The 288,358-nt window shown below is 46.9% G+C and overlaps 1 protein-coding gene and 1 long non-coding RNA gene across 5 annotated transcripts; one reads left to right on the top strand and one right to left on the bottom strand.

Annotated features, from left to right (window-relative positions):
- The first annotated feature begins 65,362 nt into the window (after nt 1–65,362).
- On the top strand, nt 65,363–248,219 carry LOC138503309 (interferon alpha-inducible protein 27-like protein 2A). Of its 4 annotated transcripts, none has more exons than XM_069622926.1 (7): nt 65,366–65,505; nt 71,824–71,886; nt 73,593–73,670; nt 88,337–88,399; nt 107,552–107,713; nt 115,369–115,453; nt 153,141–153,536. In XM_069622926.1, exons 3-7 carry the CDS (start codon nt 73,631–73,633, stop codon nt 153,145–153,147), a joined length of 357 nt encoding a protein of 118 aa, XP_069479027.1. In that variant the 5' UTR covers nt 65,366–65,505; nt 71,824–71,886; nt 73,593–73,630; the 3' UTR covers nt 153,148–153,536. The 4 variants fall into 4 exon arrangements, with proteins under 4 accessions (XP_069479028.1, XP_069479027.1, XP_069479025.1 ...); XM_069622924.1 differs by lacking the exon at nt 153,141–153,536 and adding an exon at nt 247,708–248,219 and having other exon boundaries at nt 65,372–65,505; XM_069622927.1 differs by lacking the exon at nt 71,824–71,886 and having other exon boundaries at nt 65,363–65,505.
- Nucleotides 67,024–180,010, bottom strand: LOC138503310 (uncharacterized). Its single transcript, XR_011279613.1, has 3 exons — nt 179,923–180,010; nt 80,407–80,533; nt 67,024–67,171 (listed from the first exon to the last, which is right to left on the bottom strand). It is a non-coding gene; the product is annotated as an uncharacterized lncRNA (long non-coding RNA).
- Nucleotides 248,220–288,358: the final 40,139 nt, after the last annotated feature.

Here is a 288,358-nt window from a genome sequence, read left to right as displayed (position 1 = left end):
TCTCTCCAGCGGTAGTGGAACTGCTGTGTAAATGTACAGGCTTCTTGAAGTCTTTACGTTTACACCTCATTACTTCCAACAGTGGAGCTGAGTGTAGGCCGTCGTGTCCTGACTCTACAACATATGTAAACAGCCGGCGGGCCATTTACAATCAGGGACAAGAGAGAGAGGGGATGTTGATTTTATTCTAGACCATCCAGGTGTTGGTATTGGGGGCGGGTTTGGTAATGGCAACCCAATTTATTAATCGAAACGGACCATATCGCAACTTTGACTCCTGTGGAATATTTTTATCCACACCAATACGCCACACTGGACCCCTTTGCCAATCAGGAAAGAAAACTGCCAAAAACGGAGGCGATAACCCCCATACACACTAAATCTGCAAAATTGTACATGGTGCATAAACCACAAAAGAGCTGCACACCCTGCCACACATACAGGCAAAGTTGGTGTAAAAACAGGAATCACTGCTGTCATCTGCCACCTGTCATCTGTCATCTGTCACCTAAAACAAGACCACAGAAGGGCCTCATTCGAAAATGCTCTTAAAAATTCAGTCATTTTCCCAGAGAATTATGGAAAGGAAAGTGTGCTGAAATCATGGATTCTGCAGGCAGTCAGAGGAGTCCAGGCCACCCTGCCTGACAGCTGCTTAAGGAAATTAGCTGTCGAACCCAGTTTAAAGGTGTGTCTGTTTCCTGATTAAAATTGCAAAATCCACTATTTAAAGCATGTTTGTGAAGGGCTAATTCTTTTAAAATGTCCAAATTCCTTATAAACTGTGCTTGGATTTTATAGGTGAAATGGAAAGACTTTTAATGTAAAGTAACCCAGTCTGGAGCTAATCAACATTTTAATTCTGATCTGACAGTGCCTGGCCTGGGAAAGTTGACATCTCAGCTGGACACTTCCTTGCTACAGGAAGGCTTAAGTGAGTCTAATAGTTCCCGCATAATGAGAACATGCAGCACAATGGGACCTCTGTAGACTTTTATTTGGGGCTGAGCCGAGGACTATGGCAAGCTGCCCAACTGATCTCTACAGGGGAGCTTCCCTCCGGGAAGGGAACACACCCTCCCTGATCAAAAGACTGGACAGCTGCTACCTGAGAAGGGGAGGTGACAAAGGAGAACTGTGATGTTAAATCCTTATGTTTGATTAAAGTTTAGGACTCTTTAACTAACAACCTAAAGAGGAACAAATCTGAAAATTGGTAGACATTAAACTAATTTTAACCTTGTGATTTGAAGACATTGATGAAACTTGTACCATTTATGGAACCAAAGTTATGAAAAATGTCTTATTGTAACAGAACAATCAAGGTTGCAAACCTAAAAGTGTATGTACATGATCCACTGATCAGCCCCCAGAGATGGACCGAGTTAGAAATGATTAATCCAAATGGTTATGTTTAAAATTGGTAAAATTTTATAGAATGAGAAAAATAGCTCGCACAAGGACGGGGATTGACTGTGAATGTAGACAATCAAATATGAAAAATATGTGTCCAATTTTATTAGGGTACAGAATGTTAGAAATGTACATGTGTGCAAAAGTTATGTTTTGGTAAAAATCAAGGTGGGAGTTCCTACATCCTGTCATAATGATGACAGCTTTGTTCAGACCGCCAACCAGGACAAAGCACATGCCTGTAGCCACACACAGACATGGGGGTGGGTTTTTGAAGTTCTGCCCACACCATAAACCTTGTAATAGATAAATATAGGAGTTTCACTACACATAGGACACACAGCTTCCAGAACCCATCCAGATTTACACGCAGCACCTTGATCCAGAACTTTTCATCTTGTAGCTGACTCCAGAACTCTTTGAAGATCCAGATTTCCTTGCAGGATCCAGACTTTAGCATTGCAGAACTCTTGCTAGCTTGAACCAATTGCAAACATACTTAACTTAAAAGAATTATTCTGATTCAGCTTGGCTTGCTACCATTAAGGCTTGCCCGCTGAAACCTGCATCCTGCTATCTACTGGGTCCAGTAACCAGAAGGGCCCCATCCAAATCCAGTCTGAGGCGCAGTCCAAAATTGACCAGAACTGTGCCGCTGATCCAGATCCCTCCCGAGGTGCCATGCTGCCGGTAGACCTGATCCGACCCTATGACCAGAACCGGACGGTCCAATTTAATTATAAAGGACTGTGAGTATAATAGGAAGCACAGTAACCCCTAGCATATCTGTATTGTATCATCCCAATCTCAATCCAACCCATCTTCAATTCAGAACCATCGTATTGTTAGAATCCTTCGCGCTGATTGTCTCACCTGTGTTACAAAACCATAACTCCCTAGTGATTTTGGATAACTAAGGTAAATCCCAGAAGAAATTGAGGATCCATCACGTGAATGGTTGCGCTGGCCAGGTAGCCGTGAAGATTCATGTGTGGTCTCTTCTTTCTACCTGGCTTGCTACCATTATTTTTGATTAAAGTTTAGGACTCTTTAACTAACAATCTAAAGAGGAACAAATCTGAAAATTGGTAGACATTAAACTAATTTTAACCTTGTGATTTGAAGACATTGATGAAACTTGTACCATTTATGGAACCAAAGTTATGAAAAATGTCTTATTGTAACAGAACAATCAAGGTTGCAAACCTAAAAGTGTATGTACATGATCCACTGATCAGCCCCCAGAGATGGACCGAGTTAGAAATGATTAATCCAAATGGTTATGTTTAAAATTGGTAAAATTTTATAGAATGAGAAAAATAGCTCGCACAAGGACGGGGATTGACTGTGAATGTAGACAATCAAATATGAAAAATATGTGTCCAATTTTATTAGGGTACAGAATGTTAGAAATGTACATGTGTGCAAAAGTTATGTTTTGGTAAAAATCAAGGTGGGAGTTCCTACATCCTGTCATAATGATGACAGCTTTGTTCAGACCGCCAACCAGGACAAAGCACATGCCTGTAGCCACACACAGACATGGGGGTGGGTTTTTGAAGTTCTGCCCACACCATAAACCTTGTAATAGATAAATATAGGAGTTTCACTACACATAGGACACACAGCTTCCAGAACCCATCCAGATTTACGCGCAGCACCTTGATCCAGAACTTTTCATCTTGTAGCTGACTCCAGAACTCTTTGAAGATCCAGATTTCCTTGCAGGATCCAGACTTTAGCATTGCAGAACTCTTGCTAGCTTGAACCAATTGCAAACATACTTAACTTAAAAGAATAATTCTGATTCAGCTTGGCTTGCTACCATTAAGGCTTGCCCGCTGAAACCTGCATCCTGCTATCTACTGGGTCCAGTAACCAGAAGGGCCCCATCCAAATCCAGTCTGAGGCGCAGTCCAAAATTGACCAGAACTGTGCCGCTGATCCAGATCCCTCCCGAGGTGCCATGCTGCCGGTAGACCTGATCCGACCCTATGACCAGAACCGGACGGTCCAATTTAATTATAAAGGACTGTGAGTATAATAGGAAGCACAGTAACCCCTAGCATATCTGTATTGTATCATCCCAATCTCAATCCAACCCATCTTCAATTCAGAACCATCGGATTGTTAGAATCCTTCGCGCTGATTGTCTCACCTGTGTTACAAAACCATAACTCCCTAGTGATTTTGGATAACTAAGGTAAATCCCAGAAGAAATTGAGGATCCATCACGTGAATGGTTGCGCTGGCCAGGTAGCCGTGAAGATTCATGTGTGGTCTCTTCTTTCTACCTCCTGTAGAGTAGGTCCCAGATATGACCTGCACCCCTGCCCCCCATTGCGAGTTTCCAGTAAGGTACTCGCCGAGGTATGTGACGTATGAGGAGCAAATGAACCAACAGAGAGCCGCACTGGGACTCTGCCCCGTGTACATAAGGCGATCAGTACCGGTTGAAGCAGCCATAACACGACAACCCTGGGCAGCACGGTACCATATCAGGCCGCCGTACCAGCCGCTGATGCGAAATGAGGAATACCTGCACACGGTCCACGAGGAGAACCCTAAAGCCTTAATGGAAGGCCAATGGAAATAAACCAAGGGCCCGAGCAGCCCCGAGAACAAACGGAATTGGCTACTGAAAGCATGTATGCCAGTACTAGTAACTGCAAGGATAATTATAATGGATGCAGGGGAGAGACACTGTTAAAACGTAAGAGAATGGTGCCATGAGACAAGATGGAAGCAACCGCCCTGTTGAATGTGTGTAAATAAGCTTGAAACGCAAGATGCTAAGAAAACGATACTGCCTACAATGCTTAGTAGAAGAATAGAGCGGCAAGCACCAACCATATATCTACCGCAATACTGCACAATGTACACGTGCGACTCCATTTTGTGAAAGAAGAAATGTACCCAGGCGGCCAAAGGCCTGACAGGCCGAGTTCCGAAACCCGGCAAAGACCAGAGAAGGAGCAGAATCGAAACTCAACAAAGAGAGGCTTATGCCGGGGAGATCGAGGTCAACCAGAGAAGGGGAGGTGAGCATGAGATTACGAGTCTCCAACTACAGAGCATACCAGCCCGCTCGTGAAGGTCAAGATAAGAGAGGCCCATGCAGGTGGCCAAGCAAACACAGAATTAAATGCACAAAAGGTTGGAAACTGAAGCAGATTCATGGTGAACCAACAAGTGACCAGACAGGCGCGAAGATGTACCACCGCCTGATGTCATCCAGAACCCGAGGATGCCATAACTTTTCCTGATAAGAGACTACAGATCCGAGGCCATACCCAGCCAACAAATTGACACATAGCCCTAAAACACAGATTGATGGAAGGGAGGAAGAGTGAATCTTGGGACACTAGGCACCTGGGTGTCTACTCTGCATGCTGCTAATTAAAATGGAGATTTATGTTTAGGGGTGTAACTTGCCCAATCACAAGGGACCATGTAATCTAGGGTCCTATAGACACTGTAGCCAATGAGACGTCGTACTTGTAGTGACGTCAATACACGTGTGTTGTAGAGGGATGGGCGTAGACGCCCACCCGATAAGAGTTATCCAATCCACTTGCGTTATTTCCATATACAGATATAGCACCTATACTTAAGTTACCTTCCCCAACCAATTATATTGCATAATGATTTTTTGTAGAATTAGACGTCAATGATGATGGATTTTGCCCATAAAAGAGGCTGTTTGACTAAAGTTCGGGGAAGTCGGGGTGAGGCAGGTGTTGGTGATGCTGCTGATTTCCATCTGCTGATATATGTATCATTAAACCGACTTCCCTTTGCCAATTTACTGAGTCCTGATTATTGAATCTTGCTGGAGTATGTGAAGCCTGGACTCTGTCCTCACATGGTGCAGCTATCTTGTATTACTAGTTTTCGAGGGTGAGTACAGACCAATGGGCCCATCAATAATTTCCTCTCCTCATCAACAGCGTGAGGATGGTTTCGGCCATCGATTATAGATTATCGATTGATATAGTATAAGACACCTTTAGACCGACCGCACGAAGTAACTCTGGGCCTTCGGTTACATCACAAGTCCTTTTGCTATTCCGGCTGAGTAGGCTGAGAAGCTCCCCGTGGACAATGATAGTGTAATTATTCCCAAAAATTCTGCAGTGGGTATGCAATCAAAGGGTTATGAGAAGCATAACCCTTCTCATTCCCACGGGCAGCGGATCGGACGAAAACCATAAAAGCAGGAAGAGGAAGGGGCAGTGATCCTGAAGTTCCAGAGAGGAAAAGAGGTGATCCGTGAGTGAAAACAACGAAACCCGTTATCCTGGCAAAGGTCTTATAGGCCTTAGACTAAGAAGGGGAAAGGTAACAGAGGGTGGTGGAGAAGATTAATGCAGTTAAAAGTAGGAAAGACTGTAGAGATATAGAGGGTAAAAACCCGGCACCCGAAGTAACTGGGGAAAATACCGGGGGGCATCAGAGGGAAAAACTGTAAGGAATACTGGCGGGCATCCGAGGGAAAAACAGTAAGGAATACCGGGGAGGCACCCGAGGAAAAAACTGTAAGGAATACTGGGGGGGCACCCGAGGAAAAAACTGTAAGGAATACCGGGGGGGGCACCCGAGAAAAAAACTGTAAGGAATACCGGGGGGGCACCCGAGAGAAAACTGTAAAATGCGCCTTGTTCCTGTGCTTTAAAGAGTGGTCAGAAGGAACGTGAACCCAGAGCCCACAGAGGGGGGACATTAGGCTACGCTTACGTTTAAAGACATAAGAATGGGGTTCATTCAAATCCCATGACGGGGTAATAATTAGAAGGCAAGTATACGTGACCAGCTGGTGTGCGTCTAGTCTGTCAAGCGTCTGTCCTATATGTCCTCCTATGTATGCTGAATGTGGAATTATTGTGTTATTAATTGATGGCAATGTATTTTTGCTTTACGCGTTTTTGTAAATGAGAGGGAATCGCCACTGAATTGATATGTTTTGAGTAAAACTGTTGGCATAAAATTTTGTGGGAAAGTTGGATTGGAGCTCGCGTATGTGGTGCTTGCTCATAATAGCGTAAGGTTGAAAAACTGTATGAACATTGTTGATGACAAAATCAAGAATGGAAGAAGTTACCCCACTTGCACATTTGTGCAAGCAGTTGCCAAAGCACGCAAGAAAATTGAAGAAATATAGCCAGGAGTGGGTTAAGGGCACCGCAAATAAATGTTTATGCCATGGCCCCAAAATGGGTCATTGTCTAAGGCTGTTTTACAGCACATGACCACCTTCTTACATGCCACATATAGCGGGAAGAAGCTCGAAAAATGCCTTGCTGTTCTCGAGCTCTGGAAAATGGTTGAGCAAGTAAAAGAAGAAGAACCCCCCGCAGACTGGATATTAAATGTATGTACGGAGGGGGGTGAGACGCCTACCGCGCCACCTGCCGGAACCAGTTGTTGAGGGAAGTAAGTCGGAGGGTCTTTACCCACTAAGAGAACTTAAGGCAGCCACAGGTTATAGCAACCCTGCATATGAGTCACCTGCGTGTAGCAGTGACGAGATGAAAGAGAAGGAACAGGAAATTGACTTGGCCTCCACAGTCCCATGGGAAAAAGAGAGGCGAGGTGAGGAAAGGAAGGACCATGCACAAACCAGTGCACTTCTCGATAGAGAGAGAGAGGGAAAGAAGTGGAAAGGAACCGATGAGTTAACATCTATAAAGGACGAATGGATGGGAGGGCAGATACTGTTGAAGTTAGATGGAAAAGAAAGTGATGGTGCAAGGCCGAGTGAACGGTCTGATGAGGTGCAAAGAAAGGAAAGGGAGAAGGAAGTGGACATAAGAAACGAGAGGGCAAGAAAAAAGGATAGGTTGAGGCGAGAACAACTATATCGCGAAGAGCAAAGTATACCGCTCAGTCGCACTCAATATGCAGCCTATGAAAAGTACAGGCAGAACATGCTAAGGTTAGAGGAAGAGAAGAGAGTGCACGAAAGAAATGTAAAAAAGCAAGAAGATGAGGAAAGTAGAAGGACAAAGGAACGTAGAGATGAACGGATGAGGGAAGTTGATAAGGCTAGAAAGGAAGCGAAGAAGCGAAGAGAAATGATTGAGGCAGCAGAATGTAAACGCAGGCAAAGGGCGCGAGATTTAGAATATTCGCAATAGGAAGTGAAAAAACCCAATCCTGTTGTAGACTGGGAAGACATAGAAGAGTTCTTTCCTGCAAGCAATGCGGTACTAGGTACAAGTGGGACAAATATTGATGATGGCTTCGAGACCAGAAGCATCGGGGAAGCGATTGACAAAATATATGATGAGATGGGACTGGAACGAATCTCCCAAGAGGGAAGGGAAGATGAGCGCTTAGAGAGCACTCAGCTATATGACACTGAGGATGTCACCCAAAGTAGTGGGAGTAGGGGACGTTCCCTAGATAGACTAGAAGTTGGGCAGCACAAAGATGATGCAAGAAGTTGTGCAAAGTGGGAGTACTCAGAATCAGACTCCAATGGGTAAGCGGAGGAAGTGGCGTATGACGAAGGGAGGCGGTGTGAAAAGCGACTCCCAGGGAACTGAGAGATACGATGGTCAGATGCTAGCGGGTCCATAAATAGGACACCGAAGCCCGCTGGATGGTCCAGCCGACATGAAGAGACACCCCACGGTCAGAGGGGGCGTTGGCACCTGCCTATAGAGATAGGTTAAGGGCATTGCCAGGTAGAAGGCAAGGCGGGAACGCCGCCCAGGCAAGAGACCGAGGAGGAAAAGGAGGATTGCGCATTCCAATACCCACTGTTAGAAAAGGGGGGAGCAAGACTGCAATATATTCCATGGCCACACATGGACCAAGGGAATCTTAAAAATAAGCTTCCAATGCTGACATCGGGAGCCGGAAAGTGGATACATGAGCTGGAGAAAATGACGGGGGCGTCACTCTAGCCATAGGGGACATCAAGGGTCTTCTAATTGCTATGCTTGGTGAAAGAGCAGGCGACTTGTGGAAAAGGGCAGGATACCCCAGGGTAACCATAACTAACACTTCCAATGACGGAGAGCCATTTAACCACTGTAGAGCAGCAGTGTGGAAAGCGCTGCGTACGCTACATCCAGACACATCTGATATGGGAGCTGTAATGACTCGAAAAATGAAGGAGTCAGAGGATCCTTTGCTTTATATCCAGAATTTTCAAGACGCGTGGGTGCTCGAAACGTATGAGTCTTGGACAAAATCTATCCCTGTATTCAATCATATATTGTGCCAAGGGTTACCAGAACCGGTGCTAAAACAGCTAAAAAAATTGGTAGGAATAGAAGCTAAACCGTGGGCTGAAATCCAGTTGACGATTGCCCATTATTGTAGACTGTTGCAAGAAAAGAATCGGAAGAAAGAGGCAACGCGTACGGGAAAGGAGGCGAAGCTGGTGCAAAGGAAGCTCTCAAAGTATGCTCTCGAGGGAGCCATGCTAACAAGTCCAGCTGAATCGAGTGCACAACGTGCCTCTCACCCGCTACAAAACAATCAGGATAACGCTGGATATTACCCGAGAGGAAGGGGATTTGGAGGAAGAGGATGGCAGAGCAATAAGGGAGGATTTATAGGTAACCAAGGAGGTTTACAGAATGTTCAAAATGGTATCCAGATTGCACCGATGGCCAGTCTGACTATGCCAGATGGACAGATGGCCCAACCGCCGTCAGTGTGTTGGTTGTGTGGAGTAACAGGACACATGGCGCGCATGTACAAAAGCCAAAGCATGTGGCAGGTATTTCCCTTAATGATACAATCTGCCGCGGTGCGAGGAAAAGTAGTATTAGTTGAAGGATGTGACGACGAGGGCAGACCTTGGTGTGCGATTGTCGCCATCGAAGAAGGGTATCGAGAGACTGACGTCACCGATGACGATCTGTTCGAAGAATACCCTGACCTAGAAGAGACACGGGTGGAAGTGAGTCTCATATTTTGGGTCAAAATGATCAAGCGGGAGGTATCACAGAGAATGATGTTAGCATTGGTACGCCCAGAATACTTTGATAATGACATGGCCCTAGTGCCGGCCAAAGTATGGACTACAGGGCCCTATGATGCAGGTCTCCTGAAGGGGGCTGGAGGAGTAAAAATTAAATTGAAACCAGGAGCAATTCTGCCACGCGCACGACAGTATCCCATGTCCAGGGAAGCAGATGAAGGGATCGCAAAGACAATCTCTGCCATGATGGAACAGGGCATCCTGGTGACATTGGAATCACCATGCAACACAGTGATTTACCCTGTTAAGAAATCTAAAGGGGGTCCTGGCGTTTAATCCAGGACTTACGAGCATTGAACGACATAGTCGAAGCCGAGTTCCCTCTAGTCCCTAATCCATCCACAATTTTGTGCAATATACCCACTAAAGCTAAATACTTCGCGGTGATCGATTTGAAGAATGCATTCTTCTCTATTCCATTACACCGTGACTCACAAGACCTGACGTCATTTACTTTCAGACAAATGCACCTGAAAAGTACGAGGCTGCCACAGGGGTATTGCGAGACTCCATCTATTTTCAACAGAGTCCTGCAAATGGACCTAAGCAATATTGCAGTTGCCAGTGTTGTTTTGCAGTATGTAGTTGACATCCTAATCTGCAGCATCACTGAAGAGCAATGCCGACACGACTCTGTCCAGCTATTGACTATATTGGCTGAGAAGGGGTACAAAGTGGACATGGACAAGTTGCAGTACTGCCAACAGGAGGTGTTGTACATAGGGCAACTGATCTCACATGAGGGGAAAAAGGTAACCCCAGAAAGGGCTGAGGCTATCATGAACACAGCCAAGCCGCGCACAGTAAAGCAAATGCAAAGCTTCCTAGGCCTGTGCAACTATGTCAGAGCCTGGATCTTTGACTACAGCTCATATACCAAATCCTTGTTGCAGGCCCTTAAAAAGGCCCAGGCGACAAGAGAAGAAATTGAATGGAATGAAGCGGCAGAGAAAGGTTTTACAGAACTCAATGGGGCAATTTGTAAAGCCCCAGTCCTCGGGATTCCTAATTATACTGAGGAATTCTATCTGTTTTCTCATACTGATGGCGATTTTATGACGGCAGTACTCGCGCAGCGAACCTCACTGGGATATAAACCTCTAGCATATTACAGTGGAAGTTTGGACCCGGTCATGAAAGGCCATTTCCTGTGCGAACAAAATTTAGCTGCCGACGCGTTCGCCATTGACAAGGCGTCATCCATTGTGATGGGGTACTCCATGACCCTATATGTTGAGCACTCATTAGTCGCCATACTAGAGAAGCCAAAGGGTACACTGACTTCTCAGAGAGCATCAGCCTACGAGGTGATTATCTCCAATCCATCAATCAAAATAGTGTGATGCAAAACGGTGAACCCTGCTATGTTTATTGCTGAGCCAGTCACAGAGGGAGAACCTGTGCATGACTGTGCGAACTAGGAAGAATATTATGATGAGATCCCCAGGGTCAGGGAAAATGCCCTGCCGAGTGGAGAGATCGTCTTTATTGATGGGTCATCGAGAATTGACCAAGATGACGGGCAAAGGTTTACAGGCGTGGCTGTGATCAAACACATGGCGAATGGAGAGTTCCAAGTACTTGTCAGTGCACGAATACCATCTCACTATTCGGCACAGGCGGCAGAAATAGTGGCATTGATACTCACCATTGAGAATCACGCGGACCAGGAAGTAACAGTGTACAGTGACTCCGCCTATGTGACGTCAACAGTGCACGCAGGACTGGCACGCTGGAAAAGGAGGGGCTACCTCCGAGCAGACGGCACGCTAGTGCAGCACGCAGCCTTACTGGACAGGCTGATAAAAGCACTACAGCTCCCAGTGGGGATAGCGGTCGTAAAATGTGCTGCTCATATCAAAGGGACAGATTTTGTGTCATGTGGAAAACTGAAACAATCATGGACGTGGATGTGGCAAGTACCCATGAACGTATGATGGTGGCGCGAGCCACACCAGAAGCCTATAGTAATATGGGGCAGTCTCAGTTAATGGAGCTCCAGGGGAGGCACCTCAGGAACAGAAAAATCTGTGGAAGCGTCGAGGGTGTTCTTTAAACCCCTCAGACAGATTGCGGAGGCAAGACAGCACTGGTAAACCAATAATGCCTGTCGCCCTACTAAAAGTAGCGCTAGAACAGCTTCATTACCCCTTCACATGACAAGAGAAAATCTTGCTGCAACGCTTGCCGAAGACTGGTTTACACCGAATTTAGCAGAGCATGTTGCATTCTTTATGGTAAATTGCATTGTCTGCCAACAATTCACCTCTGGGCACACCTTAAAAGTAGTGAGAGGAGTCATCCCCAGACCAAGTGGACCTTTCCAGCACCTGCATATCGATTATGTCGATATGATTCAGGTGTAATGGGTACAGGTATTTAATTGTGGTGGTGTGTCCCTTTTCCAGATGGGTGGAAGCAGGTCCCTGTACACACCCCGATGCTGCCTGTGCTGCTAAATTCCTGGTGAGGGAGGTCTTCCCTAGATGGGGGGTTTGTGAGGTTATGAGATCGGACAATGGGCCTCATTTCGTGAACGCATTATTCAAACAGATTAGCTTGTTGCTTGGTATAAAGCACAAGTTCTCGTCTGCGTATCATCCAGAGGGAAATGGGATATGTGAACAGATCAATGGCTTGCTTAAGGAAAGGATAGCCAAGTTGAAACTCACATTAAGAAAGGGATGGGTGCATTGTCTACCACTGGCATTGTATGCTCTACGGAACCAACCAGGCTCCGACCATCATCTTACGCCGCACAAAATAGTTACTGGCAGAAGGATGAGGACCCCTCTAACCCCCAGAGATAGAACTAGATATGATGCCCAGTCAAGTAGGGAGGTTCTGGGAGAAGAGGTGAAAGCTTACCTAGACTGTCTCAGATCCAGTGCCACTGTCATTTCAGGCCAGCTGCAGCAACGGCGGAAAGGGGACAGCACAGCACGAACCACTGTAGATAGTGCTGATGCAGGCGCAGCTCTCAGCCTTGGTGCACCCCTTGTCTTCCCTGGAGACAGAGTTCTAGTAAAAAACTTTACGAGAAAGAAATGGGATGAGCCGAGGTTTAACGGCCCCTTCATCGTAGAGGACTGCACTCCGTCCGCTGTTAAGCTTGTGGGCAGAAGAGCCTGGATCTTCCTGAACGACATGAAACCCTTTATAGGAGAGAGCACTCCTACTGCATCTACTGCCGGGGAAGCCACAGACAACGGGGAAGAACCGCAGCACGTGCAGACAAGGTCTATGGCGAGGAAGAAGGACGCACGAGCAGAAAACACAAACTAAGGAACTCGCTGTGAAAATTGTGGCTGTACACTGAACTTCTCCTCTAAGCACTGAATGAGATACAGGACTTTCAAACATGTACTGTGCAGCTGAAGTGCAAGCGAAAAGAAGAAACCTGCATACTCTGAACCCACGGTGACACTAGTAGCTTGATCACGTTGAGCCACAAAGCAGTGAACACGTACTCTCAGACTCTGATAAACTGTAAAAACAGGACACTTTTGTAAACTAAAACTGGTATCCTGAAACATCCAGTATCAAGACTTTGTTCACGGACATATGGTTCACCCCAGCAGAAGTCTCAAGTGGGATGTGCTCACCTATTTTCAGCTAGTAGTACTGTCCTATTTGTCACTCATAGGGAAAGAAACAAGTGTCACAGTATACATTCAAGATCCAGAAAATAAGAAGGTTAATCAGGCAACTACTGACTGTCATCGCAGAGGTCTTCGCCGAGTTGCCCGAGCACAGTGAACAAAAGACTAATGCTCCCGCCTCAAGCAGTTATTGACGAAGTTACCTACATTTTATTCTTTCGAATCATTGAGGAGTGCCCAGAACTTGTCGGGAGGACCACAGATACCCTGACCTTCCTCAGAGATCCCCGAAATAATCACATCCTGAATCAAATATGGAGTAAACTGAACAATGTGGTAGCAGACCACGCAGCAGGAAAGTGCAAGATCTGTTCGCACCAACAAAAAGACTTGTGATCGGGACCCAGCAAAACAAAGCAAATGTCCCTGTCCCCCGCAGACACGCAGCTAGCCCACAATGTCCTGATTAGACTGGTTGCAGACTATCCAGAAATGGTGGGAAGGCCTGCTGATGTCGATGTTGCAACCTTCCTTAGAGACCCAGTCAATTTCCTACACATGAAGACCCTTCTCCATGGAATCATGCTCCAAGTGGAGCAGTCCAACTTCAAGCGAGAATTCCTAAGGCGATACCTGTGAGACTATTCGGCGAGGGACAGATCGAGGAGGCAAGGACTGATCACACTGCATGAAAGGCCTGTGACCTAAGAGCCAAAGAGTCAGAGCAAATGTCATTAACACCCGAAGACAGTCGGTATGCATTTCGTGTTTTCTTTCATCTCACTAACAACTTTCCAGAACTAGTGGGCAGACCCCACAACATTGATGTGCCCGCTTTTCTTAATGATCCAGCAAAAAATGCCCAATTGAATTGGCTCCTGAGGGCCATTGCATCACAACTAAGAAGCAATTATGGACATCCACTGCTAAGAAGAGCCTTAGAAGGGGGAGATCCAAGATAAAACTTTCCATCATCCCCCCGCCGGGGACAGAGCAAGGAAACAAAGACACAGTTCTTCATGCTTCCAACGTAGAACGGACCGAAAAGGCGGAAACAAGGACAACAACATCTTAAACTTCTTTTCCTATTTTTCTTACCTTTTCTATTTTTGCATCATCGTTCCGCAGTTGAGTAAATGGGGGAGAGAGAGACTGTTCACCAACTCGACCACGAAAGACCAAGTGAAAGGAACAGAGACACGAACTTCACTGCCGTGTTTACCTTTTTCAACCTTTTTCTTATGTTTTCCTACCTTCTCATATGTTCACTTTTATTTTTATTTTTTCAATATTTTATTTTTGCGTGATTTGTAGCGAATCCATCCTGTCATGGTGTCACTGCAAACAAATTCCTGTATGTCCCCAGGGCCAAGGCAAGTTGGAAGAGTGCCCTGGGAATACGCTGGCCATACAAATACAGGATAATTATGATGTGCTGAAAACGATAGTCTAACCTTTTTCCATAGCCTAGCAAAGGAACTGTACTCCATACTCAGAGACTATCATCATCATCACTCGTAAGAGGGGGGACATTGACCTGCACTTGTCACTTTAGTGTTTACTGAACTGTGAGCGACGAAAACAGAATAAGAAGAAAAATAAACTATTGACTGTGGACGAATTTGAAATGGGGGCCCAAAACAGTAACTTAGTCGTGCCACCAGTGGAAGGGCGCCCACGGTTCCGTGGAAGGAGATGCTGCAAGCTGTCTTTCAAGGCCGTCATATGTATATGCATTGTGATTATTGTAGTATTTTTATTGTTAACTATTAGAACTGCATTTTTTATTGGTGCACGAAGCGACCCAATGTCTGTGCATCCACCAGGTAATGAACATCTGGGGCCCGCAAAAGCACCCAGACCTTATATTGTCATCCCTGTTCTAAGAAAAACTGATGATAAAGCAAACGATTTACAGTTGAATGTAATTAACAGTAATATGAATACACTTGAAGTAATGAATGGTGAGAAAGGCTGGAGACAGGGTCAGCACGGAATGAATGATAACATAGCACTATCCACGGCACGCACCCATACACTGAGTGCACACGAACAAGGGCAAGTGTCAATGGCTACGAAACCGCAGGCCAAACCAACTGAAGGAGAGAAATCACCGGTGGAACAAGCAGCTCCAGAAAGCAGGGAGCAATGTGAGAAACCGAACCGAAGTGAAATAGCAAAATCACTCAATAGAACAGAGGAAGCAACGGAAGAACTCACTGAGAAAACACATGCGGTTGAGTATGTGTTTCCACTTATACTTAGAGCAAAGAAGCTACATGAGGAGCTGAGCAAGACAACCACCACAACTGTGGTAGCGAGTACGCCAGCTCCAACGCCAGAAGTAACTACCGAGCCTACGACACAGCCACGTGTTGGAAGGATGATAAGTCACATGTGGTGGGAGGAGGTCTACAAAAGAATGCAGGAGGGAAGGAAAAGAAGCGCAAAACCTCCCCCTTTTACTGCAGGGCAGGAAAAGAAACCTGCCCCTCCAAGGATAACATCCGAGAGTCTGCCTCAACGAAAGAGCAGTACAGACGCATTCAGAGACATAGTGATAGCCAACTATAAAAAAACACTAAGGATCAAGAGAAGTCCATATGAAACCGATAATGAGTTAAATGATTACTTGGACAGCACGGCCCATCTTGGAAACAACATATGGTACCAGCACATGAAGGAAGTTGGACGAAGGCAATCAGAAGGAGAATGTTTTGTCTGTGCACTCCTGCCGTACAGCATGGGCAAGTCCAAAATCTTTGTGGCTGTAGAAATAGATGTCCCCACAGCACACTGCATGTCACATGTGGCAATGTGCAACACCAGAGGACAATTCATGGGGAGAGACGCCTCGTTGATATGGGCCAACGAAAAGGACTACCCTGATGAAGACGGATATGTCCAGGACATCAAAACAAGAAACAGGGCACACACCAAGAATCATGTGGTTAGATATGAGAACCCTGACGTCAAAGGGTCAGGAATAAGGTGGGAAATAAACTCAAGACTGAACGTCCAAGGGAAAACGGCAGAAGAAGCGCAAATATGGAAGAACCGAGGCCAAATGCAGATCTGGGGATCAGTAGTTTCCCCCGACGGTTGCGAAGAAGGAGTTGTAATCTGCCGAGCTTGGATGGTCCTTGGAGCCTGCCAAGAAGCCATAAAAAACTCTTAAAGACTATGTAAACCACTATGGCCAAAATTGGTAAAGCTGTTAACATGGTTTGAAGTCAGAGGAGGCCCCCTGCAAATAGTACCGCTGGAAAACCCGAAACTGTGCTTTAGAAGTAATGGCACGAGGAAAATGGGGGAGAATCAAAACTGCAGACGAATATACGAAGCCCCAGGGATGTCTCAAGGGACCGCAGTCTTGATGGACCATTATTGGGCATGTGGATCCAAAGCCTACATAAGACTACCGAAGAACTGGGGAGGCATATGCACACTGGTGAACGTCCATGTTCCTGCACTAGTGATCCCAAAAAATGAACTGAATTTGGACAGTTTCCCGAAAGCAGAGGCTCACCTGAGGAAAAGGAGGTCTGTGGAACTAATGTCAAGGATGAAGAGAGAGAATTACTTCTCCGCCAAATCAGAGGATGCATTTTATGCCATTCCCTACGAACACAGGCTGTTTAGCCTAACTTCATCCGTATTTACAACAATGCTTTTGCCGCACATCCAGGTTGGTGCAAATACCAAGTGGTTGCAGATAACGAGATGGGAGCTACTGCAGACCATCAATACCACCATAAAAGGGTTCAACGCAATCAAGGAAGAACTGAGAGCAGTCAGACTGATGACCCTCCAGAACAGATATGTGCTTGACATGATCACTGCAATGGATGGAGGTGTTTGCGCAAAAATTGGAGAATCATGTTGCACTTTTATACCATCACACGACGAAGAAAATGGAACCCTCACAGAGGCCATAAGCATGTTGACAACCCTAAAGAACCAGATGATTGATGAAACAGATGAATTGGATGACAACAGCTGGTTTGGAAACCTATTCTCATGGGTCCCGCAGTGGATGGCTGATATATTCAAGTTTCTGGGAGCCTTGCTAGCAATGGTGCTGCTAGGATTCTGTGTAATCAAGATAATCATCACACAATGCCATAAAACGGCAAAGAAGGCCATTGGGATGAAAATCATGGTCGATGTCGAGCCAGGCTGGAAGCCCAGAGACCTGACAGATGAGGAGATAAAGGACTTTGTGAAGGCCAGTGAATTTGCACCAGAGGGAACAGAATTCACTTATCCCAAGAAACAAAGAAGGTATGAAGGCAAATGGATTTATTGCAGTCCAAATAGACAATGCCAGTTGATGACCTGGAACAAAGATGAGCATGTGAGAACAGCAGGAAGCTTGAAAGGGGTGATAAAGATATGGACACCAAAATTGCATACTTTCAAGCCTTCTTGTGTAAACCCAGGAGACGATGAGCAAGAATCTGAGGAATCAAAGAAAATGAATATAAAGGAGGAAGTAGAAGTGGTCGATGAACTGATCAGAGGGGGGAGTGTAGAGGAGGTCCCAGATATGACCTGCACCTCTGCCCCCCATTGCGAGTTTCCAGTAAGGTACTCGCCGAGGTATGTGACGTATGAGGAGCAAATGAACCAACAGAGAGCCGCACTGGGACTCTGCCCCGTGTACATAAGGAGATCAGTACCGGTTGAAGCAGCCATAACACGACAACCCTGGGCAGCACGGTACCATATCAGACCGCCGTACCAGCCGCTGATGCGAAATGAGGAATACCTGCACACGGTCCACGAGGAGACCCCAAAAGCCTTAATGGAAGGCCAATGGAAATAAACCAAGGGCCCGAGCAGCCCCGAGAACAAACGGAATTGGCTACTGAAAGCATGTATGCCAGTACTAGTAACTGCAAGGATAATTATAATGGATGCCGGGGAGAGACACTGTTAAAACGTAAGAGAATGGTGCCATGAGACAAGATGGAAGCAACCGCTCTGTTGAATGTGTGTAAATAAGCTTGAAACGCAAGATGCTAAGAAATGGATACTGCCTACAATGCTTAGTAGAAGAATAGAGCGGCAAGCGCCAACCATATATCTACCTCAATACTGCACAATGCACACGTGCGACTCCATTTTGTGAAAGCAGAAATGTACCCAGGCGGCCAAAGGCCTGACAGGCCGAGTTTCGAAACCCGGCAAAGACCAGAGAAGGAGCGGAATCGAAACTCAACAAAGAGAGGCTTATGCCGGGGAGATCGAGGTCAACCAGAGAAGGGGAGGTGAGCATGAGCTCACGAGACTCCAACTACAGAGCATACCAGCCCGCCTGTGAAGGTCAAGATAAGAGAGGCCCATGCAGGTGGCCAAGCGAACACAGAATTAAATGCACAAAAGGTTGGAAACTGAAGCAGATTCATGGTGAACCAACACGTGACCAGACAGACGTGAAGATGTACCACCGCCTGATGTCATCCAGAACCGAGGATGCCATAACATTTCCTGATAAGGGACTACAGATCCAAGGCCATACCCAGCCAACTAATTGACACATAGCCCTAAAACACAGATTGATGGAAGGGAGGAAGGGTGAATCTTGGGACACAAGGTACCTAGGTGTCTACTCTGCATGCTGCTAATTAAAATGGAGATTTATGTTTAGGGGTGTACCTTGCCCAATCACAAGGGACCATGTAATCTAGGGTCCTATAGACACTGTAACCAATGAGACGTCGTACTTGTAGTGACGTCAATCACGTGTGTTGTAGAGGGATGGGCGTAGATGCCCACCTGATTAGAGTTATCCAATCCACTTGCGTTATTTCCATGTACAGATATAGCACCTATACTTAAGTTACCTTTCCCAACCAATTATATTGCATGATGATTTTTTGTAGAATTAGACGTCAATGATGACGGATTTTGCCCATAAAAGAGGCTGTTTGACTAAAGTTTGGGGAAGTCGGGGTGAGGCAGTTGTTCGTGATGCTGCTGATTTCCATCTGCTGATGGATGTATCATTAAACTGACTTCCCTTTGCCAATTTACTGAGTCCTGATTATTGAATCTTGCTGGAGTATGTGAATCCTGCACTCTGTCCTCACATGGTGCAGCTATCTTGTATTACTAGTTTTTGAGGGTGAGTACTGACCAATGGGCCCGTCAGTAATTTCCTCTCCTCGTCAACACACCTCTCAAAATAAATACAAAAAAAAAAATCAGGCCTGTTTGCAAAGGTAAATTAACCCTGAAACAAAGTCAGAAGGAAATTGATATTTCTGAAATGGCGACCCCAGTGGAAATTAATATTGCTAGGGAACACTCCCTGCACAAACTCTTTGTCAGGGGCGAGTGGCCCGAACAGGATGAACAGGTATGGCTACAGGAAATAAAGCAACAAGTCACTGCAATAGACCTAGATATATGGCAGGACAAGGGTCCATTACATCAAGCACTCAGTGAACTGTACGTGGCCCCAAAAATAAAAGAGGAGCAGTGCAAAATTGCAAAAATAGTGGCCTACCTGTACCTCCACATAGGAATCATACAGGAAAAGCATGCAGACAACATAGATCTGGCAAAGAAGCAAGGGGAAACACTGCAGAAAATCCAAACTAATCTGGACTCTGCAGAACAAAGTCTCCAGAAGAGCCAAGAATCTGAAACAGGGACTAGGCAGTATATTACCAAATTAAAGGAAGGTCTGGCTCTCTTACAGCAAGAGAATGCAGAGCAAAATACCCAAGTACAGACACTGCAAAAAGAATGTCAGGAAAGGCTTGACTCTTTAGAACAGAGTCAACAGAAGCTGGCACAACAATTACATTTTAATAGAGCCTGTGCAGAGCAGGTATTCACATTACAGAACCACATTGAATCGTTGAAAGAGGAAAATAATAAATTAATTATTAAAGACATCCACTCTCAAGAGGAATTTGATGAGGAGCACCAGAAATCTAGTGCATTTAAAAAACAGAGGGACGACCTGGCTGAACAGAGGGGCACTCTAAGTCAGGAGAGGGACGCCTTAGGCCAGGAAGTCAGCCGATTAAAAACTAAATTAGAAAAAAGAAAGCTGGCCCTTCAGGAGTTTAGTGAAGTTAAAACTGAATATGAGAAGCTATTAGAGCACACCAGGCGGGTGGAGGATGCTCTGGCAAAGAACACTCAGACCAATAATGACAAAACTCAGGAGGTGAGTCTCCTGCAGCAAAAATTGGCCCAGTATTTCCAATCCAGGCAGGAAGCACAGAGAGACAATGAGGCTCTCTGTGAAAAGAATGACAGGCTCCACAAACAGTTTGCCATGCAAAAGCAAATCATTGAGACCAGTAAGGCCTTAATAGAGGAGCAAAAGAGTCCGATTTTGGCATGTCACCAGGGAATAGGGGCTGAAAGAGAGGAGGTAGGACGGGACAGGGAAACCCCTGAGCATAACATCAGGAACCCTGTCACCAGGGACTCTAACCCCTTCAGTACCATGGACTCTGCCGCCTTCATGCCCACTGGCTCATATGAACCAAGGACCACGGGGATGGTAGACTTCAGTAGAATTAGCAACATGGGACTGACAGATCAGTGCCTCCCAGAAATGGATGGGCGGGCGCCTCTGTACAGATTCCCAAATGTTAGGGCTAGCCTCTCTGATCAGGAAGACTTCAGTGAGGGGAGAATCAGGGAACTGGATCCTCAAAGATATTGCCTACCAAAGGATCAGTTTGTATAATTTGGTGGGGAACTCCATGAAACTAGGCCCACAAAGAGTATCTTAAAATCCTTTTCCCAGCTCGGACCGTGGTGGGAGGGGGGGTACTCAGCCAATCCTTGGAGCAAGGGAGAATCAGAAGACTCTTCTGAGCACCACAGGTCTCAAGAAACTAGGCCCCCATATTCTGCAAGCCATTCCCAAGCTCGCAGAATCAGGGAGAGCCTAGAGGATCAGATAGCCACCTCCTGTAGCACTGCCTCTGAGTCACAGGATGAGTGGACACGGGTGACTAAGACTAAAAAGGCCAACAAAATTAAGAGGGCCCTACTGAAAGATCCCCTGAAACAGATTAAGGCCATTAGGAGCGTCATAACTCCCTATTATAAAAATGCCAAGTATTCAGTTTGGGAGCACCTCGAGTTATACGATCAAATGATGGATACTTTGAAAGATAGCCAGAATTGCATTCAATACGTCAAATGGACATTTTCCCCTGAATACTCTAGTTTCTTTGCGGGTCTGGAGGATCAGACCACTTAAGATGGTCCACCTATAGGGCGGCCATCTTAAAACATTTTTCCGTACATAGGAACCCCCAAGAGGCCCGCAAGGCGACCTACAATCTGCAATGTGGGGAAGACCAGGCCCCAGAAGAATTTGTGCAAGAATTAAAACGTGCCTTTACGCAGACCACCAGGAGGGTGCGCACAGACAGTAGGGAGTTCATTAATACCTTCTTTCATGTACTTCCTAAATACATCATGACCCAGCTGGTGAGGGACTTTCACGAGAAGAGATCACTAGACTGGGTCATTGGACATGCAACTCGCATTTATGAAGTGCAGAAACCGTTAGAGAATAAAAATACCAATAAAAACCCCAAACCAGCCAACACCCCAGCTGCTGCTAAGGTGGCGGAGGTGAAGGTTACCCCCATATTTTTTAGATCTGGAGATTGGGGGGCCTAAAAATATTCCTGTGCAAAATCCTCCTAACCAAAGACCCAGAAGGCCCTCGGGCCAATCCCAAACAGGTAGCCAGGGAGGTAATCCCACAAATGGCACCCCTAACTCCCCTGATTATATAAGCCCCCATTACAAGGGCAACAGACTCATCCTGGGCTATGTGTGAACTCCCCCAGCCCAAGGGGGGGATCCAACCAGGTAGCTGCCAACCCAGGAAACTTCCCTCACAATTTTCCTCATGAGGGCAGTAATCCCCCAAATGCCGGGTTGAGCTTCTTTCCCCGGTACCCGCCAAACTTCAACCCCCAAAATAACCGTCCTTTCTTTCCCCACTTTCCTGTGCCCAGACAGCCCAATCCGGGAGAGGGGAGGCCAAGGGTGGAGGGTTACCAGAACTATCCCAACTATGGGAGAAGGGACACTTACCCTTCCAGTGATCCCCCTAAAATGGACAGAGACCCCTGTACCAGCCAGAGCGGGTGTCCCAACTGGAGCGACAGGTCCAGAACTTGTCACAAGATCTGGGTCACATGTTGAGGGCTCAGCAGAACCCTCAGATGAGCATGCCGGCTCAGAACCCCTCAAATCAAGGGTCTGGCACTCCAGAGCAATGATGGGGAGAGAACCCCAAAAATCCACCGGTTCCAAAGGAGGAGGCACAGGAGGAAGGAAGGTGTAAAGCCTTAGAGGAAGCTTCCTTCCCCACTTGTGAAAAGCCCCTGGAAACCCAGTAACCGGAACCAGAATCTCCTGCCCCCGAAAGTCTGCAAACTAAGGAACAGAGGGTGGGTAGGAGAAATAAAGGGCCTAAAAAGACCCATTTGGGAGAGGAGGTTAGAGTCTTCCAATTTGAAGGAGAGGGGTCCTCAGAGGATTCTGGGTAAAGGATTTTCTCCTTCAGGGATGGGGCAACCCCTCCCAAAGAAAAATGGGTCCCAAGAGATCCTAATCCAGACTGGGTAAATGTGGGGACTGAGTTAAAACCGCCCATCATTGAAACCCAGAATGACCAGCCAGAAAATCACCTTGCCCAAACCAATTCTGGTGACTGCCTCCAAAAAGGGGGGGCAGCCCAGAATCAGAACCAGGGGAGCCCAAAACTCCCCCATATCCAACTGTCACCTTTTTCTTACAGATTCCCAAACTCCCAAACAGAACACTGCCCAAACTACCCCTCTGTCAGAATCCAGAGTAAAGAAATGAACCCACCAATTGGCCCAAAATGCGCATTATCTTTGCCCACTTGAGGAGAAGGAGGGAAGATTGTATGCCCCGGTCCAAATACAGGAGCAATGTACATTTTTGGCATTGGTGGATACTGGATCCCAAGCCACTCTTCTGCAAAAAGGGCCTTTGATCAGCTGAATTCAGGAAGGGGGGCGAGATACCAGATCCCTCTCACCCCTCTTCCTGGACAACTTCAGAAATTCGATGGCAATTAAATTCCTGTCGAGGGGACTGCAGATTTAGACATTAAAATTGGCCGACACAAGGTGAAACACCTGGTCATAGTTGTGACATCAGAGGGCACACCATGTTTACTGGGGAACGACATCATGCATAGATCATCTCCCCTGATAGATTGTGTAAACAAGGTCCTCTGGACCCAGACTAGCCGACCAATAAAATTAAAACATAGCGTCAACAATGTTAGTCTAAATGGCACATTTCACATGGTTGAACAAAAAGCTGACCAAATAGAATTTCATTTTCAAAACAACCAAAACCCTGACGTGACAGTAATTGCAGTAGGACAACAAACTGATATGATATGGCATTTATAACGCGCCTATATAGAAGTGTTTCAAGGCGCGACGACTGGTGATGGGAAGTCCTCTCTATTTCTGAAAATCAACCTTCCTTCCAGTCTCAAGTGGCATTCCACACTGGAAGGAAATACTCTGAAATTTTATACCAATTCACAATCAGAAAATCCCACTTCTATAGTCCAAAATGATGAGAAACCAGCTCAAAGCTTGGCTGACATTCAGAAAATTGGAGAACTGTTGTTCATCCCTATTCAGTTAAATGAGGGGGGAAGGACTCTGTTCTCGCCTGAGTGTGCGTGAACAACGGTAAAAGCTTCATCAGTGATGCCATGTTCCGAAAACTCCCAAAAGATCCAGCCATTCCCACATTTAAATTAATAGACAAATTGGAAATGGACCTGGAAAAATCCAATTCCAAACATCTCCTGCAGGTGTATGCTCAAAATGTCCATAGGCAACGAGAGCATAGTCCATAATTCTTGGGTCGTGCGAGATGTCCCTGCCGCATTTTCTTTAGGCAGTGACATTCTCAATCGCTTTGCCATTAGTTTGACCTAATAAACTTCAAAGCCTGGTCCTGATTAGCGGGTAATCCCATGGACTTTGATGATCCAGAGAAAGCATTATGGACTTTGATGATCCAGAGAAAGCATTTCGGTCCGCTCAACTGCTGCCATATGCAGTTGAAGCTCAGATTGGAGAGGAAGTCACCATCCCAGAACGGACCCGACAATTCACACTTGAAGTAAAAATTAAAAGAGGACAGAAACTGCAAAATCCTGATGCATATGTTCACCTCAATGCCCATTTCCAACAACAAGGGTTGGGATTAAACCTAACACCACTAGTCAATACAAAAAACGACACCATTCCAATAGTGGTGGATAACAGCGACCTTAGGAGTATCACTCTGGGCGCAGGCACCATTATTGAAATGGCGGTTGATGACCGACATTTTTCCATAGATTTAGGTAATGAACTGGTAGGACCAATCCCCAATGACTGTCATGACAGCGATAGCGACAATGATACAACACCAGACAGGATCTTCACTCGGCATGGGGGGAATTTCCTGGTGTACTCTTCCTGCCCTTATGATAAGGAAGAAGTGACCTGTGACTTCAGGAGGGATGAGGTGATCTTTCAAGTCCACCAGGACTGCCTTCCCCACCTGAAGCCATCAGTCCAAGTCAGTAATTTAACCAGGGACTTCTCCACCCGGCTGGAGGAGGCTGCTGAGATAGCCAAACCAGAAGTCTTTCTGGGTTTCAGGCAGATGGTTGAAGAGAGAGTCAACCTAGTTGATGCCTGTGAGACTCTGGAGCAAAAGCAAAAATTGAAACAAGTTATCTTAGATTTTCAGGATCTCTTTGCGGTGGACTCATATGACGGTGGTCGCACCGAAATCCACACAACAACAATTCCCATGGACCCTGGCATGACTCCAGTGTTTGTGAAGCAATATCGCTTGCCTCTCGCATCCATGGAGTCCCTTACAGAAATAATTGAGAACCTTGAACCTTAATTCGTCCAGTCCACAGCTCCTTCAATAATCCGGTGCTGGGGATTCTGAAACCAAACGGCCAGTGGATACTCTGTGCTGACCTGAGGGAGCTAAACAAACGGGTCCACACTTCCCGATGGCCTCTTCCCTGCATTGACCAAGGGCTGGCCCTGATCCAGGGGTCAAAGGTATACACTGCCAGTGACCTGACCAATGGGTACTGGACTGTACCTGTCAGGATGGTGGACTAATACAAGCTGGCCTTTACCTTTGGGGGGCAGCAGTACATTCGGACCCAGACTCCCTTTTGGATACATCAACTCCGACAATTAATTTAATATCTTTTTGCATAAGGCCATGCCCGATTTTGGTGAAAGGGGTAACCTGGCCTATGTAGAGGATGTTCTAATCAAAACTCAACTGTGGAGGAACACATAGCGGAGATCCGTTATGTTCGGACACAGTTGAGGGCTGCCGGAGCTAAACTATCGTTCCAAAAGGCACAGTGGTGCAGGACCCGTGTCAACTTCTTGGGGCATGAGATAACTCCTGAGGGTCTTGTCCCCAGGAAAAGAAAGTATAAGCGCTCCAGAAACTAAAAGACCCCACAACTCTGTGTAAGCTAAGGAGCCTCCTTGGACTGACTAATTACAGCAGAAAGTTCATTGAGAATTATGCAGAGATCACAAGACCCTTGATCCATCTGTTGAAGAGGGGGGTCAAGTGGGAGTGGGGTCCAGAACAAGCCGAGGCAGTAAGACAACTCAAAAGAAGCCTCTCACAAGTGCCTTGCCTAGCTTACCCTGTCAAAAACAAGGAGTTGTTCTTGGAGACAGGGTTCTCAAATACATGCTTGACTGCAGTATTATACCAAAAGCATGACAAGGTCAATAAAGTCATCTCCTATGCAAGTAAGACTTTATCCTCTGTGGAGGAAAAATTCAACGATTGTGAGAAGGCACTCCTGGCAACGTTGTGGGCATTGAAGAATTACTGCCCGTTCATCCAGGGGGAACACATCATAGTGAAGACTCCACACCAATCTCTGCAATATCTTCAAAGTGACAGAATCCGGGCCAGAAATGTGAGTAATTCCCGAATTACTTTCTGGATTCTGTCAATGCAAGGCTTTCCTGTGGAGGTCAGAATAGGCCAAAACGAGAAGAGTCCCCTCGCGCAAGGTCTGGCTGACTTGCATGATTGTGCCAGAGAAAACTGTCTCAAAGACGAAAGTCTTAAAATCAAGGACAACATGGAGGCGTATCTTAATTCCCCACACAAGGTCTATGAAGAAGACAAGTATGAGGGAATGCCCACTGTCTATGTGGATGGGTGCTCTTACCATGTTGACAACGACGGGAAAAAAGGAACTTGTGGCCGGCGTGGGGAATGCATGGATGAATGATGCCCCAGAACCCTCTGCTGGGTACAAAATCGGTCCCCGTAGTAGTCAAGTGGCAGAGCTGATGGCTGTGCATCAAGCCATCCTCACTGCTGTCCAACACCAACTCCACGAACTGGTCATAATCACTGATTCAGATTATGTATGGAACGGCTTCGTGGAGCACCTGGTTAATTGGAAAACCAGAGGCATGCTATGCGCTAACAATACACCACTAAAACATGGACATTTAATACAGAATATTGATGATCTGGTCACCTCTAGTGGGATGACCATCTACTGGAAAAAGATCAAGGGTCATTCTAAAGTAGAGGGACCAGACAAAACTGGAAATGACCTATCTGATCAGCTGGCCAAAACCAGAGCCATCCAAGGGGATCCACTTGAGATTGAGTCCCTGTTGGGGGAAATCCAGGTCACTGCTATCACTAGGTCCCAGACAAATGCTCACAATGAACTCTCAACTGCCCAATGGAGTAAGGAGACCCCAGATGCTGATTTGATTATGGCTCAAAAAGCGGATCCAATAATTGGTACGTTTTATGAACACATTGAGGACCCTGAGAACTTTCCCCTGCCGGATACCGATTGCATTGGGAAAGAGGACCTCAGAGTGTTGATGAAATGTCCAAAAATGTTCCAAATCCAAGACGGTTTGTTGGTGAGGAGATCCATATCTGGCCATGACCAGCGGTGGTCCCTACCTCATTCCGAAGTCTGATGCTAAGTCACGCCCATGATGCGGCCACAGACGGTCATCGGGGGTTTCAACCGACATTTGAAATCTTGTGAGGGGTTGCATACTGGCCACACATGGAGCAGTACCTCGGCCAATATTTGAAGGGATGTCTTGTGTGTGCACAATTTCAGCCAACATCCCTCACTCACCGTGCTCCCCACCAAAAGAGGATGACACTGTCTTGGTCAGATTTGCAAGTCGATTTCATTGGGCCGTGATTCGCTCCTCTAGTGGGAACAAGTACATGTTAACCGTAACATGCTTGTTTACTAAATGGGTGGAATGTCTCCCGGTCCCAAATTGCACGGCAGAAACGGCAGCTGCCCTGATGATCAATCACATCTTCTCACGTTTTGGACTACCCCAAACCGAGGTAGTCACTTCACTAGCGAAGTGATGACAAAGATGTGGGAGATACTTGGGGTAAAAAAGAAATTACACATTGCATCCCGCTGTCTTCTAGAGGTGGAGTTGAGAGGTACAATAAAACTATTGTGAACATATTAAAAAAGTTTGTGGCAGATTCTGGGCCAAGTTGGGACATTCCATTACCCCTTGTTCTGATGGCCATCAGATCTACCCCTTCTTCTGCAACAAAAATGTCTCCCTTTGAGCTGATGACTGGACGAAGGATGGTGCTAGCCCAGCATCTGCTCTACAGAACTCAAGAGCAGACCTTGATAAATGCCTCCACAACTCATGAGTATGTTGAGAATCTGAGAAAACACCTTCAACATGCTTTTGCGTATGTTCAGCGGAATCTAGAGAGATCTGCAGACAGTATGAAGACCCACTATAATGCAAATTCCTCCCAAGTTGGCGGGGTCCTTTTGAAATTGTGGACCGAATCTCACCAGTCGCCTACAGAATCTGCATCCCCAAGGGAGATTTGACAGAAGGTGAAGACAAGTGGGTCCACCTAAACCAGCTAAAGAGTTGCCATCCCAGGCATACTTTGCGGCAAATAGAAGAGTCGACCGGAAACCCAGAAGGGGAAAATCCAGAGACATAAAAAGAATTATTAAATGTTCATTGAGTACGTACAAGGAAAGGGGGTTAAGACCATTATTAAATATAGGTGGGGAATATTGTAAATTGTATTCAATGGATGCATCTGCCCCACTACATCTCTCGGGGAGTAGTAGTGGGGAAATTTCCATAACCATGCTATGTTCTGTTTTCTAGCACTGGCACTAAGAACCACCTAATCACCAAGGAGGACTCCTGAGGGACCGAAAAGAAAAAAAACCAAGAGCCCGGAGTGTCGCTCCACACTTCCAACCAGAACCAGAAAGGACAGCGTGTCGCATCCATCGCTGATGGGAGAAACAACCAGATATGTGGAATATTTTTATCCACACCAATGCACCACACTGTACCCCTTTGCCAATGGGGAAAGAAAACTGACAAAAATGGAGGTGATAACCCCCGTGCGCACTAAATCTGCAAGATTGCGCATGGTGCATACACCACAAAAGAGCTGCACACCCTGCCACACACACAGGCAAAGTTGGTGTAAAAACAGGAATCATTGCTGTCATCTGTCATCTGCCACCTGTCATCTGTCACCTAATACAAGACCACAGAAGGGCCTAATTCGAAAATGCCCTTAAAAATTCAGTCATTTTCCCAGAGAATTATGGAAAGGAAAGTGTGCTGAAATCATGGATTCTCCAGGCAGTCAGAGGAGTCCAGGCCTCCCTGCCTGACAGCTGCTTAAGGAAATTAGCTGTCAAACCCAGTTTAAACCTGTTTCTGTTTCCTGATTAAAAATTGGAAAATCCACTATTTAAAGCATGTTTGTGAAGGTCTAATTCTTTTAAAATGTCCAAATCCCTTATAAACTGTGCTTGGATTTTATAGGTGAAATGAAAAGACTTTTAATGTAAAGTAATCCAGTCTGGAACTAATCAACATTTTAATTCTGATCTGACCGTGGCTGGCATGGGAAAGTTGACATCTCAGCTGGACACTTCCTTGCTACAGGAAGGCTTAAGTGATGCTAATGGTTCCCGCATAATGACAACATGCAGCACAATGGGACCTCTGTAGACTTTCGTCTGGGGCTGAGCCGAAGACAATGGCAAGCTGCCCAACTGATCTCTACAGGGGAGCTTCCCTCCAGGAAGGGAACACACCACCTCTGATCAAAAGACTGGACTGGACAGCTGCTACCTGAGAAGGGGAGGTGACAAAGGAGAACTGTGATGTTAAATCCTTATGTTTGATTAAGGTTTAGGACTCTTTAACTGAGCAACCTAAAGAGGAACAAATCTGAAAATTAGTAGACATTAAACTAATTTCAGCCTTGTGATTTGAAGACATTGATGAAACTTGTACCATTTATGAAACCAAATTTATGAAAAATGTCTTATTGTAGCAGAACGATCAATGTTTCAAACCTAAAATTGTATGTACATGATCCACTGATCAGCGCTCAGAGATGGACCGAGTTAGAAATGATTAATCCAAACGGTTATGTTTAAAATTGGTAAAATTCTATAGAATGAGCAAAACAGCTCGCACAAGGACGGGGATTGAATGTGAATGTAGACAATGAAATATGAAAAATATGCGTCCAATTGTATTAGGGTACAGAATGTCAGAAATGTACATGTGTGCAAAAGTTATGTTTTGGTAAAATTCAAGGTAGGAGTTCCTACATCCTGTCATAATGATGACAGCTCTGTTCAACCGCCAACCAGGACAAAGCACATGCCTGTAGCCACACCCAGACATGGGGGTGTGTTTCTGAAGTTCTGCCCATGCCATAAACCTTGTAATGGATAAATATAGGAGTTTCACTACACATAGGACACACGGCTTCCAGAACCCATCCAGATTTACGCACAGCACCTTGATCCGGAACTCTTCATCTTGTAGCTGACTCCAGAACTCTTTGAAGATCCAGATTTCCTTGCAGAATCCAGACTTTAGCATTGCAGAACTCTTGCTAGCTTGACCCAATTACAAACATACAGAACTTAAAAGAATAATTCTGATTCAGCTTGGCTTGCTACCATTAAAACTTGCCCGCTGAAACTTGCATCCTGCTATCTACCGGGTCCAGTAACCAGAAGGGGCCCATCCAAATCCAGTCTGAGGTGCAGTCCAAAATTGACCAGAACCGCACCGCTGATCCAAATCCCTCCCGAGGTGCCTTGCTGCCGGTAGACCTGACCCGACCCTATGACCAGAACTGGATGGTCCAATTTAATTATAAAGGACTGTAAGTATAATAGGAAGCACAGTAACCCATAGCATATCTGTATTGTATTATCCCAATCTCAACCCAACTCATCTTTAATTCAGAACCATCGTATTGTTAAAATCCTTCTTGCGCTGATTGTCTCACCTGTGTTACAAAACCATAACTCCCTAGTGATTTTGAATAACTAAGGTAAATCCCAGAAGAAATTGAGGATCCATCACGTGAATGGTTGTGCTGGCCACGTAGCCATGAAGATTCATGTGTGGTCTCTTCTTGTTCATGGTCATTAATCTAGTATAAGAAAACCTAGCTGTCATTTTTAAAACAGAATTCCTGTTTTCATTTTCACACCTATTTTGCAAAAACACCTCTTACTAAAACCTCTATAACAGGGGTGCACAACTGATTTTGACAGAGGGCCGAAAGTACCTTACATGAGGGCTATAGTGGGCCGAAAAGTAAAAGTGGCCGGGGCGGTAGGCGGGACATGTCAGGAGGCTTTTTCAACCCCCAATTTGTATTAAACACATTGAAAAAGATATGTTTTTGAGGGGTAACGATTTTTATTGCATTTCAAACTTACATTTTGTACTACACATTTTCCATTGCTATCATTTATTTCGATTTAGTTATTGTATATCGTCTGTTTAATTAAATTATATATATTTTATTGACCCTTGACTGGACATTCCGTTATTTTGGACTGCTATAGTTTGCTGTTTGGGTTACCCAAGAGGAGTATGGCCTTCATTGAGTCAGGTTTCCTCAAAAAAGCAAAGGATGTACATCTCCTAACTGTGCCTGTTTTAGCTTTATTATTGAGTTCACTCTTGGAGTGCAACACTATGCCCCATGGCTCCCATCCCCAACCAAACACTATGCCCCATGGCCCCCTCACCCCCAACCAAACACTATGCCCCATGGCCCCCTCACCCTCAACCAAACACTATGCCCCATGGCCCCCTACCCCCAACCAAACACTATGCCCCATGGGCCCCTCACCCCCAACCAAACACTATGCCCCATGGGCCCCTCACCCCCAACCAAACACTATGCCCCATGGCTCCCACCCCAACCAAACACTATGCCCCATGGCCCGCTCACCCCCAACCAAACACTATGCCCCAAACACACTCAAGCATGCACCCATACAGACCTGAACCCCCCACCCCCCAAATCAGCACACACACAAACATGCACCCATACAGACCCGAACCCCCCACCCCCCAAATCAGCACACACACAAACATGCACCCATACAGACCCAAACCCCCCACCCCCCAAATCAACACACATACAAACATGCACCCATACAGACCCGAACCCCCCACCACCCCAAATCAGCACACACACAAACATGCACCCATACAGACCCAAACCCCCCACCCCCCAAATCAGCACACACACAAACATGCACCCATACAGACCCAAATCCCCCACCCCCCAAATCAGCACACACACAAACATGCACCCATACAGACCCGAACCCCCACAAACATTCATAAACATCCGACACACCCCCCCACCCCCGCATCTCAACATGCACTCAAAATACATTAAAACACAAACATTCAAACACATCCGACACACCCCCCCACCCCCGCATCTCAACATGCACTCAAAATACATTAAAACACAAACATTCAAACACATCCGACACACCCCCCCACCCCCGCATCTCAACATGCACTCAAAATACATTAAAACACAAACATTCAAACACATCCGACACACCCCCTCACCCCCGCATCTCAACATACACTCAAAATACATTCAAACACAAACATTCAAACACATCCGACACACCCCCCCACCCCCGCATCTCAACATGCACTCAAAATACATTAAAACACAAACATTCAAACACATCCGACACACCCCCCCACCCCCGCATCTCAACATGCACTCAAAATACATTAAAACACAAACATTCAAACACATCCGACACACCCCCCCACCCCCGCATCTCAACATGCACTCAAAATACATTAAAACACAAACATTCAAACACATCCGACACCCCCCCCACCCCCGCATCTCAACATGCACTCAAAATACATTAAAACACAAACATTCAAACACATCCGACACACCCCCCCACCCCCGCATCTCAACATACACTCAAAATACATTAAAACACAAACATTCAAACACATCCGACACACCCCCCCACCCCCGCATCTCAACATGCACTCAAAATACATTAAAACACAAACATTCAAACACATCCGACACACCCCCCCACCCCCGCATCTCAACATACACTCAAAATACATTAAAACACAAACATTCATACACACAAACATAAAGCAAAACAAACCCGACACACAAACACAAACAGACCACTTACCGGAGACGTGCTGGAAGGCAGGCAGGTAAGCTGGAATCGCACTACGGCTGGCATGGTCCAAGGCTGAAATGCCTTCCGGCATCAAGCCTTATGGGCCACGCCAGCCGTAGTGCTGCTGGCCCTCCATTGGTGCAGCACACACGCATTACGTGGCTCGTAGGAGCGACGTGATGCGTGTGTGCTAGCCAATGAGGGCCAGTGTTTTCACCGGCCCGGAAGACAACAAAGACTTTCCTAATGGAGGGCGGCCGCGGGCCGCCCTCCATTAGGAAAGTCTTTGTGCCTCGCGGGCCGGTCAAAAGGGCATGGCGGGCCGCAACTGGCCCGCGGGCCGTATGTTGTGCACCCATGCTCTATAACCTCTTCAATTTTAAAGATAGAAACGGAATTTCAACTCTCACTGATACCTAAGAACTTTAGCTACTTCTATCTACAATTAAAAACATTAACACAAGCATTGTGGAACAGTGTATTTGGCCCATTTTCTCCAATATTGCATAGTAAAATGTTGCTGCGAATTTGCAATGTTCACAAAGTTACATGTGTCTTTTGCCCATTTCAAAGTGCTTCTGACATCCCATCCTGATCTGAAGTGAGTACTGTTGTTTGTATTATAGCTCATGTGTGTTAGGGCCTGTTTAGTGTAGCTTTCCTCAGAAATTCTATCCAAGTAAGCCTTTTTGCACCATTTTGCAGTATTTCACAAAGGCATTTTTCACCTGTCATTTTAAAAGAGTCCATTTCCAAAAACGGTTTTCCCTCTTGTTAGGGGAGGGAAGATTGTATCTCCACTCTAGACCTTGGCTTTAATTCCTGAATACCTGCTGATTACTCACATTGGTGTAGGATTGCTCATTTGTAGTTAAAGAAAACTTTGCAGGGGGAACATTAACTTAAACGCTATATGTGCACAAAACAAAACGGTTCTTTTCCCTGTGTTTCTATTGTGCATTAGTATAAGTTAATTCAATTGCTTTTCTTATTTTTTAATTGTTTTGTCACCCCTTGGTGATTGCTGTCCCATATATATATATATATTAAACGTATGTGTGATTTGAATATTAAAAAAATAAATATTTACCTTTACAACCTAGCCTGATTCCAGGTTCAGTGTGACCTGGGGGGTATTTTGAGAAGGGTGTGATATGAGTGGTATATCATTCAGAATATTGAGCTTATAGACAAAAATAAATAAGGGTTTCATTGCGCGCTAGCTACATGCTAGGCGAAACCTGGGTGTGTGCCTGATTGAAATCCCTTACACTTCCACATTTGGATGTGCTGGAATACTCGAGGGTTTAAATTGTTTCTAGCTCAGCCCTTGGGGTTTCAACACATTAAGTTTAGCAATGTCTTCATGCTGCAAGAGACTTGGTCTATGGAGGCCTTTAAAATTGATGATTACAACAACTTGTACTCGTATGCAATTATAGAAGATAAGGGTCCCCCACGTGGTGGGTTGGCCATTGGTGCACAGGTCAAATATTTCCCATCGCCATTTAGTGCAAAAATCACTTCACCATTTGTTATAGCAGCACCTCTCCAGGAATCTACAGTCCTCCTGGTGTAACAGACATAGTTAAGACTATATTTAACATTGAGCAAATTCTTGTGAAATGGAATGACCTTTATCCCAATGGTAAAATTGTTTTTGCAGGGGATTTTAATGCTCCCAAACTGATATCAGTTATACCTGATCCTGTGGGCGCAATTAGGAGCCAGTGCGACAAGGGAAATTAGTATTTCATATCCATTATTGGTTCTGATTGGCTCATGCCGATTCAAGCTCACAATCTGATCTGTCTAAACACCAAATCAGTTGATAAACTGGCGCCTATGCATACTTGCATCAACGGTACTAGCTTTTCATGCACTGATTATACCTTTGTGGATAGGGCTACCTGGGTACGCAGCAGTTTCCTATCTGCAACATTAAATCCTCTCAGCAATCATGCTATTCTACGCAGATCCCTAATGCTGACAACTCCTAGACCTATGTACAGTTGTGGTGGGAATCAGATGAGACCAGCCCATCATATTAAAATGATTCTAAGTAAACCTCTTTGGTTCTTTGTCAGATTTCCAGAAGGAAGTATGTGGCCGGTCCCGATCACTGTGACTGCAGAGGCCAACCGGCTTGCTAGCGTCCTACCCAGCAGAACTACCAATTGAAGCTGTACACAGGCCATCCGCCGTACTTACCAAGCCTACTTGATAAATTGGCCTGATAAAGACCCTTGTGGGGTCGAAACACGTGTCGGCACCTTGAACACTAATAAATCAGCTATGGGAACCAACCAAAAGCATGAGTAATACTTCCTTCTTGAAATCTGACAAAGAACCAAAGAGGTTTACTCAGAATTGTAATACGATGCACCAGTCTCATCTGAATCCCACCACAACTCAACCTTTTCAAAACTTGGGACAATTGAGCACTGTCCTATGGGAATCTACCAACTGGCAGCAAGCAGAGTGTATACTACAATAAAACTCAGATCAACGTGGCAACACAATGTTCTTAGTGTTCTAGATTCTGACAGCCTCCACATATATGAATACATTTTGTAAAGGAATGACTATCCCCTCCCCCTCAAACTGAACGTAGATAACTTGGTGGGGTGATCAATTATTCAAAATGTTGCAGAAACTAGAATTATAGTGCTTCGCAGGAAAGTGCTTTAAGGGATGATTTAGTTATGGAGTCAGAATATCATGAACAGTAGAGAATGTGTCAGGTAGTAAATGTTATGATATAGTATCAAAGAATCAAAATCTAAATTAGCACAGGTCCCAAGTTTTGGGCAAAATTTGGGTAGGTCAGGCATTTTGTAATGAGCACAGCCATTTTAGGTTTTCTGACAAGGTCAGGCACTTCAACATGGATACTTACTTAAGTAGACAAAATGGTTGCTTTGTGCTAACTCACTCTGACCTCACTGGACAGTTTTTTTTACAAAGAGTTCATGTAGGGGACAAAGGTGGGGGTAAGGAGTGGGTAAAACCGGTTTAGACTAGGTCCGAGTGGCAGATAGGCCAGCAAATCACAAGTAGAGAGAGAAACAGCACATTGATCATGCCATAGAAGTCAACAAATCACAGATAGGAAAGAGGTTGCCTTTGTGACCAAACCATTACCTCACCTCTCTAGATGTGTATATAAGGATGGGTGAGCCTAGTCATTTTGGCAGGGTCCACAGGTGTTTCTGATGATGTATCCTGTGTATCGCATGTTGGAAATAAAACCTGATGACTTCTTGCAGCCTGCCTGAGTGTCCTGCTTGCTCCAGAGTGTCTCTTCCTGATCTAAAAAAATGCCAAGGCCCAGAGGGTGGGTTGGTTGGACCATCCAGAACAATGTGCTACTGTTAATGTGCAAGGAAACCGTTTGTGTGGAGTGAAAAAAACTCTGTCTAGAGTTAGTGATTTTGTTCATCTTAACTGTAATATCCTATCTGAATGGTTGTCTAGACACAGTTGGGATGTTTCTTGCGTGATGCCTATGCTGACTTATTTGCTGAACTTGAATCATCGAATGCCTGCTTCTTCTTTCAACCATGTTGACAACTTTAATATTGTCATCCATCATGCTAAGAAAGCTCTCATGCTAAGAAAGCTCATTGTAGGCAATGTGCTGCTATTAAGAGAGCCAATACATATACTGTGCATGAGAAAAAGGCCCTGCTCGCCCATCTCTCCACTAAGTATAAGAATTGGCTGCACCATCATAGGTTCTCTATGATTAGTGCGGATTGGAAGTGTATCCTCACATTACTAAGGAGTAATGACAATAGAAAATGTTGGGCTATGGCTACAACATTTGTCAATGGAAAACACCAATTGGAAAGTAATCCTATTAACACTTTGACATGGATAACAGCCATTAAGAAACTTTTTCACAGTCTCAATAATGTGGAGAAACTACTGTCATATATCACCATTGCTGCTTTCAATTCTGGCTTCAGTGCTGATGGAATTGAAATGATTATTAAATCACTTAATAGCTCTCGAGCACCAGGTCCGAATATATGTTCGCGAATGTTGTGTACAAGTATAATATTCCCTTTTGGTCCTTCGTACTAGAACCATTTTTGCTAGGATCCTGGAATCAGGATGGATCCCTTTGAGTTGGAGGAAATCTATAGTCATACCTGCTTTCAAGAAGGGTGACCATGCCAATCCTTATGACTACAGGTTATTGGCCAGGCTGAATATTAGCCAAAAGATTTTTTCTACCATAAACCAACTATCCAACTGGGCTTTGTCATGCAGTCTACTATCTCCATTTCAAACGGGGTTTTGTAAAGGATACAACACGCTACATAATTTAAGTGCACTCTATTCCATCATCACGTTTTATAGGGGTACCACAGTGGGAAACCTGTATATCTGTTTTGTGGACTTCCCAAAAGCATTCAACACCATATCCTGCCCCTACTTTGGTCGAAATTGAAAAATGGGGTATAGACCCATCACTTTTATATTTCCTGACCTCATTATACACAGCCACCCACTAGGTGAGTTTACAGATGAAATAGCGACCAACACTGGGCTTAAACAAGGATGTGCTTTAGCCCCATTGCTTTATAGCCTGTATGTCTCTGACATTGGCTTAGTTATTGAATCTACCCACAATTTTGCCCCTCGAATTGACAAAGTTCCGGTGCCCTGGCTAGGGTACGCGGATGACACAATATTGCACCCTGAGAGGCCTGCAGTGGTCAGTGGATGCATTAGCCGTTTATTCAGAGGCTAACTTCCTTAGAATTCATTGCTCAAAAACTAAAATGATGATGTTTGGACCGAAATCAATAAAGCAGAAATTTAGCTGGTTCCTAAATGGATTTCCCCTTGAGATTGTTGATAACTATTTCTATCTGGGGGTCCCGATTTTTAATACACCAACGTAGAGATTTTATAGCGATTTTGTACCAGCTAAAATATTAAAACAATGGTTGGTACTCAAACGTTTTATTCGCAGGAGAGGTGGCGACAAAATTGAGGGGCTAGTGTCAGTATATCGCACAAGCATTCTACCAGGGATTGTATATGGCCTAACTGTACTACATGAGCCAATGATGAGGTCGGTGGACAAACTTGAGGGTAAATTATTGAGAGCTATCCTTGGAGTTCCCTCCTCTGTTCCGCTGGAGGCACTCCGTTGTGAGCTCGGAGTTCCCTCCATTCGCTCTTTATGCCTTGATTAACACTGTAAACTTGTCCTTGCTATTAGTATGTCTCCCGCCTTTGCGAAAAACCTACCTAGCTTTTTAGCCAGAACATATTCAAGGGGGTTGGAATTAATCCTTTTTTAACACAGCTAAGAGCCACTGCCATGAGCCACTTTCTTAACATTGATTTAGTCCTCGATGAATTTGTTTTAATCCATAATTCATCGAATATTTTAAAGAAGAAAACCAGTGATTTTGATTTTATGTTTAATATTTCCTATGTAAGTAATAAGGCAAATTATGCAACCTTTAGCACACAGGTATTCCGTTGCAATCACCTCCCTACCTACTTAACAAAGATGTGCTCCCATTATGTTTGCAGATTTATTGTATACCTGTGTTTTAATATTCTCCTGTCCAGAGAACATACTGGCTGTTGGATTAAATTAGCATGCAAAGATAGGACTTGCTGCTTTTGTGGTTCGAAGCTTGAATCGGCTCCCCATCTGCTCACATCATGCCCCTTCTTAAGACCCTTCTATATGATGAGCTATAGCGGGCTTGTTATGATATGATATGTCATTTATAATGCGCCTACACACAAGTGTTTCAAGGCGTGACGCAAGGGAGGGGAAACAGAGGGAAGACAGACAGCGCTCCTACTAGGCCAGGTGTCATTCAGATCGCGCAAGTGCATGGGAAGGGGGAGGGGGAAAGTGCAGTACATGTTACTGATATGAGCTCCATTGAAGGTGATCGATGTTGATGCTTGATCTATGGGGCTGAATCCATTGTCTATACTGCAGCTGTGTGTCATGTATGGAAGGAAGCGTTATGTTTTATCTCCATTAATAGGGGTGTTTAATGTTCGCAAATTGATGACCATGCATTTGCACTTTTGATTACCTCTCTCTGCAATTCTCTGCAATTTATGTTATGTTATGTTATTAGGCATTTATATAACTCTTTATATATCTTTGGTATGACCTCAAAGTGCTGTTAGGTTGAATGCCCTCAGGAACCATAGTTCTGGTCAGTAGAGAGAGATAGTGTTGTAGGGTGCGTGGGTGCACCAGATAAGTGTACAGCTGGTGTAATTGCCGGGTGGGTTGCTGTGTGCTAGCATTTGGGGGTGATGCTGGAGAAGTCAGTTGGATGCGTGCAGTCTGGTGGGTGGACATCCAGACTGGGCTTTGGCTGCGTTAGGTCTGAGGGACGCGTATGTGAGCAACTATGCTAGAATGTGTTCAGCTAGCTGCGTTTTATTAGGGTGATGAGGTGTTGATAAGGTTGTATTCATATGTGGACAGCTAGGCCGAATTACTCAAGGGTATAGCTGTGTTCTATTTGAGTGATGGTGTATAGTAGAGAGTAAGAGTAGTGATGTGATATGGTGGTTATCTTTAGAACGCCAGAGACCAGGCACATTAGTAGGATGGTGGGAACATAGCGACAGACAGACATTTAGAGGCAGGGGGATAAGGCTATATAGGGGATACAGATAAATGGCAACGGGGTGGGGAACAGGGGGCGGGGTGCACAGTGAGACGCGTGAGGGGCGAATTCCAATGAATTCTGTGCTTTCCATCAGCCCCATTCGTTCTGTCAGCACCATCAATTCCATCTGCTTTGTATACTCTATCTATTCCATCCACTATATCCATACCATCTGTTCTACCTATTCAATCCACTCTATCCATTCAATCAACTCAATCTATTCCAACTATTATAACTATTCCATCCACCCTATCCATTCATCCATTCTACCTATTAAATCCACTCTATTCATTCCTCTATTCCATCTACTCTATCCAATCCAAATATTCCCTCTACTCTATCCATTCCATCTGTACCATCTACTCTATCTCTTCCGTCATTTCCTTCACTCTATCCATTCCATCTATTTCATCCACCCTATCAAATTCATCAACCTTATCAAATTAATCCACCCTATCTAATTCATCCACCTATCTAGTTCATCCACCCTATCCAGTTCATCCACCCTATCCAGTTCATCCACCCTATCCAGTTCATCCACCCTATCCAATTCATCCACTCTATCCGCTTCATCCATTCTATCCGCTTCATCCACTCTATCCGCTTCATCCACTCTATCCGCTTCGTCTACTCTATCCACTTCATCTGTTCTATCTGTTTCATCCATTCTATCCGCTTCATCCATTCCATCCGCTTCATCCATTCCATCCGCTTCATCCATTCTTTCTGCTTTATCCATTCTATCGCTTTATCCATTCTGTCCGCTTTATCCATTCTATCTATTCCACTCCATCCACTCTATCCATGCCATCCACTCTATTCATGCCATTCACTCTATCCATACCATCCACTCTATCCATACCATCCACTCTATCAATGCCATCCGCTCTATCCATACCATCCGCTCTGTCCATACCATTGCATCCACCCTGTCCATTCCATCCACTCTATCCATACCATCCACTCTATCCATACGATCCGCTCTGTCCATACCATTGCATCCACCCTGTCCAGTCCTTCCAAATTCCATTCACTCCATACAGATTCATTGATTCCATCTAGTTCCATCCACTCTGGTGCCCACGGACCATACAATGTCAATCGTGTCCTTTATCCCCCTATGTATCCACTTTCATCGTAACTTGGAGGCATAGCCATTTTAACAGATACACAGAGAAAACAAAAACAAAAAAACAAGGCTAATTATGCTGTTTGATTTATCTCCCAGTCCTAGGGTTTCAGAAGCCGTATGTGGCAAAAACGATGGAGATTCCAGAATTTGAATATGTATCAACATCAGAAGTGACATAAAACAAAATAGCATGAGTGCTATCAGTCTTTGATAAACTAGAGCATCACTGGAAATTACATGAAAAGAAGTTTCCTTGTAGAAGACAAGAGATAGATATATGCATGATCAATATTGTATATGGAGGCACTCTCTAGTCTCCCAAACTACAGGAGAGGATCTTTTTTTAAACAGCAAAATCTGCAAGCTGCATTACTGCTAGGGACCCCAAATTTGCCAGATAAGACACAGGAAGATCAAATGATTTTCCTAGCATCACACACTTGGCTTGAGTGGTGAAATTGGGATGTGGGCTCAGTCTGCGATTTAGTCATTTGTGAACATGTCTGAAGTATCAAGCTGACTAGCATATCAGGTGAGACGTACGTGAGACGTACGTTTATTTAAGTCTCAATCATGAAGCCCGCTAGCAGAGCGTCCTCGGCAAACAGCAGGTCTCTTAACAGTCACTCGTCAGATGTCCTGCCTTCTCCTTGAACCCACTCAAACACACATTCCATGCAGCCACACATCATCCAGCATGCTACAATGTCTTTCCAGGCTTAGTTGATCTAAGTATTGGTTATGCTTTGGGTTTCAAGAGCTAAATATGCTTTAATACAATGCCTTAATAAGTACCCACATGGCATATGTAACTAACCAGACAATGTATAAATGGATATAGAAACATGACCAGCAAAATAAATAAGTTTATAGATTTATAGGTTTATGAATGTACTTTCTCCTATGCTGAAAGAAAGAATTACAGCAGCAGCCTGCAAACATATGTGACCATAAACAAATCCCGATTGGATTTTCAAAACGTATTCACAGTCAAAATGCAACGCTGCTGGAGTGATCATTTCTTAATTTTTTATTTATTTATACCGCACCATAGCCCGCAGGCATCAGGGTGCAACACTTACAACATATATAACTTGAGATTTAATAGCTTGTTTACTCAAACAGGGTTGTTTTCCGGTTTTTCCTGAAGACCTCATAGTTTGCCTCTGTTCGCATAGATATGGAGAGTTTATTCCAATTTATTGTGGTGAGAGAGGGAAAGGATCTGCCAAATCCTCTAGCTCTTTCGACCTGTGGTATCATCAGGAGATATGAAGCGCTAGAGCACAGAGACCTGCTTGGTGAGTATTTTCTTACTGTTTGCTTCAGGTATTGAGGGGCATCTCCATGCACACATTTATGAGTAAGGGTCAGAGTCTTAAATTGAATTCTTTTTTCCAACAGTAGCCACTCAAGCTCCCTATGATACTGTGAGATGTGATCCCTTCTTGTTGCATTGAAAATTATTCTGAGAGTGTCATTCTGGATTGCCTGCAATTTTTGGATGTTCCCTTTGCCTGCACCGTTCAGTAAGGCGTTGCAGTAATCCAACCAGAGCATAATTATGGCCCAGACAAAGTGTCGCAATTTTTTCGAGATACTAATGGGTTTATCTGTTTTAGAATTTTTAGATGCTAGTGTGTGCTTTTAGTCACATATTTGACATGAGCGTCCACATTTAAAGAGGCTTCAAATATCGTGCCATGGGTTTTTACCCTTTCAACCACTTTTATGTCGCAGGAGTCGATCGTAAAGCTTGTGTAGGATGGGTCAAGTGTCCTTCTAGCCTGGGTGGATCCGAAGACCATAAGCACAGTCTTAGAACTATCCAAACACATCCAGTTTTGTGTCATCCACTCCTGGATGATCAAGTAGATGTGGTTAAGTGTTTTGGTGTCCCTAACATAGTCCCCACTGAGATCCATGACCAGTTGGAAATCGTCCGCGTAATTTGTGAAATGGAAACCCATCCTTTCCAGTTTATCACACAGGAGTCATATATATATATTAAATAGGATGGGAGAAATACAGGCTCCCTGTGGTACTTCATACTTGATGTCAATAGAGTCTGAGCATGCAGTGCCCCAGCATATCTTTGATGTTCTTTCACCTAAAAGGAGTCAATCCAATCCACGGCATGTTTTGAACAGTTTCCAAAATTTGCTTAGGTTTCCAATAGTCTGGCGTGATCAAGAAGATCAAACGCAGCCGAGCGATCTAGTAAAATGAGCAGTGCGCAGCCTTATGCTCCCCTCCCATTTATTCAACAGTCATTTGCACCTCTTGGGGGATAATAGCCCTGCCTCCATGAACCCGTAATTGATTTTATTGTAATGCCTGCTGAAATAGAGTGAGACCACAGAGGGAGCCATTGGGCATCCCTGTGCTTTGAACAATCACACGAAAATGTGTGAACTCCGAGCCAGGAACACACGCTTTGGACAACTGATGCGGCAGAGTTGCAAAGTCTGCACATTTTCTTGCCCCGCACAGGCTGTGTGTAGGAGGTGGGACAGTGCCCTGTGAAGCGTTACAGTACTGCAGATTACGGGACAGTTGGCCCCCTCACCCAGCATGGCAGGACTAAAGAGAACTGGGGTGGGGAAAGAAAGGTTTAAACGTGAGAGCAGAGAGGTGCAGAGGTTTTCACTAGTGCAGGGTGATGCACAGGCGCCAGCGCTGCACCACAGTACTCTGGTCTGGGGAAGTGTCCTTTTTGTGAGCGGCAAGAAGTGCTCCAGATAAGACTTGTAGGTGGGAGTATTTTAATCCCTATTTTTTAAAGTTGTGAGTAAAATGATTTGTTAGTGAGTAAAAATGTAAGTCCAATTTCCAATAGGAGTATACATATAAGTGGGTAAAATTTTGTTTTAAATGGAAAACGGAAATGTTTTTGTAATAGTTATTTCTTTGCACCTAGTTATTCATGTACATTAAAAGACACAGGTTTACTTCTTCTGATAAGCAATAATGAGGGTTTCTTCCTGTGGCGCTACGTGCACTACTGGTCCAAACATATCCATGGAGCTGTGTAGGCGAAAGCAGGGGGATGTTACGTGGGACCCGCCTGGGTGTGTTGCCCCTTTAAGGGGATGTGTTTGTCCTCACGTGTATTGCCCATTTAAGATGGGCCATGACTGCGTCATGGCCCAAGCTAATAAAAGGAGCCCCTGCAGGCACGTGAGACAGAACGGCTGCAGACTCCGTGGAAGGTTGGTCTGAGTCCGTGTCTCATTAATGCTGTAGGAGGTACAGGCCTGCAGGCCCTGGTGCCATGGGACCCTCGTGCCAGGACGGCGGCCGAGGTCCGCATGGTCAGGACCCTGGCAGGCTGTGCCCCTACCCTGATGGCGCTGGTGTCCCATAGCGCCCCGGGGCCTGCCCGATGGACCTGGCAGGCCCCAAACTCCCACAGGCGCTGGGCCTGTTTGGGTGCTGTGAGGAAGCAGCACCCCCGGGCGCCTGCCGGATGGACATGGCAGGCGACCCCCAACAATGGCGACGAGGAGAACGGGCCCGCGAGCCCAGAAGAAGTGGAGGTGAGGCGGGCCCGACGCTGTCAGGGCCCGCGTGAAGGGAGGAAGCTGCCCCCACCTCCCACGGAAAGGAGAGGCGCCAGCTGCGGTGATTGCTGCCTGCCCCCCCTGTGTGGAGAACCAACGAGGGCGGAAGGGGGGAAGCCCCGAGAAGTACTGGCGGCCGGAGCCGCAATACGATGTTTGGCGGCCTCTGGCCGCAACAAAGGGGAGCGGCCCATCCCCCACGGGAGCGGCCATGCCGGCGGCGTATCCGCTGCGAGGTGAAGGCGCTGCCCCACCCCACCTAAGGGGCTGTGGTGGGACGCGCTGCAGAAAAAAAAAAAAAAAAAAAGAGGCGGAGGCGGGGCCCAGCAACAACGGGGCCCGCAAGGACAAAGGACGGCGAGCTGCCGGCCCGTCTCCCGAGGGAGACGGGGAGACGCGACGCTGTCCCATAACCATGAGAGGTGGCCCTGGGAGGAGGAGCTGCTGCCTCCACCCCGTGTGGAGGGGGATGTGCGGCGGTGGCCGCGTGAGCTGCCCCACCTCACAGTCCCGAAGAGAGAAGAGGCGGCCCCGAACCGGGAGCGGCGTCAGCCGCATTAAGATGCCGGGCGGACCCCCTGGCCGTGGCAGGGAGACGCTGCCCCCCCCCCCGCACGAAGCGGCGGCATCTCCCGCGTACAAAACAGCTGAGGCGGGCCCAACATCAACCGGGCCCAGAGGAAAAAAAAAAGTCGGCAACAAAGGAAAGTGGCATCAGCCGCACGAGCTGATGCTGGGCCCGCCGTAAGGGGGAAGAAGATCCCTGATGGTGGGTCCTCCCTGGCTGCGGCCCTCTGTATGGGGGTCCTCGTGTGGCCAGGGGGCAGCCTGCCCGCAAACTCTGCTGTGGAAATAGTGCAGCTGCGGGCAGGGAACAAACATCCGCCCGTGAGGAGAGACGCATTGCCCCGCAAAAGGCCGCGGCCCTCTGAAAGGAGGGTGCTCGTGCGGCCAAAAGGGGGGGGGATCTAGCTCACGCCCCGTCCCGCGGCGCTATGCCAAGAGAAAAAGAAGGGAAAGGAATAAGAACGTCCAGTGGGAAATATAGACTGCCCCCAGCCGAAGCAGTGAGACCGAGTGCCGCTGTGGAGCGCCCACCTGTCCCACCTCAGCCAGCCTGCCGCGAGGTGCCCTGGGCAGAGTAACCGCCCCCAACAGTTCCAGGCGGTGAGACATAAAAAGAAGCAAACACTTGCGGTTCACTAAACGTTCAGGCTGCTGGCAGGGCGATTCCACGCCGCCCAGAGGTACAGTTTGATGCGCTCTATGTCAGAACTGAAAGGTGCCTGATACTCTGTGTCAGCCCGGGTCAGGCTGGGGGTGAGAAAGCTCTGGATCCGAGCGGCACAAGAAAGAACCCGCTCCCTTCAAGATCCGGGGCCACAGATAGATGTAAATCCCAGCAGCCCTACAGGGTCGGGGGAGGCGAAAGTGCGAACATGGCCCCCGCAGTGATTGGCGAGGAGAACAACCAAGCAATCTTGTGTTGGAGCTGTGCCATCAGAGGCCTCAGTGGGATCCCGGGCCAGGAGGCAGTGACATGCTGTGAGATTACTAGCCCAGAGTTCTCCTCTCCACGTCAGCAATGTGCCTGCGCTGCCCAGGCAGGGGTTTGTGTCTCCCTTATGGTCGGAGCACACCTACAAAGATCGGCTACAGCAGTACCCGTGCCTCTGTCTACTGCCAGACACACACGAGAGGCAATACCCGGAGAGGGCCACGTTGCCCAACGTGCCTCAATGAAGATTTTGGGCTGCTGCTGTCGAGAGGCCACGGTGCTCTGGAAGGAGCAGGAGAGAGGAGAATGCATGCTTCCCGTTGGAGCTCTTTGCATCGAAAGGGCGCTCCATTGGAAAAAAATCCCAGGCGGTGAGTGCACCAGACACAAAGCAGAGCGACAGCACCAGCCCCCATGGGGTCCACACCACCTTCATAGCGGGGCGTCCACCCTCGTATACTAAGGCCCCAGCCACGACGTTGGACATTGTGTGCACTGTACACCGCACTAACGGCACCGTCCATGAGGTGCTGCAGGGGATGCAGCGTTGGCAGCAGAACAAGACCCGGTACCCTGCTACATCGGTCGGAAGGAATGCCCGACAACATGGAGGTGATCATATCCCCGAACAGTGCCGTCGGAACATAATCCACACTGCCTATCATCTTAGTGGCACTGACTGACTGCCACGGAGGACAATCTGGCTGCCTGTCATTAATGACACCCTGCATACTATGCCATCGAAGGGACAAGCTTGACAGGCTGTGGGGAGGATACCTGCTGGACCCCTGAGTTCAGTCGACACCTTGGGTGTGACCAAGTGACCAGGCAGCCTTGGACCATAAAACTAAGAATCAGGGCATTAGCCGAGAAATGGGTTGCAGCTCATGACGAGTGCTTGTGCGCCCTTCTGTGCCCCTGGAGGAAAGAGGTGTGCCAGATCGGGGGAGCATCGCCGACAAAAAAAAAAAGGGTGAGTGATGCCATGTCGCTCCGTAATAAATCAACAGCACACGGAGCAGCCTGGATGCCCTGTGACCCGCGGCGCGCTACTCTGCTCTGAACATCAAGGGACTATGCCGATGAGGCCCCTGGTACCCGCTAGGTGCGGCTTTGCCGGCTGTGAACTACACCATCGATGGACCTGAACTTGGGAAGTGACTCCTGAACGGACACTGATGGGAGATGGACTGGTTTCCTGCTGCCCCGCTGTTGTTTAAAGAGGACTCAGTAATCTTGTGTTTGATGCTGTGAACCTGCATAGTAACTACATGCTTTAAGGGGTCTCAGGCGAGAATAATCGGGTGAGGCTGTGCTCCCACAGTTGCGAGGTGTGCATGCAATACCGGTAGACAACCATGGTGTTTGTTTGTGTAGGTTATCGTTTCGAGCCCCAGGTTAATAAAGGGTTTTGTAAACTGTGGTAGAACTGCCGATGTTCCTCTAGCAGCTTACCTGCAACGAATGTCACCTGTGGAGTGTGTTTAGAAATGGGTTAATATGTTAGGTCTTTAGTGGTGTGAGCAAGCTGAGTATGTGGCGGTGGCAAATGTCATCATTTGCCCACTCCACAAGTTCTAAACCAACAAGCATGTTAGTGTTTTGTAACAGGCGGGATGCCTGGATGTTTCAGCACTGTTTGTTTGTTCATTATGAAAAAGGAGGAGTGTTACGTGGGACCCGCCTAGGTGTGTTGCCCCTTTAAGGGGATGTGTTTGTCCTCACGTGTATTGCCCCTTTAAGATGGGCCATGACTGCGTCATGGCCCAAGCTAATAAAAGGAGCCCCTGCAGGCACGTGAGACAGAACGGCTGCAGACTCCGTGGAAGGTTGGTCTGAGTCCGTGTCTCATTAATGCTGTAGGAGGTACAGGCCTGCAGGCCCTGGTGCCATGGGACCCTCGTGCCAGGACGGCGGCCGAGGTCCGCATGGTCAGGACCCTGGCAGGCTGTGCCCCTACCCTGATGGCGCTGGTGTCCCATAGCGCCCCGGGGCCTGCCCGATGGACCTGGCAGGCCCCAAACTCCCACAGGCGCTGGGCCTGTTTGGGTGCTGTGAGGAAGCAGCACCCCCGGGGCGCCTGCCGGATGGACATGGCAGGCGACCCCCAACAGGGGACAAGATTATTTTTTTGTTCCTTTTGTTTTGTTGCTCCCCATTTTTCTTTTTTGGGAGTATTTGCATATTTTTAGGGAGTAAAAGTGGACTATACACCCCTTATCTGTAGGGCTGGCGGCAAGTGAAAAAGAATAATTTGTGTTTTTACTTCTATTAAGCAGCGAATTTGAGGGATAGATTTTTGGGAGTGGAGGAGGGGAGTTGAAAGGAAGCAAAACATACTACACTAGACACTTGACTGGGCATGTACAGGTCGTAAGGCAAAAAGCCAAGTTTCTATAAAATGGTATAGATTTATTTTATGGAGTTAGGTTTCAGCATGATTTATTATTACGCGTTTTAGCTTGAATAATTTTATATGCTGTAATGTCTTTTCTTTCTTTTCAAATCTTACTATGCAAACGGTTTGTATTAACTATATGCACGCAATAGGAAGAAAATAAAAGTACTTGGCAGTTTTACGACCTGTGTTCCAATGCCGACTTTGGCGTGTGAACATTTGACTCAATTGAATCCAACAAGCATTTCTTTTTACTGTGACCCTAAAACGGCACAGTGTCCGCCCTCTATAAATGGCAAGTGGATACGGTCCACCTTTCTGCACAGCACGACCCCATGCAGGGGCCGTATTCTGATTTCCTTGGTAAATATGAAAAACGCTGTTCCATGCAGGATCAACACTTTTGTTTTCAGACCCATATTCTGAAGACACAGGAAAGTGGCTGCTGCAGAAGGAATCCAGCACTGTTGGTTGTCCATGCCTCACGGCATACCAACGTCCCTAGAGACGGCCATAAGCCATGTGCCAGACATCGAGGGGATTCTCCTTGTTCAGTACCACTTTAGCATCGTGAAAAATGGGAGTAAAAATCTGCCACCATGATTGAGACGTAGAAGGAACCGATTCTGAGCTCAAGATCAAAAGTGTGGAAATACAACATTCTCCCCTCCAGTTTCCAGCACCGCCATTCTGAAGTGAGTGGAAGTTTTGGAGGCGAGATGTGCTGTCCACCAGCAAAAGTTGCTAAAATCACTCATTGTGGAGGAAACATGTACTCCAGTGGCATTGCCACATGCTGCCTACATTCCCAAAACTCAGAGAATGATGTCACATATGCCCTGCCCCCTTCTCCAAGTTCCCGACCACACGCCCACTTTAAAAGGTACATTTCGGATAAAACCCGATTGCATACGGTTTGCCAAATAATTAACTGTTGATTTAAAGTGCTACAGATGCTATCCTCCCCTTTTTGAACAGACTGAATCAGCTGGTCTCCAAGCCTTCTTTTTTTCTGAAGTTGGTCGGGTTTGTGTGTGCACGTGTCACTCACTCTCTTCAGTGCAGGAGATGCTGCTAACAGGAAAGCTGGGCACCCAGCCTTCCGATCTGCTGCAGACCCTAACTTTCCGGCCCATACCTCAATGTCATTGCCCATAACCTGGGCATTTGTCCATTAGCTATGCCATAGGCATCACCCATTACTCATTCTTGCCAGCCCCTTTCCTTTCCCCTCCAGTAAGGTGCTGAATGAGACATTTTCCTTTGGTTTGGCATAACAAGGCCGCAGATTTATTTTCACACATATACATAACCACAGCAAACAGATATTGAAAATAGTTCCAAAGATGCGGCGACTGCTCCTCGTCCTGCTTCCCCTTTTTGCTGCCCCGGTTATCTCCATTGCAGGCCCAACTCCCCCAAGACCTTCGAGTCTGAGAACCGCCTGCCCCTGCAGGTATTTGCGGACTGGGGGAGCGCCGTTAGTTGGGGGGAAGCTGAGCCCCAATTGCTACCGCCAGACACCCCCGCCGTTTAGGCTCCCAGGAGGCGCTGAGCCCCTTCCGGTTTAGCAATGGCTCATTCAGAGTCTTTCTATTCTCATTGGTCGCCACAACACCGCCTGGTCTTCCTGCGACAACGACGTCCAGGCTCTGCCTCAGCTGTAGGGTGGGAGGGTGGGAAACGAAAAACCTCTCCTGCTTGGCGGGCACCCGGCTGCTGGAAGGGCTGCAAGTGCTGCTGTTCCGGGTGCCCGCCGCTTATGCATCCCAAGCTCCTCCCCTTTCTTTTGTTGCCCTTCGCGGGCTTTTGCAGCGCTTGGCGCTCTTTTTCTGTCTCTTGCCGCCCTCTCCCCTGCCCCTGCGGGGGGAGGGATGAGAGAGCGGAAGGAGGAAGGCCCCTGCCCCGGTTATCGGGGTGCCTCCTCCATTTCCCTTCGGGTCTCCGTTCGTCACCTTCATAACCTGGGCATTTGTCCATTAGCTATGCCATAAGCATCACCCATTACTCATTCTTGCCAGCCCCTTTCCTTTCCCCTCCAGTAAGGTGCTGAATGAGACATTTTCCTTTGGTTTGGCATAACAAGGCCGCAGATTTATTTTCACACATATACATAACCACAGCAAACAGATATTGAAAATAGTTCCAAAGATGCGGCGACTGCTCCTCGTCCTGCTTCCCCCTTTTTGCTGCCCCGGTTATCTCCATTGCAGGCCCAACTCCCCCAAGACCTTCGAGTCTGAGAACCGCCTGCCCCTGCAGGTATTTGCGGACTGGGGGAGCGCCGTTAGTTGGGGGGAAGCTGAGCCCCAATTGCTACCGCCAGACACCCCTGCCGTTTAGGCTCCCAGGAGGCGCTGAGCCCCTTCCGGTTTAGCAATGGCTCATTCAGAGTCTTTCTGTTCTCATTGGTCGCCACAACCCTGCCACGCCAAAGGTGGGTTACCGCCCACCGTGGCTCCCCCTTTTCCTAGTTTGTAGCTCTAGAAGTTCTGTGTACACCTTGCTGCCCGGTGCCAGTCCTTCTATCCTTCTTTGACCAGGGATGTCACCTTTGCCAGTTGTGCCTGATCCTGGGGTACCTCAGTCCCCCCTTGACCTGCTCTCGTACCACCGGCTCCTGGTTCTACTTCTGCTTTGAAGCCAACTGCTTCTTTCTCTTCAACCATCTCCTTACTAGGCAGAACACTCCCAACACTCCGTGCCTGGTAACACCCTGCCCCTGCAGGTGTTTTAGGGGTGAGAGCGCCATTTGTTCGAGGAGGCTGAGCCCTCGTTGCCAACACCAGACGCCCCTGCCGTTTTTAGGCTCCCAAGAGGCGCTGGTCCGATTCCGTTCCTTGCATTATCCAACCATCTCCTTCGTGGACACAACTCTCTCCACCCTCCGTGCCTGATACCTCCCTGTCCTTACAGGTGTTTTCGGGCTGAGAGAACGCCATTTGTTCGAGGAGGCTGAGCCCTCGCTGCCAACCCCAGACGCCCCTGCCGTTTTTAGGCTCCCAAGAGGCGCTGGTCCGATTCCGTTCCTTGCATTATCCAACCATCTCTTTCGTGGACACAACTCTCTCAACCCTCCGTGCCTGATACCTCCCTGTCCTTACAGGTGTTTTCGGGCTGAGAGAACGCCATTTGTTCGAGGAAGCGGAGCCCTCGTTGCCACCACCAGACGCCCCTGCCGTGTTAGGCTCCCAAGAGGCGCTGGTCCGACTCCTGAGTAGTGGAGTCTATACACGAAGCTACTGTACATACTGACTTGTCTTTTGGCTCAAAACTTATCCCACCTTTTGCCACATACTACTGGTGTTATATTGCTTCACCGAACTGACCCATGTGCACCAGCCCAATAAATTGCGTTGTGTACTAGTAACTTTCATGGCCACTTTCTGCAGCCCTATGGATAGCCTGGGCCCACTCCCCCGCATCAATGCCCTTGCAACTACCAGTCCCTGCAGTGATAAGGTACCCCACCATAAACCTACCTGGACAACCTGTTTTGTAGGGTATGCCCTCCTGTGCATTGACCTCGGTGGATCAGCCACTGACCTGAGTGCCCCAGCAACCTTCACCCCCCGGCCAATTCAGATATGTCCCATCCCATGCCCACTAGCATCTGCTCCGATATGGTTGCCTACAAGGGTATCCATCTACATCCGTGCCCTTATTGCCTCCCCGGCCTATTCTCCCATCCTCTCCTAACCTGCTTCATATCATTTGGAACGTTGGTAAGAGGATAGGTTTTTTCTAATGCACTTAATACCCTGAGGTTTCCAAGAGCTAGCATGGGATCAAACTTTTGCTGCTCTGTGTCCTCTTGCTTCCAAGTCCAGCCTGCTCCCCCTGAGGTATCCTCACTTCTACGCTTTGTACATCCCCTGATTAGCCCTGTTCACTTAGGTACATTCACTCTTATGTCTTCCAAATTTGCAATGCCTTGCCACTCCTGTCAAATCGTGTGACCCTGCGTGATCCCGACCAACCACCTTTGCGTGGTGGAAATTCCCTTAACAGCCTGCTGCACTGAAAAGTTGTCTATCGCAACGTCTCTTCACGGGCCACCAAGTGAGTTCCGTAATAGAGTCCCTCACTGCAAACCCCTACCAGTTACTTGCGAACTCAGCTGACCCATTTGAACACCTGTAGCCCCTGTGTCATCTCTGTGGCTGCTACCACGAAACACAAACAAATGCCGTTAACCCACGTGGCTGCTAACTAATCCACTGTTGCTGTGCCATACCTACAATTAGCTAAACTACTCCTAATGTTTTTCACCTCCAGCCCCCCGAGCAGCAACTGCGGTACCACATAACAGCGTGACGTGATATCATGTACCCCCCAAGGACTTAAACCATGTTCGTCCCCTTTGCCTACATTGTGTGTCCGAGCGTTTTTACACCCGCCATAATTCCAGATACTTTTGCTAACTTTACATTGACCGTCATTGGGGCGTCTTGTCCTTCCAACTGCCCCATACCCGTACCACTAGCTGCTTTACTGGGGCTCTACTGGTGCCTAGTCCTATCTTTCCCAAGAGTACAGCTGTCACCTACAATGAAAGCCTTAGAACCCACTCCTGTACAGAACAGCAGGTGTACCACCAACCCCTGTATCATGTGGCAGTTGCGATAGCACCACACAAGAGATATGATCCTTCCAGCATGCTCCGCCCAGGTAAACTGTGGCCCAATCGAAAGCTTTAACCCTCCCATGTGCCGTTGCACGGGAAGTGGTGCGGTTTAAAAACAATCACTATCTAGTGGTTTTGCCGCTGCCGAAATTACGCATGTCAATCCCCCAGCTGTAGCCTTCCATACCTTCCCTGGCCGCACACCATCACCTCGCTGCTAGTGGGTTGCTCAGCCTGGCCAAAATAAAAACGACCCTAAGACAAGTTGAAACCTGGCTGTAAACATGGAATATTCCCTTGATGACCCATGCAAGCCCACTGCACTGCTCACCCATCCCAACTGACGGTAGTTCGCCCTCATTTCCGATGTTCATGGGCGCCAATGTCCTGCCTAAGCCCCACGAGGAGACACTCAATGTCACCCACACTGAACACGCGGGCGCCTCGCAACCTCCCCTGCAATGAGCAACATAACGCATGTGTGGCGCCTGGTCCTAGTAAACACCTCCCCACCTCTGACGGTGTTACCCAGTCATCAAGAGGGACCTCCACTACTATAAGTCCCAGACTGCCAAAAGAAAACCGGGCCTTGACCGGTTTCCCCCCAAAATGCAATGGGTAACGAACGCGATATCTCCCGCTTGTCGCCTTGCCTCTGACTTGCTACCATGCCCTCAGCCGCTCTCGTGCGCAACGTAATGCACTTTCCCCTCCCCACGGTAATTCCCCTAATGCTGGAGGACATATTGGCCGGAAAATCGCGCACCACCTGTACGTTCAGCTCATCGCATCTAGGAAATATAAAGAGTTGCTTCTAAAACCCCATCCCCTACATAGACCACTTTACAAAACAAGGCGTTCCCCACCTCAATAGTGATTCGATTCGCTTTCGATTCGTTTTATTTAGAGTGCTAAAGGAAAGTGCACATCATCAATATGCATTTCGCATAACTGAGATGGACACTAAACCAACAGCTTCACAACTGGACTCAAAAGCCACGTTGCTTTTAAAAGTTACACTTAAACTCCAGACCCGATTTAATGGTATCTGTGTGCTTTAGGTGGTTAGAACACCCTTTCTAGCTGGCACCATGTTTTAAGGGGCAAACCTCTCACTTCCGAAGCTATTACGCACAATGGCGAGGAGGATGCGGTCACGGTTTATGACATCACACATGGACTATGGATGCCGCATTCCACTGGCGTGACCTCACAGCAAGTGAATATGCTATTGGCTCTGAGGTCCGGGTCTCCTGCGGTGTAATAGGGGGACAAAGAGCTTGGTAAGTGACGGTATTATTTTGGCCCCGGTTGTCAGTGGTCCCCAATGGCTCTCTATTCTGTTCGTGCATTGAGACGAAAGCGGAGCGCCTTGAAACACTTGTGTATAGGCGCGTTATAAATGACATTTCATATATCAAATGGGTCGCTAATAGGCAGGTAACCGGATTCATTACACCTCACGAGTTCTCCGTTACTGGTGAACCATTTACAATATTATACACTGTGCGGTACACCATGGTTATACTTTGAATTAAATCTCCTAGCGCAAGGGGACATGTCGCGTTCAAAGGGCCTACAAAAACATAGGCAGTGAAGGCGCTTTATAAAGCCACACCACAGAGCTCTTACGCAGATGACTTCATTTGAGTAGCACGCTTTACATTAGAGTTGGTTCTAGCAACACCACGGGAGCATTTGTGATGCAGGGATGGTCCTCTCAAAAGTCAATGGACTGGCTCGAATAATCCCAAAGTCCTTGGGACAGAGTGGCCGCCGCCTGCAGCGTACATGATGTAAACAGCCACCAGAGGGCCTGTCAAAAGCACACCTTTGGAAGATACCCCTCGAGTCGCAAGGAGACGCACCCTGAAGAAAATTCTGCATTTCAAGTTACACTACAGACACATGGGTCACACTCGCCATTATAACTGGTAGGCAGTATTCAGCTGTGTGTCCACCTGTTCCCTTAGAAATCGCCCACGGCTTATGGTTAATAAAAGGTCTCAAACGTCTACTATCAGCTTTGCATGCACCTTCTCACTGGGAAATATGCCATGGCATATAGTTCACGGATTCCAGAAGTAATCGGAGGACTTCATTATGAAAGGAGGTATGGAGAATTCAATTCTTTAACAAGTTACAGGCCACCACGTGTTGTGCACCAACTCGGGGCCCAAGCCTAGACAATAGTTTTACAGATCTTCTCCTCTCAGTAGTAGTCAAGATACCCAATGGAGGTGGGCTAACCCGCAGGTGCGCATTCACATACCTGAGAGGTTGCTTGAACCTGCGCACTGATGCTCTACTCGTTGAACTATTCAGGTCCCGTGGGCCACTCGCCATCAATTGAACAGTAAAATCAACAACGGCAACGCATGGCCCCCAGGTCATGCACAACCACACCCCCAGCATGTGCATGTGGTTTTAAATTAACGCGGCTAACGCGCGTGTACCTGTGGAAACCCAAGTATCAAAACACTTTGCATGCCCATGGCCACCTGAGCGCAGCTTTAAAATAGCGCGGTTAACCCGCTAATTCCCCGCAACTCAAATTGGCAGGGGGTATCCAATAAAGCCCGAGGCCCCTTCCCCCTCACAAAGGGCGTAAGGATTCAGCAGTTTAGCATTAGTATACGCTCCTACCCTGGCCTCTGTTCCCGAACGTTCCCCGCTCGCCTTTCCATATTACCTTGTTCCTTACTCGACGCCACCTGCCACGAAATCGCCTCCTTCTCTGCCACCCGCAGTCCCGCACACCTGAACCTTTCTCCTCCTGGAACGGAAAACAGCATCCCGAACAGCAACACGAACCAGGCACAGGAAACCACAACGAGAAGCCAGTCCTCTGTTGTGGCAAAACGAAAAACCTCTCCTGCTTGGCGGGCACCCGGCTGCTGGAAGGGCTGCAAGTGCTGCTGTTCCGGGTGCCCGCCGCTTATGCATCCCAAGCTCCTCCCCTTTCTTTTGTTGCCCTTTGCGGGCTTTTGCAGCGCTTGGCGCTCTTTTTCTGTCTCTTGCCGCCCTCTCCCCTGCCCCCGCGGGGGGGGAGGGATGAGAGAGCGGAAGGAGGAAGGCCCCTGCCCCGGTTATCGGGGTGCCTCCTCCATTTCCCTTCGGGTCTCCGTTCGTCACCTTCACAAACGGTGTGTGTAGCCAATCACATCGAGGCATGGGCTGATTTCCTTGGATCGCAGGTAATCCCGCAGACTCCACGCTCTTCCCTGTAGACCCAGAGAAGAGCATAAAAACCTGGAGACTCCAGGATAAACCCGGAGACTAGACAGGTATGCATTGCAAGCATTTCTTAAAAGACTGCCTCTTTTGTAATTTAAGGAAGTTTTCTTAAACTTTTATTAAACTGGAAAAATGGTGCTGCAGTCTAAGAAATACTATATTCATAAAGGGAAACATGTGCAGTAGAGTTGACACGTGCTGTATCCTTTTTTTTGACATGCTAAACCAGTTCTGCTGGAAGGAAAATCCCCTGCATGTGGCTGCCCTGCATTCCTGATGGTTGAAATCAGGCACGTGCAAAAGACTGGATTTCATGCTCCTGCACCACATTCTTTATTTAACACAGTCCTTCAACAGTCCTAAGTCCTTCAACACTTTTCTACTGTTATGCTCACCTGGTCTCTGCGGGGACATGTGGGCACGGTTGCAGCCCTCCCTTGAAGCGGATTCCCCTTGTCAGGCTCCTTCCCCTGCTGGACTGCGCTGGTTGTTGGCACTGCCCCTGCGAGGATATGAGAGAGCGTGAGAATGCTGCGATATGATTGCTGTCTCTCTCAACCCCTTCTTCCCAGTATGTGGTGAGCATGCTCCGACCTATATAGTCTTAGCTGTTTATTGATGATGGCGAGCTCTCCGTCCTGCTTCTCACTGCAGGGGCGCTTTTGATGGACCGAGTTCCTTCACTGGCCTATGTGCGTGGCAGCCCAGACCGGCTGTGGCTGAACCACTCTTAAGGTAAGTGTCTTTAGGCTTTTAGATATTGTAGTATTGATTCTTGATTATTGTCTGTATCCTTTTGATAATGTCTTTCCTCCGCTTTCTCCCAATAGGTGATATGCGGCCCAGCGGTAGTTGCGGTGCATGAAACGGGGCCCAATGAGAAGAGAATGGAGTTTGCAATGCTCCGACGGAAGGTGAGTGTTGATTTAAGGTCTAGCGTGAGGATTTGTCAAAGCGCGACCTTAATGTAATGTATTTTGCAAATTCTAACCTGTCTTTATCTCTTTCCCTGGCAGGTTCCGTCTTCCAATGGATCGCTCGTGGTGGAATGATGTCGGCGTGAATGCTGCGTTCAGGAGGTCTCCAAGCAGATGAGAATGCCTGGGTCTACGATGATGCTGGTCGTATGCTGAAAACAGGTAAGGATGCGCTCTGCCTGCGGTAGCTGGAAACAGGTAAGGATGCGTTCAGGCTGCGGTAACTGGAAGCAGGTAATGATGCATTCAGGCTGTGGTAGCTGGAAGCAGGTAAGGATGCCCCCTGCCTGCGGTACCTAGAAACAGGTAAGGATGAGTTCAGGCTGCGGTAGCTGGAAGCAGGTAAGGATGCGCTCAGGCGGCGGTGAGCGTTACGCTGCCATAAGCAGATTAACACTAAGCGCTTGCCTGCGGGTGGGGCAGGCTTAAATAGCCTGGCTCCGGCCACGCTCCTTAGTTCTGACTCATGGCCCCACCCTGCCACTCCTAAAGGATGCTGCACGTGCAGCCGAACTCCTTCTCAAGGCCACGCCTGAACTGGATGCACGTGGAGGCCCCAGCAGGGGAGACAAGCACCTTGCACAAAAATAAAAGTGTGCAGTGCACACTTATTCATGAGCCTGGCGCCAAAGGTGCCAGGACTGGGTCCGACTGGACCCTCTATGTTGTGGGGTCTGTGGTTCCTGGCCAGTGGCCATGACATCTATGTTTGCACGCACCTTAGCATCAAGCTCTTAGATATCGGCAGGGAGCATGTCGCTCAAGTCAGATCTGGAAAGCGCTCAGACTGGGGCTCTAGGTGAAGTCATACTTCATTTTCACGATGCATGTATGTGTGAATCTGCTGAGGGAGGCCAGGCTTCCCATTGGTCACTACGCCTATCAGTTGGGCCCCCACGCCGAAGGGGCCACACAGCCGCTCCTAGCAACATCACTGCTCAGTTAGAGCTGCCCTCGCCTATACTTGCCAACCCTACCGATTTAGAGAGTAGGCTACTGCTTTTTAAGCAGTCCTACCACCAACAGATTTGGGTGGCAGATCCTACTGCTTTTTACAGTGGCAGGTAATTTTTGTGACTCTACGGTTGGCTTCTTGAGACCAGCCCAGGACAAAGCATGCAACACATTAGTTAGTCTGTGCGGTGTGAGTAAGGGATTACTTTGAGTGATGGGCTCAGAACAATCCACTAACCTGACAGCTATGTGACTCTGCCCTGCACTCTTGCCGCTTGAGGCCTTAGGTGAACCACCAGTGAAGGCAAGTGGCAGACCGTAACACCATCACACAGCATCTGCATATCAGACTGAGGAGGTTATCAGTCTCCATGTACTTCAGTGTTCAACTTGCACTGCAGGAATAAAAATAACTATGTATTGCCCAGGCTGCTGCTAAAGAGCAGTGGCACACTTTACCTACTGTGTGATTACCTTCTGTGAAGTTAGGTAATTGAATTTGGTGTTAACTTACCATTCAGAATTGTACATCTTTCCATGTTGTGCTGTTTGAGGGGTTGTGTACTTTAGAATGCTCCAGTGGTACCAACAATGTTTTGTATTTTCCTCTGATGTCATTGCTGTGAGAAGAAATCCTACATCTTTTTGGTCACAGAATGTTGGCAAGTATGCCTCAAGGCGACAGGCACCATAATAGCCCAGGCTGAGCAGAGACTAGGGGCACTGAGCTGAGTGGTTACGTGCCCACCGTTGCGGTGCCATTGCCTCTGACTGAGCAGCCCAGTCCGCAACAACAGCAGGCTGGGCTGGTGAGCACAGGGGTCAGACACGCACGGGGCAGGCAGTCAGCTTGCACATTGCTGCACGCGCAGCTATGGCAAGCCCTGCCCTCCTGCTCCAGCCGCACGAGCCCCCAGCAGAGGCAGAGCCGCACCCTGACCACCCGGACCTATCTGATGTCGGAGAAGTGTCGGATCGAAGCGGGACTGGATTCGTAAATTATTTATGTAAATTAACTGCTTGCTTGTAGTACCATGATGGTGCGTACAGCATACTTGCCAACCCTACTGATTTAGGCTACTGCTTTTAAGCAGTCCTACTGCCTACAGATTTGGGTGACAGTTCCTACTGCTTTTTACAGTGGCAGGTCATTTATGTGACTCTAAGGCAATTAATCTGTGTGGTGGGCAGGTAAGTGATACATTTGAGTGATGGGCTCAGATAAATCCACTGACCTGGCAGCTACATGACTCTGCCCTGCACTCTTGCCGGGATAGACCTTAGGTGAACCACCAGTGATGGCAAGTGGCATCGCGTACCACCATCACACAGCATCTGCCTATCAAACTGAGGAGTGTATCAGTCTCCATGTTGTTTGGTGTTCAACCTGCAGTGCAGGAATAAATATGGCCTGCCCGGGCTGCTGCTACAGAGCAGTGGCAAACGTTGCCTACCAGCTCTCTGTGATTATTTTCTGTGAAGTTAGATAATTTAATTTGGTGTTAATTTACCATTCACAATTATACATTTTAAACATTTGAGCATCTTTCCATGTTGTGCTGTTTCATGGGTCGTGCATTTTAAAATGCTCCATATCTCCCAGGCCAGACAAGATGCCCACTGGCTCCCTATCAAAGAACGCATATTGTTCAAGGCGCTCACAATCACACACAGCTGTCTCTCCCAATCGGCGCCCCGGTACCTAGCGGATCGAATACACCCTGCACAATCACTCAAACCCAAGCGAGAACTCTACTCTGTCCAACTCGTGGTCCCTGTCTTTAACAGAGCCAAAGCCGGCGGTACCAGCTTTGAAGTATTGGCACCAAAATCTTGGAACTTACTACCTCCCAAACTCAGGAAAGAAACATCACTCTTAGCCTTTAGAAAGGCTCTGAAAACCATACTATTCAAATAACTGTTTATTCCACTGTAACCAAGGAACTTGACTATTGACTAATGTGGATGACCCTGTACTGAGAACTGTACACTGTTTTTGCCTGCACCCAAGTGAATATACTGTAAAAGCGCCACGATGCCCTATGGCAGCTGCACGCTTTATAAATGGAAATAAATAAATAAACAATGTATGTTGTGTAATTTCCTGTGATTTCATTGTGCAGTATTATTTTTCAAACTTGAAAAATCCTACATCTTTTTGGTCACAGAATATTGGCAAGTATGGTAGAGTACCAATACATGCTGTGGGGACATCACGTGATCGCGGGAGCATGTTCTCGCGAGATCTCGATACACGGGATCTCGCGAGCCCACGCTCCGCGGGAAAACGTTCCCGCTTCAGAGTTGGCGCCCTGCCAGCTAGAGCGGTCGTACAGGAGCGCTGCTCCTGATTACACAAAAAGGAGAATCAACTCCAGAACCATCACTACAGCTCATAGGGCATAACACCACAGCCACTGGAGGCTTCATGGGGGCCCTATGAGTTTACGGCGTGCTACCGGTGAGCACAACCCTTCCACAGTGAAGTAACTGGGGAAGCACAGGACCTGGTCAGTTTAACAGTGAGTAAGCGCCCTGCGCCACCAGTCCGCCTTAAGACATTCTCCCTTGTTCTCAGTCAATAAAGACTGTCAGAAACCCTACTGCGTCCTGTCATCCATTCAGGCCACAACATAACTGGCGACGAGGATACCTGAAGTCCCACGGACCCACCATGCAAGGCGCCACGCCACCCCCTGCGTTTCTCCCCCTGCCAGGGACACCGGCGATTCCGTGGATGCAATGGGAACCCCTTTTTTCCACCTACTTGGAAGCGGTGGGCGGCACGCGATATGCCCCCATCAGGAAGAGGGCGATGCTGTTGAATGCGCTAGGGGTTGAAGGTCAGCGTATCTTTGCAGGCCTTAAAGAAATACCGGCGGCCGACGAAGACGCCGATGACGACGACGTGTACAAAGAAGCCACGCGTCGCATCATGAAGAGGTTCACTAATAAGGAGAATATTGTACTGCATAGGTTGAGATTCTACACTCGCAAACAGGAAGGGAGCGAAACCGTGGATGACTACATCACCAGGATGAGGGAACTCGCTTCTCTGTGCGCCTTCGGAGAAAATGCAGAACAGGTCATCTGCGACATGCTCGTCGTCCACACCAACTCTAGGAAAGTGCAGGACAAATTCATCCAGGAGAAGGAGGTCACCCTCGATAAAGCCATCCAGATTGCCAGGGCGGAGGAAGAAACCTCCAGCAGACGCAAGGAGGCGGGAAGTCACCTGCCTGTGCCCGAAATGGCGGCGCTACAATGGAGAGGTCGCAGAGACAAGCAATCCCGCGACGGCCCCAAGGACAAAAGTCCCAGGAAAAAGGAGGCACCGAAATGCTACAGATGCGCCAGTCTCAAGCACATGGCGAACGACCGCGACTGTCCCGCCAGGAATAAAGAATGCTCCAAGTGCGGACGCATTGGCCACGTGGCTCCAGCATGCATGTGGCGGGAGAAAACCGTGTCCCATGTCGACGGTGACTGCACCTCCACCGATGAGGATGAACTGCTGGACAGACCCATGGTTGTCATGGTCAATGCCCCCCATGCCAGGAGAGAAAAGCCCCACTGCACCATTAAAGTGGACGGAATGGAAACGCGCGTCATGGCTGATTCGGGATCCGACCTCACCATTCTGCCCATCGACACGTACAAGGAGATGATGGGACAAGAAAGAGTGGAGATTAGATCCACCAGGCAAAAACCCACCGTGTTTAGAGGGGCAACGGTCGACCTGTTGGGCTACATCAAGGCCCGCATCGATTTCAAGGGGAGGTCTACCACCACCAAGGTGTATTTTTCCCCCAAAGGTCCAGCCGTGCTGGGGTGGGATGACCAACACAAACTCAGCATGAACTAGATCCCAGCACTCCGGAACAGGTGCTCATGATCTCGTCAGGAGCAGCGCAAAACTATAAGGAGATCTTTCCAAACCTGTTCTCCGAGAGACCGGGAAAAGTGAGAAACTTCGTACAAAAAATTCGACTGAAACCCAACGCCACCCCAGTCAAGCACAAAGTAAGGGCGGTACCTGCCACCGCAAGACCAGCTTTGGACGCTCACCTGAGGAAGATGGTCGAGGAAGGAACCATTGAAACCGTGGAATCCTCGCAATGGCTGAGTCCGGTGGTACTAGTTAAGAAGAAGTCCAGCAACGACCTCAGGATCTGCATCGACCTGAGAAGCCTGAACTTGGAGGTGATCACGGATAGCTTCCCGCTCCCCAGCATCAATGAGATCGTCCTCATGATGAAAGAGGCGGCCATTTTCTCGAAGCTGGACATGCGTGATGCCTATCACCAGATTCCCCTACACAAGTCCTCCCGCCCCCTGACGGCGTTCATCACTCCTTTCGGCACCTTCCAATACACCCGCATGCCTTTCGGGTTATCGTCCGCAGCATCCGCATTCCAGAGGATGATGAACTCCCTATTGAAAGGCCTCACCAATGTCTCATTCTTCCAAGACGACATTCTGGTATACGCCAAGGACAGCGAGACCCATGACAAGGCGCTCAAGTCAGTCCTAAGCAGACTTCAGGAGGAAGGCATTCACCTATGCCATGAAAAGTGTGTCTTCGGGGTGAACAAAGTAGAGTATCTTGGGTACTGCATCTCGAGTGATGGGGTGAGCCCCAAAAGGAACCTCATGGAGGCCATTACTGAGGCGCCGGCGCCGATGTCTAAAGAGGAACTGCGCTCATTCTTAGGCCTAGCTGAGTACTATGCCAAATTCGTCCCCAGGTTCTCTGAGACCACGTCTCCCATGAGGGAGCTTCTGAAGAAGGGGGCAGCGTACTCTTGGGGCCCAGAACAAGATGAGGCTTTCGGCGAAATCAAGAATAGGATTCTACACGCGCCGTGCCTTAAACCATACAACCCTGAATGGGACACCTACATCACCACTGATGCCAGCGCATACGGCCTAGGGGCCACCTTGACCCAGAAAAAGGGCGACACAGAGAACATTGTGGCGTTTGCATCCAAGGCATTATCCTCATCCGAGAAGAATTACTCTACGGTAGAGAAAGAGATGTTGGCATGCGCTTGGGCCGTCGACTACTTCAGATCATACGTATGGGGAACAAGATTCAAGTTGATCACCGATCACAAGCCGCTTATCCACATGCTGAGCCCGGGCGGCACCAAGACGGCCACCCCCAGACTGGCCAGGATTGCCGCGAAGCTCCAAGAGTATACCTACGAGATACAACACATTGCGGGCTGGAAAAACGCACAAGCGGACTGCATGTCCAGGCTCCTCAACCAAAGCGCCCCCGGCACCACATTCCTGGAAGACGAATGTGTCGTTGCGTCCATCGGCGACCTGAGGAACGTCGAGTACATGGAAATGAGCGAGCGCCACTGGCAAGAAGAGTTCGAGCAGGACTTCGCTCTAAGGCACGTAAGCACCTGGGTTCGAAATGGATGGCCCAACGAGAGAGCGATCCCTGAAGGCCTTCGTCCCTACTGGAAGGTGAATGAGGAAATTACCGCCATGAACGGTCTCATTCTCAGAGGTGATCAAATCATCCCACCCAGCGGAATCCGTAAAGTCATACTGTGCAGAGCACACTCGGGCCACTTAGGGTGCAACATGACCAGAAGAAGGATACGCGACGCATACTGGTGGCCAGGTATGGACCAGGACGTTCGGCAGATGGTCGATAGGTGCCACGAATGCTCCAACAGCGACAAGCGCCTAGCCGTGAGGCAAGCCCCCATGCTGCCCACCGAAGTCCCCAAAGGGGTGTGGCGAAAACTGGGGCTGGATTTCATAGGGCCGCTGGACAACATGCCCCCTGAGCACAGATACGGGATAGTCTTGGTCGACTACTTTTCCAAATGGGTGGAAGCTGACTTCACCCCGGACATCACTACGGGAACAGTCATTGAAACTCTCACCGCCATATTTCAGCGGGAGGGCCTGCCCGAAGAACTCGTCACGGACAACAGAGTCCAACTAGTATCCAGGGAAATGGAAAAATTTCTCAAGCTTAACAACATCAAACAGCGGAAAGCAAGTCTATACCACCCACAGGCAAATGGCCTAGTTGAGCGGGCCAACCGCTTCATCAAAGGGGCGCTGCAACTGGCCCACGCCTCGGGCCTAGACCCATACAAGACGGTCAAAGAAGCCGTAGCGGCTCACCGTCTCACCCCCAACGCCGTCACAAGTGTTTCTCCGTTCCATCTGCTGAGGGGGAGAAGGGCGGCATCCTCACTGGTACCACCATGGCTTCAGCAAGTGAGGGCCGACGAAGACGTCGACATGGCTGACGTAACGTGCCGTATGCAGCGCAACAAAGAAGCAATGAAAGCACAGGGGGACTTGCGCCGAGCCGCTCGACACACACAAGTCAACAAAGGGGATCTGGTGAAGATACGACTTCCCCACAAGGACACCATCACAGGTTCCAGATACAGCAGTCCCATAGAAGTCATGGAGAGAGGGACAAACCACATCCGCACCAGCGATGGCAGGAGATGGAATCTAGAGAGGGTAGCCATGTACCGCAGGAAAGATGATACTGTACACTCCCCTGGAGACACTGGAGGAGATCAGGTCTGCCAAGAGCCATACGAGAACCATCATCTCCCGAGTGGAGACATCATAGAGCCGCAACATCGCAACGACTTCGCAAGCTCCCTTTTCCCAACCACACCCAGGGGATCACAGCAAGGAGCTGGACAAAGAGATCCCGATTCACCAGCACCCTCCCAAGGACACTTCATCGATCCCGCTACATACCCGGATCCTGGCAGGCCCCAGAGAGAGAGAAGGAAGCCCGGGAAATATGCATACTTCATCATGGAGTGACCTCCCATTCCTTTTTCCCAGCAGAGGAGGTGTGTGGGGACATCACGTGATCGCGGGAGCGTGTTCTCGCGAGATCTCGATACACGGGATCTCGCGAGCCCACGCTCCGCGGGAAAACGTTCCCGCTTCAGAGTTGGCGCCCTGCCAGCTAGAGCGGTCGTACAGGAGCGCTGCTCCTGATTACACAAAAAGGAGAATCAACTCCAGAACCATCACTACAGCTCATAGGGCATAACACCACAGCCACTGGAGGCTTCATGGGGGCCCTATGAGTTTACGGCGTGCCACCGGTGAGCACAACCCTTCCACAGTGAAGTAACTGGGGAAGCACAGGACCTGGTCAGTTTAACAGTGAGTAAGCGCCCTGCGCCACCAGTCCGCCTTAAGACATTCTCCCTTGTTCTCAGTCAATAAAGACTGTCAGAAACCCTACTGCGTCCTGTCATCCATTCAGGCCACAACACATGCGTTTTATTTCTGCGATTGTGAGCATATGCTCATAACATGAGCACAAGCCGACTGTGCGGCCTGCCTGGCATGAGACATGCAGAATGTGGTCGATTGTGTGTGAGGACGTGACAGTTCGAGGCATTTCTGCCCTCACTGCGAAAATTGCCGACTCAGCCAGCTGACATGGTATAAAAAACGTGATGTCATTGTTGTAGTAAATATCAAGCTGGCTTAAAGGTCAAAATAAATTGAGTGGGGGGGGCATTAATTATACAACCATGAAAAAGGTGTAATGGTCCACTCACGGGAGAAACGAAACTGACTGGAAAGCCGCCTGCAAGCACCACCCACTCAGTCACTGTCACTGTACTGGGAGGGGCCACAGAATTCTATGGTAGAACTCCGAGGGAGGGGCTAAGTGAACTTTATGCTGCTGCTGTGACGTTTGCATCTACTACCTGAGAAGCTCGAGGCAGCCGCGCTGACACGTCGCGCTTCCTGTGTATTTCTCTGGGAATTTTACAGAGTAAGTATTGGCCGTTTTGAAAGTTATTTGTGATCGGATTGCATTTTTCCACCACCGCCTCGCACAATGGGGTGAAAAGTGTGGTGGTTATGAAACCACGCTCCACCAAAAGCGGCTGAGGGGAACTGATGATGTAAAAGGGTTTCAGTTTTCCGATACAGTCGGAACCATGTGTTGAACATGGACAGGCCAGCGAAGAGTTAAAATGTGTCGAATTAGAGGTGCGCAACATTCACTCGCTCTGCCCCCATTGAGGCTCCTTCCTCGTTGTTAAATGGAAGGGGTTATTCAGTGATCTGTTTAGGAGACGTCTTGTAATTGTGTGCTAAACCACTGGCAACCTGACAACCTCATGGAGAAGTTCCAGTGACCAGCCGCAGGTGTACCCTGTTTGAGGGTCAGAGGGGGCTCTGTGGTCTAGGTGAACGGCTACAGACTAGTCTTTTGAGGGAAGCAGAGCAAGTATACCAGGGCTGGGCACTCTGTACTCCCAGGGAGTTGAGCAGCGTACCAGGCCTTTCCCACTTCCTGTTAGACTGGCTGAGTGGGGCTTTTCACCCGTGTGTGAGTGCAGTGCAGTGTTATTAAAACTTTGTATACTAACCCCCTTATTGAGACAAAATATAGGTTTCCTGCCCCTTACCGCAAGCTATAAACGTTTATATTTTCTATTAAAAGCAGTCGGACTAATCACAGGCCCATCTTAAGCACTTCTGGGTCCCTGGGTACATGTATCTTGCCCCCCCCACCCCCCTCAACCAAACCAGTGGAATTAAGATCTGGTCGCACCCTAGCATGTTTACTCCCATTAAGTCCCCTTACCCTCTGAATTCTTGCTCTAATCAGAATGATAAACAAGTAGCATTTGAAGGACAACATTACCAGTCTACGAAGAGGTTTCTCCTGTTCTAGTATAGATACAGGAAACCTTTATTAATATCATCCAGGAAGGTATGCAGCTTGTAGTATTAATGCAGGACTGTGTGTAAAAGGTACTGCAAAACAGAATAGACAGAGAAATCACAGAATGCAAAGGTGCTCAAGCATGGATAGAGGAGACCAACTGGAAGGAAGGAGAAAGCTGAACATACCATAATATGGCTAGTGGATGCAGATTAGAAGCTGCCAGTAAGGTGTCTGTATCCAAACAGACTGACATTAGAAGCCAGACATGGTTTTCAAATAGTGTTACCATTAGAGAGCAAAGGAACAATTGTCTGTGGTGTGCAATATATCAATGCTCATTATTATAGCGGAAGCAACACTATAGCCAGTGAGAATTATTCAAAGATCATACCCTGAGAAGGAAATCACTCTGAAGGGCTGACTATTTTGAAAGGTTTAGGGACTGGCAATTTTGAGAGGTTAGGCAATACAAGATTATATGAGATGCCCAGGATTACACATTGGTTAAGGGGTGAAACTGGGATTTGTGACACTTTCTTTTCCAGTTCTAACCAGGAACTATAATAATCTCATTTTATAAAAACGGACTTGAAAAGTACACAAAACACTGGCTTTTGAAATTGTCATTTATAAATGTGCAGAAAAACCTTTGTCTTTTACAAAATTTGTGTCAGACGAAAAGACCTTGAAATATGCTTGCTCGCGGCTTGTAACATCTTGTCCGCTCTCTTCTGTCGACCACCCCTACGATTGAAATGCCCTATATAGGAAGAAAGATCAAGTAATGGGTTAAATGATGCCACCAGCATGCGAGAAGGCAATCCTCATAGAAGACAGTACACTGATGTATGAGATATTAGATGATTTGACCACTATCGTATCGTCTGCTGGCAAAACCAGGATACAAGCATAAACGCTTTGGTTCCACTTGACGTTGGATACTTATTCACCTCTTGGACTAACAGTTTATGCTCATTGTTGGAGGTGATTGCCTAGATTTTACAGCACCACATCTGACCAAGCCAATCTCTAGACCTACACCATACCGATGACCTGTTAGTTTTTATAGCCACCCCTATCTGGTACACGTACATTGCTGATAATAGCAACTGTTGTGCTGCAAAAGTATGTATGCAGGCAGGTTTATAGACTTCAGACGTAGGAAAGGCACAGCCAGCCTTGCTGGAATGTGCGATTCTAATCTTGCATATGAACACATATCTCTACAATGAGTGCTTAACACACGGAGCTAACCTCTGAACCCTTGTGGCACTCAATTTACCAATATGCATTGTAGCTTTGGCTATTGCACATAATCAACATAATTCTCACAGGAAGGAAAGAATGCAACATAAGTTGCGCCGTAAGGAACACACAAACTATATATACCACAGTGAACACAGAAAGCATTACATGATGAATTTATCAAGGCAGGAGGTACTTGTCAAAACAGATAGGTTTAGAGCCTTAGCAGCACGCAATAAAATATCTTGACATGTGCTATTTAAATCTGTTGAACAATGGAATCTTACTTCTTTAGATCAGGCAGTCTTGTGGGGCTCCTCTCCAAGGTGGGGGCATGGGGCAAGTGCCCCTTTTTCCCTCACATAAAAACGTCTGCCCTTTTTAAAGAAGTTTGCACCCTGGAACTCTTCTGGCCTGCCCACTGGGCCAACACAATAGTTTGAAGACCATGGTGTAGTGTAAGCCCCAGAATTATCTCATCTAGCGCCTCATTATGAGTTCAGCGGTATTCCAGCAGTAAATCTGCCAAAATACTGTCAAACTCAATTACTGTGACTGCACTTGGTCCCGTGGAGCTACCAGAGGATTACAGATGGTGGTGAGTCCCTGTTCTTTGGGGTCCACAGGTCTCCAGGGATATTTTTGGTGGATTTATCAAGTAGTAGTAATGCTGATTTCTGGAAGAAAATGTCCTCCCAAAATCTGCAGAATTACCACTTGGTTATTCCGCTGTCTGTAAATCCGCCCAAAATCCCCATGGAGTAGATCCCAACCATTGGGAATTAAAGCATCTTGCTGGAGGTAAATCCTAAATTTTTCTTCCAAAAATTGGTGCAATTACCACTCAGTTTCTGCTTGTGATAATTCTACCAAAACATGTAATTTGGCGGTGCAGGAAATATTTTGTTAATTCCATTACCGCCCCAAACAAAAAATTCCGATAACGGAACGACCTCCCCTTTTTTCCCCACACAGCCAAACTTGGAATGAGGGCTATACGCTTCAAAACATGCACCGTATTAAATGATGGCTTCTATGTGCATAAAGACACTGTGGTCAGTTACTCAAACCTTATGATCTTAAGGCTGTGGGTAATTACCAGTCCAAATAATTCTGACAGGGCAGACTTCCTTATTGTGCTTAATCAGTGTGGTGCACCTTGATTTATTCACTGTATCAAGCAAGGGGCCCTCATCTGGGCATCTACTCTTTCACTTACTTAGAGAATCTAAAACCAAAAAGGGCTAAATGGAAGACGGGGAATCAATCGCAACCAGTGGCATTGTTCTGGGTTGCTTTCCATTTCATCGTATTTAAATTGATCTTGGTAAAGCCAACAATATGAGTAGGCCAGCCGAAACAGCCAGACCACAAACCCAAAACGTATCTTTTGAAATTTGTTTTCAAGAACGCCTCCGGGGGACACCCTCGCAATCCCTGCTAACAATATAGTGAGCAAGGGTGTGGGGGACACCCCTGCAGACCCAGTACTAAATGCATGATTTTGTCGAACTGCTCGGGCAATTTTGCGGTGCCGTAATTAGCACCAACGTCCCTTAGCGGGTTGGTTTTTAACGCCTGCAAAAAGCAGGCGTTAAAGCACCAACCCGCTAAGGGACCTCGTAGTAAGGCGGTAATGGTTAACGGTCACCGTTACCATTAACGGTGGCCGTTAACCATTACCACCTTCCGTGTAATGAGGCCCTCTCACTCCAAAATCCTATCCGGAGCACTGAGTGAACCAGATGGTAATACTTGACACAAAGTTGCTAGTCCAAGTTAGCAATACACTTCCTATGAGATGAAGAAACGGGCACACATGGTGCCCACGACCCAACCTCTGCGGGTGAGCAGTAGCAAAAAATGGCTGCAGTGACCGTATAAAACACAGAGAACAGCGAGCATGTTACCATGATGGCATCATAGCTGGACGTGATGACGTCACAGAATGTGATAAAAATTAATTTGTCACTGCAAAGCTAAGTAAAGACATAGAGATTTGAAAAAAGTATAAATAGTGGGAAAAGTAAAACATTGAAAAAAGTGCCCTGGTGATAGTCTAGATGCATGGTAAAAAACACTTATTTAACATACAACCAGCAGAGTCTGTAATCCTCAAGGGTCCTTCACGGTTGCATCAACTCTAACCACCAAAAGGTACAAATAGCAAAAAAGTAAGAACTATCTATTCTTTGTGTAAAGTCCATAGTGTAAAATATTGAATACATCTGTACGTAATGTACTAAGTATGAGCACTAACATCGTGAGGACAGGTACATATACGTAAATACAATGTAATCTCAAGCACCAAAAAAAAATGCAAAAAGAAAACTCCACAATGAAAGAAGTCTAAAATGATGAAACCCACAGAATTCAAAGAGAATGTTGATGTGTTCATAGAAAACATGTTGTACATTCCTCGTTCATCCCTCGGGGGCGACGTCATCAAGTCTGGCTACCGCATCGCCGCTCTCTGCCCTAATTTCCAGTGCTATGCGGACGATACCCAACTCATCTTCAGGCTACCCTCAGCCTCCCCCTCTCTTTCCCTCATCTCTGACTGTCTGTCTGCTATCCAGGAATGGTGTGCCGCCAATGACCTCTGCCTTAATGCCAGTAAGACTGAGATCCTACTCATCGGTACTCCCACTCCCTCCTTCCCTGTAGCTCTCTGGCCTGCCTCCCTTGGCCCCCTCCCTGCTCCTACCTGCAAGGCAAAAAACCTTGGGGTCATCTTCGACTCCACACTCTCCTTCTCTCCTCATATTTCTGACGTCGCCAAGAGGTCACACTACCAGCTGCACCTCCTCAGAGGTATTCTTCCCTTCCTCTCCTTCCCCCAGAAGCTCACTGTCTCCCGAGCCCTGGTTCTCTCGAAGCTGGACTACTGTAACAGCCTCTATCTTAATCTGCCTGCCTCCACTCTCCGCCCTCTGCAACTCATCCAGAACAGAACTGCGAGACTTGTCCTTGGCCTCAAGCCCAGGGACCGTATCTCTCCAGGACTGAAATCTCTACACTGGCTCCCAGTGGCTGCGAGGATAAAGTTCAAAACCCTCTGCATTGTCCACAAGGCCTTCTGGGGCCTGGGTCCTAAATACCTTCAACTCTCTCTTCCCAAATATCTTCCTTCCCGAGCCCTTCGCTCATCCGCCTCCAATTCCCTCAGGGTTAGCCGCTTCTCGAAGCAACGAGCTGGGGGTAGATCTCTCTCCGCGGCAGGGGCCTCCCTCTGGAACAGCCTTCCTGCCTCCCTGAAACTTGAGGAGAACCATCTCCGGTTCCGGAAGCACCTCAAAACCTTCCTCTTTGCTTCTGCTTTCTCTCTCCCTCTCCCCTGCTGAACAGCTAATTTAATTCCTCACTGAAACTGCACTGATCCTGCAACTGGACCACTCTAAACGGCCTCGGCCCTGGGCCCTGCCACTCTCCACTTGCACTGATGCCCTGGAACCCCTTTGCACTGCGGGACTGTCTCTGTATCCCTACAGCCCCCCCCCCTCCCCCAGCACTTGTTCTGCACTTACCTCACACTTGCCACCAGCTGGCCCTATTTATTTATCTATTACGTTACGCCACTTACCTTGTACTGCACTTCCCCCCCTCCCCTTCCCCTTGCACTTTTCCCCCTCCCCCACCCCTGCACTTGCGCGATCTGAATGACACCTGGCCTAGTAAGATCGTTGTCTGTCTCCCCTTGTTCCCCCCCTCCCTGCCTCGTCGCGCCTTGAAACACATGTGTATAGGCGCGTTACAAATACCATATCATATCATATCATATCATATCAATTGGCTTCCCTATATTTCAATGAACGAAAGTCCATATGCCGATTTCATCAAAGCCTTAACCTGAATGCATGCATGCTCCAGTAGCCAGATGATTAAGGCTGGGCATTTCCATACCAGAATGGTCAGGGATTTGCTCCACTTTCTCTCCCCTATGGCATGGAATCATTGGTCTGCACCTTTGTCCTGAGGCGTTTGGACTGCTGTAATGCACTTTATTTAAATCTACTCTGCACCTAACACCCAAACCTCAGCTCGTGAGGTTTGGAATGCTCTGCCCCTGCAATGAAAAGCCTACGTTTTCATTGGGCCTTTCCCGTGTAATTGTTCTGTTTATATCTTCATGGTGGTGTTGAAGTATTTTTTTTCTTTGATGTCCAGGATCGAAATAAAGACTTGATGAGCTGGAGCTAAAAGCAGCTCCTGGGTGTCAAGCTTCACGCAGTAAGTAGGAGCTACCTCTGGGGAACGAGGATAGTGTGCCGCAAATGTAACTTTCACATGAAATGCCAACTATAACTTTTTGTCCGTTTTATACAACCTATTATGTAGTAAATCACTTCTACATATGTCTTCATGCTCCTGTATGCAAGTTCCAAAACACCCAGCATTAACGTTCCATAGAGATGTTTGCATGGCACCAACTATGCCGGAGAGCCAAAAGCAGATCCTGGTATCTGTCGATACCCAGGTAATCGGGCTCTTCTAGCTGTCATGCAGGAGCTAAATAGCTCCCAGCAAGTTAGATCCCTAACAGTGTAGCACTACATCCTTACGTGGGGCTTTACCACTTTAATCAATACATTTGACATTTTGTCTGTAGCTTTGTTGATTCCCAATGTGTTGCCCCTCACCTTTTGTTGATTGAGTTTCTTTTGTAGAATAGTTACACATATTTGAGTTGATGGTTCTAATTGAGGCTTGGGAAGGGACCATTCTTTGGAGATAGTTTGGGCCCTAACTCCACAACGACCTGTGCATGGCACTAGCATGCGTGCTTGTCTATGACCTTTTGGGTGGTGCTGTGTTCTAGGGTAGGTATAGCTGGGCCGGTGGATCTTGATAAGGCCAACAGTGGTTGTAGAGCCAGAGTGACAAGTGGGATCCTGGATTACTGTATTCTGGGAAAGGGAAAGTGACAGAGCCAGCATGCCAGGCTAAGTCACATAGTGGGTGCTCTGTTTTGTGAAATAGACCATCGTTTTGCCATGATTTTCCCAATGTCGCTTGGTGCTGTGAGTGGGGTAAATGGTATGTCAGAATGTGTTACACTGTAACTAGTGCAGCTGGAAGCAGATTTAGGTAAAACTAAGACTTCAGTAAGATTTTCAACTGAAAGCATTTTTCTCCCACATTTTTGAAGTTGAATGTAAAATAAAATTTTAAAGAGTAAAGGAGCCGTTGCCATTTGTGTGGGGGTATTTATGGAGAAGTACAACTATGTCTTATTCTAGAAGATTTTTTTGTAATCCATACTTCATTGCACTTAGTAGTTCATGCATGTTTTTGAGATCCGGTGTCTAGAAGTGTAGAGGTCCTTCTCTTGGCACTGGGATACTGGTAGCACTGATGAGAACAAAATGAGTGAACCTGTGTGGGTGGAAGCAGGGTCAGTTTACTATTGTGCTATTAGTTTGCCATTTCCTGTTTGTATTGTATTTGCTCAAATAGTTTTGTTGCAGTTATTTGTCTGATTTTAGGGAGTAAAAGTGGCTTATATGCTGCTAATCTATAGGGCCGGCTAAAACAATTATATTGTACTTGTCATTTCAATGGCGCCAATTTTACCATTATTATAGTCTACATTGACTAATACTTTGGCCTGATTTTGGGCTGGATGATCAGCGAGTGCGTGAGTAAGTGAATTAGTATGCAAAGCATCACTGTGGACTAGATCACCTCTTGTAATCTGACATACTTTGGTCTTGGTGCCATGAAGGTAACCGATAAGGTACTACCCCTATCCAACAACACAGAACAGAAAATGTGGAAAGCGCTTTGCTGAACGTTCAACCCAAATCCTGATTCCTGCGGGGCGTGACTAAAGTGCATCCTGCAGTAGGAAATGGGAAAGGGCTGGTCGGAGCATGGCCCCCGTTGCAGGTCTTTCTACCCTCGAGAGCTTGACCCATCTTTCTCTCTCCTAATAGGGTTTCCAGAGCGCCTCTTCATAGAGTCAACACTCACCATGTGGAACAGCTTGTGGCCATCCCAGATGTTTTCCACAGGTAAGTGGCATTCACTTGCTCTTGCGGGCCGAAGGGTCTTTGCATTAACTCTTGGTCCGTTCATCCTTATCACATTCGTAACTTGGAGTGGTTATCCAGCTCTTGAGACTTCTGCACCATGATGCAACCTGTGTGCCTGTCTCTGAGCAGGCGGATACTCTGCAGGAACACAGAAGCCCTTCTCCTTATTCCACTAGGTATGACTGCTCCACCAAAGCAGCACAATGGTCCAGTCCATCTACCTTTTTATATGTTGAACCAAGCTGCCTGTAATCGGTCTTGGGGTGACCATGACCATTAGTGATGCATCTTTAGTCTTTAAATTAAATAAATAATAGTGGTGCAATCATGTTACTTTTATTTTCTGGAATCATATTGGTGGGTTGGTTAGTTGGCTTAGTGTGGGTATTCCCATAATTTAGAATCGTGGGGAGAAGGAATGGGTGAAGGAATAAGATTCAACTCCTTGGGTGGTAGTAGTCACAACTTCTAATGCAATTCATCCTCATCACAGCCGAGTATTTCTCCTTCCCTGTGGCCTCTGTGACTTGCACATATTAGCACCCTGAGAGAGAGTTTGGCCAATTAGGTGATCAGGAATGCAGGCAGAATCTGTCAGCAACTGCCTGTGTTATCACGGCAACCTGTTCGCCTTCCCCATATGTCCACCACTTTTTTTTTTGCCCCCATTTCCTTCCCTTTCTACCTTATTCTTAATGGCACCACCACCCAATCTGCCCCACTGCACTGCCGCTTAGTCCTGCTTCCAGACTCTCTCCATGCCGGTCCTCTGATTATCACTATGGCCACCATGCAAATTAGTAAAGTTAACTACTCCCTTCACTATATCCATAACCGTCATCTTTGAATTTTCTTTTTAGGGTAATTGGGCACAAGCAAATAATGCAAAGGCCTTTTCCATTTAGCACTGTGTTATTGTAATAGTGTTAACCCCACATTCGGAGGCAGACAGCTATCTCAGAGATCCATGCATAGCTAGTGGCTACTTGGACACAGGCTGGTAACAGCATTTCTGCCCCTGAACGCAGGGGTTATCGCTATATTAGTACCCGGCGAGGGTCAATGCGCTTGTAACAAGCAAGCGCATTGGTCCTTGCCAGGGGCATTACCGGTCGACAAAGACTGATGAGGGCTGCGTCCCGTCACAGCTCCTTTTCTTGCTCCCGTCAGGCCGCCATGGAACTGGAGAAGGCCCTTCTTCCTTTCCAAGGTAGCCATGTTGTTTGTTTACTTTTTTCCCATTCGTTTTAATGGCCGCCATGGAAAGGGAAAAGGGACTATGTGCAGTCCCTTCTCCCCGATGGCCATTTTTTTTCCCTCGAGTCGAGAAACGGTTGCAGCGCTGTTTCTCAACTTGAGAAAAATATTAGTACCCCCATACTACGCTCGGGCGTAACTATCGCTCGGAGGGAGGTGGGGGGTTAAATGCCCCCCTCCTTGGGTTCTATTGCTTAAATGAAGCCATTCAAGGAGGGAGAACGTGAGGGAAAATTTGCAGAATGGGCGAAAGATCAGGCGATGGATGAATTATGATTGAGGGTTAAAGTGAAGTAAATTAGTAAAGACAACATTTAGGTTGGTGAATACAGGAAACTTTCTTCAAATCCTATGCATCTATTACAATTTGGCTCCCTCTGCTTGGCGCTAAACGGCCACCTATGAGCCAAAGCTGTGTACCCTTAATGGGCGGGGCTAAAAAGCCACCTATGAGCCAAAACGAATGATGGCACCCAATCAAAACTATGTAACCGCATTAGGTGGTGCTAAAGCTTCTCCAGTGAGCCACAATGAATGGTGGCCCCTGCCACCTATGAGCCGAGGCTACGCAAATTAAGGACACCTGCAGACTTGCCTGCCGCCTCTGACGCCTCACTGAGTGGCACCTATGAGGCCAATGTAATGAGAAATTAATACGAAATTGCCAATTCAATCTTCACTATTATACTGGGGCAAGGAAAGCCCTCTTTTATATAGCTTTAAAAATGTTTAATGGGTCATTAGTCTTTCTTCAGTATTCACATATTTCATCCACTATAGTTAATTCTTCTTTTATCTGAAAGTAACTGATATCCCAAGCAAGTATTGTAATTTGTACTGCATATATCATTGAGGTCAACCCTCAATACATCGCAACCTCTTCAGGAGTGTGTCCTGTCAGCACAAATCGTTCCTCTAATTTCCCAGACCTTTAAGTTACTCCTGCTCCCAACAGCTTCCTTATGTTCTAATAAATGAAATGTCATCAAAGTTAGGCACTGGCATCTACCCAAAGTGCTATATTTATTTATGTATTTAGCTATTGGCAGTGCTTCTATACAACGTTACAAAAAAGTAGTCGGTACGATAGTGATTGATCTGATGACCATGAACGGTACAGATAATCATGAAGAAAAAAGCATGTTCAGAAGAAACTTACATGGTTTATCAGTTGACTCTCACTTGAAACATGTTAATGCAGATTAATGAAATTTTTGCAAAAACAAATCCAATACACATTATAGCTCACCAGCAGGTTGAAGTTGGGAGTAATGGGTGCTTTCCAGTAGATGGACTAGATGGACTAGATGGGAGAATGCGGGTGGAGAGAACCAGTGATGGATATGGCAGTAAAGGAGACAAAAGGGGGAGTGCCCCCTGGCAGAGGTAGCTGCCGATTACAATCAAGGAGAGCGGCAAGAACATAGATGTAACAATGGGCCCCACCATTGGGGTAACACAAAATGAGGGGGCTCCCCTGCGAGCCCAGTTAATGGGACAAACCCCCCTGCCCTCCCGCAAACACCATGAAAAAACACATGGTACGCTACAGACTTTGGGTTGGGCTGGTGTGGTCCATCATGCTTGCACAATGTACATGATGATCATGCTGCTGCAAGGTGCCCCATGGGCTGCACAAGGAAAAAGATGTCACATTTGTAAATCAAACCTTACATATTTCTCTTAGCATATAACCAAGGGGCCGGGGGGTGAAGTCAGGGTCCTGGCACTCAAATGTCTGCAGTCAGTAACATTATTATGTGCATACCAGTGGCTGAGGCAGCTTTTGGTGCTGGTGGTGTGCAGCTCCTGTGGGGAACTGGCATTGTAAATGATTCAAGGTCAGTGGGGACAGGTGAATATTTGTAGTAGATGGTTATTAAAATGCCCCACAAATTAATGCGAGAGACGGAGCGTAGTGAGAGAGCCCTAAATAATGTTTGGGGGTTCGGGTAGGCTTCTCCCCAAAGAGCAAGTTTTAAGTAATATGTTGAAAGGGTGCATTTTACAGCACAATGGATGCATGCACATTCAAATGAGGACCTGCAACTCTACCTCTCTGCCCTGAGCTCTCTCAAGTCCTCTTTTGACGAGCGAAAAGGGAATTCCTCGTCACCCTCATCGACTCTCACTTCAGCCATCCTGCTCAACTACAGGGCACTCTAAACTCACTCCTCACTTCTCCTAAACCTATAACTATTATGTGAGACTGCTGCCATTTACCCTGCAAACAGTGAGTCGGAAGCGGCCTCTGAGAGACGGATAGACGGAGAGAGGTGCGGCTTGACTCGCGCGATTCCACGTTCTGAGGTTCTTTCCTCTAACCTCATTTCTTCCTTCCGAGAGAGAGTCTGTCGTGCTGTTGCTGCGTCCTTGTGTCTCCCGTTCGCTTTTACCCACTTCTGTTGCCTCTGCTTCGGGGCAGGGGGTCCGGTGGGCCCGGGGAACCTGACCAGAGCTTGGAGCTCAGAAGAGATTCTGCAGGGAGGAGCATTGGCACGAGCCTGCAGGGGGAACACCAGGTACGAGCAAGGCAAGCCCTAATTATGGTTTTTAGTCCATTGAACACGTATCTAGCACGTATCTATCTGGCGTATCTAGCGCTAAGGCATCTGCTTCTAGTGGCCACACTTGATTGTTTCCACCGTTCAGCCTGAAGCTCGACTGTGACTGTGGGGCCAGGCCCTTTGAGCAGTCGTGCGAACCGTAACATTGCTGGTTAATGTGAAGTTTTAGCTGCCGAGCTACAGCTAAATTGCTATTTTTGGTGCTTGACCGCGGCGCTATCCCCATTGAACGCGGTTGCACACCTTGAGGCTAAGTCAGCTATTGAGTAAACCATCACCCTTAAGGCTGGGACCCCACAGATCCCTCCCTCACGGATAGGGTAAGGAGGGGCTACTGCCTTTGTAAAAATAATCTTAAAGGCTACCTTCTGAGCCAACCAATTGACCGCGCCTGTTTAACCGCGCAAGTTATATGCCGTTCTACAGGCAAGGACCTCAATCGAATTATAATCTCCAGAAACGTAATAATAACTTCCCAGACACCGGAAGAAACAGTACAATGGCCAAAGCGAAACTAAAAAGAACCTCCAGCGAAAGGGGCCATCACACACTTCTTTCCTCCGAATGTCCTCCCCGAAGAAAACTCCATTGCTGTGGAAGGAGAGGGTCCAGTGAATAACCCCACGCTGGCACCTCATGAGGTCACTAATTATGATGACATCGACAATAACTCACTTCTAGATCTCTGCCTGTCAATGCAGCGGGCTATGACTCCAGCACACCCACGACAGTCAGGCAACAACACACAGAACCTTCTATCAAGTGCCCCATTTCCTCAGAGGGATCAGGTTGAAAGACTATCCATATCTCCTAATTTAGCCCCGTTTCAAGAGCCTTCTGTCCTCGGAACCAATAGCGAATCCAGTCGAGTCTCCACTCCAAACACACCGGTCCTGGTCGAATTGCAATCCTCAGTGGCTTCTTTGCAGTTTGCCCTTAAATTTCTCCTGAAACTATGTGGGCGTATTCTGGAGACTACTCTCACTTTTGCAGCAAAAGAAGGAGCCAAAGACATCCCTGGGGCAGAAGAAAACCTGATCCCTAGGCTCACGGATAGTGACCCTGCACAGCCTCCTACTGATCCAATACCTGTATCTGAACCTTCAGATGAGTCAGAAGTATATTTTTCACGCAAAGAAGATTGGCCAGAAGAGCAGCCATGAAGAAAAAGCCGTGCGTGATAGCTTCTCCCCTACCCACAACTGCACCGGCGGGGAAACTGTCAAAAAAGGCCAAAAAAAGAGCAACAAGGGCATCGAAATGTAAAGCGAAGGGCCCTGGCTCTCTCACCAGCTGGCTTATTCCCGACACTGTGAATGAGTCGATCTGTACGGAAGAAAATTTACTTGACCTCAAATTATCTCAATTGAACAATGACCTGGAGAAGATCTCTTCTACTCCTAACAAAAGCCCAAGTAGGGCCACAATGGCAATAAGCATCCCTAATCCACCTACCATCAATGAGCCCCCACTAACTGATCATTATAACAATCGCATATGTATTATAAAAAATTTGTACCAGCAACATGAGCGAAACTGGCTTACAAGATCGGCTCTTATGACCAGGCTTCACTCAGTGCCTCAACTTCGTGTTCTCAGCTCCACAGACTTTTAATACGTGGAGCCTCTCCATGTTACCAACCCTAATGTCTCTGCGGTTCATTTGTGGTGAAAGCTCAACTGATACCAAGTTTCAAACAAAATCTGATGGTTGTAGACATTGAGATTGATGCCAATCCTGAAATGGAAGACCTTAGCTGCCCACGTGAGGTGGTCTATTCGCCGGAAAAATCTCCCTCGCTCTCAAATCTACCCAAGGCGGACAAAGTTCAGATTGCTGATGTACAGAAAGTCTTAAGTTGGCTGGCTGAATCCCTCCCTCTAATTATAAACAAACAATGAAATCTCACCATTGCCTCATGGAATTGCAGAGGTTTTAACCATTTACTAACTTCTGAAGGATCAGTAGATATCTTAACAGACCATTTGTTTACAGGAAACATGGTTGGTCTCCCCAGTGATCCTCAATGGATATACATTGTATCAGTCTTTTGCTAAGAAGGGACCCAGGGGTAGACCATTTGGAGGGTTGATTGTGGGTGTCAGACACTCTGTCCAATCTCGTTGAATTACTACAAGCCAACCTGACAACCTCTTAGCAGTTGAAATTATGGTCCCCCAAGAAGATGTCACTGAAAGAATCCTACTCATAACCTCTTACAATCTACCAGGCGCTGTATGTAGAGAAGAATTACAAGAGGCGGTCCATGAGCTACTTAGCGAATGGACCATGATACTGGGGAACAACTTAGTCATATTCACAGGCGACTTTAACTACCATATAAAGGGCTCGAAAGGTACTACCCTCAATCCTCTACTATACCCTAAGGGACGTATGCTTCACAACATAGAGGATCCTGAAGGCCTAAACTGGCTACACTTTTTTTCAGACTGGGATTTGGAACTTATTAATGGGAAAACGCGAAGCGACTATCCCGGTAAACATACTTGGCGTAATGCCTCTGTAACTAGTACTCTAGATTACATATTTGTTAGTCCGAATATAGCCACCAGAATTAAAGACATGAAGGTCACCCCAAATAACTGGAGCGACCATAGCCTTCTAACATTGACCTTAGCAGTAGACTGGTCAACTCCGAGCCCCTGCCCCTTGGGTAACCTGACGACAACTTAAACTGCCACTTTCATTCGTTGGTACACAAAAAACATTGAAAATGCGACTCGCTCAACACATGCTGTCCTTCTCTACGATATCCAAGCCTTTACCAAATTCACTGCTAATGATATTGAAAGATGGATTGCGGCTTTTTCATCATCACACGCTACCACATCTATTAGCAAGATGATACAAGATGGAAGGAAGACCATACCTTTTGACAGGGCCATCCGAGATGCCAAACGAGTTCTAAGGGCTTCCATTCGAAAAGCAAGGGCTGCTGCAGTTACAGTAGAATCATTTGTGGCTCAGTGTAGAACCTTAAAGAACAAATATCGTGCCTGGATTAAGACGAAGAGAAGAGTAGAGAAGATAAGCCACTGGCAACAAATGGTTCAAGTTGTATGCTCCAAAAATACAAGAAACATCTGGGGTGTATTAAATGAAATGAGGGGCCCCATCCATTACACCATGGTCAACCCGGTAGGTGCCCAGCAATGGTCTGAATTTCTGTCTACACGTAATGCCCCGTTAACACCTACCCAGCATGGCAGCTGTGAATTGGTCCCCCCTGAGAAACCCTTTATTGTGACCAACGAACAAATACTTGCCAAAATCAAATCACTAAAATTATCTAGAGCACCTGGACCCAATGGCCTAGCCAACGTTGTATTGAAAAGTAATCCTGATTTCTGGGCCAGCCTGATTACGATCCAATTTGACAACATACTGGAAACTGGTAATATCCCGACTTCCTGGCAAACTTCCATATTGATCCCAGTCTTCAAGAGAGGAAACAGACTGGAGCCAGGAAATTGTAGATTGCTGTCTGTTAGACTGCACAGGAAAGCTATTTGCATCGTTGCTTCTAGACAAATTGGAGACGTGGGCAGACAGAACTGGAATATTCAATCAATTCCAAAGTGGATTCAGGAAAGGCTATACCACCACCATGAACCTGATGATTATTGATCTACTGAGGACCGGAGCCAAGACCAGTGTGAAACCTCCTCTATATGCCCTGTTTATAGACTTCTGAGCGGCTTTTGACACAGTCCCCCGTGACAAACTCTGGTCAAAATTAAAACTATTAGGATGTCCTGATGAAGTTCTCTATTACTTAAGAGCCTTACATCGACACGCTACGGCTAAACTCAAGCTGGACTCCCAAGGCCATATGACCACTCCAGTTTCACAGAATTGCGGAGTAAAACAAGGCTGTGTCACAGCTCCTTTTCTATATAATGTATTTACATACGACCTTCCCATAGCGGTATCTGCAGTGCACAATTGCCCTCCACGGATCGGATCTGAGCACTGCCCAGTGCTCGCTTATGCAGATGATCTGATCATCATGGACCACACATTTAGCGGCCTCTCAAGATCGGCCACTGCACTCTGGGATTATGCCCATAAAAACGATATGGTTATTAACAGTGATAAAACCCAATTAATGGTAGAATTCGCCAGACCAAAGTTAGTTATGCAGGGGATAGAGATAAAATATACCCCCATATACAAATACCTTGGGGTGGAGGTTGATGTTACAGGAGAATATCCTACCTGCATACAAAAGCGAATCACCAGAGCTGCACAATTTACAGCATTAATACACCGCTTTGCAATTAGAAATTGTGGTTACACAATGTGGGGCGTGCGCCACCTGTATCTGCAGATATTGGTTCCTATGGTTACCTACAGACTGGAGGCACTTTTAAACATCAATTTAAGCTCGCTCCAATTCGTAGAGGGCAAATTTTGGAGGCGGATATTGGGCCTCCCTCAATGTATTCCAATGGCGATCCTAAGACGATTCCCTGAAGGCCACTGTACTTAAAAGAAGAGCTGAGATCTACTCGAAGATGACTAACCAACCATTGAACTTCCTGCTAAATTCATTACATCAGGACATTTCAAGGGAGGCTACTCTCTACCATCTAAAAGCTCATATGGAAAACCTATGCAAGGAGATTGGCTGGATTCCTGCACTGGGGAGCACACTCGACACATCAAAGAAGGCTCTTCCCAAACAAATAGATCTATGGGACTGGCTCGAGAACTTCGATCATCTGAGCAAACTTACAAAGTATCAATTTGTAAAGTATAGACTATATACCTACTTGAAACCACAGCTGTACTTTAATTTGAGCCCCTCTAGTAAACCTAGACTTTTCCTTCTGTTGCTGCGTCTTGACTGTTTACCGGTATTAGCAAATAAGTGGATAGACAACCATCTACTGTCACACGAAAGACATTGTCGAATGTGCAAGAACATTTCCACCAACGAAACAGCTATACACCTTCTAACAGCCTGCCCGTCTATGCTTAAAACTTATGAACTATGCTATGGGAAAGTGGTTCATAATTTGGGTCACATAAAGGCACCATGGTTCTGGTATCGCATCTTAAATTCGACCTCTATAAAAACTCACATAGCTATGTACAGTATATAGCTGAGCATTGAGAAATCTTTGGGCATCACCATCTAGCCCAAACAATAACTCAATCCCATCATAGCTTATTGGGTCAGCAGTTTACGTCCCCTATCACATGACTTGTTGAGATCATTATCTTCTTGGGGGCCATTGGTGTACGATATGCAATCCTGTGAAACTAATCGAAGATATTTACAACTCCACTGACCAAGGGAAGGGAAGGCTTTGACCTCTGAAAATGAAATTAAGTACACTTTTGCATGACGCATTGTATAAAACCTTTAACGGTACTTATTGCTCCATGTTCTCCGCTACAGTAGCATCACATTGTTTTTGTCACTGTTATGTAGAATGATTTCTATCCTTCTTTACCCATGGAAACCTCATGATTAGAACAACTCATTTTTAAATTTCTTTTTCTCTATTAATTTTAATTCTAAGTGAGGTTTTAGTCTTCCCATTTTTACCTGTTTTTTTTCTGCCTGGTTTTATTTTTATTTCTACTCATAAATGTGTAAAGTTTATATTTAAACTTTTTTCACATTATTAAATAAATTGAAATAACTATTATCCCCACTCTCACAGCTAATAACTCAGCTGGATACTTTGCTGCAAACGTTTCCAAATTCCTCACAATCCCTCCTCCTACACTCTGCCTAATCTACCATCATCCGCTGCTTCTGTCGCCTTTATCAAAGCATGGCGGAACGCTGCATTCTGTTGCCACGCAATGGCCTATAAGCTTACCTAAGCTTGACAGATGACATGTGTTGCTGGGAACTGGTCCCCCTGAATAGTGTCATATCTATTATTTGAGTGGAAAGCATGGTTTGGTGCAAAGCTATCGGGTTACAAGTATTTGACACTTAAGTCAATGAATTGAATGAGAAACTGTGGAAGGTTGGTAGATTAAGTACAACTTTAATTCCCTGAAGAAGACCTATGGTTAAAGGTCAAAACACGTGTTGGTAACGACTGTAAAGCTGTCAAGCAAATAATGGCTTACTAACCAATTTTGGTTGGAAAAAGAATATAACAAAATAAAAGTTGTTCTGTGTGAGGATTATCATATATTTGGTGTCCAGAGCATTGGGAAGATTAAGATTTGTGATGCTAGTGTTTGATGTGACATTAGGCTTGGAGTCACAATCTAAAACCAATGCTGCCTTTGGACTCGGAAGAAAGTAGAGTTTATTTAAATTAGAAATGAGTCATTTACTTTCCTTAAGTGTGTGGTGGTGAGCGCAGAGAAGTACAAAGCCTTTCCTTGTTTTAGCTTTACAAAATGGTTTTGTTTGCATTATGCTTTAAACACAGAGGTGCTTCAGAAGCAGGTATGACTGCACACTGATTTGTAGAGCATCATTTGCACCACTCTTTTCCTCTTATCCAGTTTTTGGTTAACATTAGGCACAGATGGCATTTTAACAAATACACAGCAAACAAAATGAACTGTAAGACGGTTATGCATACAGGGCACTGACCTGCCCAATTTCTCTCTAGGGTCAGCCATGTACTGCAAAAGACATACCGCCACTCTAATTTGCACATGTATTGACATGTCAGAAGTGACGTCACAGACCAGGACACTACAAATGGTGTCATCAGTCTTATATCATGGAGGGCATCATGGAGAGTGAAATTACAAGAAAGTTCAATGACTAAGCCAAGAGACAAATAACTTTGTGGATTTACACATATGCATGGTTACTATTATAATATATGAAGTACCTATAGTGTAGTCTCAGTGAGACTACTATTGTATTTATTTATGTATTTAATTGATAGCAAAAGCTGTGAGCTGAATCTCTTCCAGATGTCCACAATTCTGGCAGATAAGCCACAGAGATATCAAATGATTTGGCCAGAATCAAGTTTTGAAGCCTCAATTTTGGCTCTTTGTGCATTTTGAGCACTTCAGCACATATCTTTCCAGTTTACGTTCAGACTAATAAATGCCAAAGCTTGGGTTTTAAGAGCTTAAATAATACAAAGTTTCATAGTGATATGTTGAAAGTACACACATCCCAAAATAACGAACTGGACAATATATCGCTTTAGAAATATTTTGAGCAAACATAGTATTGTTATAGTTTTATTTTCCCAATCCTGAATGGAAAACTACAGTAGCAGCATGCAAAATAATGTGAGCTTTAACAGATCGACTTAGGGTTTTAGAACAGTATAGACAAGACTTAAACACAGAGTGAAAGATAACAAAATACAAGCTAAAGTCACAAGCTTGTAGTCATTATTTCACACAGCATGCAACGTTGGGCACCCCTTCCATTTCTTCCACCAATAACACATTATAAGGCACAATAGTACGCACCTCAACACTGCTGTGTACATGGACATGAGCCGCCAATAGCTCCAATTGTAATGCTCAGCTAGCACAAAGGCATGTTAAGGAGCTATTATGGGAGAGTCAAAGTACTCCCCTGCACTTTAAATACACTGTGAAAAAAGTGAACAACTGAAGTCCTCCATTGTGAACTACGAGCGCTGGGAGGGCTTTAAAGATTTGATTCTGCGGACAAGCAAAGTCAGCACCTTTCCACGTCCCAGATAGGTTATGTATGTGATGTGGCCACAAACCATGAAATCGGGTAGTCCTGCAAAATACAGGATGGTAGGCTCCTCTATCAGGGAAATTGATCTGTGCTCGATGGGGTTCATCCCAGGGTAGAGAGCAGCAGTGTTTTGTAAGGGTGTCCCTAATTGTAAGGGTGTCCCTAATTAATGGTCAAACTAGAATAAATCCAGACTTCACTTCTCCTGCTAATGTTATCTGGGCCCTGTAGTTTTACACATTTATTTTTATAATCTATCCCATCCTGCATTTTGTTCACTGAGCATGTAAAATCCCATTTTAGCCTGCATGGGCTCTTGACAGATAGTGGACAGCTGTTGAGTCACTTTGTGTGCTGCGAACACCGCAGAGCCTGTAGTCCAATTTTAGCACAGGCTGCATTATTTCCGGAAGAGAGTTTGCATTTACTGCACTAAGATTTTCCAAATGCATAGGGTCTGACATTACAAATCGATTCAACTAATAATTACTTGTGCTTTATAGTTAAACAATAACCGCCCTTTTTCAGTGCCTGCCCATGTCTGTGTATGTGATTATATTTGCATAGAGAACCTTCCCAGGGCCCCTCCTTCCCTAATCCCTTGGAGCGCCTAAAAGAGGTCTTGCCTAACTCTAAAGCGCTTGGGGGTGCGGGAGGACCCTGGTTCCTTCCCAACCGTTTCACTGATGTTGTTTGGGGGAAAGATGAGTAGATTGCACTACTGAGCAACAGACTCCACTCCAACAACTCAATCTTATGGTGCCATTGGATAAACAAAATTGGTTGCTAGACAAACTAGGGTGGTTTGTCCAATAAGAAATGGCTGAGATCACAGGACAGAACAACATAAAATATCTATGTTAGGTACACAATGTACGCATATGTTTGATTTGTGCAGTCCAATTTACATTGGGCTGTTGATTACTAGAGGGGTGAGGATGAAGCTGTATTCCCTGGATGGTTCAAGGGAGAGTAAGGAGCTCTTGAGGGAGGTTTCAAAGTGAGAAAGAGTGAGGAAGTCTTTGATTACTGGGAGAACGGAGTTTCAGTCATGATGTGCGAGGAGGGCATGAGAGCGAAAGCCTCAGAGGAGCGAAGGAGGCACGCGGGATAGTAGTGGGGGTAGACAGTGAGGTAGCGAGCATGGGGTAGCCCTTGAATAGATTTGTGGACAAGGAAAAGGAGCTTGAAAAGGTGCCTGTGTTTCATTAAAAATAAAACACATGAAGGCTGTGTGGGGAGGTGAGTGAGGAACATGGGAAGTTATTGAGGGTGTGGGTAGCAAAGTTATTTACTTTATTGAGAGTATTAAAGCAGTAGCGGACGAGTCCCACAAGCAGGCTTGAGGAGTAATCTGGCATGCTGAAGACTAGAGTGGAGGAAAGTGTTTTAATGGAGTGAAAAGACACATACAAAGTGCAAACATACAATTATTTTCCCCCTAGTGGAGTCATTCTTATTCCTCCTCTCCGGCCTGTCTCTACCTCCTCGAAAGCTCTGCCTCATGCTTATTCTACCATCTCTTCCAAGCTCATCCTTGGTACAGATTGCGTGTTCTTTCACCTGCTCTCCTTCAAGGTTTCTCCTAACCCCCAGCACTTCCTGTCGCATTCCTTCCTTGATCCCATGTCTCCCAGTCCTTCCCTTCCTCATGGTGTCTCCTTATACACCCTCGTTCTTTTTTCTTAGATCTTCTCTGACCTCTTCATGGTCTTTCCTCTCAACTTTGTTCATTACTCCACTCTCTTTTCCGACTTCCTCCTCTGGATTTTTCTTCACTCACCTTTCCTGCTCTGGTCGCTCTTTTTACCTCCTCCTGAAGTTTACTTCCATGCTCCTTCACTACGCCAGTCTCTATTCCGACCTCCTCTTCCCAATGTTTCCTTCCGCTCCTCTCTCGCTGCAATTTCTCTTCCAGCCTCCTTCTTTTGGTTTTTCTACCAACGTCTTCTCTTGCTCCACTCTCTCTTCCATTGTCCTCCATTATTTGATTCCAACCTCTACCTTCCTGCAGCTTCTCATCTCAGCCCAATGGGATCTTTTACCCACTCTTTTTGTGGTGTTCTTTCTCTGCTCTCTACCCTCATCTTTTTCTGCCTTCACTCTTCTCTTACTCTTATTCACTATCACCACTGCAACCTCCCTCAATTCTTCCCCCTCCTCTTTCATTTTGCGCCATACCTCCACCCCGCTTGGGCATGGGCCACCTCTGGCTTTCGATGTCCAACTGCATTCATCCTCACCCATGCTATTTCATTGATTCCTGTGACTTGTATCAGGCTCTTCCGCCGGCGCTGGGTTCACCCTCCACGTGAGTGTTTGCATCTGTGTATGATAATTAGTTCGCCTTTTGGATTGATCCAGTGGGAACTGGTAAGTCATTTTACCTATGAATACTTGGAAAATTTTGCATGGCGGGGCTCCTCTGACCGAACCTACTACAGGTTCATCTGCCATTTTGTTTCCCATACTAGTTCTTTAGGTTTGTCTACCATTTATTTTTGCGTCTCAGTGACCCATCTGTTAATGTGTGGCTCCTGTTTGCATAGTAATGCTGCCTGGGCGCTTGCAACCGCAATCCTCAGTATGCTGCCACCCTGGCTCTGCTCACATTGCACGGTTCTGTTAGACTGGCACCTACTTTCTTCAGCTTGAGCATCCTCTTTTGTGCGTTGATGCAGATAGTGGGCTTTGTTACTTTGCATGCGTAGAGGGAATTCTAAAAGGGAAAGGCAATGGCTGGGTTGGAGTTTGGTGACAATCTTTGCTACAGCCCGGGGGAGATGTGGGGTATTCGAAGGGAATCCTCCATCTATCTCCACTGGGCCCAGCATCAAGGTATCGGTGGGGGCACACAGCTTCCGTGGCTGCCCCAACAACCACCTCCAAGCACAGGCAGGGAAACTTGTCACAGCAGTGAAATGGACCAAAGGCTCTTTAAGGATATTTATAATGTTTAGAAAGAATAGTGTGATGTAATTGCAAATGTATTGATTTCATTTGTTTTTTCTAAAAATGTAAATTAATTAAATATGAAAAAATCTTTCAATTGAAAAGTGAAATAACTGTTTATTTAGATGCAGTTTTCAAGTTAGCGTAATAACCTTTTTTAAAATGTTTCCTGTTAAAACACCAGAGAAGAAGAAAGAAGGCGGCAGTGGGATTCGGTCTACTCTCATTTGGACTGGGGTTGGTGCAGGTTTGTGCACCGTAATTTTTGCTGCATGTTTTCTTGCATGGCATTGTTGATGAATAAGGATACAAAAGGATACACTCACGAGCGATGCATCAGTCTTTTTGCATTGTTTTTAAAACATCAATAATATTGTTAATTTAAATGTATATTACAGAATGCAATAATGACTGCAGTTATGGTTACATTTGACTACCCACAGCAGGGCACTTTTTCAGATGCTTATAACCTTAGTGGTGTGTGGTGCAAATCCACCCAGTGGTTTTTACTGTAGGTGGGAGCAAATATTGGCCAATGAGAATTTGCACGTGAAATGTACGTTTTCAATGTAATTCTCCCTGGTGATGAATTCTATAATGTAGTGGAGCCCTCTGATGTATCGCTTACTTGCTAACGGAATTACTTATTTATTTGCATTTGTGAAGTTTCAACAAGAATCACTTACAAAGTTAAATGCAGTAGTTGCGGCAATAATGCAAACCAGTGTCTTACTATAGGAAATGTGGCGAGATGATGGAGCTTGAGGCTAACTTGAATACGTGATGGTTGGTGGTGCTTTGATTTCAGGGGTTGGGGAGATGCAGTTTTGAGGGCAAGGAGGAGGAACGAAAAGATACATACTCCTTTGCTCCGCACTTTTCACTTCTCCCCATTCCATGCACTTTTCCCCTCCCATGCACTTGCACGTTCTCAATGTCACTGGGCCTAGTAAGATCAGTGTTTTCATCTTTTATTTTTTTTTGGTTCGCCCCTGTTCCCCTCCCCTCCCTTGCCTTGTCACGCTCTGAAACACCCGTGTATGAGCGCAATATAAATAAAATATCAATTGAATTCATTAGGCAGGTGAGGAACAGAGAGATTAGTTAAAGTTGCATGGTGGAGGGCAGGTTGCAAAGTTAAGGCTATTGTGGGGGGTGGGTAGAGAGAAGTTCAAGCAGGAGGCTCAGGAAGTGTTTGAAATGAATGAGTCCTGGAGTGCAGATGAGTTTTTGTGGAATGAAGGGGAGTTCAGGAGAACCAATCTTCTTTATGTTCAACAGCTTGAGCTTAGCATCAGTGGGCGCACAGTAGATAACTTGTTGGAGCTTTCGATCTCATTTGAAGATGACTTCAAGATTGGGAGCCTAGGGGTGAGGGTTTGTAGAGGGAGGGGTAAAAGGATACTGTTGAGGGGAGGAGGAGAGGTTGGGATGGAGGTAGATGAATTTGGTCTTAGAGGAGTTGAGCACATGATGGCAAAAGGCCATCTAGTAGTGGATAGCCAAAAGATAGTCAAAGATCTGTGACAAAGTCCCCTGCCTGATTTTGCTGGTGGATAGTGGAGTTGCAAAGGGGGTGGGTGCCTCCACAAACCACATGATGCTGGAACACTGGAACAAATGGAGAGGATCCCATCTACCCTTTCCATGCCATGGGCGGAAAGCAGCGGTCTGTCACATTGGCACCGTCGATACTACTGTCCTCTAAGGGAATCTGGGAATGGTGATTCCACAGAGTTAGCCACGTCTACTTGCTCTCCCCCGCCCCCGTGCTTATTCAAACTGACTGTTAAATTAATAAATAATTGTTTAATCAAGAAACCTTGAGTGTACGTGTTATTTGGATACTTGTCACTGTGAAACACTGTTATAGCCCTACAGCTCACATTGACCCCTCTTGAGATATACCTGGCTGCTCAGTCACTCTACCAACTTGTGTAGTACATGCTTATACCAAATGGTGGGTTAACTATTGCCAAGAGGACAAGGATGGTGCAGTCTCCCACAGGGTACTGCATACAATCTTGCCTAACAAGGGGTATATGGTCATGATTCATCAGGGTGCCACCAGTGCCCGCTAAGCAGTTTGCTGCACTATATAGTGGTCTAGTTTTTACGCAGTGGTGTTACATTCAAGATGGCGTCCTTATTCAGGGAGCAGTTCAGGTTTGGTGTGGGTTTCCACTGCTGAGATCCTGACTCCTGCTGCCTCTACTCTGATCGGCCTTTCTCCTGTCTGCTCCTGCCTAGTCACTGCCTTCTTTCTTCTCCATTACACATGGATCCCTGGTGAGTCTGGAGTCTTCCATTCTCGCCTTGCCTACTGTCTCTTCTTCCATCCATTGACTACTGGATCTCCTGTCAGCCCTGAGGCCCTCATTGTGCTCCTGGCCATTGTCTCCTCCGCATTTGACTCCTGCTCCCCTCAGTCCAGATCTTCTTATTCAAGACCTGCAGGCGGTTTTCTTCCATAGAGGGCCCCCCCCCCAATTCAAACTATAACCTAGGGCAGGTGCTTCTGGTGCCCCAAGTTGATCACTGGTGCCAGGCTGGCTTCCTACAGGGATAGGTCATACCTCTTTCAATCAAGGCATTGTCTGAAGTACGTGGTAAGGGGAACCCCGTCAGAGGGTCGGAACTGTATTCCTCCCGACGCTTTCTCATTCCCAGCTACCTGGGTCTTTCTTTTACCTAGGCCCCTGTATCTTTCTTTTTCCAGCTCTCTGGGACTCTGAATCTCCAGCTCCAGGGTCTGTCTTTCCACAGACTCCTAGGCCTCCCCTCAAACCTCCTGTCTCCTGCTTTACCCAGGATCCAAGCACCCCCCACCCCATCCTGCACCAGCTCATTTTGTTCACAAGCTCAGAATAAGCCCTTCCTCTAACTCCCACCACATAATGCCACAGGACTTTCCTTTTCTAGAATATTGGCACACCTTTCCTGTGTCCCTTTGGTGTAAGAGAAGGCCATTGTGTTTTGTTAGGTAGCTGGGATTGGGATTTGTTTACAGGCCATGCCTGTGTGGTGTTGGCTTACAGTTCGGATGTTTGACTTGCGGTTGGCTGATCCCTCTCCTGAAGTGGACCTCTTTGCCTGCCATACCCTAGCACTGCCCTTGTGGTGGGTTCCCTTAGCCTAACAGGTCTTAATAGTAGGAGTGTGACTAGGGGCTAACAGGCAGACGGAGATGGGCAGGGGAAGACAGGTTACAGGTAAGTGTTTTGTTTGTGTGTGTGTGTGTGTGTGTGTGTATGGAAGGGGGCAGTGTTTGTGGTGGGGAGGGGGCTGGGGGGAAGGAGTGTGTGTGAGTATGAGGCAGGGTTGGGGAGAGGTTGAAGGGGGGTTTGGGGTGAAACCCCTGATTTCAAAGGGCAGAGGGAGAGGTATTCAAGTGTTTCAAATATTAAAGGCCACTGAAAATCACCCAAAGAAATCTGTCTTTTTTTTGGTGCTGCATTTAATATTCGAGATAAAGACATAGAACCAGGAAAACTGGATAATAGCCCAGAGCCTAGACTGGGCTAAAATTCTCAGCCACTCGGCTCGGTGGGAAAACTTGCAGTATCTCCAAATCTCAAGTGGGGGCAGAAGGGCCAAATGGTGCCAATAGAGCTCCCGATTTGCACCGATCTGAGACACCCTGAAGCGGTGAGAAAAAGACTGCAGTTGACTAACTGCAAGAGCTACACATTCAACAGACTTGTTGTTTGCTAGGACTGTGTGGAAAGACGAGAACTAAAGCTTGGTGGAGGGGCCAGAAGTGTGCCCCTTGTTGTGGGAATCCAGAAGATGTGTTATTTTCTTGACTTGCTCAAGAGACCCTATGAATTTCAGAAACATTGTCGGGAGGGGTCCTACATAAGACAAGCAAAGGGGAGTAAGAAAAACCTTTCTGGGCTGCGTTTGTGTTTCTTTTATTAGTGGTAGGGTCACTTAAACATATAAGATAGGTTTGAACTGAGGACAACTTTAAATTCTCTATGGCCAGCACCTTTTTAAAAATTATTTTCTTAGAATAGGGAGCACGCACCGTAACAGTAGGGCAATAAAACCCCAAAAGTTTGAAAACATACCGTATTGTATGCATTCTCTCTCTGACCTACCACAAGTGATACCAATACATTGACAATTGTATCCAGACGATAAATTCAGACGATAAGTTACGTTCAATGTGTAGATTGGAGCACAAGTGTTTCCAAAACTAGGCCGATTGGGAACCCCAGTAACTATTGATTTAGGCAGTCCAAGGAGACAAAAGTTTCCCAGTAAGAAGACGCCCGCTATCTTAGATGCTGATGGAATTTTCTTTAATGCATCACAATGTGCCTTCTTAGTTATTCTGTCCACTGTAACCATTATAGTGGTCATATTACCAGACAGTGGAAGTTCCACTATAACATATGTTGCAGTGGCTTCCCATGGGCCAGATGGAACTGGAAGGGGCTGCAATTACCCCAGGCTGGGTTGAGTGTAATGCTTGCATTGGGCACAGACTGGGCAAGAGAGAACATAGTCAACCATATAGCTTTTTTATTTCGTTCACCTGAAATATCTGTCATTGTTTTTAAAGATTGACGCCTTACCATGGTATCAAGTTTGACGTAAAGAGTCAGTGGATACAAATAGCCTCTTTCCAATTAATAGGAAGCTGACTCAGTACGGTTACCTTACTAGTTTGTTTCTCCCTTGTGACTGGAAGGACCTGTTGGGGAAAAAAAGGCTGAACAGCAAAGAATAACTTCTTTCTGGCTACATGAAGTTCAGATGGTTCATGTTAGGGAGAATCCTCTGTTTAGGCTGAATTTCCTAACCTAGTGAGTCCCCCAGCAGCTTTGCTGGATTTCTGGAGTTTGTTTTTTTCCATCCTGCCAAGAGTGAGACTCTTTTTCTCCCACTCTTGGACATGAATGTGTGTAATTCCTTTAAATGTCAATGTGTGCTATGGGGTCTTTTACTCCATAGGGTCTCATATGTTTTGCTGTGTGTGTTACAACGCACCCTCCGTGCCGTAACACTGGGGCGTCCTAGCGGACCTCCACCATAGACTCCATACCCGGGGACTGACTACTGTCTCCCCGGGCATGTAAAGTCACCATTGGCTTTACTAGACCTAAATTTACTAACAGAACTAGTACAAACCATCCTATTGTGGACGTACTAGTAGGAGTAATTCGATTACTCCTGGGTCTGTTGTTCGAGGGGGCACTGTGCCGTCCCCCCTCGTCGAGTTTTGGCTGGTGGCAGTGGAAACTACTTGTTATATTCGACCCCGAATATAACCCTATGGGATTCTTCCCATTGTTGGAGGTTAATACTGTTTCTCGTTAATCTCTAACATACCACCTGTTTATTTATCTTAAATAAATCTATCGGTTGGTATTTTCTGCCAGAACTCGGTTTTTAAAATGGCATCTGTGTTCTTCTCTGTGACTCCTAAACCAAAGGTTGAGCCCTTTGTTCCACTTTTGGCGGGCCTCTACACAGAGGCCCTCCAAAGTGGTGCCATTCTGTCTGAGTACCACAGGGGGTGTGGGAGGGGGTTTAGGCACCCTGGACTGAGTTGCCTTGCCAACTCCAGTCGCACTCTGGTGTGATTGGCCCAAGTGGTGAGCCACCCCGCTCACCACTTAGCGTGTTTTGATTGACAGCTAGGCTGAATGAATGGGGGTTTTCTGCATAAAAGCAGGGCTTTTGGGACTGGATCTTCAGAAGTCGCCACAGGACCTAAGAATCCGACGAGGGTAAAGCTGAGCCGACCTGCAACGACGACACCTCCGGTGGAGCCCTGCTGAACCGACTCACCACTTCCCGACGACAGAGGAGATCTCCCCGCCGGAGAGTCTTCTTCCCCTGACTCGTGGGAACAACCAGTACCCTTTGCTTTTTCTTCGCTCCAGGACGCAGTGGTCAAATTGCCCGTGCAGAGCACCCCGGCAACCGGATAGCCACTACCCCTGTACCGCGTCCAAAAGGTGGTGCCTTGTGACGGAGCACTCCCCGGCTGGTCTCTTCCCTGGTGGTGCAACGATCTTCAACTTTCCTTCGACGACGAGATCATCTCTTCTATTGGCAAAGACCCAACGTGCATCCACCACCAGGAACAACTGCCCCCGCCGGAGCTGTCTCTCCACAAACAAGGTACCATGTCCGCCTGGCTTCCCATGTGCCAGTTAGCGTGAGGTGTCTGAATCCTCGCCTCTCCATTGGGTCGCCTCCAAGCCTTCTTGACTTTCTGTTCTGAACTGGTCCAATCTTTCTATAACAATTTGCGACAAAGACTCAAAGTGCATTTCCACTGTGATACTTTTTGGGACATATCGCCTTGCCTCTCTCCGAGTGGGCCTGGCCTCTGAACTTTGCGAACTACAGTAGACCCTGCCTTACTTGCCTTGCATTTGTTCGTAAAAGTGTTGGTACCGAGTTGTTTTCATACCCTGCCTTTTTCTCTCCCATCCTAACGAATACTAGAGTGCCATCTAGGTTAAAGCATTCACCTCTGTCTGCAAATAAGTGGTGCCGTTGAACCTAGACTTGTCGAACTATTGTTAGGGGGATTGATTTGTTTCTGAAAGTAATTGTGATTGAAGTTGTTTGCCGTATTAGTGCCCGAGTGTTTTCCATAGATGTGTTTTTATAAATAAATAACTATATATCTTTGTACCGAAGCCTTGTTCCGTCTTTGCTTGTTCTACTGTGTGAATTGCCCTATTTTGTATACTCCACATACTGCCTAACTCTTCATGAGGGAAGTCTGACTGCTCAGCCACAGCTACCAAGTGAATCTGTGTGGTACAGACTGCTACCAAGTGGGTTTACTGCCAAACACCTGTAGTCCTAAATCTTTTGCAGTGGTCCCAGAGGGAACTACACAGGTTTCCGCCTAACAGTTCAGAAACCCCAAGTACACCATTGAATCTATCTTTGTTAAGATAGTATCATTTAAGAACCAACGCATGGCAGCTCTCCTCTTCCTTTTAGTAAATGACAGGACCCTAGTCTTCCTAGGGTTAGTCCTAAAACAGTTCAATTTGGCATACACTTCGGAAGCAGTCAGCAAACTCTACAACCCCTTTCCTGTAGAATCAATCGGTATAAAATCGTCGGCGTATGCCAACCAATTCACCGACAGATCCTCTAACTTTGGAGTAACAAAAGCCGCATCTTCCAAAAAGGTGCCTGCATCAGCCACATATAAATTGAATAAGCAGGCAGCCAATATGCACCCCTGGCCAAGACCGTTATAAGTGGCGATTTTTCCAGGTAATGCACCTTCATTATTTAACCTGACCCTTACATTGGAACCATCATGTAGCATAATAATCCATTTTAACGAACCAGGCAGAATCCCCCACTTCTACAACGTTTCCCATAATTTCGTCCTAGACACTGCATCAAAGGTGTAAGACCAATCAATGCTTGCCTGATGGATTGTGTCATACTTCCCTTTTACTACAAGATCCGTTTAGCAGCTTAAAAGAAAACAATTCAAATTAGTTCTGTGTAGCTTACGGAACCCCGTTTGATATTTTCTAATCAAACACTTGCCATATGCTCATGATTACAAATGGGTCAATATAAGGGAGGCAAAGATTTTGCTATCAGAATCAAGAATTGATATGGGACAATAGTTTTTGGCTTCCAACCTACTTCCGCTCTTATCTTATCTAGGGAGGATAGCTCAGCGGCAACGTGCTCGTCTTGGAAGCAAAACGACCCAGAGCTACACAGGTTTGATCCCCGGGTCCATGCTTAGAAACCTCTGGGTATTAAAAGGGTGTTATATATAACCAACCAATCAATCAATATATAGGAATAATGAACTCTGTTTGCCAAGTATCTGGGAGAGTGACTGACTCCAATATGTCGTCAAATAAAATCTTCAGAATTCTGTCCCACTCTGTCGGGGCCCCCTTAAATAGACGATTATAGGTCATACTGGGTCCAGGAGCTCTCGAATTACTAGCTCTCATTATCACTCTGTACACATCACTCGTGTCAAAGGTAATTGTACCCACCAAGTTAGTTACTACTCCATTCTTCTCCTTCCTACCCTCAACCACAGAAGATTGGTTTGCATATAGTTCTTGGAAATGCTTCACCCAATCAGATTCAATCACTGCATTCATAACTTGGTCCACTTCAACCCTGGACTGGTTATTCATCAGTGCCCAACATGCTCGGGAGTTTTTCTGTTGCAAGTGCTCGAGCATTTCCTCTGCATCAGCTTGCAACATCAAAGCTCTGTGGTTTTTCGCCCAATCATTATATTTATCTTTTTCATTTTTTCCACGTCCTCCGTCGTGTAACATTTCCTCTTATTAATGGCTCTGATCTCAGCCCTCATATCTCTTTTCTGCCTAACCAGGGCCCATTTAAACTTGTGAGATTTTCTTTTTTTATAAGCTGGAGCCTTTTGTTTTTGAGGGAGTTCTTACGCCCCGGTAAGCTGTTGATAGATTCACTCAAAAAAGCTGTTAAAAAAAAAAGCTGTTAAAATTGTCAAGTGTGAAAGTTAACAATTTACAGTTATGACTAGTAGATGACACCACAGCCCCTATTTCATTGTTCACTAGTTCAATCGTTCTAGGATTCCACACAATTCTATTTCTAGCTACATTTGACAACACACTTTCTTTGAAATATGCCAGTTCACACAGTTGTTCACGTACAAAACAACATTGCAGCATACCGTGGTCGCTCCATCCATTCGGGACAATCTCAAAGTTGTTACACTTTGCCATTAGAAAATAATCAACTAAAACATAGTCCAATATTGAGCTCTGATTACACCGAGACCAAGTCGGGCAACACCCATTATTTCCCTCAACCACCCCATTCGAGCAATAGAGACCCAGATTGTTCAAACGGCTACGCCATATGGCGCCATTGTCCTGCGTGTGGCTCCCATGCTCCACTTGCTCTTTCTTTACAGTAAATTGACAGAGTCAGTGAGTGGAGCAGCAGTCTGGAAGTCACTGAGACTGTTTACAGTGGTTGTGCTCTGAAGGAGGTGCTTTTGCACTGAAATACACTGGCTTTCTCGCTGAGCGAGTCACGGCGTCAGCGAGTGGAGAAGCAGTCTGGCAGTCCGGCTGCCATACTAGGATGAGGGACCCACCCGCCCACGTCAACTGCAAGACGTAGTTCCTGAGTGGAATTTGTAGTTCCTGAGTGGAATTCAGCTAACTCACAGAGTATTGCACTGTGAATTTTAAAACACAAATAAAAAAGTGAACGCCGGACAGTGGTAAAGAACTTTTATAACCTTTATTTTCAAGTGGCGTGGCATGGCGTGAGTGTGAGGGGGATTTTGCCGCTACCCTGCAAGGATTTCTTGCAAATCTTGGAAATTCATCATACGACTGCACCGCTATTGCCACTACCACCGCAATGCTACATTGTACACTTATTTAATGGAGAACACTAAAGCGGTGTAAACACTAAAACCTCAAAACAAGGCAGTAAGGCAGTAAGCTATCGCGGTGGGAGAGGAGGGTGGTTATCCGCCGCCAGGAGCCTTTACTGCACAGTTTTGTTTAGCAATTCACTGCAGGAGATCCATCGCGGACGTCAAACATAAGGCGGTACAAGCTGTGCGCAAGGGCGACTGTGGGGCATTTTCCCTTTGATCCCGGAATGCATATGAACTAGATACTCACGAGATTTCCTATTTGGACTGCTGCCTGCTTGCATATCGCAATTCAATCAGTTTATGGCAGTCACGTAAGGGCGATTGCGGGGCGTGACCCTTTGAGCCCTTTACAAATGAACGAAAACTGCAACCCTCAAACAATCAACGTATGCTAGGAAAATTCAATTGAAAATTCACTCGACGCAAAGGAAACAACTCGCTAAAAAAAGGAAGATTAGAAGATACAAAACTTTAAAGAAGGCGAACTCGCAAAACAAACGACTGTTAACAATGGCCACTAAAGATGACCAGAACACAGGGAGACCAAAAACCAGTCTTAAATCAAAATCACAAGATGGGAAGACAGGCGAGAGACCGCAAAAGAAAAAAGGTGAAAAAGCGACATCATCAGGTCCGCGGCAGAAAGAAATAGACGGAGACAGAGATGTAATGACATTAGGGGAAAAGTGCACAAGAGAAGGAGGCCCTAATAAAAATAAAGTAGACGTGATGGACATAGAAAAGAAGCCAGCAATAGATGAACAAACGGAACTGAACAAAGACACAGAAGACACAGACAATTCTGAAGTTACCAAAAGTACTAAGTCAGTGGATGTGGTACTTGCAGAACTTGACACAACGGAAAACATTAAGGAAAAGAAACAAGTCAACGAAAAAGGAAACTCATCCATTGAAAATCAGGAAAGAAACAGCATTAGTGAGAACAGCACAGAACAACTTACAACAAAGGAAAGACTTATGGAAGCAGTGAAAGGAGTGACTGAGCAGGTGTTAACAACGGACACAAACACCACTCGCAATGTAGAGCTTGACTTAAAGATAAGCGAGAAAAGAATTAGGGGGTCCCTAATGAATGAGGAAAGAATGACCTTCTCGGCAGACCTAACCAATGCCGAAATGTTGGAAGCAGACTTAGAAGTGGGAAAGCTAGGACAAAAAAGTCTGATGGAGACAGGGGGCCCTGACATCAGTCACAACTCGAATGACCTGCAAGTCTTCTCACCGATTTAAAAAGTGTAGTCGTTATATCGACTCGGTAAGAGATGAATCTAAATGAATGGAGGAAGTAAGGGGCAAAGAATTGGTAAATCAAAACCTAGCAGCTTAAACGCAAGATGCAAGAAACAAAACATGGAACAATGTCATTCTTCAAACACTGAATAGCTCTTTTGAACAAAACGAGGTGCCCACTGCTGCGCACATAAATGGAGTACCCGGTAGACATGCAAGAGTTAAAATGTCTACCCCAGCCACAGTGGTACAACGTCTGAGCCGAATTGCAACACATCTCTCCAAATTGAGTGAAAGGTTGTTTTTCGAGGAGATAAACTTATTCCGTAGGTCCAACTCTTTTATCAAATCAATGGAAGCGATAAATTTGCCAAGAAGAAAGTCAAATTGTAGCAGGCCAATTTCCACAATAGCTTGTCAAGAGCAAAACACAAGTGCACAAACAGAATGTAGCAAAAGAGGGCATGTTAATGATGTAAATAAACAGCATTTGACGTTGTGAGAAGAAAGACACGAGTTACCGGGCCACGCAGACAAACCAGAAATGAAAAACAAGGAAGGCCCAGCAACGGCTAACAAAGAGAAAAAGCGAATACAAGAAAATAGCTATGTAAACAACTATGAAAATGACAAGGTGGAAAAGGAGAACAGCCATATGTCCGGCCTAGTGTCTTTGGAGGAAGATCAAAGACATCGGAAAATCCTGACAGGGCTTGATTTGGGGGAAACAGCGGAAGGAAACCAAGAGAGAAATATTCTACATGATAAACATCTAAATGAACAGGCGAACACCAATAAAGGACGTACAGATGAACAAAGAGAACAAAGGAGTAACAACAAGCACCTCTCATTAGCGGCAGGAGTTCAGATTCACAATAATGTAACGGCGGCGAAGACGATATCAATGGCACCCTTTACAAAACTCTACGAGTCAATAAATAAGAGTGTGAAAGACAATACAACCCTGTTGGCTCTAATACACTCATAATTGATTTACTTCAAATCATTTATAAATCAAATTGAGAAAAGACTGAACCATGAAGCAGAAACATCAGCTGTGTGGCAAAGAAGACTTGGTGATCTCGCAGGTGGTGAAAATAGTGACAAGGGAGTGATGATGGACGCCCTGTTAGAATCCTCAAAATGGATAGGTAAACAAATAGACAAGAATGAAAGATGCAACTCATGGTCGCAAACAAAAGGTCACACATTACAGAATGTAGACTCTATCAATCGAATAAACTAAAAGAAGCAAAGCAAAGTATGAGTAACATCAAAGACTCAGTGTTGCTGACTAAGCTTAGTGAAGCAAAGTCTTCAATTCAATCCACCAAGATATCAAATGAAAATGTTGGTGGAAACCAAAGAAAGGAAGCACCAAAGGGGTCTGACTTTGAAATCTTTAACAAATCCAAAACTTTGGAAGTTGAAAAGGGTAAAGAAATAGTAAAAATGAATCAAGGAAAAACAACACAGACAATCATAGAAACAATGAAAATGGAAAGTGGAAAAATATGAAAATGGTGCGGAAAACACAGGCCAGAGTTTCTAGAGCATTCCTCAGAAACATCTCTACGCCCCCAAGAACAATTAAAGAAAAAGAGAAATGTAAGGTTCTACCACAAAAGATAACGGAACGAAAAATAGAACAGACAGAACGAGCAACTGATCACGATCACTGGATGATCTCATCAGTTGACAAACTACTAACAGTGGAAGAAATAAGTGATCACGACTTAATAGATGATATTTCATATTACATCGAAGCAAATTAAAATCCTCAAGTAGATTCTGTGACAGTGCTTGAAAAGGAAAAAAGTGTGGAAATTGGAGAAAAAAGACAGGAGGACGAACAAGGAAATGAGAAAGTCCAGAAAGAAAGCTCCCAAAGGGAAAAGCGAAGGGTGACATTGACGAAATGTACTCTATCAGCGTCTTTTCTAACATTGTCAGAAAAACGAAGCCAATGGGAAGCGGTTCGTCAGAGAGAAGATTTGCCGAAACGAAGATAAGAATGAAGAAGAAGCAAATGAAAGGAAGGCGTGGAACCCCAGAAAACCAGAAGCGCATTCTATCGCAAAAGTGGAGCTTCAAAAATTCAACAAGGTGACGAACCCAAACGGGAGAGTATGCCCTAAACTGGTGCTAGAAAACATCAGTGAAGACAGGAATGTAGTGAATCTAAACCGAGCCAATGTTATGAAGGTAATGCACTCGGTCAAGGGGCTGCGACATATACGCTCAGATGACATCGCAATCGTGGAATATATGGATGAGGACCGTGTAGACAAAGTAGTACTACACTTAAAAAGAAATAAAACATTGGTTGATGTAGAGGAGAAGAAAAGACACTTTCGACGAAAGGGATATGACTTGCATGAGTCGAGGAAAAGTAAACCAAGAAAGGGTGAAAATACAGGTGAGAATAAAAAAAGATCAGAAGAATTCTCAAAGAGAACCTTAGACAGTACAACACAGTTGAAAATAACATTTGCAAATGAAAGACATTCACAACAAGAACGAAAAAGGTCAGACAGAGAAAATGAGGAAACTGAAAAAAACTGGGCATGGATAGAAAAGACCTTATCGGGAGACACTAGCCAATAGGATGGAAAGAAAATTAAACCCTGGTTTAACGTCTTGATAACATGGAATACAAGAGGATTTAAACATCTCTTCAATCAAAAACTTGACGTTTAAAAAAGCGGAAATAATTTGTCTCCAGGAGACTTGGCTGCAGAAATGTCCAGTATGTGATAGATATGACACTAGAATCAATGCAGCGGGAAAAGGCCGGAATGGTAGACCTTAGCGGGCTTACTGATGATGATCAAAAACAATAGCAATCTTGAAGTAATTAATAGTGGAAATCCAAACCGGTACACTGAATGGTCTCTCTTAAAAACATTTGACACTGAAAAAGACGAAATAAAGAATATACTAATTTTAAACTTCTATTGGAATGCATTGAAAATCCAAAGATCTGATTTTCTAAACTGCATAGGAGATATCATAGAGAAGGCACAAAACACCTTGACCAATCCAATGATAGTGGTCTGTGGAGACTTAAACATCAAATGCCTGACACAACAAGGAATTCTGAAAACAAATGATGGGGACAAACACACATCGTATGTCATCAAAGGAACAACTCTGGTTGAATCTAATGAAATCACAAAATCTCTTTATTAAATGGTCAAACACCAGGAGATATTCTGGGGAAAAAAGACCTGGACAAACGGCACCTATATGTCTACTATAGACTATATATACATATCAAGGTCTCATTTATATAATGTCCAACTGTTAAACGTACTTGAAACTTCTTACAGTGATCATAAACCCATACAAATAAAATGGGAAGGGAAAATCAAAAAACCTGAATCAATAATGTTCGCCAGATTTGAAATAAACTATCTGTAATCGATTAAGATTCCGGAGACAAGATGTGGAACAATTAAAATAAAAATTCCTCAAAGGTACAAGGGCTAGCAATCAGATGGAGGATTACTAACCATTATTAGCTGAAAATCGAAAAATCAAAACTGGTATGAAACAACCACTTCTACTTCCCAAACACCAATACAGCAAGTTACTGGTACAAAAAAGAAAGGTTTTTCGGAGAGAAGTAAAGAAGTTGAACAGAACTATAAGAGACGAAACAAACGGCGAAGGGAAAACAGAAGTTAGACACCTGAAACAACAATATAAGAACTGGGTGATAAGCTTCAAGAAAAAAAGAGCTCAAGAGCAGGGCGAGCGTATGCTACTTGCACTGAAGGATAAAACCACTAAAGAAACTTGGGACATTATTAACGACCTAACGCTTAACCAACAAAGTTGGCTAAACAATGTAATCCCGGAAACAAAATGTAACATTTCTCCAAAGTTTTTGGTACAAACCATCCAGCCCAAGAAGAAGAAAACATTTGGGAAGGAATATGTTGGATAAATGATCTTACAGAAGCCGAAATTTACAATGGAATAAAAAAAATTAAAAACTGCAGGCCTTGACAAAATGTCAAAAGTAATTCTAAAAAGTAACCCAAAAGAATGGGCAGGATTCCTACTGAAACTTTATGACCACATTGCAGTAACAAAAAAATTACCAACAACATGGACACTGGAAATAATAATTCCAATCTACAAAAAGGGTCCCAGAACAGAGCCTGCGAATGATAGGCCAATTGCCTTATTAGACGTCCCGTAAAAATCTTAGCGTCTTATCTACAAGAACAACTATCAACTTGGCCCAAAAAACAAAGATCGTTGACCCAAGACAAACAGGGTTTACCAAGTTTACAGGAACAAAGTTGAATGTATTCATACTCTCATTGGTTAAACTAGAAGTAATAAGAGCAAAAACCAGGCTGTTCATCGCATTTATTGATTTTAAGAAGCATTTGACAGTGTGAATAGAAGAAAACTGTGATAAACTGTACAAATGGAATTGCCCGGTGGACTTGTTATTGATGATCATGGCCTTTGATAAGAAAACAAGAATTAAGGTGTTGTTGATTAAAGAATGAAACCTATCAAAAGAAATAGACTCAAACAAGGGAATGAAACAGGGCTGCCCACTTGCGGCCACCATTTTCAAGTTGTATATGGCAGATTTACCGGCAATGACAAAGGATGACAACCTGAAACCCCCCCCCCCAATATTAAACAACAATAAAATAACGGCAGTGGTCTGTGCAGACGATTTGGTAGTGATGGACTAAACAGAGAATGGTCTACAAAAGAGCCTGAACAAAATTCACGAATACATGGAAAAAAATGACCTAAAAATGAACAGCGACAAAACAAGGATTCTAGAAATCGGAAAAACAAGAGGGAAAAAAAAACAAGATTTCAATGGAAGCTCGGAGGGAAAGTGCTTGAATCAGTAGACTCGATCAAATATCTTGGAATCCAGTTTAACACTGCTTGGTCAGAGAAGCCATTGGCAGCCGAACTGGTAAAGAAAGTCTCTCATCACTGACAGCTCAAGGGACCATACTACATTCTAGGTATGGAAAATGTACAATGTTACCCCTAAGAAGTTTTTATCAACAAAAGGTGATACCCTGCTTAACTTAGGGTGGAGAAGGAATTCTCAACATTAATCGAGGAATTTGGCCAAAACTGGAGAGTATGTTTTGGAAAAAAGTTCTGATCAGAAAAGCCCACATCCATGGCCTTACCCAAGACGCAACTCTAATGTCCCTCCTGGTTATGGTATCCCAAAGACGACATACCCTCAGTGTTAAGTCACCATGCATGGTTAGAGCTGTGTTCTCATCTTGCTGTTTGAAGATTTACCTGAATTCGCATAAGAGAGTTTCAACTTGCTGTACCCTGAGGAGTGCTCTACGGGGTGCCCCTGATGTTGCCATGTATAGTCACAGCTTCAGGCTGCATCGGAACAGTGAGGGCAGAGGAGCCAAGATCAGATTGTTTAGATACCTGAATGATGCCTGGGATCCTGGAGGGATATCCGCATATTGAGTGAAACCCTGGGAAGTAGTCTGCAAAGTTTTAATGTGGCGACCATTAGTGATTAGATGGCTGCCAAAATGTTTGAAGGATGCACCCTCTGGATTCAATGCTTTTTCTTATTTAACCCTGGAGCCTGCACCATAACTGACTAACTCTTGTCCCAAAGCATGAGAAGATAACAGTAACTCATGAGGAAGATCTGCTACTGCAACGTGGCGTGACTAATCTGATGGTGAGGCTCTGCCAGTGTTTGTGATCACCAGACGTCTCAAGAGACTAGAGAGAGCCAATAGATTGGTGCTGATGTGCCGCAGTTACTGTGCAAGATTTCCCTTGTTTGGCACTTGCGCTGTCCCCACACCCCCATTCTTTAGCTCAAAGGGGGGCCCTGTTTACCACCCAACCTCTCTGCTTATTCTCTTTTAAAGGGAGATCCCCAACACTCCTCCCTCCCATTTGTTCCCTCTACCCCTACTTCATCTCATTTACTGGCTCTCGTTGGCTGCCATCATCTGTTTCTGCATCTCTACCCCATCCCTGTCCCTACTATGTCCCTTCCTACCCCTTTTGCCCCCTTTGCAACTAATGTCACCGTAGCACCTTTTAGGATGTGGCATTGCCTGTTCTGTAAATGACAGTGCAGGAAGACGGATCACTCTGAATAAATGGATGCCAGTGCTACCCCTGGTGACCTTTGACTTGTCTAACTTCCAAAGTTTTGGCAGTTAATGTTTGGGAACTGTGGAAAATTTCCTACAGCAAGCATCCAATGCAATTGAGCCCCATTGAAATAAATGGGTGTACTGCTACATCAGGGCTATAGTCCACTCAGCCAGTGCAAAGCGGGATGTTCTCTTTCATTAATTCCTATGAGAAATGGACTCCTGGTTGTGCATATACCGATTCAAAGGCAACTGTATTTGGCATCGAGAGGATTTGCGTGACTCCGAACGTTGCCAGTGACCCTAACTGGTAGGGTCACAACCTCAAACCCCTAATAAGACTCTCACCAGCTGTTTGTTTACCTGAAACCTGCACAACACGGCTCACCTTCAATGAAGATTAAGTAACATGCTTATAACAGCATAGTGTGGAGATTCCTTCCATGAATAACCCAGAAACGACTAAACGAGCCAGGGAAACCATATTGTCGAGCTGTGAGCCAGTGTTTAACATCTCCTAAACAGATGGAGAGAAACGATTTTAAGAAAGGTGCATAGAGTTGTGAATAAAGACTTCAGTATCTTACATCACAGAAATTGCACAGGAACTGAATGGCAGGATTGAGGGGCATTACAGAGGTGTGTTTATAGCAGAGGTGGTGCAGGGCAGAATGGCAGTTCCCTTTGTGGAGCTATGAATGCGGCTCTCTTAACTCATAAAATATCATGGCTTGCATGACAGACTGGAGGTGGATCAGCAGAGCTATACCCTCCCATCACTGGAATAGTAGAGCTGCTCTAGGTCAGCAATTTGAGTAAATTGGCAAAGTTGTGTTTGTTTCAGTGCTGGAACAATAAGATGCTGGATTGAAGTGTCCTGTGAGTTTGGGTGTATTCTCCCGGCTAGAATAGCACGGGGTCCCGTATGACAGGATTTGGATGCACTGATAGACGTTTTGTGTGTTCTCTGTACTGGAACAATATGGAGTGCTGCAGGCCAGAATTGTGATGGTCTTTGTCACCAGTGGCCTCAAGAACACGCCAACTCTCTAAGATATTTCAAGGATTTAAGAAAATAAAGGGGGGTACAACTTAGGGCCATTCCTCTCTCTGTCTTCCCTGGGTCTCCCTCCGCTTTAGCCCATACTTCCCTAATCCCCACAATGGTCACTAGAACCCTAATATCTAGAATGCTGCTGGCTACAGTTGAGGGTCTAATGCCAACTGGCTTTCTCTCTTACTTCTTCCAAGGTCTTATAGGTGCTTCCAAAACTGATGTCACACATACAAAATAGCGTGAACTGGTGCTTTCCAACCACCCAACACTCACTCGATCTTACCTCTCTCATGCTTTTGCACCCCTTTCCCTGATGTTCTGACCTTGCTTTCTCCTTCTACTCTTCTACTTCCCATTCTCTCTCTTTGTCCCCTTGATGTTATTACGTCTCACGTCTACTCCTCTTCACTCCCACAACTACTCTGCTCCCATTACTCTCCATGCCCACTATTCTCCACTCCAACACCTTCTCTAGCCCTACACTCCACTCCTGCTACCCTTCACCCAACTACTCTCCACCCCACTTTCTCTGGAATCCTACTTCCGCTCTCAATAACCTTGTCACTTAGCCTCACATACTTCCACTCACAATTTGCTTCATTCATTCACCTTTACTCACAATACACCCCCTCACACTTAAGTGCCACTTGGTCTCACAAACCAATAACTCGCCCTCACAAGCTGCTTGTAATTCCCTTCCACGCTCTGCTCCACTGTCCTTCCTCCTCCTGCTATCTCAGTCCACATCCTCCACCCTCACCATAACAACTCACACTTTTCCACTGTCTGTCCCATTTTACCTCCCTCTCTTCCCTCCATTGGTCCTCTTGCTCCCCTGGCTCACTGGGCCAATAGCTGCCTCTTTTCCCCATATGGCAGGTTATATAGGTGGGAAGCCATGAAGCGCCATTTTAGCCTTGCCCCTTTTGGAACACGGGTCCACCAGTGTTTTGGGGTGGTGACCATGTACAGTCATTGTCAGTTTCAAAGTTTATTTTCTGCTGAATTGGAGTATCATGTTTCTCAGTCTGCAGCAGGCAGGGCTTTGCTGGCTCGGTGTTCACCTCTCCTCTTGCTGGTGGGTTGTAGACTCTTTCCTTCACCGCAAGAACTTCTGGGTTTGGAAGATCTGAAACAGAAGAGAGATCAGACTAGCCATCAAAAGATAAGGTTGGCATTGGGTGATTTCAAGTGGTACTCTTCAGTTGTAACCAGGCACATGTGCATGACACAGAGATTGGGGCACTCCTAACTTCCTCACCCCACATCTGTGGCAGGACTGGCTCTGGCTAACACCCTTGAAGACCTCCTTCCCCAGGTTGAGGAGTCATCATCCCATTCGCCAGGGTCAGGTCGCTGCCACACCTTGCAGACATCAGCTTTTTTCCTCAGCTTTTTTCTCAGTACTGGAATAAATAGGGTAGGTTGATGGTGCACTATTTCTGTAGGCTTTGAGTGTGTTGTCTGTACTGGAGTAACTAGGCTTTGGGGAAACCATTGCTTTCTTGTCACACTGACATCATGTCTCCCCCACAGGAGTTGCTGTCGCCCTGCCTCATGTCGCCTTGAGTGCTGCAGGATTCACAGCGAAAGGCATAGCGGCTGAATCCACTGCAGCAGCGATGATGAAGGCCTCGGCTATTGCCTATGGAGGCGGAGTACCCGCGGGAGGCCTGATCGCCACCTTGCAGAGCTTGGGTGAGACTGAGAGGAGAGATGTAAGATGGCAAAATGCCAGAGACTGCAATCAGAATTGAGGCCATGGAATGTCAATTTGTTTTAACGTAAAGTGACTTATATGCTTACTCATCAAATGAGTAACTTAGATATAATTTAAAAAAGAAAAATAGTGGGCTTTAGTTTGTATTAGTTTTTTCTATGTTTGTATTTTTATTGTTGTTTGCATCATTGTATATTGTTCGCAAACGGTGTGTTAAGTGTATTTCAGCCAGTGGCGGACACTGCTTTTGGTGCCGGGGTTGGGACGGCCCACTGTTCCTGAGCGGGCATCAGGATTGAAATTGATTCACAGTCAGCCACAGGTGGGGAAGATTTCCTGCGGAGGTGCCTAAAATTTCCCCAAATAAGCATAAGAGACTGAGCATAGCGATGGAGGGCAAATTCATTAAGGGAGGTTCAGGATGTGTGGGAGGGCGGATAGGAGACAGGAGGCAGTGTATGTGCCCAAGCCAAGAACTTGGGGTAAAAGGCCATAACATTCACGATTGGTTCTCAAAGATAATGCATGAAAAAAAAAGTCCAATAAATACCCTGATTCACGGCCAGTCACAGCTGGTGAATATTTTTAATGAAGGTCCCTAAATAATTTCCTAAATTTGTGCAAGTGAGTGTAGCGAGGGTGCCCAAAATAAAGTAGGCCGTAGGGTAACACATAACAAAAGCCAGTTAATATTATGTCACCAAGAGTACATAGGAACAGTTTATAACATGTTCAATGGGCTGCGGTCACAATCCACCCATGCCGGTATTGGATTGGCATTGTAAATCATTTAATGAGGCTGTACCCGAAATCTATGCCAGTGATGGATGGTCACTGTAAATCACTTGCACGACACTGCTGCCATAATCTCTCTATGCCAGTAATGGATGGTCATTGTAAATCACTTACATGAAGTGTGCACAGGGCCAAAATATGTCTATTCCATTAATGGATGGTCACTGTAAATCACTTGCATGTGGCTGTGGTCACAATCTATGCCAGTACACAGATCTGCGTGATTTTACCATTGCGTAATGATCCGCGACGGAAATGTCAGCATGGGATATGTACGCAACACCGAAATGTGGCATCCATTAAAATCACACAGATTCAAACTGACACCCATACACACTCACTCACTCACTCCACTACCCTACCCCACCCCTCTACTTACCTTTCCTTCAGACACACTGGCCCTCATTATGAGTTTGCCGGTAGCCATGCCTGCATTACAGGCACCGCTATCGCCGAACTCGCATCCGGCACCGCCACCCATGAATGGGCACTTACCGGCCCATTACGAGTTGAATTGGCTGGTAATTGCCCATTTGCGGATGGCGGTAATGAGAGGCTCCTCAACCCCATTCTGCTCCATCGGGCAGAGTGGGGATGAGGAGCATGGATGCACTGTAGTGAGCGGGGTGTTGCGGGGGACACCCACCAGGGCCCATACCAACCCCACCGAAAGACCTAAACACATACCACAAAAAGTCTGAACTTTTGGTAGTTAGAACTTTTTGTGATGTGTGTTTTAGGTATTTTGGTTGGGTCTGTAATTTTGATACAGACTTTTCGTCCTATTCCGTAATGATCACTTGATATGAAGCTGCCACCACAATCTGCCAGTAATGGTCATTGTAAATTGCTTGGATGGAGCTTCGGCTACAAACAATGCCAGTAAGGATCATTGTAAATTACTTGCATAATGCTGAGTCCCCAAGCTATGCCATTTGGGTCACAGTAAATCACTTTAATGAAGCAAAGTGCACCATCTTTCTATGTCGGTATGGTCACAGTAATTCACTGTCATGCAGCTGAGCCCACAAATTGATATAATTAGCATTAGCACCCTGGGAGGGGGTACTGGCCAAATAGGATGCTTGGAACACTGGCTGTATTATGATGCAAGCCTGCATTCCAAGCAGCCTGGGTGCTGTGACCAGCATTCCCTTCCCTGCTCCTCTTTCCTTTCCCCACCCACCTCCTCACCTCTAAGCACCCGTGCAGATTCTTTTATTATCTTTTATTATTAAAAAAAAAACCTACCTTTTCTGCGTGACCCGGCACTGTGCAGTGGTTCCCGGAGTCCGTTCTCAATGTTGAGGATATCACAGTCATCGACATTGAAAATGGAGTGTGAATCACGGGCCAAGCAGAACAACTTTGTTGTTTTTTGTTTTAATTTCTTGTTAAAAGAACTACACGGGTGCTAATGGCGATAAACCCCTCAGCGGCGTGCTGACCCTGTCAGTTTTAGCAACAAAGCCCTCGTTAAGGGACTGTAAGTAACTCATGGTGGCAACAGTAAAGACAGACACAAGTGATCACAGTTCAAGGGTGTTTATTAAACTGTATATGCAGGTTGGAAATATGCCTAATCTAAACCTAAATCTAAGATGGGAGCAAGCTACGACGATCAAATAATAATAAGGCAGTCCTAGTGGTGTCTTGTCAAATAAAAGGGCCTATGGTTACGCTCACCTGGACCCCACAGGGGTGTCGATCGGACCCGGACAGCTGCGGTCTCCGTCAACTTGATGCGTAGTGCAGAGATGTCTGGACTGGCCCGCCTAGTCTTGTCTGCTGGACCCGAAGAAGTATTTTCCTGCAAGTGGAGACAGGGATTAGCCACCTGTGGGTTTTAGTGATGGCCTCCCAACTGTTCTCACTCTCCCCACTAATCCCCTCCGATATCCCCTTAGTAACCTCACCTTATGTTTGTAAAAGATGAGCTCTCCATCCTGCGTGTCTTGCAGGGGCGCGTAGATACCAGTTACTTCACTGGTTTGAAGGCGTTGGGAGAGTCCCGGTAAGCATTGACTCTGAAGTCCCAGGCGGGATTGGTAAGTATCAAGTTCAAAGAGTTCGATGTGCCCGATGTTCACTCTTGTCCCCTTCCTTCCTTAAGTTGCAACTGAGTTCGTGAGAAGAAGGTCTCGTAGCTGCTGCTGGCGTTCAGGTAAGAGTCTGTGTTACCCAACGCTGTCCGGTAACTATTGCATGCGTTAACGTGTTGTTTTTCTCCCTCTTTACAGATGCGGCATATGAAGATATGGAGAATAATACCGCCGGTGGTAAATCAGGTAAGTCTATGGTGGTAAGAGTTATTTGTTGATTCCCTTGGCGCACCTTGTTATTCTTGTGCCCCTAGGTGCCGGAGTATGGCGAAGAAATGATGGAGACAGTGCCGGATCGAAAGATGCTGTGAGAACTGGTGAGTATGGCGCCGTGCTGGAGCTGGCGAAGCGACGCGTGCAGGACTGATGTGCTTTCCAGGTCGGGAGATGAAATGGATCCGGAATCAGGTGAGGAATTTGAAATAAGTTTGTTTTCTAACCTTGTCCTTTTCTTCCTCTTTATTGTAGGAGCTCCGGATTCGAGGCGGGCGTGGCAGAAGACTGGATGCTGGCTGCAGGCACGCGGGCGTGGCAGAAGACTGGATGCTGGCTGCAGGCACGGTGAGAGTCACGCTGCTGGATGCAGAATAACACGAAGCATGTGCTGCTGTTCGGGCGTGGTTTAAATAGCCTCCAAAGTAGTCCCAGGAAAGAAGTTCCCCAGGACCACACCCGAGTAAAAAATAGTCCCTGTAGTAAAATAGTCCCATCCAGGCCTCACGTTGGCTTGGATTTATTTGCAGCATGGTCTGCATGAGTTACGTAATGTCTATGAGCCTGGCGCCTATGGCGCCAGGACTGAACCCAGATAGCCCCTAGCTGGGGCTGCTGGGGTTTTTGTAAATGTCTGGATGCCTGCTCCCGGGGCTGATGGGCTTGATCCGGATGCCCGGGGGTAGGCATCATGACACCTATAGTAAAAACAAAACCTAATGCCAATCCTTACAACTAAATACAAAAAGAGTGTGGGATAGGATTCACAAGAAAGAAAAGTGTTCACAAATAATAAGTCGGGATGTGGTAGCCAGGGGTCTCCCTTCCCCATGTTTTGAGCATGGGACAAGGCGGGACTCCTGAGCCCAGCACACTTTCAAGTTTTCCCAGCACGAGACACTTCCGTTCTCAGTTATCGTGACCTTCAGTGGTTAAATCTCTTTTCCAGAAAGTCTCTTGCCCCTGAGGATCTGATGGGTTCAAAATAATAAAAAGAAAAGTTCCTTTCTGTATGTACAGTGGGTGATGGCTTTTCACCCATGGATACCCCTCTTCCAGGCTCAGACCCCTCTCGAATAGCAGCCTCCCTCTGTCGGGTTCACTATGGCTTTTATTCACAAGATTTCATCTGCTGCATTCAGGATTCGTTGGGTGATGGCTTTTCCCCCTTGGATCGCCCTCTTCCATCTTAATGTCTTTTTAAACATCCCTCTGTCGGGTTCACTCTTGCCAACTACACAGTTCCTTGTCCTTTCTCACTATGCAGGATTCATCTCCCTTAGCTTTCCAATTACCTTTTGCTAGATCCCTGTATGACCACTTTGACCTTTTCCTTGCGGCTCTCCTAGGGCCTTCTGGTATCAGTAGTTTCAACAATGGGGGAATTAACCAGTCACTCTCGAATTAGCACCCACGTGGTGCTGGACACCTCTGCAGTTGGTTTTCCCCTTAGGAGTTAACAGTTCTTTGATTTTCCCTCAATTAGCCATTTGCAACCTTCGTTCAACACAGTTCAATTTCTTATCGGTTCTCCCCTCGACTCACCGGCTGTGATGAATCGCTTGGCTTTTCTTGTCTCTAGAGTCAAGGCCGAAACACAGTTGTGTCGACTTTTTATACCACACAGTGGGCCTCATTACAACGTAGGCAGTAGGGGGTTAACGGCGCCGGTAAAGCTGCTGGCGCCGTTAACCCCCTACCGCCTCATTACGAGGTCTGCTCGGGGAATGGGGATGTACCGGGTCTGGGTTCCTTGAATGGGGAAATACCGGGCCCTCCAAGGTCGGAATGGACTGGTATTTCCCCATTCTAGGAACCAGGACCCAGGACCCGGTATTGGGGTAGCCATGCCGCTAAAAGCGGCATGGCTACCTCCATACTTGTAATGAGGCCCAATGTCAGTTTTGAACACTGGTCACTAAGTTTATGATTCTGACTTATGTCAATATGATACCCCATGGAAAGTGTAAGGGGTTGTACTGATAGGGTTTGCTATGTATGTATATTAATCTGTGCTGTTATGTATCAGTCTATGTATTTTTGTGTTGGGAATTGTCCTGCTTAAAATTCTGGACAAAGCAGCGTACCTGCAAGTCCAAAAATTCCTTGAGGACCACCGCCCTCTGGGCCTTTGGCAGTCTGGTTTCAGGCCACGACATGGGACCGAAACGGCCTTACTCAACCTGAAAAATCAAATGGACGATATCAGAGACGCAGGGAAACCTGCGCTCCTTCTGCTCCTTGACCTATCCGTCGCATTCGACCTTGTCGACCCCAATACACTCTGCCACCACCTCTCCATTGCAGCCAACTTCTTCCCTAAAGCGTGTGCGTGGATCACTTCGTTTCTGCAGGAACGGGCCATGAAAGTCTTTTCCAACTCGGTGTGTGCCTCTCCCAGCAACATTAAATGTGGAGTACCCCAGGGATCGTGCATCGCTCCCACCCTCTACAACTTATTTACGAGGCCTCTCTTCAACCTTCTCGACACCTTGGGCATGTCATACACCAACTACGCTGATGACACGCAGGTGCTCATCCCTCTCACAGGTGACTACGAGGCAGACAGGATCACCCTTAACTCCATTTACTGCACCATCCAAGCCTGGATGGCAGTAAATTGGCTGTGCCTCAACAGCGACAAAACCGATCTCCTACTCATTGGGTCACCAACCATCCTGGGTAACCTTGACAAGAAATATCACTCCTTCACCGTCGATAACATACCCATCGAAGTGTCCCACACAGTTAAAACTCTGAGTCTACCTTGACTCAAACCTCACCATGAACAGGCAGGTCAACGCCATTGCATCCTCATCGGCCTACTACTCTAAACTGCTCAACGCAGTAAGACCCTTCCTAACCACGCAGAACTGCCTTAATATTGCCAGGGCCACCATCGGTTCAAGACTGGACTATTGTAATGCTCTCCTCGGAGGCACATCCAGCAAAAACATTGCCAAACTCCAGCTTGTCCAAAATAATGCACTTAGGGCCGCCACTGGACTTCCGAAAAAGGATCACATATCGATCCTTAGGAGACAGGTGCACTGGCTTCCCGTTAAACAGAGAGTTATCTTCAAAATCCTCTCCATTACCCACAAATGCCTCCATGATCTAGCGCCCCCCTACCTCTCCCAGCGCATCTCCATGCCCACCTCCACCAGGCCGCCTAGGCTAGCATACACCAACCTGATTACCAAGCCGAAAACATGCAGAGTGCGTGCTGGAGGCTCTAGTTTCCCAGCTATCGCTGCCGACCACTGGAACGCACTCCCCACTCACATCAGGGCTATCAACTCCCACTTGGCTTTCCGCAAAGCCATCAAAACCAGTCTGTTCGTCTGAAATGTTCGTGCCTAGTATTTGCTTGGTACTCAACTGAAATCTATGTCTGCTTAATGTACTTGCAACTGACTTCCTTATGATGTAACTAAGTAATCGCATGTTCCAAAGTCGTATTCTTGCCTACTTACACCTTCTTGAAAAAGCGCCTCAATGCTCGGGGGCTGTAGTGCACTATACAAATGTAAAAAAAGAAAAATAATAATAATAATAATAAATGGACTCAACTGTGACAATTGTTCACCTGTAGTTAACGATGTATATATTTGTTTCATCTGAAAATCATTAAATATTGGGTCTTTTCCTATCTGGGTTCGCGCTGATCATTTGTTCAATATATTTAAAAAAAAGTCTGTTGTAATCTAGCGAGATCAGGGAATAGCCAGGTGCCCCATTAGTTGTCCACCCATGGATGTCTTTGTCATCTTAATGTACTTCAAGTTACACATGGATCTGCGTGATTTTTCCGTTGCGGAAAGGTCTGCGACGGAAAAGATTGCATGAGAAATGTGTGAACCACAAAAGGTTTGTACATTTCCCATGCAAAAACGCATTTAAAACCCCTACAAACCCACACCCACCCATGACACACCCACACCCTTAACACACCCCCACCCACAACATACCCACACCCTACTTACCTTTCCTTCACGCTGTGTCCTTGCAGCGCGAGTTCCCTTTCACTTCCGTGATCGGGAACCAGCGCTGCAGGGTCCTTTTTCTTTTCTTTTCTTTTTTTTCAGAAGCCGCAGGGGTTCATTTTTTTCTTTTCTTTTATTTGGCGGGGTTGTCCCCCGCAACACCCCACTCACTACATTGAGAAGGGTTGCAGGGGACAATCCGCCAGCCCCAAGTCCGACCCCACCTAAACCCCTAAACTCACACCATGAAAATTCGGACTTTTGGTAGTCTGAACTTTTCGTGGTGTTTGTTTTAGGTATTTTGGTGAGGTTGGACATTTAAATTCGGTCAATTCGTCCTATACCGTTACACATGTTAAGAGTTCCGTCACCTTTTCTGTAAATCGCTTTACCCTGTTTTTCAGCCTGTTGGCACTTCCATTTTCCTGTTAATGTGCTCCTCTCTGCTATTTCCGCGACACAGGGTTGTCTTGGTTATTTTTCCTCTAGAGTCCCTTTTTGGGTCATGCTTTCATTGTTATATGTTTTTCTTTGCAGGAGCGACAGCTGGGTTTTCCTATGTTGCTGCTGGTGTTGGAGGGGCCACTGGATACCTGATTGACAAGTTCTCCAAGGACAAAAGGTTAGAGGTGTTAGAGCTCCCGAATTTCCAATATTCTGTCTGTGCTAATATCCTTTGTTTGATAATTTCACAGAATTTGATGCTGCATGCCCTGGGACACCAGTGATGTCCCATTTCATGATTTTACATCCTGTGACATTACAGAAATTGAGCAAATAACACCCATTATAAATGTAACACTACTGGATGGTCTCACCAAAACATAGATGTGCTCCTATTAAATATGTAAAATATAGTAACTCCAAAAGACAAAAAGAATCATTGGGCATTATGGAAATAAAGGCTCCAGACTGTATGCAGTAGTGTCCAGACACAATATTGACATGAGACTGTGGGCCTCATTACAAGCATGGCGGTCCGGGAACTACGGTACCGGTAAGCATGCCGGTACCATAGTTCCCGGACCGCCATACTACGGGCTGTGCTTGCGAGTGCCTGACAGCCCGCCAGGTTTTTCCTGGCGGGCTGACCGGCACCCGTGTGCACAGTACGTCGGATGCACCGACACAACTCTGCATGTGCCGGTGCATCCGACGTCCCCATTCCCATTCAGCCCTACGGGGCCGAATGGGGATGGGGAGTCCAATGTTACCGGCACCCGCAAATGGGCAATGACCGGGTTCGCCGAGCTCAGCATGACCCGGTTATTGCCCATTCACGGGTGCTGGAAAAAATACAACTCTGCCGGCAGTTAAAAACGGCACGGTTACTGCCAGAGTTGTAATGAGGCCCTGTGTGTATGTAGAAGTACTTTGATGACCAGGATTGGCCAAAGACAGTCATAATCATTACTTGCCAAGGTAGTAATTAATAGTATTGTCCCCAAACAGAACAAACGGCATTAGCCGAAGACAAATGATCAGTGCTGGACCTATGCCAATGGTACGTAATTGCCACAATCGGCAATAAGCATTGTTAATCTCGAGCATTGTTAGGAAGAATTCTCATTTCTGTGCTAATTCCCTTCAACCTTAGAGACCCCCAGCTCTTTTGCTGCACTTAGGACTTTTTAATGTTCACCCCCGAGTGAGTGAGACCTTTTTTCTCACTGTCTCATGTATTTTACCTGATTTGGATTTTGGTGTTTTCACTGTTTTTGTAGTCTGACAAACTCCATAGGCATCTACTTTTTGTATGGTGACACACAGCACCTTCAGTGCAGTGTCACTGAGAAATCCCTTAGATTTCTCATACGGTTTAAATACCTTTTCTTGTGTGAACTACAGTTCCCAAGAATAGTAAAGTGAAATTGCCTTTACTTACCTTTTCTTTTTGTAGGTCCATTACACACCATGTTATGTGGAGTGCTGGGGGGTTACTTAATAGCCCCTTATCCTACATTCTCATGCAACATTTTTATGTTACTCTCACTACTTTAAATGGCTGGTGGCAGTGGTTTAATTTTTCCTACCATTGTGCTTTTCTTCCGCAGGGTGAACCCTCAGCTGCAGTACAGCACCCATGGGGTGACCATTTTGTCAAAATGGTCCCTGCCTTCTTTTTTCGCCATTTTCTGTTTGCGAGGTCTTTCTTGGGGTTTACTCTGTGCGTTGAGACAGATTTTAGCCCTTTGTTTGTCTTGCCTTTGGCGGGCTTCAGCCCTGAAGCCCGCCCCTGGCTCCAGTGTGTCTCGAAGGGCAGGATGTGAGGGAGGGACCCAAAACTCCCCTGTCTTTTGTCTCTAGGAATGCCTTAATGCAGCTAGTCCTGATTGGCTAGTTGGCTGTCCTTTTAGGACAGCCACCATGTGTGATTGACCGCTTAGGCTGTGCATGAATGGGAGAAACCTGCTTAAAAGGCGAGGGTTTTGGGAGGGTTTTGGGGCTACAGGCAGAGTCGACCATTGGGTGAAACACCCGACGAAGAAACCGTGAACGATCCTTGCTGCGACCTCCTGGACTTTTGAATTGCCCGGTGAAGCCCAACTGCTGTGCTGAAACTAATTTTTCACCTTGACATAGAAGCTCCGGACGGAATGACTTCTCACCTTTGGTTAGTGGGACCAACTAACCCAGAGACGAACACCACTGGACCACCACCCCCGACTTGCTGTGCCTCTCTGTATCTTCGGAAGCCCAATGCCAGGGGTCGAGTGTCCATAGTCGAGTGCAACATCTGCCGCGGAACGAATCCGACCTGAAACTTCAGGAGACTCCTAAGGACCATCCCGAAGCAGGACCTCAGCATCCAGAGTCCCCTCATCAGAGTGCCGGACCAAGGGAGCGAAGAGAGTCCAAACGGTGTATGAGATCCGCATCAGTGCTGTTTGCTAAGCTGAACCGAAAAGAGCCGTAGCTGCCGACGACCTCCCAAGTACTGCGACAGGAGCCCTCCAGGCGTTCTTCCTCTTGTCCCCACGACTGAGGCTCAGGAACAAGGGTCTGCACCGCTGTAGCAAGACAGAATCCAGCTGGACCACTCTTCTTCTAACCAGAGGTACTGTATAGGCTTGGGGTACTTGCCTCACTGCCTGTAGCCGCGCCTTTCTCACTTGGGAATTGCATTGGCTTACCTTCTTTTTGAGTTGAGTCCAACTCCCTTCTCACAGGCTTAACAGCTTGTGACCCTGCAAGTCGTTTTTCTACCACTCTCTGGCTTTGTGCAAGACTTTTATCTAAGAAGTGCATCAGATCGATAGACTGTGTCACAAATGACTTTGGCTGTCCTGGCTCTCTTCTAGTCTATTGACTTTGATTCTGTTTGTCCCTCATAGGTGGTAGCTTGTTGTATACTGTTACTGCTGGGAAAGGCTTATGTAGATTTCATTGGAAGATTTAGTTGTCCTCACATTTACTGAGAAACTGTCTAACCTTTTTCCTTCCCTAACCTTTCCTTTCTACAACCCTAGAATCTGCGAAGTTTACTAGTGTGATGTATAAATGCCATTACTGTCCTTGTGACTGAAGCCGCCTAAGGGTGTAGGAATTGTGTAAGAAGCATATCCAAAGATTATTCACCAACTTGTTTTGATTCTGAAAAGTAATTTTAAAGTCTTTTTGAATTGTTACAACAAATTGCCTTTTTAAAGAATGCTCATTTAAAACTGATGTTAAATAAATAACTACTTATAACAAAAACCTTGAGTATAAGTGTTGCTTGGCTACTTGCATTTACAGATTTCATTTGTACAGCTCTACAGCTCACATTTACCCCTCTTGAGATAGGCCTGGCTGCTCAGTCACACTACCAACTTGTGTAGTATAGACTTATACCAAAAGGTGGGCTACCGAATAGCAAGCAGATAAGTGCTGTGTAGTCTCACACAGTGTGACTGCACCAATTCCTACCTAACAAGCATTAATAAACATTATTGGCCACAGAAGGTCTGAACATTGTTGAACATTAATGATGCTAGACACTTTATAAAAACACAGCCCCCATAAAATGATGACGTTTTTTGGGTGGTGCAAGTGAGGTAAGATCATGTCGCCCATGCCTTAAACATCAGCCAAGTAGCACCTTTGTTTGATTCACCCTCCTTTTCAAGCTCTTTTCTTCTGTCCAGGCCCTTCACTTTCCCTATTAACTCTGATTCCATGGTGTCTCGCACCAAGATATCTGAAGCAAAGTACGGAGAAAGGCTTTTCCTGTTTAGCAACCCCATTCACATCCCACTTTTCACCACCATCCCCACACCATCGGAAAAAAGGCATGCAAACTCATGTTCACTAATGTGCACTCAGTAGTCCAACATGCCGTATCACCACACACAGCCTTGATAAAGTCTTCATCACAGAGAACTGGCTCACCCCAGTCACCAAATACATCCTTCACATTCTGATCCCTTTAGCTCACCACCAGTATCTAGGTGCCAACCCCAGCCCCTCATTATAACATCAACACCTTATTCAACAAACTCAACCACACCCTGAGGCATCATGCCAACACACAAAAAACAAACCCTTATGTACCATGGTACACAGAACAAATCGAAAACCATAAATGCATCATCTGCAGACAAACGCTCTGGCGAAAATCTCAATGCTGGGAATACCCGATCTCTCTGAAAGCTCTCCCCTGCACGTGCCAGGGCAATTGTGGCTGGTGATTTGTTTTTTTAAAGTGGAGGGACATAAATGATTTCCCAAAAGTGGCGCGAGCTATGTGATCTAGCCAGAAAGAATTCTGGTGGAAGAGATTTATTTAAAAAATGGATTCAATTGGTGAATATTATTGCATCAATTTTAAAAAATGTGGGTAAAAAGCAATTGAATGTATAGGTTTACTACTTCCTTAGAGTGTGAAGGATTTAACGATTGCAGTGGAGAGGTCAGTCAAGTTTAACACCTTTATTCAATAGCAATGGGGAGGGTGAGATTGTCTCTTATAGGGTGTGGGGCAATCGGCTTAGAAACGATGACAAAGACTTGTACTAAAGATGGCAGAATTGGGTAGATTAATTTGGTCTGTATGGGAAGGTTGGTCTTCACTAATCTTCTCTATCGCACAGATTGAGGAATATAGCTCCTAGAAAGCTTCTTGGCTCAAGCCTAATATCAGGGATTTAGCACACAGCTCACTTCTTGGCTTCACAGTGTCGGGGATATAGCACCCAGCTCACTTCTTGTGTTCAGTGTCGGGGATAAGGCACCCGAGTCATTTAATATTTGGCCAAACAACAAGTAATTTTCCCCATTGTTTTAGAGTGAGTGTCGGGTAAAGACATTCTCACCCTTCAGCCGCAGGACGCCCTCCTGGGATGTTGATAATGATACCTCTCACACATTGCGCCCACCAGTATTCCTTCCACCTTGCTTAGGGTTGTAGTAATGCTGTGTTATTCCATCTCACCAAACATAGGTCGCCCTCCTGCGCAAGCCCTTCTGTGTTCTGTCAACCTATGGGCTTTTCCTAGTGTAACGTGTCTCTCCCTGTATTTTCTCCTTTTCTGTAGGAGTGAGTGAGTACGAGACCTGAGTATAGGACTGTAACACCTTACTGCACACATGTGCATGAGTCATGGATAGCCCAAGGGGGTGAGGTCGCTGCCAGTTGGGAGAGAAACCAGTGAGGGCTCTCAAAGGGTTTTGCCCTGCCCACCAGCAGCAGCTATGGTATGTTAGACTAAATAACCAGGCACAGACTTATTAGCTTTGTTTAAGCGTGGCCCGCTTTTGTTTTATATAATGAAAGAATATCCAATCAAAAATACATAGAATCTTTATTACGCCATTTGGATTTTGACAGAGAGTCCATAAGGTTCCCATATGGGATTAGTGCATTACATGTGGTAAATACTTAACCAGTACTTGTATTATGTAAGAGGATTCAATTCAACACTACAGCTAAGTCAATGCCTAGTCTGGGATACTGAATGGAAACACTTATTGATATATCTTTATGTCCAGTTCATGAGTTCTGGATGACTACCCCTATATAACACCCCTCTCTTAGAATCCCCCTGACCCCACTGAGCCAAGAAGTAGTTCTGTTTTGCAAGTTTAAAAGGTTTATTTGAGAAATAAAGCAAAATATAGATACCACGCTTTTATAATAAATTAATAATCGATATCGCCCTTATAAATATAATGTTTATCAACAATAGGTAATCTGACACTAGCACACTTCTTTATAATCAATGAGGAGTTGGTGTAGGATGGATAAAGTAGCAAAAATACTTTTATGGTTTCAGGGGAAAAGCAATGAGGAATAAAACGCAGTACAGAAATACTTGATATGATTTTAGCAAAAGATAAGATAATCACTTTTTCTCTGGCAATTCACGCCCCTCCCCTATGCAATGTAAGAAATGGAAGTAACACACACAGTTCTCAGGAATGCAATCAAATACAATACGAAATTCAATTCCCACCCCAGCAAGCTTAGAGAAAACCGGTATGAGTTTTAAAACACAGGCCCAAGTGCTTTGAATGTGGTGGCAATGAAGTGAGAAATATGCTGAAAATGCTTTCAATTCCCTTTAGGAGGTTCAGGGTGAGTGAGAGATACTTGGGATGAGCTCAGGCTCACTTTAGCAATGATTCAGGGATGGTTATTAAGAGGCAAACAAATTTTGAGCAGAGGAAAGCAAAAAACTGCTATCTTTTTACAGGTAAAGAAATCAGGCCAAATCGCAAATCGCGGCAAAATTCGCGAGTGCGTGAATCGTGATTACGGCAAAAGTATAAGGAGTAGCAAGTCGGTTCTAGGTTCGTTGGAAAGCTGAGATTCTATTTCGTTCCTAGCCCAAACGGTTCCAGAGATACGGACGATTAAATAAAGGTAGATTTTCGGATTTAAAGTAAAACTCAAAATGACAGGTGACAGCTTGCAGCTGCAGAATTGACAGGTGACAGTCGTGCAGCTTTAAAAATGACAGATGACACGATTTCTAGGAGGCTGTTCTAATTAGGCTAAAATAGTTTGGATTAGATTATTTTAACTAAGAGATTGGTTCTGCACAGTTCTGCTAGGTACTCACAATATAAATTTGAAATAGGCCTCGCCACGGATCTGGTCAGGTTTTGGACTGGACTCCGGTTCTGGTCTCAGCACTTCAGTGATCTGCGTCAGGTCTCTGGTTTTGCTCACAGCGGTCTGGGTCACTTTGGATCTCTGGTCTGGTCTCTGGCAATTGTTCTTGGCAAAAGAATTCAAACAGCTCGCCCGGCTGTGGAAGAGTTTGCAAATGATTTTAAGGTTGCTGAAGCCTGCTGAGAAGAGTTCTCAGTTTGTGGGTTTAGGCCCTTGCTTTAAGTTCTGAAGTAAAGTTCTGGTCTTTGGAGATTGATGGATTTGAAGTCTGGATCTCTGGATGTGAAGTCGTCGGTCAGCATGCTCTGCAGCAAATGGAATTGAATGTCTCTACCTGTCCCAGCAGTCTCTTTTTATATGTTTTGAAAATGGGTGTGTGCCTGGGCCTAGCTAAGCCTGCCCCTCTCTACTTGTCATTGGCCCAATTCTCCCCTCTCCCATGATTGGGGGAAGGAAATGTGAGTCAGAGTGATGCTGTAGGTTTTATAGTCAGAGGAACCTCCCCTTGTCAGATTGCACACAAATCTATTTCTGACCCAAATACATATTTATCTATGCATCATTTTTCTAATATTATAGGTCCAGTTAACATATTTTCTGTAGCACCAACCCATCCGATCCCTGTCTTTGTACGATGTTCTGTCCACTGATGACAGAATTCTCCCCTTTTCATCCAGATAACGACCTCTAAACCTTTCCAGATTTTACACAAATGTGCACCAGGGATATGGGTTACATAAAGATGATAAAGTGTCAGATTTTTAACATGCATACATTTGGAGTGAGACCCTATTTTCGGCTAGCAACCGCCCAGAATACATCACAGGGTCCTAACACCTCTTAAAATGTGCACCGAAAAATCACAAAAAAAATGATATTACTTATATAATTCTGACAAGTCTGCACCATGAGTTATCTATCTTTTTAAAATGATGCTCTGGTCAAAAAGGGGTGTGGCTTCCCACATCACAGGGTGGAATAACTGGTTTATCCACTTCCCCCAAGCTCAGCTGCTAGCAGAGGCACTGCCCCTCCCAGTTTCCCCTAAGAGGAAGCCACTTTTACAACACCCCCAATATAACATTTGCCTGAGTCCAGGACAGACCTTTGTTCAACTCCCTGTAGTCCCCAGCTGCTCCACCCCTAATCTAATCAGAGAGGTGACAACTCCTTTTGGCAAGGGGAGTGGCTGAGCAGGTTTCAACTCCTGTCGGGGGTAGTTGTCAGGCAGAATCCAGTTTCATTAAGCCAGGTTTTAGCTAAATGTCACTTTTTGTTCCCAGTTTTCTACATTCAAATCAAACTGACAATTTTTACATATACATTAAATAATTACTTCCTTCAAGTCATTTCAGAATATAGTTTTACATTGTATCCACCTATTAGCAAGTCTTTCCTTGGTCTGGTTTTGTTTCATTTGTTCAGTTTTACACAAAAGTCTGGTGGTTTTAAAACGCCGGCTTTCTGATAGTGGTGAGTACTGGTAATGCAACCATTTTTGGGATTAAGAAAATGAATTCCCCACAGTTCTGAGTTGCTTTTTTGGCAATCAGCATTGCCATTCCCAATGGTTTCAGGCTACTGTGTGTGTAGCCCACTGGTGGTTTTAGGCAGTGACCTCCTGTGCTCACAACATAGGCAAAAATGGGTGGCTGCCTATTCTTCATGTTTTCCCTGTGCACTCTCTGGGGAGTTCTGGCCATCATGATGTTTTCCATGCCAGTACTGCACAGTTTTATTGTAGTGCTTTGATGCATGGGTAAAAACATCCCACAAGCCCCCGCTCTTGCGATGGCCATTCTGTCCTTTCACTGATGGAACTCGCAAGATCTGGGATGTTCACCTCCTCTTCTTCCAATTCCATAGGTGGCACAGTTCAGCATCTTTTCCTCCCTCCAGTCGATCAATCAGTTCTCCTTGCTGGTCCTGATGGGAGGATTGGGCGGTACCCCGGGCCCCTTGGGTCTCTGCTCCCGGTCTCCGGATCGTCCTCCTTGGCCAGTCTCCAGGTTTTCTTTCTCCTAGGACGACAAAGGAAAAGCAGCAATACCTATTCGTAGACATTTTTCCATCACTACTAATGGTGTGGCAGACATATACATTTTATACTTTAACATACCTAACATTTTACTTTTGAGATACAAGTTATCATTCAAAGACAGTGGCTTCCAAGAGTATAATATTTTAGAGACTATATGTGGGATATTTTAGGGTTGGAACTGAATTAATCTGGAGCGGTCCCCTCTGGTATTGCAGAGGACTCCTCCAGTTGCTGCAAAGTGTGCCTGGGATGGCAACACTTTAGCTGGTTAATATGGACCCACTTGTCTTCCCCTTCCGCCAGACTGCCTTTGGGGATGCAGATCTTATAGGCAACAGGGGAGATCTTGTCTGTAATTTCAAACGGTCCCTTCCATGTAGGCAAGAATTTTCGCTGTTTGGCCTGGTTCCTTTGGAAATTGTATAGATAGACCCGATCACCCACCTTATATTCCTTTCGGGTAGTTTTTAAATCATAGTGGGTCTTCATGCTCTCGGCTGATCTTTCTAGATTCCGCTGAGCATAGGCAAAAGCATGCTGAAGGTGTTTCCTTAAATTCTCCACATACTCATGAGTTGTGGAGGCATTTATCAACGTTTGCTCTTGGGTTCTGTAGAGCAAATGCTGGGGAAGCACCATCTTGCGTCCAGTCATCAACTCAAATGGTGACATTTTGGTTGCAGATGAAGGGGTAGATCTGATAGCCATTAGGACCAGAGGTAATCGGATATCCCAACTTGGCCCAGAATCTGCCACAAACCTTTTTAAGATGCTCCCAATGGTTCGGTTATATCTCTCCACTGCTCCAGAAGAAGCTGGCCGTTAAGCAATATGTAGCTTTCTTTTGACCCCCAGTATCTCCCACATCTTTGTCATTACTTCACTGGTGAAGTGGCTACCCCTGTCTGACTCAATCCTTTGAGGTAGACCAAAACGGGAAAAGATGTGGTTAATCATCAGGGCAGCTGCTGTTTCTGCCTTGCAGTTTGGGGCTGGGAGACATTCCACCCACTTGGGAAACAAGCATGTAATGGTCAACATGTACTTGTTTCCTCTAGACGAGCGAATCACAGGGCCTACAAAGTCGATTTGCAAATTTGACCATGGCAGTGTCATCCCCCTCTTTTGGAGAGGCGCACGGTGTGTGAGGGATGATGGCTGAAATTGTGCACACACAAGACACCCCTTCAAGTATTGGTCGAGGTCCTGCCCCATGTGTGGCCAGTATGCAACCTCTCTTAAGATTTCCAGTGTTGTGTTGAAACCCCCTATGACCGGCGGTGGCCGCATCATGGGCGTGACTTAACATCAGGCTTCGGAATGTGGTAGGAACCACCCACTGATCATGGCCAGCTTGGGATTTCCTTACCAACAAACCGTCTTGGATTCGGAACATTTTTGGACATTTCATCAACACTCTTAGGTCCTCTTTCCAAATGTAATCAGTATCCGTCAGGGGAAAGTTCTCAGGGTCCTCAAGGTGTTGGTAAAACTTACCAATAATTGGATCCCCCTTCTGAGCTGTAATTAAATCAGCATCAGGGGTCTCCTTACTCCATTGTGCAGTTGAAAGATCATTGTGAGCATTTGTCTGGGACCTAGTGATAGCGGTGACCTGGATTTCCCCCAACAGGGACTCTATTTCGATTAGATCCCCTTGGATGGCCCCGGTTTTGGCCAGCTGATCAGCTAAGTCATTTCCAGTTTTGTCTGGTCCCTCTACTTTGGAATGACCCTTGATCTTCTTCCAGTAGATGGTCATCCCATTCGAGGTGACCAGATCATCAATGTTTTGGATTAACTTCCCATGTTTCAGGGGTTTGTTATTAGCGCATAACATGCCTCTGGTTTTCCAGTTGACCAGGTGCTCCACGAACCCGTTCCGTACATAATCCGAATCTGTGATTATGACCAGTTCGTGGAGTTGATGCTGGACAGCAGTGAGGATGGCCTGATGCACAGCCATCAATTCTGCCACCTGACTACTTCGGGGACCAATTTTGTATCCAGCGGAGGGTTCTGGGAACTCCTTCACCCATGCATTCCCTACGCCAGCCACCAGTTCTTTCTCCCCGTCGTTGTCAACATGGTAAGAGCATCCATCCACATAGACAGTGGGCATTCCCTCACACTTGTCTTCTTCAAAGACTTTGTGTGGGGAATTAAGGTATGCCTCCATGTTGTCCTTGATTTTTAGACTTTCGTCCTCGAGACAGTTTTCTCTGGCACAATCATGCAAGTCAGCCAGACCTTGCGCGAGGGGAGTCTTCTTGTTTTGGCCATATCTGACCTCCACAGGAAAGCCTTGCATTGACAGAATCCAGGAAGTAATTCGGAAATTACTCACATTTCCGGCCCGGATTCTGTCACTTTGGAGATATTGCAGAGGCTGGTGTGGAGTCTCCACTATGATGTGTTCCCCCTGGATAAACGGGCGGTAATTCTTCAATGCCCACACCGTTGCCAGGAGGGCCTTCTCACAATCGTTGAATTTTTCCTCCACAGAGGATAAAGTTTTGCTTGCATAGGAGATTACTTTATTGACATTGTCATGCTTTTGGTATAATACTGCCGTCAAGCACGTATTAGAGAACCCCGTCTCCAGGAAGAACTCCTTGTTTCTGACAGGGTAAGCTAGGCAAGGCGCTTTTGAGAGGCTTCTTTTGAGTTGTCTTACCGCCTCGGATTGTTCTGGACCCCATTCCCACTTGACCCCCCCCTTCAAGAGATGAATCAGGGGTCTAGTGATCTCTGCGTAGCCTTCAATGAACTTTCTGCTGTAATTAGTCAGTCCAAGGAGGCTCCTTAGTTCCCGCAGAGTTGTGGGGTCTTTCAGTTTCTGGAGTGCTTCCACTTTCTTTTCTTGGGGACAGAGACCCCGAGGAGTAATCTCATGCCCCAAGAAATTAACACAGGTTCTACACCACTGTGCTTTCTGAAAGGAAAGTTTTGCTCCGGCGGCCCTCAACTGTGTCAGAACATAACGGATCTCCGCTATGTGTTCCTCCACAGATGAACTTTTGATGAGGACATCATCTACATAAGCCAGGTTACCCCTCGCACCCAGGTCGGGCATGGCCTTATGTAGGATAATGTTGAATTCATTGCCGGAGTTGAGGTATCCGAAGGGAGTCCGGGTCCATGTGTACTGCTGGCCCCCAAAGGTAAAAGCCAGTTTGTATTGGTCCTCCCTACTGACAGGCACGGTCCAGTATCCATTGGTCAAGTCTATTGCTGTGAATACCTGTGACCCCTGAATCTGGGCCAGCCCTTGGTCAATGTAGCGCAGAGGCCATCGGGAAGTATGGACCCGTTTGTTGAGCTCCCTAAGGTCGGCGCAGAGTCTCCACTGGCCGTTTGGCTTCAATATTCCCAGCACCGGATTATTGAAAGTGCTGTGGCCTGGACGGATTATTCCCCGGGACTCAAGGTTCTTAATTATTTCAGTAAGGGACTCCATGGATGCGAGAGGCAAGCGATATTGCTTCACAAACACTGGAGTCATTCCAGGGTCCGTGGGAATTGTTGTGGTGTGGATGTCGGTGCGACCACAGTCATATGAGTCTACCGCAAAGAGATCTTGGAAATCCAAGAAAACCTGTTTCAACTTTTGCTTCTGTTCCAGAGTCACACATGCATCAGCTAGGTTGACTCTCTCTTCCACCATCTGCCTGAAGCCTGGAAAGACTTCTGGTTTGGCTATCTCAGCGGCCTCCTCCAGCCGGGTGGAGAAGTCCCTGGTCCGAGTGCTGATTTGGACTGGAGGCTTCAGGTGGGAAAGGCAGCCCTCATGGACCTGGAAAATCACCTCATCCCTCCTGAAGTCACAAGTCACATCTTCCTTACCATAAGGGCAAGAAGTGTACACCAGGAAGTTCCCCCCATGCCGGGTGAAAATCCTGTCTGGTGTGGTGTTGTCATCACTGTCACTGTCAAAACAGTCCTTGGGGATTGGTCCTAACAGTTCATTTCCTAGATCAATGGAAAAATGTCGGTCATCAACCGCCATTCCAATAATGGTGCCTGCGGCTAGAGTAATACTCTTTAAGTCGCTGCTATCCACCTCTATTGGAATGGTGTCATGTTCTATGTTGACTAATGGAGTTGGGTTTACCCCCAACCCTTGCTGTTGGAGAGAAGCATTTAGATGTATGTAAGCATCAGGGTTTTTCAATTTTTGTCCTCTTTTTTAACTTTCACTTCCAGGAGAATTGTCGGGTCCTTTCTGGGATGGTGACTTCCTCTTTAATCTGAATTTCAACTGCATAAGGTAGCAATTGAGCTGACCTAAATGCTTTTTTTGGATCATCAAAACCCATGGGATTATCCGCTAATCGGGACCAAGCTTTGAAGTTTATTAGGTCCAAACTAATGGCAAAGCGATTGAGAATGTCACTGACTAAGTAAAAGGCGGCAGTGACGTCTCGCACGACCCAACAATTATGGACTATGCTCTTGTTGCCAATGGAGATTTTGAGCATACACCTGCTTGGCAGGAGATGTTTGGAATTAGGTGCTTCCAGGTCCATTTCCCATTTGTCTATCAGTTTGAATGTGGGAATGGCTGGATCTTTTGGGAGTTGGCGGAACATGGCTTCGCTGATGAAGCTCTTACCGTTGTTCACACACACTCGAGCGAGAACAGAGTCCTTCCCATCATTTAACTGAACAGGGATGAACAACTGCTCTCCAATTTGCTGAATATCAGCCAGGCTCTGAGCTGATTTCACATCTTTCTGGACTATAGGAGTGGGAGTTTCTGATTGTGGATTAGTAAAGAATTTCAGGGTGTTTCCTTCCAGTGTGGAATACCACCTTAAACTGGAAGGAAGGTTGATTTTCAGAAATAGAGAGGACCCCCCCATCACCAGTCTGTTGTCCTACTGCTATTACTGTCACGCCTGGAGTTTGGTTGTTCTGGAAGTGAAATTCTACTTGGTCAGATTTTTGTTCAACCATGTGGCAGGTGCCGTTTAAACTAACATTAGGGGTGACAACCTTCTCAGGAGGTCATTCCCTAGTAAACAAGGGGTGCCCTCTGGAGTCACTACTATGACTGGGTGTTTCACCTTGTGTCGCCCAATTTTAATGTCCAAGTCTGCAGTCCCCTCAATGGGAATTTTCTTCCCGTCAAAGTTCTGCAGTTGTCCAGGAAGAGAGGCAAGAGGAATTCGGTAATTCTCCCCCCTTCCTGCATTTAGTTCATCAAAGGCCCTTTTGGACAGAAGGGTAGCTTGGGATCCAGTGTCCACCAGTGCCGAAATTGTACCCGGCCCCTGTACTTGTACCGGGGCATAGTATCTTCCCTCCTTCTCCTCAAGGGGGCACAGATAATGCACATTTTTGGACAACTGGTGGGCTAACTTTCTGGTTTTGGACATTGCTAGCGAAGAGGTTTGGGCAGAATTCTGTGGAGAGCCTTGGGAATCTGAAAGAAAAAGTTGGCAACTGGAGATCAGAGCCATTGTGGGTTCCCCTGGTTCCGGTTCTGGGCCGCCCCGCCCTTTTTGGAGGCAGTCATCAGGATGGGTTTGACCCTTGGGATTTTGGTATTGTCGGTTCTGGGATGAGATGATGGGCGGCGGTAGCTCAGTCTCCACATCTCCCCAGTCTGGATGAGAATCCCTTGGGACCCATTTCTCCTTGGGAGGAGTTCCCCCATCTCTGAAGGAGAAGATCCTTTTCACAGGATCTTCTGAGGATCCCTCTCCCTCAAATTGGAAGACCTGTACCTCCTCCACAAAGTGGGTCTGTTTGGGTCCTTTGTTTCTCCTACCCCCCCTCTGCTCCTTGGGAGGCAGGCTTTCAGGGGCAGGAGATTGTTTCCGGTTCCTGGTTTTCCAGGGGCTGTTTACAAGTTGGGAAGGAAGCTTCCTCCAAGGCTTTACACCCCCCTTCCCCTTGTGCCTCCTCCCTGGGAACCGGTGGGTTATCGGGGTGCTGCCCCCGTCATTGTTCTGGAGCACCAGGTCCAGAGTTTGGGGCATTCTGCGGTGGCATGCTCATCTGAGGGTTCTGTTGAGCCCTCAGTATGTGACCCAGATCTCGTGCCATATTTTGGACCTGGCGCTCAAGTTGTGAAACCCTCTCAGGCTGATACGGGGCTCTATTTTCTCCCCTGGGCTGATCCCGGGAAGGGTAGCTATCCCTTCTCTGGTAGTACCCCTGGTTGGGAAGATTTTGGTACCCCTCCACCCTTGGCCTCCCCTCTCCCGGATTAGGTTGTCTGGGCTCAGGGAATTGGGGAAATAGGATGGATGATTTTGGGGCTGGAAATTGGGTGGATACCTGGGGGAAATGTTCTGCCCAGGATTTGGAGAATTTCTGCCCTCCTGGGGGAAGTTAGGAGGGAAGTTCCCCGGGTCAGGTGCTTGGCTGGATCCCCCCCTTGGGCTGGAGGAGTCCACACATAACCCAGGATTGGTTGGTTTCCCTTATAGCGGGGATTTACATAGTCAGGGGAGCGGGGGACCCCATTTGTGCGACTACCTCCTCGACTCCCTGTCTGTGACTGGCCCGAGGGCCTTCTGGGCTGTGAATTATTTGGTGCAGGCAGGTTTTTAGGCCCCCCCATCTCCAAATCTAAAACGGGGGCAACCTTTACCTCTGCCACCTTGGCAGCAGCAGGGGTGCTGTTGGTTTTGGGGTTTTTCGGCGTGTTATTTTTATTTTCGATAGGCTTCTGCACCTCATAGATCCGGGTAGCCTGTTCAATGACCCAGTCTAAAGATCTTTTCTCATGAAAATCTCTCACAAGCTGGGTCATTATGTATTTGGGTAAGGCATGGAAAAACGTATTGATAAATTCTCTGCTATCCGTGCGTACCCTTCTGGTGGTCTGCGCAAAAGCACGCTTTAATTCTTGCACAAACTCTTGTGGGGCCTGATCCTCCCCACATTGCAAAGTGTAGGCTGCCTTGCGAGCCTCTTGAGGATTTCTGTGCACAGAAAAATGTTTCAAGATGGCCGCCCTGTATGTGGACCACCTTGAATGGTTTTGATCCTCCAGCCCCGCAAAGAAACTGGAGTATTCTGGTGAGAAGGTCCACTTTACATATTGAATACAGCTTTGGCTGTCCTTCAAATGGAAAGTCTCCATCATTTGCTCATAGAGCTCCAAGTGTTCCCAAACAGAATACTTGGCGTTCTTATGATAAGGCGTGATGACACTCCTTATTGCCTTTATTTGTTTCAATGGGTCCTTAAGCAAGGCCCTTTTTGCCTTATTGGCCTTTTTGGTTCGGGTAACTCTGGTCCATTCATCCTCCGACTCAGAAGCGCTGCTCCCAGAGGTGCCCGTCTGATCTTCCAGGTTTTCCCGGATTCTGCGAGCCTGGGAATGGCTGGCAGAATGCGGGGACCTGGTCTCCTGTGTCCTGTAATGCTCAGAGGAGTCTTCAGATCCCTCCTTGCTGCCAGGATTTGATGGGTACCCCCCCCCACTGACCTAACTGGGCAGAGGTTTTCAGGATGCCCTTAATGGGCCTACTCTCCTGGGGTTCCCCACTAAATTGCACTGTGCTTGGGTGCCCATACCCGGATGCCCGCCCATCCATTCCTGGGAGGTACTGGCCTATGAGCCCCATACTTCTAGCTGGATAGTAATCTCCCGTCTCCGTGGCCCTGGGCTCATGTGTGCGAGGGGACATGGGGGTGGCAGAGTCCAGGGACTGGGAGAGATGAAGGCCTCTGGTACCAGGGCTCCTGAGGTTATGCTCAGGCTTTTCCCTTTCCCAGCGCACCTCGTCTCTATCAGCCCCTCCTCCCTGTTGCAATGCAAGAGCCTGCGCTTTCAGTTCCTCAGTAAAGGCCTTACTAGACTCTCAGTCTCTCCTGCATCGCTACCTGTTGCTGGAGCCTATCATTGTGCTGACGGAGAGCCTCATTTTCTCTATGTGCCTCCTGATTGGTCCTGGAGTACTGGGCCAGTCTCTGCTGCAGGAGGGTTACCTCCTGAGCTGTGTCCCTATTGACCTGCTCCTTTCTTGCCAGAGCATCCTCCACCCTCCTGGTGTGCTCTAACAAGTTCTGGTGTTCTTTTTGGAGGTCACCCAGTCCCTGGAGGGCCAGGTGATTTTCTTCCATTTTCCTTTTTAAGTGGCAGACTTCCTGGCCTAAGGTATCCCTTTCCTGACTAAGAGCCTGCATCTGTGCCGCCAGGTCGTCCCTTTGCCTTTGGAAGGCACCAGCTTTCTAGCGCTCCTGGTCAAACCCTGCCTGGGTATCCAGGTCTTTCAAAATCAGTTTATTGCTCTCTGCCTTCTCCCTATCTAGGTGGCTTTGCAGGGTGACTACCTGCTCGGCACATGCCCTTTTGAAATCTAATTGTTGCTCCAGCTTTTTCTGGCTCTGCAGTAGGGAGTCCAAACCTTCTTGGTACTCCTTCTGCAAGGCCAGAAATCTGGTATCCTGGTCTGCCTTTTCCTGTTGCAGCACATCCATATCCTCCTTTATTTTAGTGATGTACTGTCTGCTGTCCTTGTCTGACACCTGGCTCCTGAGCAGCCTCTGCTCAGAAGAGTCCAGATCAGATTGGGCCTTCTCTAACGCCATCTGTTGCCTATTTGCCAGATCTTGGCCTTCAGCACATTTGTCCTGTATGGCTCCCATATATAGATACAAATATGCCGCTATCCTGGCAATCTTATTATGTTCATCTTTGGCTTTAGGGGCCATATATAGTTCACTCAGGGCCACATGTAGGGGACCCTGATCTCCCCATATATCTGACCCTGTTTCAGTGACCTGTTGCGCGATTGCCTGCAACCCGACCGTTTGGTCCTGATGAGTCCACTCACCTCTCACAAATAGCTTATGTAAGAAGTGCTCTCTGGCTATTTTGATCTCTACCAGTGTCATCATTCTGGAATTTGAGTTCCTTCCTGACTTACAGAAGTTTGTATTTTATTTTTGCAAAACAGACCGTTTCCTTAGAGCGTTCCTTTGAGGAGTGCTTTACAGCGTAACACAGCGTGGTGATCCGACCGGATGTATGTATCTTGTCAGTTAGCACACTGTATTAATCTGCACAAGTGATGGATCTAATCCGGAATCCCGGACGAGCCCCCAATTTGTAAGAGGATTCAATTCAACACTACAGCTAAGTCAATGCCTAGTCTGGGATACTGAATGGAAACCCTTATTGATATATCTTTATGTCCAGTTCATGAGTTCTGGATGACTACCCCTATATAACACCCCTCTCTTAGAATCCCCCTGACCCCACTGAGCCAAGAAGTAGTTCTGTTTTGCAAGTTTAAAAGGTTTATTTGAGAAATAAAACAAAATATAGATACCACGCTTTTATAATAAATTAATAATCGATCTCGCCCTTATAAATATAATGTTAAGAAATATGAAAATCAGTGACCCTATGCCTATGCACCCTGCCAGTAACCTATGCTTTTGTGCCTTGATTGCTAAAAACGAAACCCACTGCCTATGCACCCTGCTAGTGACTACAACTTCACTGTACTAGCCCTTCTTGCCCTACAACACAATGTATCTCCATGCGCTTTACACAGTGTTACTGAGATCAATATTGTACTTTTTGAACAGCCAATACCCAACCATGCTACCTAATATACCAGCACTTGAGCCCGCATATAACCCTTATACACTAACTGAAATGACCTCCATACCTTGCCCTGTTCTCATGAGGAACCTTAGATTACGGGCCAGGCTCCCAAGGCTCCATGACCCCCTACCTAAAGCAGCCTACAACAAGGTGAATAGGAATCCTTCCCTACACCCTCTTCAATTGAACAGTAGACTCCACCGTGAGCCCATCCGTGACCAGAAAAGTACACATGAATCCGTGCCACCACCCCTAAACCTAGTAGACCTCAGAACCAAGGGTGCTCTAATAAACGCCCGCTCTATGGTAGCCCATGCATCAGACATTGCCGACCTGCTACACAATAAAGACCTGGACTTCTTAGCGGTCACCGAATCTTGGCTTCACCCCACGGCAGGCCCTGCAATTATGCTAGCGGTACCAGATGACTACACGCTATTAAGACTTGATCGTACCACCTCTAGAGGCGGAGGTCTTGCCATCATAGCCAAAACCAAATTCCATATCACAATTGAATCATCCACTAATGTGAGCTCTTGTGAATCTCTAACCGCCAAGGTAACTTTATCTAATACTCAATCCATCTCCATCCACCTTATCTACCGACCACCGGGCCCTCTAGGGTCATTTGAAGAAGACCTTACAGACATCTTATCAAATAATCTTAAAAATTCCTCACAACGCCTCTTACTAGGAGACTTTAACCTCGGATTTAGCGACCCTGCAGACACTAATGCAAGTACTATTAATAACACCCTAGAGGAACTGGGCTTCACCCAGAAGATCACCGAGCCCACCCATATCAAAGGGAGAACTCTGGACTGGCTAGCGGTGCACAACTGCCCAGTCCTAGTCTCTGCCATACTCCCACAGCCCTGGACAGATCATTACTTGATCTCGTTCACCCTAGAGGCAACCCCAGCACAAGCTAACAGCATAGCTCCAGCTGTCCAATCCCGAAATAAAAAAAACATCACTCCCGAAAACTTGATCCCGCTTATCACACCAACCTTGAATGCCATCCCGGATCATACAGATCCATTCACGATGGCGGACATATATAACAAAATCATGCTTTCTTCCCTTGATGCCATAGACCCTTTGAAGCTAAAAAAGAGTCAGACCCGGAAACACATCAACTCCTGGTTTTCACCTCATCTCAAAGCCCTCAGACAGGAAAAGCGACGCCATGAAAAAATCTGGCGAGCTGACCCTTCAGAAAACAACAAAAAAAACTTGAGCAGTCTAGCTTCCCAATATAAGAAAGAAATTATACTGGCCAAACAAACGTCCTACAGTACACGCATCGCTCAAGCTAAATCTAGCACTAGAGAGCTTTTCACAATACGTAAAGAGGTTAAATCCCCGATTCAAGCGCCTGACTCATGTATCAAAGATAAAAACTGGTGCACGGGCATACAAAATGCCCTAGCGTACAAAATCTCTTCCCTTAAGACTAAGATAAGCATTAAAAAAGAATCTCTGCTCGCCTCTACTAAGCCGAGTACCGGCATCCACAATAAGGTTCTGCTGACCCAATTAGCTCCCCCAGCGCACAACCCCCACTTTAATTTTCATAAAGTATCCACCAAAGAGGTTGAAAATACCATTCTTACCCTCAAACCTTCAAATTGCCACGGAGACCTATGCCCCGCTCAACTGATAAAGGATGCAGCCCGTGATCTCGCACCATTTATTACCAAACTAATAAACGCGTCTTTCACATCAGGCACCGTACCTAATAACTTAAAACAGTCCTGGGTCCTCCCTCTGCTTAAAAAACCGAATTTAGACCCTTCCACTCCAACTAACTACCGCCCCATCACCACAGTACCGTTCCTTCTTAAAATCCTCGACAAAATAGCCTACCAACAGATCCAACATTACCTTGAGCACTTCCATCTCCTAGGCGCCCGACAATCTGGTTTCAGGCCAAAGCATGGAACCAAAACTGCACTTATAGATCTCAAAGCACAAATAGACGAGCTGAGAGACCAGGGTAAGACCGCACTATTGCTACTCCTTGATCTCTCTGCGGCCTTCGATCTGGTCGACCATGAGATCCTGTGCAACCACCTACAAAAAGCTGCCCACTTCTCTCAAGAAGCAACCAATTGGATCCAATCCTTCCTTAACAACCGCACGATGAGAGTCTTCTCATTGTCAGCAGCAGCCGACCCTACACCCATCACTTGCGGCGTGCCTCAAGGATCTTGCGTCTCCCCTACACTTTAAAACATCTACACAAAGCCTCTCTTTGATGATCTAGACGATCTGGGTATCACCTACACTAATTACTCCGATGATACCCAGATCCTCATCCCGTTGTCGGGGGATTATGACAAGGATTTGGCCTTCGTTAATAAAGTGTACCTCATCATCCAGGCATGGATGGCCTCACACGGTCTATGCCTGAACGATGACAAGACGGAACTCCTTATTCTTGGCTCAACACACTACCTCAACAAGCTGGGCAACAAATACTCATCATTCATAATTGACGATAACAAGATCAAGGTAGCTAAGGAGGTTAAAACCCTCGGCTTCTATCTAGATTCCTCCCTCACCTTCAACAAACAAGTGAATGCTATGGCCTCCGCCACCGCGTACACTTGCAAACTCATTAGGGCAGCCAAACCCTTCCTCTCCCCCACCAACTGTACCACCTTGGCCAGGGCACTGATCCTGTCCAAGTTGGACTATTGCAACGCTCTATATGTAGGATGTAACAAATATATCTCAAACAAAATCCAAATCCTCCAAAATAATGCCCTTAGAGCGGCCCTCAGTATCCCAAAGAAAGCTCACATCTCGGACTCCAGAAGATCCGTCAACTGGCTATCCACCAAGGGCAAGATATTCCTTAAATCGGTGTCTCTGATTCATAAATGCCTCCACCAAGCAGCCCCTCAATACCTCATCTCCAGATTTACTAGACCCACCCTCTCTCGCCCCGTGAGAACGGCCAATACCAACCTTCTTCTGGTGCCCAGGTTCAAACGAACTATGTCTGGAGGCAACAGCTTTCCAGTTAAAGCAGCGCAATTCTGGAACTCCCTTCCTCCTACCTGCAGGGAGGACCTACCCTACCATCAGTTCAGAGCCAGAACTATCCACTGGCTTAAAACACTCGACTCATAACGACCTTCCGATGCCGGGATGCGCCACTACCACCTGGCTTTTTACCTCATTGTATGTAAATATGTATATATTATTGCTTATAGTGTATATGTTCCTCCCTTCCTATTCGGCGTGATACGTCCTGCACTGTAACCGCAGCGGGACCTCACCCTATTGTATGTAACTAAGTTTTTGCATCCCTCTTGCTGCCTTTGCGCCTGGTTACCCCTGGGTTTGGTGCGCATTATAAATAAATAAATACAAATACAAATATCAATTCCTGAGGATGACAAATTCAAAATATCCAAGAGAGTCCTAATATTATCATATCCATGGCGTTGCTTAATAAAACCCACTTGAGACCTACCAATTAACAAACCCATATATTTATCCAACCTGGAAGTCAAACTTTTCGTAAATAATTTTGCATCCACATTCAAAAGTGAAATGGGGCGATAGTTACAACAATTTGATGCATCTTTCCCCTCCTTGGGGATTACCGTAATCACTGCCTCCCTCATTGAAGGACATAAAACACCCTCCATAAGAAACCGATTATAGAGTTCACATAATTCTGGAGCTAGCTGCTCAGCAAAAGATTGGTAAAACTCAGTCGGCAGTCCATTTGGGCCAGGTGACTTACCAGACTTCATTTTAATAATGGCCTCTTTCACCTCTTCCACTAAAATAGGAGCATCCAGAAATTCTCTGGCCTCATCAGTTGGTGAAGTTGAAGTTAAGGTTTTGGCGTATGCTGATGATATAGTTATTGTTCTTAGTAATCCTGTAGAGGGGGGAAACATCTTGAAGAATATGATTTCTGAGTTTGGTGGGCTCTCAGGTTATAAAGTTAATTGGGAGAAGACGGTTGTGTTTCCAGCTCGAGACGCTCAGGTGTGTAGACGATTATTAGATTGGAATTGTAAATGGGAAAACTGTAGGGTGAAATATTTAGGTTTCTTTTTGTCTAGAGATGTGAAAGGTATGGCGGAGTTCAATATAGATAAAGTTCTGGAAAGCATGAGGACTATGCTCTGTAGGTGGAGTAGACTCTCTTTATCCATCTGGGCAAAGGTTAATGCTATTAAAATGGTGCTCCTACCTAAGGTTCTGTACATTATTCAATTGCTACCTTTAAGGTTTACGAAAAAAGTTTTGGGCCGTGTGGATCGGGTCTTTCAGGAGTTTCTATGGGGAGTTTCAAGGAAACCAAGGATACCCAGGTATTTAATGGTTAGGAGTGTACATGAGGGGGGTTTTGGTTATCCTAACATTGAAAATTACTACAAAAGTTTTTTGATTAAAAAATGTATATCGTATTTCTCGTTGAATGAATCAGACATTCCAGTTTGGGCTCAGATAGAAGAGTTTAAGATAAGACCCTTCCGAATTGAATCACTGTACTCTCTTGGAAAGTTACCTAAATCGGTCAGTACATTGCAGGCTGTCCATGCTTCCAAAGATGCATTCACATCATTGATTGTAAGTGGAGGGCAGGGACTTCATTTCTATGGGGAGGCCTCCATTTGGCAGAATCCGGGGTTCAGATCAATAATAAGATGCTATGCTGGAGGAGTTGGATGAACAAGGGTATATTACTTATTAGAGACATATGGGATGATGACGGTATGATATCTTTTGAGTCTCTGAAGCGGAAGTTTATGCTACATAATAGGGAAATGGGGAGATATAGATTGTTGAGAGATTTGATTTCTGAGAGAGTATTAATGCTTACTGAGCCTTTGTTAGAAAGACCAGAAAGGTGTAGTTTTATTGTAGTTGCGCCTCGTGAAGTGTCTAGGTATTTGAGGTTGTTCCCGGTAGAAGAGAAATTTAGATCTTCATGGAATGCTCTTCGACTTGTGGTGTGCTGAACTGGGTGGAGATATGTCTATGCAGGATTGGGAGGTGCTATGGAAGGTTCCAGTTAGGATGAAAATTTATCTAAATTTACGATATATTCAACAGAGGATTTTGGTGCGTCTGTTTTGGACTCCAGTTAAAATGCACAGATTTGGCCTAAGGGAGGATAGTATGTGTTGGAGTTGTTCTACAGAGGAAGGCACTTTGCTTCACATGTTATGGAATTGTTCGAGGGTTAAAGGTTTTTGGAGTGAGGTTTTGGATAGAGTTGATTTGGTCGGGAACATCTCTTTTCCAAGGACACCATCATCAGTTCTTTTGAAATCACCAGTGGGCACTCGTCACTTTAGCTATGCGACTCTGTGTTGGGCTAATAAGGTGTTTTTGGTGGCGACTCGTCAAATTTTACGCCTCTGGAAGACGAGAAAGAAACCAAGTATTGATGAATGGTTATCGCAGGTGCAGTTGCTGTCAAGATTTGAGAGGATTAAGTATTATGCTTTACATAAAGAAGAATTTTATATGGAACAGTGGGAGGCTTTTAATGAACTCTATGTGTGAATTAAGTGCTGATGGGCGATGGTTTTTGTTTCAGAGTGGTTAATTTACTGTTGTGTTCTTTTTATTGTGTTTGTCTTGTGTTGTGTGGTTGTGTTTGTGTTTTTTTTTTTTTTTTTTTTTAACTTGTATTTAATCATACAAACAACAGATTTTTACAAGGGCGTTTTTCAGTCCAACTGAAGGGAGTCCATTCCTAGTTTTACTAGATAAGTACTAAATGATGGAAGCCTGGCAAGTTGATTCAGTGTGGGTCTAATCATGCGCCAGCCTCCGAAATCGCCTTTATTCTTTCCAGGGCCAAGTTTAGAAGTTTTGCGGCAGCCGTATGCCATTGAGTCTTTTCGCCCGTTATCAGGCGTTTCCACCAAGTATCTTCATTCCCTGCAAAGGAGGTTGTCGTCAAGGCAGAGAAATATGCAATCCTCGCCTGGTGAAGAGCAGGACAACACATCAGCAGATGTTTTATTGATTCAGTGACCTCGGGATTAGTACATAATCTACAGTTTGTTTTCTCCGAGTCTGCTCTAATCGCTAAAATTTCTCCAGTCGGTAAAACATTTAGACGGGCTTTTAGAAAAGTTCTCATCAGTAATTTGTCGGGATATTTCTTACAGTACGCCATCGGTTCTTTTAATTTGTTGGTATTCATTGGAAGGTGGTCAAGAAGTTTACAAGATGATACTGACTCAATGGTATTAATCCAGTCCCAACATTCCAGTTTTGTTTTTATCCTGGATGGGTTATCTTTCAGTTCTGCTTCTGTACACGCAATTTGATGTAATTTTTGTTTTTGGTCCTCAGCCCACTTATTCATCGTTTGATTAGAACCCTTTTCCAGTTCTGATGCCATTATTTGATAGATTTCCAAACTTTCGGGGTGGATCATTTTCCTATATAACTGAAGAGAGCTATGGTCCACAACTGCCTTCAATGACAGAAGGCCAAGTTCTCGCCTGATTGGGGCGATCGGAGTTGAGTTTGGTAGACCCAGGACGGCTCTCCATATGTAACCTTCCAGTTTTTGCCAAATTAGAGGTGGAATGGATGGTATGGCGTCCATGCCATAAATCAGTGATGGAACAATCTTTGCCTTGTAGTAATTTATGGCCGGTTGGAGGGAGAACTTTCCGTATTTTCGGTCAACCATTCTCAGCTGTGCTGTCAGACTTTTGGTTTTTGACCATAGATTTACTTGCATACTGCTTGCTTTCTTCGAGCTATCCACGAACACTCCCAGGTACTTGAACGAATCCACCACTTCAATTTGTTTCTCGTTCAGATGCCAGTGGAAACGCTCCTTTTTTTTGAAAGCCCTTTTTTGCAGAATCATTATCTTCGTTTTGGATTTGTTGATCTCCAAGTTGTTTTCTTGAATGTATGATGATAAATTATCCAGTTGACGTTGGAGACCAACCTGAGTCAAATCAAGTAGGATTAAATCGTCTGCATACAGCAGTCTTGGAATATGAGTCGCACCTATTTTGGGAGGAAAAGATCTGATCTTGTTTTGGCCTTCTTTAAAATCTCCCAAGAATGATATAAACAAGGCTGGGGCCAGGGGGCAACCTTGCTTTACCCCTCGACATGTTTGGATGTGTTTCGAGGTGAGGCCAGCGTTGTTTAGGCGGACTCTGATGGAGGTATCTCTATGGAGACTGACTATGGGCTCTAAGATTGTATTCGGACAGTCCCATGTCTTCAATTTCGTCCAGAGTTTCTGCCTATCCACTCGATCGAACGCTTGAGATAGATCAACAAAAGCAAGGAATACTCTAGGGCCACCTGTCAGAGCTTTTTCTTTAAGTATCGTCAAACACATGATATTTGCACTGGTACTTGCATTTTTCTGAAAGCCAGTCTGTAGAGGATCATAGCAATTTGCTGAGATCGCCCATTTCCGGAAGTGACATAAAAGGGAAGAGGCAAAAATCTTCCCGATGACGTCCAGAAGAGCTATTGGCCTATAATTCACAGGATCGTCTCTGGGGCCTTTTTTATAAATGGGAACGATCAACGCTTGAGACCATGATTCTGGTAAAGTTCTTTTTGCCATACAGAATTTAAAGATCGTGCTTATAAATTTCGACCACTCGGCTGGATGTTGCTTTAGGTCACAGTTTGCCAGGCCGTCCGGTCCGGCTGCTCTTGATGAATTTAGTTTCATTATTAAGTTGTTGATATCTCTCACATCTGTCAGGTCCACCCATGATGAGTCTTCTTCTCTGATGAAAACCTCCTTATTTTCTTCTGGTTCTTGGAATAGATTTGAGAAGTGTGTGATCCAGTTTTCTTCTGAAACTGGATTTATCATGTGTGATTTTGAGATCTTGTTTGATTTATTTATCAGTGCCCAGAAGTCTCGAGATTTTTTGTTAGCTAATGCTTTCAGCATCTGTTCAGCGTCAGCTTGATATAAAAGATTCCTTGAATTTTTCAACCATTGTTTGTAGTCTCTGGTTTCTGTTTTTAGAGTTTCCCACAGAGATGGTAAATTAACACTTTTTGCTTTCCTTCTTAGTCTTCTTAACGTTCTGCGTTTTGCGACCAGAGTTGCGTTGTATTCGTGAGTATGCTCGACGAACATCATATTCGTGGTTTTCCTTGGTTTTTTAAAGGCCAAGAGAAGAGGGATGTAGCTTGATCTGGCCACATCGTCTTGCACTGTAGGATTTGAAGTTTGAATTGTGAACTGGTCATTTAGCTTGGAGACATCCGAAGCAATCATTCGTAAACGGGTGTGTTGTGCATTTGTCTCAATTTCAGACACATAGAATTGCGAAGGAGTCTTCTGATGTTTACATTTGAGATGTAATAAATTATGGTCACTGTGCGTTGTTTTGATGATATTGAAAGAGACAATGTTGCAGTGTAGAGAGTCAGAGACGAAAATGTAATCAAGAGTTGCCGAGGATCCAACCCGTTCCCATGTCGGTAGCAAAGACTCCGAAGTCGACATTGAAGCCGCGTTATATAGGTTGCGAGATTTCATGGTTCTGTTCCAGGCCAGACCCCTGTTTAGCGTGGTTGAATTGGTAGATCGATTTCTTTCAATTGAACTGGACATTGCGCAGTTGGAGTTTAGGTCACCACAGATCATAATGTTGGGAGATTTATAGTTGATAGAGATTTCGTCGATTGTATTTATTACTTCTTCACACATATTCACTGTTGAAGTCTTTTGGGGGTTCCAGTATACATTTATTATTGCTACCAGCTCTTGTGATTCTGGCTTTGTCTTGGATGTTCTTGAATTCCATACAGTTAGGACTGCCAGCATTTCGTATGTCCTCTTTATCACCTTCATAATTGCTACCCCAAAACCAATCCTAGTTGCTGTAAGTAGACCCGATGAAGGGCGGCCAAGTGGTCCCTTGTGTGCCGGTGATATTTCAATAGAATAGCCATCGAGTGTCGGTTTTTCGCACAGCCAAGTCTCTTGAAGGCAAATGATGTCATACCCGCTGAGATCGTGGCTCTCGGAGTTGGTAAGGTGTACATGTCCCCTAGTGTTCCAAGATGCTATACTTAAAGTGTTGCTTATTGGAGTTGTTGCAGACGAATGGGATGCTGGTATCATTGGCTTTGCATCCCTTAGTGATTGCTATTTTGCTTACCCTGGCGTTAAAATATTGCGGAACCAGCTCCATTTACTCTTCTTTGTTTCATTTTCTGTTTCATGGTGGGTTCGATTGGTTGCTTTTTTTCCTAATGGAGACTCAGTCCATAGTGATCTCCTTTCCTGGTCACGCAAGCGTTCTGATGAGGCTTGTTCTGTGTCTCGAAACGATTTATAGTTTTGTCTCCTCTCTTGTCTATGATCAAATCTTTCGTCTCTTCTTGACTTATTCGGCCACTGGGCTCGAGTTTGTGGACTTTGGTCTCCTCTTCCAGGTCTATATAGGTCTTCGGTTCTAGATTTGAACCTATAGTTCCTTTTTGGGGAGGTCCTGTGTGAGTATCTTGACGAGTCTTTCTGGATTGACGTCGAGATCTCGAATAAACTGAACCCTAGGTGTTCTAATTCCAGATAGGCATCTTGAGAGAGGTCTTTCAAAGCTCGTTGTTTGATATGCAAGTACGCCTTTGCTAGTTTCTTACTATGGTAGGGTTCAATTAGTGCGAAATCGTCTGATTTTAAGTTTTGCAGAGTTTTGGTCTTTTTAAGTATCTTCAGCATCATATTGCGATTTAGGACCATATACTGGTCCGCTGAGGATGATTGCTCAATCTTAAAGAGACGCGTCTTTGATAGAGAAGGACCACTCTGTCTCGCACGATCGTCTCTGCTGTTTTTCAGTGGACTCTTTTTCCGAGAAGAGTCAGGGACTGAGTCTGTAGATTGTTTTGGGATTTCGCGGATTGTCGAAACCGGAACACCGGTGAGGTCTATTTCTTTAGGGTTTTTTTTTTTTGCCGGTGCTTTTTCAATAGGTTTCTTTTCTTGTGTCAGAGCATTAGAAACATCAGTAGGCTTGATTTTTTGAACCTGGACACCTTTCGTGGCCGTAGAGTTCATTGAAATTATCTTAGTTTCATCTAGGTGTTGGCTTACGTCCATTAGTGAACTCTCTAGTATAAATTCTTCTACCGATCTCGGAGAGGAAGACGTACAGATTATTGAGTTGTTTGCGCTTTCAGTTGACTCAGGTAGCGTCGTAATTTCTTTTACTCGATCTGTTTGTTTGCTTCTCTTTACCATCAGTGGATCCAGAGCCGAAATTGTTTGGTCCCCACTTTTTCTCGGTTCGTTCCTCTTTCCAATTTTCAATAATGGTTTGCTTTTAGTTGCAGGAGTTACTGGTTTTAGTGTTTCACTCATTTTCTGTTTGCTAGACACTGTTGTGGTGGTTTGAGGAAGCTCTTCTGGTTTTCTAATAAAGACCGGTGCCAGATCTCTAAGCACAGATTGCCCATCAGTCTGAGATTCCTTGTCCACTGTAGCTGGGGAGGCTTGTTTTAAACGAGACAAAACGTCTTCTATCCTGCTCAGCTTTTCGTTCCAAGTGTCGATATGGTCTTTATTTTTTTTGTCTAGTGCTGTGATGAAACCTTCAACAAAAATCAGCTTGCTATGCATCATTGCGGTTAAGACCGTGCTGTCTTTCAGTGAGTCATTAATTGCTTCATAAAGCTTACAAAAAGGTGCCAAAGCAATGGTGATAGCTGACATGATGATTGGGAGGTCTGTTTTTTTTGATGGAGAATCTTTATTTCCTGGAGTCGCAATTTCACTCAGTCTTCGATTTTTTGGAGGAGATCTAAGGTGAGATGTTTGTTGGGATGCTTGGTTTGTCACATACGGGAGAGCGTCGGGATTAAAGGTCTCCACATCTGAAGACCGGCAATCTGGCAGGGGACAGATATCTGGAGACATCACGTATGGACTGGATTGACGGTCTGGGAGTTTTATAGGTGTGGACGAAGTTTGTAAGTCCCGTTCGAGGGTTTTGGGGCTAGATGGTTTAGAAGCCCCTTTCGGATTGACCTCCGACAAGCGTGGTTTATCCATAGGTAAACGAGTGACCACCTCTGGGTTGATGGTTTTTAGATTTTCACCTCTTTCACTGTTCGAGTCGATCCTAGATTGTTTACTTGGTTCACCCTTTTCAGCTAGCTGTTCGTTTCTTGGGGGTTCCAGGACTTCTTTTCCCCCCCTCGATTGGATGCTTTCAGCTATTTGTATCTGTGCCTGATTTGGCAGACCCGGCATTTCGTTGGTTAATTTCCGTGATTTGCTCATCGGTGGTAAATCTTGAATTGCCTCTAGTATTTCAGCGTCTGATAATTCTTTTGGTTGCTCTAGTTTTTTTTTAAATTGTTTGTTTATAAAGTCTTTCAGGGCACTTGACAGAAGAGGGGACGGTAAGGCTGACTTCCCTGTTTTCCTAGCTCTAAGTCCTTTTAGTTTGACATTTGAGGGGTATGTTCTCTTTCTCTTTTGGGTTTGTTTTGGAGGTTCCTGTAAGAGTTTAGATTGTGGTTCTGATATCGTGGTTTTCTCCGCTTGGGCGCTCGTCAAGTCCAAAAGTGAGTCCATGAGCAGCACTACGCATGAATTGCTTTGATGGATGGGCAAGTTCTTTGGGGATCCGCATGCCGACACCTCCTCTACAACCACAGTTCCCTGTGTCGGACATTTATCACCGGCTCTTTCTTGGGGGATCAAGTGAGGATTTGTTTTATTCAGGAAAGTATCTTGGGAGGCATGGTACTGGGCCGCCACCGTACTTGACGTTGAGTTTGTATTGAAAGCTGTGTCCGTTGTAAGTTCCTTGGTATGGCCCCTTGGTACCGGCAATGAGACGACATCGTCCTGGGCGGGCTCTGTACTCGCGATTTTCTCCACACTCTCCACACTCGCGTCCTGGTTTCCCAGAGAATCCACCGCGTGGGTAGCGGTCATGCTACTTCCCGCGGCCACCCTCCTCCTGCCTGGGGCTGGATGCACAGGTGCCATGGTCGCCCGTCCTCCGACGGAAGAACCCATAGCACCACTCGTCTCGATTCCGAAACGGGAAGGCAGAGCCTGTCGGGCAGGGGGCTGATTACAATTACCGGCGTGAGGAGGTAGAAGCAGCTGTAATCCATCAGAAAACGATGCGTCATGGGATCTCCCCCTGCAGGTCCGTGTCGCTGGAAAAACTGGGGATACAGGTATAGCTGGTAACATATTTTTGGTTTTGTTTGAGTCAGTGAAATGACCCTGTAATTCCATTGGTCTCTCTTTTGGGTCCCCTTCTGAGTCTGAATTTTCCGAGATATTTACAGACGTGTCAGTCAGGGGGATTGATTGCGAATCTATTGATTCAGAGTAGAAGTTCGAGGTACTTGGAAGTCTTGCTTCAAATCCGGCCATATATTCAGGTCTTTGTTCACCGGCCCCTGTGGTCGCTGAAGCTTGGATCGGAGAAAAAATAATATTCGCTGCATTTGTTAAAGTTTTAGTAACGGGAGAGACGACTATTGCTTTTGGTGGCAGTCGCTGATGTTTTGGAATAGGTAGCGTTGATTTAAGATTTGTAATATTGCTTTTTATTGATTTCAGAGAACTTCGTAGAATTCTAGGGAATTGTTCCTGGGGGGAGGGGTTCATAGAGTTTGTGTTTATGAGTTGGTGTGACTGGTGAGACTGAAACTCCGATATTTCAGTCTGGTTAAATGTCTCTCTCACCTCTTTCCCCTCCATTGTCCTCCGCTGTCAGCAGCGGACTGCAGAAGACTGCTCTCCCTCTGCTCTCGCTCCGCTCACCGCTCCGCGAAGAATAGCAGGATTAAAGCACTTCAGGCAGCGTAGACAGCGTAGACAGACTGCAGAAGACTGCTCTCCCTCTGCTCTCGCTCCGCTCACCGCTCCGCGAAGAATAGCAGGATTAAAGCACTTCAGGCAGCGTAGACAGCGTAGACAGACTGCAGAAGACTGCTCTCCCTCTGCTCTCGCTCCGCTCACCGCTCCGCGAAGAATAGCAGGATTAAAGCACTTCAGGCAGCGTAGACAGCGTAGACAGACTGCAGAAGACTGCTCTCCCTCTGCTCTCGCTCGCTTTTTTTTTTATTTATTTATTTATTTTTCTCTCTTATTTTCCTCTGATTTTTTGCTAGTTATCATTTCAAATTAGGTTTGTTGCGATTAGTAGAGATAATTGATAGGTTTTTCTTATTTATTCTGTACTATTTGTATCAACTTGTATAATGCTTTTTTCGTTTTATTTGTCGTTTTTTGTTATCATAATTGTTGTTTTGGAATGATATGTATTTCTTTTGATAAATCTTTAAATAAAGTTGTCAAAAAAAAATATATAATGTTAATCAACAATGGGTAATCTGACACTAGCACACTTCTTTATAATCAATGAGGAGTTGGTGTAGGATGGATAAAGTAGCAAAAATACTTTTATGGTTTCAGGGGAAAAGCAATGAGGAATAAAACGCAGTACAGAAATACTTGATATGATTTTAGCAAAAGATAAGATAATCACTTTTTCTCTGGCAATTCACCCCCCTCCCCTATGCAATGTAAGAAATGGAAGGAGATGGAAGTAACACACACAGTTCTCAGGAATGCAATCAAATACAATATGAAATTCAATTCCCACCCCAGCAAGCTTAGTGAAAACTTGTATTAGTTTTAAAACACAGGCCCAAGTGCTTTGAATGTGGTGGCAATGAAGTGAGAAATATGCTGAAAATGCTTTTAATTCCCTTTAGGAGGTTCAGAGTGAGTGAGAGATACTTGGGATGAGCTCAGGCTCACTTTAGCAATGATTCAGGGATGGTTATTAAGAGGCAAACAAATTTTGAGCAGAGGAAAGCAAAAAGCTGCTATCTTTTTACAGGTAAAGAAATCGGGCCAAATCGCAAACCGCGGCCAAATTCGCGACTGCGTGAATCGTGATTACGGCAAAAGTATAAGGAGTAGCAAGTCGGTTCTAGGTTTGTTGGAAAGCTGAGATCCTAAGCTTTCAGAGGAAATTTCGTTCCTAGCCCAAACGGTTCCAGAGATACGGACGATTAAATAAAGGTAGATTTTCGGATTTAAAGTAAAACTCAAAATGACAGGTGACAGCTTGCAGCTGCAGAATTGACAGGTGACAGTCGTGCAGCTTTAAAAATGACAGATGACACAATTTCTAGGAGGCTGTTCTACTTAGGTTAAAATAGTTTGGATTAGATTATTTTAACTAAGAGATTGGTTTTGCACAGTTCTGCTAGGTACTCACAATACAAATTTGAAATAGGCCTCGCCACGTATCTGGTCAGGTTTTGGACTGGACTCCGGTTCTGGTCTCAGCACTTCACAGTGATCTGGGTCAGGTCTCTGGTACTGTTCACAGCGGTCTGGGTCACTCTGGATCTCTGGTCTGGTCTCTGGCAATTGTTCTTGGCAAAAGAATTCAAACAGCTCGCCCGGCTGTGGAAGAATTTGCAAATGATTTTAAGGTTGCTGAGGCCTGCTGAGAAGAGCTCTCAGTTTGTGGGTTTAGGCCCTTGCTTTAAGTTCTGAAGTAAAGTTCTGGTCTTTGGAGATTGATGGATTTGAAGTCTAGATCTCTGGATGTGAAGTCGTCGGTCAGCATGCTCTGCAGCAAATGGAATTGAATGTCTCTACCTGTCCCAGCAGTCTCTTTTTATGTGTTTTGAAAATGGGTGTGTGCCTGGGCCTAGCTAAGCCTGCCCCTCTCTACTTGTCATTGGCCCAATTCTCCCCTCTCCCATGATTGGGGGAAGGAAATGTGAGTCAGAATGATGCTATAGGTTTTATGGTCAGAGGAACCTCCCCTAGTCAGATTGCACACAAATCTATTACTGACCCAAATACATATTTACCTATGCACCATTTTTCTAATATTATAGGTCCAGTTAACATATTTTCTGTAGCACCAACCCATCTGATCCCTGTCTTTGTACGATGTTGTGTCCACTGATGACAGAATTCTCCCCTTTTCATCCAGATAACGACCTCTAAACCTTTCCAGATTTTACACAAATGTGCACCAGGGATATGGGTTACAGATGATAAAGTGTCAGATTTTTAACATGCATACATTTGGAGTGAGACCCTATTTTCCGCTAGCAACCCCCCAGAATACACCACAGGGTCCTAACACCTCTTAAAATGTGCACCGAAAAATCACAAAAATAATGATATTACTTATATAATTCTGACAAGTCCGCACTATGAGTTATCTATCTTTTTAAAATTATGCTCTGGTCAAAAAGGGGTGGCTTCCCCCATCACAGGGTGGAATAACTGGTTTATTCACTTCCCCCAAGCTCAGCTGCTAGCAGAGGCACTGCCCCTCCCAGTTTCCCCTAAGAGGAAGCCACTTTTACGACGCCCCCAATATAACATTTGCCTGAGTCCAGGACAGGCCTTTGTTCAACTCCCTGTAGTCCCCAGCTGCTCCACCCCTAATCTAATCAGAGAGGTGACAACTCCTTTTGGCAAGGGGAGTGGCTGAGCAGGTTTCAACTCCTGTCGGGGGTAGTTGTCAGGCAGAATCCAGTTTCATTAAGCCAGGTTTTAGCTAAATGTCACTTTTTGTTCCCAGTTTTCTACATTCAAATCAAACTGACAATTTTTACATATACATTAAATAATTACTTCCTTGAAGTCATTTCAGAATATAGTTTTACATTGTATCCACCTCTTAGCAAGTCTTTCCTTGGTCTGGTTTTGTTTCATTTGTTCAGTTTTACACAAAAGTCTGGTGGTTTTAAAACGCCGGCTTTCTGATAGTAGTGAGTACTGGTAATGCAACCATTTTTGGGATTAAGAAAATGAATTCCCCACAGTTCTGAGTTGCTTTTTTGGCAATCAGCATTGCCATTCCCAATGGTTTCAGGCTACTGTGTGTGTAGCACACTGGTGGTTTTAGGCAGTGCCCTCCTGTGCTCACAACATAGGCAAAAATGGGTGGCGGCCTATTCTTCATGTTTTCCCTGTGCACTCTCTGGGGAGTTCTGGCCATCATGATGTTTTCCATGCCAGTACTGCACAGTTTTATTGTAGGGCTTGGATGCATGGGTAAAAACATCCCACAAGCAGGTATCCCCTGAGAATGAACGCGTTCTCATTTGATAAATAAGTAACTTTTCCTGTCACAAGTGTCTCTTGAGCATGAACGCTTTCACCTTTGATGAATAAATAACATTTTCTGTCACAGGTATCCCCTGACAATGAACGCTTTCTCATTTGATAGATAAATAACTTTTCCTGTCACAATTTTCTCTGGAACATGAACGCTTTCATCCTTGATAAATAAATAACATTCCCTGTCACAGGTATCCCCTGAGAATGAAAGCTCTTGCGCCGTGACGACCTTGGGCCCGAATCCTCCTCACCCGAGCGGAAAATTGTACTACCTCACGGAGTAGGCCGCGTGCCAAACGGGATAGATCTATTTGACCCCCAGAGCGATGGCAACTAACAAACAGAATGATATTTTACACGACCCAATAGGTCTAGGTGGGATTCGTGAGAAAACGGCACTGGCACTTCACCAGTGGAACACCCTAACAGGGCGCCAATGGGGACTTATTGCACCGTGTCCCCTTGGGCCATTGCTCCCCACCCCTGCACTACCTGCGGGAACATGACTCGCAAGACCCCGACCCGGCGCAGTGAATATGTCTTCAAGTACTTTTCTTCCCAAAGCAGCCCGCCTGATGACCTGGATTGTCATACGCAGGGCATGATATCCCTGCTACACTTCTCCTCTCTCCTACCTGACCGGCCCAGGCTACGAACTCCTGACCCCACTTCACCGGGCGCTCACAAGCGGTGGGGGCCCAGATGCTGCGCCCGCCAAGTACTCCCTGGCTCTCCCTCAGGCTCACTCTCTCGACCCCGGGTGGGGGAGAGAGAGAGCAGTCAACTACCCAATAGGCGGTCGTCCTATGGTCCAGGGCGGGTGTCCCCGACTCGACAGAGGGACTCGGTGCCCTCCGGAGAAGTCTGGGCTTCTGCCTCCTTTCGTCTCTGCCGGCTGCTCTCCTCAGCGATTCCCCTTCAGGCTATATAGCCCCATAGGCACTACCATGCCCTCTCACCAGCATGGGAGCTCATTCAGCTCATGAGGTGGAATCTCATCGGTGGCCCCGATCCCCCGGCTGGTGGAGTATACTATCCCAGGGTCCCAGAGTTTGCGTACCCATACCACACACTGTGGAGTGGGGTGCGAACACAAAGGAAGGACTGTAAAAACAAACCCTCCTGTTCCCAGAACGGGACATTTAGCCTTTTGCATACTGAAACATGGAAATGGGGTTTACCCTAGCCTCTGGGAAATTACCCTCAATAGGCTCTTCGGCTTCTCTCCTCTGCCTTTGGTCTCTTCAAGTATCTGGGATAAAGCCTTCAGCTGTCTCTGGGCTTTCTTTCCTCTTTATCTCTGACCTCTACTAGACATGGATACAGCCTCTGAGTAAACTCTTCATATTTTCTCCTTCTTTGGGCTGATTTCGGCTAGGGCCTGTGGTGTAACCCTCTGCAGGATCCGTGCCTTTCTCCTTACCTGCCTCTGTCCCCTACCAGTGTCTGAAATATAGTCCTCGGTAGACTTTAGGCTTTCTCGCTCAATGCCCTTCTTGAGAGTTAGTCCTCAGCAGCCTCATATCCCTCTCTCCTCCTCTGAGTCTAACCTCTGTCAGAGTTCAGGAAAGAGCCCTCAGCAAGCTTTGTTTTTTTGTTGGTTCTGGTCATTACTGCTGTCTGAATTATATCCATCAGCAGGCTTTTTTCTTCCTGTTCCCTTGCTCTATTTTTCCCTAGGTCTAACTCTCTGCTTAGCTTTCCCTCGCTCCTGTTTCCATTTCATCTAAGGAAGCCTAGTTGTGACACTCTGGGCCCGATTCTCAGAGATTTCACCCGAAGCATGTCAGAGACGATAGTGAGCATCTCTGATGTGCACTTGCTAGCCTATACCCGATTCCAGATTTGGTCCAGATTTAGGATTTGTGAGATTCCTGGAGCATCTTTAAGATGCCCTTAAGCAAATCAATCGCATTTGCTCATCTCAGAGATGCTCCAGGCATCTCAAGGCTTTAATCTTTGTTGGTCGGGTATAAGGTAGCGGGTGCAAATCAGAAATGCTCAGAGGTATCTCTGATTTGCTTCATTGGAAATCTGAGACTCCAGCTCTCTCTGGGCAGCCCCAAAGTCTCAAGCAAGAAAAACACGTCCCTTTTAATAAAGTCATTTACACACGCACACAAAACACACAACTGTTAAAGCCGATAGTGATGTTGTTGCAAACCCCCCTGTGGTAGAGAGGAAGTATTTCAAACCCTCAGAGAGGTGCTCCCAGAAGCCAGAATACATGCCTTTCATACATTGTTTGAAATCCATAGCTTTCCCACAGCAGATTTAACTGCAGTAAATACAAAGTTAGAAATCAATTGTCCCACTCACCAAGGATACAGTTTTGCAAATCAACTGCAAGACATCAGTTTCTTCACCTTCAGGGGAAATGAAAAGCTTTCCAAGCAGCAGCAGAGAAACCGGAGATGTGGGTCCTACACAGGCAGCATCAGAGTATAGCAGATGACAGACAGGTCCTAGGAAGGCTTGGTTTCGGACCCTTTGGCCAAAAGTGAGGCACAGTGCACTCAGCAACAGCAGCCAATCCCAACGACAAGACAAAGGTACAGTCACTCACATAGAGCCCAGCCCAAAGCACTATGACAACCAGAAAACCCCATCCTGCCCAGAAAATGTATGTTTGAAGATAGTTGGCAAGGAGAAAGGATTGAAACGAGAAGCGGTTGTAGTGACAGGAAGTTGGAAAGACCTGGGGAAGAGAAGGCTGCTGTGTGGAGACATGATATGCAAGGCACTGGAGATTAGAGGTGTAATTGAGAGGAAGAATGTGGGAACATCTGGTAGTGGAAGTAAAGTTCAGGATTTGAAGAGGTGGTGGAGAGCTTGGAGGCAGTGTATTCTGCTAAAGAGGATGAGGTGGTGAGAAGACAGTAGCAAGGAGGAAGCAGTGAAGACAGTAGCAACGAGGAAGTAGCAAGTGTAGGGACTGGAGTTAGGTGGTAGAGGTGGTAACATCAAGGGCCAGAAGAGCTTGTAAAAGGAGATAGTTGCTGAGAGGTATGGAGGACTGGGTGGTCCCGGACGGGTGGTAACATTGAAAGGAGAAAGGGGTGTCTGGGAAGTTGTAACCGCAGATGAGACCAAGGGTACAATACTACTAGAAAGTGAGGACAGTTCCGAGGAGGTGGAGGAGTTGGTATTAGCCAGTGAAGGTGGTCGTAAAGAAGACTGGAAGCCACCAGGAAAAGGAAAGAGGGACAGGCATAGATAAAGAACTATAAATTAGATGTGGAGGACCACATACCACTACCATTTGCCTAGACAGAAATATTAAAAAGTATTTGATGGCCCAAGACAGCTTGAGGAGAAAGGAGAATTAGGCAAGGAGAGTACTTCAGGAGTAGAGAGGGATGAAGGTCAGATTTAAAGGTAACATTCACAAGTCCATCAATCTGAAACCTTTCTCTCTCGTTCTCACTTTCTCTCTCCTGTTGTTTCTCCCCGAATTCAGATCGTAATATCCTGCCTGTTTGAAGGAGTTTTCCATTGGTTGGTTTATACGTTGGGAGGTCTTCAGACGCCTGCCAGTATCGTCCAAAGAGAAGATTTGGGATCCCTTACGTCTGCATCATTTGAAGGCCTGTCAAGGCGTGGCTTACCTCTCTTAACTTTAAAGTCCCGGGATGCTGGAAAGACTCTGGTAACTATAAAGGCCAGGAGGCCTAACCAACATCAGGAACCTGGACTGCTTTGATTCTCTTGATTTTCTCTTGTTAATGTGGAATGCTTGAAGTTAATTCTGACCCAGATTTGGTTCATCCTCATAAGTTCTTATTGGTTAAAGCCCAGTTCCTGTTATGTTAAGAAACCATGTGCACCTTTGATTTAATAAAATCCTTTAAACATAGAGCTATCTTGGTGTATGTATCGGTTTCATACTAGGGGACATGACAAGGACTAAGAGGAGGCTAAGCGTGTGCTGTAGATGGAATACAGGTACGGCTGGGTAGTTGTGTTTTAAAGGGCCACTGAGAGCTGGATTGAAGTCTTTAAAGGCCATCTCGATCTATATCAACTGGGGAGGATATAGAACAAAGAGAGAAGGTTGGATTTTGACCAGATGTGACAACAACATTTCCTGTATCCCCCTTGTGCCGGCATGTTTCTATGCAGACCAATGTTATCTCCACCCCTGCCTCCAATTGCCAGTGTCTTTCTATTGGTTTCAGAGCTCCAGCACCCAAGTCAGTAGCCAAGAAAATCTACCATTCAGAAGAAATAGAATAGAGGTTGCCGACAATAAGGGAAGCAGAAACACTTCAACAAATGTACACTGCAGGTGATGGTGGTTTGCAATGTGGAGAGAGAAAGCAGCGGCAGAGCAGAGGACCTTGCATAGCTGCCGAGTAAAGCAGGCCCAGCCCCTGCAACAACCCATCGGCGTCCTAGACCACTGAGGACCAAAAGTGGCAAAAGACCCAAGGTCCCCTAAATAGCTTAGCTTGAAATCCCTTGGAACAGGACCTGGAACACGAACATGAACACTGTCTTTCCTGGGCTGCCACCACCAGCACGTGGCAGGCATGCTACTTATGACTTTCTAATATAGACACACACCCCGGGTATGCAAGACAGGGCTAGATTGACGAGGGAAAGATATGCAATCGTGACCAAGAGATGGGAATATAAACCGGGAACATGAAGCAGGAGTTATTCGGGTGATGTCAGAGGTGATGGGGAGGGGGGAACGACCAAGAGACCATCGAGAGAGGGGGAAGATGTGGCAGACTGTGGAGGTGACTTGAGGAGCAGGTGGGGTATTGGCTAGAGTGGAGGTGGTACTGCAGTGTTGAGTGTGCATGTTTGTGTGGTGAGTGTGTCGAAAAGGTTAGTGTGAGTAATGATTGTGAAGCTTATGTTACTGGGTAGATGAAGGATGATTTAGTAGTATGGAGGATTGAGTAGTAGTGTGGAGGAGGGAGCAGCAGTGTGGAGAAAGGAGAAATACCATCAACGGGTGGAGGCAAGATCTAGGAGGATTGAGAACATCAAAGGGATTGTTGGGATAAATGAGGCTGAGTAGAAAAAACAGTAAGAGTAGAAAAGAGTAAGCATGTTAGATGGGGACTGAATCAAAAGGTATTTGTAAATGCACCATCCCAATCCCCATTAGAACACCAAACACTCCATAGTGTAGAGAGAGTTAGGAAGTCCCTCAGGGAGTAGTGAGATCAGACATTTGGTCTTTAGGTTGTCACCACTCGTAGGAGATCTGTATCTACTAACCTGGCTCAGGGATGATAGGGTGGAGGTTCTACACTAGATGCCAGGCAGGGGGGTGGCCCTTGTCCCCAGAATATCTTCAATACAAATCTTTGAACCACCTCTGAGACTGGGAGTGATTATGGACCCCCATCTGCGACACAGGCTTGGGGCTGTGGAGGCTTGAATTCTCATTTAGTGGTGATGTGGAAATTGCAAGGGAGAGGGGAAGGCTGGAGGGGGGAGAGGCAAATAGTGAGGGTGAGTTGTTGTGCAGCACGATGCACAGAGTGCGGCATGGTCAAATGAGTTACCTTGGGTATGTGTAGGGGGCTGTGAAGGGAAGACAGTGGTCAGACAGGAGATATATTATTACAAAATAATTGACAGTGGAGATTTTGGTGTGACTGAAGTTTGCTACCGGAACTGTAGGGTACCATTCTTCAATATTGAGTGGAGCAGGGTTGCATGGTCTGTGAAGAATGAGGTGGCTTCGGGGACTGATGGGTTTAGAAGATGGTTGGGAGGTTCTAGTGTGGCCCATTACTGGTCTGGGGTACTTTTACAGTGTGTGCACCTCGGCCAGAGCCATACAAACGGGGGCTACATTAGAGGCACTACAGAGATGGGCCAGAGCCCCCAAGGGTCTGATGGTATGGAGGCTGCTATTTAAGAACCCCAGCACCAGGTCAGTACATTTCCAGGGCGGGAATGTTCCCGTAGGGGGCAACTGTGTAAACCCCGGCCCAAAAGGGGCATTTCAGTTAGGGGGTTATCGGCAGGTGCATATATAAGATAAAGGAACAGCTAAAAGAAAGAACCAAGACAAAGGGGTTTTAAAAGTATTTATTTGAATGTGTATGTACTTGACTGGACTTGCCTGACTGAACCATATATCCCCACCATGGGAGACACATAGAACTCTTGGACAATGGGCATATAACTCTGGGACAATAGGCAGGTCTCCTCTGCCGGCAAGAATGGACTTACCTGAGAAGGATTCCAAAAAGGAATTCACTAAAATAAAGACGGGGAGAGGTGTCATTTGGAAGAAAGGAAAAATTGAGCAAGGCAAAGAAATACAGAGAAATAAGGAAGGAGAAAAGTGAAGAAAGAAGTATGATGAGTGCTGCGTCTGGGGCTGCATCCTTGAGTGGTCCCCCCAGGCATCAGGGAGGTGGCTGGCCAGACTGTGTATGCCATCTGCAGCCCTGCAAAAGATCTTACCTGTTTAATAAGATTACCTGAAGAGAAAAGCGTGCAGTTTCTCGCACTATTGACTCCTTTTTACAGCCTGTGTGGACTTAACCAGGATACCGGCAGTGACTGAGGGTGGACTGCGCCCTTTAAACTCCCTGGCCTGGACCATTTAACAGGCTGCCAAGCGTGCGCACTGTGCGCAAAGCCCACCGCCATCACGCTGTATCACTCCTAGCCGGCTCTGGAACCAATGAGCCATGCTGGCGTTGACATGACGGTGGAGATGGACCAGGATCCTTCGGACCAGTAAGTTACTTGAATTTACTGGATATTCTTAACAAGCAACCTGTGATCTGAGAAACTTTAAAATAGACTAAAATGATCTTGTCCACAGTTAAACGGGTCCCCCTGAAAATTCTAGAGAACCATGTGATGCCGGTAAAAACACTAAATGTTTTTGCATCCTCATTTCTAAAAAAGACCACAAACTTCACAATAGGAGAACATCTTTCCCCAACTATTGCTTGTTTGGGAACTAAACTAACTGAATCGTTAATTGTAGCCATAGAAGCGAAAACAATACGAACAACAGCCAAAATAATCCAGGATTACTAACAAGGGAAGCGTTGCCTGTTTCTCTCATTGGAGAGGGAACACTTACCGACCAGGATATCCTGGCCTGCCTGGAGGCCTGTCCTGACAATGACGATTGTGTAGTCGAACCAATGGACAAAGGCACAGCTCCTTGCATCTCTGGTGCCCCAAACAGTCAGCTAGGCACTAAAGAAATTATGATTCACCATTTCAGTGGCAAGCTCTTAAACAACTCAGGAGTTCCCTAAACATAATTCCACTCTGGCTAACTTGGTCTCTGTTTTAATGGAAGAAATTAGCCCAGAAAATCCCAACCCTGGGGACAGATGCACCTCTTTGAGTGGTGCTCTGTGGGACATAAGAACATTGAAAACCTTAGCCAATCAAAGATTAGTGTCAAATCTGCAAAGTGAACTTTTCATGATTCCACATCTTCCACTTTAAAAATGCAAGCTATTGATTACTTGCTTACCACTCTGGTTAGCCTCTGCATAAAAAGGTAAACCAAGCTAACAACGAGCACACGGACATACTTAAAGGCATACTCTAGTAAAAAATGTTATTGTCCCTATGGGTCGGCCATGCTTTTTTAAGGCTAAGTGGGTCGATTTTAGAAAACTTTCCTATGGACCATACTCGAGTTTTCGTCCATTAAACGCACGCGAAAACAAGCACCTGGGAGCCGCCATTTCCTGATAATCCTATCTTTTCCCCGATCGCCCTGGCAGACCTGCTTTTGCGGCACTAAATCAATTCCCCCGCCCCTGAGCCTGACATTATCAAAACATTCATATTCCCCGCCTCTCTCTGTGACGTTTCTGTGCTGCGTAGGCAAACGCGCCCAGTCGTCTTCTGCGCGACCCCACACAGAACCCGGAAACCCACACAGATCAACTCACAACACAGCGCGCCACAATTCGGAATATGAAACTGTACTTTAAAATGAAACAGCAACACGGTACATTTGGTAAAGTACATTTATTTGACATTAAATGTTTAGAGAATATTCATATGAACTCCGAAAGCCATTTATTTTCTTTTATCTGTATCCGCAATAACTGTTCCGTTTAATCTTGAGTTACGCGCTGTTCCATTATGGCACACAGGGTGTTCATTTTCGTAAAAAGGATCACTTTGTAAGCACGGTGAACCGCAAGGCTGTTCCATCAACTAGGCACTAGTCCAGCCTAAAGTTCGTTATGTTACTTCCAGCCACTAGTACAGCGTAAGGGCATGTGGGCCCTTGGCGATCGTCCCATAATATGGTGATCGTGCTCCAGTTGTTGACACGAAGCTGCAGGTGTCTGCTGAAGAATCTGTCCGCCGGTGTCTCAAACAGGTGGCAGTTGCAGAAAGGGATCAAATACCTGTTAAGAAAACAAATAAAAGATAATTAGTCTCGCTAGCCGAACTTCATTAATATTACTCATTTCATTTATTACGGCCGATCGGAAACTATTTGCTTGCAAGGGTAGTTCAATGGAGTATGTTGTTCTCTAACATAAATGCGAAAAGTAACGAGATAAATCGAGGGCAACACACAATGATAAACGACACTCTACATGCATGAGGAATGATATGATATGGCATTTGTAACGCGCGTATACTCAAGTGTTTCTAGGCGTGACGAGGCAGGTGGGGAACAAGGGCAGACAGACAACGATCCTACTGGGCCAGGTGTCTTTCTGATCGCGCATGGGGAAGGGCTGTACATGGTTGGTTGCATACAATTTAAATAATTGGGCCAGCTGTTGGCAAGTGCAAGGTAAATGCCGGGACAAGGGGCTGAAGGGTACAGAGACAGTCCCGTGGTGCAGGGAAAAGTGGCTGGGCCAAGGAGCGAGATCGGTGACAAGCAGTGATCCTGCATGCCGATGTGCCCACTACGAATAGTTTTAACATCTTTTACAGTCTTCATTCATTCATTTATTCATGCATCCATTCATTAAATCTTCATTCTGGTATAAAAGCGTGTAAAGATTTACTTACATTATATTTGAAATTTCCATTGTGTCTCTTCGTAATGCAGTCTGTAAAACGGACCGTGCTCTTGACAATGATTTTTCGTATACTAACCTAAAACTGAAACTCGGTCTAGTTTCTGAATTTTCTGCCTTATCGTCTCTTACGTTATTGCGCACTCCCTTCAAATGTATTTCTTTCTGCATGGTCCCTGTCTCAAGGTCAAAAAACAATAGGCCCTTATACTTCCAGTGCGACTTGTGGGCCTCATCTGTGCACTATCCTTCGCATTCTTTATTTGCAACATCACGTAGTATAGGCATCTATGAGAACTTGAAGTTTTGAACCCGTCTATGTAATGCGCCTCAATGTGCAAATGCAAACTGGCTTCTCTCCCAAATGCCACGGCCTGCTTGGCTGGCGCGTTCTAAGTGCCCCAATTTTGTCCCCGTTGTCTGTGAGCTTTGCAGCCCAAATTGAGACATTTATTTTTTTGCCGAAGGTCAGGGAAAGTATAAAGTACCACAGAAGTTGAGTTAAAAGTGAGATTTATTGTTTGTTTGTTTTATTTTTTGCAATACGCAAGCCTCCCCTCCGTTAACAGTGCGCAGCATTTACATTTACATGAGATGAGACATGAGAAAAATATATACATACACATATGTGAGGTGAATAGAGAGAATTCAAAGATGACACCCAGCTTAGGTTTACAGGTACACTGTACAATAACATTTATTTACAAAAATACAATCCTATTGCAATTATTTAAACCGCGATTTGTACTTCACAATCAGCTGTGCTTCGGGTGGGCATGGCACAGTCGCAATGTTTGGTGGCAATGGATCACTGCTCTGTACAGAAACGTCCAAAATTCCATATCTGTGCTTCTCTAACACAGCATCAATAAGGCCTTTCACAAAGTCGAACTGCATTTCATCATAGTCTGGTTTGATCACCCATTGCTTACTTCGTTTTGAAAACACCTTGGTGTAGCAAGGCATCCTTACTTTGCCCCTAGTCCTAGATTGTTCTCGTCCGACATTGCTGTTATGGGCCAAGACCGCTAGTAGGGTGCGATGTTTCATGCCCCGAAAGCTAAAATGCAAGCGCTTTGGCCTGTACTTTAGGCACATATTGTGGAACACCTCCAAATCTCCTGTGTGACAGAATTCTGTCAGTCCTCTCAAATCTCTTGATAGAGTTTTGTCGAAAACAATCTTCTCAATGGCTTTGTGTGTCGGTGATGATGGAATCAACCACTTCTTCTTCCGTGCCTCCTCTGGGGACAAAGGGCCATGTTCACATTGGTGGAAATGTTCATTTGCTGTCCAGCGGTGAACGTTGGTACAGTGGTGCATCAGTGACCGCCATTTTTCAAGTAGTATTTCCAATGACCCCTCGCAAGTTTTAGAGCTCCACCAAAGATGGTTGGTGATAGAATGTGACCACTGCAAAATACTTTCAAAACCTTTTTTTTTTCCTGCAGCCGAGATTTTCTTATTGATTGATTTAGCAAGATGCCATACGTCAAATTGATGTTTAATATGTGGGAACTGCTCTCTCATTGTCTTGGCAATTGAAACGTGTCTATCCGTGGCTATGAGGTCGATGTGCATCCCTCTCGATTGTAGATCTTCCACTGATTTTATAAATCCTAGTTTCTCTATGGCCACTGAGGATGTACATTGTGTTACCTGCACGACCTCGGAACTCACAATTTTCTTACTGTCCATGTCCTGAAAGTGGTAGGTGCAGTACTTGGCAGAAAATCCAGGGCTATCGCACTGTCCATCGCCGGCTAGCCTGAATCGTTTGCCTTCGAATGTACTTGCTAGAGACAATTGTTCAATTCTCCAAGCATCACTAATGGCCGGAAACAGATAATCACGTTGGTATGTGTAGTACAGCGCACTTGAAATGAATTAGAGTCCCACAAACTGAAAGAAAGCCTCTACCTTTCGAAAACTTGAGCCACTAAAAAGTAAAGCTGCTGCACACAGTAAATTGCCTGCTGGCAGTTTCCCCAGCATTGGTTGTGCAAACCATGAGAACCTATGATTTAATCTACAGGCGGCATTTATTTTAAGGTTACTGCCTTTCATTTTACGGGTCACATTAATGAATGGCTTCCCACATACTTTCCCTCTAACGGAATGCACACATTTCAACATACTTATAATTTCCATCAAGCAACTGTCGAATACAATGTATTTGCTCTCTTTCATTAGACTGTCATCCTGCATCAACGTTGTTTCGGCCTTTGACGTTGTGGAGATGTCAACACATTGGAAAGTAATATCGCTGCTATCAAGTATTGTTGCGTCTATGGATGATGCGGCTGGTTCATTCTCTCTCATTTCAACATCTGCTAATTCAACATTGATGGGAGAACACAACAATGTCGACATGTTTTTTGGTGGCAATTTTTTGGCTGGTGTAGATTGTGTAAATTGATCTGCAACTACTTCCGAGTTATCTCCAAAACATTCAATAACATCTTCTTGTGGTGGTCCGGTCTCACAGTAGCCATGGTCCAATGCAACTTTGCTGTGATCTCCAAACAGAGCTAATTCATGTTCTGGCCATTGGACATAAGCATCTCGAGCCTGAACACGCCTCGCCTCAATTAATAGTTCCTCCATAGTGTACATAGTCTGGCAAGCCACATCTCTCATTCGCTTCACTGTCTGTGTGTGTATAGTTCTGACGCCGACGGGTAACTGGAGGAGAGATTGGAAAAGGGATGTTTAGTTTAAACACAAGATGGAGTGTAGTAGAATTGAATAGAAAAAAACATAAAATAGTCCCCACCACAACAATTGTTTTAAAGTTATTAACTGTTTGTAACTAACCTTTTTTTGTTTTTTTTTCTTTGCAACTTTTTTGACTCGACCTTCAACATCTGCACGCTGTAGCTCCGATTCGTTTCCGCTTGTCCTCCCTTCCGCTTGCGCTGCAAGGACTATACTTTCTGTATCCGTATAGACAGCAAGGAATGAGGCTCCATCGTCTCCCTGAAACATAGTACTTTCATTACTATGTATTAGCATAAAACACGTTTGGAGGAACACACAGGTACATCTCAATAGCCAAACACGATTTAAACATTGTGTGCAACAATCAAACGACAAGTATTCGACCAGTGATGATCTATTTCGATGGAACTGTCAGTATCCATACCTCTGGCTCTGCATGGACTGCCATGAATGGTTGTATTGGAGAGGAGGCATCCGCATCTCCCTGAAACACAGTACTTGCATTAGTATGCTTTTCAATATTGGAAACGCAACACACACTTGGGGTCGAACGCACAGGTACATATAAAGAGATAACCGCGAAAGATGCATTGTCCAAAAGAATCAAGGAAAATCCAAATATGATCACATTTCATCGACTTATTTCAACGATTCCTTTACATCTGCATCATCTAAATGAGATGTTCTGATTGTGGTGGAAGCTCTGTCGTCTCCCTGAAACACAGCACTTGCATTAGTATGGTTTTCAATATTGGAAACATATCACACACTTGGGGTCGAACGCACAGGTACATATAAAGAGATAACCGCGAAAGATGCATTGTCCAAAAGAATCAAGGAAAATCCAAATATGATCACATTTCATCGACTTATTTCAACGATTCCTTTACATCTGCATCATCTAAATGAGATGTTCTGATTGTGGTGGAAGCTCCGTCGTCTCCCTGAAACACAGCACTTGCATTAGTGAGGATTACAATTGTGAAAACATAACATACACCTGGGGTAGACAGCACAGGTACATATCAACGGCTAACCACGAATGAAACATTGTGCAGAACAATCAAACGACAGGAATTCCGGCTCTGAAGATGACGCTCGATGGAGCTGTCAGTATCCATACCTCGTGCTGCTGAAGAATATCTATGGATGCTGCAAATGTAGTGCGCACTTCCGAAAGCTGTTGCGCAGATTCGTATACTTGAATGTCAGGCTCTGCATCAAGTGTAGGGGTTGACGCTCCGTCGTCTCCCTGAAACACAGCACTTGCATTAGTGAGGATTACAATTGTGAAAACATAACATACACCTGGGGTCGACAGCACAGGTACATATCAACGGCTAACCACGAATGAAACATTGTGCAGAACAATCAAACGACAGGAATTCCGGCTCTGAAGATGACGCTCGATGGAGCTGTCAGTATCCATACCTCCTGCTGGTGAGGAACATCTAGAAACGTTGTAGATGGGGCGGACGCCTCAGCATCTCCCTGAAAGACAGTACTTGCATTAGTATGGATAACACTAATTATAACTGAAAACAAACACCAGTGGACGATAACTAAGGTGTATATTAATTGGAAAGCAGTAACCAAACATTCGGTAAAATAATTACACGATAGAATAAAACTATTACTTGACATCCATAACACAAGTATGTAGCGGATTAGCCTAGTAAGATTACCTGATACGCGCTAGAAGTGGTTGATAACTGCGACCACGTCAAGGATGTAGAATGTTCTTGCTTCAGATTCAAGGGATAGTCAAGAAGTTGTAAAGGTCAATCAATGATTGATAGTGAAATGCCAATATAAAAAATAGCCACGTAAGCCGACAGAATACTTGAAAAATGCTCAATACAGCACAGTTCCCTGTTCCCATATATATACATTGCGTTTGTGGGTTATGAAATCGAAAAAAAATATATTGATAAATGTAATTATTCAAAAAACTATACACTCATATCAATATCGAAATTATTACAAGGGATAGAACACCTACAATATCTATTAGTCCATTCGACTACACACTACCGCAAGGCCTAAAGCTAAATCCGGACACTTGACTCACCGGTGGCGGAATGTGGACGAATAGAGTGGGAATAGCGTTTTCTAGCAATTTCCGTGTAGTTCGCCGTTTATTCTTCTTTGTTACCCAAGAAGTTGTGTACATGTCCAAGGAAAAGTGCCGGCTGCAGATGCGGTATCGATCACCCCTCTTGTTCTCAAAGACTTGTTGGACTCTACTTTCCAGCTCATCCAGTGGATATCCGCAATGTCTGACCCATTCTCTTATTCGATCAACAGTTTTCGGGAATACATGCATTGTAGTTCCTTCAGATTTCGCATGGGTCTTCGAAGGGCAACCGCTAATCGAACAGGCAGGCATTGTTGATAAATCTGAAAAGTAAATATCAACATTATTATACAATCTTCAAGAATAAAGATTTGATACAAAAGTAAATGAATCATACAATGATCAATGCAAGGTTTGTTTTGGTCGCAGGAACTGTACCAGTTCATTATGTGCAGCTTAGTATTTGCATAAATTGCAGAAATGTATAAATGATGTGACTAAAATCTGAACATGTGACTCATCTCTTGGCTGTTCTGTATTGCACGAGAAGGAAACATGCTTACATTATAGACTGGACCCCCGAAGGATGCTATTCGATGACAATAGACACAGATGAAAATAAATAGATCTATTGATAGCATAGCAATGGAAACTCTAGTCAATAGCAATGAGACCAATGAACATAGCACTATTGTGTACTCTACTCGCAAATAGATAGAAATTTAAAAATCTGCGAAATATGACCAGGATACATGGCCTTGCCTTGACCAACAAACAGTTGGATTCAGCAAGCAGAGCAGTATGTTGCAGGAGAATAGGTGGATGGCCACAGGTAGCACACTGATGGGTTTGCTCTAAGCGGTCACAGAAGTTGACGGATAGCACGTCGACGACTAGATTAGCGTAGATCTCGGTGGTTGCCAGGTAACACGTTCAGGAGTTGACTTGCAAAGCACAAAGATGTTCTCATGAGACATATCAAGTGGTTTATAAAGTATTTGGAACAGGGGTGTGTTTGTGAATGATTGACGTATGTATGTCGTGGTATTAGGGGGGCGGCCTGCTTCAAGGGGAGGTCTGGCTGGAGACACGGGGTCTGAGGAGGCCATGTGACCGATGGCCCCTTGGCATGGGATACCTTTTGAAGTGTACATGTAGTTTGGCACCTTGGCCTTTCGCGCCCCTGACAGCGCGCATCCACTGGCGCGAACCGCCTTTGATAGAGGGTAGGTGGGATGGAGGGGCCTGGGGCGTGCAGATAAGGCACAGGAAGACTGCTGAATGGAAACACACTTATGTGGATTGCAGGGGGGCGGCCTGCTTCAAGGGGAGGCCTGGCTGGAGACACGGGGTCTGAGTAGGCCATGTGAACGATGGCCCCTTGGCATGGGACACCTTTTGAAGTGTACATGTTTGGCACCTTGGCCGTTTGCGCCTGTCACAGCCCCCCATGCCAGCGCTCATCCCCGGGTGCGAACCGCCTTTGATAGAGGGGGGTGGGATGGATGGGCATGGGGCGTGCAGATAAGGCACAGGAAGACTGCTGAATGGAGACACTTAGGTGGATTGCAGGGGGGCGGCCTGCTTTAAGGGGAGGCCTGGCTGGAGACACGGGGTCTGAGTAGGCCATGTGAACGATTGGCCCCTTGGCGTGGGACACCTTTTGAAGTGTACATGTAGTTTGGCACCTTGGCCGTTTGCGCCTGTCACAGCCCCCCATGCCAGCGCTCATCCCCGGGTGCGAACCGCCTTTGATAGAGGGGGGTGGGATGGATGGGTCTGGGGCGTGCAGATAAGGCACAGGAAGACTGCTGAATGGAGACACACTTATGTGGATTGCAGGGGGGCGGCCTGCTTCAAGGGGAGGCCTGGCTGGAGACACGGGGTCTGAGTAGGCCATGTGAACGATGGCCCCTTGGCGTGGGACATCTTTTGAAGTGTACATGTAGTTTGGCACCTTGGCCGTTTGCGCCTGTCACAGCCCCCCATGCCAGCGCTCATCCCCGGGTGCGAACTGCCTTTGATAGAGGGGGGTGGGATGGATGGGCCTGGGGCGTGCAGATAAGGCACAGGAAGACTGCTGAATGGAGACACACTTATGTGGATTGCAGGGGGGCGGCCTGCTTCAAGGGGAGGCCTGGCTGGAGACACGGGGTCTGAGTAGGCCATGTGAACGATTGGCCCCTTGGCGTGGGACACCTTTTGAAGTGTACATGTAGTTTGGCACCTTGGCCGTTTGCGCCTGTCACTGCCCCCCATGCCAGCGCTCATCCCCGGGTGTGAACCGCCTTTGATAGAGGGGGGTGGGATGGATGGGCCTGGGGCGTGCAGATAAGGCACAGGAAGACTGCTGAATGGAGACACACTTATGTGGATTGCAGGGGGGCGGCCTGCTTCAAGGGGAGGCCTGGCTGGAGACACGGGGTCTGAGTAGGCCATGTGAACGATTGCGCCTTGGCGTGGGACACCTTTTGAAGTGTACATGTAGTTTGGCACCTTTGCCGTTTGCGCCTGTCACTGCCCCCCATGCCAGCCCTCATCCCCGGGTGCGAACCGCCTTTATATGAATATACAGTATATCGCCTTTATATGAATGATAGTATATCGTTGCTTATCAATAACAAATGCCACATAACGCAGATTCTTGTGAGCACAGACCCACACTTCAACCAGTGTATTATAGTGGCCAAGACCCAAAGGCCTGTATAATCCAATGGTAATTGATAGTATAGATATATGTGATTCATTTAAAAAATCGAGACAAACGTTAAAATAAATGTGGTGTTTTATTTTGAATCTTATTTTCATGAAAAAAAAAAATTAGAAGACTTTAAAGGTTATACAGGTCAGGTTGCAGCACAGCGAGAGAAAATCCCCTGTACTGACCGCTGTCACTCGGGAACATGTCTCTAATGGCACGAACGGCACAGGCGGGTATCACTCGTCGAACGCGGTGTCCAAGCCTCCCGTGAAGCCACCATGTGTAGGAACGATAGGCCACCAGCCTGTACCACCTGTGAAAAGGAATGAAACAAACTGTTTTTAAATGACCCAGATAAGTTTAATAAACGTTTGTTGTCAATGACAATTCTTGTAACTAATGGCATTTTACACGGACAAATGCTATCTAGACAGTGCACACTATTCAACGCCTTACATGCGTTACAATGATATGTAAATGTAATTTTGGATATAGTAGAAGAACATGAAATAGGAGTGGCATGACAAGCAGAGAATACTTACTCGTTACTCGGATTACGAGGACGAACAGTTGCTCGAAGTTCGTGCATAAGCACCATCAAGATTCTCAACACGGCCCGTGTGAGGCAGGCTGCCCTGAAGTCTGGCAGCTCGGTGATGCATTGCGGGCGTGGCTCGCCTTCCGAAATGTAGGCCAGGCATCCCGAGTTTTCTCGGCAGCAGCAGTTCTCGTCCTCGGTTGGCATTAGCTCGCACCGATTGCATGTGCACCAGGTGGAGACGCCGTCCATGCGACTAGGCCCAGGCTCTTCATCTGTTGAATCGTCCTCCCAACTGCCATCCGAATCCCCATCGTTTTCGCGTGCTTCCCTTTCCAGTAGTTCCTCCTTGGTATACTCGGGCTCGTACATGTAGGGCATTATTGTAGCCATTGTGTGGTAAACAGAGTAAAATAATTTACCGAGATGGTACAGGTGTTTACACGGGCTACAAGCGACGAAGGTAGCTGACCAGAGCACTGAAACGAGTCACAGAATACTCAAAGTAACACAGAGAGAGGAATGGAATCGAAAATCGGCTGCTGTGTGTTGTGAAACGGTCTGTTTATACTTATTGAGGAGAGAGGCGTCCTGCCATTTCCATGGCGACACGTCATTAGCTGAAGCGCAGCGAATGTTGACACGAGACGTGCTTTGGCGTTGGGAAATGGGCGGTAAGAGTCTGCTGATGTCAGGCTCAGGGGCGGGGGAATTGATTTAGTGCCGCAAAAGCAGGTCAGCCAGGGCGATCGGGGAAAAGATAGGATTATCAGAAAATGGCGGCTCACAGGTGCTTGTTTTCGCGTGCGTTTAATGGACGAAAACTCGAGTATGGTCCATAGGAAAGTTTTCTAAAATCGACCCACTTAGCCTTAAAAAAACATGGCCGACCCATAGGGACAATACATTTTTTTACTAGAGTATGCCTTTAAAACTCTTTGCAAGCAGCTAGGAATTAAAGCCCTTCTGTCCAACGTGGCTTGTCTCATCTAACAACGAACTAGCAGAAGGGCTGAGCATATGGAGGGGACAGAGAACAAGGCTAATAGGTTAGACACAATGAAAAGGGACAAAAACAGGGTCAGGAAGGTGCTAATTAAGGAACCAATCGGGCTATGTGACAGGGAGTTGAGGCCCCCCTCGGTATTGGCCACGCTGAAGGACGTATAAGACCACACCATGTATTGAATTTGGATATAATTCAAGGGTAACCAATTTATTAAATTCATAAGAACGTGATACAACTGTCCACAAACCCACTTACAACTCTCAAATATTCTGCCTACTCACCCTAAAACACTGAACCGGATACATCATACCTCTACCGCAACAAAACATAAGACTATCACAAACTACAATGACCTATACACACCACTAAACGCCAAACAAGAAACTAAGCCAACCACACAAACCACAAACGCACATCATGCAGAACATAACCTCTGAATATCACAAACCAGCACACAGTGACTGGTTGTTCCGAACTGAAGCTACCAACAGCACATCAAAGCTCTTGCGCTTTTCTCGCTCAATCCCACTAACAAAGCCCCCAGTCCTCCTTCAAATTCAGATCCGTGAGGGCGCCAAAAGACCACGTAAGTGGCATCAGTGCACAGTACCAGACCAAATAACATGACATTAGAAAAACTACCAGAAATATAAAGAAAAAGAAAAGACAAGTCAACATATAATCTAGAAATATGCTGAGTTGCTCACACACTGTATCATTGAGAACAACATAGAGGGAGGTGACCAACCTGATATGCACAAAAAGTCAATAAATGGCGTGGCGGTCTCGGAATGAGGAGTCTGACCAAATGGATGTATGGTATTGGCTATAGACTTTTATTAAACAATATTAAACCTACATATCCCTAACTAGAGGTGTTTTGCTTAACTCAAACAAACTAAAACTTGGGTCAGTTAGGAAGTATGTGTAGTTCAAATGAAGTGTTCCATCCAACTCCCATCCTATCCTTACCACTACAAAATCAAACTACTAAGTAAGAGTTTCTTCACAACCCAGGAGAATGACTCCCTTCCCCTGGCTATAAGTCTCTCAAGTTCCAGGCGTTTTTGAAGTTCAAAACGCACAGAATGTCTCTTCCCACTTCCAGAGACGATAAAAGCCTAGGAGAAGGACTCCCTTCTCCCATCTGACAGGCCACTCTTCTCAAACTTTTCTTTAGGTTACTTTATCGTTGGCTTTTTCATTGTGTCTCAGTTCCCTCCAACAAAGGTTTGTTCCTTCTTTCTGTTTCCACAATGTTCCTAATCTTGCACCACTGGGATGAGGTAGATGCTCCCGAACCCTCTCGGATTCTTCAACTCAACCAGTTTGTGGAGCTGTCCCGGTAGTTGTCTCACAAAATGAATCACTACGCTTTCAAGTTCTGCCTGCACTTTCTCCCAGTTTCCCTGTTGCCTTTTGATTGAGCAGGGAATTTGACTCTTGGTGGTAATCCGGTGTTGATGGGGAAACAAAGGATAAATGAAAAAGAAGAGTGGTGCTTTGGAAAAAATAAAGACTGTCGCCTGGGTTTGTCGGTGTCCTTCAGGGTTTAGGGAGTTCCCATTGGGCAGGCAATTTTACTGCTGGCACCAGTAAGTCTCAGCAGAACCCAGGCGGGACTTTCCTGATGCCACCTAAGACCACTTCTCAGAGGTGTTGCGCAGTTTCAATGCAGACTCGAAGACAACTACAAAGCGGTGTCTCCCCATCTCAAAGAAGACTCAAGGTTGCTGGTAACCTCAAGGAAGGACGTCTTGAATTCGTTGAAGGCCACCTCCCAAAGGTATTAGAATCTGTCTCTACAGTCTTATATTTTCTTATCAGTATCTTTCAATTTATATATTTGTTTCTCAATACCACCGACCCCTTTTCCGAACTTTGTATTTTCCTCATTACCTTCTCCAGAGGAATGCTTTACCTGTTTCACCAGGGGCCGAAGGTTTGCGCTTTTCAGCTTTTCTTCCACTTCTCTTAGGTCCACTTGACTTTGCGACCTATGACGGCTGGTGGTCTTTGCGCAGTTGTTCGACTGCATTGTCTACCCACAACAGGTTACGCCAACACAACGTCTCTCACTTTCAGGTGTGCCGACTCCCAGACACTTGCAAGACGCTTTCTACATGTCCCTCTTTTCGTTTCTTCAACTTCACACAGCTGCCTTGTTGCAGACTTCAATTGTCCCGTTTCTGACTCCCAGACTGGTTTAACACCCAACCAGCCTTTCTTTCTCCTGGCTAGTCTTCCACTTCTCGACTTCGACCAACTACTACTTTTCTTAGGGATTTTTGCCGGCCTCCTGCCATATTGCCAACCACCCTTGTGTGATCCTTTGCACCACATCTTCTTCTTTCGTCTCACTCTTTCTGCTCCACAACCGTTCTGCCGGTTCACGAGGCCCATTTTCAACCTTTCAGCTCCTAGTCTGCTTCCCAACTTGTCGACTGCTCCTTTCGGGTGTTGCTCTCCTTCCAGATTTCCCTCTCCTTGCCCTTTCTCAATGTTTGGTTTAAATAGCCAGGTTTTCCTCGGCACAGTGTCAGCCCAAATTACAACAGCTGGTTGAAAAGTCCTTGTGCTTTGCGGTAGCGCTCTTGAGTTCTTTGTCCCAATTTTTGTTATCGGGAGAATGGCTGACCCGCTACAGTAGCACATAGTCTCTTCAGCTACATTTACGGAAGGCTTAGGTGATGTTATAACCCATGAGATCCTCCCACATGTTACCTCCACTAGGAGGACTATCGGTTAGCGGCCTCACCACCCTAGCCTCATGGAAAGGCCTGGGGAGAAGTGATGCTATCTGAAGGATCGTCACAATGGAAAATCCAAAACGGATCATAAGTCCAAAAATCAACCACTACAGAACACAAAGACTAAAGCTAGGGGCTTGAGATGTATTCCAAGAAAAAACCCTTAACAAGTTTGGGAAAAAGACAAATAAGAAGAGGGAAAGGGGGAATAGTCAATTGCATAACCTCTACACATTGCTCTAGGGCAAAAATATGAGCATAGCAGAGGAGAAGAACCACAATTCACTTTCGTCTGATAGTCATTGCTAAGAAGGGATGGCCCCATAAAAATAAACAGTCATATTCAGGATCAACTGATTGTACCAACATGATATAAAGTGGTCCCAGGTTTACAGATTGTAATGACACAACTGATGAATCTTCCGTTCTGTAAGGGGTCAGCATCTTGTTTAGGGAGAACGGCATGCCTCCCCCTAAAAGCAAGAAAAGATCATCAATATAATTGGGCACTAATCAAGCACCTAAGGGCACTGCAACCGAATTCCATCTGTTGCAAAGCAAATAAGGTATTTTCTACCAACTTACCCAACACTCTGGAAGTGGATGATTTAAACCCAAGAAGGAGGGCTAAAAATACAAAGCATATTTACAACTGCTCAAGAGTCTCTTAAAACGAAGTAGTGTGCTGGCCCTAATGAACTCCATCTACACCCTTTGCTTGATTGATTCTAATAACATTTGTATAGTGGAACAACTTGAAACTGTGGAATGAGCCACAGCAATTGTGCACTTTGCCTCTAGGGATATTCGGAACACTGTATTGAGCTATCTCTTATTTTTTGGAGCGTGGATATGACTGTTGCTTGGTGAACACACAAATGAGAAACTATCTGACAGATTCAAAACCATCTGAGCTGTCTATGACAGTCTCCGAGCAGAGGTTTCAACAGGCGATTGGGCAAATGCGTATGTCAGTAAATGCCCAAGGAAAGCAGAGTACACAGTACAAGCGAACGGTCCCTTCCATTCACCAGTAACCTGATATTACAGATTGGTCCTGACTGGCCAGAGTGCTGCAACCAAAAACCTTATTGAGGCCCTAGTCCATGGAAGCGCCTGTTATTTTGGAACACCAGGGGACATTCACATTACCAACAAGAAGAGGGGATCTGGGAAATGCCAGATGAATGTATAGTTGTGGTCCTGCAGGAAACATGGACTGCGGAAGAAGTTTATTGTGATAGAAGATAAATCGCCACCAAAGGAGAAACTGCCTGATCCAAGTGGAGTCTTTTGATCAGTGTGATTAACCTATTCACGCTCCTTCCCATTGAAACTCATTCAGAATACATCCTAGCAGGACTTATTAAAGGTAAATGCCTGGAAAGTAGCCTACAATTATTAATCATAAACATCTATGATCCCCGGGAAGTACAAACTACCTCGATAATGCAACATCGCTACTAAGGGCATACGATCTACAATCGGATATCCCAAAAATTACTCTGGAAGATTCGAAAGAATGCCTGTTTTGGAATGGCATGAAGTAGAAAGACATCGCTCTGGCACACATGAAGCAGACTAGTAGTAATAGCAAGGGGTGGAAGTGGCATAGATTCCTTAGAAATAACAGTCGCATAATCATAAATGGTTGATGCAACAGGGTCTCGCCAGGTAAATATACTAGAATTAGCTCTAACGGTGCCTCTACTATTGCTTCATCCAGGCACGTTTGTTCCATTAAATCCTGGGGCTAGAAATTCAACATAGAGAGGAAAGTGATCATGTTGCCCCTCATCATTGCATGTGAATCAATCCACACAGCACGGATATTTGACCAGATTGGCTGTCTTGACTGTAACATCAAAGCCAATATGATCAAATGGAAACATGGGAAACTTAAACAAGCTAATGACTACTTGAATCAGAGTTGTCAAGTTCCTCAATTTCTAATCAATCATGTCTCACCATATGTACTTGTCCATGACAATAGCTATGCCACAACTCCTAATCTGCCCAACTCACCATATGCACATGCATATGACAACAGCCAGGCACCGCAGACTTGAGTATGAAACTTTCATTGCAGATGTGGTCTCCCATATGTTTGGGAATTCTTATACCGGTGTTAGAAGATTTACTGCTACACCTATAATATCAATCTAGTGCACTGAAATCAAAACCTGTATGGCTTAGTGATTGGAAATTGGAAGAGAGAACTTAGTATTGTAAGAACATTAAAAATGAGAATTGACAATGGCTGCGTAAACACACAGAAGCTGGCAAAATGGAGCGAGTTCATCACAATTGTTAAGGAGAATGATCCCTGCAAATTCTGGGAATTAGTGAAGGATTCTTGTAAGAACAAAAAGCTGTCAGTTGGAGCCGCTAACAAGGCTTGGAAGACTTGTGTAGAAGCAACCCTGGGATTGAAAATCAAAGCTCTAGGAGATATCCATTGGCATGGCGCAGTCTGGGGGTTCACCTATACCCATGAAATTAAATTAAACTAAACCAGCGTTGCAAAAAACTCCTTTAAAATGTTGTCCCATGTGTAACCTGAGGTTTCTCTGTAAGGCTACACAAAACGTGTACAACCATTGCCTTCCTAGTTTTTGAGTGTGTAAGCTCTTCAAACCAAAGACGCTTAAGGATCGATGATCAAAATGCTGGGTGGCCTATGTGATGCAGGCTGAGGCATTGATGGAATACCCCGCTGGTGTGGAGGAAGCCAAGGATGAACAGGACAGTCCTGGTTTCATTAGTGATACCGAAAAGACGTCTGATAAGGAAATTGAAGATTCACAAGTAGCAGTCCCCAGCTCTGAACAATGGGCATCATGCTCTGTTATGGTGGCTTCCCCTGGCGACAATGCCAAACATATAAAACACATGCATTGGGTGAGCTTGGCACACAGTGCGCTGACACCAAGCAAACTGCTTCACAAAAATACCCAACGCCCACTTCTGCTATTTTGACACATTCGTTGAAAGGTACAAAGGCTTGGGTGGAACACGTAACCTCAGCAAATGGCTTGGTGTCTCCAAGAACCTCTGCACCGGGTGGTGGTGCTTGGATGAAGGATATGTTACTAGATAAAATGGCTTCTTTCATGGACTTTTTGGACAAACATCCAATAAAACTTAAACATGTGGTACAGGAGGAGGAAGTTCCACCTAAAACAGCTAGAATAGATCCCACACACACCTATGAGTACCCCATAATTGAACTTGATGCAGAGGAGGAAGGATTTGTAGAGGACGACCCATGAACGGAGCTAGATGTCAACAAATTACAATTAATCCAAAACAAGGCATTACAGGCTGCGCTAGGAATTAAAAGATCTGATCATATCTCTAAGACCAAAAGAGATGCTCATTGGCTTCCCATCAAAGCTAGAATCCTTTTCAAAACTCTGCATCACATTCAAATGCCACCACAACAAAGTGCCCATTTATTTGAACGAAGCCATTGCCAAAAAAGAAACTATCAGAACCTTAAGATCCAATAACCAATTCCTATTAGGATTGCCCCGCTTCAAGAACACCAGAGCAGGAGGTAGCAGCTTCCAATATTTAGCCCCGAAACATTGGAACACTATCCCGCTCAGTATCAAAAAAGAAGAAACACTAGCTGGATTAAAAAAACTGCTAGAAGCCTGGTTATTTAACCAGTACTGACAGGTCAGATACCATACCCGGTATACATAACCACTTACTTAATCTGCCTGTTTACCTTTCCCTGTAATTAATCTGTGCTTTAGTAATCATAATTATGAATGAAACTGTATATGCTTAACTGTTTTAACAAATTGTCTGTAACCTTGCTCTGATACCTCAGGGTCTGGGCGTGTAATAAATGTAATAAATAAATACTATCCATACCGAGACCTCATGAATGACCCTATATCGTCTTCACACATTTATGATCACATTTTGTATAATAATAATCTTTAAAAGGCAGCAGATCTTTTCAAAATCGAGACTCATGAGTCTGAATAAGACACTGATTTTGTTGATGACATTATCAACGAGAAAAAGCAAATAGGGCAGTATATTCCATTATTTGCAATCTTTCAAGAGGAGATTAACATCATAATTTGCAACTCCAGCACTAACCAAATCTGTTGATCCTTGCATTGAGGAGTGGATTCAACCAACGGATATAGACCCTCTATTTATCAGAGTACATCTCAAACCTGATTCTCTGGTAGTTACTTCTACCCGTAAAAGAGCTGGGACACCCTTAGCTACACCTGAAGAACCTCCTGTTAACGAGATGTTAGGGATCAACAGTAAGAGTCGGACACTGTCTCAGGTTTTGTGTTTGAAATAGTACTTTTATTGTCCAAATAATAAGTGGGGTTGGGGAAATCCTACCTATCCATAGGTTTATGAGGAGTACCTCTGCCTCAACAAAGCCAATGAATGTCTGTATCAGGATGTTCAACAAATAAACCACCCTCCGTCCTGTGTCCAAAACCCTAAACTGACACTTCTGATGCGTGTGAATCTTCTTAGAATCACATGCTGTGCATATAATCTGACATCTAGTTGAAATCAGATTATTGCATCTTTCTTTCAAAGATCGAAAGGGGACATCGACATGGGCGTGACTGTAACCCTATCCCTAACGTGACATGTAGTGTACCCAAAATCCCTCACACGTCGAGGTCCCTCTGGTTGTGTTTTCTTCTGCTGTGAGGGAGCCTTATAGTCAGCGTGAGCGAGTACAGAAGAGAGAAGGTGTAAGAGGTCTATGTTCCTTCTACTTCACGAGGGGAGGAAGGGTGGGTGCATGTGAATCTAGGCAGATACAATCATCAGAAATGCTATTACGGTGAGTAATGCATGTCTTCTGATGCTTGTGAATCTGCTTAGAATCACATGCTGTGCATAGACTAGCGAGCAGTACCCAGAGATGGTGGTGGGATGTGAGAAGGAACAGTAGCAAAGGGATGTCTTGGCACCGCTTGTCCCACCTGAGAATCAAAACTAGAGTGTGTATTTAGGCAGTAGTGCTGTGTAAAGGTGTGTACAGAACTCCAGGTTGCTGCTTTGTAAATGGAATCAAGAGGAACATTTGCAATGAATGCTATGGTAGCCCCTGTGCCCAGAGTAGAGTGTGCTCTAGGTGTGAAGGGTAAATCTCTCTTGGCAAGAGTGTAACACAGTGTGATGCAGTTTATGATCCACTTGGAAACAGAGATCCTTCGTCTCCCTCGGTTTCCTTTAGTGTCACAGTTCTTTGAGATATTTACTTTCTCTCTCTTGCTTACTCTTGTTCTTCTTTCAAGGGGCATGGCTTCCCCTTTTGTCATTATCCCACAACTTTTATTCACTTAACTTCTTACCCCGGTTTACTCGCCTGCCAGGGTTTCACTGTTTTGTTTCTTCTCTTGTTTCCTTTATTCATCAAAATGTTAAGGCACTTCCCTTTCTGCATCTACAGTTAGTTTCTTGCTTTGATCCTTCTCCTCTCCCTGGTATAATCTCCTGCCAGGGTATCGTAGTGTATCTTTACATAGGAGTATGGGTCTTCCCTTTGATTACTGTTCCATACTTTCAAGGTGGGGTTCTTAATCTCTTTTGTTTCCTCTCACTTTCTCTTTCACTTCTGTGTGAGGTCAGAAATGTGAAGCAAACAGATTTGTAAAACAATTTGCCATTTTATTAAATCAAAAGGGTTGGATAAACTCCTTACTGTCTATACCCTATTGAGAATTTCCCTGCCTAAACACTCTAACAAAGGATATCTGTCCCTCACACTAATACATTCAACCAATCAATAAGGAAATGCATGGCAGTTCAACACAACAAAACAACATCACAATTGAACCTGCAATGCGACCACAGTCCTGGCTTATGATCTGGATGAATTCCCCTTTGCTTGATTCAACAAGGGTTCTTGTTCCACAGTTCAAAAGAAAATAAGAAAGCCCTGGTTGGTAACCAAGTTCTAACACAGTGCTTTGTAACTTCCATTATTATTCACAAGGTAACACACATTGGGCCTCATTACACGGATGGCGGTTAGGGATTACCGGTACCGGTAAGGGTACCCGTAATCTCTTACCGCCTTACTACAAGGTCCCTTCGCGGGTCCCTACCTTAACGGCTGGTTTTACCAGCCGTTAAGGACGGGACCCCCAAAGGGACCTTGGAGGTAATTACGGTACCGCAATTTGCGGTACCATAATTACCACCTTTTCCATTCCCATTGAGCCCTATGGGGGCAAAAATGGGAATCGGGAAGTGCCATGGTGAATGGGGAATTACCGCCCCCGCACACCTTGGAATGGGGTGGTAATTCGGCCATTCACCATGGCGGACTCAGTAAAATACCAGCGGCAACCATGGCGCTAATAGCGCCATGGTTACCGCCTTCCGTGTAATGAGGCCCATTGTCTTTGTCAGGATGATTTTTGTCACAACTGAATGCCTTCAAGAAATGTAACTCCTCCACAGCAGGATTATACAATTCTTCCTTCAGCACCATTAATAATATAACATTGTGTATCAGGACCACAGTTCAGCACTTTGTGAACTACTACCTGATCTAGTCCCATGCCAGACCTACTACTTCAGATATTTGCCATCCCGGTATACTCCCCTGCCTGAACAGCTCTTCAAAAATAGAACGTGCTTCCGTGGTAACCTTTAATTTGAACAACTTTGCAAGAACTTCACAATGTTCTTTGGTTAGCAGCATTAAACTTGTATCAACCTTTCAGGGAACCAAGATTCACCTTTGTGCTCTTTAATATTCCTCTGCAAATTATGCTTCTCTCCCTCTGCATAACCTTCTTGAGACCATGAGACAGATTTGCTCTGCTTCTCTGTTGGCTTTGGAAATGTGTTTGTATTAGCTGTTTTATATAATTCATCACACATGAATAACAGACTTCACAACCCTGATGTCTTCTATTACTCCTCTTTCGTCTTTGGCAATATCTGTTGGACTTATATTGCTTAGGTTTTAGACTCTCTTGGCTTGGGTTATAGTTGTAGGCATTAGCGTTTAACCATGTTGCCTCCCCGGGTTGTTGGACTTTCCATAAACGCACATGCCTAATTTTACAGTCACTTGGTTTCTTAATAGGCCACTTTTGCTGCTTTTTAATAGTTTGGTATTCAAAAATAATGTCAACACTTCTTTCACTCATGCACGAGTCCCAGACTCACTGTTTGTCTGGTTCACTATTGTTTTTTAGCAGTGGAGGGACCACAACTTTCTTGTCACTGTCTGGAATTGTTCGATGGTGGAAAGTAGCATTTGTGAACCGTGTCAGGAAGGGTGGGAAAGATCCAATATTATCCAGACCAATTTTGGTATTCATTTTATCACCCCAACAAGGTGTAATGCATATCTTTTTTTTAAAAAATGTCCATATCTAATACCGAGATTGACATAAATTTAAATAAAGAACAATTCTCAGTAGGAGTTGTTGAAGCTTTTTCCGGGTAAGATATTATAGTGGGCTCTAAAGCAATCTGTGCCCATGCTCCAGTGATCTTGCCATCAAAGGCTTGTTGTAATTTTACACAATCTTCTGTCTGGAGGATGAAAAATCAGATTTTAGATGGGGTTTTCCCACATTTTTTAAAACTTTGAAGAGCTTCCGAGTGTTGTCCATGGAATTCTCAATTTCATTATTGAGAATGTTTTATTGGCTTCAATTATATTTTCTCTATACTGCTTTTCCAAGTTCTTCCAAATGGCCTAATTTTCCTCAGTCCTGTTTTTGACCCAAATACGGTCTGCTGTTCTCTTCTTCTGTTTTAACTTTAAAAGGTATGGGGAAAACCAGCTACAATGATTCTGCCAGTCTCTGACCCTCTTCATTTTCATAGGTGCCACTTTAATTAACAGCTGTAGTAGATCTTGGCCGTAACTTACTGCCAAAATATCCAGAGTGTCAAAATCTGTAGTGCTATCCATGCTATTACATAAACAAATATCAAGATCTTCCTCCTTCACTTTCTTTAAATTCCTCCTTGTGACACTTTTTACCAGGTTGCCCTGCTCGATTTGTTTCCCCGGCAGGGTAACCTGAAACTGAATGACAGAATGATACGACCAAACACATAGGTCCGTCAATATAGAATTCATCTGCAGGTTCCTGGATGTAACCCAGTCCAAAGTGTTACCTTTGACATGTGTGGCTTTGCTGTTCTGTACATCCACTTCAATGTTTTTTAGCATATGTACAAGAAGAATGGCCTCTTTAACTGCCTCATTACCCCTCCGCCTTTTCAAGTCTCCCATAATCATGGTGGAGGAGTTAGGTTTATGGAGACCTGCAAGAGTGATCATAGGATTTTCATTGAAATTCGGCATCTCATTTGGCAGCCGCTAGATAACAATAAGGTGAGTACAATATATCGGGGAGGAGTTCATTTTAAGATGAAGAACTTCAAAGCCCTCACAATTTAAGGAGGATTGGAAGAAACTTAACTCTTCCCTAACTATCGATGCACCCCCCCCTCCATTTCCTTGCTCCATATTCCGACAAAAAAATGTAAAGCCTAGTGGCATGGCCATGTAGATACCTGGGCCACTCGAATCTTTCAGCCACGTTTCAGTAATAGCCGATATCAACCCCATTATGGAGTATATAATCATGTATATCAATGGCTGAATTCCCTAATGATCCAGTATTGAAAATAGCTATTTTCACTGTGAGCTTGTTTCTCAGAATGGGTGCTACAACTTTCTTCTTCCCCTCGTTTGTGTCTGAGTTTCTAACTATAGGAGGATTGTCTTCCTGTGTCATCTCCAAAATATTAGATGACTGTGATATGTCAATGGGCTGCATTACAAGTATGCCGGTCTGGTAACAACGGTAAGCTACCAGCAATGTTGCTACCGGACCGGCATACTCGGAGTTCTGCGAGCGGGTGCCTTTCAGCCTGCCAGGTCTGACCTGGCGGGCGGAACGGCACCTGCTCACAGACCTTGACGGAGGTGCAGCCGTCCTCCCCATTCCCATTGACTCCGATGGGACTCGAATGGGGATGGGTAGCAATATTTTCTGGCGCCCGGCAATGGGCAATTACCGAGACCGCCAGGACCGTAATGCCCCGGTAAGTCCCTATTGCCGGGCGCTGGGAAAAAAAAGTGCTGTGCCGTTTTTACCTGCAAGGTTACTACTGGAATAATAATGAGGCCCAATGAGTGTAGATAGTTCAGAAATTGGAAAGTTTAGCTCCTTCAAATCCTTCCTTACTTGTGAATCAGTTTCACTAACGTGACGATATACATCAGCCATTTGCGAAGCGTAATCCCTCATCAGGCCAGGACTTTCTTTAGTGTTTGACTTTACTAAATCGCCTGTGAACTGCAGATATTTATCCACAATCGATTGTCTGACTGCCTCCCTGTTTCCAATAAAGAGGACATATGCATGTTTAAATCATGCAGCGCAATACGGTCTCGCTTACCTTGAGTAATAAGGCAACTTCCGCTGAAGCGCCAGTACCCAAAAATGGCACACGAAACGCAGCCCAGCGCAGACTGGCTAGTCCTGACATGCCGGCGCTGACGTGCCTGACCGAGAAGAAAAATCGTGCGTGAACTACAAAAACAAGGGAGATGTAGTTCTAGCGCGTACCACGGTATAACAGTGCCCAATACAGGAAGCACCTTAAGCACGGGTACTAATGAGGAAAGATTATGAGCAAATAGACGGTGATATGAATGGCTCAAGCACAGTGCAACTTATATACTGTAATGCACACAATGAATACTAATAGTCCAATTTAAATGCCTTTCTCTCAAATCGAATCTAGGTAAAATTATTTCCAAATACTATCCACATATTATCACGGCACTTCTAAAATAACTGAAGCTCTGCAAATGGTATAAAAGCAATAGGAATTATCAACAAAACGATGATCAGGCAGCATACGGCACGAGTAGGGTTTAAATACCACTTCTGACTGGCTAGTGCTGACGCGCCTGACCCAGAAGAAAAAGCGTGCTTGAACTTCAAAAACAAGGGAGATGTATTTCTAGCACGTACCACGGTATAACAGTGCTCAATACAGGAAGCACCTTAAGCACGGGTACTAATGAGGAAAGATTATGAGCAAATAGACGGTGATACGAATGGCTCAAGCACAGGGCAACTAATATACTATAATACACACAATTAATAAAAATAGTCACATTTCCTTCAAATCGAATCTAGGTAAAATTATTTCCAAATACTATCCAAATACTATCACAGCAGTTCCAAAATAACTGAAGCTCTGAAAATGGTATAAAAGCAATACAAATGATCAACAAAAGGACTATATCATGGATTACAGTTAGCCTTTAGTGAAATGTAATCACTCTTTTGGATTTCAGTGTTATTCCTATGCTGATGACACTATGATCTTGGTTCGTCTTGATCCTTCTCTTTCTTCTACAGCTGAATGTGCCAATCTTGTTTGCTCTCAGTGCACACTTGGATGTGTAATAACGGGCTCTGCCTCCATGGTGAAAAAACAGAGGTTCTTATAGTTGCTTCTACTCCTGACTCTGCTCTTTGGTCATCTGATTTTTTGCCCCCTTCTTTGGGCCCTTTGCCTCTGTCGGTTTCAGTAGTAAAAGATGTTGCTGTCAAGCCTTTGGCTTCACTTTCTATGGAGGCCCAGGTGAGTTCTGTGTATCAGTTAATTTTTAAACTGACGATCCTCCATAAGGTTTTGCCCTATCTTCTCACTAGCTTTGTGTCTTCTATTATATCGGTTCTTCAGGCTTATGTAATTCACTCTACCTTGCTCAACTGGCTTATCTTTTACATGTTTGCACATTTTTGAAAATATGGGGGTAATAGTTGCCACTGGTGTGTCTCACTATGTTTCTATTTCTCTGGCTCAGTCTTCTCTCCATTGGCTCTCTGTGCCTACGAGGGTTAATTTCAAGGCTCTTTGTATTGTCCAGTGCTCTCTATATTGTCCATCAGGCTTTCTATAAGACTGGACCTATTTGCAGGCCACATTTTTCCCTTACATCCCGCCTCGTTTTTAAGCGCTCCCATATTGGGGGCCGCTCTTTTTCTGCCGCTGCTTCGCAGCTTTGGAATTCTCTTCCTTTTTCTCTTCGTGCCACCCAGGATCATTTGTCCTTTCGTTGTGCTCTAAAACCCTTTTTGTTTTAGCCTTATTTTCTGCTACCTCTTTACCACGCTGTCTTTTTAGCGCCATGATGCCTATGTTGGTGTAGGTCGCACTATACAAATGTTACTAACATAACAGAATCTCAGGTGCCCAAGTTGGTTTGACAAGGAAATTATTAGAAACCGATATCAAGCTCTGTGACCACGAACATGGGGGCCAGTGAAAGAAGATGGCAAAGACAACGCGGTAAAAGTCACCACGGTCTTCAGATCCTCAGTGGTGCTTGAAGATGGCACTGTGTGGGGGTCTTTAGAGAGCGGCACTGTACAATTAAACTGTCACAACTTGGTTTCTCTTTTGTTTCCATTTACCAAGTGGGATGTGTTGTAATTCGTACTCATGAGCTCAGCTACTGCTTGGAACGTGTGGAACATTGATGTATGTACTGTGACATGAAAGATGTTGTGTGGCAGTTAGACAGAGGGAGATTTTGGCCAGTGAAGGACCTCTTCTACATTACTTGCCTTCATGCCCTCAAAACAGCAGTATTTCAAGGAAAAGAGTAGCTTTGGGGGCGGATCTCCTGTAATATCAGCCTCCCAGTAGGCCCGGCCCAGTCCCTTTCTTTTCCCTCATTGGCTTCCTCTGCTGGTACACTTCACTGCTCTAGTCCTGGCCTTTGTTCTAGTCTGACCCTCTTATGCGATGCAGCTGCCACACCTGTCCCTTCTCCCCTCTAGCTGGTACACCACACCTGAATTCCAAATTAGCCGTACCTGCAAAGGGAACAATAAAAAAGAAAGCTCCTTGCAGCACACCCCCAACATGACTTGGTGGAGCGCAGCAATCAGACTAACACCCAGGCCTAGCATGCAGCATTTGTATTTATTTGAAGAACAAGGATGTCAGGTTCGGTCAGAAATTACTTACAATAGTGCATTTACAGATTGCAGTGCCTCTACAATAGCATAAAGGTGAGAACCAAAACCAGGTTCAGACCAAAATACAGCACAGAAACCGCTCTCTTGGACCTAAACATCCAACTCGACCATACCCGTGATTCGGGCAATCTGGCCATTCTACTCGCCCTTGACCTGTCAGTGACATTTGACCTCATAGACCCCAGTGTCCTCTGCCAACACCTCCTCACAAACTTTCACTTCTCCCACAAGGCAGTTTAGTGGATCAAGTCCTTCCTGAGTGAACGCACCTCCAAAGTCTTCATAGGTGATCACTCCACAGATCCCATCCCCTTTCCATGTGGCGTCCCTCAAGGCTCTTGCATCTCCCCAGCACTTCACAACACGTACACCAATCCTCTTTTTGATCACCATGACGCTCTAGGGATCAGTTACACAAACTTTGCAGATGACATGCAAGTCCTGCTGCCGATCTCAGGGAACTACGCCCATGACGTTGAAGTCATCAATCAGACATACAGTGTTATACAGAACTGGATAACAACCTTTGTCTGAATGGTGAAAAGACTGAGCTTCTCATTGTATGTTCCCCCCACCTGCTAAGCACCCTGGACCTATCCTATGCGTCCTTTCCCATTGATGGGACGACCATTCAGGTCTCTAAACACGTGAAGACACTGGGTGTATATCTTAACCAGTGCTTTAAGTGGGGTAAGAAATTGAGGGGGGGCCCTCGTTTGGAGGCGTGGCCTCCATTGTGGGCGTGGCCTAAAAGTGCACAAATCATAGTAAGGTGCGCAAACAAATATATAAATGTATTTGAGCATTTATATATTTGTTTGCGTACTACTATGGTTTGTGTATTTTTCAAGCCTTCTTTTATATTCATAGCAATGTTACATATTTCTATGTTTATAAAAGGTGGCTTGAAAGTGCACACACCATAGTAAGTTACGCACACTTGTGTGCTTACCTTACTATGGTTTGTGTACTATTCAAGCTGCCTTTTATAAACATAGACATTTGTAACATATGTCTATGTTTATAAAAGACGTCTTGAAACGTAGGCATCTTTTATAAAGCGTTGAGGACGGACAAAATCCAAGGTGGCTTTGTCCGTCGACAAAGCTTTATAAAAGTTGCTTTGAATTGTGTACGATTCAAGCCATCTGTTATAAACATAGAAATATTTCTACGTGTATAAAAGATGGCTTAAACGTACACAGTTGAAGGCATCTTTTATAAAGCCTTGCCAATGGAGAAAGGCGCCTTGGGCTCAGTGATCTCTGCTCAGAGCACTGACCCCGAGGCGTCTTTCACTCTCTGCGAACCCGCGGGCTCCGTGATCTAATCTACATATTAGATCATGGAGCCCGCGGGTCGCTGAGGGTCAGTGACCTGGCGAGGGGAACTAAGGGACTGTAGCTTCCTCTGATGGCCCCTCAGATGAGGGGTCATCAGAGAAAGTTACAGAGACTGACGGAAGTGCCAGCCAGTCACAGCGACGCTGTGGCTGGCTGGCACTTCTGTCAGCTTGCCTGACGTTTAACTGGCGGGCGCATCTCTCGTTGCGGCTGCGGCCGCGGCGGGATAATGCGTCCTGCCATGGCGTGGTGGGGCTGGGGGGCCCCGGCAGGGCCCCGGCTCAGCCTCACTTTTTGGAGACTGCCGGGGCCCGGCCCCGGCAGGCCCCGGCCCACTTAAAGCACTGATCTTAACGCTGAACTTAACATGTCCCAACAAATCAATGCACTGGCCTCCGCCACAGCCTACACCTCCAGGCTCATTTCCTGAGTAAGAAATTAATCTCACTCACAAACTGCCTCTCCCCTGCACGGGCTATCATTGGGAGCAACCTCGATTTTTGCAATGTACTGTTCACCTGCACTTCTGCTACCTCAACTCATGGCACTTAGGCCGGCCCTAGACCTCTAACTCACTGACCACATCTCAGCAGCAAGAAGGGAAGTTCACTGGCTTCCAATAAAAGCACAAATTGACTTTAAAACACTTATCCTTGCCAACTAATGTCTCCACCTGAATGCCCCATCTCACCTCACTCCCCGCATTGCTGTAAAACCAGTGACTTAATGGGCCTCATTCCGAGTAGGGCGCAAAGGGATACCGGGCACCGGTAATCCCTTTGCGCCCTACTACGAGGCCCTTAGCGGGTCCCACTATGGGTGCCTCGTTTTACCAGGTGCCCTTAGCGGGAGCTGCAAATGGACCAGGGAGCAAATAACGGTACCGCAAATTGCAGTACCGTTATTAGCTCCCTCCCCATTCCCATTGAGCCCTACAAGGGCTCAATGGGAATGGGGATTGCCTTTTTCAATGGGGACTTACCGGTCCTGCAAAGGTCGGACTACACCGGTAAGTCCCCATTGAACCAAGTCGGAGTCGGTACCGGTATTGGAGGCAGCTATGGTGCTAATAGCACCATGGCTACCTCCAATCTCGGAATGAGGCCCAATGTCTCCATTCTACATCAAGTCGCTCACTACTCGCCCCCAAATTCCAAAGTAAGGGAGCAGGGGGGTCCAGCTTCACTGTGACCGCTCACCCCCTCTGGAACACTCTCCCAGATCACATCAGAAACAAACATTCACTCCTGCTATTAAAATAAAACTTCTAAAAACATGGATATTTAACAAATATGCCTAACTGACTTGTACCTCTATGACGTATACTGTTATCTTCTACTTTTGACTGTGTTTTACACACCCTTACAAGCACTCTGATAACTTCGGGTCTTGGTACTATATAAAGGAAATAAATAAAAAATAAATAAACAAGTGGTGAGCCAGTTTATAAAGGTGTAACATAATTGGGACCTATTCAAGGGACACAACAAATAGAATAAAATGTGTGTGTATGTGTATATATATATATATATATATATATATATATATATATATATATATATATATATATATATATATATATTTCTGAGGCTTGTGGAATCTGCTTAGATCACATGCTGTGCATAGGCCGACATCTAGTGGAAGCTGCGGAGTATTACAGTTTGTTTTTTCGAAACTCGAAAATGGGCATCGACCTAGGGCGTGCCAGTAATACTATCCCTAGTGTGACGTTCACTGTACCCATGATCCCTCACGCGTGTAGGACCCTCAGATTGTTTTTTTCCGCCATATTTGTCGGAAGCATAGTTGCGGAGTTCCCTGACTTTCAGCCATTTTGTCATAATTAATCTTAAAATTTATCTTAAATTCCCTGTTCTTTAAACTCCACGTCGAGACATCGAAGATCGACGCTGGTCTGAACAACGAAGAAGCCATCGAGACTCGACGGACTTTGGGCCTCGGAAGGCCTCTGGCCTCGGCCCTGGGTGTTCCAGGTCGAGATCGCCTCACGACACACGGCAACCATCCACAATTGCCAAGAGTGCCTCGCTCCCCAAGGTTACGGAGGTAGGGTTGTCAGGAGACGAAGCTGACCTCTACCTCCAAGCAGCACGCCTAAAGTCGGCTCCGGCAGCCCTTTCCATGTCGGCCTCCAAGTCCCGATGCACGCTCTCTAAAGCTACTGAACTTTCCCAACCCACCCCCGAATCTTGGCGCCAGGCGTCGAAAGATTCAGAAAGGTCCAAAGAGTCAGGGAAACATGCCTCTACTCATGGTAAGGAGGGGAAACAGCAAAAGAAGACATCCGATAAAGCCCATGTCCAGAAGGACAAGCATAAATCTTCTGATAAAGATAGATCCAAGATCCCTGATCCAGTCAACAGGCCCAAGGTTGTCCCTCCCACTCCACAGGATATGGGAATAGCAAGAGGTCCTCATTCCCAGTTCCAGGGAATGGAGCTCTGAGGACATCGACAGGGTGATGAGAAGAATGTCCTCCATGGCTAATTTCTATGAAAAAAACCCTGATTATTTTCAAAGCTATCAGAATACCCCTAACACCTATACTCCTTCAGGATCCAAAGACCCTCAGCCTCCCAGTAAGAGACCCTGCTATGAGACTCCATCTCAGGGCCTAATCTCAGAGCCACTCTCTATTTAGCCTTACCATCAGTATGCTGAAGATCCAGACCTACAGATACTGGACGACCAAGCAGGGGTTGTTTATTATGGAGACGATCAGGAGCAGGATGAGGAGGAGGAAGATGAGACAGGGGCCTATAATCTGGACTCACCTATTCCCAAAGATCCACCAGTCAATGACTCACCTGTGGATAATCAGCCACTACTAAATGAGGTCTTAGCTAGAGCTGCAGAGCACTTTCACATAGACACTCAAGGGGCTCAAGAAGAGAGGGACTTTGCAGAGGAAAGGATGGGGGACAAGAAGTCCATCGCACAAGCCATACAAATTTTGAAGTCTGTCCAACGCAGAATTGACCCCTCCCTCCTCACCCCTAATCTCAGCCGGGCAGTCAACCCCAGAATTGAAAAATTATTCAGGGCCGCCACTTCTGACCCACTGTACATAAGGGGTCAGCTGAAGCCCGACTCAATGGTAGTTACCACCACCAGGAAAAGAGCGGGAACACCTCTAGCATCATCTGAAGCTCCACCAGACAAGGAGAGCAAGAGGAAATATGGTTTAGGAAGGAAAGTGGCCTCCACTTCCACTAACCAGGCAAGAATCGTGAATTCCACCACTCTGCTGGCAAGTTATAATTGTCACCAATGGGAGCAGGTAGCTGCCCTCGTTGCCTCCGCACCAGAACCATTAAAGGGCCAGTTAGCCCAAATTGCGTCAGCAGGTAGATCGGTGTCCGGGTGCATTCCAAAGGCGACTTTTGACGCAGCAGATAATGCAGGCCGGCTTATCGCAGAGCGCACTGTCATTAAGAGACACGCTTGGCTCAGACAATCAGGGTTCAAACCCGAGACCCAGGCTACTCGTATCGACATGCCGGTGGAAATGAATGTCTTGTTTGGCAAAGCGGTAGAGGACTCAAAACTGCCAAAGAGGATTACGATACCCTAAGGTCCCTGGGCCAATTGACTAATAAACCCACGAACCAGAGAGGGAATAATAATTTCCGTTGCTCATGCGGCCGAAATTCTTAGAGGGGTTCGAATTGCTCACAGGGGCAAGGTACATCGTGGGGTGGAAACCAACAGACTTCCCAAAGTTTCCCCAGAGGTAACAAAAGGGGCTGTGGTAGAGGGAGAGGAAGCCCAGGCAGGGGAGGTACACCCGCCAGCAAACAGTGACGCTCAGGGTCCCTTCCCATGCATCCCCAGTAGGGGGGCACATTTCCACCTTCACCCAAGCATGGGAAGGGATCACCTCGGACAGATGGGTGCTGTCCACAGTGTCCGTGGGATACTGCATCGAACTGTTGGAGCGCCCCCGCAACCATCCTCCAAGACAAAAAATACACTCCCTGGACCACCAAAAGATCCTCCTCGAGGAAATTGTCAATCTTCTAGCAAAGGACGCGATATAACTCGTCCCGGGCAACCAGGTAAACAAGGGTATTTATTCAGCTTACTTCCTTGTGCCAAAGAAAGGTCTGACAATGCGCCCAGTATTAGACTTACGCCCTGCAAACAAGTTTTGACTACACTCCAAGAGGTAATCCCCTTCTTAAAGAGAGGAGATTACATAGCAACATTGGACATGAAAGATGCCTTTTTTCATATTTCCATGTTCCCATCGAAACAGAAAATTCTTGCACTTCAAGGTGGACAGTCAGCACTACCAGTTCAAGGTGCTGCCCTTCGGTATAGCCTCGGCTCCAAGGGTATTCACCAAGGTACTGGCGGTGGTGGCGGCGCACCTACACAGGGAGGCAATCCCAGTGTACCCTTACCTGGACGACTGGCTCATCACGGGGGAAACCCCAGTAATTTGCAGATCCAATATCCAAAGAACGATCAACCTCTTCGAATTGGGTTTCTCTATCAACAAGAAGAAATCAAGCCTGGTGCCAAGCACCTCCAAACAGTTCCTAGGAGATGTCCTAAACACTCAAGATGGGTTGGCCGTTCCATCAGAGGAAAGAATTCGGAATCTACTACTGCAAATTCCTCAATACCAGTCTGGCCGTCAGATAAGGGTGCGCAAAGCGATGTGTTTGCTAGGCATGATGGCGTCATGTATATACCTGGTTCACCACGCGCGCCTGCGCATGAGACCCATGCAGGAATGGTTGGCGAAACAGTGGTCTCAGGCAAGTGGTCAGTGGGACGATCTAGTTGTAGTTTCGCCAACACTAGAACAGAGTCTTTGCTGGTGGAAGAGGGAGAACCTTTCAAAGGGGAAACCCTTTTACGATCCAGAAATACAAACTGTAGTCACTACAGACGCATCCCTCTCAGGCTGAGGAGCACACCTCCTTCACCACACAGCGCAGGGCCTCTGGTCTCACACAGTGGCCAAGAATCACATCAATCTGCTAGAGCTTCTGGCAGTCTTCAGAGCGCTTCGAGCATTTGAACCCCACCTGTCGAACCTGTCAGTGCAGTTCCTAACGGATAGCACAACATCAATGTTTTACATAAACAAGCAGGGGGCACTCGTTCGGCAAATCTGACCAGGCTTGCCCAGAAAATTGGATATGGGCACTCAGACGGAACATTTACCTGTCATCTCAACATGTTCCAGGGGATCTCAATTCACTAGCAAACGCTTTGAGCAGAGACCCCCTCCCGGAAGAGCACGAATGGCCTCTTCTGTGAGAAGAGGAGACCTCTTCTCACAGTGGGGCTTCCCCACTATAGACCTATTCACCACAAGCGAAAACAGACAATGCCCAGGATTCGCATCCAGGTTCCCCCAGCCAGACTCCATGGGGAACGCTCTATGGATGAACTGGTCGGGGATGTTTGCCTACGCTTTTCCACCAAACCCTCTGTTGAGGAAGGTGGTCAACAAGATGCACAGGGAATCGATGACGCTAATCCTTGTTGCTCCCATGTGGGTGAGACAACTGTGGTTCCCGCACCTGCACAAACCTGCAGTGTGCAAACCCATCAGACTCCCGTGCTGGCACAACCTACTATCCCAGCACGAAGGACAAACAGTGCATCCTCAAGCCAGCTCAATGAACTTGGCAGCATGGCTCCTGAAGTCATAGAGTTTGGCCTTCTCAATCTACCTCAGAGATGTATGGATATCCTAAAATAAGCTAGGAAACCAAACACAAGACACTGTTACTTTGATAAATGGAAGAGATTCGTTATCTGGTGCCAGAATAAACAAATCAGCCCGGTTGATTGCACTCCTTCCAATATTGTCACCTACATGCTCCACCTTCTGGACGCAGGATTGGTATTTAATTCACTCAAGGTACACCTGGCGGCGGTGTCAGCCTACACCACCTCCCATAACAAGGTGGCGTAGTGTAAAGTACCAGTGGTTAAAGCCTTTATGGAAGGGATAAAGAGACTTCCCCCTCCAATTTCAAACCCACCACCAGGATGGGACCCTAATGTGGTGCTTGCTAAACTCATAAGGCCCCCCTTTGAACCCATGCATAAGGCCAGTCTCAAACACCTGACCTACAAAACTGCCTTCTTAGTAGCCATTACATCCATAAAAAGGGTCCGTGAAATTCAGGCTCTGTCAGTGCAGGATCCTTTCTTTACTGTTCATAAGAATAAACTGGTTCTACGAACTCATCCTAAGTTCTCACCTAAATTCATTTCTAAATTCCACGTTAACCAGTCAATTGAACTACCAGCCTTATTCCAAGAACCCAAAAGCTCTGCTGAGGTGAAACTACACACTCTAGATGTGTGAAGAGCGGTCCTCTACTATGTAGAGAAGACCAGACCGCTAAGAAAAACAGACCAACTGTTTGTCTCCGTAGCTACAGGCAGAGAGGGAGATCGCGTCTCTAAAGGTGCCATCTCGAAATGGATAGTCAAATGTATCCAGCTGTGTTACTCCCTTTCTGAAAAAACTCTGCCTTTTACGCCAAGAGCCCACTCTACAAGAGGCACTGGAGCCACTCTGGCTTTCATTGCAAATGTACCCCTTGACACCATTTGCAAAGCAGCTACATGGAGCTCTATTCACACTTTTACTCAGCACTACTGCATTGGCACTCATTCCAAGACAGATACTCAAGTGGGACCAGCGGTTCTAAGACATCTGTTCTCTCATGACCCTTCTCACATCCCACCTCCTTCTTCTAACACTGCTCGCTAATCTATGACCAGGAGGTGATCTAAGCAGATTTCACAAGCCTCAGAAGGGATACATTACTCACCGTAATCGTATTTCTGATGCTTGTATCTGCTTAGATTCACATGCGCCTGCCCTTCCTCCCCTCTCAGAGAAGTCGCATGGATGCTTGTAGTCTTATCTATCTATCTGCTTGGATAATCTGTACTCGCGCTACTCCCCATGCTACCTCATGTCACAAAAAATACAATCTGAGGGTCCTCACAGATGAGGGATCATGGGTACAGTGTACGTCACACTAGGGATAGTATTACTGGCACGCCCTGTGTCCACGCCCATTTTCGAGTTTCGAAAAACAAACTGTAATACTCTGCAGCTTCCACTAGATGTCGGCCTATGCACAGCATGTCAAACTAAGCAGATACAAGCATCAGAAATACGATTACTGTGAGTAATGTGTATATATATATATATATATATATATATATATATATATATATTCAGTGAAAAAACTTTGTTAAAGGGACGTTCTGGTTCCAAGTAAAACCCTTGAAATTCGCCAGTTATGGTAAGATAAGCAACCATAACTCGCGCCACCACCGTGCACTGCTAAGACTGATGACATCACAAATGTCATTGATGACATCACCGATGACATCACATGTGTATGTACTTTTCATGAAATATGTGTACAAGGGATTCTTATTATAATGTTGCGAAACAAGTGTCAAGGATCATTGCAATAAATATCATACCCTAATTAGTGCATTGAACGATGCATTGATATAAATAGCATTCTATTATGGGGTTCTATCTAGTATACTAAGCTACTCATACAGAAACATAACGTTGGTTGCAGCGTACAAGATGAAGGCATAATATTCGTAATGTTAATATGTTGAATAATGAAATGATAATTGTTTTCTTAATATATTTTTGTGTACTGTGAAATATGTAATACGTAGCTAATAAAACACATGTATTACATAATTGCATTACTATAGACAAAACACAAAGACACAAGAACACATACCAATATGGGTATATACAGGGAAAGTGAAGTTAGCAAAAAAGCACAAGTAGTAGCAGAAACAATTCATAACTTAACTGATTATTTTCATGAACATAAATGATTGCTCTGTTTCAAAGCTGCTATTTACCTTATGTATATGTATCACTTGATGTGATTGGACCCACAGGGAAAGTACAGCCATAACAAAAAAACAACAGAACTATCAGAAAGTGCTCATAAGTCTATTGATTATCTTTATGCACAAAAAGGATTGCTGTCTTTCAAGCTTGTGTCTTCCCGTATGTATATGTTTCATATGATGTGACTGGACTCTAAGGGAATTACTGTAAGAACCTACTTGAAGGATACGTCTACAAATAAAATAACATTTTTAGTTTCTGACTGTTACTGAAGAAAACCATGTGGCCTAGATATGTCAGCAAAAGAAAAAAGAGTGAGCCAGACATGTGATGTCATCAGTGATGTCATCAGTGACATTTGTGATGTCATCTTTGATGTCCTGGGTGTTAGTCTTAGCAGTGCACGGTGGTGGCGCGAGTTATGGTTGCTTAGCTTACCATAACTGGCGAATTTCAAGGGTTTTTCGGTTTTACTTGGAACCATAACGTCCCTTTGACAAAGTTTTTTCACTGAATTTCATAGGTTTTTAGTTGTGCAACTTAACCATAATGTCCCTTTAACAAAGTGTTTTCATTGAATTTCATAGGTTTTTATTAGTGCAACTTAACCATAACGTCCCTGTAACAAAGTTTTTTTTACTGAATTTCATAGTTTTTTAGTAGCACAACTTAACAATAATAACTTTGACTTTATGTACATATAATATGGAACATACTGAACCCTTTCTACTGAATTTGACGGTCCGCAGACATGTTCGGACAACAGTACCACCACCTAAAAACTCTGGGGGGGTATGTGTAATAGTTATATCATAACATAGGAACATTTAACAAATTCACAAAACAGCACACATACAAAGTATATGTAGTAATACTTAAAAAATGTAACCCATATATGTAACACACTAACCATTCATTTAAATACAATGTGTTTTAAAATGGAATATACCAAAAGAAGATAAAGTGGCTTCCACCATAATTACCTCACAGACGCTCCACAACCAACAGCAAGACCAGATGTATAGACTACTGATTACATATCTCACCGGACATAGTAAGTGCACTTCTTTTTACTCATATATTTATAAACTTTGTATATTAGAATTACTTTTTTGTTTTCTCACAGAAATGTGTAGTACTCTCGACTGGCTAGAGGAGCATTTCCCACGAGAGGAAATGTTAGAAGATAGTCCACCTAATGGTACACACTTTACTATATAAACCAATTAATAAATATTATTTTGTATTCATTTAACATATACATTTTTTTATTACAGACCATACAAAAATTCCAAGCATCTCAACAACAATCAGAGGATATCACTCTACAACAGAGTAATCAAAAAATGGACGACCTTATGCAAAATTGTATGGATTTGAAAAACTTTGTGGAAAGTCATGTGAAACCACCAACAGCACACCATTGTCCAACCTGCACTTGTCCCCCCTCACCCTATCCCACTCAGTTAACCCCAAACCCTGTCTATGGACCAAAGCGTTTCGATGAGCTTTCCTTCCCTTCTTCACCTGATCCTAGTTATCTAGAAATCCCTAATTCTCCTGTTTTTGTTTCCGTTTCGACCCCACCTTCCCAGTCATAATTGTGTATATATATATGAAATAAAGTTACTTTTCTTATATTCTGTTGTAATTACTTTCAGTTCTTTGTGATGAAACCAATTTAGGTGTCCACGGACAGCGCGGTTGTTCGAAAATGTTCGTAAAGAAACGAAAATGTAACTGTCCTGAGGACACTACATCTGTCCGTAATGTTCTCATGCAAGTTGAAAATGTTCTAAGAACACTCGGAGTGTCCTGAAATGTTCATAAATAAACAAAAATGGAGGTGTCCTTAAGAACACTATGCCTGTTCGTAGTATTCGCTAGCAAGCAGAAACTGTTGTAAGAACACTCGTGGTGTCCTGAATTGTTTGTAAATAAACGAAAATGGCGGTGTGCTTGAAACACTAACAGGGTAATTCATAGAATTTCGCAGAAAAGTGTCGCAAGCGGCTGGCGCAGAGTGCCCGCGTGCGATTGTCTGCGCCAGGCACGTGCGCTAAAACCGATTTCCGCGCACAGCGTATTCATGGAAACTAGGCTCCCAAACCAGCCGTGGCGCAGAGAATCGCAGCGACCCTGCAGCAGCGCCAGTAACGCCCCGAAGAACGCCCTCGCGCAAGGAAAAGCCATCAAAATCGCTAAATCATCGCAAAGGGCTGCGCTAACCCTGGACCAGTTCACCGGGCTGGCAAACAGCAAACGCCAAGCGGGGAACGTGTATTTCAGGGGTGCGCGGGAAGTTCCACACGCGATAGTCCCAGTGCGAGCAGGGTACGTGTATTTCAGGGGTGCGCGGGAAGTTCCACACGCGATAGTCCCAGGGCGAGCAGGGTACGTGTATTTCAGGGGTGCGCGTGAAGTTCCACACGCGATAGTCCCAGTGCGAGCAGGGTACGTGTATTTCAGGGGTGCGTGGGAAGTTACACACGCGATTGGGCCAGTGCGAGCAAGGTATGTGAATTTCAGGGGTGCGCGGGAAGTTCCACACGCGATTACAGCAGGGTACGTGTATTTCAGGGGTTCGTGTGAAGTTACTCACGCGATCGGGCCTGGGGGAGCGTGCTACGTGTATTACAGGGGTTCGCGTGAACTTACTCACGCGATCGGGCCTGGGGGAGCGGGCTACGTGTATTTCAGGGGTTCGCGTGAATTATTTCACGCGATCGGGCCTGGGGGAGCGGGCAATGTGTATTACAGGGGTTCGCGTGAACTTCCTCACGCGATCGGGCCTGGGGGAGCGGGCTACGTGTATTTCAGGGGTTCGCGTGAACTTTCTCACGCGATCGGGCCTGGGGGAGCGGGCTACGTGTATTTCCGGGGTTAGCGTGAACTTTCTCACGCGATCGGGCCTGGGGGAGCGTGCTACGTGTATTACAGGGGTTCGCGTGAAGTTGCACACGCGATTGTCCCAGTGCGAGCAGGGTACGTGTATATCAGGGGTGCGCGGGAAGTTCCACACGCGATAGTCCCAGTGCGAGCAGGGTACGTGTATTTCAGGGGTGCGCGGGAAGTTACACACGCGATACCAGCAGGGAATGTGTATTTCAGGGGTTCTGGGGAGTACTACACGTGAATTGGCCATGTGGGTCCTCCCAGGTGTACGCTCCACAACCTCCACGGCCCCTGCAGGCAGCCCACACCACGGGGGACTACCCTGCACCCCTGCACATGTCCCGCAGGCAGCCCAATCACCATGGCCATGCCCCCCAGCCAACCCACATGTCACCTTGCACTACTGATCAACAATGCATGTCTCCCACCACCCCCACCCCCCAGCAGTGCAGGGGCAGCCTCCACCAGGCCCCCACTCATGTCTCCCACCACCCCCACCCCCCGGGAGTGCAGGGTCACCCTCCACCAGGCCCCCACTCATGTCTCCCACCACCCCCACCCCCCAGCAGTGCAGGGGCAGCCTCCACCAGGTCCCCCTGCACCCCCACCCCCCTGCCACCATGGCCAGCCCCCACAAGGCCCCCACTCATGTCTCCCACCACCCCCACCCCCCGGCAGTGCAGGGTCACCCTCCACCAGGCCCCCACTCATGTCTCCCACCACCCCCACCCCCCGGCAGTGCAGGGTCACCCTCCACCAGGCCCCCACTCATGTCTCCCACCACCCCCACCCCCCAGCAGTGCAGGGTCACCCTCCACCAGGCCCCCACTCATGTCTCCCACCACCCCCACCCCCCGGCAGTGCAGGGTCACCCTCCACCAGGCCCCCACTCATGTCTCCCACCACCCCCACCCCCCTGCCACCATGGGCAGCCCCCACCAGGCCCCCACTCATGTCTCCCACCACCCCCACCCCCCAGCAGTGCAGGGTCACCCTCCACCAGGCCCCCACTCATGTCCCCCTGCACCCCCACCCCCCAGCATCCAGGGTCACCCTCCACCAGGCCCCCACTCATGTCTCCCACCACCCCCACCCCCGGCAGTGCAGGGTCACCCTCCACCAGGCCCCCACTCATGTCTCCCACCACCCCCACCCCCCTGCCACCATGGGCAGCCCCCACCAGGCCCCCACTCATGTCTCCCACCACCCCCACCCCCCTGCCACCATGGGCAGCCCCCACCAGGCCCCCACTCATGTCTCCCACCACCCCCACCCCCCGGCAGTGCAGGGTCACCCTCCACCAGGCCCCCACTCATGTCCCCCTGCACCCCCACCCCCCAGCATCCAGGGTCACCCTCCACCAGGCCCGCACTCATGTCTCCCACCACCCCCACCCCCCAGCAGTGCAGGGGCAGCCTCCACCAGGACCCCACTCATGTCTCCCACCACCCCCACCCCCCGGCAGTGCAGGGTCACGCTCCACCAGGCCCCTACTCATGTCTCCCACCACCCCCACCCCCGGGCAGTGCAGGGTCACCCTCCACAAGGCCCCCAATCATGTCTCCCACCACCCCCACCCCCCTGCCACCATGGGCAGCCCCCACCAGGCCCCCACTCATGTCTCCCACCACCCCCACCCCCCTGCCACCATGGGCAGCCCCCACCAGGCCCCCACTCATGTGTCCCACCACCCCCACCCCCCTGCCACCATGGCCAGCCCCCACCAGGCCCCCACTCATGTCTCCCACCACCCCCACCCCCCGGCAGTGCAGGGTCACCCTCCACCAGGCCCCCACTCATGTCTCCCACCACCCCCACCCCCCAGCAGTGCAGAGTCACCCTCCACCAGGCCCCCACTCATGTCTCCCACCACCCCCACCCCCCTGCCACCATGGCCAGCCCCCACCAGGCCCCCACTCATGTGTCCCACCACCCCCACCCCCCTGCCACCATGGCCAGCCCCCACCAGGCCCCCACTCATGTCTCCCACCACCCCCACCCCCCGGCAGTGCAGGGGCAGCCTCCACCAGGCCCCCACTCATGTCTCCCACCACCCCCACCCCCTTGCCACCATGGGCAGCCTCCACCAGGCCCCCACTCATGTCTCCCACCACCCCCACCCCCCTGCCACCATGGGCAGCCCCCACCAGGCCCCCACTCATGTCTCCCACCACCCCCACCCCCCAGCAGTGCAGGGTCACCCTCCACCAGGCCCCCACTCATGTCTCCCACCACCCCCACCCACCTGCCACCATGGGCAGCCCCACCAGGCCCCCACTCATGTGTCCCACCACCCCCACCCCCCTGCCACCATGGCCAGCCCCCACCAGGCCCCCACTCATGTCTCCCACCACCCCCACCCCCCAGCAGTGCAGGGTCACCCTCCACCAGGCCCCCACTCATGTCTCCCACCACCCCCACCCCTCTGCCACCATGGGCAGCCCCCACCAGGCCCCCACTCATGTCTCCCACCACCCCCACCCCCCTGCCACCATGGGCAGCCCCCACCAGGCCCCCACTCATGTCTCCCACCACCCCCACCCCCCTGCCACCATGGGCAGCCCCCACCAGGCCCCCACTCATGTCTCCCACCACCCCCTCCCCCCGGCAGTGCAGGGTCAACCTCCACCAGGCCCCCACTCATGTCTCCCACCACCCCCACCCCCCTGCCACCATGGGCAGCCCCCACCAGGCCCCCACTCATGTCTCCCACCACCCCCACCCCCCTGCCACCATGACCATGAGCAGCCCCCACCAGGCCCCCACTCATGTCTCCCACCACCCCCACCCCCCGGCAGTGCAGGGTCAACCTCCACCAGGCCCCCACTCATGTCTCCCACCACCCCCACCCCTCTGCCACCATGGGCAGCCCCCACAAGGCCCCCACTCATGTCTCCCACCACACCCACCCCCCAGCAGTGCAGGGTCACCCTCCACCAGGCCCCCACTCATGTCTCCCACCACCCCCACCCCCCTGCCACCATGGGCAGCGCCCACCAGGCCCCCACTCATGTCTCCCACCACCCCCACCCCCCAGCAGTGCAGGGTCACCCTCCACCAGGCCCCCACTCATGTCTCCCACCACCCCCACCCCCCCTGCCACCATGGGCAGCCCCACCAGGCCCCCACTCATGTGTCCCACCCCCCTGCCACCATGGCCAGCCCCCACCAGGCCCCCACTCATGTCTCCCACCACCCCCACCCCCCAGCAGTGCAGGGTCACCCTCCACCAGGCCCCCACTCATGTCTCCCACCACCCCCACCCCCCCTGCCACCATGGGCAGCCCCCACCAGGCCCCCACTCATGTCTCCCACCACCCCCACCCCCCTGCCACCATGGGCAGCCCCCACCAGGCCCCCACTCATGTCACCCACCACCCCCACCCCCCTGCCACCATGGGCAGCCTCCACCAGGCCCCCACTCATGTCTCCCACCACCCCCACCCCCCTACCACCATGGGCAGCCGCCACCAGGCCCCCACTCATGTCTCCCACCACCCCCACCCCCCGGCAGTGCAGGGTCAACCTCCACCAGGCCCCCACTCATGTCTCCCACCACCCCCCTGCCACCATGGGCAGCCCCCACCAGGCCCCCACTCATGTCTCCCACCACCCCCACCCCCTGCCACCATGGGCAGCCCCCACCAGGCCCCCACTCATGTCTCCCACCACCCCCACCCCCCAGCAGTGCAGGGTCACCCTCCACCAGGCCCCCACTCATGTCTCCCACCACCCCCACCCCCCTGCCACCATGGGCAGCCCCCACCAGGCCACCACTCATGTCTCCCACCTCCCCCACCCCCCTGCCACCATGGGCAGCCCCCACCAGGCCCCCACTCATGTGTCCCACCACCCCCACCCCCCTGCCACCATGGCCAGCCCCCACCAGGCCCCCACTCATGTCTCCCACCACCCCCACCCCCCGGCAGTGCAGGGTCACCCTCCACCAGGCCCCCACTCATGTCTCCCACCACCCCCACCCCCCAGCAGTGCAGGGTCACCCTCCACCAGGCCCCCACTCATGTCTCCCACCACCCCCACCCCCCAGCAGTGCAGGGTCACCCTCCACCAGGCCCCCACTCATGTCTCCCACCACCCCCACCCCCCTGCCACCATGGGCAGCCCCCACCAGGCCCCCACTCATGTCTCCCACCACCCCCACCCCCCTGCCACCATGGGCAGCCCCCACCAGGCCCCCACTCATGTCTCCCACCACCCCCACCCCCCTGCCACCATGGGCAGCCCCCACCAGGCCCCCACTCATGTCTCCCACCACCCCCACCCCCCTGCCAGGCCCCCACCAGGCCCCCACTCATGTCTCCCACCACCCCCACCCCCCTGCCACCATGGGCAGCCCCCACCAGGCCCCCACTCATGTCTCCCACCACCCCCACCCCCCGGCAGTGCAGGGTCAACCTCCACCAGGCCCCCACTCATGTCTCCCACCACCCCCACCCCCCTGCCACCATGGGCAGCCCCCACAAGGCCCCCACTCATGTCTCCCACCACCCCCACCCCCCAGCAGTGCAGGGTCACCCTCCACCAGGCCCCCACTCATGTCTCCCACCACCCCCACCCCCCTGCCACCATGGGCAGCCCCCACCAGGCCCCCACTCATGTCTCCCACCACCCCCAACCCCCTGCCACCATGGGCAGCCCCCACCAGGCCCCCACTCATGTCTCCCACCAACCCCACCCCCCAGCAGTGCAGGGTCACCCTCCACCAGGCCCCCACTCATGTCTCCCACCACCCCCACCCCCCTGCCACCATGGGCAGCCCCCACCAGGCCCCCACTCATGTCTCCCACCACCCCCACCCCCCTGCCACCATGGGCAGCCCCCACCAGGCCCCCACTCATGTGTCCCACCACCCCCACCCCCCTGCCACCCTGGCCAGCCCCCACCAGGCCCCCACTCATGTCTCCCACCACCCCACCCCCCAGCAGTGCAGGGTCACCCTCCACCAGGCCCCCACTCATGTCTCCCACCACCCCCACCCCCCAGCAGTGCATGGTCACCCTCCACCAGGCCCCCACTCATGTCTCCCACAACCCCCACCCCCTGCCACCATGGGCAGCCCCCACCAGGCCCCCACTCATGTCTCCCACCACCCCCACCCCCCTGCCACCATGGGCAGCCCCCACCAGGCCTCCACTCATGTCTCCCACCACCCCCACCCCCCAGCAGTGCAGGGTCACCCTCCACCAGGCCCCCACTCATGTCTCCCACCACCCCCACCCCCCTGCCACCATGGGCAGCCCCCACCAGGCCCCCACTCATGTCTCCCACCACCCCCACCCCCCAGCAGTGCAGGGTCACCCTCCACCAGGCCCCCACTCATGTCTCCCACCACGCCCCAGCAGTGCAGCGTCACCCTCCACCAGGCCCCCACTCATGTCTCCCACCACCCCCACCCCCCTGCCACCATGGGCAGCCCCCACCAGGCCCCCACTCATGTCTCCCACCACCCCCACCCCCCAGCAGTGCAGGGTCACCCTCCACCAGGCCCCCACTCATGTCTTCCACCACCCCCACCCCCCGGCAGTGCAGGGGCAGCCTCCACCAGGCCCCACTCATGTCTCCCACCACCCCCACCCCCCAGCAGTGCAGGGTCACCCTCCACCAGGCCCCCACTCATGTCTCCCCCCACCCCCACCCCCCTGCCACCATGGGGAGCCCCCACCAGGCCCCCACTCATGTCTCCCACCACCCCCACCCCCCTGCCACCATGGGCAGCCCCCACCAGGTCTCCACTCATGTCTCCCACCACCCCCACCCCCCTGCCACCATGGCCAGCCCCCACCAGGCCCCCACTCATGTCTCCCACCACCCCCACCCCCGGCAGTGCAGGGTCACCCTCCACCAGGCCCCCACTCATGTCTCCCACCACCTCCACCCCCCAGCAGTGCAGGGTCACCCTCCACCAGGACCCCACTCATGTCTCCCACCACCCCCACCCCCCAGCAGTGCAGGGTCACCCTCCACCAGGCCCCCACTCATGTCTCCCACCACCCCCACCCCCCTGCCACCATGGGAAGCCCCCACCAGGCCCCCACTCATGTCTCCCACCACCCCCACCCCCTGCCACCATGGGCAGCCCCCACCAGGCCCCCACTCATGTCTCCCACCACCCCCACCCCCTGCCACCATGGGCAGCCCCCACCAGGCCCCCACTCATGTCTCCCACCACCCCCACCCCCCAGCAGTGCAGGGTCACCCTCCACCAGGCCCCCACTCATGTCTCCCACCACCCCCACCCCCCTGCCACCATGGGCAGCCCCCACTCATGTCTCCCACCACCCCCACCCCCCTGCCACCATGGGCAGCCCCCACCAGGCCCCCACTCATGTGTCCCACCACCCCCATCCCCCTGCCACCATGGCCAGCCCCCACCAGGCCCCCACTCATGTCTCCCACCACCCCCACCCCCCGGCAGTGCAGGGTCACCCTCCACCAGGCCCCCACTCATGTCTCCCACCACCCCCACCCCCCAGCAGTGCAGGGTCACCCTCCACCAGGCCCCCACTCATGTCTCCCACCACCCCCACCCCCCAGCAGTGCAGGGTCACCCTCCACCAGGCCCCCACTCATGTCTCCCACCACCCCCACCCCCCTGCCACCATGGGCAGCCCCCACCAGGCCCCCACTCATGTCTCCCACCACCCCCACCCCCCTGCCACCATGGGCAGCCCCCACCAGGCCCCCACTCATGTCTCCCACCACCCCCACCCCCCTGCCACCATGGGCAGCCCCCACCAGGCCCCCACTCATGACTCCCACCACCCCCACCCCCCTGCCACCATGGGCAGCCCCCACCAGGCCCCCACTCATGTCTCCCACCACCCCCACCCCCCGGCAGTGCAGGGTCAACCTCCACCAGGCCCCCACTCATGTCTCCCACCACCCCCACCCCCCTGCCACCATGGGCAGCCCCCAGCAGGCCCCCACTCATGTCTCCCACCACCCCCACCCCCCTGCCACCATGGGCAGCCCCCACCAGGCCCCCACTCATGACTCCCACCACCCCCACCCCCCTGCCACCATGGGCAGCCCCCACCAGGCCCCCACTCATGTCTCCCGCTACCCCCACCCCCCTGCCACCATGGGCAGCCCCCACCAGGCCTCCACTCATGTCTCCCACCACCCCCACCCCCCAGCAGTGCAGGGTCACCCTCCACCAGGCCCCCACTCATGTCTCCCACCACCCCCACCCCCCTGCCACCATGGGCAGCCCCCACCAGGCCCCCACTCATGTCTCCCACCACCCCACCCCCCAGCAGTGCAGGGTCACCCTCCACCAGGCCCCCACTCATGTCTCCCACCACCCCCACCCCCCAGCAGTGCATGGTCACCCTCCACCAGGCCCCCACTCATGTCTCCCACAACCCCCACCCCCTGCCACCATGGGCAGCCCCCACCAGGCCCCCACTCATGTCTCCCACCACCCCCACCCCCCTGCCACCATGGGCAGCCCCCACCAGGCCTCCACTCATGTCTCCCACCACCCCCACCCCCCAGCAGTGCAGGGTCACCCTCCACCAGGCCCCCACTCATGTCTCCCACCACCCCCACCCCCCTGCCACCATGGGCAGCCCCCACCAGGCCCCCACTCATGTCTCCCACCACCCCCACCCCCCAGCAGTGCAGGGTCACCCTCCACCAGGCCCCCACTCATGTCTCCCACCACGCCCCAGCAGTGCAGCGTCACCCTCCACCAGGCCCCCACTCATGTCTCCCACCACCCCCACCCCCCTGCCACCATGGGCAGCCCCCACCAGGCCCCCACTCATGTCTCCCACCACCCCCACCCCCCAGCAGTGCAGGGTCACCCTCCACCAGGCCCCCACTCATGTCTTCCACCACCCCCACCCCCCGGCAGTGCAGGGGCAGCCTCCACCAGGCCCCACTCATGTCTCCCACCACCCCCACCCCCCAGCAGTGCAGGGTCACCCTCCACCAGGCCCCCACTCATGTCTCCCACCACCCCCACCCCCCTGCCACCATGGGGAGCCCCCACCAGGCCCCCACTCATGTCTCCCACCACCCCCACCCCCCTGCCACCATGGGCAGCCCCCACCAGGTCTCCACTCATGTCTCCCACCACCCCCACCCCCCTGCCACCATGGCCAGCCCCCACCAGGCCCCCACTCATGTCTCCCACCACCCCCACCCCCGGCAGTGCAGGGTCACCCTCCACCAGGCCCCCACTCATGTCTCCCACCACCCCCACCCCCCAGCAGTGCAGGGTCACCCTCCACCAGGACCCCACTCATGTCTCCCACCACCCCCACCCCCCAGCAGTGCAGGGTCACCCTCCACCAGGCCCCCACTCATGTCTCCCACCACCCCCACCCCCCTGCCACCATGGGAAGCCCCCACCAGGCCCCCACTCATGTCTCCCACCACCCCCACCCCCTGCCACCATGGGCAGCCCCCACCAGGCCCCCACTCATGTCTCCCACCACCCCCACCCCCTGCCACCATGGGCAGCCCCCACCAGGCCCCCACTCATGTCTCCCACCACCCCCACCCCCCAGCAGTGCAGGGTCACCCTCCACCAGGCCCCCACTCATGTCTCCCACCACCCCCACCCCCCTGCCACCATGGGCAGCCCCCACTCATGTCTCCCACCACCCCCACCCCCCTGCCACCATGGGCAGCCCCCACCAGGCCCCCACTCATGTGTCCCACCACCCCCATCCCCCTGCCACCATGGCCAGCCCCCACCAGGCCCCCACTCATGTCTCCCACCACCCCCACCCCCCGGCAGTGCAGGGTCACCCTCCACCAGGCCCCCACTCATGTCTCCCACCACCCCCACCCCCCAGCAGTGCAGGGTCACCCTCCACCAGGCCCCCACTCATGTCTCCCACCACCCCCACCCCCCAGCAGTGCAGGGTCACCCTCCACCAGGCCCCCACTCATGTCTCCCACCACCCCCACCCCCCTGCCACCATGGGCAGCCCCCACCAGGCCCCCACTCATGTCTCCCACCACCCCCACCCCCCTGCCACCATGGGCAGCCCCCACCAGGCCCCCACTCATGTCTCCCACCACCCCCACCCCCCTGCCACCATGGGCAGCCCCCACCAGGCCCCCACTCATGACTCCCACCACCCCCACCCCCCTGCCACCATGGGCAGCCCCCACCAGGCCCCCACTCATGTCTCCCACCACCCCCACCCCCCGGCAGTGCAGGGTCAACCTCCACCAGGCCCCCACTCATGTCTCCCACCACCCCCACCCCCCTGCCACCATGGGCAGCCCCCACCAGGCCCCCACTCATGTCTCCCACCACCCCCACCCCCCTGCCACCATGGGCAGCCCCCACCAGGCCCCCACTCATGACTCCCACCACCCCCACCCCCCTGCCACCATGGGCAGCCCCCACCAGGCCCCCACTCATGTCTCCCACTACCCCCACCCCCGGCAGTGCAGGGTCAACCTCCACCAGGCCCCCACTCATGTCTCCCACCACCCCCACCCCCCTGCCACCATGGGCAGCCCCCACAAGGCCCCCACTCATGTCTCCCACCACCCCCACCCCCCAGCAGTGCAGGGTCACCCTCCACCAGGCCCCCACTCATGTCTCCCACCACCCCCACCCCCCTGCCACCATGGCCAGCCCCCACCAGGCCCCCACTCATGTCTCCCACCACCCCCAACCCCCTGCCACCATGGGCAGCCCCCACCAGGCCCCCACTCATGTCTCCCACCAACCCCACCCCCCAGCAGTGCAGGGTCACCCTCCACCAGGCCCCCACTCATGTCTCCCACCACCCCCACCCCCCTGCCACCATGGGCAGCCCCCACCAAGCCCCCACTCATGTCTCCCACCACCCCCCTGCCACCATGGGCAGCCCCCACCAGGCCCCCACTCATGTGTCCCACCACCCCCACCCCCCTGCCACCATGGCCAGCCCCCACCAGGCCCCCACTCATGTCTCCCACCACCCCCAACCCCCTGCCACCATGGGCAGCCCCCACCAGGCCCCCACTCATGTCTCCCACCAACCCCACCCCCCAGCAGTGCAGGGTCACCCTCCACCAGGCCCCCACTCATGTCTCCCACCACCCCCACCCCCCTGCCACCATGGGCAGCCCCCACCAAGCCCCCACTCATGTCTCCCACCACCCCCCTGCCACCATGGGCAGCCCCCACCAGGCCCCCACTCATGTGTCCCACCACCCCCACCCCCCTGCCACCATGGCCAGCCCCCACCAGGCCCCCACTCATGTCTCCCACCACCCCCACCCCCCGGCAGTGCAGGGTCACCCTCCACCAGGCCCCCGCTCATGTCTCCCACCACCCCCACCCCCCAGCAGTGCAGGGTCACCCTCCACCAGGCCCCCACTCATGTCTCCCACCACCCCCACCCCAGCAGTGCAGGGTCACCCTCCACCAGGCCCCCACTCATGTCTCCCACCACCCCCACCCCCCTGCCACCATGGGCAGCCCCCACCAGGCCTCCACTCATGTCTCCCACCACCCCCACCCCCCAGCAGTGCAGGGTCACCCTCCACCAGGCCCCAACTCATGTCTCCCACCACCCCACCCCCCTGCCACCATGGGCAGCCCCCACCAGGCCCCCGCTCATGTCTCCCACCACCCCCACCCCCCAGCAGTGCAGGGTCACCCTCCACCAGGCCCCCACTCATGTCTCCCACCACCCCCCAGCAGTGCAGGGTCACCCTCCACCAGGCCCCCACTCATGTCTCCCACCACCCCCACCCCCCTGCCACCATGGGCAGCCCCCACCAGGCCCCCACTCATGTCTCCCACCACCCCCACCCCCCAGCAGTGCAGGGTCACCCTCCACCAGGCCCCCACTCATGTCTCCCACCACCCCCACCCCCCGGCAGTGCAGGGGCAACCTCCACCAGGCCCCCACTCATGTCTCCCACCACCCCCACCCCCCAGCAGTGCAGGGTCACCCTCCACCAGGCCCCCACTCATGTCTCCCACCACCCCCACCCCCCTGCCACCATGGGCAGCCCCCACCAGGCCCCCACTCATGTCTCCCACCACCCCCACCCCCCTGCCACCTTGGGCAGCCCCCACCAGGCCTCCACTCATGTCTCCCACCACCCCCACCCCCCTGCCACCATGGCCAGGCCCCCACTCATGTCTCCCACCACCCCCACCCCCCGGCAGTGCAGGGTCACCCTCCACCAGGCCCCCACTCATGTCTCCCACCACCCCCACCCCCCAGCAGTGCAGGGTCACCCTCCACCAGGCCCCCACTCATGTCTCCCACCACCCCCACCCCCCTGCCACCATGGGCAGCCCCCACCAGGCCCCCACTCATGTCTCCCACCACCCCCACCCCCCGGCAGTGCAGGGGCAGCCTCCACCAGGCCCCCACTCATGTCTCCCACCACCCCCACCCCCCGGCAGTGCAGGGTCACCCTCCACCAGGCCCCCACTCATGTCTCCCACCACCCCCACCCCCCAGCAGTGCAGGGTCACCCTCCACCAGGCCCCCACTCATGTCTCCCACCACCCCCACCCCCCTGCCACCATGTGCAGCCCCCACCAGGTCCTCACAATCCCCAATCATGTGCGTAATGGTCAGCCTCCACAGCCAAAAAGCCCTACCAAGTAACCCATTCACCCACATGGAAATGGAAATCACATGTTACACCCCCAATGTTCATGAAGCTAATGAACCCATGTCCGTCACACAAATTTTTTGCAATGGAATGGGAAAACACACAACATGACATGCATGAAACCAATGAGATGAAACCACACAGTGAACAATGGCAACAGAAATGTATTGAAAAAACTTACGAATGCTAAAGAAAGAAAACTAACTACAATGTAAATGTGAAAAAATAAGCTGCATGTGCGCATAAAAACACAAAACTGGAAATCCAAATCAACAAAAATTTTGTCCAAAGTGAAATGTAAAAACTCTCCATGCAACAAAGAACTATGTACAAAAATAACAAGGGTCCATCATCCCAACTGAACTAAGGAAACCTCCTAAAAAACCTACCTAAATATCAACTATATACAAAAAGTGGAGCAGTGTCCGTCGACTCCAAATCATAATAAGAACGAAAGGAAACCTAAAACTAAAGAACTATATACAAAGGCGGCGGGCATGTCCAGCGGCTCACTCTGTGGTGTCCCGGGCCAGGGCATCATCGAACTCCTGTTCGATGTCCCGGAGGCGGTCCAGTTCCATGGCCCCGAGGGTCCGCAGGGACGACGCTGTGTCCTCCTCCAACCCCCTGCGGATTGCCTCGAGGCACTCGGCCCGCCTCAGGGCCCTCCGCATGGAGTTCTCCGCCCTGACCATTGTGAGCCGCGCCTCTTCCGCCCGCCGCCGCTCCGCACCTATGGCGTGGCCCAACCGCTGCCACACGGAAGACACTCTCTGTCCTGGGTCCCCCTGCCCTCCGGCCGATGCCTGCCCCTCCGATGTTGAAAGCCCCGAGCCTTCATGTCTCCCACCATCTTGCTGCTGCTGCTGCTCTGCCTCTGCCCGTGCACTGCCTCCTGCTGCCTGCACATCCTCCGCCGGCTGGGGTGCACTTGTTGATGTGGCCACCCCTGCTGGACCTCCGACTCCCGACTGTGGCAGGGATGCCTCCTCCACCAGCCTGGCCGCACTGTCAGAGGCAGCTCCACAGGGCACCCAGGTGACTGATGGGTGGGAAGATTGCACAGAGGACGACTGGCGCGTAGGGGGTCCAGTTGAGGAGGGGGTCAGAGCAAGCCCCATCAGACAGCGGAATCCGGCCTGGGTGACCTGTCCCAGCAGGCTGACGTGGTCAACGAGCCATTCTAGATGACGTGCAGTCTCTCCATGAAAAGACTGCAGGTCACCTCGCATGGCCCGTTGACGCAACGCCACACCAGCCAGGACAGGCTCAACCCGGACCTGGATGGCCACGTCCGCAGGCAGAGGAAGGCCAGTTGACGTCAGCTCATCCCCTGCCTGAAAACGGGTCTGGACGTAGGCATCCCTGCTGGTGCAAGATGATGCAGGGACAGGATCGGGGACAGGATTGCACACAGGCACCTCCGCGGCCGCCTGTGCTGCCTCCTGTCCCTGGTCCTGCACTGCACCACTAGCACCAGTGGGATCCCCACCTCCAGACCCTGTCTCTGGTGCTTGCGCGGCCCCCTCCTCCACCAAACCCCCCACCAACCTGGATGTCTCTGTGCCATCTTCCGCTGTTGGGCCCTGTGGGGTCCCAGCTGCCCCTTCTGCTGCCGAGGAGTCCAACTGCAACCTCCGCCTCTTGGACCTCCCACCGGCAGCTGCGGCCTGGGACGCGGCACCGGACTCCTCACTCCCCGACGAGATGACAACACGGGAGGGGAGCCGGGCCTTGCGTCTCCGGCTGGCGGTCGGATCCCCGCCGCTGTGCTCCACAGCACCTTCTCCGCCCTCTTCATCAGTTGACGCTGCAGACAGGGAGAAACAAAACACAGGCATCAGGGCACTGTACAATGGACACATACACGCATGACAGTTGCACATGAGTGGCATTGGCAAACCTCAGACATGTCATCACAATCCCCAACACACATGTCATTGCAACTGGCACACATGAGCCATACCACAGCCATATCGCAACTGCCAGCACCATCCCTACACATACAACAGCATCAGCAGCCAAAGGGGAGCCAGACATCACATGCAACACAGGAAGTGCACCACACATGTACACACACCACCACACTTGCATGCATGTCTACACCTCTGCCAAGTGTTGCACTGTTCAGACGGGCATCCATGTCACATCTGCCAATCAGGCTTCCACATACCGCTGTCACATGCATCCATGTAGCATCGCTGTTGCACCCTTGTCAAATACACACACATGCACATGTACACAGTGCTCATACATGCAGTCGAAAACAACATACATGCCTGACATCACGGACATGTCTACTTACATACACATTCATCCAAACATGTGTGCGCGCACAACTGCATTTGCCATGCAAGCCCACACACACAAGCACCATCCATGTCTCACACATTACAGCCCTCGCATTTGTCAGCCCCATGGCCCTGTACACCCCCACCCATACTCCACCCCATACAAACAGATGTGCAACCGGCACAATTGCGAATGATCACCACACGCCCTGCTCACAACCAGGATGCATGTACACTCACCGCTCGACTCCAGACGGCTCTGCTTCTCTAGGACCTGGACGTGGAGCGCTGGGGATATGCGTTCCAGGACCCCCATCTGTTCTTCCGACAAGTGGCCCCGGCGCCCCTTGGCATCCGCTGCCTTCAAGAGGCGCCGGGCCTTGTTCAGGGTCCTGGACTTGAAGTCCTCCCAACGCTTCCTGACATGTTGTAAGTCCCGGACTGCCACCCCCTCCGCGTTGATGGCAGTCACGATGTCAGTCCAGATCCGAGTCCGTCCTTCCTTGTCGGCGCGGGAACTTCCAAAGAGGGCATCATACTGCCCCAGGACTTGCTCCACCAGGACACCAACTTCGGTGGCACTGAAGCTGGTGCCCCTCTGCCTCTCTGGCCAGGGGTCGTCAGTGGTCACAGATGGTGTTTGCCCCGACATGACAACCCCAGAGGCAGGAGTGGGTGGGCAACTGGGTCCTGGGGCTGGGCTGTGGAGCGATGGAATTCCAGTCGGGAGTCTTCTGTTCCAGCAGGGGTGGTCACAGCAACAGCACCCCTGGCTGATGTGCAGGCAGCAAATGGCAGTGCACGTGGGCAGCAGGCAGTCAGGCAGCAGCAGATAGCAGGTGGGAGCGTGCTCGGGGCTCTGGGGGGCAGTAGTTCGGCCTTCTGGGCAGGAGCGTGGTCTTCCGTGTGCTTACGCGTGGCCAGCTTGGTACGGAGTGATTTGGCACGTGAAAATCCTGCACGTCAGCGTGAAAAACGAGGAAAGGGCCTTAGTGCGTAAGCGCGTCAGCACGCATACGCGATTCTATTGGACCAAAGGCCCTCAGCGCGTAAGCGCGTCTGTGACGTGACCCGCACGGGTGTTTCCCACACAGCACGTGATGACAGAGCACACGTGGAAAGACTGCACGTCAGAGTCTCATCGCGTGTGATTGGTGGAAATGGCCGTACACGCATAAGTCACAAAGCGTGTAATTGGTGGAAATGGCCGTACACGCATAAGTCACAAAGCGTGTAATTGGTGGAAATGGCCGTACACGCATAAGTCACAAAGCGTGTAATTGGTGGAAATGGCCGTACACGCATAAGTCACAAAGCGTGTAATTGGTGCAAATGGACGTACACGCATAAGTCACAAAGCGTGTAATTGGTGCAAATGGCCCTAGCGCGTACACGCCGCGTAAGTGACGTTGAACGTGTGGGCCTGTATAAAAGGTACGCGTAGAACACCATTTCCTTGTACGTGCTTTTCGTGGAGAGCGAGTGGGTGAATTCTGTACTTCTTGTCGTTTCACACGCGATTTACTTCATGGCGTTTCAAGTTCGTATTCCCTGTTACCTCTGACAGATTTTTCTCTTTATTCTCTTTTACTGGTTTACCTGGGCCTGTTCCCTCAAACAGTGTTCCCTTCTACTGTTGTCCTGTCTCCTCAGACAGCGTACATATCTTCTTTTGGCGGGGGTGTTGCCAACCAAACGCGCTCCTTTTTCACGCTCTTTTACCTGGCAGATGGTGAGTCACGCACGTATCTAACATCTGTGCTTGCCCCGTGTGTAGTCTACCCCTTCAGAGGTCATTCTAGGCTGCGTGTGACACGCATACGTTCATTCTTGTGTTACTGGGTGCCACAGCGTAGTGCAGGTTTTTCTTTCTGCACACGTGGTCTAGGAGGGGTTGCGTGCACGTCATCTCCCTTTTTTGGGGCTCCTGTGCGTAGCGTGACCCGTCATCTTTCCCCAGGGGTTACAATCAGCCTTGCAAGAGCACTAGGGTACAATTACCATCTGGTACCCAACCCCTTTGACCCCCAATTGCCCAGGACAATATTTGACAGCCACTCCCATACGCACATCAACATCAGTGCCATGGTTGGGAGGCGAGGATTCCGTAAGGGTGGCAAAGGTGGAAGAGCCACAAGTGGTGGCCGTGGTGGATCCGGTAGGGGACGTGGTCGTTACTTGCAGGGTAGCCTGTCCCCCCATGTGTGGAGGACCAGTCAAGGGCACCCATAATCCCCCCCCCCTCCCGTTGAGGCTGATGTGGCTGACACCATCCATGCTCAGCCCTTGTTGGACCAGCCCATTGTGGCACCAGACCTGGCTGACTCCATGGCTGACTTCCAGGTCAGCAGGCCTATGACGCGTGCGCTGGTGCACGTTGATGTCACCATGCCATGTGCATCTGGGGCAGCAAGGTCATCTGCTGCACCAAGTAGGCAGGGCGGAGAGGCTGCAGGGGCAGCTGCGGCTCCATCCACCCCAGCCCTCACACACCCAGCCAGGACAGTGTCGGTCCTAGTCCATGCTGCTGATATTCCCCCTGACACCATCACACTAGAGCCAATGCCTGCACCAACTCCCATGCTGAGTGTGCAATCCCACACTCCTGATACAGAGTCCACCAGGGCTCCTGCCCCTAGTGTCCAGAGCGGCGCAGGACACTCAGGATCACCACCACCTTCCAAGCGGAAGAGGAAGAGTGCTCTTCCGGCACAGGCTGATGCCCCAGACACGGCTACACAGTCCGGCCCGTCCAGGAAGCCCAGCTTCACGGATGACGAACTGAATGCACTTGTCGAGTATGTGTCCGGACATGATAACGAGATGGTCATTGTTGCAGGATCCAAGACCACACCTGCACAACGCCAGGCACACTGGCAGACCGTTGCGGACATTGTAAGTGCCCTTGGAATCGTGAGGCGCACAGCCAATGATTGCTATAAGCGCTGGAATGACCTAAAGCGCAGGGCAAAGAGTAAACTGGCCTCAAGTCATGCCGCAACTCTAGTGACTGGAGGTGGGTCTCCAGTTGTAGACATGGAACTCACTCCACATGAGTCAGTCGCTGGGACCTACGTCACGGAGGAACAGATCCAAGGCGTGGGAGATCTCCCTGATTACGAGGCATTGTCCGGTGAGTGCACATGCATGTGTGTGTCATCCATGTGCATGGTGTGTGTGAGGGCTTCTGCTTGTGTGCCAGGTGAGAGTGTGTGCGCCTGAGTCGTATGGGTCATCCATGTGCTTCATGCAATACATCCAGCGCAGCTGCATTTGGCCATAGCTGTATCCCTTCTGCCAACAGTAGACATGTAGTCCAACTGCACGCCAGTTGCCCTTGAAGTGTCACCTTGCCACAACATTGTTGCAAAATTTAGCACTGTTCATTTAGTCAGACATTTACCATTCCACCACTTTTACTAGGCATGTCGCATTCCTCTAGTCACATGTCTGACATGGCTATGGTAAAGTTGAGTGACTTAGTTACCTGGATATCATTTGTTCAAACATGTCCCTGTGCAATTGCACCATTTCGGACTGGCAGCTCCAGGTGAAGAATCTGACCTGTTAGAATTAGAAAAGCTATTACATGCGGGAACTGGACAGTATGCATAGGTGCTGCCCTCCTCTCCATCTTCACTCAATAGCAATGGTACATGCCATCTGTCTGATGGCATGTGTGTTTCACCTGCCAATCACAGGCCAATGTGTGATGCCACTGCCAGGCAGCATGCAGAAAATGTGTTCATCTCCAATCTTGGTGTCATCAGTGTGTGCCATTTGCCTGCCCTTCATACGCAGTGAGGCTGCATGCATGGGTGGGTTTTAGTCATGTGGGACATGTGTCAAACAAGTACTGTTTCTCTTGCTTCTCAGCCCTCATTGTGTGCCATGGTGCTAATGCCTGTTTCCATTTCTTTGTTTTTATGTATTTGCAGGGGAAGACGCACCTGATACTGCTGGGGTTGTGGAGATGGTGCTGACCCAGGAGGGGCCCGAGGGCCGACCAACCACCAGTGAGGGACATGGTGTGGTAGTGGGTGAGAACCCACAAGTGCTGCAGGTCCTGCTCTCAAGGGGGTCTCTGGCTGCACCTCCCCCGAGCTGTACTCAGGTGTTGATTCGGATGAGACCTACGTGCCGTCGCAGGTGAGTGTTCCAGGGAGGGATTCTGTTCTGTCTCACCCACCTGCACCAGGGTCAGAACCCTCAATGGGGATGTCAGTGTTGGCAGCTACGCCTTTGGTGGTTACGGATGCAGGGTCACACTCCGCGACATCTGATCCTGTTCCTGGGCCAGCAGATCAGAGGGGGAATGCAGTCCTGCAGCCTCAGGCAGTGCCGGCACAGCAAGGCGCAGTTCGCCTTGCCCCAGACAGGTGTGGTGCCCGCCGACGTGGTGGCCGTACGCCACCTGGCAATACCGCATGGGAGCAATCCATTTACGGTATGGCAACCCAACAGGCAGCATCATCCGAGATGATGGCTCAGGCCATGGATAGGGTGGCCACTTCCATTGTCCCCCCTGAAAGGCTGATGGAGCGACTAGAGCAGGCAACCAACTCCATCTGCCAGTCACACAGGGAGGACATGTTGGGGCCCAACAGGGACAGGCGGGCGGCACTGGCGACTCTGCAGGAGGCCATCTCCATTGAGTCCCAGGGCCACAGGGAAGCCCTGAGGCAGGAGCTCCTTCACCTCAGGACGACTCTTGTTGAGCTTGAGGCTTCTACACACCAAAGGACAGAACAGCAGCTGGAGCGTCTCACCCGTACGCTCTCAGCTGAGATGCAGGCAACGAGGGCGGAGGTCCGGGTATCCCGTGAGTTGTTGCATGGGGACCTCCGCACACTCATCCTCCAGAACCAGACCTACCACACCCGCATGCTTGCAGCCATGGAGGAGCAGACTAGGGCCTTGCGTGGGCTGCCTCCCATAGTGCAACCACCTCCGGATGCAGCTGCACAGGGTGATAATAGCGACAGCAGTGATACTCCCACAATAGGGTAGCCGTGTGGGCCATGAGCCCATGGAGGTGTTTTTTTTTCCCAGGATCCACGCAGGTGGGTTCTGGTGTGCATCCTGTCCTCGGACCTCCTGGGTGGCCTCCCCAACCCCCCCGGGCCCTTCAATGGCCATTTTTGATTTTTAATTTTTAATTTTTTTTTTTTTATTTTTACTTCTTTTATTCCCAAATTTTTTGGGACAATTTGTTGGCTTCCGTGGTTCCTGTGGGCATACGCTGCATTGTGGCTGGGCACATGCAGGCTTGTAATGTATTTGGTTCAGATGCTTGGGTTTGAGTCACACACACCCCTCCTGCTTCCCGTTTCCATGGGCTTGCAAAGGGTGTGCCCAAGTGACAGTGAATTACACAGTGACGTTGGACTCCCATGAGCTGTGTGGGCAGTCTGTAGTCAATACTGTGTATACATTCCTAGTGCATACTGCTGTTGTGTTGTACACTGCATGTTGCATTGATGTGTAACTCATCTTCTGTGTCTACCTCCAAATTTGCAGGTCCCTTCCTCATGTCTACACAAGGACCTCTAGTCTGGAGATGTGGTCCATGTTGGCAGCAGTGCACCTACAACTCTACAGGCGCCAACACTGCACAGTTGGTAGTGGTGGGAGTGCAGGCATTTCCAGGTGGTGAGACTCATAATATTATACATTAGTGATGTCATGTTAATGGTAGTACGTGCTCAAGTTTGTTGTTGGTCCGGCATTACTGTGAGCATTTCAGGTGTTGCAAGTTTCTAATAGGGACACTGTGCATTGTGACACTAGTGTCATGTTGTGGGGATTAATTTGTGTACGTGCAAATAGCATGACATGGCACGGTGTGTCGTGTGGCGGTGCTGGGGTTGGGTTGGCTGACATGGCACAGTCCTCTTGTTGCATTTTGCAAGTGGGTATTCATTTCAGCTGCTTGAATTTGTAACTTCACAAAACTGCATTGGTGGTGTCAGTGTGGGTAGGGATGCACACATTGTGACACTTCCAGGTGAACAATCTCAGGCTGATATGGTTTTCACGGTTCTTTCTCCAGACATTCAGGATCAGTGTCAGGTTGAGTCATCATTGATTGTCAGATGGAATGTGCCAGGGCAGTGTGCACTCCACAGGGGTGTGATTTCTATGTGAAGTAATTAGCCACTAGCTGTGTACGGGCTGCCTCCCCCCGTGCCCTTTCCCCTCCCATGCGCAGCGGCTGTGCATGTGGTTGGGGATGGGGGGGCACCAGCATGTCCACGGCCAGGCCCCGGCGTGTTGCAACGTTGTGCAGGACACATGCTGCCACTATGATCCTGCACACTACTGGGGGAGCGTACAACAGCTGACCGCCAGAACAGTCAAGGGAGCGAAAGCGTGACTTCAGCACTCCAAATGTGCGCTCCACTATGCCCCGGGTTGTAATGTGGGCTGTGTTATATCTTACCTGGGGTGGCGTGGTGGGGTTCCGAATTGGCGTCATCATGTGGGGGCTGAGAGGGTAGGCACTGTCCCCTGTGGAGGTGGTGATTGGTATCATTGGTGGGGTTGTGACCTTGCTCAGTATCTGACATGCATGCATGTGCAGTGGCGTTCATACTCACCAAGCAGCCATGTATCGCCATGCCGGCCAGCATCTAGGTCCCGGCTTAGGGTGGACATTCGGTAAATGAAGCTGTCGTGGGTTGACCCAGGATAGTTGGCATATAGTGAGGTGATGATTCCCTTGGCATTACATACTACCTGCACGTTGATGAAATGCCAGTGCTTGCGGTTCCTATAGATGTGCTCAGATGCCCTGGGGGGACGTAGAGCCACATGGGTGCAGTCAATGGCACCTAGCACTTTGGGGAATCGTGCCACAGCGTAGAAATCCAGGGCGGCAGCATGCCTTTCTGCAGGTGTTCTGGGCAGGTATATGTGCCTGCGGACTGATGGGCGTGCAGTGATGATGTTCAAGACCTGGTGTAGGCACCGTGACTGGGTGGCCTGTGATACACCACCCACAATGGCACTTGTCCGCTGAAATGATCCAGTGGCTAAGAAGTGCAGTACATTGAGGACCTTCTCCAGGGGGCTGAGTGCTTGGGAGCACAGGGTGGGTGATGTGAGGTCGTCCTCCCACTCACTCACCAGGTCCAGTATGATGTGTGGTGGAAACCTGTACCTCCCATGCACCTGGTCATCAGGCATCCCGAAAAGGTTGGTTCTGGGTGTGAATATTCTGGCCCTGACTATCCTCCTCCTCCTCCTTTGGTAGGCCACGCCCACTGCTGCTAGGAACGGTATGTTCATCCTGAGTCTGAGCTAGTTATTTTGTTAGCGCACAAATTAATGCGTTGCGCGTGTTGTAGGCGAGCATGTGACCCGCGCACCCCTCCAATCCAGTGCCCAGTACAATAGCGTGTGGAAATTGGCGCGCACACCGGGATACAGGTGCGCTGACGTACTTGCGTGTGTAAGTGTCCGCGCACACCTCATATACACGTACATAGCCCAATCGCGTGTACACGCACTTTTGTCCAATTACACGCGATGAGACTCTGACGTGCTGTCCAATTACACGCGATGAGACTCTGACGTGCAGTCTTTCCACGTGTGCTCTGTCACCACGTGGTGTGTGGGAAACACCCGTGCGGGTCACGTCACAGACGCGCTTACGCGCTGAGGGCCTTTGGTCCAATGGATTCGCGTATGCGTGCTGACGTGCTTATGCGCTGAGGGCCTTTGGTCCAATGGATTCGCGTATGCGTGCTGACGCGCTTACGCGCTAAGGGCCTTTCCTCGTTTTTCACGCTGACGTGCAGGATTTTCACGTGCCAAATCACTCCGTACCAAGCTGGCCACGCGTAAGCACACGGAAGACCACGCTCCTGCCCAGAAGGCCGAACTACTGCCCCCCAGAGCCCCGAGCACGCTCCCACCTGCCATCTGCTGCTGCCTGACTGCCTGCTGCCCACGTGCACTGCCATTTGCTGCCTGCACATCAGCCAGGGGTGCTGTTGCTGTGACCACCCCTGCTGGAACAGAAGACTCCCGACTGGAATTCCATCGCTCCACAGCCCAGCCCCAGGACCCAGTTGCCCACACACTCCTGCCTCTGGGGTTGTCATGTCGGGGCATACAACATCTGTGACCACTGACAACCCCCGGCCAGAGAGGCAGAGGGGCACCAACTTCAGTGCCACCGAAGTTGGTGTCCTGGTGGAGCAAGTCCTGGGGCAGTATGATGCCCTCTTTGGAAGTTCCAGCGCCGACAAGGAAGGACGGACTCGGATCTGGACTGACATCGTGACTGCCATCAACGCGGAGGGGGTGGCAGTCCGGGACTTACAACATGTCAGGAAGCGCTGGGAGGACTTCAGGTCCAGGACCCTGAACAAGGCCCGGCGCCTCTTGAAGGCAGCGGATGCCAAGGGGCGCCAGGGCCACTTGTCGGAAGAACAGATGGGGGTCCCGGAACGCATATCCCCAGCGCTCCACGTCCAGGTCCTAGAGAAGCAGAGCCGTCTGGAGTCGAGCGGTGAGTGTACATGCATCCTGGTTGTGAGCAGGGCGTGTGGTGATCATTCGCCATTGTGCCGGTTGCACATCTGTTTGTATGGGGTGGAGTATGGGTGGGGGTGTACAGGGCCGTGGGGCTGACACATGCAAGGGCTGTGATGTGTGAGACATGGATGGTGCTTGTGTGTGTGGGCTTCCATGGCAAATGCAGTTGTGCGTGCACACATGTTTGGATGTATGTGTATGTAAGTAGACATGTCCGTGATGTCAGGCATGTAAGTTTTTTTCGGCTGCATGTATGAGCACTGTGTACATGTGCATGTGTGTGCATTTGACAAGGGTGCAACAGTGATGCTACATGGATGCATGTGACAGCGGTATGTGGAAGCCTGATTGGCAGATGTGACATGGATGCTCGTCTGAACAGTGCGACACTTGGCAGAGGTGTAGACATGCATGCAAGTGTGGTGGTGTGTGTACATGCGTGGTGCACTTCCTGTGTTGCATGTGATGTCTGGCTCCCCTTTGGCTGCTGATGCTGTTTTATGTGTAGGGATGGGGGTGGCAGCTGCAAAATGGCTGTGGTATGGCTCATGTGTGCCAGTTGCAATGACATGTGTGTTGGGGATTGTGATGACATGTCTGAGGTTTGCCAATGCCACTCATGTGCAACTGTCATGTGTGTATGTGTCCATTGTACAGTGCCCTGATGCCTGTGTTTTGTTTCTCCCTGTCTGCAGCGTCAACTGATGAAGAGGGCGGAGAAGGTGCTGTGGAGCACAGCGGCGGGGATCCGACCGCCAGCCGGAGACGCAAGGCCCGGCTCCTCTCCCGTGTTGTCATCTCGTCGGGGAGTGAGGAGTCCGGTGCCGCGTCCCAGGCCGCAGCTGCCGGGGGAAGGTCCAAGAGGCGGAGGTTGCAGTTGGACTCCTCGGCAGCAGAAGGGGCAGCTGGGACCCCACAGGGCCCAACAGGGGAAGATGGCACGGAGTCATCCAGGTTGGTGGGGGGTTTGGTGGAGGAGGGGGCCGCGCAAGCACCAGAGACGGGGTCTGGAGGTGGGGATCCCACTGGCGCTAGTGGTGCAGTGCAGGACCAGGGACAGGAGGCAGCACAGGCGGCCGCGGAGGGGCCTGTGTGCAATCCTGTCCCCGATCCTGTCCCTGCATCATCTTGCACCAGCAGGGATGCCTACGTCCAGACCCGTTTTCAGGCAGGGGATGAGCTAACGTCAACTGGCCTTCCTCTGCCTGCGGACGTGTCCATCCAGGTCCGGGTTGAGCCTGTCCTGGTTGGTGTGGCGTTGCGTCAACGGGCCATGCGAGGTGACCTGCAGTCTTTTCATGGAGAGACTGCACGTCATCTCGAATGGCTCGTTGACCACGTCAGCCTGCTGGGACAGGTCACCCAGGCCGGATTCCTCCGTCTGATGGGGCTTGCTCCGACCCCCTCCTCAACTGGACCCCCTACGCGCCAGTCGTCCTCTGTGCCATCTTCCCACCCATCAGTCACCTGGGTGCCCTGTGGAGCTGCCTCTGACGGTGCGGCCAGGCTGGTGGAGGAGGCATCCCTGCCACAGTCGGGAGTCGGAGGTCCAGCAGGGGTGGCCACATCAACAAGTGCACCCCAGCCGGCGGAGGATGTGCAGGCAGCAGGAGGCAGTGCACGGCCAGAGGCAGAGCAGCAGCAGCAGCAACATGTTGGGAGCCATGAAGGCTCGGGGCTTTCGACATCGGAGGGGCGGCCATCGGCCGGAGGGCAGGGGGACCCAGGACAGAGAGTGTCTTCCGTGTGGCAGCGGTTGGGCCACGCCATAGGTGCGGAGCGGCGGCGGGCGGAAGAGGCGCGGCTCACAATGGTCAGGGCGGAGAACTCCATGCGGAGGGCCCTGAGGCGGGCCGAGTGCCTCGAGGCAATCCGCAGGGGGTTGGAGGAGGACACAGCGTCGTCCCTGCAGACCCTCGGGGCCATGGAACTGGACCGCCTCCGGGACATCGAACAGGAGTTCGATGATGCCCTGGCCCGGGACACCACGGTGTGAGCCGCTGGACTAGCCCGCCGCCTTTGTATATAGTTATTTAGTTTTAGGTTTCCTTTCTTTCGAATTATGATTTGGAGTCGACGGACACTGCTCCACTTTTTGTATATAGTTGATTTTTAGGTAGGTTTTTTTAGTAGGTTTCCTTTGTTCAGTTGGGCTCATGGACACTTGGTAGTTTTTTTATACGGACATGCATGTTTTTTGTTCTCATTCACATTGTAGTTAGTTTTCTTTCTTTTGCATTCTTAATTTTTTTTAATACAATTTAGTTAGCATACTTCACTGTGTGGTGTCATCTCATTGGTTTCATGCATGTCATGTTGTGTTTTTCCCATTATATTGCAACCATTGTGTGTGACGGACATGGGTTCATTAGCCTCTTGAACATTTGGGGTGTAACATGTGATTTCCATTTCCATGTGGGTGAATGGGTTACTTGGTAGGGCTTTTAGGATGTGGAGGCTGTCCATTACGCACATGATTGGGGATTGTGAGCACCTGGTGGAGGCTGCCCCTGCACTGCTGGGGGGTGGGGGTGGTGGGAGACATGAGTGGGGGCCTGGTGGAGGGTGACCCTGGATGCTGGGGGATGGGGGTGCAGGGAGACATGAGTGGGGGCCTGGTGGAGGGTGACCCTGGATGCTGGGGGATGGGGGTGCAGGGAGACATGAGTGGGGGCCTGGTGGAGGGTGACCCTGCACTGCCGGGGGGTGGGGGTGGTGGGAGACATGAGTGGGGGCCTGGTGGAGGGTGACCCTGGATGCTGGGGGGTGGGGGTGCAGGGGGACATGAGTGGGGGCCTGGTGGAGGGTGACCCTGGATGCTGGGGGGTGGGGGTGCAGGGGGACATGAGTGGGGGCCTGGTGGAGGGTGACCCTGCACTGCCGGGGGGTGGGGGTGGTGGGAGACATGAGTGGGGGCCTGGTGGGGGCTGCCCATGGTGGCAGGGGGGTGGGGGTGGTGGGAGACATGAGTGGGGGCCTGGTGGGGGCTGCCCATGGTGGCAGGGGGGTGGGGGTGGTGGGAGACATGAGTGGGGGCCTGGTGGAGGGTGACCCTGCACTGCCGGGGGGTGGGGGTGGTGGGAGACATGAGTGGGGGCCTGGTGGAGGGTGACCCTGCACTGCCGGGGGGTGGGGGTGGTGGGAGACATGAGTGGGGTCCTGGTGGAGGCTGCCCCTGGACTGCTGGGGGGTGGGGGTGGTGGGAGACATGAGTGGGGGCCTGGTGGAGGGTGACCCTGGATGCTGGGGGGTGGGGGTGCAGGGAGACATGAGTGGGGGCCTGGTGGAGGGTGACCCTGGGTGCTGGGGGGTGGGGGTGCAGGGGGACATGAGTGGGGGCCTGGTGGAGGGTGACCCTGCACTGCCGGGGGGTGGGGGTGGTGGGAGACATGAGTGGGGGCCTGGTGGGGGCTGCCCATGGTGGCAGGGGGGTGGGAGACATGAGAGGGGGCCTGGTGGGGGCTGCCCATGGTGGCAGGGGGGTGGGGGTGGTGGGAGACATGAGTGGGGGCCTGGTGGAGGGTGACCCTGCACTGCCGGGGGGTGGGGGTGGTGGGAGACATGAGTGGGGGCCTGGTGGAGGGTGACCCTGCACTGCCGGGGGGTGGGGGTGGTGGGAGACATGAGTGGGGTCCTGGTGGAGGCTGCCCCTGCACTGCCGGGGGGTGGGGGTGGTGGGAGACATGAGTGGGGGCCTGGTGGAGGGTGACCCTGGATGCTGGGGGGTGGGGGTGCAGGGAGACATGAGTGGGGGCCTGGTGGAGGGTGACCCTGGATGCTGGGGGGTGGGGGTGCAGGGGGACATGAGTGGGGGCCTGGTGGAGGGTGACCCTGGATGCTGGGGGGTGGGGGTGCAGGGGGACATGAGTGGGGGCCTGGTGGAGGGTGACCCTGGATGCTGGGGGGTGGGGGTGCAGGGGGACATGAGTGGGGGCCTGGTGGAGGGTGACCCTGGATGCTGGGGGGTGGGGGTGGTGGGAGACATGAGTGGGGGCCTGGTGGAGGGTGACCCTGGATGCTGGGGGGTGGGGGTGCAGGGGGACATGAGTGGGGGCCTGGTGGAGGGTGACCCTGCACTGCCGGGGGGTGGGGGTGCAGGGGGACATGAGTGGGGGCCTGGTGGAGGCTGCCCCTGCACTGCTGGGGGGTGGGGGTGGTGGGAGACATGAGTGGGGGCCTGGTGGAGGGTGACCCCGGATGCTGGGGGGTGGGGGTGGTGGGAGACATGCATTGTTGAACAGTAGTGCAAGGTGACATGTGGGTTGGCTGGGGGCATGCCCATGGTGGATGGGCTGCCTGCGGGACATGAGCAGGGGTGCAGGGTAGTCCCCCGTGGAATGGGGGTGCAGGGGGACATGAGTGGGGGCCTGGTGGAGGGTGACCCTGGATGCTGGGGGGTGGGGGTGCAGGGGGACATGAGTGGGGGCCTGGTGGAGGGTGACCCTGGATGCTGGGGGGTGGGGGTGCAGGGGGACATGAGTGGGGGCCTGGTGGAGGGTGACCCTGGATGCTGGGGGGTGGGGGTGGTGGGAGACATGAGTGGGGGCCTGGTGGAGGGTGACCCTGGATGCTGGGGGGTGGGGGTGCAGGGGGACATGAGTGGGGGCCTGGTGGAGGGTGACCCTGCACTGCCGGGGGGTGGGGGTGCAGGGGGACATGAGTGGGGGCCTGGTGGAGGCTGCCCCTGCACTGCTGGGGGGTGGGGGTGGTGGGAGACATGAGTGGGGGCCTGGTGGAGGGTGACCCCGGATGCTGGGGGGTGGGGGTGGTGGGAGACATGCATTGTTGAACAGTAGTGCAAGGTGACATGTGGGTTGGCTGGGGGCATGCCCATGGTGGATGGGCTGCCTGCGGGACATGAGCAGGGGTGCAGGGTAGTCCCCCGTGGTATGGGCTGCCTGCAGGGGCCGTGGAGGTTGTGGAGCGTACACCTGGGACGACCCACAAGGCCAATTCACGTGTAGTACTCCCCAGAACCCCTGAAATACACGTACCCTGATGGAATAGCGTGTGCAACTTCCCGCGCACCCATGTAATACACGTACCCTGCTCGCACTGGCCCATTCGCGTGTGGAACTTCACGCGCACCCCTGAAATGCACGTACCCTGCAGAATTCGCGTGTGGAACTTCCCGCGCACCCCTGAAAGACACGTACCCTGCTCGCACTGGGACTATCGCGTGTGTAACTTCCCGCGCACACATGTAATACACGTACCCTGCTCGCACTGGCCCTTTCGCGTGTGTAACTTCCCGCGCACCCCTGAAATCCACGTACCCTGATGGAATCGCGTGTGGAACTTCCCGCGCACCCATGTAATACACGTACCCTGCTCGCACTGGCCCATTCGCGTGTTGAACTTCCCGCGCACCCCTGAAATCCACGTACCCTGATGGAATCGCGTGTGGAACTTCCCGCGCACCCATGTAATACACGTACCCTGCTCGCACTGGCCCATTCGCGTGTTGAACTTCCCGCGCACCCCTGAAATCCACGTACCCTGATGGAATCGCGTGTGGAACTTCCCGCGCACCCATGTGATACACGTACCCTGCTCGCACTGGCCCATTCGCGTGTGTAACTTCCCACGCACCCCTGAAATCCACTTACCCTGATGGAATCGCGTGTGGAACTTCCCGCGCACCCATGTAATACACGTACCCTGCTCGCACTGGCCCATTCGCGTGTGTAACTTCCCGCGCACCCCTGAAATCCACGTACCCTGATGGAATCGCGTGTGGAACTTCCCGCGCACCCATGTAATACACGTACCCTGCTCGCACTGGCCCATTCGCGTGTGGAACTTCCCACGCACCCCTGAAATCCACGTACCCTGATGGAATCGCGTGTGGAACTTCCCGCGCACCCATGTAATACACGTACCCTGCTCGCACTGGCCCATTCGCGTGTGGAACTTCCCGCGCACCCCTGAAATACACGTACCCTGATGGAATCGCGTGTGGAACTTCCCGCGCACCCATGTAATACACGTACCCTGCTCGCACTGCCCCATTCGCATGTGTAACTTCCCGCGCACCCCTGAAATCCACGTACCCTGATGGAATCGCGTGTGGAACTTCCCGCACACCCATGTAATACACGTACCCTGCTCGCACTGGCCCATTCGCGTGTGGAAATTCCCGCGCACCCCTGAAATACACGTACCCTGATGGAATCGCATGTGGAACTTCCCGCGCACCCATGTAATACACGTACCCTGCTCGCACTGGCCCATTCGCGTGTGAGACTTCCCGCGCACCCCGGTATACACGCACACGTATTTTTTGTCAGCGGGTCCGTGTTTGTGGGTACCCCTTTGCACGTCATTTGTCCTGGAGGGCCACAGTATAGGACATTCATCATGGCAGTATATAGGTGCTATTTGTTGGCGCACCTTTTGGCGCACATTTCTTACAGCCGCAGAGACGCTACCGCCTGCTTTCTTGTGGCGGTCGTGTTTGTGCCTGTGCGCTGGTTTGAGCGTGCGCTTTTTTGCCCTATTCTATTCCATGAATACATGTTGTAGGCTAGCGTGTGGGCGTTCCGCGCACTTGTGCCCTGTACTTTCCCCGTGACGCCCACGTTTTGGCAAGTTGTTCCCCATTCCGAGTGTTACGCCCGTGTTCCGCCTACTTTTGTTGCGTGCGCCGCGCTATGTGCGATTTTCGCTCTGGCCTGTGCGATTTTCGCTGTGACCTGGCGCACGCTGTTAGATGGCCTGTGCGCCAACGTGCGCCGCGCACTTTTTTATCGCACATCCGCTGGTTTTCTCGCGCACGGACTTCCATGAATCGATGTGCGCTGCTTTTCGTGCGATTTTCGCACTTGCACTGCGATTTTCGCTATTCCACTGCGATTCGCACGTTTTTGCCCACTTGCGCCGCGCAAATTATTCCATGAATCGGCCTCTATGTCTGTCCATATTGTTAGCAAATAAATTAAACTGTGCTAAGAACAAACGGCTGTCCGTAACTGTTCGTTTTACATGTGACACACTTTTAATTAGTTCAGGACCCGACCACTGTCCGTAGAACATCAACACGCATGCGCAAAACAATGTCCGTACATTGGGTGTCATGCGGACGGTCGCTACCTTAGCGAACATGCTCACAAAACAGTCATGTGACCGTGCCCACGCTCATCTCGTGCTCTAAATGCGGACACTGTTCGTGTCCCCGAACAGTTTAAAAGTACATTCCCAAGTAATCCACAATATTTCTCATTAAAAAATCACCATACCACAAATCCCACATACTAATCCTAACTTTCCACATAGTTTTTGTGACTTTTTGAACCTTTTTTGATGTTCGATCTGTCTTGCGGACGGCGTGCATGTCCGCGACCCGCGCACAAGCACCCCTATATAAGACCACGCCCTAGAGCGCATTCTCATTGTGTTTCTGACTATTCCACAGAGCACAATGCATTTTGCTGCATACTTTGCAGATTTTGAGATTTCCATCTCCAAGCCTACGACATCCATGGCTCGACTATTACCACATGGTGCTACATCTGCCTCAGCACCACCCCCACCCCCTCCACCACCACCATTTCCCCAAGGGCCTGAAGAGGGGAACAGGAGTGAGGATACAGAGGAGGAAGAAGAGGATGACGAGAATGAGGTAGAGGAAATCCCTACTAGCCGCCCGCGGTGTGATTCTTGGGTGTGGCGGTTGTTTACCGTTCATGGGAATGGTCCTAAGGCTCGTGCGAACCTTGTCACCTGCAACGAGTGCAAAATGTTACTCAGTCGCAGGAGGCATGGTTCGTATAGCTTTGGGACTACGACCATGAAGCGACACCTGAACTCATTCCACACTGGGGCCATTCGCAATGTTGTACCTTGCGAAGAGCGTAGTAGGTTGATTGCCTCTACTTCATCCTCCGTTTCTGATCCTGTCACCACAAGTAACACCTCTGTGGGACAGCGTCTTCCTCAAGCTGCCTCACAGGCCATACAGAATTCTGATGACCCTTACCTTTCGAGGGTCACAGTTGTATGTATGTACTGTGACACAGTACTCTGTAGGGTGGAGCGACTTTGGAGTGCTTTTGAGACTATCGTCTCAGAGCACGAGAAGACCTGCTCACTATCCAAATAAAACCCACTCTACATCTTCCTCTCTCAGCTCGCCCTTTCTTATCCCTGTGGTTGGTGTCTCCCCCTTTCCCCTCCTCTCCTAGTGTGTCGTGTCTAAAAAACCAAAAAAATACAAAATAAAAAAATAAGGCTCTTTTCAGAGCCGCCTTTCACAGTTAAAAAATAGAAGTAACGATAAAGAATGCAGGGCCCTTTCTATTTCTTGAAAGTCCGCGGACAGTTCACGAAAATAAAAAAAATTGGGGTGCTGCCCTATTGTAACCATTGCTTTTTTCTCTGGGAGGAAGTGGTGGCTCTGAAAAGAGCCTTTGGGAGGTGTTCGTATGTCAAAAATTATAAATACTTAACACCTACTTCAAAATAGATGCTGCATTTCTAAAAAAGGTCGCAATGCATTTTGTACATTTCTCAGAAAAATCTGATTGCCAGCATAAGTAAGATGGACTCCATCTCTGCGAAAAATGTATGTACTACGAAACATAATATTTTCATTGTGAAAAGAGAACATGCCAAAATCTCTTAGGAAAGCACAAACAGCCTTATTGACATTACGCCTTGCTTTCTCCATTTGTGTACCACATGAGAAAGAACGAAGCCACATTTGTCTCTGCGCAATCCGTGAAAAAATTACTTTGGAGTTTGGAAACCTATCCATGATCTTCTGAAGTCCTTCCTTCATTGCAAATTGCAAAGAAATTCCAGACACATGTCCTAAACTGTTCCCTCCAAAATGAATTACAATTATGTCTGGATGTTCCTCTATCTTCAAAGTTGCACAGAGAGGTAGCAAGTCCAACACTTCATTCCACGCACTCCATGCCTGTGCACTTCCACATGTGGGAATCCAAGATCTATAGATTCTCCACAGCTTTCTGCATGCACCTTCAACCAATGTATCCACGAGTCTCCCAAAATCCACACAATCTGTTTTTTGAAACACTCAGCCATAGCTATCTGTTCTTCTCTCACCAAAAAGAATATCAGAGAAAACCTCTCCTAGCACAACACACTCACTAAACTTTACTGACCAATCCCTTGCTACATTCAATCTCATTTGCATGCCTCCCAACCCCAAATTCCCCGGATGTAATACGCGGTGTCCTGGAACTACCGCCATGTCCGCGAACGTATCGTAACATGGACAGCCCTTCTACCATTTCCACTTCACTCTCTGTGCCATTGCCTCATTGGATGTAGCTAAGAAATCACATGACCATCCACCAATCAAATCCACAACCTCTACATGTAACTGCATCATCATAGATCAGCACTGCAAATGTACGGTAAATCTCTCGGACTACAAGTCTCATACCATTTGCAACCACGATCTACGAGAAATACTAGACAAATCTCCAAGATTTCTACTTGCAGCTTTGTCCATATCCATATGCATGAACACAAACTACAGGTATGCATATTTCCTATACAGTACATGAACACCTTTTCTAACTGACCTTTACCTTGTATAATCTGTAAAATGAATCTATGATAATTTTTTCATTATCCTAAAATGAACTGTGACTTTCAAACCTTTATACCGTTTAATTTCTTCGTACACACACACACGCGCAAATAATGTTAAACTAATATTTTTCAAATAAAATATATAGACTACATATAAACAAACAAAATTACATGCACACTCTATGATCAAATCTCAAAGAATAATATTTGTACAAACACATTTGGTTTTACTTTTTTTAGTTTATATAATTACTTACATTTATATAGGACAAGCAGGCTATGACATTCACTCACTATTATGTGGAAAAGCAGGCTATGACATGGACTCACTATTACGTGGAAAAGCTTAGTTGCAGGAATAGTGGTATACAGTAGTACATTATGAATTTAACAAGCCATAGTGAAGATATTTTCTTTCCTACAGTTAGTCATAAAATAGTTTTAATGGTTTTAAGGAAGGCGCTGAGCATTTCCATTTAAAAAATCTATGTCTAAATTAAAAAGAGTGCTATATACAAACCAAATTACTCATTTCTTTCTTTTACAATTGCAGTGAAGACCATTCTCCTGAAAAGAAGCAGCCGAATTGGAACTACAAAGAACAACTAAGAAGCAAACTGCTCATTTTAGAAAAAAAGTAAGTAGAATGTTACCATAATATTTGAATTATTACTCACACTGTAAGCTTAATTCATGCTATTTCAGTGCCTAAAAATAGAGATTCTGCACCATTCTGACCAGAAATCCCCCCGTCTTAAATAGTGATTTACTGGCAGAATGGCCCACAAATTCCTATTTTTCGACACACAAATTACCCAACTCAGCCGCTAGAATTTAGATGTTGTAGAAAAAACAACTGTTTTAATTGTATAGCTTTAGATATACTATTTATACTTCTCCACACCACTAGCTTACTTGTTTCTGTCATCTGAACCCCAGTTTAGTAACACATTAATTCAAGAATAGCCATCCCTACTAGTTGTACTTCCCAATGCACAATCACACACCATTACATACATTTTTATCACCTTACTCAAACACTCATGCACACACCACACATGCATTGCAGAACACCCCAACCCATACCTTCTGTATTTTTTTCAACAGACCCTAAAGAATGCCTACCAAAAAGCAACTCCGTAGAAAGGGACGCAGAAGTAGAGCAAATGAAAAGAAAAGTCTGCAACATAAACATCCATCTATAGAAGAATTTGTAAAAAAAAGTTGAAACACAACAGCTAATACAGTCATGTAGTGAAACAGAAGAAGTTTCTAGTACAAAATCCTTCCCTCCTCTATCAAAAAGTAAAACATCCCAAAAAACAATTAACAGAAAATCAAGTATCATTACAAATAAAACTTCTTTTATAAATCTTGATATCGTACAAAGTAAGCATACCAAGAAAAGTATTTTAGCCAAAATGTTCCATCACAAAGTCCTTCAAAATCTTATGAAAACAGGAGAGAAACCAGGTTCAAGACTTCAAACCTATCGTAGGAAAGTAATCTTAGAAGCGTTGATAGACAGTGCACTTCTTCTCAAAACAAAGTTATTTATTTTAGTGTTAAACAGAATGAAACCACTAACAAAACTAATAACTAAATTACAAAAAAGACTTCTCAATAAACGAAATGTCAACAGAAATAACTTCTTAAATATCTGTGGAGGTGAATGGAGTCACACTACAACCACAGAACCATACTTTAATGAAAAATCAATCTCAAACACAGCAGGCTTGGAAAAGATATTAAAATTATCCTTAAACTGCAGAGTAATGCTGAAACGTAACCTTGACGTAGACCAAGGACTAGTTAATGGAGCACTGGGTACAGTTGTTGGCTTTCAAACATACCCACGTGACAACAAAATTCAGTTTGTCAATATTCTCTTTGACAAACTTTCAGAAGTTAAAAGAATAGGACGCTCAACAGCTCGATTCCTTCTCTTCAAAGACATGTATGTACACAGAGAGCAATTTTCTCTAACTCTTGCATACGCAGTCACCATTCATAAATCACAAGGTCTTACCTTAGACAAAGCATTGATAGACATTGGTAACACAGTCTTTAAAGAAGGCATGAGCGACGTAGCACTATCACGCTTACGTACACTTGACGGTCTATTTCTAATCAACTTTGATGCAAGTAAAATAAACGCTGATATTCCTTGCATTTTAGAATACAATAGACTTTGTTCACTATACACCCCCATCTACAAACATATCCTGTTCCACAAAAAGGAAAAAGTTTTAAAAGGAAACTAAATCAAACAGAAATGCAACAGGATGTCACTGCAAATCCTCCAAAAAGAGTAAAGGAAACTAAACCTTCATCAAGTACCACAATCAAAAAAGAATCAATTAGGGAAAGTAAACCAGGTACTTCTTCAAAGAAGGAAGACAAACTCCAAAAAAAGCAGTCAGATACAGAACTACATGGTCCATTTAAACTCTCAAATATAGTTGGTGTAAGTTGCTACGCAAATGTAGCAATGAATATTCTATTTCAGTTACCACCAATTGTTGAGAACATTTACTTACACAGTGCAGACCCATTGTGTTTGCAAATGTTAGTACTTCACAGAAATGCAGCAAACAATCCTGACAACACGTATAGTGTTTATGGACTAAGACAACAATTGGACTACTGTGCTGGAATGGTGAAATTCACTATAAACTCACATGAAGATCCACAAGAATTTCTAATGTACTTACTACAAGTACTGGAAAACAAACACATACCTATAAATGAAATCTTCCAGATTTCATACATGTGGAAACATACATGCACTCTCTGCAACAATGTGACACAAGAACAAATCCCCAATGAGCGCTATGTCTATATATCAATACCTAATTGTGAATCCGTTCCATTTCAGCAACTTGTACAAAATGCAAACCACGGTAGATTACGCTCCACCTGCAATTCAGATAATCGCTCCACGTTAGTAATACAACCACATAGTAAATACGTAATACTAATGCTTCTACGTTACAATGCAGATGGTACCAAAAACAACTGCAAGCTGACTGGATTCACACATGGTCAAATATCACTTGGTAGGAAAACCTTTACAACAATAGATATCATCTACCACGGAGGAGCCACAACCAACTCAGGACACTACACTGCATATATAAAAAAGAAATGTGGATGGTTTGAATGTAATGATAGTACCATTACTCTAAAGCAGAGATTACCAGCAAATCTTACAAATGCTTATTTAATGTTCTTAAAACCAAAATTTGATAACTAAACTGTACTTAAACCTTAAGTACACTTGTAGTAAAAAAATATAAACTGTCAGAATATTCCAAAAGCTATCTAACTGCCCAAAGATGCTACAACAACTAAACAGATAAATTAGGACTACTCAAATAAATCAAAAAATAGACAGTTAGAATACGCCAATTGGTATCTAACTGTCCCAAAATTTAGAAATATTCAAACAGATAAATCAATACCACGAAATTGTATCAAAAAATAAACAGTTAGAATACGCCTAGTGGTATCTAACTGCTCCAAAACTGTACAATATCGAAACAAATACCTAATATCTTACTGCTCCCAAAAACTGGAACAATCCAATGTATAAAGCATTAGCCAGAAACAACAAGTAAACACTTAAAACAAACAAACAAATAAACTGTAGCATAACAGAAAAAGGTTTTTTTTTAATCCAACATGGATTTTTTTTCTCCCACAGACCCAATGATTTTAGCAACAAACACAGAAACTGAGCAAATTGCACAGTACTCTCGTTTGTCATCGACTAAATATGAGGTTAAAAAAAAAGAAAAAATGTTGATTGTACAATGTAATAACTCTTTATAAAATACTAATACTAACATGCTATTTTCTTTTATCACAGAAATGAACAAGAAAAACATGGACTCCCGTTACTAAGCCAAATAGTAAGTATAACATCATAAATACAACCATCGCAACATATCACACCCATAGTGGCTTATAACATTGTTCCTTATAAATTTGTTTTCGACCCAAAGTTAGAAGCCACTCTGAGTGTGATATGCTGCGGTGCTTCTGACCAGGGCATACACTCTTGGGTGCATGGCATATGACTGTGATATGCTGCAGAGCTTCTGGCCAGGGCATAGACTCTTGGGTGCATGGCATATGACTATGTCACACCCATAGATTCAAGCATTGCAACCATTTTAATGTCCGCGGACACAAGGAAGGTCAAAGAACACATTCAACTTGCCAGAGGACAATACGGACAGCGTCCTCAGGACACCCCCATTTTCTTTGTGTACGAACATTTCAGGACACCGCAACTGTTCTTAGAACACTTTCAGCTTGCCAACGAACAATACAGACAACGTCTCCAGGACACCCCCTGCGAAAATTCCAACACCCCACAAGTGTTCTTAGCCACTATGAGTGTGATATGCTGCTATACTTGTGGCCAGGACATAGACTCTTGGGTGCATGACATATGACTGTGATATGCTACGATACTTCTAGCCAGGGCATAGACTCTTGGGTGCATGGCATATGACTGTGATATCCAGGGGTGGTTGTGGCCAGGCCATAGAGTGTTGGGTACATGGCCAAATGGCCATGCACCGAACATTCTATACCCTGGCCACAACCACCGCAGCATATCACACCCATAGATTCAAGCATTGCAACCATTTTAAAGTCCTCGGACACAAGGAAGGTCCTATAACACATTCAACTTGCCAGAGGACAATACAGACAGCGTCCTCAAGACACCCCCATTTTCTTTGTGTACGTAAACACTGCGAGTGTTCTTAGAACACTTTCAGCTTGCCAACGAACAATACACACAACGTCTCCAGGACACCCCCTGCTAACATTCCAAGACCCCACAAGTGTTCTTAGAACACTTTCAACTTGACACCGAATCCATTCTGTTTATTTACAAACATTCCAGAACAGCCGTGTTGTCCGCAGACAAATCGAACACAACAAAAGCGTCTAGCACATTAAAAAAAATACAACATTGAACCTATCTCATACTCCCCCACCCTCCCCAAACACTCTTACACACCAACACCCGCCACTAAATACAATTTTTAATTCAAGTTTCACCGCGCTGTCCGAGGTCGGCGGCGAATGCAAGATTGCGGGCGCGACAGAAAATCTGACGCTCATCACACACCACACCGCCCAATCAGCGAACATGTCGCATGTCCTCGGACATGACGCAAGCCCATGGGCCAATCGGGGTGCTGTCCGTGGAGCGAACAGGGAAGTCCGTCCGCGAAGCGAACACAGATATCACTAATTTTTTTGCCTTACATTTTGGTCATTTTTTAAAAAACTACTGGACGGATTTACATCAAATTTCCAAAAGCATGCTTTCTGGACCAAGCCGCCGCTCCTGCCGCAAATTTGGTGTAAATCCGTCCAGTGGTTCGGGCTGTAGCCGTGTGCAAAGTTTTTTCCCATTATGTCTATAGGAAAAAACAAACGTTTTGCGACCCCCCCCTATAACTTTGCCCCCCCTGGACCAAACCTCTCCAAACTTTGCAAACAAATTCAGAGTGGGCCATATACTCCTTTTGCAAGGTTTGGTCCAGAGGGAGCGAAGTTATAAGCCACCCAAAAAGTGCTCTTCCTATGGAAACACCAACTTAACCATATGGACGCTACCGCGTCCATGTAATATATATATATATATATATGAAAACAGGTGACTTATAAAGATAACATTAACCTAAGGGACAAGTGCTTCAAACTAATGAGGAGTGCTATTTCAATATACAAAATTACTTTAAGCATCACTGGAGGGAGTGATGAGGTCAGGTAGGGAGGATGGAGGAGAGGGCATGGGGAGCTCCCTCTTTTGCAAGTAAGTGACGGTTAACCAGAGCTTTGAAGAGGTCCACAGCAGTTGGGCTGGCTTTGATTGTTATGCGCAGTGGGATACAGTGGAGCAGGGCAAAAAGGGAGAAAGAACGGAAGTGAGTGGAGACACGGGAAGGATATGGGATGGTGAGATTGAGTGCAGAGGAGAATCGGAGAAAACAAGATGGTGAGTATACTGAGATTCAATCAGTGGAATTGAGCAAGTTCATTGATAGGTTTGTGGACTAGGAGAACTAACGAGGAAGGTCTGAGTAGGTTGTAGAGGGTGCAAGTAGCAAAGTTGAGTACTTTGTCTAGAGGGAGGAAGGAATAGAGCGTAAGGCCAAGGCATGAGGCTTGAGCAGTAGTCATGTTTGCTGAGCATGAGAGTGGAGATTAGAGTTGTTGCAGAGATGTCACCCCAACAGACCAGATGTCACAGGACATTGTTGCTGATCTCTATGGGGGAGGTACAGGCCCCAGGACCTCTGGTACTGCCTCCAGACATCCACCCTCCACCCAGACATCCACCCTCCTCTCAGACTTTGACATGGCAGGATCATAGAAAAGTTTGCTTGTACACACCAGTGTGGGGGCATCAAGGGATCAGACGTGGAGGCGAAGCTTTATCAAAGGGACTGCTACATCCATTGCAAATTAATACACGTTATGAACAATATTGTGGAGCTTTGATTATTTCAGTGGTCTCATGGAGCGAGTACTGTGAAGATAGCAGAGCCTTCGATTTGGACAAGGTAAATGTTAGTCATCAGAAAGCGAGAAGTCATGAGAACAAGAAAGAGGTGAATTATTAGCAGCAAATGTGCTTCATTTGCTTTATTGCACAATGCATTTATGCATGAGGTGAGTAACCTGGAGAAAACATTCTCTCCTTCCTAAATTGTCCATTTAACTATAGTTGACATTTCATTTGAAAAACTAGAGTAAAATAAAAATGTCTGGTATATAAACCCATAGATTTTTTTTTTCAAAACGTGGGCTATATTTGCATGTTAATTGTTTTACACATGCTGCATGCCTTTCATCTTGTTTAGTCTTTCACTGCGCCATTATGTCTTGTGTAATTGCTCAATTGTTGTTGCTGTTTCCATTGTGTGGCTGTTCATTTGTGAGGCTGTTCAATACTTTTATGTGAAGAGCTGCTAAGTACATTTCTGTGACTGGTGGGACTAGGGCGATTCTTCTATGTAACTCTGCTGCGACTTGCTGTGTGTGATGACTGTGACATCCTGTGGGTAGCTCTGCAGTGATTATTGTGCAACATTTTCCACGTCACTGTGATGTGTCTCACTCCATGCGTGTCTCTGTTTAACCTTTCTGTGTGTGAAGGGTGTTACCTCCTGTTTGTGGCTAATGTGTGGAATTCTGCATTGTTTTATAGTTTGTGGCTTCTACGTGACTTTCTGCGATTGCGCAGTAACCGTGTGTCACTATGGCAACTTGCTCTGTGTAAACTGTTCTGCGAGTGTCTGCTCAGGGCCTTGTTGTTTATCTGTGACATGACTTCCTCTTTGCTGCCTTTTGTCTGAGGGCTGCTTGTTGGGTTTTACCTTTTCTGGCTATGAGGCTATTTCCTGTATGTGTGTGTGTCTGAGCCTGGAATGTTTGGTATGACTAGAATGTGATGATGTAGGTGCTGTGTTCCAGAAAAGTTTGTTGGGAACTTAAGCTTGGCACAGGGGGGGCTCGATGGATGTTTCTCTCCCATAGACTTGTCTTATGTTTTACGTTACTTATCCCTGTGTACTTAATTGTAACCCAAAGAACCTAGTAAAGACCACCTATACTATATGACTCTAGAGTTATCTGTACAACACGAACTTTCATAAATGCAACACTGGCGACGAGGATTTGTGGAGTCTGAAGGTACCAGGGAAGGCCCAAGGTGAGCGCACCCCTGCCCTGTATGACTGTGTGAGCAAGGTTACCTGAATGTTTTGGGGACCAGCACTTCACCTGTTTCTGTCACCATGTAAAAGCAAGGAAATATCGAGGCTGAGTACCACAAAAGGAAATACGCCAAACACGGGCTATAAAGATTCACAGATCTTTTATTCTACTGTACAGTTACAAAGAAACAGAAAATACAGATAGCTATCTGGCTCTCAATATCAATATCACAATGAGTACCAGCCCTTCAGAGTGAGGAGTGAGAGTGCTGGACATCTAAACATTTGCATATTTATACGTTTCTTACAATATTGTCCAGCCCCTCTACAGGTTAAAAATCTGTGGTATAGAGTTTGTGCCGAGTTCACTTATGGCTCATACAATAATATGCACACGGATTACCTAGGGTTTGCATTTCCAACAAGTTACAATGACAAAGTGTATTCCTGGATTTAGCAGTAATCCTTAGCACATATCCCTTCACAATGCAGTTCTGCCAGTGTCCACGCTCGACATTTGCATTACATTGTCCTCAATGTGTATTCAAGGATGAAGCTTGTTAGTGTAGACAATCCTTGGACCACAAGTCATGCTTGGGACAAGGTCTCATTATCTAGTCTAAACATTCGGCCCTCGGTCAGTCTAACCATTAACTAGATTCAAAAGGTCGGGAAGGCTCAGTTACAAGTTGGAAACACAGTCCACCATTTTAGAACACAGACTCACATATGAACAGAAATCAAAATGGTGGATGATCCTAAAATGGCGGCAAAGTCGATCTAAAATCAAAACTTTGCAACGCGGTTTTCTTCGCAGAGCGACTAGGCTTAGGCCAATATATATTGAAAAGAGGCCCAATATGATTTCCCATTTAACAAACCCTCCTTTGGCCTAAGCCAAGCACTAAACTACTATTAGTCACTTTACGAGTAACTCCACGTCTCAATGTCCATACAACCTGAATCACAATCATCGGAGATATCGATCGCCATGAAGTCTGTGACAGAAATTTCTTTCAACACAAATACATTGGTTATTCCTTCTGGTGCGCGTACCTTTTGTCCTAATGTTCCCATAGTCTGAGCACAACATCCTCCTAACACTGAACATATGACAGGAAGACATTGTATACAGCAACAGCAGAACAACAGAATATCCAGAATAATCAGTAAGACTGAAAGTAGCTTCCATCCCTAAGATCGTAAGAAGTCCCAGAACCAAGCGCTAGGATCCCAATTTCCCTTGGGAATATGCACTTCTGAACTTGTATAGCCTCAAAGATGGTTGGGGAGGAATCTGGTACGAAAACGCAACAAGCGGACCCCACTAATTTACATACTCCCCCACGCTCAGCCAGGATGACGTCTAATGTCATCCGGTTCTGTAGTGCCACTAACCTTATCGCTTTCTGTTCTAGAGTCATATTATAGAGTATGTCAGTGGTCCGGTTGATGGTCCCTTCCAGTACTCTCGCTAGTCTTCTGATATCCTCAGAGTTTAATATTTGTCCCCAAAATGGTACAAAAGATTTTGCTACGTCACCCAGAAATTGTGATGAAGTATCGCCATTCTCATCCCGCCTTGGACGAGCCCTAGAGATTTCTGTGGTACTTGCTATGAATACCCCTGGCAACAGAATTCCCTGCCAAACCCTAGTTAGCCATGGGAAAGCTTCATTACTGCAAACGAAGTAGACAGGATCGCCTACACACAAAGGTCTGTCCTCACTGGTCAAGTTCGCAACTTTGGTGCAACCCTTGAAATCACCCATTGACTGAGTACCATTCCTCTTTATGCAGAAAGAAACTGAATCGGGGCTGTGGTTAACAGTGTAAGAAGGTGGAGAGGCATCCCTATTGCCTATAGGAGCCATCTTGAAAGAGATTAAAGATTGAAAAGGTTGAGACAGTCTATCAGAAGGCCTAATAGAAGCAACATTAAGCTTGCTCCTATTCGCAAAAAGTGAGCATCCCAGGGGCGTTAGAACTCGTTTTTCAAATTTGTTCAAATTTGTTCCATCAAAGTTCCCTGAGATATCATTCCTTCGGCCAAAGAATAGTGCCTTTTAAAGAAGCGTAACATGCAGTAGTCAAAGGCAAAGGATGAATATACCAGCCCAACCCCTTGTCTCCATGTTGCGGTAAATGAGAGCAGACCCAGCAATTAGACCTGTTCAAAATGGCCTGTGTTGCATTCATTATGAGTAGTAGTGTGTTATTGTGGTAGCTGTAACTCTGTCTGTGTTGAGAGTCTCTAGGAGATAGAGTGTGCAGATGCACGAAAGGTGTAGATACAGTGGGTACATTTCCAGTGGGCAAAAGAGTTTCAAGAGGATGTACTTCTTCCATGTACCAAAATCCCAAAGCAATTACTATTGTGAAACTGGTTAACATGATTACGAGAAAACCATACATTTTAAGAGACCATGCATTTGATCGTCCATTGTCTATACTGGCCACACTATCACTTGTTTGTTCCCTACGGGTGGAGGCGGTAGCAGGCATTGTTTCTTCAAAACGAAAAGCTCTGGGGTTTGTTTGCTGGCGATCTCCTGATCAAGCGTTTTCTTAGTCCTTCCATATCCCTAGCCAACAGCATTTCTCTGTATGCAAAAGACAGGGCCAAAAGACAAGCCCTATGATGGTTTTCCCGTTGGCACAGCCGAACCGTGCAGTAAGTCTAGCTCCGTGGACGCAGATTGTACTTTGTGACTCCTGCTACGGTGTGATCTGCGAACAACGTCTCGTTGCTTCCTGATGGAAGTGGTGGATCCGCAACAGAACCTAACAATGGTGAAAAAGGATCTGTTGGAGAGTGTGGAGATAAAGCGGATTTTTCCCCAGGCCCTACAGGCTCAGGGAGTGTCTCCAAAGTACTCTCAGTACTGCTCAATGCTGAGTGATCGTTGGGAGCAGAGCAGGTAAGGTTTTCCGTATCTTCTGTATCGTGTGGCAAAGGGAATGGAATCCTCTTGACTTGCAACGCGTGAATCAAGTGCCTCTTTCCCTCCACCCGGACCGCAGTCTGTGTGGCCAGGAGGACCTGGTGCGGGCCTTTCCAGCAGGGTGCGAGACAGGATGCTCGTTCAAACGATTTCACGAGCACCCACTGGCCAGGTTGGATACTGTGGCCTGGCCCCTCATTCTTTACTGGAAGGGCTTCTTGCACCTGTTGGTAAATCAAATACAGATTTTTAGTTAACCGGTCACAGTAGTCAGAAAGAAGTACATGTTCAATATCCCTCAGGGCCTTAGGTTTAGGCAAGCTCCAAATGTTCGCTGGCCTACCCATAACCACTTCAAAAGGGGAGAGCCCAGTCCTAGTCTGTGGGGTTGTTCTCATCCACAGTAACGTGATCGGTAAGGCGTCCGGCCATTTCAATTTGGTGCCGGCACACATCTTATCGAGCTTGTTCTTCAAAATTCCATTGTGTCTCTCTACCAATACAGCGCTCTGAGCATGTCTTGCCGAATGGAACCGTTTATCGATCTGTAACCCCGCGCATATCTGCAGAATTGCAGCAGCGATAAAATGTGGACCATTGTCCGACAAGATGACCCTTGGCAAACCAAACCTAGGAAAATATTCCTTAAGCATGGTCTTCACGGTTGTCATTGCTGTAGCGTCTTTCACAGAAAAAGCTTCAACCCATTTGCTAAAGGCGCAAATAACAACTAAGACGTACTTAAAATTATTACAACGCTCCATTTCAATGAAGTCAAAGTGGATGACTTTGAAGGGGACAGAAGGTGGACCAAAACTACCCCTTGGTGTCGATGTACCCTTTCCCATATTATGCTGTAGACGAGATCATGCAACTTTGGACAAAACGTTCGGCTGTTGTCGAGATTTTATCGTTCACCCAGACTTTTCCTAACATTTTGGAAACCTTCCTTGCACAGATGTGGGTGGGCCCATGAGCCATTGCGACCATCATTGTAATGTACGCGTCTGGCAGCATCCATTTTCCCTCAAACTTATCCACCCAACACCCGTCATCATCCAACCTTGCGAAACCCTCAGCCCATTGTTTACGTTCTTCCAACGTGGCATCGGCTTGGATATTCTTTACAGATTCAACACCCTTGTCTATGGTACAAACATTTGTGGCTTCCCTTGCAGTGTAAATTTCTGAATAGAGATCAGTGGCAGTTTGTTTGGCTATCTGGTCAGCGAAAGCGTTCCCTTTTCCAACATCATTTATGATTTTCTGATGTGCTGCGCATTTCATGATTGCTAACTGAGTGGGAAGTGCAAGCGCTGAAAGTAACCTCACTATCAAGGAGCCATATTGGATCTTTGTTCCATGTGAGGTCAAGAGACCTCGTTCTGCCCAAAGTCTACCGAAGTTGTGAACTACCCCAAAAGCATACTGACTATCAGTATATATGTTTACTCTAAACCCTTCGGAAAGTTCACAAGTTCGAGTCAGTGTAACAATCTCTGCAGCCTGCGTGGAGTTATGAGTAATTCTCTTGGTTTCCACAATCGTGCTTAATGTGGTGATGGCATAAGCAGCCGTGGATGTGCCATCCGGAAGTTTGAAACAGGAGCCATCACAAAACAGCTCCCCTTGTGGATAGTTCAGAGGTGTGTCTTTCAAATCAATCCTGCCTTTAGTTTCTTGTTCTGTGGTGTAAAGGCAGTCATGTGACGTTTGGTCACTGCAAGCAGTATCTTGCGGGAGAGGTAATAGTTTAGCTGGATTCAATACACAACACCTTTTAATTTTGACATGCGGTGCAAACAAGATCAATTCGTATCTCGTTAATCGTGCGGAGGTAAGGTGTTGTGTTTGTGTTCTGTTTAATAGAACATCTACAGAGTGAGGTACCAACAAGGTTAAATCATGGCCTAGGACCATACCCTCGCTCTGTTTTACAGACGCAGCTGCAGCAGCGACAGCTGTCAAACATCTTGGCAAAGCGCATGCAATAGGATCAAGGGCGGAAGAAAAGTAGCCGCACGGCCTATTCTTCCCTCCATGTTCCTGCGTTAATACAGCCAAAGCACATCCGTCACGTTCATGCACACACAACTCGAAGGCCTTTTCATAACTTGGTGTGCCCAAAACTGGTGCAGAACACAGTGCAGTCTTGAGCAGATCAAACGCTTTCTGGGGTTCCAAGTTCCACGACAATGGCAAAGAAATGCCCTTCTTTGTCAAAGCCAACATTGGTTTAATCACTCGCGAAAAAATTGGGGATCCACTGCCTACAGTAAGAAGCCATTCCTATCAAGGCTCTGACTTCCTTCTGTGTATTTGGGACAGACATGCTAGAAATTATTTTTATCCGTTCAGGCGTCAACCTTCTTCCCTCCTTTGACAGGAGATAGCCTAAATAGGCGACCTCCTGTCGACAATATTGAAACTTTTTAAGAGAAGCTCTGTGTCCATGTTTTGCCAGGTGAATAAGCAACAACACGGTGCCCTCCTTACAGGCACTTTCTGAGTCAGCAGCTAAAAGAAGATCTACATACTGAAGCAATGCACAAGTGGTAGGCAACTTGAGTGTATCAAGCTGCTCTTTCAAAGCCCTACTATAAATGCTCGGACTTTCCGTGTAACCTTGTGGCACGCGGGTGAAGGTAAACGAGCATCCCCCTAGGGTGAACACGAACAGGTATCTGCTATCCTTGTGTATAGGAATGCTAAAGAAAGCATTCTTAAGGTCTACAACACTAAAGTGAGTAGCAGAAGCCGGGATCATGGTTAGTATTGTCATCACATCAGGTACAATAGGAAATTGTGGAGCAACTGTCTTAATGATAGCGCGTAAGTCATTGATAAAACGAAAAGGAATTGCATTATCGCCTTTCTTATACACAGACAAAATCGGACTATTGCACAAACTACCTGCAATTTCCTCAATTACCCCGCGGTGTACAAAATCAGAAACCATACACTTCAAAGCTTGCTCGCCATCAACCGAAATCTTATACTGAGGAATACGTGGCAATTTTACTCCGTGTTTCAAAATGATTTTAACAGGCTCAATTTGTAGAACACCAACATCATTGTCGTCAATTGCCCATAAACACTCCAGAACATCACTAAATTCCGGTGGCAAAGGTCTAGTCAGGAACTGAGAGATAGAAGGTTGCTGTGGTGAAATCGTCAAACGCACTCCATCCGAAGAACAATGAATTACCCCATTTAATTCTTTCAACAGATTCAACCCCAACAAATTCTCTCCACAGTTTGTTGTCAAAAGAAATGGACAGTGATCCGTAAATGGACCCAATGTAATCGGTACCGGTGAAGAAACCGGACAAACTACTGGTGTACCAGAAAACCCTACAGAAACATTGGTTTGCCCTGACAGAGGAATGTTTGGAACCCGTGAATGGTCAATGGAACCCTTCTGCGCTCCTGTATTTACCAAGAATAGATGTTTCCTATTTCCCACAATCATTTCAATGTAGGGACCTTTCTGATTAACGGGAATAGGTGTCGGTTCCAAACCCTGCTTCGGGCAATCCTAGCAAAACAAAATGTCATCAAAAGGAAGGTCTTCAGGGAGATATGCATTAGAAGGATGATCAAAAATATTTCTATTATCCACACTCAGAGACTGATTATCCTGTGAAAAAGGTTGTGAATTCTGAGAAAACTAACTTCTACCAGGACCCCCTGCCCCAGGGCGGCCTCTGGATCGTCTACCCATGATACCAAATGTGTTATTCGACCTCTGCTGGAGGATCGCCAATGACCCTCTTGTCTGCAATAAGCAGACAAGAGTGTACAGGACCCAACGGCACATTACCTTGTGGAACATACTGTCCCCTAAACTGTGTATTACCCCCTCTAGGACCTCCAACAATCCGTTGCAATAGAACTTTACTTTTCAGGCCTCCCTTTCTTTTTTCGATTCTCTCTTTTTCATTATTGACTCGGTTTTCATAGTACTGAGCCATATGCAATACTTCAGACTGAGACTTCGCTTGCCAAGCGCTCTCAGAAGTCATAATTTGCGACTGCATGTCAGGCAACAATCCACGCACAAATTTGTCTACAAATAGTCGTTTTCCAGACTCTGTGCTCAAATCCTGTCCACTGAAATCTGAAAATACTTGTTCAAAGCGATTAAAGAATTTGGTAGCACCCTAAAGCAGTAAGTTTGTCCCAAGTAATCCTTCTCTCAGGAATTATGGCTTTTAGTTTCGTCACTATTCTATCAGGCAAAGTCAGTATTACCTGTGGCGGTCTCTCGCCAGCTGGTCTATCTCTATCTTGTCTAACCATATTATCCCATGTGTCCCTAACCCTGGTACATCATCCACAGTCCTAATTTGTTTTCCACAAACCAATGGGTAGGAGCACGGGAAATACCAAATCTATAACGCTCAGAGTAAATACTGACGACTGCAAAACGGATTCTATCTCTTTATAGAACCCTGTCGGATTCTTTCTAATATCGGGGATGGATTGTTTGATGGTGTTCACTTCCTGTCTTGAGAGCGGGACATGAACAAACTGTGATACATAATGAGCAGGAATGTCATAGGCAGCTGTACCTGCTGCGGCATTAGCTGGAACCTCGACTTTTGGGACAAATGTCGGCGGAACCTCTCTCATAGACAACTGAGAGATAGGAAACTCCGAACACTTACTGAGCAACAGAGCTAAATCGAGCGCTAAGGCAGCTTAAGGAGTGTCAGACGAAAAAGCTCTCTTATAGATATTCAATAATTCTGAGGGACAACAATCGTTTTGTACATTCATCCTGCAGGTATTCTACCATAACCTGTATCACTTTCCTCTGCATTTCTGGTGTATACTGACTATACGTGTCATATACTTCTACGGGAGATATCGACATGTCTGAAATCCATCTAATCGCATCTTTTGTGCAAATTCGTATTTCCTCACTCATCGACTTACAAAGAGGAATGAACCGTTTCTGTACAAAAATAGCGTTCAACTATCACCATCAATTTCTTCATTCTGTATCTTTTCTAACTCCCTTCAATACGCAAAAACCCTCTCGATGTGCTCATATATTTTCTCTGCAGTATCTCTTGAATATGCTAAAACATTCAGATCCCTCAACCCTTGTGGGAGACCTACGTCATCCAGTCTGTTCCACATTACACATAAATGAATTCCCAGCCTTTTGATGAAAACATTTTTCTCAGGAAAACTTTCTAGATTAGAGAGTGTGGCAAAGACATCAAATTGTTCACCCTTCTCCATGCACTGTCTAGCCCATGCAGTCACATCGCACTTTCTCTCTTTAGACACAATATTGCGAGTCGCAATCTTTGATTCCGCTCCCTTATCAACTACAAGCGGAACAGAATCACTTGGAAGAGGAAGAGTAGACAAATCTTGTACAATCGGTAACAAAGGTGCTATCACTGGTGCAGAAGGCAGATCTACCAGACCCGTAACAGTGGGCAAGGCGGAGTTGCAAGCGGAGGAGCAACGAGAGGAGGAGGAACAATAACAGGAGGAAGAGGAACAATAGGAGGAACAATAGGAGGAGCAGCAATTACTATGGGAGGAAGAACGACAGCAGGAAGAGGTAGAGCAGCAGGAATAGGTACATACGGAGGTGGCGCAGTGGCTCCAGGCCTTCGTTCATTTCGAAGTTTGTCAATTAATTCATCAGACACATGTAAATCTTTAGACGGATACATTTTCTGAATACCAAGTTGAAAAGCCCTATCCATGTTTCTAACTGACTCAGACTGTTTACTTTGATCATACAACAACGCTTTTTCGGCATTGGACATGTGATGGAGCGCATGTTTCTCTCTACTTTTAAGTTGCTGCATAGCTTCTCTTTTCCAATTTTGTAATACATCAAATGCTGCAGGTCTAGCCTTTTTCTTTAACAATATAGACTCTAAATATTCTATATGAGGAATTTCAAAACTACCATTGGTTGGCCACTGAAGTTCGGAAGCATGTCTAGTTTGTCTGTGCCAAATATCATTAAACACTATACTACCAATAGCATGCTTACAGTACATAGTACAAGCCGGCGACCCCTCCTGTGGTGCCGGACGACCAAATTCCAAAGATTGTCTGTCACTGCGGAATAATGCCCTAAAGCAGGCAGACAATTTCTTGGGCATATCAGATTCCTGGTGTTACCTGGTCAATAATTGTACTCGCAAGGACAATGCGCCAAAACAAATTATCAGGATACTTAAGAATCGGGTCACGACTCACCTGATCAAAGAACTAAAGGAGGTCCGATCGGATAACTAAGGATAACAAAGGACCCTTGTGGTTGGTGATTTCGGCCAAACTGCCCGCCTCGATATATGGACCCTCGTCAAGATGCCATCTCGGACCGCAGGCTCACCGTCCAGGGATCGGGTTGTGCAGTACTGTTGAGGTATCGCGTCTCATCCAAGAAAGGGGCCCCCTTTTTTCACCGTCCAATCCTGGTCCGATAGCCGCGTCAACACTTCAACGAGATGGCATCAATCTTGAGGGTCCCTATTCGGGCGCCATCTGTTAAAGCAAGGAAATATCGAGGCTGAGTACCACAAAAGGAAATACACCAAACACGGCTATAAATATTCACAGATCTTTTATTCTACTGTACAGTTACAAAGAAACATAAAATACAGATAGCTATCTGGCTCTCAATACATCACAATGAGTACCAGCCCTTCAGAGTGAGAAGTGAGAGTGCTGGAATTCTAAACATTCGCATATTTATACGTTTCTTACAATATTGTCCAGCCCCTCTACAGGTTAATAATCTGTGGTCTACAGTTTGTGCCGAGTTCACTTATGGCTCATACAATAATATGCACACGGATTACATAGGGTTTGCATTTCCAACAAGTTACTATGACAAAGTGTATTCCTGGATTTAGCAGTAAGCCTTAGCACATATCCCTTCACAATGCAGTTCTGCCAGTGTCCACGCTCAACATTTGCATTACATTGTCCTCAATGTGTATTCAAGGATGAAGCTTGTTAGTGCAGACAATCCTTAGACCACAAGTCATGTTTGGGACAATGTCTCATTACCTAGTCTAAACATTCGGCCCTCGGACAGTCTAACCATTAACTAGATTCAAAAGGTCGGGAAGGCTCGGTTACAAGTTGGAAACATAGTCCACCATTTTAGAACACAGACTCGCATATGAACAGAAATCAAAATGGCGGATGATACTAAAATGGTGGCGAAGTCGATCTAAAATCAGAACTTTGCAACACGGTTTTCTTCGCAGAGCGACTAGGCTTAGGCCAATATATATTGAAAGGAGGCACAATATGATTTCCCGTTTAACAACCAAGTCATTGGGTAATTTCCCTTCGCCATAATTAGTGCTTGAAAGAAGTATAGGAGAGCTGTGGTATGCCTTACACAGAGCGCTATGATGGGGAGTGGCGGCTTACTATGGCAGAGTTAAGGGGCTGGGGGAACAATCCAGAGATTTTGGTGGTCGGCAGTGAAAGTTTTAAAGAGAGGAGCGTCTCCAATATCTACAGTCTATAAGTGCTTTCAAGACGGTACCTTTCGTGTAGCCTCAAACTTGTGTGAATGTCTGGTGTTCTGGCAGTGTCTCGTACATATCACAGCCCTGGGAGCGCAGATGGCAGTTGGTGCCGGGGGCCGAGAGCAAGTCGGTGCCCGGAGCTTAGTGCAGGTCGAGGCTCCGTTCAAGAATGGTGACGTCACCATGCTCCGCTGGGTATTTGCGATGTTTGGCTGCTGAGAGAATTCGGAAGCAAGCGTTCTTGAGGACTGAAACAATGGCATGTACTGCATGCAATGTGAGAGAGGTTGGAGCAAAGAACCCTCCAACGTGATCCAAATGTCCACCGGAAGAGTTGGAATTACGCACCTGCGTGTTACAAGGAATTAAAAGAAAAGAACTTCCCAATGCGTGTGTAACTTCAGCGTCCCGGACTGGTTTTAGACATTTCAGTTACATGATCGGATCATCAAGGATGTGTAATTTAAAGCAGATATTGTTACAGGGTGTTCGTGTTCTGAAAATTAGCTGGCTTTTGAATTTCTGCAATTTTTATTTTTTGGTCGATGGTTGGTTTTCAATCCTTCCATCTGTGTCTTGGGTCAAAATGCTGATAGAAAAATGAGTGCCGTAATGTAGTTCCATTTTGCCAATGTTCCATTTAGTGCCGTAATGTGCCATTTTGCCAATCTTGTTCCATCTTATGGGGATGACTGTAACACACCGTTTTACTGCAATGTTTTGTTAAAATTAACTTGAAAGGGTAAGGTGCGCACCTTGTGCTGTTTTATCTATGACCTGCATTGTTTTTCATGGGGGTCACCTATGGGGGGCAGCAATCAAGTGGCTGTGCTTAGGTCTTCAGTAGGCCATTTTGTTGGTTTGGGGCAACAACTTTTAAGGGCATATGATGTGGTGCTGTGTGTGAACATGTTGTCGTTTGCAGTTTGACTTGCTGTTGTTTTTGGTTCTGGTTATGTGGTTGTCCAAATGGCATGCAGTGGACAGGTTTACAGGGGGAAATAGGTTCCCGGTTTAGGTAGTGCCTTATTATTTGGCATGTGATGGCTCTATGGTGGGCAGTTCTTGTGCTGGAGCCATATGGTGATATGGTGCCGAGATAAGTGGTGTTTTTGTAGTGCCAATTTGTTTTTGGTGTTTCATGGTGCCAATGTGTTTTTGGGATGTTTTTTGAGAATTGTGTCCACCTAATGCAACCAGAAGAAATGTTCAGTAATGAAATGTTCAGTAATGTTTTTTAATTGCACTAACCTGACCATCTTTCTACAGGTACTTTCCAACATGGACTCTGCAAGCATAACATTTGTGGGACTTTTGTGTGGCGCAACTTAAATTCTGTTTACCATATTTTTTGTTGCTGAATTTGTCCAGTTGGTTTGGGTGGAGAAGGCGTGTGAGTGATGGTGTGAGTGAGGGTGAGGACGCTGGTAATTTTGGTAATATTCTTGTGTTTTTGGACCTACTGCATTTCGAGGAAATTTCCAGTCATGCTATGCCTTGCATTAACCTAACAATTCCTCCACAGGTACGTTCCAAGTTGGACTCTGCAAGCATTACATTTTGGGACTCTTTCATGGTGCAACTCAAATTCTATTTTCCAAGTTTTAATGCTGAATTCGTTCATTTGGTTTGGTTAGGGGAATGTGTGTGGGTGATGATGTAAGGTCAGTTGTGAGTATGTGGTTGTTCAGTTGTGAACATCTGGTTGCTTGTGTGAGCATTGGTTGCTCAATGGTGAGCATTTGGTAGCTCAGGTTTGGTGCCTGGAGTGGTGCCAATGGTAGTGGGCTCTGTTGTGAGCATTTGGTCGCTCAGGTTTGGTGCCTGGAGTGGTGCCAATGGTAGTGTGCTCAGTTGTGAGCATTTGGTCGCTCAGGTTTGGTGCCTAGAGTGGTGCCAATGGTAGTGTGGGTTGGAGGCCCGGTTTTTAGCGTTGGTTCACTATTAGTGTCAATGTGATGGTATGTTGATACTGACATTTTGGTTGGTGCCCAAGAGGGTGTTTTGAGGACGCCCACAGTGGAGTTAAGATGTTAGTGGGGGCTTAACCCTGTTGTTTGTGTTAGCCCAACTTGTTGTTGGCGAATGATGATGCAGGGTTATTTTGTGATGTGAGTTGGTAATGGTTGTGCACGGGATTGTGGGCGGGTTCCCTTGTAGCAAATTCCATAAAAGGCCTTTTGTGGTACTGGTGATTGTTCTGGAAGTGGGTTAGCCATTTGGTAGCTACATTAAGGATTTGGAGGGGAAAAGCTTTATGCTAGGAGCGGTTTGCTGGTTATGTATTTAGAAGGATTGTTGTCTGTCGTCTATAAATTGTTCATTAACTACTGTGCCTTCTGTATCTTCCTCTTATTGTATTGTTATGTAAGATGGGAGATTTGTTGGGTTTTACCTATTCTGGCTATGAGGCTATTTCCTGTATGTGTGTGTGTCTGAGCCTGGAATGTTTGGTATGGAGTGTGGGCTGACTAGAATGTGATGATGTAGGTGCTGCGTTCCAGAAAAGTCAGTTGGGAACTTAAGCTTCGCACAGGGGGACCGGTGTATATTTCTCACCCATAGACTTGTCTTATGTTTTACCTTACTTATCCCTGTGTACTTACCTGTAAAGCAAAGAACCTAGTAAAGACCACCCATACTATATATGACTCTTGGGTTATCTGTACAACACCAACTTTCATAAATGCAACCCTGCTGCTTTTGAGACGGCTGGCAGTCGTGACTCATTAGGTCATTCTGTTCCCATTGCATCATTGTAAATGCCTGCTCTAGGAGGTTAATTATTCTAACTCACTTCGGCCTTTCTCTAGCACTGCTGCTGCGCAATCAAGTGATACGCCTATGAAAGTGAAAGCAAAACTCTGACAGAAGCAGTATGGCTGCACTGAAGCACCTGGCTGGACAGTCCCCCACTTCTCTCCAAAACGCAGACTCTTCCTGACACGCCACAAGTCAACCCTGAAAGCACCGCTCATGTGGGGACATCTTATAAGCACCTCCTCACATCTGCCTTTCAACACCGAAATGTGGGTATGGTGCAACATTATTTCCTGGGAATTCTTGTTGAGGATATGTCTCTTGAGAAGCAGGTCCACGCTGGGGTTGATGACTTCAAAAATTCCTGTTGTGACTTTGCTCAGCTACCCATCACAGGATGTTCGCTGATTGTATACTAATTATGTAAAATAGCCTGTAGCCAAGAAAAGGCCTACATAGGCTTTCTCATTGCCCAACCCTTAACAATGCCCAATTCCAATGCTGAGACCTTACGACTCTCGGTGTGCCCAGCTAAGATGATAAAAGAGATGATGTTTGCTTTCCACTCTGGTGTCGAGTGATTCTTTTGTGGTGTTTTACTTTCCCCAACTCTAGCTTGTCTTGCTAAGATGTGACAACAACACAACAGTGCAAATCGGGGACATGATCCAAGCCTGGTGTCGCTCAGCCCCAGCCCCCTACAAAAGGGAGCGCAGGAGAAACGAGGGATAGTGGGCCACATTGTATGTTTGGATGCTCAATAGCTTCCTATATGCGGCCTAATGGCTTTCTGTGTGACCGCTTTCTGATGTTTATTTACGTTTTTTTGTTTATTTGCATTTCGTATACCGTTTCAGACCATGGTGATGGAATCTCCGAGAACCTTCAGAAATATGGAGGTGAAATTTGGAGGGATTGCTCAAACGAGCGCAGGGGAAAAGATTTATCTTGGCCAAAGTGAAAGCAGATGTGTCGCTCTCCAGTGTTATGCTACTCGTGTGTCCTCTTTTCACAGAGACACTACGCATGATGCCAATGGAAGGTGCTCTCTGATTCTCACATACACTGTAAGAGGATTCAATTCAGCACTACAGCCAAGTCAACGCCTAGTCTATAATACTGAATGAAAACCCTTATTGATATATCTTTATGTCCAGTTCATGCGTTCTGGATGACTACCCCTATATAACACCCCTCTCTCAGAATCCCCCTGACCCCACTGAGCCAAGAAGTAGTTCTGTTTTGCAAGTTAAAAGGTTTATTTGAGAAGTAAAGCAATATATATCTATAGCACGCTTTATAATAAATTAATAATTGGATATCACACTTAATCTGGTATGATAAAGATTAACAACGGAGAATCTGGCACTAGCACACTTCTTGATAATCACTAAGGAGTTGACATGAAATGTATAAGATAGCAACAATACTTTTATGGTTTCCAATGGATGCAATGTGGAATGAAATGCAGTACAGAAAATAACTTGATAGGATTTCAGCAAAAACAATGTAATCACTTTCTTGTACAATTCACCCCCCCCTTTTATGCAATGCAAGGAAATGGAAGGAAGGCACACAGTTCTCAGAAATGCAATTAAATGTGATTCCGTTCACCCAGCAACTTAGACTACAGACGTTGAAAACACAGGCCCAAATGCTTTTAAATGTGCTGGCAATGTAGAAAAAATATGCTAAAATGCTTTTAATTCCCTCTAGGAGGTTCAGGGTGAGTGAAATCAAGTTATTATTAGTCCAGGCTCACTTTAGCAAGTATCTAGGAGTAACTAGCAGGTTAAACGAATTTCTGGCAAATGGAAGGCAAGCAGCAGCAGATTTTTACACGTGAAGAAATTTGCAAATCGCGGCAAAATTCGCGAATGCGTGTTCCGCATTTGCGGTAAAACCATAAGGGGTAGGAATGTGGTTTTTGGTGCGATTAAAAGCTAAGATTCTAAGCTTTCAGATGAAAGTTACTGCAAGTCTCTAAGACAAACGGTCACAGAGATATGAGCGATTTAGTGAAGGTCGTTTTTGGTTTTGCAAATTTTAAACGCAACACTTTTTCAGCTTTAAAAATGATGGCAGAATAACACAATTGCTAAGCTGCAGTTCTACTTAGATTAAAAATGGATTGAATTATATGATTTTAACTAAGAGATGTGTTCTGAGTTTTGCTGAGTACTCACAAGAGATTTTGAACCGGAAAGCGACTTGGTCACGGACTTAAGTCTGGTCAGGTCTTCCCGAGTTCCGCTCACAGCGCCTGGCCTCTGGAACTGCTCACAGCATCGGGGTCAGCACTCTGGATACAATGGCCTGGTCTCTGCTAGGCACCGGTTCTCTGGGTCGGGTCCTGCCTTCTCTTTGGATATTTCTGTCACCGGGTTCTTGCAAAAGTTCTTGGCAAAATTCAGACGGCGTCAGCCGGCTGGCTGAAGAGTTCATTTGCAAAAAGATTTTCAGGCCTGTTGACAAATACTCTTGCTGGCAGTGGCCTTTTTGGTTAAGGTTCTGTAGTCTCTGTTTATCTTGGAGTCCAAGTGTTGGCTCCTTGAAGGTTGATGGAGGTAAGTATGGATTTTTCCGGCAGAGCGTCCCGCTGCAGATGGAAATTAATGTCTCTACCTAAGTTTCAGTGGTCCATTTATATGTTCTGCAAGTGGGTGTGTGTGTTGGTCATAACTAAACGTGCCCCTCTCACTTGTCATTGGTCCAGCTTTCATTTCTCCCTTGATTGGGGGAGCTAAGTTGTGTCAGAGTGATGTCAGCCATTTATGATCTCTTGAAAAAACTCCCCTGTCATCTGTGCACCCAAATCTATATATGATCAAAATACATATTTCACAGTTACACAGTTGTCTGAAATTACATACCCATGTCACATATCACATGAGGTATACTCTGTCCCAAATCTGCTGTTTCTAAGAGCTTGCATTCAAAAATGGCAACTTTTAGCACTTTTTAATGTGCTAAACAACATTGGATCTTCATTAAATTTTATACAACTGTTCCTCACATATCTACCCACATACCAATGCATTTTCGTTTGTCTAGCTGAAACAGGGAGTCTGTAATATTAATAAACAGCAGGGTTTTGTCCCAGAATATCCCACAATTTGGAGTTTGGGCTTGAATTAAAGGTATATTTTTTAAATTAAGTCTCTCAAAGTTATACATTTCTGTCATTTGATTACAAAGAGTTATCAGTGTTTTTGTAAAATATATATTTTACTTTCAATTCAGTCCTCAGAGTGTTGGAGTCCGCCTCCAAGACTTGGGTGGGTCAGTCACATGTCTTCTGGCAGGCAGGCCTTTGTTGACAGTAAAACAGTAAAAATCAACATATTCCTTTCAGAGGAGAGGGGCCATTGTGTGGTCTCTGGGAAGCTGACATCAGGAGGCCAGGGAGCCACTTTCCATTTAATTAACAGAACCCTGTGATTTCCTGGCTTCTTGTGTTGAGTTCTGAAGTGTCAAGAGTTCTCAGGACAGGCAACCCCTTTGAACTTTTAATGGAATAAGACCCCTTTCTTTGCACTAGACAGTTTTGCAAGACAGCTCTCCTGTCAGAGTTTAGACCGCTAGTGCCGCCTTGAGGATTTTGTTGGTACTGCATGCAATTTTGGGATCTTTCTTGGATTAATGCATTCTAAACAGGAATGGTTCTTACATGGTAGTAAATCCTTGCTTAACATTATTTTGATGGGGCTCCTTACAGTAAGATGGTTATGTGGAACCCCACAAAAAGGTTGAATCTTTAAAGTGGTCCAATGAGTCACAATTTCAGCAACTTTTTGACATCAGTAACAGTGGATTTTGTTAACAAAGACCTTTCTTTACACTGGTGGGTGGCAAGTTAGGTAACCATTTTGGTGTGCGCACAACTGCGCAGCTCTCCTGGATTCTGGGATGAAATGATGGGCGGCGACAGCGCATCCCCATCTTTACCCACTCCAATGATTTATTTTTGTTCTGGGGTAAAATGATGGGCAGCGACAGCTTAATCCCCACATTTACCCCGTCTAATGATTCCACATGGGTCAAAACCCTCCACAACACTCTATCCCTCACATCCACAGTGCGCTAGAACATTTTCCTGCCATTTAAATTCACAGTCTCCTTCATATTCCTGTAGAATTATCTTTAATAACAGGTAGGTTTACCAAATGACACAATGATTCACTTTTGGCATTGATGACCATCAGTCAATAATCGGAATAATGACTACCAGGCACAATTTTGAATAATCCCCACCAGGAGCAGCAATAATGATTACCATGGCAAGATTTGCAATAATAATTACGATAGGTGATTATTAATAATGGTCCTCACAAAGCAACGATTAACACTATCGGACATAATTAGCTATAGTTATAGGCAGCATTTTAAATAACGAGCCTAAATAACGAGCCTTTGCAAAAATGTCACTCATGACCATCAGTTAAATTTATTTAACTTTATTGCTGTTTTGTATTTTGCACATATGTGGCATTGTTTTTATACTGTGCCATATCACCATCATGTCACTAAGCCATAATGATCAATAGGCAACTATAACAATAAGGCCAGATTAGAAAAGGCTACACAAGTTAGCATTGATAATAATGACTGACAAAAAAAGATTAGCTAAAATAACAACAGGCAAACAACAATCCTGACCATATTGCAGGCTAATCTGCAGTGGTCACACATGGGAGTATCAACAGTGGTGGCAAGATTAGAAATATACAGCATCGATGCCGGATTATCCCTTATGGTCAACGGGAACCATTGGCGATAGCAATCCCAGTAGTGAGGAGCACAAATAATTGTAGGTAACATAAGACAAAAGTGTACTCATCAGATTCACTTGAAGTTTTACTGCACAAGATTTCCTCTCAACCTTACCACCTCTCATGACCCCACCCACACAGTAGTAATCTCACACTTGCTTGTTACCTCCCCTCGCAGGACTTCTCACCTCCATGAGGCACATACACTCACAGCTGCCCCCATACTCACACCCATCAATCAGAAGCACACCCACACTCCCAAACATTCACAACCCCACTCCCAAGACAAACTCGCACCCCTTCAGCCCTCCCTCCACCCCTGCACACATGCATGTTGTATAATCGATTTGCATCTTCCACGTCATGTTTACTGGCCATGTAAGCGCCCATGGATTGAATCATGTATTTGATGCCGGTTGTAGTTACGCAATATTACCCACGGTGGCCGAGTGGATCGGCCAGTAACACAGGCCTCAGTACCATTACTGACCGATCCAGCTGGCCATCTTGGATATTATTTCTATTAATAATCCGGGGCTAACACCCGAGATGATAACCGTGTTTTCTTTTTATTTAATACAAAATGTACCAGCGTTGTGTGCAGGTTGCAATACAAGCGGCCCCACCCGTCTCCCATTTCTGAGATGTGGTAGGCAGAACCATTGGGGACCCCAGAGGGCAAGGAATAGGTAGGTATAGGACCGGTGAGGGGGTGACTTGCCAGTGTTGGAGCAGACATCAGTAGGTGGTGGGGTCGGTGGTACATGGCAGAACCAGGAAAAGTGCCGGTGTCAGGATGGAACACAGCCTTATACCGTTATCTTCAGCCAGCATTCCTGATAACCTGGTGGGCTGGCTCCTCCTCCCTGGGTGCTAATATAAAGAAATCCTGTATTCATTGTATATCATTATTTAAAACACACACTATGTATCTAGGTAAGGGATCCCCAGATTTTTTGACAGTGGTTTACAATAGTCTATAGCTAAACCTCATGAAAGGTGACTCATATCATTTGTATTTTGACTTTCTTTTTTGTTTACATTGGTGACGTCTTGCTGATTCATTCCTAGAGCAGAGCAACTTATGCTAAAATGGCATTTTGGTGCCGAAACTCAGAGAATTGGTCAGTGGGTTGGTGATCCTACCGCATGCCACAAAGGAAACAACCAGGTTTTCAAGGTCAAACGGAATCAAAGGTGATCCCCATAAATACCAACCAGACGTATGATAGTGATGGATATTAGTGAGACCACAGTGCAATGTATTTAGAGCGTTTGAAATACAAATATGGAGGTGACACGGCTATCATATTAACTAGAAGCAAGGTGGTTTTCAGGGGTGGACTGGAAACCAAAAGAGGCCCTGGAAATGATGTTCAGAATGGCCCCATAGTACACATTTTCAACAAGCCCAAACCTAGTTGGAAATCCCAATTTGGTAATACCACACAAAAAAGGTCTAGGGTGCAGAGGCCTACCGGGAAATCTCCAGAGTTCCCTATAGGCCATTCCACCCCTGGTGGTTATCTATGACCAATATGTGACTTTAACCATGAAGTTGTGCTAAATTCACACCCCATACATGAAGAGTCGTCCCACCTGGAAGTCAACTCTTCTATACATTGGCTGGCAGAGATGGAGCTAGTTGCATTAGAAAGGGCCGACACAGACACGCATTTAAATACTCTTCCACTATCCCAGAAGCTGGCACTTGCAACTCCTTTTGCTGAAGGATTGCAGCTGAAATTCATTTGGATGCTGGCTGATGCGTGTTACACCAGTCCCAGGCAGGAGTCTCTGGTCCGAGAAGCTTATCATCAGACAGCAGATCGCAGGTTGGAGGCCGACAGGCTACAGCAGATAGTGGGGCGAAACAGACTACCGTCTATCTGCACTTGCGGACAGTCTGTGTAAAGGAAAAAAAGAGGTGGTTGTTGATGCTGCGATGACCCCAGGTGAGGCATTTGCTTCCCTGGCGCCTTTAGACTTCTTCAAGCAGAGCGCAGCCAGTTTCATCCTCATCCTGGTGCTGCTGAACCTCACACCACCACCTGCAGAGCTGCATTCAGTTCACTGCAAGGTTGTTTCCTCATCCGTGCAGGGCAAAGGGGGAAAGCTGGATACAAAATGCTGCCAGTAGGAGAGCTGTGACCCGACTCCCAAACCTAATCAAGCATTGGAGAGCAAGCTGTGCATGCCCATGATAGACAAGGTTTTGCTGTGACTCTGCAAACAGCTTCTCAGATGAGTTTGTTAGAAACGCACATCTAACCACAACCAGGACTGATTGGTGCACCATTTGTGCTTGTTTAATATTTCAATCAAATCAAGACTATATAGTTTTCCTCATAAATACTGTTAGGGAAGACCCCCAAGCAGGGTGGTTTACTAGGAATCAGCGGACATCAAACTCATGTAAGGCCTAACTCCTTCCCCCTTCCCAAAAGGAACGAAGATCCAGACAGGTAGCAAGTTCAACTGTGGTTTATTACAGCCAACAAACCATCAGGGATAACACACGGATAGAAATCCAGGCATGGTCTCATCGAATACGGGCTTGCAGGCCAGTTTTTAGGCAAATCTACGTCACAATGACATGACGACCTGGGCCCTTCTCCAGAAAACCTGACTCCGATGAGGATTGGGTGTTGAGTAGTAATTCCCTTATAGCGTTCCCTATAGAGGTTAGTTTATTGGCCTTCCCATGTCAGGTGTCAAGCCTGGACTGTCCCCGAAAAAGGTTACTTCTAAAATGTTATGTTTGCGAACCCAATGATTGGTTGGTGACCCCTGCTACCCACCACAAGGGCCATAACTTGCGATTGGTTAAGCTGCTAGCCCCCAGTCCTGGGACTGAAGTTGGTTCTCAGCTCAGAGTGTACCTGTTCGAGGTAACATGTGCAACTATGTGTCTGCGTTATACCCGCATGTGAACCACCATTGCTATGAGAGTGCTCCTTTCCCGTCGTACAACTTTGGCTCTGGATGTAACAACTTTGTTGCTGGCCACTGTCTGGCTTGTGAGACCGCGACTCTTCTCAGCCGTAATTTCTTGGCTTGCCGCCAGCTCTGCCTGACCACGTGTTCGGAGGCCGCACTTGCGGGCTCCTGGAGCTTTGAATTGATTTGATTTTAGGAGAATCACACAGGTCTAGCCTTGTTGGTGTTACTTCAGTTCAGGGAGAAGCATGTCACTTGCAACAATGCGACCTTGGCAATGGTCTTGCTCCGTAAATGGCAGCTCTCTAGTTCCCTCTGTATTCAACTTAGCCTTAGTCCTCTGAAATTGTTGTGGCCTACTGCTACTTTCTTGAGCCATAGTATGGTATCTACTGTATGTGTTTTCATAATAATATCCATAGGTTAGTGGTCCGCTTTGCGGGGTCCCTCCAGTGTTTACGTATTCTGCAGGGTCAATAGCAAATGAGCATCTGCAAGCATTTACACAAACTATTTTGGCTTCTTGGGGTTTCTGCATCGCTGCAGCAAGTTAATGACAAAATACTAAACGTGTAGGCAGTATGTGCATGTTACTGTCTGCCAATTTATAGAACTGTACGCATGTGTTCTTCGTGCTTTTGGGTGCGTGATTGTGTCCCAATGTGCGGATGGCACCTGTGCTTCATGTCTAATGCAGCTAGGTTGTATTGTCTCTAACGACTAGATGCATGGCACCTTGGTGCTTAGTCGATACTGTCAATAGAATTGTCTTTTGGTTCTTCTTGCGGGTCTTTGTCCACTTTGTGGAGGGTCCGCACTGCCCTTGGGTTGTATAATCGACTCAGGGGGTGTTTTTCATTGTATTTGTCCATCGAAGGCACAGTGGGGATTATTGTGAGCTCGTACGATCAGGGGCCATGCTGACGTTTATTTTTGTTTCGATTTGCATGTCATTCAGGTGAGGGGCCAGGACTGGATTTTTATCTTCCCTCTTCAGTTTCATGCCAGATTCCTCCCACAATTTAGCGCTCAGTGTTATCACCCAATTTAATTGTACTCTACTTCTTTACATTGCAAGCATGAAGGGCTCAGTTTACTACTCTGTCAGGAAAAATAGCTGCGTCTTTTGGGCTGAGCACAGATGTCAGAGGAGAGTGCTTAACTTTCTAAGCTATGTTACTGCAAAGCAAGTGGCAGGGGAGCGAGATGGGATCAAGTGACAAAAGAGACAGGTAAATCAACAGACAGGCGCTTGCAAGACCGTGATGCAGATGTTTGGGACGTGTATAGTTCTATGTAACCGACATTTTACAAAATAGTTGCAACAGGAAAGATCAGTGCCCCTTTTTTGGAGCCCTTCACCCTCCCCCTTGAGGCCCTCTTCGGCACCAAATCCTGTTTTCGCCACTGCAATGGGGGACATTCTGTGAGACGGTCCGGCCTCTGTATGTGCCTCTCCAAAGTGAAGAGAGGAAGAGCCCGGGCAGCACATGCAGCTTAGATCTTGCACAGTCAGGAGTCTACAATCAGTCCACGTAAGCAGCCCTCACCATAAAGCCTCTGGGCAAGCGCACCAACTGCATGGGTGCTCCATGGCTTTCGGACCATCAGAAAAATAAGTTTGAGGTATGTCTCAGAGATAGAGGCCTGCTAATCATTTGTTTCCCTCACCCTTTCGCCGCATTTAATTAGCACAGTCTACCGCTCAGGCCATCTCTAGTGATGGGGGTGATATGCTGACTCTGCTGACAGGTTTATGGGCTGGATCTCCCACTCTCCATTTTGTCCTTCCCAGGTCCCCCGTGACCCCCCTCCGCAAACATGCTAATCAGCCCTAAATTCCAGGCACTCTTCTGATTAGTTTGGGCTGTTAGGTGGCGCTGAAAGCGCTACCTTTAAGCTGAAACTATTGTCATTAAAATAAGAGCTTTAATATAAGCGCTTCAAATATGGGCTTTGAATGAGGGTCTCTAATGCTTTTCCGATAGAGAAGACATTTGAGGAGGTATACACAATTGTTAGGCAATGAATCCCTCCAATTCCCTGCCCCTAGCCATGCTAATCCCTATGGTTAATGCCACCGTTTCCTGCCCATCTCAGATCTCTTTGAGCTCCCCCAGGGAGGAAGCCATCTTGAATGACAGTCTCTAATTAAGCTCTCTGGAAACAAGCCCAAACTAGAGGCCATCTTTGAAGAGGAAGGATACCATGCATCTTCCAAATAAAATGATACATTGAATCATGTGAGTATTATCTTTTTTTAAATAGCTACAATAATTGCCATTTTGGGAGCCTGTTTTGATTTGAAACGAAGGCTAGATTAGAGCGAGGCCAATAAAAGAAAGCTGAAAACCCTTTTTATATGCAGATTCAAGAGAATTTTCCAATAATACGGGAGTTGCTTGTTTTGTATGCAGCCTGCTGATGTGCCAACAGAGTGAAAGGTAGGGTGGAGAATATGCTGACCTGCGCTCAGGGACTGATAAGAAGCTTAGAGAAGTCATTCAATGTCACATGCTCGGGGTTCCACAGGCTTCTATGTGCCATACAGATTGCTCATAAGGAACTTGTCAGTAATCTGTGTAATGTATGCATATTTTGCAAAATAAAATGTTTGCCTTTGCAGTGGCCTTTGCGACTTGTTTATGAAATATCAAAACCAATGCATTTCACGGCATGCGTCCGCCTCTGAAGAATGTGCCTCGTTTACTCGGTATCAACACGGACACACCACAAGTCATTATGGAGCCTTAAGGGTGCAATTCCACTAACAACATAGAGATGTCCCCACAAGCGATTATGGCGCACAAAGGCTACTATTCCACCTGTGAATTTGGTAGAATGTCCGGCCTAACTATGAAAGCAACCATAGTGTATATGCTTCATTGATGACATTTTTTCTTTTATGAATTATGTTCATTTTCCAAAAACTTGCAAGAACCTACATTCCTTGTACGAGGGGGTGGTCCTGTCCTCAGATGTTTGCAAGCTGCAATGATTTGTTGCAGTAATTATTCAAAAACCTCCAAGGTTAAATAGTAATACATTTCAACAAGTATTAGTTACTAAAAAGAGGTAATAATCCAACTACTGGAATGAAACTACTGTTGCCTTTATTTTAATTAGGCCACGCATGTAGATATCAAAATGGAAAGCAAATAAACAAATAAGGAAACAAACACCTTGCGTTAAATCAATAACAGGTTTTTCAAGTGTTCTATACACATAAATCTCAAAGGGGCATGGACAATTTGTAACAAGCGGACACTGAACAACACACTTTAAAGCAAGTAGAAACCAGAGTTCTAAAGTGTTCTGTAGAGATACATTCAGAATTCAAAAACACACAAAAGAAGTTGTATAGTGTGTTCAAAACACACATAAGCAATTGTGTGGTGCGGTCTCTCCTGTACACAGTTTGGCTAAGTATTACTTCATATTAGTCAAGACCAATGTACTAGACAGTTAAACAATGTAGTGAGAGAATCAAAGCCAGTTGCTTTGTGGACAAAAACCATAAAAATAGGGTCTGCTGTAGACTGGTTTGGAAGGGATAACCAAAAAACTGGTCAAGTTTGATTCTCTCACTACATTGTTTAACTGTCTAGTACATTGCTCTTGACTAATATGAAGTAATAATTAGCCAAACTGTGTACAGGAGAGACCGCACCACACAATTGCTTATGTGTGTTTTTAACACACTATACGACTTCTTTTGTGTGTTTTTGAATTCTGAATGTATCTCTACAGGACACTTTAGAACTCTGGTTTCTACTTGCTTTAAAGTGTGCTGTTCAGTGTCCGCTTGTTACAAATTGTCCATGCCCCTTTGAGATTTATGTGTATAGAACACTTGAAAAACCTGTTATTGATTTAACGCAAGGTGTTTGTTTCTTTATTTGTTTATTTGCTTTCCATTTTGATATCTACATGTGTGGCCTAATTAAAATAAAGGCAACAGTAGTTTCTTTCCAGTAGTTGGATTATTACCTCTTTTTAGTAACTCATACTTGTTGAAATGTATTACTATTTAACCTTGGAGGTTTTTGAATAATTACTGCAACAAATCATTGCCGCTTGCAAACATCTGAGGACAGGACCACCCCCTGGTACAAAGTACTAGTTCAGCCTCTCCGGCCTGCCCGACTTTAGGCTGTCCCTTTTGTTACAAAGAACCTACATTCCAACACGACACACTTCCATGAAAACCCCACCAAGGGCACCAAGCTCTGACATGCAAGCATGTGTGGCCAATGAGGAGGGGGTAGGGAGTGGCTTGACAGGGCTAAATAAGCGGGTTAGCCAGGGAAGTCTTGTAACAATGCAAAGAGCTTCTGCTTGTCCTTTAACATTGCAATATCTATAAGTCATTTAAGAATGAAGTCGTCTATTTTCAATTTTGAGCATAGAAGCAAAAAGGATTCTGTTTATGATCCGATCCTCTGCATGTTGCTAGCAAACAACTCTTGGGTGTCCGCTAACACAAGTGTCCGGTAACCTTGATAGGTAATATCATGCTATCCCCTCATTCCGTCCCTATTTCACAAGCATCTAGGACAGGCAATACTCACACTCTATCTAGGACGGGCAACACTCACAATGCACCAGTTACCCCAGCCAGGTTCCCATTTCCTGTCACTCACAGTGGACGGGTGTCACGTGAGTGGGTTTACCCCAAGGGCCACATATGCAGACTCAAGGGTTCCCCGTTCCTTCACTGACGTCTGCCATGGCGTCTGCAAGAGGGAGCTCGCAGGCGCCGGCTACAGGATGTTGCCCGCAGAAAGTCATTTCCGCAATCATGGAGACCATTGAGATCTAAACAGCGATCACGTGTCGCGCTTGCGGGTCACGTGACGCGTTCATCCGTCTCACTCGCGGATCAGGTGATGCGGAAGCATCCACTACTTAAGCGCTGAACTTCCGCACGTCCGCGCTTCACAGCTGTTCTTTGGAGGAGTCTGTACGGCGTTTGGATACTTTGTATTTCACGGCCCTTGACTCTTGGACTGTTTTCGGAATTGCTTTGCCACGTCTTTTGGCTCTGTTTGCTGGATCATTTGAACTCGGAACGCCCTTTGGACTGTCTTGGATTACCCTGAATTGGACTTGGCATTTTCCTCTTCACTGCATTACGTTATCAAGTACTTTGGTTTTTTGGTCCTTTCGTTTCATCAAGTTACAGGAGGGCAGGTTGGGTTTTAACCCAGTCTACAGTTCTTCCCCCTATTGTCATCGGGGAAACCAGCTCACGTGCCCCTCCACGGAATTATCAACCATCATAGGATTCTGGGCTATGTCACCCATCAGCTTAAGTAAGCCCTGCTCTTTATCCTACTTGTTTGCTTGTACTGTACTCATTTGATTGCTAATAAAGGTTTTCCTTTACAGCTGCCTTGGGTTTCAACATTCCGTGGTTCCGGGCTTCAAGAACTACCCACCTGTGGCCTCAATGATCGCATAGGGAGTAATCTTGTATTCTCTCTCTGTGGTACTTGGGGTCGGAGGTATCATACTCTTCACGACAATCAAGCAACATGACAGGTAACAATAGCATTCCAAGGTCATCTTTCACTTTCAGCACAAGCTCTCGGCTTGTGCTTCCTCTCACACCTTCGCGAGGATGGACGCAGCTCAGACATTGATTAATACTGTGCATATTGAAGGAACCCAGCGTGCTGACAGTTTGCTCTCACGTAGTCATAGATTTTGCAGAGTTAAAACAAAAAATCCAGGAGTCTCCTGAGCAATGTGCACCAAGGGGCTGACGCAGGGAGGGGGCAGGGGGGGACCAAAAGAGGCCCTGGAAATCATTTTCAAAGTGGCCCCATGTTGCACATACTCAGCAAGCCCAACCATTTTCCTATGAGAACATTTGAAAATAAAATAAATTATCACACAAAAGAGGCCCTGGGAGCAGAGGCCTACTGGGAAACCTCCAGAGTTCCCTATAGGCATGTCCATCCCTGGGCAGACATGAAAAATGGCGAACCATAAACGCGCATTGCTGCTGACGCTTTAAACTGAAAAAGTGATTTCAAATAACACTACGTTGTCCTGTTCGGGAGCTCACACTGTTTATCCTACAGGAACGAGTCCATCATAAGTCATTAACTTCAGTGCCAATGGACTGTGTTTACTCGGTATTATCATGGGACGCACCAAACGTCATTATGGAGCCTTAAGGGTGCAATTCCACCAACAACCTACAGATGTCCCCACAAGCGATTATGCGCAAAAAAGGCTGCTATTCCCCCTGCTTTGTCTTTTACAACGCTGCAGGAAGGGGAAACAAAGAAGTGGGGAGCAGGTGCTCAACAGCTCAGGGTTTATGAGGTGCCTGGTGCTGCTGGCTCCTGGCAGTGCCTCAGGACGCCACCCCAGCTTACCCCAGCCTACTTAACATAGCTCTCAACCATTTCTGTCGCAAAGGCGGGTGAAAACAGCTGATTTTGTTTTTGGCGGGTGAGAGCCCGTTGAAATGAATGGGCGTGCACGAGGCTTGGCGGGTGAGGCAGCTCTTTACAAGGCGGGTGACACCCGCCACAAGCGTGTGGGTTGAGAGCTATGACTTAAATCCCTGGACATGACATTACCAGGTCTATTAGGATTGGACGTCCAGAGCAGGAGATAGAAAGCTGCTTGCATTGCGTTGCTATGACATCAGACACACCTTTGGCGGTGGTGTAAATTCAGCATTGTAATCTCCTCCCTTATTTATTTTTTTAGAACTTGTTCCAATGTGTTAATGCGTGTCATGGGTCATTTGTGAGCAGCACCAGCTAAAGTGTGATGTGTCGGGGTGCCACATTCTTACTTTAAGAAAACCTCATAACGCCTTTACAAAAATGCATTAAACGCTTAAGCCTGCACTTCACGGGCAACATACACCGGGATTACAATTCTTCCACTTGCCTGCAATTCCACTCACAAGATACAGAACAGATGTCCTCACTAGACATTATGTAAATACATGTACATGGAAGCTTAGCCTGCAATTCCAGCGATAAGAAGACGCAGGTTCCCACACAAAGGAATTGCAAGGTTTAAAACTGTGCAGTCACCTGCTCAATTTAATGCTACAATTGTACAAGATTTGACAGGGTAATTGCACAAAAATGGATGCTGCAATTTGACCAAAAAAGCACATATGTCCTGACAAACAATTATGGAGAGTAAAGGCTACTATTCCACCTACAACATCCAGAGGTCCCCACACACCATTAGGGAGATTTAAGAATGCAATTCCACCAACATACAGATGTTCTCACAAGTGGAGTCCAGAGGGTGCATTTCCACCGACAACATACAGATGTCCTCACAAGCCATTTGAGGAGGAAGCTGACCAAGAGCGGCTATTATTGCCTTGGTATGACATCAGATGCAAATTTGGTGGTGGTGTAAATTCTGTATTGTAATTCGCACCCCTGGCATATGAAGAGGGACACACAGCCTGTAGGTGTTGTTTAGTTATTTGCCCACCCATTGACTGCCCCTGGCCATGCTAATCCCTATGGACATTCCCACAAAGTTCCTGCCCCTCCCGCCCAAAACACCTCATGGGAACGAAGGATAGCACAGGGGCAACTTTCTGGTCTTGGAAGCAAGACCACGCAGAGCAACAGAGGTTTCAATCCCGAATCCGCGCTTAGAAACCAAACTCGGGTATGAAGTGCGTTATAAAAAAACATTAAAATAAATATATAAACTCTTTGGGCTTGCTTTATGCAAGCCTTGCCATCAAACTTTGCATTCCAAGTGCCTGCCAGTGTTTTTTCATGCAGCCTTCTGAGAGTTAATGACTAAATTGGAGTTGTAAGCCTGCTACTGGTGGAATACAAATGCTTAATCCAGGTCTGCCTTCATCCACTCGATTTCAAAGCACTCTAGTGTCCTTTACTGAAGTCCTGTTTTGGCTTGTGTATAAGTATTAAGCTTTTGGTTGGCAGTGCTACTAGGTGCCTATGTACTCGTACCATTTTGCACCGGCTACCATCAATGCAAAGTTAATACCACTAAGGCTGTGCCTGGCAAGTACCCTCTCTCATGCCTACACAAAAGCCCAAACAGTAGGCATTGCTGCTGCTTGTTTTTTAAAAGTTAGGTCCCGTGCTTAGGTTTATAGTAAGCCCTTCTCAGCCATTACAGATGTCTTCTTTTCTTTGATGTTGGTCTGCCTGTTGCTGACAATTTCCTGTCTATGGCCCTGATTCATGGAATTATTTGCAAGTAAAACAGGGATTTGTGTGCTATTCGGCGCGCAAATCCCTGTTTGGTGAATGGGGATTTGCAGGCAGAATGGCACGTAAATCCCTGTTTTACACACAAATAATTCCATGAATCAGGGCCTATGTGTTTAGCTAGTGCTCAAATCTGAATCAAGCACTGAAAATGCCAATAATCCCCTGTGGCTTTTATTGAGAAATAGTCTGAGCAGTTTTTTCTCTGCCCTGAATTCCTGCGGCACTGCACAATTCAATAGGTGTCCTGGTAGTTACTTGAGAATGTGCATCTCTTCATTTCTTCTCAACAGCACATCACATTTTGGTGGATGAAGCAACAGAAGGACTAGCAGCGGTGTCCCACAAGGATCATGTGTCTCCCCATCCCTTTATAACATATTCCCCAAACCCCTGCTTGACCTCCTGGATGACCTTGGCATATCCTACACAAACTACGCAGACAACACCCAAGTGCTTCTCCCCCTGACAGGCTCCTACGACACAGACTCACCAATGTCAATAGTGTTTATCTGACAATCCAGGCCTGGACGGCTTCCAACTACTAGTGTCTAAATGACGATAACACTGAGATCCTATTGGTAGGCTCCCCCGCGGTACTAAAGAAACTCAGCCCGCAATTCACATCCTTCCTCATAGATGGAACCCAGATCCCCGTCTCAGACGCAATAAAAACCTTAGGCGTGTATCTAGACGCATCCTTATCCCTTAACAGACAAGTCAGTGCTATTGCTTCATCAGAAACCTGTACAGCAAAACTAATCAACACAGCTAGACAATTCCTCAATTCAGATAGCTGCATGACCATTGCAGAGCAATCACGGGGGATAGACACACCTACTGCAAATAATACAGAATAATGACCTCAGTTCAGCACTGAACATCCAGAGCAGGGACCATATCACAGCCGCCAGAAAAAACGCTCACTGGCTCCCAATCAAACAAAGGAACATATTCAAGACTCTCTCCATCACCCACCAATGCTTGAGCAAGACTGCCCCTCCAGTAGCTGGCCCAAAAAATCGAAAGAACAAAATCTAACAGACCAATAAGATCCAGCCATGCCCACAAACTGACCATACCAAGAGTGAAAAGAGCCCAAGGAGGGGGGTATAATCTTCCCAAAAGTCGCATTTAACCACTGGAACTCCCTCCCAGCAGATAACTCATACTGGACCTTCAGAAAAGCCTTGAAAACCTGGTTCTTTGCCTAAACTCTCGCCAACCTGGATGTCACCCTGCATGCACCCCATGTACTGATTGTCCTGTCCTCCGCTTTTCGTATGTACCAACTCCCTAACTGTATGTCCGCCCCCACTGCATTACTGCTATACCCCTGTTATGAATCGAGCTTGCGCATTAATGTAATTGGTCTGCAACAGCGGCCTGGTGCCCGAGGGTTTAGGCGCTCTACAAATGAAATAAATAAATAATTAAATAACTAAGGAATCTCTGAGGTGGGGTGGTTCTTTCTTCCTAGGAATTCCTCGGAAGGTCCCATAGCCTTTCACTGCTTTTCCTGGGCCAGTTAGCAGCTTGACAAGAGCTCGACACCTCTGCCTTTGTCTTCCAACAGCAGGAAATGTGGTGATTTGTGTTAAGTGCTTTGCTAAATGCTTTTCACTCATTGGCTGCAAGCAAATGCAGTATATCCATCAGAGTCCAGGAATATTTATCACTATTATTAAACAAATGTGCTCTAAGGAGGACAAGCAGGAAAGTACTATTTAAGCAGAAGAGTTTACTATCACTGATTATGAATGTGTGCGGCATGAGAGTTCAATGGCCAGATAAGTGTGAACAATATCAGAATACCTGAATGCTCATCTTCCTCTCCCGATATGTGAATTAATCTCATATGAGCTGCGTCACAACAATGGCTATTTTGTACCACACAATATAAACCAACGTGTGTATTCTTCCATGGAGGAATCGTGCGTACCAATGAAGTGGCACTCATGGTGTATCAGTCTCGGACAGAAGAAATGATTAGAAACTGTGACTTGAAGAATGTGCCCAGATGTCTGTGGCAGGGACTGAACACACTAAGCAATGTGCCTGACAGCTTTGTGAGGATGTCTTGAAACTGCATTTGGTCATTGTTTCACTTTTCACGAGAAAGAGTTGTTTTCCGTCGTGCTATGTTACCCTTGTTTAGCCCTCATCTATCATTGTTTTTAACTTTGGTGCACTTTAGACTGGTCTGCATTGCTGCATGGTTAAGAGTGCTAAGGAAAAAGGTTGTGTGATTCGAGTATGCAAAGTGACTGTGGAAAATGTCAGGTTTAGTGAGTGAAGGCCACTGATGTCCACTGATAGTGGAGCCATGTTTATCATTTAGGCATTACTGCTCGTGGCTGTGGCCATGATGGCCTCTTAGGTACCTGCAAATCGAACTTCACAAGGGCACAGGGACACTTAGGAGACTGTGCTGCCCGTGTCTACAGGTAATACGGTATAAGCAGCCACGGTGGGTGCTAGTCGGTGAGAAGCCCTGGCGCATCCACCTTCTCATTGGCTCCTCGCGACTCGGTCTTATGGAAATGAAGAGCCGTCTTCACTCCCTCGGCAGCTGAGGGATTGATGCCAGTTCCTCACTTGTGTGGCATTGAGGTGGAGCTCCGTGGGAGTCAGAGAGAGGGTGATCTCACTGACGTGGCAAAGGAAAGAATGAATGGCTGGCGATCACAGCGCAGGGTAAAGGTAAGTGTTGTGGAGCGGACAGTGGAACAGGGTTAGTATAGAGCGCCAGGACAAACGTTGCAATCCCGACAGGTCTAGGAATTCATGGCTATATCAGCTCATATTGCACAGAAGTCCTGGATTCTGATTGGCTTTCATGATTTTAGCATTGTTTCCGAATTGGGTACTAATGCAAATTATGGGTGCAAAATTAGTAGTAGAAAATGTCAATCTCTAATACTGTGCATGCAAAGGTCACTTTCATTAGGTGGTCATGATATCACACATGTGAAAGAGACACTTATACATTGAGTAATTTAGCTTTCACCCAATATTTCCCCTGTTCCATTAAAATAATGTTTCTTGGATGTCTTCACAGCAAAGATTGGTCCCAAGCTGAATGTTTTGCATGGAGTTGTGGGAGGGTTCTGTGATGGAATGATGTAGACGTGCTGAACTTCCATATTCTACATTTGGTCGGTGAAATATCTTTGGTTGTTTCACTTTGTCACTGGATATTTTCGGGCCTTTTGTTAAACTTCCAATTAAAATACTTGTAATATGTATTGTGCAGTGTGTGTGTCTGTCAATCTGTGTGCGTCCGTCCATGTCCGCCTTTGCCTGTCTGTATATGTGTCTGTGCCTATGCGTGCATCTGTGTGTTTTGGGTGTACACATTTGTGCAGACCGCTGGGTTAATATTGGAAATTTTAGACACAGAAATCTCAATTTCTTAGAATATAGTTGTACCAAAGTTAGCTTGTTCCACTGAGACTGAGATGACTCAATCTCTAATATTTCTAAGGACAATACATATGTTCACCATAGAGCTGTGTAATAGCAACATTGATTAGCAGAGGAGCAAGTTTGATGATTCAGAACCGAATAAAATATTGGTCCCTATCAGTGGTTTCATTACATTAAAAACACGGAGGTTGAAAACGGCCTTTAGTTCACTTTGGTCATGGAGGTTGAAAACAGCCTCTAGTTCACTTTGGTCACAGAGGTTGAAAACAGCCTCTAGTTCACTTTGGTCATGGAGGTTGAAAACAGCCTCTAGTTCACTTTGGTCACAGAGGTTGAAAACAGCCTCGAGTTCAATTTGGTAGGTGTAGGGGCCAGCTCTACGAAGGAGACAGATCTTTGAAATGGTTAGGCCAAAATAGGGCTAACGTATGTATTTTAAAGCACCTTTCCAAATACAATGATTAGGTTAAAACCAAGGCTCTGAGAGGCAGCATTCCAGAGGTTCTCCTGAAATGGTTTGGGGTCGTGAATCTTCCCTGTGTCTTGCATCTCGAAGACATTACATACATAGAAAAGTTACATCCTGTCCTTGGATTAAATCCGAAAGTAATGGCAATCATTTCTACCCAATGAATGGTATATTTGGGAGTGTGGCGGTAGAAGAGTTAGTATTGCGTTTAAATGCTCCAGAGGTTTTTTGTGTGTCAAACTATTGTAGGTGGAAACGGGACTCAAATTACAATCCCAGTTTCCACAACGTTTTGTGTTCCTTGGAAAATCACCTCAGCCATCTGTGACTCAGTCCACTTATATGGCAATATTGGCTGAGCATAAAACAGAAACCACACTAAAATCAAAGTGCCTTATACAAAAGTTAAAAAACGGGTTCTTTTTGTTTTGCCCTGTGTTTTGGGGGTGGTTCAGCATGCAGTGCTGCAGTTCAGTGCACCCAGGGCGAGTCTTTAGTAGTACTCTAACTATTCCTGCTTAAACAATTATTGGTGCTTTGTAGGTCTTTGGATCTTTGTAGGGTGCTTTTAACTGGTCTTTGTAGGGTAGCATGCACCATGAAAAGGTACTCAAAACAAAGAGTGGGGGAGGTACATGCAAATTCTATGTACATCCTTGCGGACTAGTGTAAATTGTCAGACTTTATAGGACAAAGACTTTGAAGAGCGTTTTTGGCGGCTGAGCTGATTTACCATACACAGACTTGGACCCTCAATGCAAAAGCCAGTTATGGTGAAAAAGTGCTGAGTGAAATATGGCTGACAGAGCTCCAATAAGAAGGGGTGGTGTGGTGGTGCAGTAGTCTATGGTACTGCTCAGGTGAACCACTGATAGATTCCCCCGTGTGCAGGTAGAAGATGGTGAGTTGTGACTCTTCTCAATGTGTGGCGTTTGCCATAAAAATAAATTGCTTCATTGAACCTCACTAAATAATTGTTTGTGGTTCACTTCACAAGTACCTTTGAATGTCAAATATACCAAACCAGCCCTCGATAGGTCTGCCGAGGCAACTGAATAACTTGGCCAGCTACATATCTAAGAACAACCTTGAGATAAACAAAGAGAAAACAAAGATAATGATCCTAGAAAAAACATTAAAAAAAAAAGAAAGACCCCGCTGGAACCTCGAAAATATCAACATCGAAGTGGTGAGGGACGTCAAGTATTTGGGTGTAATGATGGACAGTTCTAAATGTGAAGTAACAATGCAGACCCATCTATGGGAGAAGACACGAAAATTAACCACGCAAGCTCTGATAATGGACAGAAAATATGGTTGCTTCTCCCAGATACCAGTCTTAAAGTTTTACAAGGCAAAAGTCGTTCCATGCTTGGTATACAGAGCAGAAGCTATGCCCACAATTCCCTCGAGCATATGGCAAAAACTGGAATTCCACTTTTGGCACAAGGTCCTGCAACTTCCGAACTCGACTTCCGTCCCAGCAATCAGGAGAGAACAGATTCTTCTGTCCCTGAAAGCAACAATTGAAGCAAGATAAATGGCCTTGTTCAGAAAAGTGATAATACCAGAATCTTCACCTCTTTATCACATGATAAACAAAGAAATGAAGGGTGGTGGATGTAAGCTGTTAACAACTTGGGCAGAAAAGAAAAGATCTCACCTAGTCCATGTTATGTGCTCACAAGAAGACCTGGTACACAATCCAACAAAAGTTAAGAGAAAATGGATCAGGCGGACTGGATTGAAGCACAAGAACTGGCCGAGAAAAACAGGCTACTCGGTCATCTCCCTTTGCAGACAAAAAAACGACATAAAATAGACCAAATCGCCAAACGGTTTCCAGACAAATTGCTGAGACACGTCTTCCTAAGGGCCCACCTAAACGTACTTCCTACCAATGAAATTTGCACCCTGAGAGGCCTATCTTCAAACAGCTCATGTCGACTCTGCAAGGACATGTCCACAATTGAATCAGCTAGGCACCTTTTGATGACTTGCCCGTCGACCCAGAAATTTAGAAAATCTTACCATGGGCCCTTACTAGAACTTTGCATTCTACGTGAAGAAGTAGTATGGTGGCCAAGCAGCCTTGGCTGAATGCACTACTAAAACTGGCACACTCCCACCCCCTTTCTGATGAAAGAAGGAAGGTGGTTTCAGTAGCAACAAACAAGAAAGAAATAAACAAGAAACAAGAAAAAATGAAAGATGAAGCTTCGCAAATAACCTAATCTTCAATTTTGTAAAATCATTAAATTTGATAAAATACAACAAAAATATATATATACATTTTGACTGAAGTCTTATTATTTCTCTCCAGCACGCTTCCTCCTCCCTCTCCTCCTCTTATTCACTCTCCCCACTCTAATCTCCCCATCTCTGCCCATGCTCACAATCCAGGCATTCACTTTGACTCCTCCCTCTCCTTTTCCCACCATATTTCTCTGACATCTCTCGCGCCTGTCGCTACCACCTTTTCAACATTCGTAAAGTCTGCTCCTTTCTCACCTTCCACGCCACTCAACTTTTAATCTCCTCCCTCATCTACTTGTCTTTTCTATTGTTCTTCTATCTTCTTTGGACTCCCTGCATCTAATCTCGCCCCTCCCCCCCTAAAATCCCTCTACCACTCTGCCATCCGTACCCTCTGTCTCCTTGCTCTTCACAACTCCATTTCCTCTTGCTTTCTTATCTTGGTTGGCTTCCCTTTCACTCCCAACTTAAAATTAATTTCTTCTGTCTTGTCTTTAAATCTCTTCACGATCTTACTCCCCCTTATCTCTTCTCTCTCCTTTCATTCTACACCCCTTCACGATGCGCCTCTTCTCGCTTCCGCTATTTTCAGCTCCTAGCCCCCCTACACTGGAACTCCCTACCTCTCTCTATCTGCTCCATCCCCACCTTTACCTCCTTCCGTGCTTCCTTGAAATCTCTCCATCTCCATTCCCCACCCTGACACCCCTATCCCCTCCTCTCACCTCTCTCTCCCTCAAATCTTCCCTACTCACCTCTCCCTTCCCGCTCCTTTTCCTCTTACCCTTACCTCCCCCTCCTCTCATCTTCACCCTAATACCCATTCTGTCTCCCCCGCCTTTCCCTTCCTCACCCCCTCTTTCTCTTGTTTACCTTCACAGGTTAATTGCTCTACTCACTATTTTGTTGGATTGATTCATGTCTTGTAAATTGCTTCTACTGTTATAATCTTCTATGTATCTTGTTATAATGTAAAGCGCTTTGGAGTAAAGCGCTATATAAATATGAATACAAATACATTTTGAAAGGTGGTTTGTGGCCACTCTAACATGGCTGGGGGCGCTGCACCATGGGCCACTACATGGCACTGGCCCTGCCAGGCCAAATGTTGCCAGCCCTCTCCTGTTCTAGTTCACCCATCAGCCACTCCAGGAAGACCTCCAACCCATAGAGCACCTTTGGGACAACTTTCCCTTTATACCATTTTGATACAGCCATTAAAGAAACATTTCCAAATTAATTATTTGTCTTTTTTGGCTGCGTAGCCAGCAATATAGCTTTCTTAGTTACAAGTTTGCGATAGTAAGCATTACATGGACGAGCCAACATCAGGAGACTCAAATAAACAAGACTATCCGTGTTTTCCAATTTCACACCCTTAATAAACCAATTAAACATATCTCTTATCTATAGTGCTAAACGTAATCACTTTAGTCTTAGATGGATTGATTTTCAAAGTATTGTCTCCCATATATTTCTCAAAAGCCCTTATTATATGCTGTAGTCCTATTGGTGTCTTGTCTAAGAGAATAAACTCTCCCCCAATCTAGGGGTAACAAAAGCTGCCTTCTCCAAAATCTGCCCAATGTCAGTGACATACAAGTTAAAAAGGAAGGGTACTAAAATGCACCCTTGCCGGAGGCCAGAGCTTGTTAATAAAGGCCTCGACATTGTGTCTTCATTGTTTAATCTCACCTGGATGGATGTACCCTCGTGCAGATACATCAGCATTCATAATAAACCACAGGCCAGCCACCATTTATGTAATTTCATCCACAGTAAATTTCTATCAACCAAGTCAAAGGCAGTAGCAGGGGAGAAATCCAGGGATACTGCATATATTGGCGCTACGTTTTTGACCCACGCAAGCCTTTGTATACAATTAATTAAAACATCTATAAAAACTATACCCATATTATGTCGGAAGCCAGTTTGGAGTTTATTTAAAATTCCCTTTTCCTCCATCAAATCCTCCACTTTTTCCAAGATCAATGCTGAAAATATTTGGCTATCTCTATCGATGAATGTTATGGGTCGATAATTATTCGGCAGCAATTTATTTCCTTTAAGAAAATATGGGTATAACATTAGCATTCCTCCAAGACATTGGTGTTCTTTGTTTCCTAATGATATCAATAAACAGCGTATATATAATAGTCGCTCCAATTTCAGGAGCTTGTTTAAAGATTGCGTTTGACAATTGGTTGGGCCGCTTGCCCGCCTCATGATTTTCTCAATATCACCTGCAGAGAAGTCTAGATGCCAATCTGCCTCCGTCACAATAGTGAATGACGCCAGTACTACTACTCCTTCCTGCCCAGAGCAGAGGAGTACTGCACCCAGGCCTCCTCTGGGTTGGGATTTGTCTGCTCCTACTCGTCTCATTTCTATGGCTTTAATAGTTGACCAGGAATCATTCTTCCCTGCTATAATGGCAAGTATAGGCTGCCCGTCTTGTTGCACAAGAAGATGTCGATGGGCCTTAGACCAATTCCTCAACTTTTGTTTTTCTTTCCTGATTAGAAGTTCTCTACACATCATGTCATGTATGCTACGTTTTAGTGTTCATATAACTTTCCTACTTGTCTTTTCTTTCCTTAACAATTTGGTCAAACCTGTGCTGATGGCATTTACCTGAAGGACCTCTGACAGCTGAGAGTCATTATGTGTTCAGCTAGACAGAATTCAATTGTGCGGATAGCTACATTCTTATGGCACAGGTGCTGTGAAATGTGCCTTACAGAAGTGCAACATTATGTGTGCAGCTAGACCGAATTTTATCATGGTATCATGGGGGATAGCTGCATTCTTATGGCAGAGGTGTTATGCAGTGTGTCTTGGAGTAGTGCAGGTAGTGGAACAGTGCTGAAAGGTAGACTGGAGAAGTGTGTGAGAGTAGGGGGAACATAATGTGTGCAGCAAGACAGAAATCTATCATAGAGGACAGCTGCATTCTTAAAGCAGAGGTGTTATGCAGTGTGTCTTGGAGTAGTGCAGGTAGTGGAACGGTGCTGAAAGGTAGACTGGAGAAGTGTGTGGGAGTAGCGGGAACATAATGTGGGCAGCAAGACAGAAATCTATCATGGAGGACAGCTGCATTCTTAAGGCAGAGGTGTTATGCAGTGTGTCTTGGAGTAGTGCAGGTAGTGGAACGCTGCTGAAAGGTAGACTGGAGAAGTGTGTGAGAGTAGGGGGAAGATTATGTGTGCGGCTTGACTGAATTTTACCATGGGGGATAGCTGCATTCGTATGGCAGAGGTGTTGTGCAGGTTGTGGAAGGGTGCTGAAAGATAGTCTGCAGAGTGTGTGAGAGTAAGGGGAATAGTATGTGTGCAGCTAGACTAAAATCTATCATTGGGGGCTGCATTCTTATGGCAGAGGTGTGCAGTGTGTCTTGGAATAGTGGTAGTAGTGGAAGGGTGCTAAAAGGAAGCCTGGGGAGTGTGTAGGGTAGGTGAAAATATTATGTGTGCAAGTAGACCAAATATTATGGTGGGGGTTAACTGCATTCTTATGGCAGAGGTGTTGTGCATTGTGTCTTGGAGTAGTGCAGATACTGGAAGGGTGCTGAAAGGTAGACTGAAGAAGTGTGTGAGAGTAAGGGGAACATTATGTGTGCACCTAGACCGAAATCTATCATTGGGGATAGCTGCATTCATATGGCAGAGGTGTTATGCAGTGTGTCTTGGAGTAGTGCAGGTAGTGGAACGGTGCTGAAAGGTAGACTGGAGAAGTGTGTGAGAGTAGGGGGAACATAATGTGGGCAGCAAGACAGAAATCTATCATGGAGGACAGCTGCATTCATAAGGCAGAGGTGTTATGCAGTGTGTCTTGGAGTAGTGCAGGTAGTGGAACGGTGCTGAAAGGTAGACTGGAGAAGTGTGTGAGAGTAGGGGGAAGATTATGTGTGCGGCTTGACTGAATTTTACCATGGGGGATAGCTGCATTCGTATGGCAGAGGTGTTGTGCAGGTTGTGGAAGGGTGCTGAAAGATAGTCTGCAGAGTGTGTGAGAGTAAGGGGAATAGTATGTGTGCAGCTAGACTAAAATCTATCATTGGGGGCTGCATTCTTATGGCAGAGGTGTGCAGTGTGTCTTGGAATAGTGGCAGTAGTGGAAGGGTGCTGAAAGGAAGCCTGGGGAGTGTGTAGGGTAGGTGAAAATATTATGTGTGCAAGTAGACCAAATATTATGGTGGGGGTTAACTGCATTCTTATGGCCGAGGTGTTGTGCATTGTGTCTTGGAGTAGTGCAGATACTGGAAGGGTGCTGAAAGGTAGACTGAAGAAGTGTGTGAGAGTAAGGGGAACATTATGTGTGCAGCTAGACCGAAATCTATCATGGGGGTTGACTGCATTCTTATGGCAGAGGTGTTGTGCATTGTGTCTTGGAGCAGTGCCGTTAGTGGAAGGGTGCTGAAATGTATACTGGAGAGTCTGCAAGAGTTGGGGGAAATATTATGTGTGCAGCTAGACAGAATTTAACCCTGGGGGACAGCTGCATTCTCATGGCAGAAGTGTTGTGCAGTGTGTCTTAAAGTATGCAGGTAGTGGAAGGTGTTGGAAGGGTGCCGAAAGGTGCGAAATTCATCTGAATGCAATACATTGGTTGCCTTCAAAATTCATCTCAATGCAATACTTTACATATCCTCAAAATTCATCTCCATGCAATACATATGGCTATTCTACAAAGTTCATCTACATGCAATACATTGGCTATCTTCAAAATTAATCTAAATGCAATACTTTGGCTACCCTCAAAATTGTATCTAAATACATTCCTTTGGCTACACTCCAAATTCATCTAAACATAATACATTGGCTACACTCAAAATTCATCTAAATGCAGAGTGAGGGATAGATGAAGATACAGAGAGATGTGCATTGAGGTATTTGCAGACACATGCATAGAGGGATATAGAGTAATGCATACAGGGAGATGAATAAATGTAGATGATAGAGTGATCAACATATAGATTGATATATATGAAAACTGATACATGCAGTTACATTTGCAGGGAGCAATGGATAGAGCCATAGAGATATGCATATGTATAAAGGTATATAGATAGACAGGGATCGATATGTTGATTGATATAGAGAAAGAGATAAATATAGTTAAATGTATAGAGCGATATGGATAGACGGAGATAAACGCATAGATGGGATTGTATATAGATAGATAGACGTATAAAGAGACACCTAAGTAGAAATGAGAGATGTATTGAGCGTGCTCCATATAGACATATAGATAAATGCAAAAAAAATAAAGTGATGTCTATATACACTGAAAAGCAAAAAGATAGATGAAAATAAAAATGTGTGTGGCCTTATAGACAAATGTAGATAGAGAGATTGATAAAGGGAGAAGTATGGATACAATGCAGAGCCACAGATGGATATAGGTAGATAGAGAGATGCATATTCACATGTAAACATTAATAGAGATGTACACAGAAAGAATGATGGAGCTCGATAGAACTGTTCATATCAAGACATGCAAACACAATGACATTGTCGACAATGACAGAGAGATGGATACAGTGAGAGATAGAGATACATGGATAGAGATAGAGAAAAAGAGGAGGCTGGATATTGAGAGACAGATAAGTACGGATAGAGATCATTATATATATACAAGAGGATGCACTTGTCATAGAGGCATTGCAGAAGAGTGGAGGGAGAGTCAATCTATACTGCTTCAAGGACTCCATGCCATTGCAATGCTACTGAGAAGATAAAGTGTTAGACCGGTCTCATTTCAGCAATGTTTCACAGGGTGCCTTTTCAGCCCTCACACAAGGCCATACACATTGGCTAATAAGGATGGTGAAGAAGATCTCGTAGAGGATCTGCCACAAAGATATGATTATTGCACCCATTGTCAAACCTTGCTGGTAATATTTGCAGCACTGTATAACATTGATTTTTGGTCCCTTTCAATCCTCATCAACTTTTAAACACACCAAACTATCAAGGAAATAACATGTACACACTCGTGAAAATGCTTGTTACCCTCCCATTAGTGCACGTTTGAACTATGATGGAGCACTGAATACCACTTTTCAACAAGAATCTGAATGGAACCCTGAGAAGTATTTTGAACTCCACCAAAGATGGTTGCTGATAGAGTGTGGCCATTTTAAAATTTCTTCTGAACCCTTTCTTTACCAGCAGCAGTGATTTATAGGGACATTGATTTGGAAAAGTGCCATGCATCAAATAGATGCTTTATGTGCAGGAACTGCTCTTGCATGACCTTTGCTATTCCAACTTGCCTGTCATTGGCTATCAATTCAATTTGCATTCCACTTGATTGCAGAATTTCAATGGATTTAATGAAACCATATTCTCCATTTCTATGGATATCGTGATTTCGGGCCTGACTAATAGCTGGGAACAAGAACTGCTTCTGATATTTGTAGTATGCAGTTGTAGCAATGAACTCAAGTCCTACAAATTTACAGAAACGTGATATCTTACTGAACTTTGTTTGTTTATTTATTTGATAAAGCGCTCCGAACCCATGGGTAGCTGGGCACAACAGAAATAAGAACACTTTAAGCTTCGTTACATCAGATACAATCAGTACAATATAAACAAGGACCTTAGTCACTGCATGCAGGTTACAAAGGTGCACAGGGAGCTGTAGATCACAAGTTGTGGCTACATAGTACACATAGAAATAATGGCTAGGTTACAATATTTATAATATACAAAATATAATGTAGGTAAAATAGTGCCGCAATGCGGTGAGGATAAGAGAGTTGAGGAATGTTGTTTGCCGTGAGACAGATAGGTCCGAGGTGGCCTAGTATTAGTGGTCATTTGTGCGTAGCCAATTTAGCATGTTATGTCTAAATTTGAGGTAGGGTAGTTCTAATCTTAGGTCTAGGGATGTATTCCAGGTTGTAGCCTCTTTGACCGGGAAGCTGTAGCCACCTGCTTTTGTTCGTTTGAATCTCGGAATTTCAAGTAGGTGAGCATTAGCTAATCTGGTTGGTTGTGTAGGAATTCTTCTCTTTATCCATTCAGTGAGGTATGGGGGTGCTATGTTGTTCAGGCACTTGGAGGTGAGCGATACAGTTTTGAGAAGGATCCTGTCATTTATTTTCAGCCAGCGGGCATCTCGTCTGAAATTAGAGATGTGTTCTCTGTTAGGGATGTTTACTGCTGCTCTTAGGGCATTATTTTGTAGTCGTTGAATTTTGTCTACAATATATTTGTTAGTGCCTAAGTATAGGGCATTGCAAAAGTCCAGTTTGGACATTATTAGTGCATTGGCTAGTGTGATGCAGCTAGTTTCATAGAGGAAAGGTCGACAGGCTCTGATAGGTTTACAGGTGTAAGCCGCCGAGGATTCTAGGGAGTTGACCTGTTTTTTGAGTGTTAAGGTGGAGTCCAGGTAGAAACCTAGAGTTTTTACTACGGGCACCACCTTAATTGTGTTACCGTCAATATTGAAGGAATTGTAACTAGAGCTGAGCTTTTTTAGGTTAGATTCTGAGCCCAGGATCAGGATTCAGTTTTATCGTCATTCAGGCAAAGGCCATGGGATGCCATCCATGTCTGAATGAGCAAGTATATCTTGTTTACCAAGGCCGTATCCTGACAAAATTGCCCAAAAGGGGAATAAGGATCTGGGTGTCATCTGCGTAATTAGTGTAGGTGACACCAAGTTTGTCCAATTTGTCAAAGGGGGCTTAGTAAAGATGTTATACATAGTGGATGAGACGCAGGAGCCCTATGGCACTCCGCCGGAGATTTGGATAGGGTCTGCAGACGCTGATGGGGAGAAGACTCTCATTGTGCGGTTCACAAGAAAGGACTGAATACATGTTATAGCATCACTTGAGAAATGGGCCGCTGACTCAAGGTGTTTGCATAAGACTGCATGGTCCACCAAGTCGAAAGCCGCCGATAGATCAAGGAGGAGTAGCATAGCTGTTTTCCCATTATCCTTCAGCTCATCAATTTCGGTCTTGAGATCTATTAGTGCTGTTTCCGTTCCATGTTGTGGGCGGAAGTCGGACTGGCATGATCCTAATAGGTGATTAGCTTCTGGGTAATCCTGGATTTGAAGATAGGCTACTCGATCAATTATTTTGAGGAGGAAAGGGACAGTGGTAATAGGCCTGTAATTGGTCGGGATAGCAGGGTCTAGAGTTTGTTTTTTCAGTAGTGGGAGAACCCATGATTCTTTAAGGTTAATAGGCACTGTGTTAGTCCTAAATGAGGCGTTAATGAGCTTTGTAATAAAAGGGGCTAGATCTCTAGCAGCATCCTTTATGATTTGTGCTGGGCAGTTGTCGCCTTGACAGTTCAAAGGCTTCAGGGAGAGTATTATGTTTTCAGTGTCTTCGATGGAAATTTCAGTGAAGCTGAAGGGCGTAATGGAACTATCCACAGTAGTTCTGGAGGGAGGCTGCGAGGCAGTCTGGTTCAACAACAATTTTTTGTTCGCTATTTTAATTTGGAGGGATGCGATTTTATTTGATAAGGCATTTTGGATGTCGGTGCAACATTGTTTGTCTTTGGGGACATCATCTGTAGGGGGCCTGGGGGCTTCCATTTCGCGTAGAATGGTGAATAACTCCTTAGTGTTTGAGTTGGCCTTTGAAATTCTGTCGTTAAAAGTATTCTTTTTTGTGAGGATAATTTATTTTTTATACGCATTGGCAAAGTTGGTTAATTTGACTTTATTCTCCTCCGTGGGCGAGTGGCGCCAAATGGCTTGGAGTTTCCGTTTTTTAAGTTCTTTGAGGTGGGCGGTGAACCAAATGTTGAGGTGTGTTTTTTGCCTACTTTTGCATAGTTTAATAGGTGCAATAGTGTCAAGGGCCTTTGTCATAGCGTTGTTAAAGCCCTCCACTAGGAAGGTAGGGTCGGCATTACTGGCGAGAGCGTTGATGGAAGGGAGGAGGTAAGGTAGTAATTCTTCTACTGTAATGTCCTTCTTGCTTCTGGTTTGTAGTGGAGGTGCCATGGCAGTAGCTTTACAGCTGTGAGGTTCAGTAGAGGATGAGAAGCTGAAGAGATGGTGGTCAGTCCAGGACTGTGGGGCGATATTGCTGATGGAAATGTTACAGTTCAATTCGGCCACCCAGTCAAGGACTCTTCCTTTATTATGGGTTGGGGTAAGAACTTTTTGTGTGAGGCCATGATCTGCTAGTGTGGCTGCAATTGATTGGGCATGTTTGTTTTCAAGGTCGTTGAAATCCAAATTGAAATCTCCCATTAATAGGATCTGTGAGGAGTCTTTCAAGTTGTTGGCTAGATAAGTCCTCCTCAAAGGTTCCTAATGGACCTGGGGGTCTGTATATCAGATGTATAGTTATTGTCCGGCTACTGGATAAAGGTAGTTTGGCTGAGAGCACTTCGTGGCATGCAGGTGGGGTGGCAAGTCTCATGGCCAGGCTAGTTTTGGAGATAATAGCTAGACCGCCTCCTCTGGCATTCGGTCTGTCTATTCTAAGTATGCGGTAGCTATCACGGATAGCTAACATAAGGGCAGGGCCTGCTGCATCATGGAGCCAGGATTCAGTTATTGCTAAAAAGTCCAGGTTCTCATTAGTAATGGTGTCTGCAATTTCGGTGGCATGTGCCACAAGGAATCTGGCATTAACGAGAGCTCCTGATAAGGTAGGTGTGATAATCAGTTTAAGTGAGGGGGAGTGCTTAATTTTAGGATGGTTAGCTCTGGTTTGAGTATAGGTAGATAGTGCATGCGTAGAGCTGGCTATTCTAAGCCTGTTTACCTGATTAGGTCTGGACGTGGGGTCCTGCACTAGAGGGATGGCATTGAGTTCAGGGTGATTTGTTTGCATGGAGTTGCTAATAGACTTTGCTTCATAGAGGCAGGAAAGTCTTGATCTAAGTCTATTGTTTCTCAGCTGTGTTGAGCAAGGTACAGACTTAACAAGGGCCATGATAGTGTAGAGGCAAAGGACAAATAGGAATGGCAGGCTCAGCTGGATCTTGTTTCTAATCATGGCTATATGTAGGCCACTTACAGAGAGAGGCTAATTTGTCGGTTCTAGCTAATCACAAGCCGGTAGATAGATTGAGGGTAATACGGTGCACAAGTAAACTGGGCAGTTCTAGACAGGTGGTTCACAAATCGGACTGGTCCGTTAGGTAATGCAATGCACGAATGGACAGGGCATATCAAAGCAATTACTTCACAGTTAGGCTAGTACCTTATGGTAATGCAATGCACAATTGGATGGGGCATATCAAAGCAATTAGTTCACAGTTAGACTAGTCCCCTAGGGTAATGCAATGCACAAATGGACAGGGCATATCAAAGCAATTAATTCACAGTTAGGCTTGTCCCCTAGGGTCATGCAGTTCACCAATTGGACTGGGTAAAGTCGGGGCACATGGTTCACCAATTAAGCTAATACCAAATACTAGGCTGGTATATTTAAGGTTCAACTTGTGAAACAGTTGGGCAGTAGTTAAGAAGCAGTGTGGATGCAGATAGCTGCACAGAAAAATCACAGTTTTCAGTGGTGCTCTATATTGGGCTAAGCACCGCGTGTTATAAATGATTTGCCGTGTGGCAGTTGCAAATTAGTTAATGCCAAAAAGGATCAGGCCGTAAGGGGTAGTAAGACAGAGGTATGCAGCCGACAGTCTATGATGGCGTTAACGAGGCAGGTGACAGCTGGCAATTTGCTCACAGTACACAGGAGGCTTGAAGTGGGTGTATATAATATTCACATGGCTCAGGATTGAAGTGTTAGCACATGCAATAGGTGAATGAGAAGTCAACAGTGAGCAGGCGCACGTGAGTAGTGCGGTGATGGGCAGGCTTCAATCGGAGGAATAAGTTTGCAAGTAGAATGGATTTACTGCGAGTGAGCGAGTAAGCAAGGATGTGAAGCTCAGGGGGTGCAGCTGTGTGTTGCCAGGCAAGGCAGAGAGAAGGTAGATGTTGGGCAGCGTGTCCTCACCTCGTCGCCGGAGTCGCGCGGTCAGCACAGTCAGCTGTGCCTTAGGTCGTGCCTTGGGGTCGATGTGCAGGTAGCACGTTAGCCAGTAGCGCGGGCTATCCGAGTGAGCAATTCAGGAAAATGCTTCTTGCATTTGGTTTTAAATCAAGGTGATGAAAATAAGATGATTTTGCTGGAAGCAGGTGGATGATTAGGTGCGGGCCAGTATGCTCCTTGCTTACCTAGAGGAGTCTCATGGCGAAGTAGAGATGCTGCTCCTGCAGCGTGCACGCGGCCAAAGAGCTCCTGCTCTGCTCGGCTGTCGAGCAATGTGAGTGCACAGTCGGCTGTGACTTAGGTCATGCCTTGGGATCGGGCCGGCGCTCGCCTGCTGGCGTAGGCTGATTGGTCAAATGTGAAGTAACCAGCCAATCAGGGAGCGGAATACACAGATGCTCGTAAATGGGTGGAAAGAGAGGTCGCTTTGTGTGAGGCGGCCATCTTAAAAGGGGCAATCACTGTGTTGTGCGGAATGGAGATCGATGTGCAGGTAGCATGTTAGCCAGTAGTGCGGGCTATCCCAGTGAGCAATTCAAGAAAATGCTTCTGGTTTTGTACCACTGAACAACAGAGCACAAGAACAAAGTACATTTCCAGCTGGTACTTTTCCAAAAATGGGTTATGTGGACCACGCAATGTGTTGTGGTCATGGACACAGCTATCCTTGATCTTCAGGTTGGTGCCTTGGACTGCTAGAGTAAACTTCAGCAATGGCTCCTCACAAATCCTCTTACATATCCTATAGTCACATATAATCATTTGTATAATCTGTAGCAGGCACCTGTCAAAAACAAAATATTTTGGTTCCCTTAATAGCGAATCGCCCTGCAATACAGTGGTATGCGATTCTATGGTGCTTGATAAGTCCTCCGCACTAAGAATGGTGAGTTCAGGTTGATGCACAAAATCGTCAATCAATTACGAAGATGCCTCAGTGATTTCATTCTGAGATATTTTGGGGTTTTCAGAATGTATTGTTAAAACAGGAAACATTTTTTTTTTTCGACTGAAATTGTTTCAATGGCATGGATTGTGTGAGAGGATTGGCAAGTAATGATGAAGCACCTTCTGTGTTGTAGATCAGTTTCGGTAGACACTGTGGGATGTAACAATGATCCATCAGTACTTTCCATGGCTCTCTAGTGATATTCAGTTCAAATTCCGGCAACTGAACATCGGCATCCCAATTCTGAATCTTGGGAGAAGCCTTCTCAACCTCAAACATTTGTTGCTCCCAAGTGACATCGGTTTGGCAAGCAACATCATTTGTTAGTGGTGTGGTCTGACTATTCCTGCTCTTCTTCTTAGGACTATAATCCATTAAAAACAAGCATCATTATAATCATCCTAAAAGAGCATATGAATATCAACCGTACAATCTAATACCAATTAAACAAATTCCAAATAACCACTTTGCAAAAATCTGAAAAGCCTGAATGATATATACCTTTGTCTTCAGAGGGTTTTCTTTGATACAGGCAATCTCAAGTTGCCTAGTTCATCCCCCATCTGAAACAGAACATTTACAAAATGTTGTAAAGATCCCTAAATATCTTCGGTCCCAAGAAACATGAATACAATTACAACAAGTACACTGTTTCACTTTGAAAAACATTTTACATAATGAATGGAACAGTAAAAGTACAATGGATGATAAATGATAACTGTCACTGTAATGTGTATACCTGTAGTCCATTTGTCTCATCTGTGTCAACCACTTCAGTAGTAGACTACATGTACATAACAACCTAAACAATTAACTTTGGATAGTAATTAGACAATGTGTTGCTCGATAAAACAGATTACATCTTGATAAAGTTATCTCATATGCTTGCAGGATTTCAACAAAAATTGATGCAAACAACAAAGAAAAGGTAAACATATTGAAAAAGAAACAATTTATTATAATTGAAAAACCTGTGTTTTTTTAAGAGTGCATTTGTTCATATTTATCGAAAAAGTTACTACCAGTAAACAAAATATCATTAATGTTATTACTTATAAACAAAATATCAGTAATCACCAATCATTAATCTCATTCAATACAGTGTCACGTGTCATACCTCATCGGCCTGACTTGTTGCAATAGAAGAGTATGTTGTCAAAGTACCCTCATCCTTCAGAATATAAATTACTTTTTTTATTAAAATGTTAGAAGAGAAGTATAGCAATATAAATTAAAAAGAGAATAAATACAGTAAGATTCAACATTCAAAATGTTTTCCAAAAGACAAATAATCAATAACAATTATATATTTCTTAAAAGTTGAACTTGACCTTTTACATCTCTAGTATACTTGCAGACAAATTTAGAATTGTAAAAAATATTACTTGAAAGGGAAGTGAGTTTGATGCTTGATTCCAAAACAGCTGTCAGTGATGAAACTTGTTCCTGTATTAAATGTATATATTCATAGCAATGGACAGTACAAAATACATATTATTTCTTAAAAAACAGACAACTGAATACACTATAAATCAGTTTATGTGTATGTCAGTAAGGCTCACCATTTGGAAATTGGAATTGTCTGTCGGTTCCTCAGAGCTAAAAGTCTGGACTTCCATCAGCGTGTTTTATGTAATGACAGACATTGTAATCAATGCATTTGAAAAATAAACAAATTACAGATACTGCTACAAAATGTTTAGAAAGGCTCACATTGCAGTGAAAATTTTGTGTATCCAAAAAGTAGGTAAATATTCAAGGACAAAGTCTAATTTTTAAATAGATGTCCAATTGTCACATCGTAGACAAATTTACAATACAATATATATACCAATATTATGCAAAAACTCCAAACCTTTCATCCCATTAACTATTGGCCTACAAGTTTAATAAATTGTGTGATCATTTTTTCTAAATATATATTTAAAAATATATAAACATAGATTAATCATTCATCTTAACTACTTACCTGACTCAGTGTGTGTTGAAATACAGTTGAATCAGCATTGGGCAGTAACTTGCGAGTGAGTCTGGGGCGACGCTTTTTAGTAAACTTTGAAGTTTCACACATACGTTCAGAGAAGTGCTTGATGCAGATGTAGAATCGATTGCCCCAAACGTCCGCCCATAAATTGTGGCTCTGCTTTCAATCTCGGATACTGGAAAGCAACCATGTTCGTATCATTGACATATCCTTGGGAAATGTGCATCACTTCACTATATGCAGAGTCTTATCATGGCTGATATTCGGGCACTCCAAAGCAATACATGAAGGCATTGTTTTATTGTGAAGAAGATCTAATAAAAAAGTTACACAAAGGTAAGATTTATCAAAGTATTACAGGGATTGATTTACCAGTAAAAACCTTGCAAAGAAAAAGCATTTTCAAATTTGATAACTGGACAGTAAGCTAGTCCGATCCGTCAGGCTAACCACCCCCTTTTATGTCAATGGTATGTCACACAAAGAAACATATTACTGGTACTTTGATCATCAATTGTGCTATTAAACATGAAAATACATTACATATTACAAAATACCCTATCATGGAATGTGGAAATTCAAGATATAATAATACATAGAAACTCTGTTAATGGAAAAGTAATACACGTTCCATGAAAAGTAAATGTGTACATTTAGAAAGAAGCAATATAAATGTGCCAATTTGAAAATTACAATACTGTAATAACCAGGAATTCAATCACCTGTACTTTGGTAAATCTAAGAGTAGTTTCAGCAACAAAGATAACAAGCCATGAGACAATGATATCCGTAGTAGATTGCAGAGATGTTTTCTTGCTACGGATTTGAAGTACTTTATAAAAACCTTGTAAACTGGCTGTGCATTTGAATTTGTTGCATGTAAGGACTGCCCTTGAATATTATTGGTTGTTGGATTTTATGGGCATGGTATATTACTGCCCATAGCCATATTTGTAGTGTGTGTGAAGAAGGAGGTTGGTGAAGGATCAATGATGTCAAATTTCATAAAGTGGACAAATACCATTAACTATTGCATGTGCATGGGCCCAGGTGAGAACCGCCTTTGATGCGGGAGAGGGATGGATAAGGATGGAGCGAGCTCAATAGGACCAGAACCTTGTCAAAGATCACATAGATATGTTCATTGCAGGGACAGGGTCTTCAAAGGTGAGTATGGAGACGCCTGGTCTGGGGTGGCCATGTGGTCAATGGTCCCTAAAGGCAAGTCATTTGGATAAAATATCGAATTGATGTTTTATTTTAAAATGACATGTAAAAGAAAATTCAGAGAAGAAAAAGACATGTTATAAAAGCCCATATTGCAAAGACAACAGGAATAGGCCCAAAGTTGGAAAGCTCTCATTGGCACATGGGAAAAAGAACTGATGTACATATGCAATTTAAATATGGTTTAGTAAGGACATTTGTTAATTATGTAATCATTATTGTAATTGAAAGCACTTACAGAGTACATTCTTTTGAGCTAGTGTAAGTACCTTTTTAAGTTTGAACGTCATACTTGTTAGGTATCTGGACAGAGCAAAAAGAGGTTGTGGAGGCTCGATATGAAATAGACTGGCACTAAGGAAACAGAAACTCCAATGTTTTCTGATCAGAAAGGGTTTGTTGATATTAATCGAGGAAAGTGGCGTCTTGGGATTTACATTGAGACACATCAATACATTGCGTGCAGAGGACATTAGAATGAGACGTGTACTGGCATTGTGCAAGGGCACTTGAACTTAGGGCGATGGATAAATGGATAAGATTATCACAAGATGGCAGTTTCCGACCCGTGAGTTTCGCTTGTGTAAATGTGAGAAAAGCGAAGGCAAGATGCATTGGAATATAATTTTTGATTGAATGACATATGCTCAAAATGACATGCCCTATCCATTGGGCCAATACAATTCCTGAGAGCACTTCTATCAGTACTCACCATGACAAGCGCAGGAAATGATATTTTATTTATATTGTGCTCATACACAAGTCTTTCAGAATGTGAACAGGCAAAGGGAGGGGAACAAGGGGAGAACAATCTTACTAGGCCCAGTGAAATCAAGAGCGCGCAAGTGCATGGGAAATGGAAAAGTGGGTAAGTCCATGGAAGGGGAGAGAAGTGGAAAGTGCGGAACAGATGAGAGAAATCAAATAAATAATAATAAGTAAAATAAATAACTAAATGGCGATGAACAGGGGAAGTGCAGCCAGAAAAGTGACAAAGTGCTAAATTAGTCAGATAGGGTGTATCTGGTAAGTGCAGAAGAAGAGTGGGTGGGGGATTGTATGGGTACAGATACAGACCCCAGTGCAAGGGGTGGCCTGGAGGCAGTGCAGGAGGGAGGCAGGGTAAGCAGGTACCTGGCCCAAAGAACAGAGGGAGGCCAGGTGCACGGTGCCGAGGAGCAAGCAGGTCAGGATGGGAGAGGAGGGGCAAAGGCAGAAGCGAAGAGGAAGGTCTTGAGCTGCTTCCGGAACCGGAGATGGTTCTCCTCAAGTTTCAAGGTGGCAGGGAGGCTGTTCCAAAGGGAGGTCCCAGCCGAAGACAGAGATCTACCCCCAGCTCGTTTCTGTGAAAAACGACTGACCCTGAGAGAGTTAGAAGAAGAGGAGCGAAGGGCTTGAGAGGGGAGGTATTTACGGAGGGATATTTGAAGGCAATTTGGATCCAGGCCCCAGAAGGCCTTGTGGACAATACAGAGGGTTTTGAATTTAATCCTTGCATCCACTGGGAGTTAATGAAGGGATTGGAGTTGGAGAGATATGATCCCAGGGCTTGAGGCCAAGGACAAGTCTTGCAGTCCTGTTCTGGATTAGTTGTAAAGGGCGGAGAGTGGAGGCAGGTAGATTTAGAAAGAGGCTGTTACAGTAGTCCAGCCTAGAGAGAACCAGAGAGTGAGAGACAGTGAGCTTCTGGGGGAAGGAGAGGAAAGGCAGAGTACCTCTAAGGAGATGCAGTAAGAAGTTTGACTTTTTAGAGACGTCAGAGATGTGTGCGGAGAAGGAAAGTGTGGAGTCAAAGATGACCCTGAGGTTCTTAGCCTTGCAGGTAGGGGTATGAGGGGGGCCAAGGTAGGCCGGCCAGCGAGTGAGGGGAAAGGTTGGTGAAGGTGTACCAATGAGGAGGATTTCAGTCTTGTTGGCATTTAGACAACAATCGTTGACAGCACACCAATTTTGAATGGTGATTAGGCAATCAGAGATGAGGGAAGGAGAGGCGGTGGCTGAAGGAAGCCTGAAAATGAGTTGGGTGTCATCAGCATAGCACTGGAAATTTGAGCAGACAATGGAAATGCGGTAGGCGAGAGTTGCCAGGTATTGGTTGAAAAGCCAAGACGAGAGGTTAGACCCCTGGGGAACACGGTGTCCGGTCAAATGGTTGAAAATAAAACATCGAATGACCATTTGATCGAAAGTCAAATGGTCGGAAAAAAAATGGTCTAATTTTTTTATTTATATATTTTTTTAGTTTTGTTTTATAAAAACAAAATTAATATAGAAAAAGGGGGGTTGGTGGGGGAAAAAATAAAAAATCAACCATTTGACTCTCGATCAAATGGCATTCGATCATTTGGTTTTCGACCAAATGACCTGCAACCGGGGAACACCACAGGTAGAGAGGGAGATAGAAGATAGAAAGGATAGGAAGGACCAAAGGAGGTGGATGCAGTGGGCACTGTTGCGTAGTGTAACCTGGACCAGTACTGGCCAAGTCTCCTCACTTAGGATGATCTTCCCAAAGATACGCCCCTATTCAGTGTAAATGCACAAGAACAGAGGAGTAAATCAATTTAAAGAGCAGGATAAAACAAACACTGCCAGTGTGCCAGGCTGCAAGAAAAGGTGTAGTTTTAAAACAAGTTCACTGAATCAAAATATATGGAATATGTGGTAAGGGAACTAACCTTGCTGATCTGGGCATTGGTCTTGGTATTTCTGAATGACGTCAATCAAGTTTCCAATCACGGTTCTCACTGCTGTGAAACACAAGAAGAGGAATTACACAATACCTAAGCGCTCTATTAAGGAAGGAGTCTAGGTCAAACATGTGATCTTACCAAGGTTTTGTAGAGGAAACAGCCAAGGGTAGGAGAGGTTGAGGTCCAGTAATCCCAGGGCAGTGAAAAACGAGAGTAGGGGGGAAGGTTAGTTAGGAACCATAACCCGGGCGGCACGATAGACTTAATAGTCACTGGAAGGTGAACATGATGGTATCTGCAAAGCGTGCAATGTTTTGTGCACTAGGGGGTTTCCGCATAAGGTTTCAGATAAAGGCAACAAAAAACAAAATAAACAGAAAAGCAGAGCAGTATTCGTGGGAAGTTCCAGGTAGTATATGGAACAGGTTAGAGGGATATGCATGCAAAGTCACGAGGCAAAGTCAATTCTGGCAGACAGAGGCAGTCCGAGAAACAGTCAAGTAGGTTTAGCAAAGTGTGGACAACAACACAGCAGAATCGAAAGGCAGAGGCAATCCGAGGGATAGGCCGGTAGGTCTGGTAACGCGCAGGGAACAACAAGGCAGAGTCGAAGGGCAAAGGTAATCCGGGAGACAATGAGCAAGAACGGCAACTTTAAAAACTTCAGGCAGACTTCTACACAAGTACTGATTTTAATCAGAAGCACTCTGCTGGGAGACAGGAAGTGTTTTATGGGGAAGCGATGGGCGGAT

Source organism: Ambystoma mexicanum, chromosome 11 (genome assembly GCF_040938575.1).
Source record: "Ambystoma mexicanum isolate Mex_15411 chromosome 11, UKY_AmexF1_1, whole genome shotgun sequence".
NCBI classification, from domain to species: domain Eukaryota; kingdom Metazoa; phylum Chordata; class Amphibia; order Caudata; family Ambystomatidae; genus Ambystoma; species Ambystoma mexicanum.
This window is presented reverse-complemented; position numbering and strand designations above follow the sequence as displayed.

Bases quoted from the DNA above. Each gene is read 5' to 3' on its own strand.
- LOC138503309 (XM_069622925.1), top strand. From the start codon at position 73,631: ATGTGGAACAGCTTGTGGCCATCCCAGATGTTTTCCACAG. The intron at 88,400-107,551 runs GTTTGTGCACCG...TCTCCCCCACAG, and splicing joins TTGGACTGGGGTTGGTGCAG to GAGTTGCTGTCGCCCTGCCT. The intron at 115,454-247,707 runs GTTAGAGGTGTT...GCCTTTCTCTAG, and splicing joins AAGTTCTCCAAGGACAAAAG to CACTGCTGCTGCGCAATCAA.